Source organism: Podarcis raffonei, chromosome 3, assembly GCF_027172205.1.
Source record: "Podarcis raffonei isolate rPodRaf1 chromosome 3, rPodRaf1.pri, whole genome shotgun sequence".
Taxonomy (NCBI): Eukaryota; Metazoa; Chordata; class Lepidosauria; order Squamata; family Lacertidae; genus Podarcis; species Podarcis raffonei.
This window is the reverse complement of record NC_070604.1, coordinates 10,910,442-11,131,898: the sequence shown is the minus strand read 5'-3', so window position 1 is coordinate 11,131,898 and position 221,457 is coordinate 10,910,442. Positions and strand designations below refer to the sequence as shown.

The 221,457-nt window shown below is 44.6% G+C and overlaps 3 protein-coding genes and 2 long non-coding RNA genes across 6 annotated transcripts; 2 read left to right on the top strand and 3 right to left on the bottom strand.

Moving 5' to 3' along the window:
* The first annotated feature begins 553 nt into the window (after nt 1-553).
* Nucleotides 554-45,943, top strand: FOXO1 (forkhead box O1). Its single transcript, XM_053380530.1, has 3 exons — nt 554-1,615; nt 41,801-43,156; nt 45,028-45,943. The coding sequence occupies exons 1-2, from the start codon at nt 1,058-1,060 to the stop codon at nt 43,145-43,147; spliced, it is 1,905 nt and encodes a 634-aa protein (XP_053236505.1). The 5' UTR covers nt 554-1,057; the 3' UTR covers nt 43,148-43,156; nt 45,028-45,943.
* On the bottom strand, nt 31,266-34,950 carry LOC128409967 (uncharacterized). Its single transcript, XR_008329353.1, has 2 exons — nt 34,020-34,950; nt 31,266-31,416 (listed from the first exon to the last, which is right to left on the bottom strand). It is a non-coding gene; the product is annotated as an uncharacterized LOC128409967 (long non-coding RNA).
* On the bottom strand, nt 38,516-111,941 carry LOC128409965 (uncharacterized). Of its 2 annotated transcripts, none has more exons than XR_008329352.1 (3): nt 111,531-111,941; nt 41,769-41,978; nt 38,516-38,858 (listed from the first exon to the last, which is right to left on the bottom strand). It is a non-coding gene; the product is annotated as an uncharacterized LOC128409965 (long non-coding RNA). The 2 variants fall into 2 exon arrangements; XR_008329351.1 differs by lacking the exon at nt 111,531-111,941 and adding an exon at nt 47,629-48,693.
* Nucleotides 111,942-146,876: 34,935 nt separating this feature from the next.
* On the bottom strand, nt 146,877-176,571 carry COG6 (component of oligomeric golgi complex 6). Its single transcript, XM_053380514.1, has 19 exons — nt 176,353-176,571; nt 174,993-175,136; nt 173,584-173,655; nt 171,568-171,626; nt 170,409-170,520; nt 169,413-169,495; nt 169,154-169,224; nt 164,219-164,312; nt 162,417-162,545; nt 162,237-162,328; nt 160,394-160,458; nt 159,426-159,517; nt 158,042-158,159; nt 154,685-154,816; nt 153,504-153,671; nt 151,756-151,863; nt 150,505-150,558; nt 148,776-148,855; nt 146,877-147,578 (listed from the first exon to the last, which is right to left on the bottom strand). Exons 1-19 carry the CDS (start codon nt 176,527-176,529, stop codon nt 147,431-147,433), a joined length of 1,998 nt encoding a protein of 665 aa, XP_053236489.1. The 5' UTR covers nt 176,530-176,571; the 3' UTR covers nt 146,877-147,430.
* Nucleotides 176,572-186,606: 10,035 nt separating this feature from the next.
* On the top strand, nt 186,607-217,564 carry LHFPL6 (LHFPL tetraspan subfamily member 6). The gene is made up of 4 exons (XM_053380528.1): nt 186,607-186,765; nt 189,133-189,765; nt 213,650-213,748; nt 216,345-217,564. Exons 2-4 carry the CDS (start codon nt 189,369-189,371, stop codon nt 216,461-216,463), a joined length of 615 nt encoding a protein of 204 aa, XP_053236503.1. The 5' UTR covers nt 186,607-186,765; nt 189,133-189,368; the 3' UTR covers nt 216,464-217,564.
* Nucleotides 217,565-221,457: the final 3,893 nt, after the last annotated feature.

Here is a 221,457-nt window from a genome sequence, read left to right as displayed (position 1 = left end):
ACAAAAATTTAATGTTACATTATTTTAAGATTAAAGATTAGGATAAGTAAAGAGGGGAAGGATTTGCTGAACTAACAAATTAAATTGGAATACAAAAAGGGAGGTTTGAGGAGGTTCGGGAATCATGCAAATGAAAGAATGTGATGGAAAGATGGAATTGTTTTTTATTTGTATTTTTTCTTTTTTCCCCATTTTGTAAAACTCTAATAAATATCTTTAAAAAAAGAAGAAGAAGAAATTCAACCAAGGGGAAGTGAGGAAGTCACGTAACAATGTTAATAAGTGTAATTTTCAATAAGGCTATAATTTATGTTTGTTTATAATTTTGTGAAAACCAATAAAAAAAATGTGAAAAAAGTAGGCAGACGTGGGTAAACACAAGTACAAACGAACCATAGGTAAGTGAAGTCGGGACCCCGCCCTAGCGCACCTTCTTCCCCCGCTCAGCGTGCCCTGCCCCGGGATTCCGCTGCGCCCTCCGCCCTCTCGCATCCTGCCTGCCGAAATCTCGCTCGCTTCCACGGCCGCAGCAACCACATCCTAACCCCACCGCCTCTCATTCACTCACACGCTACCGACGTTAGCGCACACACGTGTACTCTCCCCTCACCCCGCTTCTTCGAGGGGTAGGAAGGCAACACGCGACGGAGCCGGGGAAGCAAGCAAGCAAGCAGGCGGGCGGGCCTTGCCCTGTTCGGTTCCCCGGCCGTCGCGGGCGCCTCTCTCCGCCCTTCCCCTCAGCAAAACCGACGGGCGCTTCCCCTCCCGGGAGCGGGAAAGCGCTGGCCCGCCCGGCCTCCCTCAGGCTCCGCCTCAGAGCAGCGCCTCCAGGGGCGTTTCGGGCCGCCCTGGAGGCCGCGTCCCTCGCCTCGGGGCAAAAGGGGCGGCCCCGGGAGTGAGGGCGCTTGTTGTGTCAGCGCCGGCCCGCTAGTGAGGCGAGCGCGGCTTCTGAGGGAGCTTCATTTTCCACGGAGGCGCAACAGGAGGCCGAGCGAGGGAAGACGCCGCTGCCGCCTCACCTCCTTCTCCGTCGTCGTCGCCTCCTTCGTTTCCCGCCATGGCCGAGGCTCCTCAGCCCGTGGAGACGGACCCCGACTTCCAGCCGCTGCCTCGCCCGCGCTCCTGCACTTGGCCGCTGCCCCGCCCGGAGCTCGCGCCGCCCAGCCCGGGGCAGACCCCGGCTCCCACCCCGGCCAGGGCCGCTTCTCCGCCCCGCTGCGGGAGGGTGGCCGCGGCCCTGTGCGCCTCGCCCGGAGGAGACCTGCTCAGCCTGCTGGAGGCTGGCGGCGGAGAGGGCTTCGAGGCGGCCGCCGCCGACCTAGGCACCCCGGGAGGCTGCCTCTGCGGGGACTTCCCGTGCCTCCAGCACCAGCAGCAGCAGCAGCACCCGCAGCAGCCGTCGGGCCCGGCCTTGGCCTCGGCCTCGGGGCCCCGCAAGAGCAGCTCGTCCCGGCGCAACGCCTGGGGCAACTTGTCCTACGCGGACCTCATCACCAAGGCCATCGAGAGCGCCCCGGAGAAGCGGCTCACGCTGTCCCAGATCTACGAGTGGATGGTCAAGAACGTGCCCTACTTCAAGGACAAGGGCGACAGCAACAGCTCCGCCGGGTGGAAGGTCAGCAGCCGCGCGGGGGGGAAGAACGAGGCGATTTTATTTATTTATTTTGCAAAAAAGAAAAAAAAGTTTGCAAAGTTTGCTTTGGCGTGCAAGCAAGGGAAAGTGGCTCTGCAAGCTCTGCCTCCCTCCTCGACGGCCCGCGTTGATAGGGCAGCAAAGGGGAGGGTGGAGGTGAAGGAATTGCGGCAGGGTTTTGCCTCCCCTTTTTCGACCCGCGGAAGCAGGGGGGGAATCGCCGGCTGGTCCGCCTGCCTCGCCTTTTCCCTCTGCGCCACTTGCATCCCGACGCTTAGGGCATGCCCAGGCCGAGGGAGTTTGGTTTGCCCGTGTTTTCCATCTCTGTTCTGAAGCCGCCACCCACCCCCTGGCTCTGGGACGTGGGAGAATGCTAAGCACTCGGTGTATCCGAGTAGACGGCCGGTCCCCAGATAGTTTTCTGCCTTCCTGCCTTTGTCAAAGTTGGTCGAGCTGGATGTGGAACTCGGCGCACAGCTGGCTGCAAGTTCGAGCTGTGTCATTTCCTCTGGCAGATTTGAGAGGCCCTTAAAAGTGACGGTGATTCGATCCTACTTAGGGTAGAGTTTGGGGAGGCTCTGGGGCTGCTCAGGAGGAGGCAGCTTATTGCTCTGTTGGGCTAAAGCCATAAATAGCAGATGGAATGTGTGATGGGTCTAGATGTGTGAACAAATTCGAGGTTAGTACCCTGCTTTCGATTGATTTATTATAACTCTGTGCTGCTTTTCATTCAAATGAACACCAAAGTGGCTTCCAAACAACAACAGCAACAACAACAACAACAACAACAACATGATAGAACATCACAAATACAGCACAAATCATATAGAATAATTAACAAATCGTCAGTAAAACAATTGCAATCTATAAAAAGCTGTTAACAAAACTAAAGCTAAACATCAGAATTAAAGCAAAAGTCATAGCACATGATTAACAAATCAAAGGGCCTTTATAATATACAAAACAATATTAACAGGGTTAATAATACAGCAACCAAGAGATAAACTAAGTACTGCTAAGTTTATGTATAAACACTCTCCACACCCACATTATTAAGTTGGTCTCACCAAGACAGATGTATACAGTGGTACCTCGGGTTACATACACTTCAGGTTACAGACTCCGCTAACCCAGAAATAGTACCTTGGGTTAAGAACTTTGCTTCAGGATGAGAACAGAAATCGCGCGGCAGCAGCGGGAGGCCCCATTAGCTAAAGTGGTGCTTCAGGTTAAGAACAGTTTCAGGACCTCCGGAACAAATTAAGTACGTAACCAGAGGTACCACTGTATGCTGCTTTCCTGAAATCTGTTCTGATGGTAGCCATTGCCAGGAAATGCATGTTAATTTCTGCACAGCTTGCTTTGAGAGACTACACAGTAGTATAAATGAATAGAACAATTTCTGTCTGAAAAAGTCTAAACTTACTTGACTAAGGAAACAGTTGCCACACACTCATTTACTAATAACGTATCTCTGTGTAGATATCCCCTGGTATAAAGTAAAACACTTTGGGATACTTAACCTTTTAATCTTCCTTACAGAGGAAGTTGCTGATTTATTTTGTGGCTGGATAGCATCTGTTGGACCCTGAACTGCTCATTGGCTAGTGAGGGATCTATTAAGGGGTTTCTTAGGGAAAATATTTTTGAACAGAGCACAGGTAGTTAAGTGGTTTTCTCTGGCATTCATTTATTGCCAAAATAGGACAATCTAAATTAATACACTAAGCAAAATTACTGGAGATTGGCAATAGATGTCAGATAACTGTAAATAAAAAAGGATGCATATAACTGACCCAATATGCTAAGGATAAGAGATTGGCAATCTCTGTGCTAATCAGCTCTTTGGTTGTGTTGTGTGATCCTTTCACTTTCCAACCCCAGAAGGAAAGGAGGAATGTGAGTAACCTGCATTTTGGGCAAGGAGATTTGGTAGCATTTCGTTTGGAAGAGGGAAATGAAGTATTGGACTTTCCACCCCTCCCCCACACTTTCAGAGGAAAAAAACGAAAACCCTAGTTGCTAATGAAGTGCTTTTCACTTGGTACCCCACATATGAAATTAATTATTGGCTGAGTTAATGCCACAACTGTTTAGCAGTGTGCTAGCTACGTTTTAGAAATCAACTTTCCATTTTCAGATAAGCTAACTGCGTATGATGTACTTCTTTTTCTATGATGTACTTCTTTTTCTCCAGCAACAGTACTTAGAAATACAATAAATCCTGCCGAAGATTTTCTGTTTCAGTAAGAGGGGATAGGGAAGCTTTGAGAGAGTTCACAAGTGGATATTCAGTGGTCAATATTAAGCTACATATATCAACACTTCTGCGGTTTAATTTTTTTATGTGCAGAGCCCTGAATTTAATTTATTCATCTGTTATTTACCTTACATAACAATGCTGCAAGTATTTGATAGCCAGGTTGGTACATATGAATTTTCCCTTGTGGAAAAAATAGTTTTTACTGGCTTAGAATAAAATGTAGGTGTTTACCCAGGTAAATACTGTCATATGGTAAAGCTAAGCAAGGCATTTGTTGCTGATTGCTACGTGTCAGTGCTTCCTGTGCTGGTAGACTGCGTCTAATTAGGCACAAGTAATGGCCACACACTTTATTGATGCCAAACTAAAGCTGGACTTGGGCTGGTTCTACACAATTTGCATTCTGCCATTTTCATCCTTGATGTGAAACCTGCCTTTGACAAATTGTTGTATTATACAGACTTAGAAATAATGATGCATTCAAAATAAAAGAAAGATAGATTTGTGGCTTCTCCTGAGAGCTTCTCTCTGGGAGCTTTAAATGCCTGTTTATTTTAATGAAAAATGGGAGTCTTAGGAAGCTATGCAACTTTACTAGACGGATACAAAAATACTTTGCAGTTTTTCTATTGCTTACAAGCATAATGAACCTCCTACTAACTTAGTTCACAGGAGCTCTGCTTGATGCTAAGATACAGTGCACGTGTTTGCATGATCATAAACAGCAATTGTTTTCTACACTGATACGCACTTTTTCCCCTAATTTTTTTTTATTGATTTTCCACATTTATAATATATAAAAGACACAAAACAAAACACATTACAATACCAGAAGAAAAAAGAAAGAAAAATAAAAAACACTTATTACTTCTAAAATCCAAATTAACTTTCATTGTTATCTGACTTCCTCAAATCCCCCCAACTGAATTTCATTGTGACTCCTTTGTAACAGTTCTCCAAGATCATCTTTCTAATAAAATTAACTCCTTCAATTTACTATCTTCATCTCTTTTCTTATTGGCTTAAATCCATATTACTGTACAACATTCTTATTCTAATCCTAGGCCTATTTGATACTGTCAACTACCTTCTAATTATCTTATATTACAATATTTAGTTAGATAATCTTTAAACTTCTTCCTACACTGATACGCTTTCAGCAAAGTAGATGTCCTTAAGCTTTGTAGTATTGTCTCATATTTGACCTGGAGTAGTCATTGAGATGGTTGCATTGCTTAATAAGTCAGAGTAGAATTTGCCCCTTTTATGATTTTTGATTAGTCATGTACTGGATTGCTTTTCTAATGAGAGCACTGCCCTATCGCTTCCATCAGCTGCTTGCAGTTTTATTGTATCACCTGTGGTGTCATCAGTTGAACTTGCCTCAGTTATTTTTCTGTTGATGGCAGGTGCCCCCCTAACCATCTACCTTATATGCCTGTAAGCAGGCACCAACTCATACCTTAATGTGACACACACACACACACACACACACACCCGGAAGTTAACATTTTAAATTTGCATTTGTTTTAGATTTCTGTTAAGCAGTTCCCCACAATTATTTTAAGAAGATTTTGTAGACTTTTTTGTTAAGTTCTGCAGTTGTAAAGGGAGGTGGAGAAAGGAATGCTAAAACACATTTGGTTATACAGTATATTTTGTGGCATCTTTAAAAGTTAATACAGTAGATGGGATAAGCTTCTGTGGGCCAGAGCCCAAAAACAATAACACATCCCAATGAGAACTGTCTGCTTATACTGTCATACTGTTTGTCAATTATCTGCACCAGTTGAATCTTGTCAGGAAGTACAGTGATTGAAATCTGCATAGTACTTTTGGTGATTTTACTTACTAAATCTAGTCTTAGCGATCCTGTGTTTTTGTGTATCTGAAGAAGTGTGCATGCACACGAATGCTTATACCCAGAACTAACTTACCGTAGTTGGTCTCTAAGGTGCTACTGGACAGTTTTAAAATTTATTATGTCTTTTACCATTAGTCAAAAACAATTCTCCATTCCTAGTGGCATTTATGTGAATTCTGGTTAAGTAGATCCTAGTAATCTAGTTTTACTTGTTTCTCTGGATGGAAAAATGAGGCAGGATTATAACTGGTTGCCCAAACAGGAATATCAATACCTGAATATTAGTTTTAGGTATTTCATATTTTTTTCCTCTAAATGGAAGGGAGGTTGTGCAATAAAATCAGTTACTCTCCAGTAATGAGGGCTCCTGACATCACCCTTAAGGAATTGATTCTGTTGCCCAAAAATTTCCATTTTCTCAGTGTTTAGTGGACAGTATGATCCTCCCCTCCTCACAACATTAGAGGCCGAGTTCTCTTCTTTGGTGACTCTTAAGCACACTGACATTTCTCTATTATTTTTTTAAAAGGGGCTAAACATCAGGAAAAGCTACCCTTTGCCATAACCACTATTTGAAAAGAAAAGGGTCCCATTGCTAGAACACACACTGCCCTGGTTATTATGATTTTTAATGGCAATATGGTTGCTGCCACCCTGGCAGCAGTGCTGTTTTGGGAGTCCATTAATGTGTTTGGCAGGTGCTAGCCATAAATCTTAACTGAGCCAGCTGTCTCTGGTTGCCCAACACAAAGTGAGAGTCCTCTTGCGTTCTCTGCGTCTCTCACCCCACATACACACGGCAAATAACTTTAAAAGGCTGAAGAATCTCTCACTTTATACTGGACAGCAGACACAGACCCTTCTTGTCCTGCGAGTATTCTGACAAACTATTTTTATTTATTTAATAGGTTTTATGGAGAACTTGCAGGAAGGGAGGAGTCAGTCTCTCGCTTCACATCAGGCTTTGGAGACACCTCAAAGTGCTGAGGATCTTTCATTGATTCCAAGTGTCTTTAAATCCCAGTGTGAAGTGAGCAATGAATCCCTTCTCTCATCTGCATGTTTTTCTGCACATGCCAGAGGCATATACATAAGAAAGTGCTCTGCTGATAATTCCTTTGTCTGCCAACTGGGTTTCCTGGTTGCTTTTTGACACTTTGCCTATATCTCTCATTAGAGTGGAAGAAGTGACAGCTGCTCACAGGAAACAAGGACTTGGCAGTGATTTGGCAGCATTGCTTTCCCCACCCCAAAGCAGAATCAAAGCAATAAATTTATACTCCTTCAAACTGTCGTCTTGTATGGGAAAACATTTGTTGTTGTTGTTTCTTTAAAAATTGCTGTGCAAACACGTCTTGTACTAGGAACAGAAAAGTAAGCTCCCATTGTTGTTATTCCTATATTGAAGATGAGGGTGAGGCTTAGAGATACTGTCAGTGTTGTAGGTTGGGCATAGTTCATTGTTATCTCCATATTGCAGGCTTGGCTAGTGGGAGGAGGTGTTGAGAAAGTGGGTAGTTTACAAGAACCTTGAATTGTAGTCCGTTAGTGGTCCCTGCGTTTCAGGCTGCTGAGAGGGGCTGAGATTGATAGCAGGTTTCTAATTAAGGTTTGAATAACTGATATCTACTTCATCTGTACTAGTGAAATACAATTGCACATAAAGGTAAAGGGACCCCTGACCATTAGGTCCAGTCGTGGCCGACTCGGGGGTTGCGGTGCTCATCTCACTTTATTGGCCTAGGGAGCCGGCGTACAGCTCATGTGGCCAGCATGACTAATCCGCTTCTGGCGAACCAGAGCAGAACACAGAAACGCCGTTTACCTTTCCGCCAGAGCGGTACCTATTTATCTACTTGCACTTTGACGTGCTTTCGAACTGCTAGATTGGCAGGAGGTGGGACTGAGCAACGGGAGGTCACCCCGTCGCGGGGATTCGAACCCCTGACCTTCTGATCAGCAAGTCCTAGGCTCTGTGGTTTAACCCACAGCGCCGCCCGCGTCCCTTTACAATTGCACAGTACACCTGTGCTATTAACATTAGCAGAAGTTGTGGTGGCGATGTGCTGCTCACCCCCAGCTGTGTCAGTGTGGTTGGCACAATGCGAATACAGGCGCAGGAGTGCCAGATGGGCTTCACCAGCATGCTTGCACCACACTGACCTCACCACTTTATTTATTTTGCCTCTCCTGCACTCTGTCCCAGTATATAGCAGCAACTCGGCTGGAGGGAGGTCAGGTGAGTGGTACAGCTCCACCACACCTTCCTCTATGGTTTATTAAGATGCAGATAGAGCAGTTGCATAACAGGATATGCAGATGTCACGTGAGCACGTTTTGCTAAGTGCTCATTGCATAGTCACATTCGAAATAAACTATACAGCAGTAGAAGATGTATCACACAAGTCATACCCCAGGTTGTGGCAAAGGCTGCCTCCTTTGGCGGTTCAGGTCTCTCTCCCCCCCCCCCCCCGCCACTTGCAAGCAAGATATTAACTGAAGGCAGATGCCTTGTACTCCTTTAGCTTGCATGGAGATGTGATGTGCGCATGCTTGGAGAAACTGATGGGAGATGACAAATTAATTTAGAAAGAGGAGGGCATAGGGCGCCCTGCTTTTTCCATCTCTGCATCTAGAAGGCTTTGGAAAGAGGAGGTTCTGAAAAGGGCAACCAAAATGATTAAGGGGGTGAAGGAACTCTGCTAAGAGGAAAGTTTTAACAACATTTGGGGCTGTAATGTTTACAGAAAAGGCAAAGAGACCTAAGAGAGGTGTATAAAATTGTGGAGGAACTGGACAGAGAAAAATTGTTCTCCCTGTCTCAAAACACTAGAACTTGGGGACATCGGGTGAAGTTGAATGTTGGAAATTTCAGGACAAAGAAAAGTATAGAATCATAGAAGTGTAGAGTTGGAAAGGGACCCGAGGGCCATCTAGTCCAGCCCCCTGCAGGAATCTCAATTAGATCATACATGACAGGTGGCCATCCAACCTCTTCTTAAAAACCTCCATGGGAGGAGAGTCCGCCACCTCTTGTGGGAGTCAGTTCCACAGTTGAACAGCTCTTACTGTCAGAAAGTTATACTGATGCTTAGCCAGAATCTCCTTTCTTGTACAGTAACTTGAATCCATCGGTTTGGGTCCTAGCCTCCAGAGTGGGAGAGAACAAGTACTTTTTTTCCACAAGGCACGTACTTAAATTATGGAATTTGCTGCCGCTAGAGATAGAGATCGCTGCCCGTGTGGATATTTTTAAAAGAGGATTACTGTACACAAATTACATCAAGGATAAGACTGTCTGTGGAAACTAGACAGGATGGCTGTGTTCTGTCTCCACCGTTGGAGGCTGGATACCACAATCTGAATTCCCCAGGTGGGAAGAATGCTGTTGCACACAGATTCTGGGCTTCCATAGTCCTAGTCTAGGGATTCTGGACCTAGATGGGCCTTTGGCACGACCAGCAGGCTCTTCTTACGTTCTTACTCGTGTGGTTGCCATTGGTGGTGACTACAAAATGACTCACAACCAAGGCCAACCAAAATTTAGGGAACTTGGTCTACCCACATTACATTGAGGTGGGATATTTATAGTGTAGGATTTAGTACAAAGATAGCGCCAAGAGGAGGGGGTAGTCTTGTAGGGAGTTTTAAGATTTAAAAGCAGAATTTTAGTCAGTTTGAAGAGTTTAGTAAGAATGTTCTGGTAAATTGCTTAGCCCTCTGTTGGCAGCTTGTTTGATTTCTGTGCACGCTTGTGAGCGTGCGCAATGGAGGAATAGACTGCTCTGCCAGTCTTCCCACCAACCCTCTTACTCTTACTGTGTGGAATTCCATGCAGTTCCCTGCAGGCAGTTCTTGGTTGCCTGTGGCTACAAAGCTAATACTGGCTTACGCACAAGGCTGGAATAAGGAATGTGTTATTAAATACCCACTTTCCTTCTAGATATGAAAAACAGATGAAAAGCAAAGAAGTGTTTGTTTCTGATTTCAGAAACAAGTAACAGTGTGATGTTTCTTCATTTTAATATAAGTTGTACATCTCTAGAGTTTAATTTTCTTAGACTGCTTTGCAAAGTTGCTTTACATCCTCTTTATCGATGTAGTAAAAACCACAGAACATTGAATAAGCCTAAAGCTACAAAATAGAGGAATGTTTTCAACTATAACAGAATAATAATAATAATAATAATAATGGGATGGTGTTTCTGTATTATTTGCTGTCGCGTTGAAGAATAAGACCGACAAGTTAGTTGCAGTCTTGTTTAGGAAACTGCTCTTTATCTGGAAATCATGATGGAGGGTGTTAATTAGAATGAGGACACAAATGTGATTTTGACACCTGTCTGCTGCTGCACAACTTGAAAAGCTGCAGTGCTAATAGTAGCTTTCATTCTGTGTTATAATGGGTAGAACTGAAGTCAACAACACAATTCTGGGGCCTTAAATGGGGACAACGTAGTTCAATACATTCAAGAGACCTTAGAATTTCCCCCCTGCTAATTTCTTTCCCGGATTATCTCCCAGCTTTCTGTAGAAGAGGGTTCAAAACTTTTATCAGTCTAAACTGTAGAAAAAATCTTGCACAGTGTTTTCTGCTTATCTTGATGGCCCTAAATATTCCTGTGACACTGGCTGTTCACTTCTATATGTCCTCTTGTGCTACAGCAGTTAAGTGGGTGGCCTTGAGCAAATCTCTGCCTGATATGCAGGGATAGTGTTGGGGGTGAAATGAGAGAATCTTGTGTGTACCTTCCTGAACATGTTGTAGGAAAGTTTTCGAACACGTGGTCAACAAATAAATAACAGTGGTTCGTGGGGTGATGAACTGTGTCAGCCTTCTGGCAATGATCTAATCAATTCCAGTTCATGGTGATCTTGTTCTGTATGACATCTTTCTGGTTTTGCCCCGTAGGTTCTTGCAGAGCTCTTCAGCCAGTTATGCAGTACTGATGCAATTGCAAAGGCGAGCACTATTTTATATATACACACACAAACTGAAGAGGTTGTGAACTGGAATAAATACGTAACGTCAGCATCCAATAATTGCTCAGAGGCAATTTTAAACTGTATTCTTTTTTATTTGATCAATTTAGTAGACTTAAGTTCTGCCTTTCCTCCATCACAGAACTCAAGATGGCATACATGGGATTTTGGGGTTGTCTCTCATCCAGACCCAAACTTGCTTAGCTTAAGTAAGATGGCTGCATCCTGTGCCCTCAGACCATTTCCTGATTCTGCCTCCATCTTCCCCATTCTATTTCCTCTGACTGTTCCTCATTTCCCACTTGCTACCTACTACTGTAGTGATGCTACCTTTATGTGCCTGCTCAGCAATTTAGAGCCATTCAGGATAGTTCCACTGCACTGTTTCTAGCAGGATATATTGCAGTTCTGTGACAACTACATGTGGTTTCCCTCTTTTCCCTCTCCTGGCTCTAGATATCTGCCAGCCCATGGATGCAGAATGTCAGAGCCCAGGCACTTGTTGAGCACACGGTGGCAATAGCACTGCTTCTCTGAATAGGAAGAAGGGTCAAGATGGGCATTCAGGTATTGCTGGGTGTGGGGAGAGAGAGAAGAAAATGCATTGTGCCACTTGGCAGCTTTCCTTGAAAGGGCTGGTAAATGCACAGTTGTTAAAGTGGATTATTTAAATAAGGTTAAATGTTTGTACTTTAACCAGCCATGCTAAAGAAATCCTGCAAATCTATCCCTACTATGCATTTCTTTACAAGATCACAGTCTGCTTTTTATGGTGGTTTTTTTTGGGGGGGGGGTGTCTCCTGTTCTGAGCTGGGTGAGTTACTGACAAATATACCGTATTCTGATTTGACCCTTGAATAGCTTCTCAGATCTCCAGATGTCCGTATTTCTTCTTTGGCATGGTGGGGAGCGTTATTGATCTACCTCTAATTACAGTATATTTTAATGGTAAAATAATGAGAGGAAATCACCTGCCCTCACCTCCACGGGAGAAGAAACTGATATTGAGATAATTATATAGGCTTTTTCAAGGGTCAAATCAGAGGCTATTTGTTACTTATCTGATCTGAATCATCAGGAAGCAGTAAAACTGGCTGAACCTTTCAATGAGATTAGAAGGGACCTTTGTGGACTGGAACTTACTTATGAGTAGACATTATAGAAGGGCCTTGGCTAGGAGAAGAGTGTTGGTTGGTGATGTAACAGCATCTTAAATGCTGTGTGAACCCTCCATTTAAATTCCACATCCAGGTAATTTTAGAAAAGCAACTCCTCAGCTTCACTGAAGAGTTCTAGTACAGAAACTCCTCATGACATTTAAAACATTTCCTCAGTGCAATTAAGCGGTGCTACAAGGAAACTAATCAATGTAGAACACTCCCATTCATTTTGCTCCTCCCTAATAACCAGGTTAAATGCAAAGTAAAGACTTGACATAGATTTATTTTGAAATTTGTGATTTTAATTGAAGTTGGCACAGGGCTATAGACATATGGACACATGGGGTGCTTCGAGTAAGAGACCTGAAAGGTTTGGGGTGGAGCACTGGTGAAGATCCAACAGGAGGACTCAGACAGAAATGGAAGCAGGGCCACAAATATAACACAAAATGGTATATGAAGGTTCAAGCTGGGGTGCCCACCTGGAAGAGGCTGGAAGGGACATTCATGGGAGCAGCAAGGAGCCAGGCAGACAAGGAAACTGGAAGTCTGGGAGGAAAACAAGTAGGGAAACCAAAGGATGGCTGGGCTTCTAAGAGACCAGCCTAGATAGAGAAAGGCTAGATAGATAGATAGATAGATAGATAGATATAGAATCTGGCTGGTACAATTAAGGAGAACCAATAAGTTGTCTGTGTTGGATAGAGCTCTTAGGAGGACACACTGCCTGTTTTTCTTCACTCTTCAATTTCACATAGCTTATCATAAGGGGTAACCTTTTAACAAATAGGAGCCTCCTAGTTTGAGTGGTGGAAGAGCTTGATAACTACACAGAGAAGTGGACCACATCCACACTACATGTTTAAAGCACTTTAACTGTCATGGCTTCCCCAAAAGAATTCTGTGGTTTGGTGAGGGTGCTGAGAGTAGTAATGAAACATGCATTTTCCTCACAGAACTACAATTCTTATAGTTCCCTGGGAAGAAGGATTGACTGTTATACAACTTACGGAATTGTAGCCCTAAAAAGGGAACTTAATTTATTTTATTAACACAATTTATTACGTACCAGTTGATTGTAATAACACCTCTAAGCGGTTTACGATATGTGTTAAGAATATTAATGAAAACTATTAAAAATATGTGGAGAGCATTAAAATAGGAGAGATTAAAACATGTCAGAAACTATGCATCTGGATAGGGTTGCCTTTTGAAAATGCTTTAAGCAGGCGCTGAAAAGACATATGTCAGTAGGCAGGGAGTTCCAAAGTCTTGTTGCTGCCAGACTAAAAGTTTGATCTTACAACTGCAAACATTTATTACGTGGCACCTGTAGAAATTCCTCTTCCACAGATTGCAGCAGTTGAATGGGCACATAGGGAGTAAGACAAGTAAGCTGGCTCCACACTGTTAATAACACCTTGAACTTTGCGCGGTAACAAATCAGGAACCAAAATGCAAAAAATAAAAATGAATTGATACAAATCAGCAACCGGTGCAGATCACTTAGTAGAGGTGTTATATGTTGACAAGGTCTCATCCTGTCAGCAATCGTGCTACAGCATCCTGCACTAACTGCTGTTTCTGGGTCAATCACAAGAGAATCCACTCAGGGAGGGTATTGCAAGTATGCGGTAATCCAGTCTTGAAGTTGCCAGTGCCTGAACCACAGTGGTCAAGCTCTCCCGGTCCAGGAATAGTCGTCGTGCAGGTACAGCTAGTAAAATATGTTTTTAGTTACTGAAGCTACCTAGGCCTGCAGTTACAAAGCTGGATCCAGTAGCACCCTTAGATTGCATGCTTGCTCCTTCAGGGGGAGTGCCAAGTGTAGGAAGCTCCCAGAATTCCTTGGGAGAAGCCATGACTGTTCAATTGGTATAATAGTGTTTTAAATGCCTGGTGAGGCTGTGCTTTTGGAAATGGATAGTTGTGGTTTCCAAGTAATTGGTGTACTGGATCATGGCATGGTGGTAGCATCTTGTCCATGTCACTTGTTTTCTTGTGCAAAGTAAAACTCCAATACAGGATGTTTATGTACAGTCATACCTTGGGTTACAGATGCTTCAGGTTGCGGTTTTTGGGGTTATGGCCCGCCGAAACCCGGAAGTACTGGAATGGGTTACTTCCGGGTTTTGGCGGTCGCGCATGCGCAGAAGTGCTAAATTGCGTGTGCGCAGAAGCGCCAAATTGCAACCTGCACGTGCGCAGACACGGGTTGCAATCGCTGCGGGTTGCGTGCATCCCGCACGGATCACATTCGCAACCTGAGCGTCCGCTGTATATAGAAGTTAACCTGTTCTTCATCTGTAAAGATTCCTTGTGTGGTTTACCTTGGATCAATAACAAGCAGGACAGTCCCTGTTCTCAGGCTTGTAGTCTAGCATGCATGAAAAAAGGGATGAAGAGGAAAACAAGCAAACTCATGTGCCAGCTCTTAAAGCTGCGAAGTTCTTATAACAACCAGCTTGATAGAAAACAATTATAGAAGAGGAGCAAAATGGATATGATTTCTCAGCAGAGCTGGTTGAGTGGCCTTGCTTCCTGTCTCTCCCTCTGTTGCAGCATTAAAAAAATAAAAGTATGGTCATTCATTGGCAGAAAGTTACTTATGTCTTACCTGCTGATTAAGTTAGTTGGGATGCATGTATAGTAGGAATGCATGTACAGATTAAGGAGACAAATATATTTTTTTAACCCAAAATTAAGAAATTAAGTTGTTTAGCTTTGGGGGGGGGGAGGTAACTTCCGCCAATCGCTCACCCGCCTGCCTGCCACTGCTGATCGCTTGGCACAGCCACTGCTGATTGCACACCTCACCGCAGCCGCCAATTGTCTGCCCGCTCGCTGCCACCAACAGCCCACCCACCCACTTGCCATAGCCGCCAACTGCCGCAGCCGCAGCCAATCGCTAGCAGGCCTTGCTGCAGCCACCAATCACATGCCCAATCGCCACTGCCAATCTCTTGCTTGCGGCTGCCATTAATCGCACATCACCCACCCCTCTGCATTCACTATCCGTGTATAAGAAGACACCCAATTTTTGCCTAATTTTTTAAAGCAAAAAGCATGGTTTTATACACGGAAAAAATATGGTAATTCTTGCTTGTGGGGGAAAAAGCTGCTCTTTCCATGCTTCCACTTTTATACCATTCCTCAATTTTGTGCCAGTATTTTAAAAATTTGGATCATTTTGTCACAGTCAGGAATAGCAGAAGGCAAAAAGAAGAGTCGTATCAGCAAAAATAGTACAGAGTTATCCTTGGTCTTCAGCAGATGCTGCTCACACTTCTTCAGATTTCCCCCTGCAGTCACAAAAGTTAGATAAAAAGACTGAAATCCAAACCTTAGATTTCCAGCAAAGCATATTCTTTGCAAGGTTTTACCCAAGCAGAACTGCCTAGTTTGTTGTTGCCTACAGTTGCAAGAATGCATTGATTCTACATACCCATTGTGACAGTAATGGTTTTAAAGAGTAGTTGTTGATAGGCACTTCCAGTGCTAGGAAGAAACCACCAAGAATAGTATTGAATATATTTTATGTGTTTCCACAAACTGTGATGTTCAACAGAATTGAAAGGCACTATCAGAGGCTGCTGGTTTGCACCTGAAAATGTCACAGTTTGCTTAGGCAATGAACATTTTGCTCTTTTAACTAGGCCCTGTTCCTTATCTCTGAGCTACACAGGGTGTGTCTCATAAGAAGGCAGCTCAGTCTACACCGCATCCTGAGACCTGCCACTCTTTGTTCTGATTAGCTCACAATTCACCACCATTTCCGGTTTCATGCTGAAAATGCTGCGCCTCATTAATGAGGTATTTCTGCCATTCGTCTGGATGGAAATACCTCCTTTTCTTCGCCATTGTTTCCTTTATTAACTGATTATTTTAGTACATGTAAGCCAAGGGTGGACAACTTTTTTGCTCCGGAGGAGGTGGGGGTAAGGAAGAGGCACGTGGGGGCCGGGTTGGCAGTCAGTGTGGGCAGAACCTGAGCTCCCTCTCCTGCCCCCCTCAATTATCTCTTGTGCACCCCCTAAAAAAAACCTATCCACTTGTTTTCCCACCCCCATCTTAGTATATGGGAGATTTAAGGATCCCTTCCCTTTGCACCGAGATTGCTCCATGCCTCCCTGCTGACAAGTTCATAATATTGGGAACAGCGAAGGAGCCTTCGAATGGCATGGGAGACAGAATCAGAAGGGAGAGGTTTCATCAGAAGTTGGCCACTAGCTCATTGTGGCCTGTGGGTTGTATATATGGGCTGTAAGCAGAAGCTAGATCTGACCACTTAATGATCCAGATGACCTGGTATTCACAATTTCTCATTGAAGTTACTGTTCTATGGCACACTGTGTCTTATATTAGTGGGTGGGTGCTTGCAATTGTGATATTAACAAGATTTTAAAATAAACAAATTGAAAAGTCCAAAACCTGCCAGTCCTGGGTAGTGGCAAAAATAAATGTGTACGTATGGATAGAAACAAGAATGAAAAATTCCAAAAGCAAAAGGAGAGCTTGCATTGGAACCAAGCAGATATTAAAAATCTTTCTGTGTCCGTTTGTTTGGCTGGAAAATAACCTTGCCTAATGTCTCACTATGCCTCCATAGTGGTTTGGGGGATTTCTGTTCTGAATTTATTTGCTTCATTAAATTCAAAGCTCCCAAAATTCAAAATGAGTAATTATCATATACATAAAACAAACAAATTACCCCAAAACACAATAAGAAATTAGTATCCAAAACTTTTGACATCGAACAGCGGATTAAAGGTGTCATGCTTAAATGCTAGAGCTCACTCATGAATATTTTTGTGATTGTAAGTAAAGCCCATTTCTTTTTGAAAATGTTGAAAATATGTAGCCTTCATCAGAGTTCCACTTTGAAGGAATCCTAGCCAAATAGAGGTAGATTCCTTAAGCACAACTGCAAAGCTGGAGAGCACTACACCTTGCCCCCACTCTTCCTCCACAATCTTGGCTGGTACTCAGACATGGACAGCAACAAGCCGTGTTAGAAACTCAGATAGGAAAGCTAGGAGCTGAATGGCACCTTAAACCGAGGTTATGGGCGCAACAAGGGAATGTCTAGGCGTGCTTTTGTTATAACAAGAATACAAAACTGAAAATGAATGAGCTGCAGCTAAAATATTGTGTTCATTTTTCACATGGTCTAGTTCTTCCCCTGCCCACCCCCCTAATATTCTTAAGAGGTCTCTTCTCCAGTCTTCAGAGAGTAGCTGGAAGTGAGGAGGCAGAAAAAAAGTCCTCTTTTCCTCCCACTCTGCAGTTTTAATCTGAAATCTTAGGCGCAGTATTGCACCCAGAGCTCAGAAACTGCTTGCACTAGTGAAACCCCCTGTTGCAAAATGCGCCTAGAACAATGGGAGTTTTGAACACTGGCAACAAGGTGCAGGTTAAAAGCAACCTTAGCAGGAGGCTTGTGGAGGAAAATCGCCACCTTTCAAGCAAAAGCTCTCTAGTGAGTGGTTGTAACAGGGAGTACAACCCACAGATTCCTGGACAATCCAGAGTTGGAGACCCCACGCTGCCCCTTTCCACTGTGGTCCAGGGGATCCAGCTTTGTCTCTGGTTCTCTCCTGCTCACCTGCCCTCTGCACCTGCTGTGCTGCTCCTCCCTGCAAATCTCTCCCTACCTGCTTAACTGGCGGTGCCCCCAGGCATTCCTTTCTCACCTTTGCAGCAAGGATACAGTGAAAGATGGTTGGAGCACTGGTTGTATACACCTTGCATTGGCCAATGCCTCAAGGAACAGCAGGCAGGCTCCCTTGGTAGTGGCAGGCACTCCAGACCATGCCTCAATGACCTCAAAAGTACAGTGGTACCTCGGGTTACAGACGCTTCAGGTTACAGACTCCACTAACCCAGAAATAGTACCTTGGGTTAAGAACTTTGCTTCAGGATGAGAACAGAAATCACGCAGCGGCAGCAGGAGGCCCCATTAGCTAAAGCGGTGTCTCAGGTTAAGAACAGTTTCAGGTTAAGAACGGACCTCCATAATGAATTAAGTTCTTAACCCGAGGTACCACTGTACTGCCTGTGTGGGAGTGGGGTGTGTGTGTGTGTGCGTTGCTCCATGCAGCTCTGCACTTGACCTGCAAATTTTCCCAAGTCTGGATCCTTATGTAGCATAACCCACACATAAGAGGAGGCTTTCAGTTCTGTTGTGTTCTTACGTTTTGTATTTTTGCTGATTTTCTACGTTATTGAGTGTATTGTTCTTTTCTCCCCTCCTTATCTGCCCTGAGAGCATCATCGTGTGGTTGTGCATTCCAGGGCTTTGTTTCCCCACAAACCGATTTGTAGTAGCTTTTTTTAGAAAAACAAGCAAACAAACAATAAACTCATTCTGGAGAAACAAAGCAGCGCAGGAGCTTTGAGAGTTACTGTACCTTTAATTAAGGTTTTTGGCTTGCAGGTCTGCCAGTTCTATTGCTTCCTGCTCAGCCTGGCTAGGGAAATAGTGATTGATTGCTGATTAATTAGCCTACTTGGGGGTGGGGTTAAGTACAGTACTGATTTCCTTGTATTTTTTAATTGATTTAAAAGCAAAATAGCATGATTTCACTAATAATATAAGAAAGCCAGCAATTAAACCCTTCCAAGAGGGAACAGAAGCTGACTAATGCGCTATTAATTGCTATTATGCTGTGAGGCATTCGCGAGCTTTTTTGCAGAGAAAGTCCTGTTGCTCTGCCGTGACCTCCCTGCCAATTTAGATACAGTGACTGAACTGGAGGCCCCTCAACTGACTTCAGGTCCAGTGTTGGACCATTTCGATCGGATACTCCCTACTGATGTGGATAGATTCCTCCAAGTTGGTAGGCCCACCACCTGCCTCCTTGATCCGTGCCCGTCTTGGCTGATTAGGGAGTGTCCAGATGTTGCGCGAATCCCCCTGGTTGAAATTATCAATTTGTCCCTTGACACGGGGACATTCCCAGGGGAACTGAAGGAAGCAGTGGTGTGTCCACTCTTAAAGAAAACTTCATCAGATCCCTTAGACCTATCCAATTACCGCCCAGTTTCAAATCTTCCATACCTAGGTAAGGTAATTGAGAGAGCGGTTGCTGAACAGCTTGGTAGGTTTCTGGAGGAAACATCGGCATTAGATCCATTTCAGTCCGGTTTACGTCCTGGTTTTGGGACGGAGACGGCTCTGGTTGCCCTAACAGATGATCTCCGTAGACAACTGGATCGAGGCGGGTCAGGACTGCTGATCCTTTTAGATTTGTCAGCAGCCTTTGACATGGTCGATCATGATCTTCTGGACCACCGCCTCGCAGACGTGGGGATACAGGGCATAGTCCGTAACTGGTTGTGCTCTTTTATCTCTGGTTGGGGACAGAAGGTGGCACTAGGGAGGGAAATGTCGTCGCGCCACTCCTTGGTGTGTGGAGTGCCGCAGCAATTCTCTCCCCGATGCTTTTTAACATCTTTATGCGCCCCCTTGCCCAGATTATCCGGAGCTTTGGGCTGGGCTGTCACCAATATGCTGATGACACTCAGCTCTATCTGCTCATGGATGGCCACACCGACTCGGCCCCAAACACACTGACCAGATGCTTGGAAGCTGTGGCTGGATGGTTTTGTGGGAGCCGATTGAAACTAAATCCTTCGAAGACAGAGGTCCTATGGCTAGGTCGGGATGGCATGGGGATGAGGGACCAACTCCCTTCTCTTGCGGGGGCCCAATTAGTGCCATTGCCTTCCGTTAAGAGTTTGGGTGTAATCCTTGACGCCTCCCTTTCCATGGAGGCGCAAGTTACAGCAACAGCCAAGGCGACATTTTTCCACCTTCGCCGCATCAAGCAGTTGGTCCCTTACCTTTCTCGCCCAGACCTGGCCACAGTGATCCATGCAACGGCCATCTCCAGGCTTGACTACTGTAATTCGCTCTACGCGGGGCTGCCCTTGAAGCTGTCCCAGAAACTCCAGCGGGTACAGAATGCTGCAGCGAGGCTCCTCACAGGGTCTTTGCCATGGGAGCATATTCACCCAGTGCTTTTCAAGCTGCACTGGCTCCCGGTGGAGTACAGGGTCAGATTTAAGGTGCTGCTTTTGACCTTTAAAGCCCTTCATGGCCTAGGACCCTCGTACCTACGGGACCGCCTCTCCTGGTATGCCCCACGGAGAGCCTCAAGGTCCATAAATAACAACACCCTTGTGGTCCCAGGCCCTAAGGAAGTTAGATTGGCTTCAACCAGAGCCAGGGCCTTTTCAACTCTGGCTCCAGCCTGGTGGAACGCTCTGCCTCATGAGACCAGGGCCCTGCAGGATCTGATTTCTTTCCGCAGGGCCTGTAAGACAGAGTTGTTCCGCCTGGCCTTTGGCTTGGAGCCAATTTGATTCCCTCCCTCCCTCTCTTTCTTTTTTCTTTTCCTTCTCCTCCTGCGATGAGGCTACATTTTAATATTGTAATGTTCCATTATTTTAATGTTGTTTTTTATTTTTGTTTTTAAGTTGTAATCATTCATCTTGTTTTTATTATTGCTTGTAAGCCGCTCTGAGCCCGGCCTTGGCTGGGGAGGGCGGGGTATAAATAAAAAATTATTATTATTATTATTATTATTATTATTATTATTATCCCATCTTTGTTGAACAGAAATAAATAAAACTGACAGAATTTGCAGGAGGACACCTTTAAATTTGCAGTGCAGGGGAACTTTCCAGAGCAGGACTTATTTCTAAACATTATAGAAGGCTCTTGGAAGTGGGGAAGCACATTGCTGGACAATATAGTAGCATATTAACGGCTATGTGCAACCAGTTTTTCAGTGTAGACCTTTATATGTCAACTGAAACAATTATCAGAGTTAATGCAGCAGGTGGATATAGGATTGCATCTTTGATTGTGCTTCTTGCAGGCAGAGGAACAGCAAAAGCTCAGCGACACTAAAAGGCCCTACAGCCAAAGCAGTCTACACCCAAGCTTTCTCTTAGACATAAAGGACAAGGTGCTTTATAGCAATGGGCTCGTGCAGCCCTGGCAAAGCATGTTTTGCAAAGTTTCTTCCACTTTTAAAATAATTAGCATGCTAATGTTTTCCCTTCTTAAGACAGCTTCCTTCTTAAGTTCATTGAATGTGTTGAAAACATGCTTTTCTTTTCCAGTATGAATTGAAGTAAGGGTCTTTGTTTGAGTGCAAGTAGCAAGGCAAACTGATTCAGTTATTTTTACACTTTCCTGTAAAAACAGCATCTGTGAGTGCACCACAATGGGTCGTGATGTATTTCCTCTACCAGGATGGAAAATAAGCCATTTATTATTTCAGCTCTGACTTGCTGGGAACCTTTTGACCCTCAGGCCTTTAAAAGCAAAATAATAGGGGATACTAGAACAGCAACTTGGGTGCCAAGTGAGGGGTTACCCGCTGCTTGTAGTGGGCTACAAACAAGATATTTCTGATTTCTGAAAGATTGTCCTGATCATCAAATTAAATCACCTCTGTGCAGATTTACAGTACTATAGGTAGGCAGGGACTTCATTAAAATGTATTTGTTCTTGAAAAAGGTCTTAAGGTAATTTGCTGAGAAGACAAAGAATCAGACTAGGGAAATGTATGTAATAGTGGAGGAGCTTCTGGGAAGCCTAGTTATAATCACTCTGCTGGTTTAATCAGGTACCACTTTAAGGGAATGGTCCAAACCCAAGATGCTCCAGGATGTGTGAGTTAGGATGTGGCAGATCTCTGCCTCAGCTGTCCAGATCCCAGCAGAACCAGACGATGCCAACTTAAGTACCACATCCCAGCTAAGCCAGGGCTCATCTGGGTGAGCCCAGAACAATGTTGTAATCCTTGAAAAATCAGCAGTCCAGGGAAGGGGTTAGGCAGGGAGGACTTGTGCTGAATTGCAGTTCCTTTCAGCGCAGTCATGTGACCTGGCAACCTGGCAGAACTTGCCTTTATCTTAAAGGCTTGTTTCCTTTATGCCAGGATTAGGCCGGCTCAGCTGGCAGTAGCCACGCTCCTGAACAGGGATAATTAATGCTGCCTTAATTTATTTAGAGGACACGGGTGGCACTGTGGGTTAAACCACAGAGCCTAGGACTTGCCGTTCAGAAGGTCGGCGGTTCGAATCCCCGCGACGGGGTGAGCTCCCGTTGCTCGGTCCCTGCTCCTGCCAACCTAGCAGTTCGAAAGCACCTCAAAAAGTGCAAGTAGATAAATAGGAACCGCTCCGGCGGGAAGGTAAATGGCGTTTCCGTGTGCTGCTCTGGTTCACCAGAAGCGGCTAAGCCATGCTGGCCACATGACCCGGAAGCTCTACGCCGGCTCCCTCGGCCAATCAAATGAGATGAGCGCTGCAATCCCAGAGTTGGTCATGACTGGACCTAATGGTCAGGGGTCCCTTTACCTTTACCAATTTATTTAGGGTTGTTCTTACGTACTTGAACTGCAGTGAACGCTCAAAATAAAAATATAACTTGTCAATTGCCTTGTAGTTCAGGTCCTTTATAATATTTTCTGCTTCACCAAGGGTAATAAAATATGCATGAAATAGAGATAGTAAATATATATGATCACTACTCAGATTTCAGTCTTTTCAATCTGTGTCTGAGGAAATGGAGCAGGATGCCTTATTTATTCAACAGGAGGTCGTCTCAGTAGCCTTGGAAAAATCCTGCAAGAATTGGAGGATTGACTTTAGTGTTCTGGCCAAACTTTCATTGAGTAACTTCTGACTTCTAAAATTAACCTAAAATTCTAGCCAAAGAAAGCTCAGCTTTGTTTTCTTTCTCATTAAGTGTTAACAATGGCTGCTGATTTCCACTATGGAAGCAAGCAGCAAGTTCAAAGCTGGTTTTCAGGAAGAAACATCTTTACTCCTGTCAGATTCTGTGAACACAAACACACTTCTGTCTTTCTTTATACTGCAGTTTGGTAGAATGGATAGCATTAGTAGTATAAGTTTGGGTTCTGCAGATGAAGGTTCAATTACCATCTCAGTTCCCATCATTCCATACCGTTGGCCATACTTCATGGGAGCTGAAGTCCAAAACATCTGGCGGGCACCTAGTTGAGAAACTATAAAGTTGATGCTATCTCTTGAACTAGCCTACCTCATACTTTTATCGTCAAGATAAGGTAATATAATGTGAATTAGCCCTGAGCATCTAGGATAGAAGGAAAGGAAGTTGAAACTAAGAAATTTCCCGTTATATGAAATTTCCCATTATATTCTGCTGACATCAGCAGCAGGGTGAAATAGCATCCAGAAGGATTGAACTCTCTCATCAGCTGATGAGTGGAGGTTTTATAAGGATAAGCTGATGAGCAGGGTTAAATCCTGTTGCTTTGGCTTCACACGCCAAATCCCTGTTGTGAACCTGTGGGTGCAGGCAACACAGAATTGAACCCCACCTATCAACTAATATCATCTGCCCATCAGAGTAATGTCAGCTGTCTGGCAGGTGGGCATGGTTTGGGGAAAATGAGCTGATTCCCCCCCCCACACACACCTGGTTTACATGAATATAAAAGGAAATCTGCATAACTTCCTTTTGTCCTACCATTGATGCTCAGGATCAGAACAGTAGTTGAAAATATACTTGGAAAGAGTAGAATGACTTTTATGACCTAGTTTTACTCAGGTGTGAAGACTTGAATGTAAGGCATTATGTGCCACTAGAATGATAATTCTGGCGTATTCTGTGGACATGTATGACAAATCCAAGGTACATTTCTGCACCTGGAGAGTGTTGCCATCTTCATGAGAAAAGCACAAAGGGCTTTCATTGCTTATGAATTGCTTCTTGCCTTCTTCTGATGACCTTTGGTCTAGTTTGGAGATACTAGAAGAAGCAGGTATAATGCACCTGCTGTCCTAACTCAGTGGTTCTCAACTTGTGGGATGTTGTTGGACTACAACTCCCATCATCCCTGACCACTGGTCATGCTGGCTAGGAATGATGGGAGTTGTAGTCCAACAACATCTGGGGAACCACAGATTGAGAACCACTCCCTTCTGGTTGACCTCTTCATCTCTTCCCTCAAATGACTGTGACGCAGATGTTCTGCTACAAAACTAACATCACAATCCTATGTAGGTTGACTCATTAGTAAATCCCATTGAAATTGAAATATATACAGTGCTTACTTTGCATCAAACCTTAACTGATCTTTCTACTTTGACTCATAAAATACATCATTTACAGCTTAGTAAGAATATAAAGTGATATTCTTTTACATATTTCTGAAATTTAAACCCATAAATGCCATAGTTTTATAAGCACAGTTCCCCTGTGGGTCTTGGTTAGAGCTTTCAGATTGTTTCTCAGAGGCTTTTGTACCCAGAACATTTTTTTTCCAGAGTTAGGTAAGGCTTGCCTTATGTCAGGAAAATTCCTGACATGTCCTGGTTTTCAGGTGCAGAAATGGGATTTTTGTAGAACTGTTAGGGAAACCCCGTATGTATGGCAACGTGATGGAAAAAACAGCAAAAATCAGGTTTGTACCCAAAAAGCAATTCAATTGCTTAACAATTTTTGTTTCTTCTTCTTCTTCTTCTTCTTCTTCTACTACTACTACTACTACTACTACTACTATTAAAAAAAAAAAAAGCTCAACAATCTTGGTGGTTTCCTAAAACTTTGGGGGTGTCAGGAATTTTAGTTTTTGAAATGTGGCAACCCTAGGTTTAGCCCACCTTTTTATCTTCCAGCAAGGCAGGGTAGTAATAAGTTGCTGTTTCTGCGGGTGCCTCTGTCACAATCACTTGAGCGAAGAGGTGAAAATATAAATCACAAGGGAGGGGCCAGGTCAAAACAGAACAGATGCAGGATGCTTTATATCTCCAGTCTAGATCAAAGGTCACCAGAAGGCAGAGCAGTACAGTGGTAACTTGGGTTACATACACTTCAGGTTACAGACTCCGCTAACCCAGAAATAGTACATCGGGTTAAGAACTTTGCTTCAGGATGAGAACAGAAATTGCACGGCAGCAGCGGGAGGCCCCATTAGCTAAAGTGATGCTTCCGGTTAAGAACAGTTTCAGGTTAAGAACGGACCTCTGGAAAGAATTAAGTACTTAACCCGAGGTACCACTGTAATTCACAATCCGTTCAGGCTCTATATGCTCCCCGCATGAAGAAGGCAGGACCCTCAGGGTACAGAAATGCATCTTGAATTTGTGGGTTGTATATGTCAGAATTATCATTCTCTAATGCCATGGATTATCTTACAAAAACAATCTTTTAAATCATTGCATTTATTCTAAAAGAGAATAACTCATAAGAGGTTTTTTTGTTCCCCCAAATTTCTAATTTTCATTTGAGAAAAGTCCTTAAAAACGAAATTTCCTCCCCTGAAATTTTCCATTTTTAAAAATGTTTTTTTTTTTGCCCAGACCCCTCCATCTTCTCCCCCTTCCCCATTTTTTACCTCACTCATCAAAAAATATTTTTAAATTTAAGGCCTAGCATTTCCCCCTCCCAAGTAACTTACTAGACTGAGCAGTCAGATGACTATGTTTGCTAAAGCAGTGCCGTGTTATCTTTTCTGACTGTTTTACACTCAAGTTTTAGGGAATTTTTAGTAGGTTAATTGCAAAGCTAACTAAGACATTCAGAAAGGTCATGTAGGAATGCAGATGGAGGATTGCCTAGTTAAATGCTTCCCTCATATTAAAAAAACCCAAAAACCAATTCACTGTCTATGTGATGGCCAAACTTGGCCCTCCAGCTGTTTTGGGACTACAATTCCCATCACCCCCAACCACTGGTCCTGTTAGCTAGGGATGATGGGAGTTGTAGTCCCAAAACAGCTGGAGGGCCAAGTTTAGCCTTTTGCTAAGCTGGTAGGGGGGCCTCCTGTTCCTTAGTCCTGAAGCAGCTTGTGAATGACACTAAGGGGACATATCATTTAGGAGCAGAAACCAACTGCATTACAGAAAGCATACAATTCACGAAGGAAATATGTTCTGTATATGCTCAGGGATTCACTGCCCTTGAGTCTATTTTTGAAAAATTTCGTTAACCTTAGAAAAACTCTGCACATACTCAGGAGCCCTCATCCATATAATTATTGTAACTGATCTCTCTTTGTTGTAAAAAACCTTGTAATGTTTGACTGGTCAGATAAACCTATTTTTTGCTCTACTTTCTCCTGCTTGCAACTTCGTATTACATGTAGGTTATTATAATTTTTTTTAAGGACTGTATTCTGCATGGTTTGAAATCCAGTGTGTTATTGTTCTTAAGTCTCAAAGAATAGGCAAAGAAAATACAAGAATGGAAAAAAAATAGTTCAAGAAATTGGTAATGGTAACTTTGAAAGCTAAAACGTTAGCTTCTGTAGGGGGGTTACTAGTACAATTCACGAGACTATAGGTCTGTTATTTGCTTATATTATATACGCAAGAGTAATATACATGGTTGACTGAACAAGGTGAACGTTAGGGTCTTTGGCATGCGACAGGAAGCAGATGGAAGATAATTAATGGCCTGTTTAAAGGGTGACTGACTTTGGAACACCTGTTTTCCTAATTTTAAACTTATTTTGTACAGATTGCCACAGATCTCATTGTTGCCTTAACACTGCATGTATGTGTGTGTGATGGCAGAATTAAGTGGTTTGCTGCTTTATCTGAAGTTTACAAATTTAGTGGAAACAAGTACTCAAATAGTGCTTTCATTTTTCCTTAAAATAGTGGAGAAGTCCACTGGTATATACCCTACCTACTTTGTGGCTCCTGTGATCACCTCCCTAAGTACAAACTGCTGCCCATGCTTGGGTTGTGGCAGGGGTGGGGTTATATGAATTAAACCTGTGCCATCTCTCAGTAGGCTAAAAGATGGCATCTATCCTTAACCTTGACCACTGGGAGGAGCGTAGCGAAAATAAACACTATGGTGCACCTGTAGCAGCAAAATCGGGTGTCTTTATCTGTCCCACCTGCAGTAAAACATTTCTCTCCCCTATCAGTCTCTACAGTCACAGCCGGTGCTGTAATTCTCCAATGGTTTGACTTTACCCCTGAAGATATACTCCTTTATTGTCTCTGGAGACAGATGGATGGCAGAACATGCACACACATCCTTCACCTTGTTGGTGCGAAAAGGGAAATGGTGTCCCTGAAGTCAACTATTTTGTACTGGTTATCAGTGAAGTTAACTCTCTAGTCTAGGCAACCAGCCAGCTACCTGCCACCCTTGGCTTTCCTCAGTGCAGCACCAGGTGCCCCCTGGCACCTCTTGCACCTTCATTTTGATCTAGTGCCACCTTTGCAAAAAGAAGAGGGGCTGGCAGGCAGGCTGGTGCATGTGTGAGCTCAAAGACTCAACCATAAAATGCAGTGCATTGTGTCCTTCGGAATAACTCTCTGGTTGCTGTCGTTTGGCCCCTAATCCTGCACATTTGTCTGCCTGTTCTGGGAGTTGAAGAGCTTTCAATCAACTCTCAGAAAGAGAAATAAATACAGTGGTGCCTCGCAAGATGAAATTAATTCGTTCCGCGAGTATTGTCGTCTTGCGATTTTTTTCGTCTTGCGAAGCACAGTGTCGGGAAAGTTTTGGAAAAGCTTCAAAAATCACCAAAGTCTTTAAAAACCTCAAAAAAGGCTACCACACCGCGTTCTATGAGTTGCTCCTCGAAGTCAAGTTGCAACTGTATTAACGGTGTTAAGAAAAAGGAAACAAACCTGCAAGACGTTTCCGTCTTGCGAAGCAAGCCCATAGGGAAAATCGTCTTGCGAAGCAGCTCAAAAAACAAAAAACCCTTTCGTCTAGCGAGTTTTTTGTCTTGCGAGGCATTCGTCTTGCGAGGTACCACTGTAAAGTATCTGTGAGTGGGGATGGATGGTGCCAGGGCCCTTGGTCACTTCATGAGACTTCTGTTTTCATGTCAGATGTCGAATGATCTGAAACTAGCTGCTAATGTTACAAACTGTGGTTTATTTTTTAAAAAACCAAATAAATCTGGTTTATTGCAGGATTAAGCTCTGCTTTTGCAAGCTGCCTGTATCTTATCTTTTTTTGTAGAGGTGCTCTGACCTGCTTTCCCATGCCCACTTTTGGAGGCCGCCATCATCTTCAAAAGGGTCGCCCGCTCCTCCTCCTAGACCAGGGTTCCAAACTTGGGTCTCCAGCTGTTTTTGGACTACAGTTCCCATCATCCCTAACTACTGCCCCCTGCTAGCTAGGGATGATGGGAGTTGTAGTCCAAAAACAGCTGGAGACCCAGGTTTGGGAAACCCTGCTCTAGACTATGCAGGGTTTTCCAAACTATGCTTCCTTCACTTGCCCGTGGACCAGAGGAGCTTCTGCCTGACGATGTTTTGTGTGTCTCGCTTACATGGTAAGAGTGCTCCACATGTTTAATCTTACTTTAGGAAGACTCTCAGTGAAAGAGGTTTAGAGCACCTTTTCCTGTTGACAAACACGCAGTACTTTTAATAGAAAAATAAGCTGGTTTCGACAGCTTGCACTTCTGGTGTACTGTTACCTCATTTTAAAAGGGCACAGACCATCTGAACGCCTAGTGTGCCTATCTACTGAGCCTACATGTAAGCTTAATATCAGCAACTTCAAAGTCTTTTTCTTTTCATCCTCTGAAGAACTTCATTTTTAGAAAATGGCCCATCAGTCAGTGACTGAACTTGGATTTCAAACAGTGTCTCCATATTCCTCCTAATTTGGAAAAAGCTGTTCATCTTTCCAACTCCTTGGCCATGCAAAATTGGTAGATAATACTAGTTCACAAATGTTTTGTGACCATGACTGTTCCTGTGTCCTGGTATAGTTTTCTATTTTCCAAAAGTTTGATTGTACTTTCTCATATGGTACTAAAACCTGATAGTATCCAGTTTATCGTACATAAAGTATTAAATTGTCTTGTGTTATTGACACAATAACTTATGGATATCACTACAGCTACTAGCAATGATTGTTGGCGCTGCTGAGCAATTTGCAGAAAAACTCATGGAAAACAGCTGATATTCCTAGATTGGTTAAGATGTTTGTGTGCAACATGGGCTCAAATCTGCTTGATGCTGGGAGTCAACTATAGGCAATAAAAGACACTGTATGGTGCCCAGAAAATTTGGACATGGTCACTGCTGATTAGAGCATTGGGCTAGAGCATGGGTAGGCAAACTAAGGTTTGGGGGCTGGATCCGGCCCAGTCACCTTCTCAATCCGGCCCGCGGACGGTCCGGGAATCCACGTGTTTTTACACAAGTAGAATGTGTCCTTTTATTTAAAATGCATCTCTGGGTTATTTGTGGGGCACAGGAATTCATTCATTTCCCCCCTTCAAAATATAGTCTGGCCCCCCACAAGGTCTGAGGGACAGTGGACCATCCCCCTGCTGAAAAAGTTTGCTGACCCCTGGGCTAGAGTCAGGCTAATAACTTCTGAGTTCTCTAGAACAGGCATAGGTGACCTCAGCCTTCCAGATATTTTGGGACTACAATTCCCATCATCCCTGACCACTGGTCCTGTTAGCTAGGGATCATGGGAGTTGTAGTCCCAAAACATCTGGAGGGCCGAGGTTGCTTATGCCTGCTCTAGAATCTTTCATGTCCACTGAGGTGTATTAGATTACAAAGCAAGAGTGCCTGCTAAGGATTTCTCCATTAGTTGAGACCATTGCTTTTTTCTGTGGGGATGTATGGTACGCATACCCCTAAACATTTTGTGAATCTTTGTACTTTTGTCCATTTACTGTACTTATTTTTACTGATTTGAACTATAAAATGGTGATTTTCTTGAGTCAAAATGAGAGTACCCCTAAACATTTTTTTTAGGGGTGAAAAAGCACTGGTTGAGACCTTAACTAATCTGTTAGCACAGTCTTTACTTGTGTGTAGATGTAGGATTGAAGCCTTTGTTTGTACTCTTGCTTTATATGTCTACCTAAGGGTTAGATCCTAGTCTAATATTGTTTACTGAAATCCCAGCAGGATCTTAGCTGGTCTACTGAGGGCTGCAGACTGACTTCTGTCCACCCCAGTGGAAAAAATTGATACTACTAATTTCCTTTTGGCTGCCTGGAAAGAAATTGTGGCTAGGCAGACAATAACTTGAAGAAACAAAAATAAACATTTTGAAGCAGAAAATGTATTGCCTGCCAAATGATTTTATTATTATTACAAAGAAGTGAAAACTGGAGGAAATCTTTTTTTAAAAATGAAAAAGGCTACAAATAACTTTTTAAAAAGCAGAATTGTACTCTTAAAGCAGGCTTCCTCAACCTCGGCCCTCCAGATGTTTTGAGACTACAGTTCCCATCATCCCTGACCACTGGTCTTGCTAGCTAGGGATCATGGGAGTTGTAGGCCAAAAAACATCTGGAGGGCCGAGGTTGAGGAAGCCTGTCTTAAACCTTGATGCACTGGTGGGGTGTCATATTTTAAAGTAAGCAGGTTAAAAGTATTGATAATGTGCTGTTTTATCAGCAATGAAATAAACGCTTTGTGTAAAATAACAGTTAGAAACTACTAATGCTGTATAGAATTATATAGTCTTGTATACACTGCATTGATAAATTCCTAGAGGCAACTTGCAAGCCTTTTGATCTTAGTTGCTGCCTATCCCATTCATATACTTTAAGCTAGTTTTTGTGGTACTGCAGGAAGCCTTCAAAGTCAGCTCTGAGCTCCGTGGAGGATGGGTGGGATAAAAATGAAGCAGACACTGTCTTTCTCTAATGAGAAAGTGTGTGTGTGTGTGTGTGTGTGTGTGTGTCCCCTTGGTGTTAGTAGTACAGTACTGGAATTTTTTGAGAACAACTCATCCTGTGACGGGAAGGGACGACGGGGGAGTTAGTGTGAAAAAGGGTGCCTCTTCCAGTGTCATTTCCAGTGTGTCATGCCAGTTCTAGCGTGCCTCCATTGAAAACAATGGAGGTTCTTGGCCCATGGCCCATCAGAAAGGACTGCTGCATTCCTGTTTTATGACTCTGGCGTTGCAGGAAATACTGAATAGCAACAAAGCCTAGGCTAAAGTAGTCTAAGATGTTTTATTTGTCAATGTTAGAAAGGATATAGTTCTTCTACAAGTGGCATTTTCAAAGTGTTTACATAGGCTAGGATGATAATCAGACGCCAAGCTTCTGTAGCCCTGTGTAACCACTGGCTTCTTTGATCCCTGATCCTCTTAATACCTGCAGTTTTAGTATGCCGCTCATTGTAAATGTAAATATTATAAAAATGTAAACTTGGTTTGTGTGTTTAGTGTGTAAACTGGTGAGGGGTGTGTTATAGAGCGGGTGATGTACAGTATTTCACAAGCTGCACTAGCTTCCTGTCCTTTTTCAGGCAAGTTTGGAAGTGATTGTGTTTCACCTATAAAATCCGTGATAGCCTAGAGATCTCCCACCCCAAAGAAGAAAAGGCCATTGATAAAATCAGTTGACACCACTTTATTGACTGCTCTCCGTATTGCTTGTCTGAATAATAAGAATATGTCGTAGTGGGTAATTGTGGAATTCCCTCTGCGTAGAAATCCTGTATCTTCCAGAAGCATCTTAGAGTTGTGGGTGGTGTTTAGCTACTGGATAGAGTTAAGTAAAGAGATCTGTGAATCATACGAGTTTAGTTGATCAGTCTGTTAATTTGGCATATGAGTAAAAAAAATTCTAAAGCAAGAACTATACTTGCAGATGTGTATAGTAGGTATCACCTTAGAAGAGACATTCCCTCAAGAGGGAGAGGATGGAGAATCCCTCTTTAAGATATACGGTATATGTTGCCCAATTAATCAGGGGTACCTTAAGGGACGCGGGTGGTGCTGCGGGTTAAACCACAGAGCCTAGAACTTGCCAATCAGAAGGTTGGCGGTTCGAATCCCTGCGACGGGGTGAGCTCCCGTTGCTCAGTCCCTGCTCCTGCCAACCTAGCTGTTTGAAAGCACGTCAAAGTGCAAGTAGATAAATAGGTACCGCTCCAGCGGGGAAGGTAAACGGCTTTTCCGTGCGCTGCTCTGGTTCGCCAGAAGCGGCTTAGTCATGCTGGCCACATGACCCGGAAGCTGTACGCCGGCTCCCTCGGCCAGTAAAGCGAGATGAGCACCGCAACCCCAGAGTCAGTCACGACTGGACCTAATGGTCAGGGGTCCCTTTACCATCAGACTGAGTTGCTTTAAATAGTTCTTTTTCTTAAAAAAGAAAAGTGAACTAACATTGCAGTGTTACTTACTGAGAACAGTCATAGTGGGTTTGTTGCAATATTTTATACCATTCAATTCCAGGTATGATTTTCTTTCTAAATGGCTTGGGTCATTTGAGCCTCCCCATGCTTGATAACCTCTGGGTAGCAGTATTCCACTTTTTGCAGGAGATGAAATATTGTGTGGTGCAGAGTGAGATTTTTCCAGAGGAAGCTGTTCTACCAAGAGGCCCACTTACAAATTATCTCTGGGAGTGTAGATAACTGTTTTGCACGTTTTGCAGGCCATTGTTCTCTACACCAACATTCATTCCCCAGCCTGGTGCTCTCTAGAAGTTTTGGGCAGCCACTGCCATGAATCCTAACCATTGACTATGCAAGCTAGGGCAGGTTGGAGTTGCTGTCCAAAACACCTGGACAGCACCAGGTTGTTGCTTGTTGTAGAGTATAGACTAACAGCAAGAGACTTTCCCAGCCCTCTCTGGAGATGCCAGGGATTTAACTTGGAACCTTCTGCATGGCAATGCTGTGTGCTACCTCTGAGCAATGGGCCCCTTTTCTCTATCGTTCCACACCAAGTTATAAAACTTCAGTACTGCTAAGCTTTCAATTTTTAGCTTTGTTTGCTTTTACTCTTTTTTAAAAAGCCTTTTTATGTTATATAGCTTGAGCTTTGGTTAAAAAAAAAAAAACTTCCGCAATGCAATCCAATAAATGTATAATTGGAAGTAAGTCCCATTGAGCTCAATGTGTTTTTCTCCCAAGTAAGTTGGTTTAGAAATGGCAACCTTAGCTACTTCCTGGTATTAAATAAATTTCCATTGCTACTTTTTAATTCTCCAATGCCTTTTGTTTTATTTTAAATCTATTTTACGTTTCATTTTCATTTGAAGTGCCTGGGTAGAAAAAACGCTGCAGAGATTTTTAAAATGAAATAAAAACTGTAGAACAGAGCTTTCCAAACTTATCATATTGGTGACACACTTTTTAGACGTGCATCATTTCACAGTAATTCAGTTTTACTAACTCCTTTCCAGCCTCGGGAGGAGAGCAGGGATTGTTCTCGTGACACACCTGCACACTGCAGCCGACACACTAACATGTGGCCACACACAGTTTGGAAAGCTCTGCTGTAGAACCTCTCCTGACAATGCAATGTCAGTATAGATGTAGAATAAACAAACCTCCCTACAGTTCTGTTCTCTTGTAATTTCCAATTACTCCAAATACTACTATAAATAGGACAGAATAATAAAGAATGAGGCAGGTGTTCAACTAATCAGAGATGCAGTTCATAACTGACTTTAAAAGTATTAGACTAATTAGAGGGGTGCTCTTTTAAAGGCATTCTTGGAAACCTTAATTAATGAATGTGTCCAAAATCTTAATTTTCTTAACTTCGGAGTACCTTTCTGAAAACTTTTTACTGTGCCCTATATATAGTAAATAACAAAGTGAAAGTTTCTAAAATGTGTGTTACAAAGTCAGTATATCCAGTCTAACCCGGAATTAACAAAACTGACAACAAAGCCTGTGGTTCAGTTCATCAATTAGAATTATTCCAAAACAATACAAAAGGATGACTAAAATGGAAAATGAGTATGCCTGCCTTCTCAGACATTAAAACTTGGTGTTAGCTGGATAACTTCCACTTCCATTTAAAAATGACTCACAGTCCTAATACTAATTCTTCTTTGATACGTTATTTGAACATAAATGCTAGTATCAAGCTTTGTACTTGATAGTGTATATATTGAACAGCTGAAGTCCCATTATCCCTTTTAAGATCCACATTTAATGACAACATATCACAGAGGTGGAGAACTTAATAACCTTCCAGATGTTGCTAGACTACAGCAGTCAGTTTGGGCCGCTGGTTATCTGGCTAGGGATGAAGAGCGTTGGAATGCAGCACATCTGGAGGGCCAGAGGTTGCTTCTCCCTTCTTGAATTGTCGTTAATCCCATATCTTACAAGGTGATTTCCTACCTTCCTCATTCCTGCATTAGCAATAGCAGACCATTCTCTGTAGTAGTTTGCTGCAGCTGTGGGCCATATCTTTTTTCATATATTTCTTTTCTGTTTTTGAAGCAACATTTGTTCATTTCATTTCTTCCCAACTGCCTAGACACCCTTGGCGCAGGAGCCTGACATGACAAAGTGCTGATTTTGGGATGGGAAGGCAACATTACACCCACAGAGAGCTATGACAGCTGCCACCTCCGTCTATATGAGGAACACAATACTCTTGCCCTCTTTGCTTGTGGTTCACCAAGCAGGAGAATTGCGACAGATACGTCACTTCATCTGTCTGCTTTTACCAAACATTACCAGGAGACATGAAGTGGTGGCAGCCAGGATTTTTTTACGTAATGTGTAGTTTGGCCAAAAGTGATTTATGGTACGGTAAGCCTGAGTTTTCTCTCCCCTGGTTGTGTAGTTGCCCGCTGAGCCACATTGAGGCCAAAGTAAATGCACTTAACTCCCATCCAAAGGCATTGCACTGCTTAGGTTAAGCCGAATGCCCTCTTCTCTACTTGAAATGACATATTGGAGTATTCCTTATAATGTTTGACTTTGTGTCTGAGGTAATGGAAAGGTTGAGGACACTGTGCCTTATTGATTTATCTGTCCTATAACTGTGTCTGGGGAATAAGCTTCTTCTTGGCTGTTGGAATATTTTGATACCTGGTGATCATATTTTTTAAAAAATCACTAGTACATGAAATAAGTAGATTAGCTACTGGTTTCCTTAAGAATTGAAAGTAAAGTAAAATTACAGTAAAAATGAAGCCATTGTTCATACCCTGTGTATTCTACACACAAAATTAATTATACAATTCAAATTCAAGTAACTTTTACTCAGAGTAGACCCCTTGAATTTAATGAACTTGATGAGGCGTGTGTCTACATGTTGTCTTGTCCCACTCTTTCCCCCGGATTGCTCCTTGTTCCGATCTAAAAAGCAGATTTTCCCTTGGAAAGGAATGGGGCAAGGGGAAGACCACTGGGATCCATGCTTTCTAGGTATGGCACAAGTGGAATTATGGATGAGCCCATATTCATTGATTTCAGTAGGTCTACTCTTGAGTAGAACTTACTCAAATACCACCCCAAGTTCTCTGTCTAATACACAGTTACCTGCTTACATGTTTTGGGGTAGCAGGGAAATTCTTTTGGTGGCTGTGTGGTTGGACAGATAAGTCTGGAGAGATTAGGATGGCAGGGGCAGCGGATAATAGCATTTGGATCCTGGAGCCACATGGAACCAATGTGTGCACCTGCCAAAGCGTTTCCAGCTGAAGTTCACAAAATTTGGATCCCAAATTACTAACCACTGCAAAGCTTTTTTAAAAAAATGGATGAAGTTGTTATACACACTGGAAAGAAGACACTGGCCAATGGAATTAGTCACGAGATTCACAAGTAAATTCAAACTATGGTATTGCAAGGATGAGCCTAGGGCATTGCTAGGTACTTAAAGGACTCTGGGCACAGGGCCATGACACATCTGCTAATGTATATGTACAGATGTCTTCGGGTAGACATCTAAAATGGTGGATGGCAGGAGATCTGGGCTCCAGTGCAAAAGACCCACGACTTGGCCATGCCCCAGAAACTCCCCTGGATGAGGGGCAGAGACAGGAAACTCTGGCTTCCATTTTAGATTAGCTGCAGTTTGGGGTTGTGTCTGAATCCCAAACTGTAGTTCATCTTAGTTGCAGTTTGAAACAAGCCAGCTTCATGAGCAACAGCTAAGCTATGCTTTCAGCCCCTTCCATACTGGGGAGTGGAAGGTGAGCCTGAGGCTTTTCTAGGTTCATTCTTGTAATGCTAAAGCGAAGTAGTCTTCTAGGTGTTGTTGGCGCCAGCCAGAATGGCCAGGGGACCAAGGATGGTGGAAGCTGCAGGTCAACAAAATCTGGAGGGTCATAGATTAGCCATTCCTGTGCTAAACAGTGGCTTAGTGTTGCATTCCGAAACAGCTCTTTGAGTCTTTCCCCCCCTCCTTGAAGTAAAACTTGAACTTATTTTCAGAATAGGCAGTTAAATGTTTAAAATCCGGTACTTTTCACTATGAGCAGAATCTTTCTAGACACAAAGCAGCTGACAAATGGCGGCCTCTAAATCTTGTGACTGTACTCACTCGTCCAGCTGTTGAGTTTCAATGTTTTATGGTGTAGTGTTGTCATGTCGTCTGCTTTTGGCAAAGCTTAATAGACACAACATGTTTGACTAGGCTACAGGTTTTTTTCAATATTTACCCCTCTTTCATACTCCCCCCCCCCCGCAAAGTAGTAAATTATCCTTACTTTAATCTCCCCTGCCTGCGTGAAAAACAGGAATTTATGTAACAGGCACTCTGCTACAAACCTTTTCCTGTTTGGAACTTTGTTGTTGTCGTTGGCAAAATTTGGAGATGGCTTTGCTACTCCATGAGTGACCTTGAATGTCCTCGGTATAAGAATACTAGATTGTAACTTTTCTGATGACTAAGGAAGTCTGAAGCTTCTTTCTGTAAAATCCTAAACACTTCCATGAACAGATAGGTTTGAAGTTCTGTGTAGACATGTATGCGCACGAGAACTCTTGTTTTCATCATAAACACTTAACGCTCTGGAGTAAGTATGCAAAATTTTAAAACAGCACTCTTATTTATTTTTAATCAGTGGGTTTTACTGCTTTCTTGTGAATTCTTTTTGGGTAGAATAGCAGTGGCCTTAATTCTGAGCAAGCAGCCAAGATAACACGTTAAACTCCAAAGAGTTTTCCAGGCCTCATGGTATATGCATCCTGGATATTCTACAGCAGTTTCCTAATCCGTGGCTCCTTCAGGTGTTTTAGACTACAGTTCCCATCATTCCTGCCTGTTGGCTATGCTGCCTAGACTGATGGGTGTTGGAGTTCAACAGCATCTGGACTCCAGGTCAGCTGCTCCTTTTCTGAGGGACAAACTAAACATGCTGAGCAATCTGCACATCTTAAGAACATGTTTGCACCTTTGCATATAAAGCAATAATGGGGGGTGTATTTCTCACACATGAAGGAGCATGTTGTCATGTGAACTGAAACCTGATCCCTCCCTCTTTCTTAACTTGCGGTGCTCTGTTGCTTTTACAGTGGTACCTCGGGTTAAGTACTTAATTTGTTCCGGAGGTCCGTTCTTAATCTGAAACTGTTCTTAACCTGAAGTACCACTTTAGCTAATGGGGCCTCCTGCTGCCGCCGCGCCGCCAGAGCCCGATTTCTGTTCTTATCCTGAAGCAAAGTTCTTAACCTGAAGCACTATTTCTGGGTTAGCAGAGTGTGTAAGCGTCTGTAACCCAAGGTACCACTGTAATCAGATTTTCCCCAATTGAGCTCCAATGACACCAATAATAAAACTGCTTAAACCAACTAACTGTAGTTGGAGGAAGGTAGGAAATGGGGGTTGGGGTTGCTCCCCTTCCCAGGGAACTCATTTTTGTGGGCAAAGCATGCACCTCCACTCCACACACTTTCTTCATATGCAAACACGCTTAAGATACCCATCTATTTTGATCCTTAACCTATGTGTTTTGCAGTTTGCACTTTAGTAAAAACAAAGGTACTGTTTGTTTTTGTTATCAGACAGGATATACATTTTACAAACAAAGTTTTCTCTAGCTGCTTACAGGCAGAGAAATACAATTATAGAAAAAACCATGCATAACCGTAACATTTTAAATGCAGAATAAAAAGCACCAAAAATAAAACATAGCAGCATCAAAACTTTCCAATGTTGGACACTAAAAACATAATTATCCTTAATATATTTTAAAGTTTATAAGCTTCAAAAATAAAAATGTTTTCACCTGGCTCTATAAACACGAAAGTGTCGGGTGAGCCTCTCTAGAGAGAGCAGTCCATAACTGGAGTGCCACTGCTGAAAAGGCTCACTTCTTTGTAGCCTTCTGCTGAACCTCATTAGGCGGGGAAACCTGAAGAATGGCTTCCAAAGAAGATCTCAAATCTGGGTTGGTAGGTCCAGGAGGAGGTGATCCTTTAGGTAACCTGATCCTATGCTGTCAGTGGCTTCTAGAGGTTGGGCCTGGCACTTTTTTGGGCCAAAAAAGTGTCATTGAATCAGAGCAGGTGTGGCTTAAGATGTAAAAGTCTATTTTACCTTTGAGAACACTGGATGCTTGCTTCACTGCTTTTGCTTGGGAGCGAACACCTCCAACTCAGTATCCTTCCCTACCTCTTAATGTCGCATATGCCTAGTCTTCTTCCTGGATGGGTTGACTTCCAGCAGGTGGATTATTCAGGGGAGCACCTGCTGGATGTGATCATCATGATCCTGTACAAGCATATATAGTCCTCCACTAGTGGTTTTTGCCACTAGTACTTTTTGAAGCAGACATTCACAGCTCATCATGGAGCTTGTTCTCCAGCTATGCTCATGCAAGAAGAGTGTTTGGCCATCAGCGTCTATTGATGGAGTGCTTGATGCCCAGACTCTTGTGCTATTTTTCAGTGGTAGTTAAATCTTTGATTCAACGGCTGTTCCTTTGGGATACAGTTGCTGCTTAACGCAGGTGCTTTTTGCTGAGGTATACGCAGTCCGTGGTTTTTGCCATCAATGCTCTTGTGTCTTGGACTCCCAGTTTAGAGGCACTGTGAGGTCTTCACCCTATTTCTCATGGGAAGCTGCTTCCATGCTTGTTTTGCAGGATGTGTTGCCCTTGTTGTACAGCTGCCTTGCTTTTCAGCATTTCCTTTTATATTGCAAGGATGTGCCTTTATGTTCTTCCTGTATTACTTCTTCTTTCTCTATTCTTCACTCGGTGGTTTCATGGTACACGCTGCCTTTGAAGAATAAATAACAATAATAGTAAATAAACAAATAACACAATTTATAATAGGAAGAATATGGTGGGTCCTTAAAAAAATCTCTGGTGCCAAAGGCCAGGGCAAAGAGGTGTGTCTTCAGCATATTAGAAAGCTTACACAATGAGATTTGGGGCCGAGGTTGTTTAGGGCTTTAAACACAAATGTGGGTACCTTGAAATGCTACCAGACAGGTGTGAGTTTGGGTCTTCAGGCCAGGGCTATAGTTGCATGGACTCCTTGCAATATTGTGGGTCTAGTGATTAGTGTTCTTATCCATTTTTTCATGTTGATACTGAGGGTTAAGCACAGCTGTCGTCTTAGTATTTCTCCTCTACACTGCCTACAAAATCACCAATTTCCTAGAAATAGCTATACTAAGCAGATGCTTATCAAACAGGGCAAAGATGGCTGCAATTCACATTTGTCTGTCCTCCATTAACAGACATCACAGGAGAAGTTCCCAGCACTCTGTTCAGCAGGCCAGGGGACTCTGGAATGCATGCACACCCCACCAAGTTTTTAACAAAATAATAATGAGATTAAGCTTACTGGCACACCTACTGCTTGGCTTCACCAAGACCTAAAGAAGGAAAACACCAAATCCACTGACACCTGCACTCATTAAGGTCAAGAACTTCCTCCCAAAGAGTGTTCACACATCTTTGCACTTGGTTCCCATGGCAGGAATGAGAAAGTCGCCCTAGCACTGTTAATACATTTTCCTTCCTTTGTTTTAGGGGGAAATATCCTCCCACATATTGCCGAGCCTAGAACTCTCTCCTCCCCCAGTTTCCCCTCACCTCCTCAATGTGCGTTATTTTTCATTGGTTTTGAAAGGATTCCAAGGGAGTTTGTAGCTTGTCAATGCTTGTGTTTCCTGTTTTGCTGCATTCACCTGGGAATATTTTGCATGATGCAAGGCTCAGGAGTGGACCTTCGTCTTCCCTTCATCCCCCTTCACTGCTTTGTGTGCGCGCGCTTTTTGACAACAATCTACACCTTGTTATCTAAGAGCCAGGGTGTCTATAAAGAACCTCTGTGGTCCTGGTGCAAAGGACGGCTGTCCAGATTCAAATCAGGCCCCTAAGGAAGAGGCACCATCTGCCCTCTTTGCCTTGGGATAGGTTGTATTTGTGCTTTGGTTCCTATCTCTAGTTCTGCTTCCTTACTCGCCAAGCAGGTTAGCTACACAATTTCAAGGCAAAACATTACTTGTATTTGACGCCCTTCTCTAAGCCAGTGTAGCTTTCTGCAAGTCTGTCTGCCATCTATAATTGTCCCATAGTCTTAGATTTCACTAGCTCCTCTCTCCAGCTTTCATTGATCTCTCACATTCTGCTATATCTCTCAGCCATCCTCATCTCCTTCCTGTCCTCTTTATTGACTCGACTGAACAATTGCCAGACAATTCCGAATGATCTGTTTATTTTTGGTAATAAACCACAAATTCAGTTTTTCTAAACTCTGTTGTTCCAATGCTAATTTTCTCTCTTGGAAAGCAAAGGTTTGGGGTATGTTTCACTGCTCCTCTTGGTTAGCAATCTCAACACTTATTCCTTGGGTAGCAGTATACTGACTATGTCCTTGTTTGTTATCTATTTTAATCAACTGAAAATTTACTTTTTTGACATTGTTTGGAACCCCGTTTAATTGGTAGGGGAAACCTTGATCAGTGGAGCTGCAAATTAAGGTTCCTTTTAAAGGCCATTTGCTTATCTTTATATAAAATGCATTGAGGTGTTTTTAAAAAAAACTTATGGGGTCCTTTGCAACTCTACACAAATTATAATCATAGAACTGTAAAGTTCATTATTCATATAAGGTGTTAGTAAATTCACTCATACTGTGTGCTTTACAGCAGTTTTTCTGAGGCACTTACTCTGAAATTCATTATTGCTTACTTGTACACTATGACTTTTGAGAATAATGGCTTGGATAAATGGGTTACTGTTTGTTGGGTCAACGTTTAGCACTTTAAGCTCTCTGAACAAAATAATGAAATGGTGTGCATGCTCAGACTTTGGCTTGCTCTGAGAACAGCCTGGGATGATTGGACAGATATTATTATTGGATTACAGACTTTTCTTGAGGTGGCTTTGAGGTTAGGGTTTTAAAACCTTTAAGAACAATACAGCAGTGGTAAATAGAAGTCCGTTTTGGCAATGGTAGATACACATTTCCACAATACTGGATCCTGGCACAAATAAAGTATAAGAAGTTGTTAGGCATTCAGATTCCAAGTATAGATAGAAACAGCTAATGAGGTTGAAAAACAGATGACCCTGGGGTCCCTTCCAAATCTACAATTCTATGAAAACATTTCTATGCGTACAAACCTTCCTTAAACAGGGAACGGTTCACAGCAGAGATGTTGAAGTCTTTCCCCATTTTACTTAAAAACAATGGGTATTAATTAGGAAGATTAAGTGTTTTTTATGTACGTAAATTTGTTTTTTCTTTAATTTTCTTTTTGTAGTCTGAGATTGTAAATTCTTTGTATAAGTGTGTAATTTAAATTAAATAAAGATTATTTTTTTAAAAAAAATATGGGTGGAATCCCAATGTACTACTAAAGGCAATCATTCCGGCTGTGCAAAGATGTTTCCTTGTACAATGGAACACTCTCCTCCCCCCGATGCCCCCAACCTATTCTACTTCAGATTTGGAGAGCACAATTGGGGAAGAAGGGTGGAAACCCATTGTACAAGCAGAAATTCTTGCATTGACTGGACTTATTAGTAGAATACCGCCCCAAAAGAGCAATTGTGTCTACTACGTGGCGATAAGTGAACTATTGCATTGGGAAATGGGATTTCAGTAGTTTTCATGCATTTGATGAAATGGCTTTCTAATTGAAGAAAAATACCAGAGATAAGTGTGACTCACCTTTTTTCTTGCAACTTTTTTCTCCTTCCCAGAATTCAATTCGTCACAACCTCTCACTGCATAGCAAGTTTATCAGAGTACAGAATGAAGGAACAGGAAAAAGCTCTTGGTGGATTCTCAATCCAGAAGGAGGCAAAAGTGGCAAGTCGCCCAGGAGAAGGGCTGCATCCATGGACAACAGCAGCAAGTTTGCCAAAAGCAGAGGTAGAGCTGCAAAGAAAAAAGCAGCTCTTCAGGCCGGTCAAGAGGGAAATTGTGACAGTCCAGGCACGCAGTTCTCAAAATGGCCCGCAAGCCCCAGCTCTCACAGCAATGATGACTTTGATAATAACTGGAGCACTTTTAGACCTAGAACCAGCTCTAATGCTAGTACAATCAGTGGGAGGCTTTCTCCAATTGTTCCAGAACAAGATGATCTTGGAGAAGCAGATGTACATGCCATGGTCTACCCTCCATCCACAACCAAAATGGCTTCAACTCTCCCAAGCCTTTCTGAGATGAGTAGTTCAGAAAACATGGAGAACCTCCTGGATAACCTCAATCTTTTATCTCCTAACACATCCCTGACTGGATCAACCCAGTCCCCACCCACTACCATGATGCAGCAGTCTCCCGGTTATTCATATACTTCATCCAACACAAGTATAGGTTCGCCCAGTGCTGACTACAGGAAATACAGTTATGCTCAGCCTAGCATGAACTCCTTGTCGCAGATACCTATGCAAGCTCTTCAAGATAGTAAACCAAGCTATGGAAACCTCAGCCAATATAACTGCCCTGTAGGACTTCTGAAGGAGTTGCTTACTTCTGACTCACCTCCACACAATGAGATCTTGGCATCTGTAGATACTCATGTTTCCCAGCCTAGTGGCCGAGTGCTGGGACAGAACGTATTGATGGCCACTAACTCGGCAATATCACCCTATGGCAGCCAACAGGCCCATAACAAACTAATTTCCCCCAGTGCTCACCCACACCAGGGACATGTCCAACAAACACCAGCAGTTAACAGCCATACCTTGTCTCTCACACTTAGCACTGTGTCTCACGCATCGAGTTTAAATCGTTCCCCCGCCGCGAAAAACTCAGTACAAGTGCCTATGAGCCACCCAATGCAGGTGAACAGCATAAACCCTTACACCACTGTGAACAGCTGCAATGGCTATGGAAGACTGGGAATCGTCTCTTTCCATCAGGAGAAGCTTCCCAGTGACTTAGATGACATGTCGATTGAACGATTGGACTGTGATATGGAGTCAATAATTCGGAATGAGCTCATGGATGGGGAAACATTAGATTTTAACTTTGACAGTGTGTTGCCTAACCAAAGCTTGTCGCATGGCGTAAAGACAACAACACACAGCTGGGTTTCGGGATAAGGTTGGAAGGTTGGTTCTCTTTTATTTATACATAACATGGTTATCAGTTCCTGACTCTAAAATGATGCTCCTGCTGGTGTATGGCAGGACAGAATTCAGGAGGTGTGACTTCTTCGGCTATAATATTGTGCTAATGGGAGAAGCTATGCATACTGTAGGAACACGGGTGGCGCTGTGGGTTAAACCACAGAGCCTAGGACTTGCCGATCAGAAGGTCAGCGGTTCGAATCCCCGCGACGGGGTGAGCTCCCGTTGCTCAGTCCCTGCTCCTGCCAACCTAGCAGTTCAAAAGCACATCAAAGTGCAAGTAGATAAAAAGGTAAACGGGAAGGTAAACGGCGTTTCCGTGCGCTCCTCTGGTTTGCCAGAAGCGGCTTAGTCATGCTGGCCACATGACCCGGAAGCTGTACGCCGGCTCCCTCGGCCAGTAAAGCGAGATGAGCGCCGCAACCCCAGAGTCGGCCACGACTGGACCGAATGGTCAGGGGTCCCTTTACCTTTTATGCATACTGTACCCTTCTCTGTAATGAAGGTGCAGTGAGGCGGAATGAGAAGTTTTCTAGTGCTATTTCTTTCCATGGGAAAAAAAATCCTTTTCATGAGTTCATTAGTAACAGTAAGCAGGTGGCAAGATTGGGAGTGTCAAAACCTTCGTTTTCATTTACTAAACAGAAGTAAAATAACCATGCTAAATCTCTAGGGCATCAGAAAAATTCTCTGCAAACTGACAAATTTCCAGTGTGAATTACCCTAACTGCCATAGAAGAAACATTTCCAATTCAAAATTGGAATGAAATGGGAAGATAATATATACCAAAGATAATAAGCAATAATTTGTAGTGTTAGGGATAAGTTCTAGAAGGGAAAGTTTGACACAGTGCTTTACCTTGTTGTTGAATGATGGGGTATGATTTTATAAAACAAAGAAAGGTGTTTTTGAAGAGTAATTAAGAGATGAAATGCTGATTCATGTGATATGATAGTAGCTTCTGGACAAAAAAATAAATAAATTCAGGGAAGTTAATTGAAACTGGAAATCAGAGATAGCCATAGTAGAGTTGTGAAGGCAAAGGTCTTATTTAGATTACAGTGTCTTGCTCTTCATTCTTAACTTTTTAAAAATGAAAAAATGAAATGGGCTGTTCTACACAAGCTGATTCATGAAATCAGCTTGTGTAGAACAAGCTACCACCTTAGGTCGAACCCCCCCAGTTTGCAGGTGTCCAAGAGATAAACTACAATTTGTGAGGCTGGTCACTATGTCAAAGGAGGAGGTTTTTCAAAGGGCATCATATAGTTATCGGGTGGCAAATTGTCATGTAACTCAGTTTAAATTTGTGCTCTTTAAAATCTGAGACTATTATGCTAAGAGTGAACTTACACCAATCACTCTGAGGTATGAATTCCTCAATGTTCTCAATTAAAGTTTGTGACCCCAAAGTGCCTCAGTTTACAATTGAGTCATACATTTACTTTATATCAGTAGAGTACAAAAGAGAAGTATGAAGTGTGGCTTAACAAGGGCATTGAAATGTAAAGATGCTCAAAGCTAAGACATGAATGGACTATCATATGGGAATTAAAAGCTTGCAAATGTGCCTGCAGTCATGCATTAAGGTATTCACCCAGGAATGGTCCTTTCCAGGAAAGTCCTTTAAAAGACCAACAAATTCTACAACATTTTATTTAACATGGATTTGCCAATATTATACTGAAATTGGTTCACATTTATAAAAAACACTGCTGTGTTCCATAAAGCAGTGGACTCTTTGTTTCTTAGGTATTTGGATACCACTATATGCATTCTTGTATTGCATGCTGAATGTTTTTCTTTGCTTTCCATCCATCCATCATCGTGTATTTTCTTTCCATTATCCTAGGCTGCAATTTAAAGTACTTCAGACATCTCTGACCGCAGGAAGTGAACAAGGAAGTCCAAAGATGTCCTTCAACCTCTTTGCTTTTTCTTTTTGTATTTTATTTTCTCTTGTCAGACTTGGCAGCAGATACATTTTTCCTGTACAGGATGTTTGCAAGATACTTGCATATTATTTGCTGCTATTGGTAAGAAATGTGCCATTGGAAATGTCTTTATTTGGAAGTGCCAAACTCACTACAGTGTCGTAGGAACGAAGAAAATACTTGTGCATCATGTTTTGCATTGACCCAAGAAAAGGTTAAAGCTTTTAATACTGTGATAGTTTTAAACCTTCATAACTTTCATCCCATATATCTTTTGATCTGATGAACTCATAGAGAGCTGCAGACAGCCGGATTAACTGCCTTAAGTGTATTAAAATTGTACATTTTGTATGAGAACACATCGAGGAATATGATCTAACCAAAGTTGTTGGCCATTGGGACTTCCAAATCAGAGAGCAGATTGAAAGCTTTGCTTTGTCGCCTATGTGTTTGATTATGTAGATTTATTATGGGGCTGACTTCCTGATTGATTTCAATTTTATTGATCAACTTGAATTTTTGTAATAGGCATATAGATATTTTTCTTACATCTCTACTTTGTTATATGAGCTCCTTAAAAACTTGCAGAATCCAAGATGCCTAATAACATTCATAACATTTTGTATACAGTATTTTAACTAGATTAGGGGGGGGATTTATATTAGCACTGTGTAAGATTTCTAAAGAGAAGACATTTAGGTGTAATTTTTGGTGGGAGGTGGTTTCCTGGCACAAAGGTGATCTCTTGGTCTATAAATACAGAAAACTTCTATTTCTTATATTAACACTGACTACCCCAAAGTGTTACGTGTTGTTAAATGGTTTGTATATTCATATACTCATTTTTGTATTTATTTTACTAGAGTTTTATAATGTTTGTAACTCCAGGAGCAAAAACTTCTCAGCTTAACGTCACTCTAGCAAATCCATTTTTAGTTTCACTTCTTCTTAATTGTAGGGTCTGCCATTTCTTTTTCTATTGCCTCCTCTTCTTATTTATTCAAAGAGCCAGAAGCTGCTTTAGATTACATTATGGTATAAGACCACATCTTGCAGGAAAGAACCTCAGCAACTAACTTTGCAGTCTCAAATCATAGAAATAACAATAGCTTTAGGTGGTGTTTCCTCGGAGCCCTCACAGTTTACTCTCTTTGAAGGGGGTTTAGGAGAGCAAGTTTACAACATAGAGGCAAGTAATTATATAGAATATAAAAAATTGTGAGCTATTGTTTTGGTGGCTCCTTGGCATACCAATGTCATTGGGTTTATCAACCACCTTTCGTTGGTCAGAGAAGATGGGAGCTGGAGCCCTGTAACACTTAGCCAGCCACTGTGTCCCTGTTTCAGAATTAGATAAGTTTTGTGGAATACTTTGATGTTTTTTAAGAGTGAGGGGTGATGAGCATGTGCCATAAACCATCCATGTGGAGGTTAGGGTACAGTCCCCAAGGTGCCTTTCAACATGTTTACTGGGTGGCGCTGTGGGTTAAACCACAGAGCCTAGGGCTTGCCGATCAGAAGGTCGGCGGTTCGAATCCCCGCGACGGGGTGAGCTCCTGTTGCTCTGTCCCTGCTCTGCCAACCTAGCAGTTCGAAAGCATGTCAAAGTGCAAGTAGATAAATAGGTACCACTCCGGTGGGAAGGTAAAGGGCGTTTCTGTGCGCTGCTCTGGTTCGCCAGAAGCGGCTTAGTCATGCTGGCCACATGACCCGGAAGCTGTACACCGGCTCCCTCAGCCAATAAAGTGAGATGAGCGCCGCAACCCCAGAGTTGGTCATGACTGGACCTAATGGTCAGGGGTCCCTTTACCTTAGGTGGTCAAAACCATGTGTTTCCTTGCCCTTAGCCTCTCTCAGCTTCTCTTTCCCAAGGAACGCCAGTGAGACTTAGTGTCCCTTCAAAACATTTAATATATCATGTAATATATACCTGGGAAGGGAGTGGGGAGGTCAATGAAAAGACATTCCTGAGCTTAGTTAAACATTCATCCGTCTCTTGCAGTCTTCAGCTCAGTTTTCCCTACACACAGTTTAGCATATCCCTGAAAGCAGAAAGGCTGTACTGTATTTTGACACCCAAAATGCTAAGAGTCTGCTGAATCAGGCCAGTGGCTCAAATAACTCAGCATCCTGTTCTCTCAGTGGCCAACCAGTTGTTTATGAGAAGCCTGAAAGTGGGACCTGGGTGCAACAGTGCTCTCCCCACACTTGCGATTCCCAATTACGTAGCCTAGTAAATCTGTTAAGTAGTTCTAGGGAATCAAACATTAAGGAAGGGGTGGTATAATGCAACAAATCATGTAACCGCGGATTGAATATGCTTCTCCATAGATCTTAATTTCTATAGTACTTTAGATTTAAAAATGTAAATGATGGCTTTGTGGACTGTGTGGATCTTTAATATATACCAAGCAGCCTTGTTTGAGGCTTTTCAAACCTCTGTTAGTCTGTGAGAAATGTATTCTGCAACAGAACTGCTCTAATTCTGTAATATATTGTTTGTGTGTTATATTAATTACCTGCATTACTGAGACCTCGGCTTAGATAAACTGACAAAAGTTGACTAAAATGGTAATCAGATGTATTCTTGAATGCTGACAGTTCAACAGAGCATCCCTAAGGAAAAGGAGAAAAGAGGATTAAAGTGGACCAGTTCTTTTACAGTCTTACAGCACAGTTCTGCACAAATCCGCTTGGAGGTACTTCTTTGGGACTTACTTCCATGGCGGCGTGTGTGAGGATTGCAACCTTAAGTTTGCACTTGATCAATAACTGGATTGGTGTTATTTTGTTAAAATATTTTCAGTTCGCATTATGAAATGTCCAGGCTTGTTAATTTAAAATTAATTTTTAAGTAAGGTAATTTTTCTTTTGTATTTTATAATTACTAAAAGTAATACTGTGGTTCATGCAAGCAAAAAATAAATAAATATGTAACTCTGCATTAAAACGGGACTTTTGTTATAGAGGGGCATCTGCCTCGTTCTCTTCTCCCCCACTTTCTACATAAGCAGCACTGCTGACATGAAAATACTTTGCATGCTGTTTGTGTGAATTGTAAGAACATGGAGGATTCTCACTGCTATATGCTGCAGAATTTCGTTTGGATATTTGTAGGGGGTGGGGAGTGCCTGATGTTTGGAAAAACATAAAATAATCCTTTGTACAAAGCCATAAGTGTGTATATATATATTGCTTTAATTGTGTTGTCTTTCATATGAAGACTTGTATGCTGATAAAGGATTCTGCTTGTTACTTGTGCAAACCCTTCTAATTTATCTCTACTGCAATCCTGTGAGGTGGCTTATTTTTGTATGGTGTCTTGGGCATCTTTCATTAGCAAAGTGACCTAATTTATTTTATAAAGACATAGGTAATTCATGTTTTTGTTTATATATGTGTAGCTGAAGTTGAGAGGCGAGGGACTTGCTAAAGGCTATGCAGTAAGTCAATAGCTACTTTATTTTTCAGCCCACATTTCAATCCAACATTGCATTCACTGAACCAAACTTAAGATCGTTTGTGTTCCTCTTTCTCTCATGACCCTCCACACTTCTTTCCTTTTTCTCTATATGAGATATTTAGTACCCCAAAGCAAAGGTCTGGAAATCTAGATTGTAAACAGTACAACTGTGCCACTGTCAGTTAGCTCAGCTGTCATGATGTATTCCAAATGTGGACTCTAGATATGCATTGTCTTTGGATGCCTTTATTTCAGAAAGCTCCACCACTCAAGCCAGCAGGAACTATTGTTGGACTTAGAAAAATGAAATCACTAAAGAGAAACAAGCCACGCAATTCAGATGCAACAGGCCACTCCAACATACCAGAGTTTGCATATGAACGTGCCACAAGCTAGATAGAGCTCCTTGCCTGCTCCTTTTGTGTGGGTGGCTGCAGAAGAGACTACCTCGCTTCTTAAACCAGTTTCCTATGACATCCACTATTAAAAATCTGCTTAAATTATAGCAGGCATAGGCAGACTCGGCCCTCCAGATGTTTTGGGACTACAACTCCCATCATCCCTAGCTAACAGGACCAGTGGTCAGGGATGATGGGAGCTGTAGTCCCAAAACCTCTGGAGGGCCGAGTTTGCCTATGCCTGCATTAGAGTTTAAGAAACTAGGAAGTCTCTGTATAAAGACGAGGAGAGAAGTTGGAGGCAGCCGAGCTTGTGATAATTTGCTAGTGTGCAAAATACGGTTGTTGGGAGTAGTTTGTTATGGCAACAAGAAGGCCACATGGTTCAGTACCTCTCGAGTTAGAGAATTCTGGATTCTGTTCTTCAGAATAGTGTTTTGCTGCTATTCATGTTGAGGTATTGGGGAAGCAAGCTAGGTAGGAGCAGGTTTGGGTGATTCCACAGGGCTGACGTTTTCACAAAGGGAAACCAGCTGCGTGCATGCAGTGGGATAGCAAGCAGACAGCTAAGCTGAGCAGAGACACAAGCCACACTTGCCGACACAAATTCAATGGAATGGGAAGCTCCCTTTTTATGAGTACAAAAAGTATATAATAGTGTTCCTTGACAGCTTGAAATCTGAGATGACTCAACTATTGCCTTACATTTAAATGTATCCGTTTGTGTATTCTTTGAGCTCAGGTAGCTTAGAAACTGAATACAACCATCTCACATACACGTTTTGACATTTTAAAAGAGATTACTGAACACTACAGAATCAGCCCTAATCCTCAAAAGCTAACTTTAAAAAGAGGTCTGCACCTTAGTTTAAAACCTGAAGGTATGTGCATCCTGGGGAGCTTGTTCCACAACAGCCAAGCAGCAATGGAAATTCTCTGCTCTGTCCTGCAGCTGATCTACCTTATGGGATCCCCCCTTGCCAGTTTAAAGAAAGAGAGATCCACAGAGAAGATTCTCCGCAGTGTGCATGTCCCATTCTCTGCATGGTTTTAAAAAGACAAAAGCAGCATCCTCAGGCATGAAAAAAGCCTGTGCAGCTGTTGAAAGAGTGTTTTGATATTTCTGTCAGGGAAAGGACTAAGGAATTCTGCATCAACTAAGCTGTTGAACAGCCTGTATAATGTTATAGTTGTCCAGCCTAGCCATTGCTGGGATGCCTGACAGAGACAAGATCCTTGTTTTCCAGGAGCAAATAAAGTCATTTTTAGTGTACCTACCAATAGCTGAGTTCAGCAGTGATTGCCAACAGGCTCCCTGCTCTAACGGAGTAACCTTTGTTTCATTAATAAAAGGCAAACTTTCCTCTCGAAGAGCGCTTTGATTTCAAGCGCCCCCGCCCCCTGGTCTGCATTCAGCTTCAGCCTGACAAAATAGTAGCTCGCTTCAACTACTGTGTTTAATCTTCGTCTGAAGAGGAGCTCTCTGTGCGGCTAAAGCTTCTCAAACTGAAACCACCCCAATAAAAATGGAAAGTCCAGTGAGAGCCTTTTTTTCTCTCTTACAGCAGACTAAGTAAAAACCTTTCAATCGCAAGTGTGACACACACAAACGTGCCTTGAACAGGAAAATGCAGAACGAAACAACTCAAAGCTTCAAGTCCCCTTTTACAGATCAGCCAATTCTGGGGAACAAGATTATGTGCTATGTTATGCTCTTTGGCACGCTGCTTAGCTTAATAAAAGAGAACATCAGCCAGCCATTCTCAATCTGAATGATCCCCTTAAAGAAATGCAAAAACTACATATTCTACAAAATAGGCAGGAATGCAGTGATTTTAGGCCAGGGGTCCACAAACTTTTTCAGCAGGGGGCCGGTCCACTGTCCCTCAGACGTTGTGGGGGGCCGGACTATATTTTTTGGAGGGAAATGAACGAATTCCTATGCCCCTCAAATAACCCAGAGATGCATTTTAAATAAAAGCACACATTCTACTCGTGTGAAACACGCTAATTCCTGGACTGTCCACAGGCCAGATTTAGAAGGCGATTGGGCCAGATCTGGTCCCTGGGCCTTAGTTTGCCTACCCATGTTTTAGGCCCACATAGGAGTTTACTGTGTGCGAGAGGATATTTTATAAACTGCTAAGGGGTGAATTGACTATACTTTTCCAACAAGCATTCTGCCACCTACAAAAGCTCTGTGTAATGAGCACTAAATAAGAATTTAACAAGGAAATACTATTCTTCAGGGAGGTGAAGAATCTCTTATTAAATTCACTCTTAAAGGTAAAGGTACCCCTGCCCGTACGGGCCAGTCTTGACAGACTCTAGGGTTGTGCGCTCATCTCACTCTAGAGGCCGGGAGCCAGCGCTGTCCGCAGACACTTCCGGGTCACGTGGCCAGCGTGACAAAGCTGCTCTGGCGAACCGGCACCAGAGCAGCACACGGAAATGCCGTTTACCTTCCCGCTATAAAGTGGTCCCTATTTATCTACTTGCACTTAAGGGTGCTTTCGAGCTGCTAGGTGGGCAGGAGCTGGGACCGAATGACGGGAGCTCACCCCGCCGCGGGGATTCGAACCGCTGACCATGCGATCGGCAAGTCCTAGGCATTGAGGTTTTACCCACAGCGCCACCCGCGTCCCCCAAAATTCACTCTTAGTAGGTTGTGCTTACACAAGGCACCTCTATGCATCTTTCTCTAACCCACTGCCTCTATGCCTTTCCTTCATACATTTCCCCCTATACTTCTAGCTCTTCCTTTCCCTGAGATTTGCCTATCTCATTGTCAAGCGTGCTACAGGTGATGATGAAGTTCACACCTACAAAATGGCCTTCTTAAGCAGGACATTTTGAATTCAAAGAAAAAGCAGCTGGGGCCCTTGAACTGAAATGTGTTCAATATTTCAGTAGTTCTGTGCATTAAATCTCTCCTCCACTATTTGAGGTCAATGGAGTGGCTTCCATGGACAAATAGGTTTTCAATAGCACAACTAAGCTGCCTACGTGTTCCCTCAGAGGGCAACTCCATCTAGAACAGGCAAGATCCCCCAAATTCTCTTGTGTTATTATTTATTAAGTCCCTTTCACATCCATCCCAAGGCGATGCACAAAATCAAATAAGAACAGCTTTAAAAAGTTACAAGGTTGCTCAGAAGCCCCACTCCTTTCTCCCTTCAGTAAATACTGCACAAGCAAAAAATAGACAAAATCTGACCAAAAAGCCTGATAGAGCACTATACATGTGCAAGCCTTAAGAATGGGAACTTGAAAGTTCTACACTGCAGCTTGTCATTTAGCAAGGAGACGGCTAAGGTATGAGCCCAGGTCTGTGTGGTCCCTGCAAGTCATACCTGGGCCTACCATGTCCTGCAAATCAGACCACAAAGTACAAGGCAGCAACCACTTCCTGGTCACACATCACATTAAACCATAGTTTAAAACAAGCTATGGTTTAATGTGAACAAACAGCCTGCTAGTGCATACTGCTCAAAAGTTACTGCTCCACTCTTCCTGTTCCTGCCACACTGCTCAGAAATAAGCTAGAGTATGGCTTGTCGTGACGTTCAACCCTGGACTTGTGGTCTGGAGAGAAACCACAAGCTCAAATTTGAATGTTGCCACACGTCAGGGACTTGTTTCCCGACAATTCAGCATCAGTAAGAAAGGAGGAGCAGAACTTTTCTACAGCATGTAAGTGGCATGCTGAATATTCACATTAAACCACAGTGCTTTTTAAATTATGGTTTTAAGAAACAATCAAAAGGTGGCAGGCAAACTGGACCATTGTCCATACCTTGCTATTTTGTTTGATCTCTGGGTGTGGCTGTTATCGATTCTTTGGCTTCCAGAGGTGGATTCTTCTGAGCATTTTTATCTAACCAATGGAAGAGCGTTCTCTGCTGGCACCTGGGACAGGAAAAACCACCAGAGCGACTCCCGTCCATTGGAGCTAAGCGGGGCCACGCTGCACCACCTGCCCGGCCATGTAGTGAGGAGTCCGGCCAGCCGACTTGGCTGGCACTGCCCTGCTTTGAGGGGTGCACTCACAGTGCCCTGCAAGCCCAACATTGCTTTGCAAGGCTTAAAAAAAATTTCACAGGGCTCGCTGAGTGCCATGAGCTGTTGCGTCTTTCTCAAGGCACCCACCAGCTGGAGAGCAGTGTGAGAAGCATGCAACAGCTCACAGCAGAGCAGGGCATTGTGAGGAAAGCGTCACCCGGGAAGAATGGCAGATGAAGTTGACGGACTACATGGAACTGGCAGAAATGACCGGCAGAATCCGAGACCAGGGAGAAGAGTTGGTGGAAGAAGACTGGAAAAAATTTAAAGATTATTTACAGAAATACTGTAAAATCAATGAATGTTAGAAAAATGTTGGAATGAAGTTATATGGCTTTAGCAGAAATGTTATAAGGAACTAAGTATAAATAGATTGTTAATGCATTAAAGGGAAAAATAAGGTTAGAATATGTTAGGATAAATTACAGGATAGAAAACAGAGGAAGATGGAAAGGAATTGCTGAAACAGTTAACTGAAGTGGAATACAAAAAGGGAGGTGTGAGGAGGTCGCTGAAATAAGTGAATGAAAGATAAGATATTGAAATTATTGGATGTGTTTTTAATTGTTTTTTTTTGTTTTGTTAATTCAATGTTTTATGTAATGTTTTTGTTTTTGTAATGTATCGTATTGTCTTGTTTAATTCTTTTTCTTTTTGTAATCTTTAAACTGTTAATAAATATTTTTTTTTAAAAAAAGGAAAGCGTCACCCCCAAAAAACTGCACTTGGGGCAACGCCCCCCCCGCTTCACCTCTGTATCCGACCATTAGGTCCAGTTGTGACCGACTCTGGGGTTGTGGCGCTCATCTCGCTTTATTGGGCGAGGGAGCCGGCGTACAGCTTCCGGGTCATGTGGCCAGCATGACTAAGCCGCTTCTGGCGAACCAGAGCAGCGCACGGAAACACCGTTTACTTTCCCGCCGGAGGTGGGAACTGCTAGGTTGGCAGGAAGTGTCCAACTATAATCTCCGATAAATATAAAAATAATTCCAAGGTAATATCCACATTATGTGGATATGGACGTGGATATGGATAGGGACGCGGGTGGCGCTAGGAACAAGGGTGGCGCTGTCGGTTAAACCACTGAGCCTAGGACTTGCCGATCAGAAGGTCAGTGGTTCGAATTCACGCGACGGGGTGAGCTCCCATTGCATAGTCCTAGCTCCTGCCAACCTAGCAGTTCGAAAGCACATCAAAATGCAAGTAGATAAATAGGTACCGCTCCGGCGGGAAGGTAAACGGCGTTTCCGTGCGCTGCTCTGCTTCGCCAGAAGCGGCTTAGTCATGCTGGCCACATGACCCGGAAGCTGTACGCCGGCTCCCTTCTCCAATAAAGTGAGATGAGCGCCGCAACCCCAGAGTCGGTCACAGCTGGACCTAATGATCAGGGGTCCCTTTACCTTTACCTAATATCCACATGTGGTTGGTTCTGCAAGGGACCCAGTATGTGGCCAGCTTTCATGGACAATGCATACAGCAAACTTGGGCATTCTACGTTTTGTTTCAGCCATTTGCTCCTGCCTGCAGGGCTGAGTAGGGAGAAACCTTTCCGTTTCCCGCTCTTCCATTGTTACTGCATGTGTATTTAAATTAAGACACTTTCAAGGTGAAGAGAAAGCCAAAAGGGGCAAAGAACTGCACCCAGGAGCAGAGGGGAGGAAACAACAATACTCAAGGGACTTAGTGAGTTGACCTTAGTTTTACCTTTCAGCCGAAAAGCATGATGGGCACTCCCCATGTCAACAGCCTGCTGGTATCATCTCAAAGTGACTTTTGTTTTCATGAGGTTTAAAGGAACAATGATCTCATTTCTCGACTCACACCCTCTGCTGCACTAAAAGAGCTGTTTACAGAGCTCGGCAAGTCCTGGGGTGTGCATTAAATGCAAACTTATACAATCTGTATCACACCAGCCATGTCTGATGGCCCACCTGGTTTCTGCAGTCTGTCTGGGAGAGCAAAACCAGGACAGGAGATTGACAACTGCCTGGCAAGTCACATAATAGCTAGCCGATGGGCTGCTTTTGCCTTGATGGGTCTCACACACAGAGTGGGACCAATTCACTGTATCAATTAGCTATGGGCACAGAATCCTAGGTTTGGAAGGAGTCCCACAGACCAAGTGGCCCAGCCCCCTGTCTTATAGGCTAGCAGGTTACCTTGTTTCCCCCTCAAATCCTCCCAAAAAGGATACGCAGAACTGCTATATTGAAAGGTCCTAATGGTTTCCACCATGGGGAGGGAAGCCAAGGCCCTCCTGATGCTATTGGACTCTGGCTCCCCTCATCTCTAGCCAAATGACCAATGGTCAGGAATGATGGCTGTTGTAGTCCAGCAATATCAGGAGGGCCATGTTCCTACCCCCTTGGTTCACATAGATCAGTGTTTCCCAGACTTGGGTCTCCAGCTGTTCCTGGATGACAGCTCCTGTCCCCCCTAGCTAGCAGAACCAGTGGTCAAGGATTATGGGAATTGTAGTTGGAGACCCAAGTTTAGGAAACACACAGAAGCATATTCTCACTGCTTCTTTCCCTGTCTTGACCCTTCATCCCATCTTTCTGACTTCCATCTCCATAATTAAAAATTGTCAATATACAGCTGCCTCTCTTTGAACACCTAGGCCCTTCCATCTTTCTCCATGGTCTCTTCACCACCACCACTCAACCCTAGTGGCTATTATGATGAACAGAACCATCTGTCAGATCGTTAAACTGAGTAGCCCCCCTTTAGCTTCTAGAGGTGCCACTTTTTTTCTGAACAATTAGCTAGCTAGTGAAGTCTTTCCTCAGATATAAATAAAGGATGATTCACCTGCTAAATCACAGGATCAGGGCCAGAAAGTGGGGGGGGGGGGAGGGAGGGAAATAGCACCTCCTATCTAAGCACCCTCTTAATTTAAAGACCTTTGTTTTCTTGCAAGTGAGTCAGCACTACTGTCACGGCGATGACTCATGAGCCACGCACATGACCCATCTGGGGCAACCGGGAAATCTTTGCTTCGATCTCGACTCCAAAGTTCGTTGGCTAAATTAAATAACAAGCTTTGGCTTTCACACCTTGCCAGTGTCCAGTGAGTGAGTCTCCTTCTGGCAGCTCAGGTTAGTTTTAGAACACATCTATTTGTATCTCAGTTTCAGGCCCTGTAAGTTCATAACGCAAAATATATCAGCCATTGTTTTCTTTTGTTATTTAGGAATGTGGCTTTATTAGTTAACTGTGCATAAGGACTTCTTACTGATTTCTCGGAAATGTATCTCATTATCTTGTCTGTTTTGTTTTAATAGAATTAAACTTATCGCTTCCTGCTTTACCAGGGTGATGGAACACAAAAAGGCAGAACACCTATTTTAAAATAAAATAAAAGCCAGCAGTACTCTACATCTCCCACCAGCCTTCAGCGAAACACTTTGGTTCCTTAAGTCAGAAACCAGCAAGAAAGAGAAACATGGCAAATTTTTAAATTAGCATAGTTGAAGATGAATTTTAGGTGGTATCCTAAGTGAGGTCCTTAATAAGGATGCAAAGTGGAAGAAGCGTGGCAGACAATGTAATTCAGTGGTTCCCAAACCTTTTTGAGCCACCACTCACTTGAGTCCGTAAATTCATCCTCAGTGCCCCCTGCCCTACCCTAAAAAAGGACTATCCAGAACAGCAGTTTGCATGACCCACTAAGGAAAATAACAACACAGTAAAATTCAAAACAGCAACCATTGATTTCACAGTAATTGCACCTATCCCTTCAACTACCACAGATGTTCGGTAACTAATTTATAATAAAATCAACAGCTATTATCAATAATCGGCTATCTTGTGACTTGTGAGAACACAGGATCAAAAATACAAACAAAAGCAACCAACAGAAATAGCTTTAAAAGTGATAAAAGCAGCAAAACTTTAAATATGAAGCGAGGGAAGTATTTTGATCTAGACTCTAACATAAAGGTAAAGATAAAAGGACCCCTGACCATTGGTCCAGTCGCGGATGACTCTGGGGTTGCGGCGCTCATCTCACTTTATTGGCCGAGGGAGCTGGCGTACAGCTTCTGGGTCATGTGGCCAGCAAGACTAAGCCGCTTCTGGCGAACCAGAGCAGTGCATGGAAACACCGTTCACCTTCCTGCTGGAGCGGTACCTATTTATCTACTAAAAACAGTGACAATTTGTTGTTGACAAAGGACAGCTGGACGTATAAAGGGCCCCATTACCTTCAGTAGCTTAAAGGTAAAGGGACCCCTGACCATTAGGTCCAGTTGTGACCAACTCTGGGGTTGCAGTGCTCATTTCGCTTTATTGGCCGACGGAGCCGGTGTACAGCTTCCAGGTCATGTGGCGAACCAGAGCAGCGCACGGAAACGCCGTTTACCTTCCCGCCGGAGCGGTACCTATTCATATGCTTGCACTTTGATGTGCTTTCGAACTGCTAGGTTGGCAGGAGCAGGGACCGAGCAATGGGAGCTCACCCCATCGAACCACCGACCTTCTGATCGGCACGCCCTAGGCTCAGTGGTTTAAACCACAGCATCACCCGCGTCCCAGACTCTAATATGGTCAATTGTAAATAAGTGATCAATGCACTCAGAGGGGCTCATTTGCAATGCCCCCCTGCTGTCCGCTTACCTCTATTCCGCCCCCCCCAAGAGTGGTACTGTCCAATTCAGGAACTATTGCTGTAATCTGTCCTCTTTTGCCACACACAGCAATTACTGGTGGATTGCATTTCTATGCCACTTTACATTCAAGTGAAACCTATAGCAGCTTATGAACAATAAAGAGCAACAACCGCAAAATAACAGAACCTCATAATCACAGCACAGGTTTTATAATATAATTAGATGGGAGACACCTGGACTGCCAGTAGTACCTGTGAAAAGGATTTAGGGATCTTAGTGGCCCACAAGCTTAACATGAGTCAACGGTGTGATGCAGCAGCCAAAAAGTCTAATGCTATTCTAGGCTGCATCAACAGAAGTAAAGTGTCCAGATCAAGGGAAGCAATAGTAATTTCTGTTCTCATCCTGAAGCAAAGTTCTTAACCCGAGGTAATATTTCTGGGTTAGTGGAGTCTAACCTGAAGCGTCTGTAACCTGAAGCATTTGTAACCCGAGGTACCTCTGTACTGTTCTATTCTGCCTTGGTCAGACCACACCTGGAAAACTGTGTCCAGTTCTGGGCACCACAATTTAAGAAAGATATTGACAAGCGGGAATGTGTGCAGAGGAGGGCAACCAAGATGATAAAAGGCTCTGGAAACCAAGCCTTATGAGGAACGGTTGAGGGAATTGAGTATGTTTAGCCTGGAAAAGAGAAGAATGCAAGGAGACGTGATAGCCATCTTCCAATATCTAAGGCAGATGGAGCAAGCTTGTTTTTTCCTGCTTCAGAGGCTAGGACTCGAACCAATGGCTTCAAGTTTCAAGGAAGGAAATTCTGACTAAACATCAGGAAGAATTTTTTTAATGGTAAGAGCTGTTCAACAGAGGAACAGACTCCTGTGAGAGGTGGTGGATTCGCCTTCCTTGGAGGTTTTTAAGCAGAGGTTGGCCGCCTGCCGTGGATGCTTCAGTTGAGATTCCTGCATTGCAGGGGGTTGGACTAGATGACCCCTGGGATCCCTTCCAACACGACAATTCTATGATTCTATGAATGGCAGCTTGCATTCTGAAAGGAGCTTCATTGTCACGCTAGGTGGTACATTTCCTGGGCACACAAAACGCTCAGAGTTTCGCCATTCCAAGGAAGGGAAGGAATGTGGGGGAAAGATCAAGCGGGGTTTGTTTTGGAGGGGGTGGGGAAGGGAACTGAACAAAAAAATAAGGGGGAGAGGGAGAAGGAGCTAGACTGCAGGAGGAAGACACAAAGGTGTCTTAAACAGAGTTAAAGCAGAGGACGGCCAGTCAGTTACATTAGCCTCTCCTGCGTTCAGGCTGCAGCAAGGTTTTCCTGTGAATAAAGATTCCTTCCTGGCCATTTAGACGGCCTCGACCAAAGAGTCTTTTGTGTCCTTGCCCTTCAGAGCTCGCACAGCAGTGCCTGCCTTTGGCGGACAGTGGGTAGCCAATTCTGTAAGCTGGAGGGCAGCTGCTCAGGCAAAAACAATGGCCCCATTGAGCCCCCTCCTGGGGGCAGAAACGCCACCCAGACCTGGATGGCCGCCTGATGCCAGGCAGGGTAGGCGCAGCTCTGGTTGGCCGGGCAATCTTTAGAATTTTTCTGAGCGACTTCCCCCTATTAAAAAGGGAAAGCAAGCTATTTTGCGCGGATCAAAACTGCTGCAAAATAGATCAGTTTGCATGCAGAAGGCAGGCAGGCAGGCAGGCCCAACTATTAAGCATTCGATCCCAGAGAGGGAGGCTGCAGTACATGCCAGAGTGTCTTGGGGCTGCGTTAAACATTACGTGGAAACAGATGCTCTACACATAAGGTCTCTCTGCCACTGTCGGGTTCTCACTTAAGCTTTTGTGGCGAGATGTTTTGAATTTGATCTCACCCCACCCCCCAAACAAGCATGCCTCGTGTGGCTAAGCAATTTGGTCAGTCTCAAGCAACCACAATCCAATTGGCTGTTGATTTGGGAAGAGCAGAGCTATGACCAATCTGCAAAGTATGCAACTCCTGGTGACTCTCGCTTTGATATATTTTTGACTGCACTTTATTTTTCATGGGAGCTGAATAACGCCCCCCCCCCCCGAGGGAAGGCATTGCTTTTATTACAAAATGTGACCCTCTTTTTTATTTTCTGGGCAATCACATTTTCAACAACATTCTGATTCCCTAAAGCAGATCTGGAGTTGTGAGTTTTTAACTCCACTGGGCCTGAGGAGGTCGCCCACTTAGAATTGCCCCTGCACTGTTTAGTTGATGTGCAAGTTCTGTTCTTAATTGGGGTTCTTAAAGCCATAGTTTTCCCAGTAGTGGTGTATGGAAGTGAGAGCTGGACCATAAAGAAGGCTGATTGCCGAAGAATTGATGCTTTTGAATTATGGTGCTGGAGGAGACTCTTGAGAGTCCCATGGACTGCAAGAAGATCAAACCTCTCCATTCTGAAGGAAATCAGCCCTGAGTGCTCACTGGATGGACAGATCGTGAAGCTGAGGCTCCAATACTTTGGCCACCTCATGAGAAGAGAAGACTCCCTGGAAAAGACCCTGATGTTGGGAAAGATGGAGGGCACAAGGAGAAGGGGACAACAGAGGACGAGATGGTTGGACAGTGTTCTCGAAGCTACAAACATGAGTCTGACCAAACTATGGGAGGCAGTGGAAGACAGGAGTGCCTGGCGTGCTCTGGTCCAGGGGGTCATGAAGAGTCGGACACGACTAAACAACAATGAATGACAAGCGTAGATCATAGAACTGTAGTGTTGGAAGGGGTCATGAGGATCATCTAGTCTAACCCCCTGCAATGCAGGAATTTTTCACCCTGCAATTAAGAGTCTCACGCTTTACCCTCGAATCATAGAATTGCAGGGTTTCCCCTGCTGAAGACACTCAGGCTACAAACACACAATACATTTAATGATGCACATTCACAGCACCCATCCAGCCCAAGAAACCTGGGAACCAGTAAGTGGCTCATGTGGCAGCAAAGGTGGGTATTGCTGATCTCCCACAGTACATTGCTGGTGCTTACTGGAAGGAGAGGGGAGATGCGGGGGCAGCCTAGGTATCTAATGGCTGGGACGTTGTATTGACTCCACAGCCCAGTCCTGAGCTCCCCGTGCCTCAAGAGCAGCGGTGATGCATCTATGCTGCTGTACAGGCTGCTACTGCTGGGAACTGTAGTTCATCCCACTACAATTCCCAACACCCTAAACAAACTATGGTCTGCAGGATTCTTTGGGGGGAAGTAATGCACTTTAAAAGGGACGTGGGTGGTGCTGTGGGTTAAACCACAGAGCCTAGGACTTGCCAATCAGAAGATCAGCGGTTCGAATCCCTGCAATGGGGTGAGCTCCCGTTGCTCGGTCCCAGCTCCTGCCCACCTAGCAGTTTGAAAGCACCATTAAGTGCAAGTAGATAAAGGTAAACGGTGTTTCTGTGCGCTGCTCTGATTCGCCAGAAGTGGCTTAGTCATGTTGGCCACATGACCCGGAAGCTGAACGCCGGCTCCCTCGGCCAATAAAGTGAGATGAGCACTGCAACCCCAGAGTCAGTCACGACTGGACCTAATGATCAGAGGTCCCTTTACCTTTAGTTATGACCAGACCTCCATAACGGATTATGGTTGTTAAGTAGAGGTTCCACTGTACAGGAGAGGAGGAGGCAACCCTCTTCATATCAGACTGCAGGTAAGGCGGCTCATGGGATCGACATCTATGCATGTAGGTGGAAAGCCAAGCTAGCACAGGGAACCAGGCAGAGGGCCTTCTCGGTAGTGGCACCTGCCCTGAGGAACGCCCTCCCACCAGATGTTAAAGAGAACAACAACTACCAAACTTTTAGAAGACATCTGAAGGCATACCTGTTTAGGGAAGCTTTTAATGTTTGATGTATTAATGTATTTTAATATTTGGTTGGAAGCTGCCCAGAGTGGCTGGGGAAGCCCAGACAGATGGGCGGCGTATAAATAAATTATTATTATTATTATTATTATTATTATTATTATTATTATTATTATTATTACTGCAGCACTGTTTGGGAGGGATATCATTAGGGCTTCCCCCCCCCCATTCTTTCCATATTATATCCGTACTTTTAAAAATTTGCATGTGAGCAAAATTAGGCAATCTGAAAACCCTAACAATAGCAAATATATTAAATAAACTAATAATGATTACGATTAGGTATTTCTACTACCATTACTTTTAATTGTGTCTTCCAAAGGGCCGGTTAAAGAAAGATAGGATACCCCCTCAAATCATTTATAATCCTTAATAATAACAATAAATTCTGCTATGTTTGGAATATTGTGTTGTTCTTTTCCTGGCATATCACAACCTTGGAGTTGAATGTGCTTGGAATCACTGCCTGGTTCTCTACTCACAACTGCTATCATTTCTTAATAATCCTTGCTTCTTCCAAAGGCTTGCAGAGGTAAAAAGCAAACTCTCTTCTCCTTATTTAATCACCCTTATTTTGTGCCCATCAGCTAGCAGTTAAAAGCCGAATGACCCAACGCAGTGCTTGATTTGCTTTTCTGCTATTTTAGGGATTTGTTTTCTTCTGTGCATTCCACCCTTAGGTGTAGCCAGGTCATGGAAAGTAGGTTACTATTCCAGTCTATTGCGAGATCACTGTTAGGTTGTGTAAGTGTGTTTGTGTGTGTATCAAGTGTGGGGAATTTCTGGCCTCCTTGATGGCGCTGAACTACAGTTCCCATCATCCCTGTAGTTTAGCCACATCTGCAGGGGGGAAAGGTTTCTCACAACTGGTCTATCAGCAGGTACTAAGGCTACAGTCTTACACTCCGAGGATCCAGGAATTAGAAGGGACTCAAACAAGCAGCCTACCCGCCCCAAACTCACAACAATTCAAACTTGAGAGACAATGGAGTGTACCCAGGGGTCAGCAAACTTTTTCAGCAGGGGGCCGGTCCACTGTCCCTCAGACCTTGTGGGGGGCCGGACTATATTTTGAAATTTTTTTAAAAATGAATGAATTCCTATGCCCCAAAAATAACTCAGAGATGCGGCCTAGGACCCACGTACCTACGGGACCGCCTCTCCCGGTATGCCCCGCAGAGGACCTTAAGGTCCACAAATGACAACATTTTGGAGATCCCAGGTCGCAAAGTGGTTAGACTGGTCTCAACTAGGGTCAGGGCCTTTTCAGTACTGGCCCCGATTTGGTGGAACACTCTGTCACATGAGACTAGGGCCCTGCGGGACTTGACATCTTTCCGCAGGGCCTGCAAGACAGAGCTGTTCTGCCTGGCCTTTGGTTTGGACTCAGTCTGACTCTTATGTTTCCCTCCCCTTATGGTCTTGATTTATTGGCTACTTTTAAAATGAGGCTGCATTTTAAATTGCATTTTAACCTGTATTTTTATTTTTTTTAATTTTTCCCCTATTATGATTTTTTCTGTGATTTTATTGGTGTTAGATGCCCTGAGCCTGACTCTGGCCGGGGAGGGCAGGGTATAAATAAATAACAACCCGCGTTCAGAACCCGCAGCAGCGCATCTGTGCAAGCGCAAAGTGCGATTTGGTGCTTCTGCGCATGCACGACCGCCGAAACCTGGAAGTAACCTGTTCCGGTACTTCTGGGTTTCGGCGGTCCGTAACCCGAGAAAACGCAACCTGAAGCGTCTGTAACCCGAGGTATGACTGTATATTGCAGCAGGCCCCAGGCCCCGCCCACCAGTCAACTTTAGATCTGGCTCACAGAGCCAAGAAGATTCGGATGCAAATAAGTCACAGGAATATTACAAAAAAAAAAAAGAGCCACCCTGAAGACACACCCACTCGTTCAGCACTCAGCACATCTCTTCATCCGTAAAATTATCACTTCGGCAAAACTCTGGAACATTAAACAACAATTAAATCAAATCCAACAAGTGAAAAGCCAAAAAAACGAACAAACCACCCTTCCATCATTTCCTCCCAATCGCTCACCTGGGCAAGACAAACACCTTCTCCCATCTCTCACTATTAGGAGAAAGTGCATGTTAAAATGCAAATACAGTGGTACCTTGGGTTAAGTACGTAATTCATTCCGGAGGTCTGTTCTTAACCTGAAGCACCACTTTAGCTAATGGGGCCTCCCGCTGCCGCCGCGCCACCAGAGCACGATTTCTGTTCTCATCCTGAAGCAAAGTTCTTAACCAGAGGTAATATTTCTGGGTTAGTGGCGTCTGTAACGTGAAGCGTCTGTAACCTGAAGCGTCTGTAACCCGAGGTACCACTGTACTTGTCAAAATAATGTACAAAAATGCACGATGTTGGGGGAAATTGCTTGCAAAAAACGTGTGGATTACGATAGATGCCTCTACTCTCCAGTCCTCGTTGTTTAGCCTGCCTGCCACATCTCAGTTTTGTTTTCTTTTTGCCATTTAGGCTGTAATCCCAACCACATTTATAGGGAGTACACACCATTGAGCACGGTGGGGCAATCCATTCCTAGGCTTATACCGTTAGCATAGTTTACGTATCCTCCCTGGGCAGTGATAATGGGACATGTTGTGATTTATATGGAAACTGTTCGGTTTGGTTTGTATTTTTCAATGTTTTATTCATTGTTTATAACTACATTTGTTATGCTGCAATTACATATTGTCAGGGGCTCAGGAGCAGAAGCACAGGGGAGAGAGGAAATGGAGAGCGAAGGGGAGGAATCCGAGGGGAGCGTAGGGGAGTATGACAGTGACCCGAGAGATTCCATGAGCTTCTCCAGCGAATCAGAAGATTCCCAGAAGGGGGCGCCGATGGTGAGGGCAAGGGGGGTCCCAGGGGGGACGCACCAGAAGCAAGGGGCCAGCGGGGACTCCCAAGGCAGCAGCGGGGGATCAGGACCAGCTCCCCCACCAGAGCGCAGTGGGGGGGAAGAGTCACATGTGTCAGGGCCAGCCTCTCCTCCAGCAGGGAGAGAAGATGAGTCAGGGCTGACCACGCCCCCATCGGAAAGTGGGGAAACGGAGGGGAGGTCAGTTCCAGCTAGCCTCCACGAAGGGGGGAGCAGTGACAGCAGCAGTGTAACGGTCAGAAGGAAGGTGGCAGGCTGGGCGCGCGCGCCAAGTTCAAATGTACAGGCGCGCGGGACAGCAGGAAACCCGGATTGGGAACCAGGTCCTAAAGCCCGCCGGAGGGAGGGGGAAGATTCAGGGGACTCAGCATCAGAAGAGTCTAGGAAGGGCAAGACCCCGACGGACAGGCGGACCCAGAGGAGGAAAGAACAAAGGAAGAGGTGGAGCAAGGCTAGAGTCTTAAACTGGTGTCAGGGGGGAGGAGATTCAGACGGAGCTTCGGCGGTCTAGAGTTTGAGACGTAGGGCTGCGCGCTGCGGCTGTGGAAGTGAAACTGAACTTCAATAAAGACTTTTATACTTAACAACGAAGCGGCGTTGGTCCTTTGTGAGCTGGGACCTAGGGCAGCTCTGACACATATAATTTTTTCTATGTTGCCAGCTGTCCGAATTGTAGATTGGCGGCATCCAAATTATGTGTGCATGTAGGAAATAGGCTTTCCTAGAACCTTAGCATATGAAGGTCAAAATGCAGATAAAGACATAAAATAAGATGCACCAAAGGGCAACTCCCGTAAGGATTGTGCAAGGAATGAAACTCATTATTTTTGCTGAGCAAGAGTTCCTGAAATGTGCACACGGCTTCTTTAGTGCTGAATAAATAGCGAGTCATAAAATAAAACCATAGAACTTTGCTGCTCATTTTTTCAAGAACTGGCTGTGTTTTAATGAACATGGCTTCTGAACAGGTGTGTGTTCTAACAGTGCTTTGCACAATAATATTTATAACATTTATACAGGGCTTCGGAAAGCATGATAATGTTCCATCTTAGGAATGTTTATTCAGAATTAAGTCCCACTATGTTCAGAAGAGTTTACAGAAGGGTCATTGTACTTATATGCTACCTTTCCTCTCAACAAAGTCTAGGGTTGCAGCCACTGGTTGGTGGGCCTGGAAGAAATAATAACCACAGTGCTTGAAAAGTCAATTTTTTAAAGGAACAAGTTCAAGTTCATCCTGTCCTAAAAGAAAACCGTTCCAGTTCACATTTCTCCTTTCACAAAACAAGATGAACTTTTTTTTAGATCATAAAAAATTTTGTCCTTGGTAAAATAGTAATAAGAATAACCAGCGTTTAGAATGTTAGAAGCTGTGGTGATGAAGTGCAGGATCCAAAAGTAAATCATGGCCACACGCCAGTAATAAGATGTCGGACATACAGAATATCAGCAGGTGATGCTTTCACCATAATTGTCTTTTCGTTCTAGAAAATGATTATCCTTTTTAATTTGTGCCAGTCACACAGGTGTTAAAAGCAAAATGTGTTTATTTGCTTTTTCCCTGTTCCTCTCACTGCAAGCTGCTCCTGTTGGAAGAGAGCAGGGAAGATACAGGAAATTCTTCACACGTGTTCTTTCTGATTAATTACCAACAGTGATGAAACGACTAAATGTCCTTTGAACCAGCAGCACCTCCATATCTGCCTAATAAGCCTTAGAACGTTGCCTACACAGTTTGCTTTATTATTATAAATTAAATTTGCTTTATTATTTATTATTATAAATTAAATCTGCTTTCCAACTTTCTTTACAATGTCTGCTCGACTTACTTTTTTAAACAAATGACAGCTGAGTTCAGGTCCCCTGCTTGGAGCAACGCAACCTATGCGCCAAGTGGTTGTTGCCTGTCATAAGGCAAAGTGTGCGTAAAAATGTATATTAATTGTGGGGGGAAATAATTTTTTGGGAAAATATGAATATTGGGGAAATATGAATATTGGGGAAATGGATATAACCAGCAAAACTGCATACTTTTATGTTTATCAGGAGAAAAAATTCACACTACAATACTGATGAATTATCAGTAAGGCTCTAAAAACAAGAAGCCCAAAACTTATGTGGGAATGTGGGGAACTGAGAGAAACAGGAGTCAACAATTTTGTCCATCACTACTTAAATCACACCAGAGGACTTTAATGTTGTGCCTCTTCCTGTTTTCCCCCAGTATTGATGTATGGAAGTGAGAGCTGGACCATAAAGAAGGCTGATCGCCGAAGAATTGATGCTTTTGAATTCTGGTGCTGGAGGAGACTCTTGAGAGTCCCATGGACTGCAAGAAGATCAAACCTATCCATTCTGAAGGAAATCAGCCCTGAGTGCTCATTGGAAGGACAGATCCTGAAGCTGAGGCTCCAGTACTTTGGCCACCTCATGAGAAGAGAAAACTCCCTGGAAAAGACCCTGATGTTGGGAAAGATGGAGGGCACAAGGAGAAGGGGACGACAGAGGACGAGATGGTTGGACTGTGTTCTCGAAGATACCAGCATGAGTTTGACTAAACTGTGGGAGGCAGTGGAAGACAGGAGTGCCTGGCGTGCTCTGGTCCATGGGGTCACGAAGAGTCGGACACAACTAAACAACAACAACCTTCCCATTTGGAGCGATGGAGAGGAATTCCCTTGCGCCAAGACTCGGGACAGCTCCCCTCATTTAGGAGATGCACTGCCTACTTCTGCCCCTCTCCCCAAGAGTTACACTTTAAGCAACTCCACCTTTTCGTTCTCTCCCTCGCCAAATATGGCTCATGCTACAACCACTTTCCACAGGAACACAAACACGGACACGCAAGGGTTGCGTTGCGACAGCCCTATTGTATTCAGGAGGAAATCCTAGTGTCAAACGTACAGTCAGAGCACATTTTGAAAAAGTGCACTTATGATTTCGTATCTCGTTTCTGAATGCGGAAACCTTTTCGGCGCTGCATGAAAGGCACAGAAATAGAATGAAAAGCTGTGCTGCTTTGGTATGATTAGTCCTGAATCACAGGCCCTGCCCCTGAGGCCCTCAGGCACCAGAAAATTCCCTTCCAACGGGTCACAGCTTTCCTGGTTTTACTTTAACCACTTCCTCGCTGGCGGATGAAGTCAGCTTTCATGAAGCAAGAAAGAAACAGGTTTATTATTTGTCGTCAGTGCCAGGTAGGGAAACCCCGGGCACAACAAGGAAGCGATTCCAGTTGTAGGCCAGTTGTAGCACAGTGGTACAGCAGCTGCCTTGCATGCAGAAGGGCCCAGGTCAGGGGTCAGCAATGTGCGGCCCCTGGGCTGGATGTGGCCCACGAAGTCCGTTTTACCGGCCCACAAGCTGCCCCTGAATCGAGCTGCTCGCTTGGCGAGTCCCCCACGCGCTGCGTTAAACTGGCGGGGACTCGCCAAGTGGCGCCGGAAATCATATCTGCACAGATACCGGAAACTGCATCTGCACATGTCCAGACGCCAGAAATCGCTTCTGCGCCAGTCCGGCCCACGAACGATCTCCGTGAGAGTGATCCGGTCCATGGCTGGTAAACCTTGCCAACCCCTGCCCTAGGTTCCATCTTTGCCATCTCTAGGGAGACTGAGAAATACCATTGCCAATCAGTTGTCAGGAGCTGGAGTCAGGTGAAGGTCAGCAATAAAAAAACACTGGCGTCCCTGAAGCTAACTTCAATTTTGTGTCTCTTTGCAGCAAATATATACTTTTTTGTGTATTCTGCAATACACAAAATAACACTTGTCTTGATGCATCACCATCTAACCCCCCCACCCAATCAAATCAGAACAAATGCTCAGTAAGTAGGCAACATCATCAAACTTGAACCCATCAGCAGGGATGCTCAACAAACAACTTGTCTGCAAGCGACCGCAGCATTACCATGAAGCAACATGAACTCCAGACACCAGAGGCGGCACCATTTTCAAGGCTCCAAAACCGACTTCCATTTGCTATTTAGAGTAGGTGGCTCAGAATGGTAGTGTTTTGTTTAGACGTGCCAGACATGTAAGATCTTAGCCGGGTGGTTCCTGGACAACCACCACCGTGAGAGAATATATTTACTCTTCGACATCAGTTCCAGAAGAGGAGATTTCTTTATCTCCCGAGTCCCGCTTTATTCTGCCCTCCTTTTCTTGGTTATCAGGAACAGACGGGCTATTTTGGGGAGCTTACATTTGTGGCTTGCAATACCTTGCCTTTTTGGTGGATTGCTCAGTGAATTATATCAACAAGAATGATATACTGTAAAATTAAACTGCCAAAGGCTGCCTTGTTTGGTCTGACTGCCTTTTCTCAAGGATTATGAGGCTGCAGTGCTTTGATATGGCAGTTCAGGAGCGTGAGGGCTGCCTTTCTGGTCCAGTCCAGTCTTCTGTTATCTACAGCGACCCGTCTGATGCCTCTGCGAAGCTCACAAGCGGAACATGAAGGTGATGACCACCTTCTGATCTCTCTTTGTCCCCAACATATGCCAGTATTCTTCAGAGCCAATGCCCCTCCTGTACAGGAACATTCCATATGGATGTCATAACGAATACCTGTCGTCCGACACAAATCCATGGAGGATAAAGATTAATCCAGTTTTAAAGCCATCTAAGCCAAAGGCTGTCACTGCATCTTGTGACAGCAAATTCGATAGGTTTAATTGTACCTTGTATAACGAAGGACTTTCTTTGGCCTGTCCTTAATGCAAGCAGAGGTCAGCCTCATTATGTGAACCCATATGCTACAACGACAGAGGAAATGGTGTTCTTTCTCCCTCTCCTCTTCCCGCACCGTTCATATTATTACAATAATATTTTGTATTGATTTATTTTTACAATAATAAAGTGTAGTGTGCCTGTTCATGGAAGTGAGAGCTGGACCATAAAGAAAGCTGATCGCCGAAGAATTGATGCTTTTGAATTATGGTGCTGGAGGAGACTCTTGAGAGTCCCATGGACTGCAAGAAGATCAAACCGATCCATTCTGAAGGAAATCAGCCCTGAGTGCTCACTGGAAGGGACAGATCCTGAAGCTGAGGCTCCAAGACTTTGGCCACCTCATGAGAAGAGAAGACTCCCTAGAAAAGACCCTGATGTTGGGAAAGATGGAGGGCACAAGGAGAAGGGGACGACAGAGGACGAGATGGTTGGACAGTGTTCTCGAAGCTACCAGCATGAGTTTGACCAAACTGCGGGAGGCAGTGGAAGACAGCAGTGCCTGATGTGCTCTGGTCCATGGGGTCACGTAGAGTTGGACACGACTAAACGACTAAACAACAAAAGTGTGCCTGTTCAGGGTTCCAGCCAGCCATAACTTTCTTTAAGGATATTCCATTGTTTTCCATCTCCAAAACACAAACACTTCCTCCACCCAAATAGTCAGTCGGAAATTTATGTCCTGTAATAATGCACAATCCTCACTGGAGTCTAATCACACGGCAAGCCCCTGGGCCAGCTCAAAAGGTTTAGCTGCCTGAGGTGACGGACAAGGTAACACCCTCCCCATTCTACATACAGCATCTGCCCAGGTGGGGAGCAACATCCTCCACTATACATGAAGGCATCAGGCTAGCATGGAAGGCATAAGAGAGCAAGTTTAAGTGACCCAGGGGGAAGGATGAGGCCTGCTGCTGCCCTGACACCTGCTGCCTGAGGTTGCTACCTCACTCTGCCTAATGGTAGGGCTGGCCCTGGCAAGCTGCCTGCCTCTGCTTGTTGGAGTTGGGCGGTATCTGGTTTTCAACATTGTGATATATCAGTAGCTAAATACACTGATACCGTATTTTTCGCTCTGTAAGACGCACCCGACCATAAGACGCACCGAGTTTTAGAGGAGGAGAACAAGAAAAAAAATATTCTCTCCCTCTCTGCTCAGCGCCTCTCCAGCAAAACGGCAGGAGAAGCGGAGCCCCTTCCATTTCTCCTCCTGCTTCGCTGAAGGGGCGCTGAGCAGAGAGGGAAAACTGCGCAGCGCCTCTCCAGCGAAGCCCAGCCAGGAGAGCAATGATCAGTGCGCACCGATCCCTCTTGCTCTCCTGGCTTCAGCGAAAGCTGCGCAGCCTGCATTCGCTCCATAAGACGCACACACATTTCCCCTTACTTTTTAGGAGGGGAAAAGTGTGTCTTATAGAGCGAAAAATACAGTATATCACAGTCTGAAATGTATCAGCCAAGTCTGTGGAGATTGTGCTTTTGTTAATGTAGAGTTAACTCCAACTTTGAGCTGTGCGATTACTGTGCGGCACTGGGACATCTGCCGACTTTTGCATGTGGCCCCCAGAAGGTTGCTCAGAGGGAAATGTGGCCCTCAGGCTGAAAAAGGTTCTGCCCCTCAGCATGATGTCCACCTGCATTCATCAGCTAGAGAGACAGAGCGAGGAGACAGGCTCGATTGCAGACAGAAGTGTTTGTGCAGGAACGTTGCTCCAACGTGAACCAGCCTTAAATTGTGCTTACCAGCTTTTAGCCGCATTTTTCCTGAGTGTGTGAGGGAAGCTACACAGCAATGCACACACCGCGGTGCGTGTGCCAATGTGTCATCAGCATAGTGCAGCCAGTGCACATAAGAATCTGCTCCTGGGAAATTGTTTTCCCAGGCGCTTGCCTGAGTGATCAAAGACATGTGCCAGCAAGTCAAGAGACAGTTTGCCTTAGGACTGCTAAGTGATTTTTGTTTTGTTTTGTTTTGTTTTGAAGCCCATTTCTTGGGTTGTTCTCCGACCGAATGCGCTTCTTGCACATTTTTGTCGCATAGGATGTGGAGGGTTGGAAGGTAATATGAAACGACTGTACTGTATATACGCTATGGAAAAACACACTGTATTTCCTGAATAACCAGTCTGCTCACATGGATCCAGCAAAACGCTGACGCATTAGCTTTGGTATGTAGGTCAGGATAGCAGATGAATATTCAACATCTGCAGCACTTCGTTATAAATGTTACTTTTAAAAAATGGGCTTATGCTGTTTCAAATTCTTCTCTTCACCCTTTCACTTGGGACGCAGGATGTACATTTTATGGAGTTGGTACCTTCCTGTTTGGGGTTTAATCCCTGGGAGAAGTATTAGGAATTTTACTCCAGCAGCATCATTCATATTTCCTATGCCACACGTTCGTCACTGCTCTTCCATTCGGTTTTGCTTAATTAGAATTTGATTACTTTATTTCTGTTCTGAAGGGGGCAGGACTGCATTTGCCGCATAGATTGAGTCTCTCTCTGTGCCAAGCCATCGCTTCAGGTGGGTTCATTCCTTCTCCCTTACTTAAGAAGTGCTGATTCACAACCAGATGCTTAACACGTTTACTCATCAACAGTTAAGTCCCACTGACTGTAAGCGAGACTTACTTTTCAAGGATGCGTGCTTAGGATCAAAGCCCTGGGACTGAGATGATCTGGCAGTCGTGGTTTGATGAAAGTACGAAGGCTGCCAATTTGTGAAGCCTGGACTAAGCCCAAGGGAAGAGATAATAAGGCTGGCAAAAGGGAATGTCATACTTTGCGCCAAAGAGATTCTGATTAAAACAAACACTCTGCTGATTTATGTGCCGTATTTTTCGCTCTATAACACGCACCCGACCATAACACGCACGTAGTTTTTAGAGGAGGAAAATCCGCAGGCATGCCACCCGTAGGCATTCCCTCCATAACACGCACAGACATTTCCCCTTACTTTTTAGGAGGAAAAAAGTGAGTGTTATGGTGCAAAAAATACGGTATATGTGCATGTATCTTATGAGATGTATAAATATTATACTGTAAAGTGTTGTATTATTATTATTACTACTACTACTATTACTATTACCACCATTTGTATAGCGCCCTTCATTTGAAGATCACAGGGCGGTTCACAACAAAAAAATATAGAATGAGAATACAAAATACATAATAAAAAACAAAACCAAACCAATAATCCTCCTACAAACACATTTTCAAAGTCATAGAAGGTTAACCTGCCAACCAATTGGTGGAAGAGAAACATTTTCGCCTGGCGCCTAAAGATATGTAATGAAGGCCCCAGGAAAGCATTCCATGAACTGGAGCCACCGCAGAAAAGGTCAATTTTCATATAGCCATGCTCCAGACCTTTTGCAGAGGAGGCACATGGAGAATGTGGTGGAAACAGGGCCACGTGTCAGGAGCCACAACAGTTGTGCACTTCCCAAATCCATGTTCCACCCAAGGGTCCATTGATGAACTCCAGAGGCCTCCAGATCTCCCCCTTGCTATTGCTGCCTCTTCACCTGTTCTTGAGTACAAAGCAGTAGCAAGATGGGCCCAGGTCAGCTTGGAAATGGACCAGCTGCCAGGTTAAATTTGGTGAGATGTATTCCCACCAATGGGATGCGGGTGGCGCTGTGGGTTAAACCACAGAGCCTAGGACTTGCCTATCAGAAGGCTGGCAGTTCGAATCCCCGGGACGGGGTGAGCTCCCGTTGCTTGGTCCCTGCTCCTGCCAACCTAGCAGTTCAAAAGCACATCAGAGTGCAAGTAGATAAATAGGTACCACTCTGGCGGGAAGGTAAATGGCGTTTCTGTGTGCTGCTCTGGTTCGCCGGAAGCGGCTAAGTCATGCTGGCCACATGACCCGGAAGCTGTACGCCGGCTCCCTCGGCCAATAAAGTGAGATGAGTGCCGCAACCCCAGAGTCGGTCACGACTGGACCTAATGGTCAGGGGTCCCTTTACCTTTATTCCCACCCATTAGTCCCAGAGAGTCTCCTTGCAGCTGCATTTGGACTAACTACACTTCTAAACAATCTTCCAAGCAGCAGTAGAATTTGGAGCATGGATAACTGTGGCCAGCCTACCTTTGCCGAAGACAGACTGTGGTTGTTGCACCAGCTGAAGGAAGTCGCCTATTGCCACATAACCCAATTGGGCCTTCTGTGTTAAACGTACATCGCCTGACACATCCAAGTTGCAAACCCAATCTTTTAGGCAGGAAAAGGGCATCTGGCCCGTGGGACAGATTGTAGGGTGGGTTTTAATGTGTTAGGAGAGGATATATTAATTGCAATTTATCCCTCCAAGCCACCCACACGTGTGGGTTCAACAGAGTTTCAAAACGCCATGCTTGGCAGCAAAATTAAAAGCACTAGAATTAGGCTAGGTAAAGGTACCCCTGCCCGTACGGGCCAGTCTTGACAGACTCTAGGGTTGTGCGCTCATCTCACTCTAGAGGCCAGGAGCCAGCGCTGTCCGCAGACACTTCCGGGTCACGTGGCCAGCGTGACGAAGCTGCTCTGGCGAGCCAGCGCAGCACACACGGAAACGCCGTTTACTTTCCCGCTAGTAAGCGGTCCCTAGGCGCTGAGGATTTTACCCACAGCGCCACCCGCGTCCCTAGAATTAGGCTATAAAATATTTTTTTGAGCAAGCTGCCTTTCTGCTTTTTACCCCACTTAACAAAGAATCAAGCTAGGTTTAAAAATATTTGCTTACTTTATAATCCTGCATTGGTTCACAGCAACAATAGCAGTAAAAACTATGCAGGCAAAATACTTCTATTTATGGTATAACCAGCTTCAGACTGGAGCAAGAGGCAGCATGTCTGCATCCAACACTGCTGAAAAGAAGAGAGGAACAGGAACTACTATATGCTCCTTTCTCTCCAGGAGAGGAGGGGAAATGACATCACGCAGAGCCCTCTCTACCAACTGTATTTCTATGGTCTGAGTATCTGCCTATAAGCAAGACAGCTCTGTGGACTTAAGCCCCTTCTCATGCTAACTAGCAAGAATATGCATTTGTTAGGTTTGGCTGCTAATCTCTCACACAGATGTGGTTCATCAGTCTCTCCTTCCCTTCTGGGTCTTTCCTTGCTACTCTTCCGTTCCAGAGTGACTTCCCTTCAGTCACCTGAATGGATCTTCCTTCCTGGGAAATTTGTGGCTTTTTCATCCAGTATGCCAGCGTGGGGAACCTGTAGCCTACCAGATATTGCTGGACTACAGATCCCTTCATCCCTGACCATGCTGGCTGAGGCTGATAGGAGCAGGAGTCCAACAAGCTCTGGAGAGCCATTCCCCATCGCTACTGTATGCTGACAAAGTTGTACTCTGGTCCCCCCTAAATTTGCTCCCTCTTCCTGAGTATACGGTGACTAACAGTACTGCCAGCAGTGAAGGGGCTTCAAGGGATGTACAGTGGTACCTCGGGTTACAGACCCTTCAGGTTACAGATTCCGCTAATGCAGAAATAGTACCTCAGGTTAAGAACTTTGCTTCAGGATGAGAACAGAAATTGTGCTCCAGCAGCGCAGCAGCAGGAGGAGGCCCCATAAACTAAAGTGGTTCTTCAGGTTAAGAACAGTTTCAGGTTAAGAACAGACCTCCAGAATGAATTAAGTTCTTAACCCGAGGTACCACTGTACTGCAAAGAACAAGAGCCCCAAACATTGGAGGAAGTCAGTTTAAAAAAGGAACTACCTGTGTGTGGCATTGTAGACAGATCTCTAGGAGGTCTGGTTGTTGATGATAATGATGATTTTACATACAGTGGTACCTCAGGTTACATACGCTTCAGGTTACATACGTCGCTAACCCAGATATAGTGCTTCAGGTTAAGAACTTTGCTTCAGGATGAGAACAGAAATTGTGCTCCGGCAGCGCAGCAGCAGCAGGAGGCCCCATAAACTAAAGTGGTTCTTCAGGTTAAGAACAGTTTCAGGTTAAGAACAGACCTCCAGAATGAATTAAGTACTTAACCCGAGGTACCACTGTACTTAAGAATCAGTTTTCAAGTGTATGAAAAGGTAAGCTAACCTGAGGAAAGCACACTGCCAACAAGAATAAATTGTGCACCCAAAGCAACTTTTTCAAGAGCAACCATTGTAGATGGGATGGCTGTTGTCCTCTCCGGAAGGGCACCAGTTTCCCCACCCCTGTAACAAATGATGGTCTTGACCGGGCATAGGCAAACTTGGCCCTCTAGATGTTTTGGGACTACAACTCCCATCATCCCTAGCTAACAGGACCAGTGGTCATGGATGATGGGAGTTGTAGTCCCAAAACCTCTAGAGGGCCGAGTTTGCCTATGCCTGGTCTTGACAGATCAAGGGGTGGCCAATGGACCACTTCTATCACCCTTGGGTGGCTGGGGCTGATGTGGGTTGGGGTCTCGCAGCATCTAGAGACCACCATGTTTGATCCTCTTGCTCTAGGCTCTTTTCATAAATAAACGGATTGGAGGAAATAGGAAAGGAGCCTGATCCCAATGCCCTACTGAACATGTGCTGGAAATGTGGTAGTTCCTGGTAATGATACACTGGGCAAAAGACTATGGATATAATATACAGCTTAAAGAATGGGAAAGGTTGTGGAATGAAAGGATAAAATTTACAGCCTGTGATGCTTTGAAAGACAATATGATGAAAATGATGTATAGATGGTATATTACACCAGTGAAATTAGCTAAAATGTATAAGACAAATAATAAATGTTGGAAATGTAAAGAAAAAGAAGGAACATTTTATCACATGTGGTGGGAATGTAAGAAAGTAAAGAACTTCTGGGAAATGATATATAATGAGGTGAAAAAGATGTTGAAATATACATTCTTTAAAAAAACAGAAGCATTTTTACTTGGTATTATAGGCCAAGACATTAATAGACAAGATGTCAAACTGTTCTTATATGCAACAACAGCGGCAAGAGTATTGTTAGCCCAGAAATAGAAGCAAGAAGAAATTCTGACGAAAGAAGAATGGCAGACGAAATTAATGGACTATGCAGAATTGGACAAAATGACAGGAAGGATTCGAAACCTGCGGGACCAGAGATTTACAGAAGATTGGAAGAAGTATATGAATTATTTGAAGAGCAACTGTAATCAACAAATTACGTTAGTAGGACTACAAGAAGTTTTGTAAGGAGAAATATACGAAGTGTTACAAAGTAGAAAAAGATAGAGATACTGGTTATGAGTTTGAAATGTAATAGGGAAAATAAGAAATGCATACTAAGAGATTAGATTAGAAAATTTTCAGACAGGACTGACGGAAGTCAAAAAAATTGAATAAGATGTAAAAGTATGTTTAATTACTGTTGAAAATTATATGTTAAAAAACTAATAAAAATTATATATATATAAAAAGGAAATGTGGTAGCTCCAGAGGTGCTTACCATCGTACAACCTTTTTGCTCTGAATTAGTCACAAGCTCATGGGGGAAAAACACGCCACTTGGGCTTCTCTTGGGACTCAGTGGGTTAATCCTGTGGGTGAATTGCAGGTGCTCAACTCTGGAACAACACAAGCCTGCACATGTATCCAGCAGCGCACTGTTATTGCTTCCATCTCATATCAGGTAACTCATTCTTAACAAGGTTGCTATTACTGTAATTGCTTAATATATCCTCTCTCATTATAATCTTAGGTGACTTAACTACATGCTCTGCTGACACATGGCGAAAGGAAACAACCTTTCTTCTTTTAAAGCTCTTGGGAAGGTTCAATTTTTTAAAAATCTACAATTATGAACTTTTTGCAGTGACCCAGGTAGAGCTAGGGGGGCGGCAGCGGAGTGTGAAAACAGGGAGAATTTGGATGAGAAATTCAGGTTTTAGAATAAAACTCTGAAGCACGCTAGAAATTTGCAGGGCTGATATTGTGCCAAAGCACAGTAAGAAGAGAATCTGGAGAAGTTGCTTTCAACTCATGTTTTGCTTTTATTTATTTCTCTCTCTCTTTCTTTTAACAAACAAGTATCTATCTCTAGTTAACTTGCGGGGGGAAATCCTAGATGTAATCTAGCCGTATCTTTCAAAACATTTGGAGTAGTTTGGCTCGCTGGCATTTATTTATCTTACAAATATATAAACTACTTCACAGCCTAAGGCCCTGAAAGGAGCACACAAGAGACAAAATGAATTCCAACAAACTCTAAAACAAATAAAAGCACGCAGGCAAACTCTTAAAAAAACAACCCAAAACCATTCCTAGAGATGTACAGGTAATGTTCCATAAACGACTGGGTCACACCTTGGGTAAAGCCTTCTCAAACAAAAGCATCTTCAGGAGGCAACAAAACATTATGATGCTAGGCACCCGTCTAGCTAATAGCTGATTCTAGAGGGCTGGTATGGCAACACTAAAAGCCTGGTTTCATGTACAAATTAAGCACACCTCTTGGGATGTGGTACCTTCAGCAGGGCCTCATCTGAGATGCACAGTTGCCAAGCAGAAATACACAAGGCGAGCTGCTCCCTTTGGTAACCTGCTCCTAAGCGGCTTAGTGTCCAGTCAGCTTTGTGTCTGCCTGTCTTTGTTTCCCCTCACATTTAGAGGGGAGAGGGCTTTCCAATGTACCCTAGAAGATTCACACTACACTGGCAACAAATCCCAAAAATGGTGCACCCTGAAGGATTTTTGTAACTGGAATAAATGACGAAAACGTAACGCTTCTACACACATTTGTCTGGTTTATTCTTCATATAAGTTTTGGTTACTTACATATCTTATTTTTCTATATATAGTATCAGAGTGAAAAGAAGCTATGTAGCCCATATATTTGAGATAAAGGTAAAGGGACCCCTGACCATTAGGTCCAGTCGTGGCTGACTCTGGGTTTGCAGCGCTCATCTCGCTTTATTGGCCGAGGGAGCCGGCGTACAGCTTCCGGGTCATGTGGCCAACATGACTAAGCTGCTTCTGGCGAACCAGAGCAGCGCACAGAAACACCGTTTACCTTCTCGCCGGAATGGTACCTATTTATCTACTTGCACTTTGACGTGCTTTCAAACTGCTAGGTTGGCAGGAACAGGGACCGAGCAACGGGAGCTCACCCCGTCGCAGGGATTTGAACCGTCGACCTTCTGATCGGCAAGTCCTAGGCTCTGTGGTTTAACCATTTACACCATGGCAAATTCCTTGGAAGCTGGTTATTGAATTGTTTAAAGCATATTTAGATACCCACCTCCAAGAATCTTGGGAACTGTAATTTACCCCCATAAAGCTACAATTCCCAGCACCCTTAACAAAGCACAGTTCCCAGGATTCTTTGGGGAGGGGTATACTTTAAATGCATGATGTGCACACAGCCTCTAATAGATGGCCACCGCATCACTGTGATAGCCTGAATAACATTAACAACTTGATCTTACGCCTGCTTACAGGTGAAACGCGGAAAATTAGAATATCGTGGAAAAGTTCATTTATTTCAGTAATTCAACGTAAAAGGTGAAACTAATATATGAGATAGACTCATGACATGCAAAGCGAGATATGTCAAGCCTTTATTTGTTATCATTGTGATGATGATGGGGTACAGCTGATGAAAACCCCAAATTAACAATCTCAGAAAATTAGAATATCGTGAAAAGGTGAAGTAGCTAGTCGATCCATAACACCTGCAGTGGGTTCCTGAGCCTTTAGATGGTCTCTCAGTCTGGCTCAGTCAGAAGCCCAGTCATGGGGAAGGCTGCTGACCTGACAGTTGTGCAGAAAGCCATCATTGAGACTCTCCATAAGGGTCTCAATATTCTAATTTTCCGAGTTTCACCTGTACTTGGAAGTCCCAAGAGTACTCAAAGCAATTTTATGCCTACTTACGCAGGGATAAGCCTCACTGAACTCAGTACGGCTACTTCCAAAAAACGATGCACACTAAAAAGCTTTCTGGCTATTTTTGAAGTAATAGCTTGGTGCCGTTCACATCCCTGATCTCTGATGCCAACACCAATATCTCCTCTGGTATGTTTTGCTTTGGATCTGTTCTTGAGAAGTGATTGCTAATAGTATGCATGCAAATTTTCCAGTCTTTAACCACTTTAGAATACAATGAGGGTGGCTGGATATAGCTTGCTTTTCTAGCAGCAAGCGAATCGCCTTATTGCTCATTTCCCGTGCAGTTAGTCACAGCGATGTGTCAAAACTATTCCACCGTAGCTAAATATTAACTCATGTGGAACCCGACAAATTCATAAACATTTGTTAAGAAAGGAGAAAGCTAAGCAGCCACCCGTCTGAACTGCGGACCAGTGGGGAGCATGGGTAGCAGTGGGGGGAAGTTGAAAAAGAAGAGGCTGACCCCACAATGGGAGTGATCAATGGAGCAGGACCACGGGAGAGGAGATTGCCACTGTTTTGGAGTAACTCAAAGCCCATGATGAGATAAGTGTGGGCTTGCATTTGTTTAGTCATTTAGTTGTGTCCGACTCTTCTTTACCCCTTGGACCAGAGCACGCCAGGCACTCCTGTCTTCCACTGCCTCCTGAGGCTTCGTCAAGCTCATGTTAGTAGCTTCGAGAACAGTGTCCAACCATCTTGTCCTCTGTTGTCCCCTTCTCCTTGTGCCTTCAATCTTTCCCAACATCAGGGTCTTTCCCAGGGAGTCTTCTCTTCTCATGAGGTGGCCAAAGTCTTGGAGCCTCAGCTTCAGGATCTGTCCTTCCAGTGAGCACTCAGGGCTGATTTCCTTCAGAATGGATAGGTTTGGTCTTCTTGCAGTCTATGGGACTCTCAAGAGTCTCCTCCAGCACCATAATTCAAAAGCATCAATTCTTCGGCGATCAGCCTTCTTTATGGTCCAGCTCTCACTTCCATGTGGGCTAGCATAGCAATCAGAAAAGCAAAATTCTCCCTAACAGAGCTATGAGTATAAAATAGCTCAGGCAGACACCTTCCCCTTCTGCAGTGGAAATAAATCCTATATTTTCTCCAAGGGGTGACAGCAGGTGTTGTTTGGGGTTGGGGCAGGCATTCTGGAAGTTTAAGAAAACGTTTTTTGTGGGTTCGTCAACAGGCAGGCTCTGCGTTCTGAGCAGTTTTGGAAATTATGCCAGTTTTCCCCACAGAAAACACACCTGAAAACACAAATGTGTTGAAGGTTGGGTGTAAGAAAGCATCAATTTCCATTCCTCACGGTATGTATCACATGCAGCGCTCTTTTCTTTCTGCTGCAGCTCAGCTTCAGGAATTTCCCCCCACAATTAATGGTCTCTCTGATACTGTCTGCAGGGTTTTGCCATGGCCTTTGGCTAGTACAATAAAGCTTATCTACATCTACGTCATTAATGGCATCATTAATAACATGATCAGTATGTTATTCCACAACATTTGTTTCAATGCAAATGAAATGGAGTGCAAATTGGCGGCGGGGGCGGACGGACACATCATTAATGACATATCTTTATGTATCATTTGTGGACTGAAAATAACAGCAGCAGCAGATACTGACTGTAGTCGCTAGACTGATTTCCGTTCCAGACATGAGACTTACCAGCGAACAACAGCAGTTCTCGCTCCTGTTTTCATTGGAATTCTATGACACCCCAAGAAGAATGTGTGGGGTGATAAGCAAGCAAGCAAGCAAGCAAGCAAACAGTGTTGTATCCCATAACGGCTTTGCACTACAGTAGTGGAAAATACTTTGGCTCTCACACAGTGGCGCACCAAATTTTTCTTTTGCTGATCCAACCTACCCACTGCAGCCCTCTGGATCCCTCCAAAACACTATGAGATACATAGCTGTCAACTTACAGATTTGAAAATAAGGGACCAGCAGCCTTGAAAATAAGGGACCAGCAGCCAAAATAAGGGACCTGCAGCCTCACCTCTGCCAGGCACTCCAGTCTTCCTGTCCTCCTGCAGTCTGGTCAAACTCATGCTGGGTAGCTTCGAGAACGCTGTCCAACCAACTTTGTAACCAGAGGTTCAACTGAATCTGAATCACATGCACCACAAGGCCTATGCAGCCTCAACTTAAGATGGCTCCCCGGCCTGGCTTTGAACTGCGAAGTTTGCAGCAGCATGTGCAACAATATGGCGTCCAGCATTCAAAAACCCCCTAGGCTTGCATTAACTAGTCACACACAAGGCATGCAAGCTCCACCCCCCAGTCATTCTTAGAGTCCTTATTGGGTGAGCAATAACACAGCCAAGCAACACAGTTGGAGCCTCCCTCCTCCCTGGCCGGCAGGGAGGGAGGGAGGGAGGGAGGGAGAGGAGCTGCTTCCTTTGAAATTTAAGCGACATCATTTAAGGGACATCCATCAATAAGGGACAGCAGCGGGACATGGCGCTGGAATAAGGGACTGTCCCTTCAAATAAGCGACACTTAACAGCTATGATGAGATATGATGTGGAAGACTATAGTTAGGTAGGAGGAATAGGTGAAAATTGAGAGCCTTGCCTGAGGAGGTGCAAAACCTAGCACAAAGCCACGATTGGACACATTGTGGTACACCTGTTGTTTACATTTATGCATTTGCTGCAGGAAATGCAACTGCTGCTGTGTAAACTACACGAGACACACTCAGCTCCTACTTTATAGATTTTAGTTGACTGGGAATAATGAAGGATTACACACACATGGTGATCCTGGAAGGGGACTTTAACTTCATTGAGGACGCGGGTGGCGATGTGGGTCAAACCACAGAGCATAGGGCTTGCTGATCAGAAGGTCGGCGGTTTGAATCCCAGCGACGGGGTGAGTTCCCGTTGCTCGGTCCCTGCTCCTGCCAACCTAGCAGTTTGAAAGCACATCAAACTGCAAGTAGATAAATAGGTACTGCTGCAGCGGGAAGGTAAATGGCGTTTCCGTGCGCTGCTCTGGTTCGCCAGAAGCGGCTTAGTCATGCTGGCCACATGACCCTGAAGCTGTACGCCGGCTCCCTCAGCCTATAAAGCGAGATGAGCGCCGCAACCCCAGAGTTGTCTGCGACTGGACCTAACGGTCAGGGGTCACTTTACCTTTACAGCATAGTCAAGCTCAGAGTTAATTATTCCTTAATACTGCTTAAGTGCTTTGTTTTATATTCCAAGCATCAGGGCAGGAAAACAGTTACAGGACTGTGGCAGAACTGTGTCACCTGAATATTTGCATGTTTGACTCCTACAATCACAGATGCAAATTAGAGACCTCATTTTATCGGTAAGTATACACTGAAAAAAAAGATTTTCTTTTCCTGACTTGACCGTTAGCATACTATGGTTAGGGAATATGCATACACAACACAAAAAACAACCACCACCAACCCAAAGGGAGATGGAAACATGAGATATTATAATTCAGACCCTCCCTCCCTCCGCCCCTGTGCAACAGCCAGTAGCAATAAAAAGCAGGCAGTAAAAATTACAGCAAAAACTAGAACAAATTTTGGTTTCTCTTGCTTTCCCTAGTCTTAAATTCTGCTTGACTGATTTCTGCACCTGTTTGCAGAAACATGTTTCTGCACATGTTTCTGAATGGGCACATGTTTGCAACCACGTTCATCTCATATACACATTTTTTTGCAGCCAGTTTTATCTAATGCAATGCATTTTTGTATGTGCTTCCCCTAATTTTTGCTTTGCTTTTTTTTTTTTTTTTGGGGTTGGAGAACTGTGTCACGCAATTCAAAGAAATGTGACTTTCAAAGGAAGTATGAATCAGGTAGGTTCACGTTAAAATTCAAACCGAAAGAATCTCACCCCATCCCAACCTTCATTTTCAAGAATATCTGAAAGCCTGCTCAACATCACCACCTCCATTTGAACCACACTTAATGGCTCAATAAAGGGTATCTCAACTTACGGCTGCATATTGAAATTTGCATATATGGACTGGGGCTTTTGAGTCTTCTCCTTTTGTCAGCAACTTTGGCTAACTGACATCCTCCCCTCGCAAAACGCATACACAGAGGAGAGCTTTAGAAATATCCTCCAATGCAAAGGAAGGCACTTTTATCGGGAACAGAGAAGTGAAAAGCCCCTTTGCAAGTGTTTTGAATCACATCCCAGGCCTCCATTTTTATGGTTGCTAACCCTTCAATTGTGTGGTGGTGGCGCGGTAGCCACGGGAGGCCCCACTAGCTAAAGTGGTACCTCAGGTTAAGAACAGTTTCAGGTTAAGAACGGAACTCCAGAACAAAGTGAGAAGTATGGAAGTGAGAGCTGGATCATAAAGAAGGCTGATCACCGAAGAATTGATGCTTTTGAATTATGGTGCTGGAGGAGACTCTTGAGAGTCCCATGGACTGCAAGAAGATCAAACATGTCCATTCTGAAGGAAATCAGCCCTGAGTGCTCCCTGGAAGGACAGATCCTGAAGCTGAGGCTCCAAGACTTTGGCCACTTCATGAGAAGAGAACACTCCCTGGAAAAGACCCTGATGTTGGGAAAGATTGAAGGCACAAGGAGAAGGGGACAACAGAGGGCAAGATGGTTGGACAGGTTGAGGCTCCTGTACTTTGGCCACCTCATGAGAAGAGAAAACTCCCTGGAAAAGACCCTGATGTTGGGAAAGATGGAGGGCACAAGGAGAAGGGGACAACAGAGGACGAGATGGTTGGACAGTGTTCTCAAAGCTACCAGCATGAGTTTGATCAAACTGCGGGAGGCAGTGGAAGACAGGAGTGCTTGGCGTGCTCTGGTCCAAGGGGTCACGAAGAGTCGGACATGACTAAACGACTAAACAACAACAAACACTTCAACCATAGCTCTATGGTTGAAGAATGCATGTGGGAATGAACTATGGATGGGCTGTGGCATGCCAGCTGCGCCCCACTAGTGTTCCTATCAATTCCCGCCCTCAATGCCCCCACAAACTTCTCGCATTGATCAGGAAAGGAAGAAGCAAGGTCCTTTTTACATTTGGTTGGATGTCCTCAGAATCTTCTCCATGGATGGGAATCCTGGATTCTAAGTGCATTCAGCTATGTGAAGCATTCTCTGTTTCCATTTTCAGAGGTTGAGGGATGAATCTGGTAGCAGGGAGGTTGGGCAAAGTTCTGGCGTGTCCTCTCACCATACTTCAAATGCCAAGATGGGATTCATCAATCCCAACGAAAGAACAATGGCAAGAAAAACTGATGAGCTATGCGAAATTGGCAAAGTTGACATATAAATTAAAGTGGTACCTCGGGTTACAGACGCTTCAGGTTACAGACTCCGCTAATGCAGAAATAGTACCTCAGGTTAAGAACTTTGCTTCAGGATGAGAACAGAAATCGTGCTCCGGCGGCGCAGTGGCAGCAGGAGGCCCCATTAGCTAAAGTGGTGCTTCAGGTTAAGAACAGTTTCATTTTAAGAATGGACCTCCGGAATGAATTAAGTTCTTAACCCGAGGTACCACTATACGTGATAAGGACAACCGTGATTTCAGGGAAGAATGGGAACTTTTTACAAACTATCTAAAAAGACAACAAAATGATTTGGACTCCTTGGCAGGTTTTGAATGAACATCCACAAATTTATTAGCAGAATATATGATAGATAAGGCAATGATATGTTCAATTTAATAACATGCAGAGAATAATATGTGTAAACAAATCAGAGGGGAGCTGAGGGACGTCCTTGGTGGGAGGGAGAGGGGGGATGGGAGGGAATAAAAAAGGGGGGTGTAATAGGTTATACTGATTGATAATTTGTTTTGTTAAAATTGTTTAATAAAAATATATTTAAAAAGACACAAAATGGGATTCATCAAAAAAAAAGGAGGAGGAAGACATGACGGCCCATAAGGAGGAGGGAAATCTCAAAGCCACAGTGTTATAATGCCATTATTAGGAGGAACTAATATGTCATAAAGCCATGAGAAAGTTTTTAAGTTCTCCAAAAGTTCTCAGGCAAGCTATTGAACAAAACAGAAGCAGAGAGGGAAGGAGAGAAGAGAAAGAAGGGGGGTGGTGGTTTTACTCCCGAGTCTGCAATTCTTATGTATGTATGTAAAAAGGTAAAGGGACCCCTGACCATTAGGTCCAGTCATGGCCGACTGGGGTTGCAGTGCTCATCTCGCTTTACAGGCCGAGGGAGCCGGCGTACAGCTTCCGGGTCATGTGGCAGCATGACTAAGCTGCTTCTGGTGAATCAGAGCAGCGCACAGAAACGCCGTTTACCTTCCCGCTGGAGCGGTACCTATTTATCTACTTGCACTTTGACGTGCTTTCGAACTGCTAGGTTGGCAGGAGCAGGGACTGAGCAACGGGAGCTCACCCAGTCACAGGGATTCGAACCACCAACCTTCTGATCGGCAAGTCCTAGGTTCTGTGGTTTAACCCACAGCGCCACCTGTGTCCCTCTTATGTATGTATGCTTCATTAAATTCATGCTCCTCCAGATTGATTGGTGGGGTTTCACAACAGGCCTCCATTACCTAATAACCAAGGTCTGTGGGTTGTAGCTACCCCTCCCGGCACATCATAAGAAAGATGAGGAAGCTGTGGCTCCAAGAGGCTTATGAACATTGGTGCTTGCTGGTGCTGAAGGGAGTGGTGGAGGAGCCCAGCAAAATCTGGAGGACTGCAGATTCCCCCATCACTGCTGTAAGGGCTCATTGAAGGAAGACTCTGGGCTGACCCATTCACACCAAAGTCCTGGTCTATCTTGTTCAGGGCTGAGAAGAATGGAATGTCGGCGGTTGCCATTATGGGTGGAATGGGGAACTGGTCATAGTGGTATCTGTTTTCCTGTCCAGTGTGCATCAGAAATTAATTCTACCGGTTAATTTTTTGCAGCCAGAAATGAAAGCCTATGACAGAGCCCCAGGAGATGGAGGAGGGTTGGGGGAAGGGGAAACAGAAACTGCATTTCCTCATACAAGTGGTTGTGAAACTCAAACCACACTTCTGCAGAAAACGAGAAAAGGCAAAGTCTAGGCTTACAGAGAGAGACTGAACCACGAGCAGAAACTCAGGCCAATAAAAAGAATGCAATAGGGTTGACTTTGATTTTTATTTGATCTTATTTATTTTTTTAAGCAGTCTGCCTTTTTCAAATACGAGACAGAAAATTGTGTCATGAAAATTGCTTCCCTTGCCCCACCCTGTCCCAAAGCTGCTGTTTAGTCCCAGGAAAGAAACTTCCATTGGTAGTAATAGAAACTTTTCTTCCCTGTAATGGGTATGAGTTACTCGTGCGTAAACTGCCGCCTCTCTAGGCTAAGTTGCCTGGTTAAACCGTTCTGACTGCACAGCCCATCTCCGCGTGGCTGTCTCAGTCGCTAGCAGAATCTGTCTGTGGGGCGTTTCTTAAACCTCTTCCAGCATAGAAGCTGTTTGACTCCCAGTCTCCTCCTCCTCTCACTGCGCGGGAGTGGAGGACCTGTGCTCTCCTCACTGATGTCCAGTGAAGAGTCCCGGAGCTCTCTCTCCGCTTCCCCCATCTGCCCCCCTTTATCCCTGGTCTTGCACTGATTTCCTTCCCCCTCTACCGAGCTGCTTCTCCTCCTGGTGCTGGGTCCTTCGCCAGCAGAATCTGGGAGCCTCCCCTTCGCCTCTCGCTCTGATGTCAGTTCCCTGACATTCCCCATCAAAAAGCTGTGGGGGGCGGGAAACCCCCTAAACCCTAGCAATTAATAAATTGTACAATTCTGATTGAGATATGGATGAAAATACCAGCTACAGAGCTGTGCCAGACAGGGAATCCCAGGGCTGACTTATGCAAACCAGCCTGGCTGGCCTGGTGAAGAGCAAATCTGTTAACATGACAAAAGGTATCAATGGGACATCAGACAAATCCATTGGCCTGGGGAGACAGATGTTGCCAAGGCGATGGGGGGGTGTTTGAAGGAACAGGAGAAGAGAGCTTTTGAGCAAGACATTCTGGGAAGAAGAAGGGAGAGAAAAGATTGAGCTCCATCTTGGGCAGGCTGGCTGAAGGTTGGCTGGCTGAGATGCCTTGGATTCCATGGCTGCAGTGCTGTGGGGGACAAGCCCCTAGTGAAATGGCCATGCTGTAAGATCTGGACTCCCTCCATGCAGAGTGAAGGTGTAAATAGGTGAAGAAACCATATTTCTTAAAGCTACAACAATCTCCACCATGTCTCAATTCTCCAAAGGAACACAGACCCCCAGATGAGTGCCTGGAACCTCCTGGGATCTTGCTATCGTTCAGCAGGGAGTGGGGGTGGCACCCAACTTTTGTAACAGAATATACACACTAGAGTAAAGAGTGCATTAAAATTCACGTATTAGTGAAGATAGCATTCAAAAATGTGTTATATTAGGGGAATGTGTTTTGCAAAAATGCGGATATTAAGGCTGCTGTTACTGAGCACCCGGCCAGGGTAACAATATCTGACAGCATCCCAAAGAAGTGAGGGCCTTCTCCTTACCTGCAATCAACCTCCTATTTATAAGGAGTGTATGTTTAAATGAAGGCAAGCATTTAGAAAGGTAACGTCACACAGCCTAAAGGGGTAGGGTACATTCTACCCTCTCGTTTTGCTGTTGCACATGTGTAGGCCAGACCTGAGACCTTGTTCATGTTTCTGCAGTAGTTTGAGTGGCAGCTGCTCTCCACACAGTGATGTAACTGGGCACAGAGTCTGACCCCCCCCGGCAGCTGCAGCTGGCTGGTTTCTGTTACTGGCAGTGATGCTTTAGAAACTTGCCAACACGTTATAGTTCCTCAAAATGACTTTGCTTTAGGCTGGTGCAAAGCTGATTCAGATCAGCATACACTTTAAGTCCCCCAAACACTGAATGTCATTTGAGAATCCTTTATTTTCAGCCGATTTGAAGCTGGACACCATCAGTAAAGGGAAAACAAAAAACATGTTTGCTGGAATATGCTCTCTCTTTTTAAATAAGCCACAGGAATCCATGTTACATTCAGTGGTTCACAGCTACACCTTTTCAGTTGTTTTAAAGGCAGCTCATATAAAATAAATTTTGTGTTAAGTTGTGGGTGAACATATCAGACGACACAACGATTCTTCAAACAGCTCTTATTTATTCACAGGCCAGAACAGAACTGAACTGAAGGGTTCAGCCAGCCTGCTTATACAGAGCTCCACTACAATGCAACTGTAACCACTTTCTGTAACTATCCAATCACTGAACGTCACTTTCAATCCCTTATTTGCATATGTGGACCTGAGTGAAAACTATCTACAGTATCCCCCTGCTGGCCCAGATTGAGAACTTCAGTACATAACATTTTGGATTTCAGAAAACTGATTGAATTTGACAGATTAAAAATAACTTCATTGCCTACTTTCCACAGATGTTGCCTCTTGAACTGGGTCTGTGTGACAGCAAGACCAAATTATTTGGGGACAGGAGGTGTTAATATTGCACCCTGAAACTCGAAGTGTTGCAGATAGTTACCCAGATGAGGTATTGTCAGGGGAGGGGCCCTGGAAATTCTTTTCTAACTGTCACACGTGTTTCTGGTTGAGTAATGAATTCAGGGATAATTGAACAGAGGGAGGTATCTGGGTGAGATATTAATTTGGGGAAATAAATTTATTTAAGATTACTTTACCTTCGAGATAATCTGGGAGCAAATGAATGGGGTAATTAAAGCCGAATTTAATTGATTTGGAGCAGGATATGCTGGCAGATAAATTAGTGGAAAATTAACTGAAGAAGAACAGATTTGCAATGAACTAGGGTGGAGTGAAAAGTGATATGAGGGATTGATCTGGGCCGATTTGGATGCAAAATGAGTTGGCTTGTCGCCTGTGACATTTAAATTGTAAATCTGCAGCTGCACATATAAATTAGCATATGCCTATTTTATGTAAATTTATGTCTCTGTGGCTCAGATGTTTTAAGTACGGTATGTAGCAACACCCCCGGCAACACGGATTTGGTCTCTTTTGGAATAAGGTGACTGACATTTTGTAATATTTGCATTTATTTACAGGTTCACAACTTAACACCTCAAAAGACAGCCTGAAATCTTTAAGAGTTCCAACTAGCTCTTCAGCCCTCAGTCTGCACCACCTGAATCTAAAACGTCATCAAAACCTCTTTGATGACTCATATCCTGCACTGAACGGGGAAGAAGAAGAAGAAACACATGACCCCTTCCAGAAGAATTCTCTACACATTTTCTTGTAGCTCAAATTAAAATGCTCTAACAAGTGGCATCTAAAACCATCTACCACCTAGATTGCCTAGCAGGTTTCAGGACATCAGTCCTGTCTCCCAGAACCAAGAACCATGGAATACCTAAGTTCATTAAGTCCAAAACTCAGCCCTATCTCAATATTCTTCACAGCAGTCTTTGGAAGGCATGAAACTGCCTTACGCCATGGGTCACCAACATGGTGCTTGTGGGCACACATTCACCCACAGAGGCCTTCCATGATCACCTGCGGGCCCCCATCCCTCCCGCTCTCCCCCCACCTGCTGAAATTAGGCTTTAGAGAAACCATTTATTTCAGCCATTGGTTATAATATATTGGTGATATAATAGGAATCTAGCCCTATCATTGGTGATAGAATAGGAATCTAGTCCTGGCCATTGTGCTGCATGAAGGAATGAAAAAAGCTGGGTCGTAGCTGTTTACCATTCTATGTGGCCATGGGTGGGACATTTTAACCCCCTTCTATTGCCCAAATAAGAACGTGGGTGGTACTGTGAGTTAAACCACAGAGCCTAGGACTTGCCGATCAGAAGGTCAGCAGTTCAACTCCCCGTGACGGGGTGAGCTCCCGTTGCTCGGTCACTGCTCCTGCCAACCTAGCAGTTCGAAAGCACTTCAAAAGTGCAAGTAGATAAATTGGTACCACTCTGGCAAGAAGGTAAACGGCATTTCTGTGCGCTGCTCTGGTTCGCCAGAAGCGGCTTAGTCATGCTGGTCACATGACCCGGAAGCTGTACGCCGGCTCCCTTGGCCAATAAAGCGAGACGAGCGCCACAACCCCAGAGTCAGCCATGACTGGACCTAATGTTCAGGGGTCCCTTTACCCCTTTACCTTTTTATTGCCCAAATGGATGTGACTTCTCAGGGCTCTGCCATGCTGCAGATAGGGACCTGCCTCTTGTTTTGTGTTTTTTCCTCCCTCCCTCCAAGCCCGGAGTGGGGAGACCTGCAGTTTCCTCCCCCCAGGCTTCCTCCCCCCATTATGGGGCGGATATGTGTTGTCTGCCTTCATAGAGTGCATCTGCCACTGTTTTTTCTGGCAGGCTTCCAGATCCAAAATAACGCCAGAGATACACACATCTTAGGATAACATCTAAATCTTGGAACTCTGTCAGGAATAATATTCCAGAACATCAACGGTGCATGCCCTTAATGGGGAAACTTGTATCAGATCCAATTCCAACAGTAATTAACACACTATGCTCTGCGGGAAATGTATTAATTAATTCACAGCATCTGTTGGAGGTGTGGCAGGAATTGTGCAGATTACACACACCCTTGCTGCCTAGAAAGGCAATGGTGGGGGCTGCAAGAAGCCAGTGTTGCTGTCATGGGAACATGCTTTCCTATGAGTCAGAACAATGGTCCATTTAGTTCTGTATTGTCTGCCCTGGTTGGCAGTGGCACTCCATGGTTTTAGGCAGGAGTCTCTCCCAACCCTAGAGATGCCAGGATTTGAACCTGGGACCTTCTACATGCAAGGCAGATGTTCTAACACTGAGCCACAGTGCCCCTCCTTCGCCCTGATCTTTGTCTTACCAAGCAGCCTAGCCGTTGGGCTCCCTTATAGAGATAAGACGTTTAGTACTTCTTGGGCAATGTGCATGCTGGGTAGAATCCTATTAAAATTTATCTGCTGCTTGTATATAGGATTGGAGGGAGAAATTTGTTTCAGATTGCATTTAAACACAAACCTACCGTATTTTTCGCTCCATAGGACACACTTTTTCCCTCTTAGAAACTACGGGGGAAAGTCTGTGCGACCTATGGAGCGAATGCAGGGGGGAGGCAGGCAGGAAAAGCCCCCAAGAGCTGCACACAAGCTTTGCGCGGCTCTTACGGGCTTTCCCCCAGGAGGGAGAAGGGACTGACGCGGCCAGTCAGTCCCTTCTCCCTCCTCATAGAAAAGCCCACAGGAGCCGCACGCTCCTTAAAGGGTGAGCGGCTCCTACGGGCTTTTGCGGGAGGTGGGGGAATTGCCATAGCTGCACGAAGCCTCTCCAACCGGGAGAGGCTGTGCAAGGCTAAAGAGGAAGCCAAGGCAGCGAGCGGGATGGATCATGCTCGCTGCCTTCTTCTTTAGCCACGCTTCTTTAGCCGCGCTGGAGAGGTTTAGCTCCCGGCTGGAGAGGTTGCGCAGCTATGGCAGAAGCCAAGACAGCCAGTGGGATGGATCCTGCTTGCTGTCTTGGCTTCTTTGCTCTTTGGGGCTGGGGGGGGGATATATATTTTTTTATTGATTTCCCCCTCTAAAAACTAGGTGCGTCTTGTGGTCTGGTGTGTCCTATAGAGCGAAAAATACGGTACAGTGGTGCCTCGCAAGACGAAATTAATCCGTTCTGCGAGTCTCTTCGTCTTGCGGTTTTTTCGTCTTGCAAAGCGCGGCTATTAGCGGCTTAGCGGCTATTAACGGCTTAGCGGCTTAGCGGCTTAAAGAAAAAGGAAACAAACTCGCAAGAACTTGCAAGACGTTTCGTCTTGAGAAGCAAGCCCATAGGGAAATTCGTCTTGCGGAACGACTCAAAAAACGGAAAACCCTTTCGTCTAGCGAGTTTTTCGTCTTGCGAGGGAGGCATTCGTCTTGCGGGGCACCACTGTACTTAAATCACACTTTCTGAAACAGTAAGAAAAACGAAACACAGACATCCTTTGAAATCAGCATTTCTCCAAATTTTGCAGCGCAGTTCTCCAGTCAATTAACAAGCACAAGAATAAAGGGTCCATATCAATGTATTCATGAAAATATACAAAATGCATGATATATGAGGAAACTGCATGATAGGCAAAATTGCAAATCTATCCGAAGAAATTCACTGATGGGTTTTCACGAGTCCTTTAAAAACGAAAAGCAATTGCAAGCTGATGTGAAAACGTGGAGGTGAAAAAATGTTATTAGAAAAACGAGAGACAGAAAACGACAGATTCATCCATTTCTACTTCTATGTTGCATCTATTTTGTTTACCAACAGCCTGACGAAGTAGCAGCAGGAGCGAGGAAACCATGATCCCCATGTGACCTCTTCTTTACAAAAGGCCACAGAGTAGATTTAGAGGAAAGCTGTTTCGGTGTAATCTGCCATTACACACCTTTTCCTATGCTAGTGAAGTAGACAACATGGTGACCTCAGAGCTTTCAGTCTACCGTGTTGTGCGGAAGCGACTCACATATGTTTTCCACATCGAGAGAAGATAGAGAGAGAGAGAGAGAGCGCCCGTGGGGGGGGGGGAGAGAAAACACCCTACGGTGACTTTTTCGAAGTTCCTGCTTCACCTCCTCATTCCTCTTGAGTATTTGCCTCTGCCTGACTGCTCACCACAACCAAAAACCCAGCAACAACTGCAGCCATGTGAACAGATCTGAATTTTGCTTTAACCTAGATCTTAAAAGGCAGTCACTCTCCATCAGAAATCTTGAAGCACCTAAACCTAGACTGGCTTCCTCATCCTCTCTGTAACAGCAGAAAATATACTTCAGAGACGGATAATGTCTAACTGGCATCTGAGGCCCTTTTAAATGTGCTGTGAGCACAATTTGTGAAGGGAAGACAGCAGAGACCACATTGCACCAGCGATGTGCCAGCATCATGTCTCATAATGTCCAGTTGCGCCCCCCAGCTGCACAGATACTGCTCCACAAAGCCTAGCATTTCAAGCGTGTGAATGGCTTCCATGGTCAGGAACATCAGTTCCCAACTGGCAACCATTCCATGGTCATCTATGGAGAGCAGCCTTAGCTCCTGAACTGTTGGAGCAGTTGCTCTGCAGCCCATGCAGTGTCTTGGGGGGTGATCTGTGGGGTGCATGCATGCAGACTGAAGGAAAGACTTGCTCCCACTGGACTCCATCTAGGCTCTTTAAGGTATGGTTACCAGACGTCCCTGTTTCCTGGGGACAGTCCCCGGATTTACAAATCTGTCCCTGGAATGTCCCTGGATTTCATTTAATGTCCCCGGAACCAGCTTTTAAGTGTTGTAGATTGATTAGTAGGGAATGAATGTTGCGTGATTGGTTCAACGGCACAAGACACATCATACGGGGACTTCAGGCAAGGCAAAATGACGGCGCCACGGCAGCGAGCAGCTCCTGAAGCCGGCCAGAGCCAACTGCGCTACCAGGCTGGCTCCGGGCTGCTGAGACTGCTGCTGCCGCCACCAAGGGGGAACTGGGGACACCCGGCACGTCAACTGGGGAAACCGCTGACCCCCCAACCCGCGACCCAAATCGAGCTGGGAGTGAGAGTGCCTGGCCACACAGCTGACTGCCCAGTGGTGCTCCGGGACCAGTAAAACCCCGGAGCCGACGCAAGGAAAGGAGAAGGAAGAGAGAGAAAGAGAAAGGAGAAAAAAGAGGGGAGCCCCGACCTTGCCGCTGAGAAGGAGAGGTAGGGGAGCACCAGGACGGCAAGGACACATGCCCAAGTCCAGGCCCGACCCGAGCCTACTCCATGGCGGCTAGCGCTCCAAGAAAGCAGGCTGTTGCCCAGAGGAAGGCCACGCAACAGAGGAGACCACAGAAGAGAAGATATTACTTCTTTTTTTTAAAAAAAAAATTAACTTTTTCTCTCTCTTAAATAAAAAAGTGCCCCTGGATTATTTGGAAAAAAATCTGGTAACCTTCCTTTAAGGCAGCCCAGGCCACAGTTCAACTATTCCTCCCTCCCTTGCCTTTCCCTCTGGTTAGTTCGCATCTCTTGCTCACATTCTTAAATCACATTCATAACAAATTCTTGCTACATTTGTGTGAGCCTCACGCGGACTGTGACCTCTTTAGTCCCAACGATGCTGGCAGCAATTCTGCTGCACCAACCAGGAATGTGTATGCGATTGAATAGACAGCCAAAGCTCCACAGTGATTCAGCGGCGTCCCTATCACGGAAAGGAATACGTAGAGAGCCACAAACAGTGTTTTAGCAGTTGAGAGGTCCTCCACAAACGTCTCCTGCCGCCCCACCACCGGCCCCACACAACTGGTCTGTAAGGAAGTGAAGAATGTTAGGAAGGAACTTTTTCTTCAGACTCACAGACTCATTCAAGCGATGTGACTTGTCAACACAAATGGACTTTGGTGCCTGTTACAGCCTGGAAGCCTGTGCAGCTTTTAATAGAACTTCCTAAGGCAGCTGGTTGTGTCAAAAGTGCAGAGAACAAAGCACTGAGTCTGAAGCAAAGAGGCACAATTGAGCAAAGATTCTTTTTCAAAGCCATACAATATTTCGGACCTTTATTCCAAGTCATTTTTTTTCTACACCACAATCCATTCTAGTGTTTTTCGCCGCTTTCAAAATCCCATTATTTTCAGACAGTGGACTCTTTTAGAGAAAAAGCTTCCTGTGCGTGCCCAGCATCTACAAACAGCAAACCCCTAAGAAGAGAACGTTTAACTGGTGTCCCGTTGAAATTATCGGGGGGAAACGATGTGCTGTCCTACTCCGGCACTGATGAATAATTTCTGTGTAGCTGCTGAGTTCACAAAACAAATAATATTGATCTGCTAAAAGGTAACAAAGGTCCTTATAGTTAAAGCTATGGTTTTCCCAGTAGTGATGTATGGAAGCGAGAGCTGGACCATAAAGAAGGCTGATCACCGAAGAATTGATGCTTTTGAATTATGGTGCTGGAGGAGACTCTCGAGAGTCCCATGGACTGCAAGAAGATCAAACCTCTCCATTCTGAAGGAAATCAGCCCCGAGTGCTCACTGGAAGGACAGATCGTGAAGATGAGGCTCCAATACTCTGGCCACCTCATGAGAAGAGAAGACTCCCTGGAAAAGACCCTGATGTTGGGAAAGATGGAGGGCACAAGGAGAAGGGGACGACGGAGGATGAGATGGTTGGAAAGTGTTCTCAAAGCTACCAGCATGAGTTTGACCAAACTGCGGGAGGCATGGAAGACAGGAGTGCCTGGCGTGCTCTGGTCCACGGGGTCACGAAGAGTCAGACACGACTAAACGACTAAACAACAACAACAACAAAAGGTAACACCTTTGTGTACCTTGAATCTGTACTGAGAGTATAAATGGGCCTAGTTAGCACTAAACCTTGTGTTGCAAGAGGACCCTAGAAGATGCTTGACCATGCCAACAGCTGACTGTGTATGGCATCAAATTCAAAGTGTTGTTGTGTGTGTGTGTGTGTGCGCGCACACACACACACACACACATGCGCAAACCACTGTTGGGGAAAAGTGTGGAAAAGGCCAAAGGTAATACCAGGTTATTCTCGTGTGCTTGAAATGTTAGCAGAAAGAAAAGGGAATGGCTGAAAGATCCAGAGCCGTAGCAGAGTACTTTCTTCACGAAAGACCTTCTAGGAGCACAGTGTGCTAGAAGCACATGTCATCTTAAGAAAAGCAATCCAGGTATATCAACGCCACACTCATGCACTGGTCTAAGCTCACTAATTTTCTTCAAGTGGTTCCTGATGAGCTTCACTGGAACTCCACTGTCCTACTGAATATCACGTGAAAACCACTGATTTAAACCACCAAGCAAAAACCAACCGAGTTAAAACAAGGCGCTGTTTGTACACCAGAAATTTCATAAAGCACCTTGCACACCAATGACTTCATCAAGCACAATGATTTGCAGCTAAATAGAGCCTTCTTGCTACCTAAAAGATTTTTTTCTTTAAAAAAAAAAAAGCACACTTAAAATTCTTTGTTTAGAAAATGTGTCAGATTATATCAGAGTGGCCGTTAGGGCATAATTACACCCACGACAACTTATAAATTACATTTCTGTTTCAAAATACAGATTTCTCTTTGCCCTGCTCCAAACACATGCCAAGACCATGGTTTCCAAGGCAAGAGCCCAGAACTTAATATTTATTGAATTATTAAAGCATTTATACCATAATGATAATTAAAATATTCAGACAATTTACGGGGGGGCAGCTTTATCATTTCTTCAAGGTAACTTCCCATGATTTGGTTCAGTTTAGTTTATTATATGTTTGTCTTACCAAGTTCTATTCTGTTACTGGGTTATATGGACAAAATTCAATACTAAAAAAAAAAAAATACAACCATAGTGATCCTAAAAACTAGATAAAAACAAGGTAATAAACAAAAGCATGCCATCGCAAATAAAACTGAGAATTGAAAATTAAGAGGCGAGGGTCCAGAAAAGCTTGGGTAAACATATATGTTTTTAATAAGCATTTAAAGGTCTCTACTGTCTCCACCTCATGAATTACCCAAAGAAGGGCATTCCACAGAGTGGGCACTTTTGCCTAGCAGGTTTCCACATCATCACCGAGTCACAATTCGCTGGTCAAGGAATGACCAGCAGGGTCTCATCTGAAGACCTTAAAAGACCTGCCAGGTATGTGCTTGGGATAGTCTGAGGCAGTCTGTCAGGTGTTCTGCTCCCAAGTTGTCTGGGTTTTAAATGTCAACAACAAAACCTTGAACTTGACTTGATAGCTAATGGTCAGCTAGTGCAGACAATTTAACACATTTTTGCTTTGTTGAATAGTGTGGGTTTCTGCCTCCCTCCCTCAAAATGGAAAATGAATGTTCATGTTGTCTGGCCGCTGGAAGCTGTAATAAATATTCATATATTTGGGTTATTGCTTGGAGCCAATTGCAGAACATAGATAGCAGGAGGGATACAACCAAAGCTTGAGAAGTGACCCAAGTAAGTTCAATGGATTCTTCTGCATTGCCTTTGGAAGCTAGAGGTTGTGCCTCAAGAACTAGGCCTGTTCTTGACCCCCAGTCACAAACCCAGGTGAAATATATGTATATAAACACATGCTTTATTATGAGACAGATACAGTGGTACCTCGCAAGAAGAATGCCTCGCAAGACAAAAAACTCGCAAGACGAAAGGGTTTTTTGTTTTTTGAGCTGCTTCGCAAGACGATTTTCCCTATGGGCTTGCTTCGCAAGACGAAAACGTCTTGCAAGTTTGTTTCCTTTTTCTTAACACCGTTAATACAGTTGTGACTTGACTTCGAGGAGCAACTCATAGCACGCGGTGTGGTAGCCTTTTTTGAGGTTTTTAAAGACTTTGGTGATTTTTGAAGCTTTTCCAAAACTTTTCCGAAACCGTGCTTCGCAAGACGAAAAAATCGCAAGACGAAAAAACTCGCGGAACGAATTAATTTCGTCTTGCGAGGCACCACTGTAGATAAAACATTAAAAGGCAAATACAGTTTGGGAACAGGATAGCTAAGAGATCATCTCACCCTTTATATACCTAATCAGTCATTATGGACCTCAGGATAGCTCAGTTGGTATAGAATGAGACTCTGCATCTAGGGGTGGTGGGTTTGAGCATTGCAATTGTTGCACATTGCAGGGGGTTGGGCCCTCGGAGTCCACTCCAGCTCTACCATTCTATAGCGCTGTGTATGAGAGGGCTCCTGCCTCTTATCAGGAGGTGTCTTCCACACAATATGGGCAGGGCCTTTGGTGTTGTGGCCCCTACCCTTTGGAATTCCCTTTCGTTAAATATTAGATAAGTCCCATTTCTGCCGCTTTTTCAGCACCTACTGAATACATTCCTTTTAACAAGCCTTTTAAAGTAGAGTGGCAGCACTCACCCGCCTTCCCACCCCTCCCACTCAGGAACTGGCATTAATGCTTGGTGTTTGGAAGACAGATGACCATCACTGGCCTACCTGTGTCCAGGGCAGCTGTTTATCAGCTCCACCTGGTAGGCAGGCTGAGACCCTACCTGCCCGCAGACTGTCTCGCCAGAGTGGCGCATGCTCTAGTTATCTCTCGCTTGGACTACTGCAATGTGCTCTATGTGAAGCTACCTTTGAAGGTGACCTGGAAACTACAACTAATCCAGAATGCAGCAGCTAGACTGGTGACTGGGAGCGGCTGCTGAGACCATATAACACTGGTCTTGAAAGACCTACACTGGCTCCCAGTACGTTTCTGAGCACAATTCAAAGTGTTGGTGTTGACCTTTAAAGCCCTAAACGACCTCGGTCCAGTATACCTGAAGGAGCGTCTCCACCCCCATCGTTCTGCCCAGACACTGAGGTCCAGCGCCGAGGGCCTTCTGGCGGTTCCCTTGCTGCGAGAAGCCAAGTTACAGGGAACCAGGCAGAGGGCCTTCTTGGTAGTGGTACCCGCCCTGTGGAACGCCCTCCCACCAGATGTCAAAGAGAAAAATAACTACCAAACTTTTAGAAGACATCTGAAGGCAGCCCTGTTTAGGGAAGCTTTTAATGTTTAATAGGTTATTGTATTTTAGTGTTCTGTTGGAAGCTGCCCAGAGAGGCTGGGGAAACCCAGCCAGATGGGCAGGGTATAAATAATAAATTATTATTATTATTATTATTATTATTATTATTATTATTGGGGAAAGCCCTGTTTTTTTGAGGATCATCTCAAAGTTGTTGAGCTTACTTACTGTTACTGGGGAAACCCAGTCAGATGGGCGGGGTATAAATAAATTATTATTATTATTATTATTATTATTATTATTATTATTATTAACCTGCACGACCCCACCAGCTGCTACTTTCGGGGCTGATGTGGAAAGCTTAGATTTGCTATCCTACATCTGAGCACCTGCATCGACACCTGTCGCATTGCTTGCCACTGTCTGCGTAAATGGGAAGGCATTTATTATTGGGGGAAGGAGGGCAATGGTTTTATACTGGCAAAGAATTCCTGACGCTTCTGGGATTTGTCCTTCAGAAACACGTTGGTTCCTTGGGCTGTAACGATGTCTGCAAACTGCAGAGCAGCCACTGAGGGGGCAGAACCTATACTGTAACTTTTAAAATGCTAACATTTGTGCTATGCCGAAAGAGAAAAAACAAATGTGGGCTTAGTCTGCGTTTAAAGATACCAGGTCTCTCTGGTATGATAAGTAAATGGGTCATATCTGATGCATATCTATGGACGCAGCGTGATGAAATGGAAAATAAAAGATTTGCGGGTCAAAAAAACCATTGGAGGCACAGCAGCAGTCCTCATATTTCCACACCCTTTCCTCTTCTAAACCAGTCAAGAGAAATTCCATAGTAAACCTAATGATAACAAATTAAAATAGATAGGTAGGCTACTTAATTTTTCTTATAATTTTCTTATAATAATAAGAATCCTTAAAAAAAAAAAAAGAAAATGCATGAATTGCAAATATATACTCTAGAAGGCACAAAATCATTGTGTTGCGATGGATCTAGACACGTGACATTTCAGAATACCCTGGCTGTGTTTGTGGCAGTTGTTTGTTCTACACAGTTTCTAGGCCAGGGGTCAGCAAACTTTTTTAGCAGGGGGCCGGTCCACTGTCGTTCAGACCTTGTGGGGGGCCAGACTATATGGGGGGGGTGAACAAATTCCTATGCCCCACAAATAACCCAGAGATACATTTTAAATAAAAGGACACATTCTACTCATGTAAAAACACGCTGATTCCCAGACCGCCTGTGGGCTGGATTTAGAAGGCAATTGGGCTAGATCCGGCCCCCTGGCCTTCGTTTGCCAACTCATGTTCTAGACCATTTGCCTGGCTTCATTCTTCCATTTCTTTTGATCACTTTCTTTGGCCTTTATCTGTGTGTGTCAACCCGGCTGAGATAACTGGGCAGCACTTTCTTTTGACCTTTATTACGATTTTAACTCTCACTATTATATCCTCCGGGACGCAGGTGGCGCTGTGGGTTAAACCACAGAGCCTAGGAATTGCCGATCAGAAGGTCGGCGGTTTGAATCCCTGCGACGAGGTGAGCTCCCGTTGCTCAGTCCCTGCTCCTGCCAACGTAGCAGTTTGAAAGCACGTCAAAGTGCAAGTAGATAAATAGGTACCACTCCGGCAGGAAGGCAAACGGCATTTCCGTGCGCTGCTCTGGTTCGCCAGAAGCGGCTTAGCAATGCTGGCCACATGACCCGGAAGCTATACGCCAGCTCCCTTGGCCAATAAAGCGAGATGAGCGCCGCAACCCCAGAGTCGGTCACGACTGGACCTAATGGTCAGGGGTCCCTTTACCTATTATATCCTCCAATGGGGAGCATCAGTACAAGCAAGAGAAAATCAAACATCTATCGGGCAGGGGAAGGCAAGGACAACCCAACCTAAAGACGTGTGTATGTAGCAGACCGTCTGTTGATGTTGAGACTCTGCACAACATGGTAGAAGCGTGTGTCTCAGTGGTGGGGAACTAGCCTGTTGGTCAGAGCCTTCATCTCCAACACGCCATGGGCCAATTTCAACAGGTGAGCACAGTTCCATGCTTGCAGCAGGGTTTATTAAGCAGCATGACCGTTCTCCAGTGAAGATGACTGCCACCCTGTTGCCGCCAAGTGCAGCGTTTTACCCCTTTCTCATAGAAATGAATGGGTGGCCATTTACAGCACAAAATAAATTTCCCCACTGCTTGGAGGCCTTCTACTTTGTCCTGCATAATTCAGTAGGGATCTATGGAGCACTAAGTCAAACCTGTCTGCATAGGTATAGTATGTCTAGGGTTTGGGGGTCATCTTAGAATGGGATGGATTTGGGGAACTGGCTTCTAGGTGGGCAGATGATACATTCACACTTTAAGATCTGGGGGGCTAACATTTTCTTAATGCACAGCAGCTCTACACAATTGACCGCCAAATTTGGGGATATTTCAGATAATCCAGGTAACTGGATCTTGGAACACTTGTGTAGTGAGTTCTACTCATCTAAAAAAACCTTAAAGTTCCTAGCTTTTAAAGCTGAACTTATGGCAGCCACTAGTCCTCCATCAAGTAATCTGAACAGATAATGGGGCTCCCAGAGTACTATGGGACCCAGGTTGCTTACCTCCCTCTATGGGGAGAGAGAGAATGAATTAATAATGGTAATCTAACTTATTCCTCTGACTTATTCAACTCTTATATATTTTAACTTTTACTCCCATTCCACTCTTTCTATGGTTTTCTATCTACGTACTCTCTTTCCAAAGGTGGTGCTGTGGGTTAAACCACAGAGCCTAGGACTTGCCGATCAGAAGGTCAGCGGTTCGAATCCCCAAGATGGGGTGAGCTCCCGTTGCTCGGTCCCTGATCCTGCCAACCTAGCAGTTCGAAAGCACGTCAAAGTGCAAGTAGATAAATAGGTATCCCTCCAGCAGGAAGGTAAACGGCATTTCTGTGTGCTGCTCTGGTTTGCCAGAAGCGGCTTAGTCATGCTGGCCGCATGACCCGGAAGCTGTACGCCGGCTCCCTCAGGCAATAATGCGAGATGAGCGCCTCAACCCCAGAGTCAGCCACGACTGGACCTAATGGTCAGGGGTCCCTTTACCTTTACCTTACTCTCTTTCCAACTGCGTTTTCTTACTCGACTAAGTTGTTTTCATTACCTTATATTATTCTCACGTAATATCTACTGCTGAGTATTTTTTGTCAGCCTGTTACAATTATTTTCTTGCTGTTATATTTTTCCATATAATCTATTATATTGTGTCCTGACTTCTTTTTAGATTCTTATCTTTATGGGTTCATTGTAGAAGACCTCCTAATCCTGTAATCGCACAAGCTGAATTTGCCAGTATACGATTGAATCCCACTCAAAAATGGAAGCACCATCATTCTCCAAGGCAATGTGAGCACCTAAGAGTCTTGTGGAAGGCTTAAACTCTCTCTGACTGGAACTGTATACTTGGAGGAGGTGGCATCCAGGCAGAGCTGTCATGTTTCCTTACTAGCTTGCCTATACTTCTCAAAAACAGTTGCAAGATCAGACAAACCTGGAGGCAGACCAATGGCCCAGGGCCAGGTTTATAGGCTGTAATTTAGTGAAATTGACTGTGAGACTTGGCTGCACACATGTGAATGTTTAAATGCTGGTTTGCTGGGTGTTTTTTTTTTTTAAAAGAAATGAATTGCATTGTGTCTGTAAACACAACAAGCAAAGATTTCTACCTTCAAGAGCATTATATAAATAAAAATAAAAATAAAATCTTATACGGAAGCCTAATGCTGGATTCTGGAACTTGTCAAGGTCTCTCAGGCATTTAATCTTAGCATGCAATTTTAACATGTGATTTTAGTATTGTTTTTAAACAGATAAGTTTTATGTTGTATTTTGTATGTAACTTGTCTTTAATGTTTGCTTTTATTGTTTTTTTAAAAAAATGAATTGTGTATTTTTTAATGAATTGCATAGTATTTTGTAAACTGCTTGGAGATCTTGGGCTACATCAAACTAAATAAACCCAATAATGCAAGGATTTTGCTTGTGCAATGAAAGTTCCCCTCCCTCTGCTCTTTCTATGTGCTCCCTGCCCTCTCCCCAAATCTAACTCAGCAGTAGATATTACAACGTGACATAATAATATAAGGTAATATATTAGTAGAGTAAGAAAACACAGTTGGAAAGAGAGTTGAAGGAAAACCCAGAACAAATTTAGGAGACAACCTGTTAGGTTGTGGGTGAACATATCAGACGACACAGCGATTCTTCAAACAGCTCTTGTTTATTCCAAGGCCAGAACAGAACTGAACTGAGGAGCTCAGTCAGCCTGCTTATATAGAGCTCCAGAACAACGTAACTGTAGCAACTTTCTAAAACTATCCAATCACTGAACATCACTTTCGATCCTTCATTTGCATAACTATCTACAGTATCCCCCTGCTGGCCCAGGGTGAGAACTTCAGTACATAACACAACCAGATGAGGGAAGGGAGTTCTCCTTGCACAGCCAAAAGTTCTTCTGCAAGCAGAACTATCTAGTAGAACACCCCCTTTTGTTTGAATAAACATCATACACATTTTGAATATAATAAATAAAAATCCCTGGAATATGTGGAGATGAGAGGGCCTCCCAGGGCCGGCCCACCCATGAGGGGAGGAGGCGGCAAGGTGAGGCAACTGCTTCGGGGGGCAAGATCCACAGGGGTGGCATTGCCAGAAGCAATGGGGGAAATTAAAAAGGTTCCTAGATTGGCGGTATCCTTCCCAGGAACCCAAAAGGATACAGGCTCCAAGTGAAGTGAGAGGCCCTTGTTGAAATACAAATGGTTATAGGGACAGCCTCAGAAATAAAGAGGAGGCTGCAAAGAACCACATCTGAAGCAATGTTTTTTATATGCTTCCAGATTGCACACGTGATTTCTATACACCATTCACAGCAATCTTAATAGATGCCATCATCCTGAACCAATAAAAAAATTGGCTCTTCAGATCAGCCCTCATTATAATACCTTGTGATTACATATAAACCATTTTTCAGTTTCTTTCCTTATTAAGACTTTGATTTCCCTATCATCAAATGCCTTCCCATACAGTGGTACCTCGGGTTAAGTACTTAATTCGTTCCGGAGGTCCATACTTAACCTGAAACTGTTCTTAACCTGAAGCACCACTTTAGCTAATGGGGCCTCCCATTGCCGCCGCGCCGCCAGAGCACGATTTCTGTTCTCATCCTGAAGCAAAGTTCTTAACCTGAAGCACTATTTCTGGGTTAGCGGAGTCTGTAACCTGAAGCGTATGTAACCTGAAGCGTATGTAACCCGAGGTACCACCGTATCCTCTTTCCTCTGTCTACAAAACAATTCAAGATTAATCACAATTGCCATGCCCAACCGATTCTCTTTCCAGGCATACAATGGCCACCATAGATTCTAACAGTTTATTCTTTCCAGTGTTCTGGAACGAACATTCGCCACATACAGTACCTAATAGAAGCTAGTTCTGTACTGTAAAAGGTAGGCAGGCATGGGCCTTTTCAGTTTAGCTAGCTAGGCCATAGGCTCAAAAGAAAATGGATCATCAAAATGATGCAGTTTTATGAAATTTTTGTTTTCTCTATCACAGATCTACCACCGCCTTGGCAGTCCCCTGCCCAGGCCTCCTCTATAGTGACCTCTTGGCCAATAGGAGGTGCTGCTGGTCTGCCATCTTTGTTCCTAATGTAGATCTTTATTCCCCCCCTTCCTGATGTAGATCTTCACTCACCCCTTCTTCCCTGGCGGGTAGGGGCACCATTTTGTGGTTCACCTCAGGTGCCAAAATGTCTTGGGCAGGCCCTGGTGCCTCCCTCATCAAAAGAAATGCTCACGGGGCTATGTTGGATAGGACTGTCCTTCCTGAGGTCTGTGGTTACTTCTTACTTCAGTGGCAAATGTAATCAATGTGCAGGAACCATAAAGATGTGAAGTCCCTCCTAATTTAGTAGGTTCCTCGAAATCAGCAACTGCCTCTCTCCCAATATACCAGAACAAAGTGGACAGCTAAAATTAAACTGGCAAAGAAAGTGAAATCAGCAGAGACTAAATGAAGAGATGGTCTTTGGAAAAAATGATAGCTTAATAAGCTACTTAACTAATAGGATACAGTACTCAAAATGTAAACAGTACCTAAAAGCAGTTAAGTAGTTTGCAGAGGTGGAAAAGGAACACACATTTCAGAGCGGGTAATTAGTGCAGCTTAAAGCACATAGCTTACAGTAACCCGGGAGGCGAATCAGCCAAGGAGTGTGTGAAAATCAAACGGCAAACAGAGCAGAATGCTATTGACACCACTTTCAGTGCAACACCAACTCACTAATATTCAGTTGAAGAAAAATGATAATCGTTTCAGATCTTGTTTTAGTACAGCTAAGATATATTTTCCTTATAGAAGTTTTACACCCGCAAGAGAGGCAGGGCAGACACTGAATGGGTTCAGCGCCCCCATGACTGCAGGCAACAACCATTATAGGCAGGTCCAATTGACACGTGACCATGCCCCCCAGAAAAGGGGGTGAAATGGGCTTGTATGTGCTCTGCCAGTGCGTGCGGAGGTCAAGAACACAACTCCCTGCAAAATGGTCACTGGCTGTACAAGAAGAAAAAAACAACACTATTTAATGTCTGCCACCAGTGATTCTTCAAACAGCTCTTGTTTATTCACAGGCCAGAACAGAACTGAACTGAAGGGTTCAGTCAGCCTGCTTATATAGAGCTCCAGTACAATGTAACTGTAACAACTTTCTGTAACTATCCAATCACTGAACGTCACTTTCAATCCCTTATTTGCATATGTGGACCTGAACTATCTACAGTATCCCCCTGCTGGCCCAGGGTGAGAACTTCAGTACATAACAGGGGAAACAATAGGGGGAAAAGGGTGACAGATATTTCTTAGGAACTAAAGGGTGACAACTTTTATCCTGTGGCTCTTTGCAGTCTCTTTATTTAGAGCATGGGTAGGAAAATTAAGCAGATCTGGCCCAATCGCCTTCTAAATCCGGTCCGCGGACGGTCCGGGAATCAGCGTGTTTTTACATGAGTAGAATGTGTCCTTTCATTTAAAATGCATCTCTGGGTTATTTGTGGGGCATAGGAATTTGTTCATCCCCCCCCAAAAAAAATACTCCAGCCCCCCCCAAGGTCTGAGGGACAGTGGACAGGCCTCCTGCTGAAAAAGTTTGCTGACCCCTGCTTTATAGAATGGTGTTTAACTGGTTCACTGTGAAATACCACCATCCCCTTCACAACCCAAATGACTTTTAAGTAGCATCTACTTGATGCCAGACGCTTTGAAATTCTCACTGGTGCTTGCTTCTTCAACTGGGGTGGGGGCAGTGAGAGTACATTATCCTGTTTATCTGGCATCCGTACTCTTCCGCTGCATTCCAGGCATGCCAAAAGGCTAGTTTATTATGGCTTATACAAGACTTAAAGCTGTGGGCCTGTTAAACCAAGCAAGATAGCCATGGACCTCAGGTGGCCATGATAGGAATGGAATGAAGGCAGAAGGCCTATATTAACTAGGCAGTGTAGCTAGAATGCTCAGTCTAAATTGTTTACTTATCAAGTTTTTGGATAACAAAATATATATTGGATAAATATGTCCTTTTTGTGTGTGCGCACGCACAGTTTTTGGTTGAAGAACTGCATTGCAAAATTTGGAGAATTTAGCCAGATAACAATATGGTATCATCTCAGCAAAGGAAGCTAGTCTGGATTATATTTTAACACTTGCTGGATCCAGGGGTTAAGAAGGAACTCCCATAAAGCCTACTTCCTCCCCATCACAACTCACAACACTATGAAATGCAGGAGGAATTTTGTCCAAGGAGGATTGACCAGTGTTTTGTTGTTGTTTAGTTGTTTCCGACTCTTCTTGACCCCATGGACCAGAGCACGCCAGGCACTCCTGTCTTCCACTGCCTCCCGCAGTTTAGTCAAACTCATGCTGGTAGCTTCGAGAACACTGTCCAACCATCTCATCCTCTGTCGTCCCCTTCTCCCTGTGCCCTCCATCTTTCCCAACATCAGGGTCTTTTCCAGGGAGTCTTCTCTGACCAGTGTTTACTGATAGTTTATTGGATGGGTGTCCTACACAGCTACTCCAAAAGGCATTCTAGGATCAAAAAAGCCTTTGGTATTTATTGTCTTTTTGGTGCCTAGCGAAGGCCTTCTCTTTTCAACAAGCCCTTTAAGTGGAGATATTTATCTCGTTCTGCAACTTGTCTTGGATTTAAAAAAAGGAAAAAATCGGAAACTCAGACATGAGATCTTAAAAGTTAGCAAGCTATAATTAAACAAAAGCAAGCTGTGTCTAAGCAACATTTTGCAAGAGACCAGGTTTTGGTTCGCTAAGATACCTGCAATGCAAAGCCTCTCTTTCAGATTATAGAGCTCTTTTCATCACCAGAACCCGATTTAGGGGTGGAGATGCCTAAAAAAAAAACTTTTCCTGCACAGGAACTGAGGAGAGATTAACAACTGCTGGCAGAAATATAAAAATATAGGTGCCTGCAAAAGCCACAACAGCTGGGGCAGACAAAGACAATTGCTAGATTCACACACATCCCTCAACTTATGCTCTAAACCTTCTACTGAGGTTGGCAAGCGTGCTAAGCGAACAAAGATCCCTTGGTGCTGATTCATGTGATCCCTGGGCTTGTGGTGGCTGTGTTACATTTCTGTGTGCTATGAGTGGTGGCTTGGCCTTCAGCTGCAACCCCGTAATTATCTTGGTTAATTTTACTCACAGTCGTTACCAAATAAAATTCCACCTTGTCTCTAGTCAAAGCAGAGTGCTGCTGTTTCTGAGAATGATTAAGGGCATGCAGCACACCCATAGCTGCCAAGTGTCCCTTATTTGAAGGGACAGTCCCTTATTCCAGCGCCATGTCCCGCTGCTGTCCCTTATTGATGGATGTCCCTTAAATGATGTCGCTTAAATTTCAAAGGAAGCAGCTCCTCTCCCTCCCTCCCTCCCTCCCTCCCTGCCGGCCAGGGAGGAGGGAGGCTCCAACTGTGTTGCTTGGCTGTGTTATTGCTCACCCAATAAGGACTCTAAGAATGACTGGGGGGTGGAGCTTGCATGCCTTGTGTGTGACTAGTTAATGCAAGCCTAGGGGGTTTTTGAATGCTGGACGCCATATTGTTACACATGCTGCTGCAAACTTTGCAGTGCAAAGTCAGGCCGGGGAGCCATCTTAAGTTGAGGCTGCATAGGCCTTGTGGTGCATGTGATTCAGATTCTATTCAGTTGAACCTCTGGTTACAAAGTTGGTTGGACAGCGTTCTCGAAGCTACCCAGCATGAGTTTGACCAGACTGCAGGAGGACAGGAAGACTGGAGTGCCTGGCAGAGGTGAGGCTGCAGGTCCCTTATTTTGGCTGCTGGTCCCTTATTTTCAAATCTGTAAGTTGACAGCTGTGAGCATGCCACCGGAACAGCTGTTTTGGAGATAGGCCGCCATCGCCTCCAAGGCTGCAGATGTACGCTTCCTTGCTTGGAAGTGGGTTTCGCTGAACTCTGCGGAGCTTGCTTCTGAGTAAACATGTCCAGGCTCACAGCAGCACCAAGGCTGCAGCTGTAACAGCGGCTTCTCGTGCTGCTGATGGGCACTTTTCTGTTTACTCTGGAGGGCAGCCAAGGGGATAACACAGCTATACCAGCTCCTCTGGGCCCAGGAGACTTGCAGAAGGATCTTGCCGCCTAGAGACAGGTGCCTAAGGGTGCTGACAGGTTGGGGGGCTGTCAGGAAGAACAAGCTGAGAGGTGGGCGAGAGCTTTCCTCCTTTTTGTTTTACGGAGTCGGAATGGGTTGAGTTGAGATGATTCTTTTATAGTTGCTTCAGGTTGTGATGGGCTCCAATTAGGTCAGATTCTGTCTCTTATAATAACAATAATAATTTTATTATTTATACCCCACCTACCTGGCTGGGTTGCCCCAGCCACTTGTGGTTAAGAGGGTTTCAGTGGACCTCAGAGAGGGAAAGGAGAAGAAGTCTGTGTGTTGTGTGGAGAACTTTCATGTTCTGGATTCAGGCTCCAGAATGCGTTGGTAATGGGGTTATATAGTCCTCCCTTGACATAGCTCTCAAAAGAAAACTACATGTTCGTTTCTGAGCACAATTCAAAGTGTTGGTGCTGACCTTTAAAGCCCTAAGCAGCCTCGGCCCAGTATACCTGAAGGAGCGCCTCCACCCCCATCGTTCTGCCCGGACACCGAGGTCCAGCGCCGAGGGCCTTCTGGAGGTTCCCTCACTGTGAGAAGCCAACTATCAGGGAACCAGGCAGATGGCCTTCTCGGTAGTGGCACCCGTCCTGTGGAACGCCCTCTCACCCGATGTCAAAGAGAAGAACAACTACCAGACTTTCAGAAGACACCTGAAGGCAGCCCTGTTTAGGGAAGCTTTTAATGTTTAACAGACCACTGTATTTTAATACTTTGTTGGAAGCTGCCCAGAGTGGCTGGGGGAACCCAGCCATATGGGCAGGGTACAAATAATAATTAATAAATAGTAATAATAATTTTTAATGGTAAATATGTGAATGCATTTAACATGTGTAGGGTCCCCCCCCAATAAAAACTGCAGGTTAGACCACATACCTCACAATAGTCCCAATGAAAATCCTCTCAATGCTAACATTACCCCCATGTGAAAAATAGACATTACTCCGGGATCTTTCATAGAGAGAATTCTTTCAGCAGGTGAAACTTGCTGAAATTGCTCTTCCACACAGCTATTAAAGAGACAGGGGCCCTGCCTTCTTTTTCCTTCCACTGGTGAATTTAAATATCTAGGGGGACGAATTCAGGTTGAAAGAACATCAACAACACATTGTATTTTAATTTCAAACAATACATTGATGTTTCTCTCTGTGTGTATGTGAGCAAGGATACTGAGCAAGACCGTTTAATTACAGGGTGAAGTTGCAACCCTAGGGACACTTACTATTCGGTAAATAAAGGTAAAGGGACCCCTGACCATTAGGTCCAGTCGTGGCCAACTCTGGGGTTGCAGCACTCATCTTGCTTTATTGGCCGAGGGAGCCGGCGTACAGCTTCCAGGTCATGTGGCCAGCATGACTAAGCCGCTTCTGGTGAACCCGAGCAGCGCATGGAAACGCCGTTTACCTTCCCGCCGGAGCGGTACCTATTTATCTACTTGCACTTTGATGTGCTTTCAAACTGCTAGTTTGGCAGGAGCAGGGACCGAGCAACAGGAGCTCACCCCGTCGCGGGGATTCGAACCGCTGACCTTCTGATCGGCAACTCCTAGGCTCTGTGGTTTAACCCACAGCGCCGCCTGTGTCCCTCCACTATTCGGTAAGACCCATTTAATACTTCTAAGCAAGACTGGGTGATCCTTTCCAGAAAAACATCCATAACGCGAGAGTTTTTGCTGTGAGCAAATTGCAGCGTTTGAGTAGTCAGAGAGCATAGAATGGGAGAATGAGATCATGCCAGGTGAATCCTTAAGAACATAAGGATTGCCTTCTTGATCAGGTCAATGGTCCATCTAGCTCAACATCCTATTCTCACAGTGGCAAACTAAGAAGCCTGCGGGACAGCATAATTGTATCATGTCTGTCCTTGGTTCCCAATATCAAGACCAGAAATATATAGAGAGCGCATGATATTTTGTGACATATGTATAATGCCTGATCTCGCATGGCCCTTGCCTTACATATAAAAGTTTTAACTCGGTTCCTCCAATCCAACCCGGAGACCTGTGTATTGAGGCCGGACTGCGCATGAATTTCCCAGGCTGAAAAGTCCAGTACCGTCATGTACCACATTTAGATTGTTTTGAACAGAACTATCTATCTGTTTGGGGCTGTTTTTGGGGGGTGGGCGTGGGAGGAGAGGCCTAAATAAAACCTTCCATTTCCCTCTCTCACCTGGATAAGCGACGTATGAGTGGCAGGCAGTCTCCCAGTCCAGACTTTTCAACCCTGGGAAAAGTCAACTCCCCCTTTGCCTACACATTTCCCAGCGTCGGATTTTGGCAAATGCGCTGGGTCCAAGGTCATTAATTCCATTGTAAGAAATGATAAGTGCAGGCTTTGTGTTTTAACACATGCACATTAGGGGAACAAGTTTACTACTATGGCAATGGCAATACAAGAACATTTTGATTTCAATGTTTAAAGTCCATTACTACATCTTTATCTACCATTTAAATCCTTTTAATAGCCCGACCAAAGTCTGCCATCGTGAGGCTCGCAGCTATCTTTAGAGCATGGGTGGGCAAACTAAGGCCCGGGGGCCGGATCCGGCCCAATTGCCTTCTAAATCCGGCCCGTGGACGGTCTGGGAATCAGCTTGTTTTTACATAAGTAGAATGTGTCCTTTTATTTAAAATGCATCTCTGGGTTATTTGTGGGGGCTGCCTGGTGTTTTTACATGAGTAGAATGTGTCCTTTTATTTAAAATGCATCTCTGGGTTATTTGTGGGGCATAGGAATCCATTCATTTTTTTCTGCAAAATATAGTCCGGCCCCCCACAAGGTCTGAGGGACAGTGGACCAGCCCCCTGCTGGAAAAGTTTGCTGACCCCTGCTTTAGAGCTCCCTAGGCCCTACGTAGCAACTAATCCCAGCGGCCACGAAGGCCTGTTTGGTGAAATCCGAAAATGCTTACACCAGCACTCTTCTCCTCATGAACTTCAACTTTCCAATAGCTTGGGTGAGAAGTTACACTTGCCCCCTCGCTCCCTGAAGCTTTTAAAAGTAACATCGGTGTCGCAGCTAATGAGGCAGTAGAAGGCAAGCTGTGGTATATTCACGGCTGCTAATTACTCCATTCCCGGGAGCCTAATGAAAGAATTGTGCATTCAGTTGCTGTCTAGTCAGCACCAGCCACCTGCGATTTCGGACACACCTGAGCTCTCAGCTCAGTGGCCCATGATTCCAAATTAATCCGTCCCCATTACTAAAGGATAGAAGACGAAGGCGCCAAGCAACCGTGAAATGGTGCTTTGCTAAAAGAGCAAAGAACAAACAAGCTGAGCAATACTCCGCAGTCAACTGTCTGTGCAGAATCATATCTATATATTTATTGACGCATCTATTTTTATATATTCCCCCTCCATTATTTCTCTCAGTCCCTATTCCACTCACCCCGTTCTGCTTCCTCCTGGTTGCAGGCTGGCTGGATTTGGCTGGCGGGCCATAGGTCAGGGCTTCCCCATCTTTTTCAAGGCCTAGGGACACATTTGGAAATATAATAAACTGTCAGGGGCGCCACAAAATACCCATTTCACATAAATCAGGTGATGCTCAGGCGCACATTTATACACAGTGAGAAAATAGGCAAAACATCAAGACTGGATTACTGCAATGCGTTCTATGTGGGGCTTCCCTCGAGCTTGAACTGATCTGGTGGCCGATTTGCTACTGAGCCAGGTCCAAGACATTACTATTGGTATAAAGGTAAAGGGAACCCTGACCGTTAGGTCCAGTTGTGACCAACTCTGGGGTTGCGGTGCTCATCTTGCTTTACTGGCCAAGGGAGCTGGCGTTTGTCCACTTCCGCAGTTTTTCCGGGTCATGTGGCCAGCATGACTAAGCCGCTTCTGGCAAACCAGAGCAGCGCACAGAAACGCCGTTTACCTTCCCGCCGGAGCTGTACCTATTTATCTACTTGCACTTTGACGTGCTTTTGAACTGCTAGGTTGGCAGGAGCTGGGACCGAGCAATGGGAGCTCACCCCGTCGCGGGGATTCGAACCACCGACCTTCTGATCAGCAAGTCCTAGGCTCTGTGGTTTAACCCACAGCGCCACCCGCATCCCACTATTGGTATATAAAGCCCTTATAAGTTTGGGATCAATTTGCCTATGAGACTGCCTTACCCTACACGTGTGCCCACGCAACCACTTCGATCGGCGGAACTGGAATTACTACAGTTGCCACATAATGCCTGTTCCACATTTTTAAGAACACAACCGTTTAGTGTGGCACCGTCTACTCTCTGGAACTCCCTGCCTATTGAGATCAAGCAGGTGTTTCCCTATACTCCTTTTAAAAACATTCCTGTTTAAACAAGCCTACCCAGATGCTTAGAAACCTTAGGTCCTTTTAATCGGTTTTAGCATCTTAACTTTCGTATGTTTCAAAGCAGGGTAGTATTTTGTTCTTCTCAATTTTACTGCTTCATCTTTTGTAAACCGCTTTGCTTTTTCTTTTGCTTTTTTTACCATCAGGGAGTGTATAAATGGCTCAGTCGGATGAGCATGAGACTCAATCTCAGGGACGTGGGTTTGAGCCCCACCTAGGGCAAAAGTTTCCTGTGTTGCAGGGGGCTGGACTAGATGGCACTTGTGGCCCTTTCCAACTCAACAATTCTAAATTTTATGAAAGAAAGTAAATATGTCTACACTTATAGGAAATAAGGAAACTTAATGGTTGCCATTAATTTGACTTTTAATTGATTTTAGAATGAATTGATTTTAGAATGCATTTCAATTAATTGATTGTTATTTTATGTAAACTGTTACTTTTATTGTTGTTAGCCACTCTGAGCCTGGCTTTGGCTGGGGAGGGCGGGGTATAAATTATATTATTATTATTATTATTATTATTATTATTATTATTATTATTATTATTATATGCCACCCTCAAACAGACAATGTCTCCCAACCAAGCAGCCCTCCAAAACATACATATGCACACACACATATATACATATGAGAAAAAAGCAAGGACCTTGCTAGGTTTGAAGAGCATCTTAGGGCACTATGGTGAAAGGCAGGAACAAGGACTGAGGTGCCGCTGGCCCAAACTGCAAGGCGAGCGCTACACCAAACCCTGGCAAGGCTGAAGTGCAGGACAAGGCAGACAAACCTCTGCAGGCAAGATGGTACTGATGCTGTTGCCAGGCCTCAACAACCATCACTGTCCCGTAAGATGAGGGAGGAAGCAGGTGGGTGCATCAATACTGGTTTCCACCCACTCTTTCTCCTGGTGTTGCTGCTGCTGCTGCACCTGTGGCTGGGCAGGTGAGCACACCGCTTCTCCTTCATCTCACAATAAGGCAGGAGGGAGCAGCAGGCTGGCCCAGGTTTATTATAATAATAATAATAATAAATTTTTATTTATATCCCGCCCTCCCCAGCCGAAGCCGGGCTCAGGGCGGCTAACAAAAATAAAAGAATACAGCATTCTAAAATTATTTAATTATAAAATTAATTCAAATCAAATTGATGGCAACCATTGGGCTAGAGTTCTGTGAGGATTACCAAAGGAGGGAGTCAGGCTGCGCCCTGGCCAAAGGCCTGGTGGAACAGCTCTGTCTTGCAGGCCCTGTGGAAAGATGTCAAGTCCCACAGGGCCCTAGTGTCTTGTGACAGAGAGTTCCACCAGATCGGAGCCACAGCCGAAAAAGCCCTGGCTCTGGTTGAGGCCATCCTAACCTCTCTGTGGCCTGGGATCTCCAGGATGTTTTTGTTTGAAGATCGTAAGTTCCTCCATGGGACATACCAGGAGAGGCGGTCCTGTAGGTTTGCCCACTTCCTGCACCTCGGCATCTGCCGCCTGAGGTGGCTGCCGCGGGGACCAAGTGAGGCTACAGGCTACAGGTGCCAAAAGATGGGAAGTGGACAGGGCCGTGTGGGTCACATAACTTACCTTGGGCACCCCCAAGCTAGCCTGCTGCTCTCACGTTTAGTCTAGACACAGCTAACTTAATGCACCACTCATATTTTTGGTGCCTATGGCAGCCATCTTGTGCCGGAATGCTTGTACCCATATGAGTGATGGCAGCTTATTTTTAGAAAAAAACAAAAACCCATCCTCCCTTAAATTTTCTTTTTTGAACAACCACCAGAACTTTTATCTTTAACCACAGGTATTCAACCTTTTGAATTATGGTGTTGGAGGAGACTCTTGAGAGTCCCATGGACTGCAAGAAGATCAAACTTCTCCATTCTGAAGGAAATCAGCCCTGAGTGCTCACTGGAAGGACAGATCGTGAAGCTGAGGCTCCAATACTTTGGCCACCTCATGAGAAGAGAAGACTCCCTGGAAAAGACGCTGATGCTGGGAAAGATGGAGGGCACAAGGAGAAGGGGACGACAGAGGACGAGATGGTTGGACAGTGTTCTCGAAGCTACCAGCATGAGTTTGACCAAACTGCGGGAGGCAGTGGAAGACAGGAGTGCCTGGCGTGCTCTGGTCCAGGGGGTCACGAAGAGTTGGACACGACTAAACGACTAAACAACAACAACATTCAACCACAGTATTAAGCAGTCTTGCCAGACATTAACGGGTAGACCCTGAGAAAGCGGATTTACGCCTTGCCTACCATCGGGAGCATCTATGGGTCACTGACAAGGGCTAAGTGCAGCAAAGTCCGGATAAAAATGTAATCTCAAGAGAAAATGAAGGTGTTGGTACCAGCTGAGCTGCTGGATAATTGGCTTTTAAGCTGTGTAAGATATAAGAATAAGCACATTTGTTTACTTCCAAGGGAGCCAGTATTATCCAGGCGTGCCTCAGCAGGTCCCTCTCCACTGAGGGCATGACAAAACACTGAATAGGAGGAGGGTATTCCGTCAGGAAAGGCTTTTTCTGTGCTGCTGGCCAGCTTGCAAATGTCATGCTTGCTATGTTTGTCAGCTCCAAGAAGGAGAGCACATGGATATAAGGAAGGCACAGGAGTCTTTTCTTTCTCTCTAACAAAAAGCACCTTCAGGAGGTGGAGGGTTTGCAAGAGGAGTGGTTGGGGAGGAGGGTGTTTCACCGTTTCCCTGCCAGCTGCTTTCCCAGTCCAAATCACCCCACCAAAGCTGCTCTGCACACCAACCCATAGCTGTCAACCGTCCCTTATTTGGCGGGACAGTCCCTTATCCCAGCGCTGTGTCCCGCTGCTGTCCCGTATTGATGATGTCCCCTAAATTTCCCGGGTTTCAAAGGAAGCAGCTCCTCTCCCTCCCTCCCTCCCTGCCGGCCAGGGAGGAGGGAGGCTCCAACTGTGTTGCTTGGCTGCGTTGCTCACCCAATAAGGAGTCCAAGAACAACTGGGGGACGGCGCTTGCATGCCTTGTGCCGATCAAATTGGTCGCGTTGCCTGGGGACTCGCCTTTGCTCAGGGCTTCTCAGTGGAGAGGTGATGGTGGTTTTCCTTGCTGCATCCCCTTTGCCGGGTTGCTGCGCTGTGGGAACCACCGCTTGAGGCTTCGTTTGGCTGCTGGCTGGGCTTTCTGCCTTTGGCTCGGAGGGGCTCAGAAGTCGAGCATACCTGTGCTCTGAAAATCCCTTATTTTGGCTGCTGATCCCTTATTTTCAAATCTGTAAGTTGACAGCTATGCACCAACCCAGCCTGGAGCAGAAATCAGCTGAGAGCAGATGAGTTTCGGAGTAGGAAAACAACCGAGGAGGAGACGGTCAAGCAAAGCCACACGTTCCTCAGCCTCACTTCTGCTCACAACAGCTTCCTCCCAAGGCTGCTACTTGTTCTTAAAAAAGAAAACATTTAGGCCTTGTCATATCTTTCTATATCATGCATAAAACTGCATTCTGTTCGCGTAACCAAGGCCAAATGTCTATACACATTGTTTGCGCATGAAAATGACAGCCCAGGATCCCAGGTCTTGTCCTACAATAACAATTCCAGGAAAATAAGAAGATATGTTCTGCCTACCAAACAGTTCCACTAACTCCAGCTCAGATATCTTCACGTTTCATAAGAAACTGGCTTTCTGAGCCCACAGGTCTGGAACTTAATCCTGAGCAGGGGCAGGAAAACCCTTTTTGCTGTGATGTGGCCTTCACACCGGAGTGCAAGCAGCCATCAGCTTGAGCCTTTATCTCAGCCTTCTCCAATTTGCTACCCTCCAGCTGTTTTATATTACCACTTGCATCAGCTTCAGCCAGCATGGCTCTGCTAGCTGGGGGCTGATGGGAGTTGTAGTCCAAAACAGCTGGGGGGGGAGGGAGAGCAGTTCTGCCTTACATAGAGGCTCAACGTCTTTGTCCACAACTAAAGTATGAGTCTGCACACAGTCTTTGGCCACACCATGCTCATGGTTTTCTAAAGATTGCTTACTGGAGCTTTTCGTTTGTCTGCTTCATTTACCTGAGTAAGGGTTTTGCCACTTGCTGCCAAATCGCCTTTCATGTAACTAGGTAAGGTAAAGGGATCCCTGACCATTAGGTCCAGTCATGGCCGACTCTGGGGTTGCGGCGCTCATCTCGCTTTATTGGCCGAGGGAGCCGGCGTACAGCTTCCGGGTCATGTGGCCAGCATGACTAAGCCGCTTCTGGCGAACCAGAGCAGCGCACGGAAACGCCGTTTACCTTCCCGCCAGAGCGGTACCTATTTATCTACTTGCACTTTGACGTGCTTTCGAACTGCTAGGTTGGCAGGAGCAGGGACCGAGCAACGGAAGCTCACCCACCACAGGGATTCGAACCGTCGACCTTCTGATCGGCAAGTCCTAGGCTCTGTGGTTTGACCCACAGCGCCACCCGCGTCCCTTCATGTAACTATATTTCCCCAAATGAGCATGGAAAACCTCTCTGCAGCTACTCTGGCCCTCGGGTGCTGTTCCAACATGCCTCACACAGCTTTAATCGCTTGCTAACTACTGCAATTCTATCTTTTTAACTTCCTTAAAGTTCTGGAGCAGATTATCCTTTTCCAAGGCCCCATATTTCACTGATCCTCATCAGTTTTGCTTCTGATCTCTACACTCTACTCCAACTACTCCAACCTGGTTTTCCATTTATTATCTCTGCACTAAATCCTGGATCATTCATTTCACTTGCCATGCTGAAGAATTAGCAATGAGGTCTGTTTATATTGTTACACACCTCTCTGACCTCTGACTCCAGGGTTTTTTGCATGGAGTCTTGTCAGCACTGCAACCATGAGGTATACAGTGGTACCTCGGGTTAAGTACTTAATTCGTTCAGGAGGTCCGTTCTTAACCTGAAACTGTTCTTAACCTGAAGCACCACTTTAGCTAATGGGGCCTCCTGCTGCCGCCGCGCTGCCAGAGCACGATTTCTGTTCTCATCCTGAAGCAAAGTTCTTAACCCGAGGTAATATTTCTGGGTTAGCGGAGTCTGTAACCTGAAGCGTATGTAACCCAGGTACCACTGTAAGTGAAGGCAAGAGACAGGGATGTACCAAATTCTGGCGTCGCACAGGGTGCTGCTGAATTTTGAGACCCCAAGGTCCGCCATTGGAAGGGACCCAGACTGACACCCACCCACCCCGCTCTTAACAATATTATGTATGTTTTCATCCTTAGATCACTCTACTATTGACATTGTGGGTCATTTTATAAACTCCATAGGCTTTCCTATATCAAATCCTTAACACTTCTGTAGCAACATAATGTATTTTGAATAATGGGCAACAGCCATTTCCTTGGAACAGAAGTAGAAGACGTCTGGATTCCTTGCAATAAATGACAAACAACTGCACATTTATAAAGCAGGAGGGAAAGTCTGTAAAAGTCCTGTGTTCTTAAACTTTATAACCCACTTTCTATTGTAATAGCTGAGAACAAGCTTGTTGTCCCACTCCTCTAGTGCCTGAAGCAAATGAGTTGCATGCTATCTGTTGCCCGTCATAGGAAAAATATCCATGAGTTCATCAGTTTATCAGACCTGGAGGAAAATTCCTTCCATCGCTCATTATGACATCAGCTCAACTCTGACTCAAAGGGCCTCCTCAGTGGCTGGGTCCAGACTTTGGAACTCCCTGCCAAAGGAGACTCGCCTAGATCCCTTGTTGATGTCTTTCTTCAGCCAATAGGCAATTAAAAAAACAACAACCAGACAGATATTTGGCCTATTGGGCAGATTTGCTTTGCTCTGCTAATCTGTATTCTACTGCCATTTTTAGTTGCTCTTATTTGTTATTTTTTTCCCCTCAATACATTTTTATTCAAATTTTTGTAAATAAACAATTTCTTATAAATGTAAGGTACACAAATAAACATGCCAATAAATATTACAATATATATATATATATATATATATACACACACATATATTTCATTTACATAGTTTATTATATCCCTTCCCCAAACAAACAAACAAACAAACAAAGAAAGAAAGAAAGAAAAAAGAAAAAAAAAACCTTTGAACTCCCCTCTACCCTTTCGGTAAGTATCAAATAAAAATTCTGTAATCACGTATTCTGTTTTTAATCTTATATATTAACTGCTGTTAGCGTTGCTCCATCCCCGCTAATATCATCTACAAATTATTTCCAATGTATTTCCAATATTTATTCCAGTTTTTATGAAATTCCTGTTCATCTTGATCTCATATTCTTCCTGTTATCCTGGCAAGCTCGGCATAATTTACCATTTTAACCTGCTCTTATTTGATTCCATTGCCATGTTGCTTATGGTGAGGGTTGCAATATTTTGAAGAGTAAAAAAGAGCTTGCTGTGACGACTCTCATTTTAAATATCCTTACTATATGTAGGCCAAAGAAGCTGTGGTATATATTGCTGAGCGGGGCAGGAGCAAAGCTGTCATCTTTTCCCTTTTTTAAGGGAAATCCTATTCACTGAGGCAGCAGTGAGTTTGGCTCTGCCTATATGTTTGCACCGCACCAATCTGGCCTTCCTACAGGCGTGTGTGCACTGTGCTGCCCATGCCCCTTCTCCTTTACTTCCTGGTATGCTGTCCGCTACTGACTGCAACATGTTTGTCACTCCGAACAGTTCTTTGCGGCGATTCTGGAGTTCCTAAACTTTTCTTTTGTCTTAATTCAGCCAGGTTTGGATCAGGGACAATGGCCTTGCGAGACCTGAATTGCACCGGAGAAGTATAAAAGTCTGGCACTCTCCTTTGCCAACTACTTTGGCTCTGGAGCACTTACTGCAACTTCAGGCTGATTAATAGAGTCCCTCCTCTTCCCTCCCACTTATCTAGAGAGCAGCAGCTGCAAGCCAAGAAACAAACATCCAGGGAAAGTAATACATTAATCTTTTTTATTGCTCTGACGCTTGCTTCTAGGATACTTCAAGTGTTTTAAACACCTAGTTCTCAGAATTTTAAAGCATACTGATTTTGGTGTGTATTTCTTACTAACTTAAGATACATTTCTCCAGAAACCAACTATTTTCCTCGTAATGCTACTCAGGTTTTGCCCCGGAGAGGTTTTTGGAGAATGATGCAAACGGTACATTATCACAGGCTGTAGCAACAATGCCTAACCAGGCCCATACACAAGTGCCAACCCTGTCAAGATTTCAACAGGGTTTTTCTTTTTAATTAAGTGCGGTTGCATTTTAATTAAGAGCTTATTGAGTCCATAATAAAGCCCGCAAGGCAGTTCCAAGACAGGACAGGGTGATTCACCAAGGGATCCCAGCCTTAGCTTAAGTAGGTTTCACTTGATTTCCTTTGCCCACCAAAGGCCTTCCAAATCAGGCTACGTCTTCTATTTTACTGAAGTCCAGTTTGAAGGGGTCACCCAGAGAGTACTTGCGCAGCCAAGACAACCAAAACACCCTTAACAAACCCATGGATCTTGTAAGTTACACCACCCTGGGTGTAGCTGATGTAAAGGTAAAGGTAAAGGGACCCCTGACCATTAGGTCCAGTTGTGGCCAACTCTGGGGTTGCGGCGCTCATCTCGCTTTATTGGCCAAGGGAGCTGGCATACAGCTTCTGGGTCATGTGGCCAGCATGACTAAGCCGCTTCTGGCAAACCAGAGCAGTGCATGGAAACGCCATTTACCTTCCCAGTACCTATTTATCTACTTGCACTTTGACGTGCTTTCAAACAGCTAGGTTGGCAGGAGCAGCGACCGAGCAACGGGAGCTCACCCCGTCGCGGGGATTCGAACTGCCAACCTTCTGATAGGCAAGTCCTAGGCTCTGTGGTTTAACCCACAGCACCACCCGCATCCCAGATGTAGCTGATGAGTTACTGGAAAAAGCCTCAGCTCAATGGTGGAGGTCCTGTTTTGCATGCAAAAAGTCCCAAGTTCAGTCTCTGGCATCTCCATATAAGGCTGGGAAAGTCTTTCCATCTCAGGGGTGGGGAATCTTTGGTTCTTCAGAGGTTGCTGAAGTACAACGAACATCCCTGCTCATTGGCCAAGCCTGCTGAGGCTGATGGGAGTTGCAGTTCAGTAACATCTGGAGGGACACAGGCCCCTGCTCTCTCAGGGAACCCTTGGACCAAGGGTACCTTAGGGACTTCTACACAGAAAATGGAAACAGGACATATTCATATTCACAAAGGCATTCAGGATGATGGGGTTGGGTCATTCATGTCAGTCAGTCCTCTCACCAATGCTTATACCAGTAAGGTATAAGAAAAAGAGTGGAGCAATTATTATTATCATTACCATCATTGTTATTAATTTGTATACCACCATACATCTGTAGCTCTCAGGGCAGAGATGGTTAAATTTGCCAGTAGAATTCACCAGCAAGCACATCTTGAGTGATACCTGGCCGGGTATAGGGTTAGGGAAAATATATAGATACAGTCTCTGGCTTCATTGATGGTACCGCAAGGTCTGTTGCCTTTGCTTTTTTAGATTGCGTGGCGAGTACCCACCTCCCCTCTTGGAAAATAAAGACACAAGACACAGCATTTAAGGTTAATTGGCGATAAAAGGCCACAATTTTATTGATTACAGGAATGAGTGGTATTGGCTTAGGCATTGGTCCTATCGACTAACCGGCTTCAGCCTGAATGCTTGAAGACTGGCAAGGGTTAACCGCCAGCAGGGGGAGTCCTGCTGAAGCACATCAACTAGGAGCTCCCCAGGGGTCACCGCTCGGGGGCGTGCCTTAGGCCCATACCTCCATAGGCTTCGGACAGGGCAACGCCCCCCAGAATCCTTTACCGGAAACCAGAGCAGCTGGAGCGAAGAAGAGAGGAAAATCCTTGGCTGCGCCGGCCCTAAATAGCCCAGGCCATGCCTCCCTGGCCAGCCAATCGGCTGGCCAGGGAGATGACACGTCCAAGGATTCCCCCAGTCTCGCGGGGGCTGTGATTCAGCCCCCGCGCACGTGGGGAGGGCGTGGGGTCCGCAACCCCACCTCCTCTCTAGCTCGAATGTGGCTTTCTGCAATGGAAGTAGCTGTGCATTTGAACCCTTTGCTTCAGCAAGTCAATGCCTCTTGATGCGAATGGCAGCCACGAGGGTCACACAATGATAATAAGTAATCTGAGCCATTGTGTTACTTTCTGAAGGTCGCTCAAAGACAGTTATTCAATGTATTGTTTGCTAATAGGGTATGTTTACAGTCTTATGTAGACTCAACAATCCAGGGTTATTGTGTTTTGGGCAATGCCTTAACAAAAGCAAAAATGTGTTTATTATTCCCTCAAAGTCCCATATAACTATGGGAAGAATGTGTCAAAAACACGCCACCGTGTTTTCATCAATGTTATTTTCCTCAAAACTAGCCCTGTTGCTATATACAGTACCTTTAGACTGACTCTTATGTTAAATAAGAGAATGGATACATTTGGGGATATAAATCTCCTACCCAAAGGAGCTTAATTCAGGTTACTTTGGGTCAAAGCAGAATTGGTCATGCAACACCTGTTTGCTAGCAGAGGTTTAATAATTTGTTGTATTTAATAACACAGATTTAGTTATTTCAACTCAAAACACCGGCACAGTTCTACTTCTTTACTAATATGTTGAGCATGACAGTGTTCACTAACCCTTCCATGGCTGGGCAAGACACAATGGTCATGCATAAGAAACCAAGGCAAAAAGGGAATGGAAACTAGTGAACAAAAGGGGATGAATCTGTCAGTTTTTGTTTCTCTTTGCTACTTAATTTTCCCAGGCTTAAATGCAGTTCTCCACATTTCCGCAGAACTTTGCGATCCGTCAATCTGACATTTCATCAGCATTTTGGTGCCAATTTATTTTAATAAGCACATTTCTGTATGCCGTTTTTGGCAATCTACACATTTTGGCAAAGCAAGTTCCCCCTAATGCAGAGGTTTTCAACCTTTTTGAGTCCACGGCTCCCTTGATGTCAGATGCTGATGTGGTTGCCCGAGAGTAAACAGGCAAGACTCCGACCTGTCTTTTCCAGGCTTTATTCTTAGTGCAAACTATTTACAGGGAAGAGCGTCATAAGTTTGTGTCTGGCTCAATCGCTAGCAGAATCTGGGAGTGGTGGGTCAGCATAACAGTCACGTGACCCCCAACCTTCTCCGCCCCTCCCTGCGCCAAAACCTACTGCGCAGAGTGGGCACTGGCAAAGGGGTACTTCCCTCCTCTCCTGTTTGCTCAGGCTCGGTGTTGAGGCTCTCCCTAGCACCCCCTGGTTGCTGCGCCTCTTCTCCACTGGAGGTGGGGGCTTCCTCCTCGCTGGAGGAGGAACTGCTTCACAAGATTTTCGGACGTTCCCTATAAGACAACTGCCTTTCCACCTCTCGTCTCTGAGCTGATGGCAGTTCCCTGACACTTGACCAACTACAGTGGTACCTCAGGTTACATACGCTTCAGGTTACAGACTCCGCTAACCCAGAAATAGTGCTTCAGGTTAAGAACTTTGCTTCAGGATGAGAACAGAAATCATGCTCTGGCAGCACAGCAGTAGCGGGAGGCCCCATTAGCTAAAGTGGTGCTTCAGGTTAAGAACAGTTTTGGTAAGTCAGAAAATAGCCATACCTCAGTTCTGTTAAGTATTGTGTCATTAGGGTAAATGGTAAGGGGACCCCTGACCATTAGGTCCAGTCGTGGCCGACTCTGGGGTTGCGGCGCTCATCTCGCTTTACTGGCCAAGGGAGCCGGCGTACAGCTTCCGGGTCATGTGGCCAGCATGACTAAGCCGCTTCTGGCGAACCAGAGCAGCACACGGAAATGTCGTTTACCTTCCCGCCGGAGTGGTACCTATTTATCTACTTGCACTTTGATGTGCTTTCGAACTGCTAGGTTGGCAGGAGCAGGGACCGAGCAACGGGAGCTCACCCCGTCACAGGGATTCGAACTGCCGACCTCCTGATCGGCAAGTCCTAGGCTCTGTGGTTTAACCCACAGCGCCACCTGCGTCCCGACTAGCTACATGGTGACTTATAAATTAACTGAATTTTAGTCTCAAATGGTGACTGATAACTGTGATTTTAAAGATGAAAAGTATTTTAAGACGCAACAAAGCAAACTGGACTCCTTGGCTGGTTTTGAATAAACATTCGCAAACTTTTTATTGATAATTATTACTTAAATAGTTTGAGGATTTATACAACTGTGTAACATGCAGGAAACAGCATTTTTAGAAAAATCAAAGACTGGAACTGAGGGAAGTCAGGCGGTGGGGTTCTGTGGGGGGAGGGAGGGGAGGGAGTAAAAAAAGGGGGAAATAAGGATGATATGTTTCTGGATAATATGTTTTGTTTGAATTTTGAATAAAGAAGTAATTTTTAAAGAAAAGGAACAGAGACTGAGACAAAATTGTCTTCCACAAAAATCTGCTTTTCGGGGTCTGCAACAGCACTGAGCAAAATGAAGATCAGACTCTATAGATAGATCTCTGGGTGATTAGCAGGGGATGGCCAGTGGAATCTGGATCTCAGCTGTTTTGACAACAGAAATAGCAAAGTGTCTTCTTCATTTTCTTGCTAAATTGGACAGTGGAAATGAAGAAAGTTTGGGGAGACAGCAGGAGTGGGGGGGGACACATTCAATTCAGTTCACATTTAAATTTCAGTTCACTTTTAAATCAGTTTCAAACTTTCCAAAACAACCTAAGAACCAAAGCACAGCCATCTTTCAAAATTCACATTTACCTGAATTTTGAGATGTTGTTATCAAACCAAGTAGTGGTTACAAAAATGCATACATCAGGGGAAAGCATGCATAAAAATGAATATGTTGCTTTAAATAACAATCGAAAATGCATTATATCAAGGAAAATTACTTTCAAAAATGTGTCAAAGCTGCATACAAAAATGTATTTGTTAGAAGAAATCTACACTAAAATGCTAATGAATTTTTATGAGATTTTTTTTTAAAAAAATCAAAATTGCTGGTAGTGAAAACATATTTCCAGGCTGTGAATACACTCACAGGCAACCTGTTGCTTAATTCTAAGTGTGAATCTGCCAGGCTGAGTCACCATTTTACGTCTGGTTCTGGTTGTTGGTCCTCAGGGTTAGTCCTACGAACAACCATAACACCCAATCAAGGCTGCCTGTAGACCTGTGGCTGTCCAGAGATGTTATTAGACTCCATCTCCCATAATCTCTGGCCACTGGCCAGGTTGGGTGGAACTGATGCGAGTTCGAATTCCTATCCCTGCTCAAGCCTAAAGTCTTCCCACCCAAACAGGTTCTCCCCTCAATAGGGAAATCTTTAGAGAACAGAACTGGTACACTCCTTGATTCTGATGACTGACTAGCTACATAAAGGTAAAGCGACCCCTGACCATTAGGTCCACTCGTGACTGACTCTGGGGTTGCGGCGCTCATCTCGCTTTATTGGCCAAGGGAGCCGGCGTACAGCTTCCGGGTCATGTGGCCAGCATGACTAAGCCGCTTCTGGCGAACCAGAGCAGCACACGGAAATGTCGTTTACCTTCCCGCCGGAGTGGTACCTATTTATCTACTTGCACTGGTGTGCTTTCAAACTGCTAGGTTGGCAGGAGCAGGGACCAAGCAATGGGAGCTCACCCCGTCACGGAGATTCAAACCACTGACCTTCTGAACGGCAGGTCCTAGGCTCTGTGGTTTAACCCACAGCGCCACCTGCGTCCCGACTAGCTACATGGTGACTTATAAATTAACTGAATTTTAGTCTCAAATAGCAAAATTCATAGGAAGGCTAATGCTGGTTTTAGCCTTTGGTTCAGTCATGAGGAGAAACACTGTGGTCCATATTCACTGCAACTGCCTTTGCATTTAGCGTTAATTTACTTCCTTGGCTACATCACTGTTAGCAATCTTTAACAACAAACAACTGTGCTAATATATTTAGAAACAGGTTACAAACCAAAATGGCTTTCTTCTTCACCCCCTCTTGCTTTTTACACACCCATAACTGTGGTCACATAGAACTGAAGGAATATAACCCCAGGGACAGCCTAAAATAACCAGGTCTCAAGAGATCTGTTGAAGGCAAATAGGAGACAAGCACCCCTTTCTTGATGCTACCTATGGAAATTCAAGACTAGGACTAGTTGCACATTGTAGAGAGTCGGTGATTTGTTAAAGGTTAGGAATAAGGGCTATTATTCTAACCATTCATCAGCGGCGGCTTCAGATTAGTTCTTCTAGGGCAAGGGTTCCCAAGCTTTCTTACCTCAGGACTCACTTGAGGCAGTTGAAAATTACTACAGCCCACCAGTCACAAAACGTTGGTGCAAAGGCAGAGCTAACCACAAAATGGAGGTGGATAGGGGTGTTATGTACTGAAGTTCTCACCCTGGGCCAGCAGGGGGATACTGTAGATAGTTTTCACTCAGGTCCACATATGCAAATAAGGGATTAAAAGTGACGTTCAGTGATTGGATAGTTTCAGAAAGTTGTTGCAGTTGCGTTGTAGTTGAGCTCTATATAAGCAGGCTGGCTGAACCCTTCAGTTCAGTTCTGTTCTGGCCTGTGAATAAACAAGAGCTGTTTGAAGAATCGCTGTGTCGTCTGATGTGTTCACCCACAACTTAACAGGGGCATTTTGGCATAATCAGCTGGCAGTTATCATCTTCTACTTCTAACTAATCCAGCTTTGGAAATGGTTAAAGTCCTTGCCACAGCATTTCCCTTGTGGCACAGAGTTTCCCTCAAGCTAACGACAGACCTTTTTGGGAAGGCATTGCAATAGCCCCTACCCCACTTTAAGCAGAATCTGCTGGTCCAAAGTGGAGAAAGCGTTTTCTTCTATATTTTCCCTTCCCACCCTGACATGCTTCGCAGAAGTACAGTGGTAACTCGGGTTAAGAACTTAATTTGTTCTGGAGGTCTGTTCTTAACCTGAAACTGTTCTTTTTTTAAAAAAAAATTATTCAAAATTATAACAAGACATGTTATCCAAAAACATATCATCCTTGTCCCCCCCCCCCATTTTCCCCCCCTCCCACACAAAACCCAACCAGACTTCCCTCAGTCCTAGTCTTTGGTTTCTCCAATAATGATGTTTTCTGCATGTTACAAAGTTGTATAGATCCTCAAACTATTTAGCTGATTATTATCAATAAAAAGTTTGTGAATGTTTATTCAAAACCTGCCAAGGAGTCCAGTTCGCTTTGTTGCGTCTTCAGATACTTTGTAAAGGGTTCCCATTCATCCTTAAAGTCAGTTATCCTTGTCCCGTAGCTTATCTGTCAGTTTTGCCAGTTCTGCATAGTCCATCAATTTTTCTTGCCATGTTTCTTTAGTTGGGGTTTCTTCAGTCTTCCATCCTTGTGCTACCAGAACTCTTGCAGCCAGTGTCGCATACATGAAGATGTTTTTCAACTTTTTTGGAAAGACCTGCCAATCTGAAACTGTTCTTAACCTGAAGCACCACTTTAGCTAATGGGGCCTCCTGCTGCCGCTGCACCGCAGCTGAACGATTTCTGTTCTCATCCTGAAGCAAAGTTCTTAACCCGAGGTAATAGTTCTGGGTTAGCGGAGTCTGTAACCTGAAGTGTCTGTAACCTGAGGTACCACTGTAATGCCTTGAGTCCTGCCCATGCCAATACAGTGGTACCTCGGGTTAAGAACTTAATTCATTCTGGAGGTCTGTTCTTAACCTGAAACTGTTCTTAACCTGAAGCACTTTAGCTAATGGGGCCTCCTGCTGCCACCACACCGCCGGAGCACCATTTCTGTCCTCATCCTGAAGCAAAGTTCTTAACCTGAGTTACTATTTCTGGATTAGCGGAGTCTGTAACCTGAAGCGTGTGTAACCTGAGGTACCACTGTATTATTTTTTTTTACCCATCACCTGTAATTCCTTCTCCCCTTCTCCTTTCACTCTGACCTCGTACCATTCCCCTTCACACTGCCAGTTCCATCTCTCCTTTTAACTCACTTCTTTCTCTAACATTCCTCTCACATCCCCTTCCTTTCTATTCCCAGTTTATAGAACAACAGCTTATTATTCATGCTACTCACTTTCAGATTTCCTATCTGCCTGCCTCCCCTACTAACTTCGCTGCCTTCCAGCCACCTTTACTCAGCATGCAAGGAGTTGCTGGTCCTGGCATCCGTCCAGCCCAAAAGGCTATGGCATGTCTGTGGGGAGTGGCAGGCAAGGGAGGAGACATGGGGCAGGCTGAGGCACTGAGGATAACCTGAAAGTGGTCCAAGGACCACTGATAGAGTCTGACTCACTGTCTGAGAAACAGTCATCTAGGCTGAACCAATAGGGAATGATCCTTCTGGGGTAGTTGTGCTTCAGGCTTGTAGTCTTCATTTAAGTTGGTTGCTGAAAGGTTCCTGCCTCTTAGGGTTGACATATTTCAAAAATTGTTGAGCTTTTTTTATGGAAACCACCAAAATTTTTGAAGGTTTTTAAAAAAGTTGTTGTTTGTGTTTCTGTTTTTTTACAAAAACACGATTTTTTGATTGACTTGTCTAAGATCCAGGACAAAGCACCACCACCTTACTGCAATGCGCTCTACGTGGGGCTACCTTTGAAGGTGACCCGGAAACTGCAATTAATCCAGAATGCGGCAGCTAGACTGGTGACTGGGAGTGGCTGCCGGGACCACGTAACACAGGTCCTGAGAGATCAGCATTGGCTCCCAGTATGTTTCCGAGCACAATTCAAAGTGTTGGTGCTGACCTTTAAAGCCCTAAATGGCCTCAGTCCTGTATACCTGAAGGAGCGTCTCCACCCCCATTGTTCAGCCCGGACACTGAGATCCAGTGCCAAGGGCCTTCTGGCGGTTCCCTCATTGCGAGAAGTGAGGTTACAGGGAACCAGGCAGAGGGCCTTCTTGGTAGTGGCGCCCGCCCTGTAGAACGCCCTCCCTTCAGATGTGAAGGAAATAAACAGCTATCCTATCTTTAAAAGACATCTGAAGGCAGCCCTGTTTAGGGAAGTTTTTAATATTGAATGCTGTATTGCTTTTAACACTTGAGGGGGAGCCGCCCAGAGTGGCTGGGGAAACTCAGCCAGATGGGCAGGGTATAATTTTTTTTAATAAAAAAAATATTATTATTTCGGAAATTCCCCCCTGGACGCCAAATCCGCCTTTGAAATCCTGGTAATGTCCGGGAAAATCCAGACATATGGCAGCCTTACTGCCTCTGCTGTGAACGCCAAGGGGAATCCTGGCCTATGCAAACTGCAACCAGTGCTTCTGTAATCGGTTAAACTATTGTCTGCTGTTATCTACGTGGGTCAGGTGCAGGATGTCTTGAAACACCTTGTTTACCTTGCTAGGAATAAAGGAACATTTGCTTCTCGCCATTAAGGGTCACGTCATTTGTGTGGCAATGCTTATATCTAGCAATGAAACTACTATCGTATTTTTATTTGTACATTAGAGGGCCTCCTCTTTCAGAGGCAGTTTTAGGGTAGTGCAACCGGATCGGCCGCTCTGAGCACTGGCCCTACAGGGGGCACCACAACAATGATGCAGAACAGAGCGCAAGAGGCGGCAGGGCTGTGTGTGTGTGTGTGTGTGTGTGTGTGTCACAGAGTGTGCCACTGAAATTTGAGAACCAAAAACCCACCCACTACAGTGATGCCTTCTGAGTTCATTCACTGAAAGAGACATAAGTAAAGGTAAAGGTACCCCTGCCCGTACGGGCCAGTCGTGTCCGACTCTGGGGTTGCGTGCTCATCTCGCTCTAGAGGCTGTGAGCCGGCGCCGTCCAAAGACACTTCCGTGTCACGTGGCCAGCGTGACGAAGCCAGCACCAGAGCAGCACACGGAAACGCCGTTTACCTTCCCGCTATAAAGCAGTACCTATTTATCTACTTGCACTTAAGAGTGCTTTCGAACTGCTAGGTGGGCAGGAGCTGGGACCGAAAGACGGGAGCTCACCCCGCCGCGGGGATTCGAACCGCCGACCATACGATCTGCAAGTCCTAGGCACTGCGGTTTTACCCACAGCGCCACCCGCGTCCCTAAAAGAGACATAGGGCTAGACTATTTTCAGAGCCGTCCACTTTCTCAGGAAATCCACAAGTGCATATATTATTCTGCTACAGTGTGGTACTCCCAGATCCTTGGGTCATGAATCTGCTGCTTATTGCGAGCTATAACTAAAGCATTTTGCTACTGGATTGGTTTTAATGAAGAGTGGGTTATAAATCATGCAAAAGAAACAAAGACATTGCATCTTTCAAAGAGGGACTCAGCTCCGTGGTACAGTGGTACCTCGGGTTAAGAACTTAATTCGTTCTGGAGGTCCGTTCTTAACCTGAAACTGTTCTTAACCTGAAGAACCACTTTAGCTAATGGGGCCTCCTGCTGCCGCCATGCCGCCGCTGCACGATTTCTGTTCTCATCCTGAAACAAAGTTCTTAACCCGAGGTACTATTTCTGGGTTAGCGGGGTCTGTAACCTGAAGGTCTGTAACCCGAGGTACCACTGTAGTTTCAACCATCTAACCTTTGCTGCCACTGCCAGTAAGTACTGAAAACCACAGAAAGAAGTTTGCTGTATTATGTAAATAAATAAGTGCTTCTAACTTGGTCATGTTGCTCCTGATGCTGATAGAATCATAGCGCTGAAGGGGACCAAGATAATCATCTAGTCCAGGCATAGGCAAACTCAGCCCTCCAGATGTTTTGGGACTACAATTCCCATCATCCCTGGCCGCTGGTCCTCTTAGCTAGGGATCATGGGAGTTGTAGTCCCAAAACATCTGGAGGGCCAAGTTTGCCTATGCCTGATCTAGTCCAACCCCCCTGTAATGCAAGAATCTTTTGCCCAATGTGGGGCTCAAAGCTACAACCGTTCTACCAACATCGTTCTACCAACTGAGCTATCTGGTAGTTTAGTAGGAAATTAACATACAAAGTACATTATACTGGGGTGAAATGCTTGCAAAAATGTGAGTATTAGGCAATTCATAACAAAATATGGGTAAAGGTAAAGGTAAAGGGACCCCTGACCGTTAGGTCCAGTTGCAGATGACTCTGGGGTTGCGGCGCTCATCTCGCTTTATTGGCTAAGGGAGCCGGCGTACAGCTTCCGGGTCACGTGGCCAGCATGGTGAATCAGAGCAGCGCACAGAAATGCCGTTTACCTTCCTGCCAGAGGGGTATCTATTTATGTACTTGCACTTTGACGTGCTTTTGAACTGCTAGGTTGCCAGGAGCAGGGACCGAGCAATGGGAGCTCACCCTGTTGCGGGGATTTGAACCGCTGACCTTCTGATCGGCAAGCCCTAGGCTCTGTGGTTTAGACCACAGCGCCATCCGCGTCCCATAAAATGTGGGTAACACACACTAAAATTCTCATAAACTTCCATGTGGATTTAAAAAAATGCAAACTGACGCAGAAGTGGGGCAAACTGAACTGGGAGAAACCAAAATTGACAGAATCAGTTTCGTTTTGTGCTTCTATGTGGTGGAGAGGCAAAGCAGGAAAACCTCTGAATTTCAGATGGGCAGCAAGCACACTACGATTGAAATGTGAAGGAACAAGTCTGCTAACCTAAAGTAGCCAGTCCAGACAAACTAGGAAATGTGGCTGAACTCTCAGAACAACTTGATCCGGTACAGTCAGCAATATTTACAAACAACCCGGGAACTTAGAATGTGCCAGAAACATTTCCATCAACTATGACTTCAACACAAGGGTCACAGGATCATAAAAAGCTCAGGCTGGCAAGGTCACAGTCGCCCACTCTGTTGCCTTGAGGGCAAGGCCCTTAATAAAGTCAGTTTCTAAAAAGAAATGCATCTGGCCTCAAGGGGAGGTTTTATAAAAACTGATAGGATGTACTTTCAATGGATGTCCTTTCGCAAAGTGGTTCTGCAATGGTGAAGCAAGGCCCATGTTTCAGGTTAGAGCCATGGAAGTGAAAAAGGGTTCCAAAGTTTGAAGCCTGGTCTGATTTCCCCCTCAATTTTTTTCTTGGAAGGAAGGAAGGAAGGAAGGAAGGAAGGAAGGAAGGAAGGAAGGAGCAACAACAAAAATTGCCAGCTGACATTAGCCATAGTATTCCATCTACTCTGATTTAAACATATATAGCTCTGATCCCTTCCTGTATCCAGACCATAGTGTGCCACCGGTGAAGATCTAACTAATGCATTTTATTTTTAAAATTGAAGTACAAGGGGGGTTACGTTCTGGGCGCCCGCATGCATAACTGAAATTGTGCAAAGTGGGGAACAGCCTCTAAAAAGCCTTCAAACACCCGTGGTTTTTTTCCTGCCCTCTAGCTCTCTCTCCCACACTCTCCCCAATCCAGACCAAAATATGTGGAGTTGAAACTCTGGGGCCTGCTGGAAGCCGAAGGACATGCAGGGAAGCGGCTGCAGCTCTCTCTCGCCATTTCTAGGGGGCTGAATTAAATTATTTATTTATTTTCCGGCACCACGCAGATAAGCAGTTGCGCACGAGTCTATCGCGTGTGAGGGAGACACCTGTATTTCTATATTGCAATTCCACTAGGCTCTACAATACAATTAAAAATCAAACACAACACTTAAGTATGTCAAAGCCAGACACAGCATCAGGAAAACCAATGGCGTGCTGCCTCCAAATGTGCTTTGAAATAAAGGTAAAGGGACCCCTGACCATTAGGTCCAGTCGTGGCCGACTCTGGGGTTGCGGCGCTCATCTCGCTTTACTGGCTGAGGGAGCTGGTTTACAGCTTCCGGGTCATGTGGCCAGCATGACTAAGCCGCTTCTGGCGAACCAGAGCAGCGCATGGAAACGCCGTTTACCTTCCCGCTGGAGCGGTACCTATTTATCTACTTGCACTTTGACGTGCTTTTGAACTGCTAGCTTGGCAGGAGCAGGGACCGAGCAACGGGAGCTCACCCTGTCGCGGGGATTCGAACTGCCAACCTTCTGATCGGCAAGTCCTAGGCTCTGTGGTTTAACCCAGGGCCTTAATCTGCAGCCTGAACTCCTTTGCTGAGAGGAGCTAAGAACATTTCCCTAGGAAGAGAATACTGCAACTTAGGTGCCAACCTAGAAAAGGCCCTGACCTGTGGTGCCCTCAGATGGCAGAGGGCCCCAGAAGATGACCTAGTTTTTATATAGGAAAAGGCAGTCCTTGTGGTATCCTGGCCCCTGACCAGGCGGCAGCACATAGATTCCAGATTACTCAGACTAGAGATTTGTTGACATTCTGCAGAGGAAGATGATGAAACCGCGAACTGTCAACTAGCTTTACGAAATGTAAATACTCTTTGCATATGATCAGTGAGATCCCGCACTGCTCAGTCTATGGCTATTTGCGTAGGAAGGAACAGCCTGTCTTCCACAAATAATGTAAAACTCTGATCTGCACAGCTGAATACAATATTCTGTCCTTACATTATACTATAAACACGGCTGCTGTAAAAGACGTGGCTGAACAGGAATCAAAGGCAAAAACGGGCTTTTTGTTGCGATTCAATTAACGTCTCCACGCCTGTTCTGATTTCTGCAAATCTTGTTAATTTAGTGTTGCTGTTTCATTTTAAGAATTTGGAGGCGCTGCCCTGCCCTGCTGTACAATTCCTGAGAAGGAGCAGGGCGCTCCAAGGAAAGCCAGATATTTATCTTGTTGCAAAACTTTAAATGGCCCAATAGCAGCAGTGCTGCCCTCTCCAACGTCACATGGTAACAGGCAATTTTCACTGGATCGTCGCTTTTGCACAATGGCTAAAAAAATTTAATGCACTTGTGACCTTTTTCCCAGTGTCTTAAGCAGGGAGGCTGCAGCACGTTGCCAAAACACATTGTTTGCTTTTCTCGCTAGCCGTTGGTAGCCTCGCTTTGCATTGCATTTCTGCAACATATTCCCACTGCTTGCGCCTAAGCTGCTACCTCCTTTTTCTGGGTGCCTTTACGGCGTGCCTTTGGGACACGGCGGCATTCAAGAAACGGAGATCAGCTTCAAAAACAAATTGAAACAGAATGGGGGCGCGGGGAGGAAGCATTCCAAACCCGCGTTGCTCAACATTGCAGGATCAAAGTTTAGGTCTCCTGCCCCTTGAATTCCTGTTTAAATACAACATACGTTTGTCCCCTGAGGATTTGTTTATACTAGAGTTGTGGGTGTGACTTGCTTCTTGCTCCACTGCGAAGTTATTTGTTGAGTTGTAATCATATCAGAACTAGGGACGCGGGTGGCGCTGTGGGTAAAAGCCTCAGCGCCTAGGGCTTGCCGATCGAAAGGTCGGCGGTTCGAATCCCCGCGGTGGGGTGCGCTCCCGCTGCTCGGTCCCAGCGCCTGCCAACCTAGCAGTTCGAAAGCACCTCCGGGTGCAAGTAGATAAATAGGGACCTCTTACCAGCGGGAAGGTAAACGGCGTTTCTGTGTGCTGTGCTGGCTCGCCAGATGCAGCTTGTCACGCTGGCCACGTGACCCGGAAGTGTCTTCGGACAGCGCTGGCCCCCGGCGTATAGAGTGAGATGAGTGCACAACCCTAGAGTCTGTCAAGACTGGCCCGTACGGGCAGGGGTACCTTTACCTTTAATCATATCAGAAATACATTAACAGGCTGTGTGGTTACTGCATGGTAACCCCATGCCTGTATTTCTCTCCTGCTTGCAGGATGGAACAGGCTAGACTCTGCTTTTTCTACACATTGCATTTAAAGCATGACATCTGCTGCTGAATGCTGTGTGTTTGCCAGGACTGCTTAAAGCTCTTTGATTGCCTAACCGAGGATCACATGTAAATCTTATACATGTATTTATTATATGGCTTACGTTTGTATCCGGCCCTCCTTAACTCTCTGTGACGAACGGATTTTAACATTGCTAATTTCATTGCGTTTTCGGCGGTGGCTCTGTGATCCGCTTTATGGGCCTGGCATAGTTTGAGAGGCAGAACATATCGTATTTTTCGCTCTATAAGACACACTTTTTCCTTCCTAAAAAGTAAGGGGAAATGTGTGTGCGTTTTATGGAGCGAATGCAGGCTGCACAGCTATCCCAGAAGCCAGAACAGCAAGAGGGATTGCTGCTTTCACTGCGCAGCGAATCCTCTTGCTGTTCTGGCTTCTGAGATTCAGAATATTTTTTTTCTTGTTTTCCTCCTCCAAAAACTAGGTGCGTCTTATGGTCTGGTGCATCTTATAGAGCGAAAAAGACTTAAAATGACATGAACTTTCAGAAGTCCAAACACTTTGTAGAGAGGGCTGCCCAATTATTTGAAAGCCTTGTGTAAAGCTGGTTGTGGGAGCCCCAATTTGATCCCCATTGCGACTTATTTTCTTTTTTTAAAAAAATGATCTTTATTGCTTTTCATAACACAAAAAGAAAAACACAACAAAAATAAAACAAACCAAAAACACAATACAAAAAGATTAGAAAAAAGAAAAAAGATTTCAAAACACAACCTTTCTTTCTTTCACTTGTTTCCTCGACTTCCTCACACCTCCCTCCTTGTATTCCACTTCTATTAGATAAATTCAACAAATCCTTTCCATCTTTCTCTTAAATCTCAATTATACATAACATAATTTTCATAACCTTATTTTAACCTTAAAGCTAAAACTTATAAGTACTTAACTTCTGATAACATTTCTGCTAAATCCATGAAGTGTCAATCCTCCGTTTTTCTATCCCTCAAAAGAAATTTTTTATTAGTTTCATATAAAACTTAAGCTTAATATATACTTTAGTAAGAACTTTAAATTTCCAATCTTCTTCCCTCAGCTCTCCCCCTGGTTTCGGAAAACTGCCAGTCCTTTCCGTCAATTCCGTATAGTCCTTCAATCTGGAAATCTGATGTCCGAGGCTCCAGGCCCCTTCTGCAGGTTTTCTTCATGTTCCTTAATGCCAAGTAACAGATCCCAGGGAAATTCCATCCTAATATTACGGTCGTATCTTCTGAGCAATCCAGCCAAATTTCCATGGCTGAAGCTAGAGTCATATTTCAAAATGTCTCCAAGTCCAAGAGCCCCCAAACCTTCAGCTCCCTCCGAATACCAACAGTCTGTAGGTCCCTTATTTTCAATCCTACTCGGAAGTATGTCACATGCATGTGCTGAGCCCCTCAAAAGTTGGGCGGAACCCAGCGCATGTCATCAGGTGCCATATTGCTTGGCTTCTTATTGCAATTCTGAAAAGGGTCTCTGGCCTTCGTGCTGATGTGGTTCACACAAATGCCTCCCTCCTCCCTCCACGCCACATCACTGTCAAGTTGCGATGGCTACTTGATGCAAATAGACACCAAGATGTTTTCCTTAATCAAAGAAGCGTTAGCCCAAGAAAGGTGAAAAACATGTCGACCCCTCAGTCATCTATGGCAGCACTCTGTAGACAGCAGCGCATGGAAATGAGATTTGTTCCTTTTTCAGCACAGCATTGGCCAAATTCAGTGTTTCCCAAACTTGGGTCTCTGGCTGTTTTTGGACTACAACTCCCATCACCCCCAGCTAGCAAGATCGGTGGTCAGGGATGATGAGAATTGTAGTCTGAAAAAATTGGAAACACAGGTTTTGGAAACACCGGTTTAATTCCTTCAGCCACATACGAACAGGAGGGCAAAGCAGGGAATCATTGGAAGAATGGCTGCTTTGGGGAAATAAGGAAGGAAACTTGTGGCAACAGGCACAGACATTCCAGACATCCTGATTCTATCTGACCCTGGAGATATAATACAAAAAAGAAAAGAAAAGATGAATCCACAAAGGGCATGTTGCCAAATAAAGGCTGTTACTTAGAAAATATCACTGCAGCAATGAAAGAAGTCCAACTTTCAACAGGTAGAAGTTGGTGGGCTTTAAGGGCAGAAAATGAAAGAACATCATCCAAATTATTGGGGTAGAAAGGAGGGTGGATTCTCTTATGTGTAAACTTCACCCCCCTGGTAACAAATTGAGAAAACACCTCACTCATTAGTGGTCCCACCCCATTCTACTATAGTATAGTCAGTAGAGTATTCTCAAGTTCCCATGTTACGGTTAGAACTCGTGATGAAAGTCAGAGAAGGTGCAGACAGAATGCATTGGCTGAGACAGAACTCAGGCAATTCTTTTCCAGATCCGCTGAACTGACCACATTGCAAAGAATAGGGAGATTAATGCCTCCTGCAGTGATCTCCTGGGGGACAGCCCTTTTCCACGCCATTCGAGTTGATGCAGAGCTGAAATTTGACATACTTTGTTCCAATACGGATTTTTGGCACCATCTAGTGACAGGCTGAAAGTAAGACTAACTGTTCCTCGGCTTCCAGGTGGAAAAATCAAAATTGGAAATACAGCTGTTAGACCCCAAAAGTAAGAATTTGTCAAGAATGTATAACTTGCTGTTGAAATGGAACACTCAGGATGAAACGGTGAAATCAACTATGATTAAATGGGCACAAGATGTTGGACATAATATTATGATGGCTGACTGGGAACAGTTATGGACCACAGGTATGAAATTTACAGCATGTAATGCCTTAAGAGAGAATATAATGAAAATGATCTATAGGTGGTACATGACACCAGTCAAGCTTGCAAAAATTTACCATTTGCCCGATAATAAGTGCTGGAAATGTAAAGAGACTGAAGGTACATTCTTTCACCTTTGGTGGACATGCCCAAGGATTAAGACTTTCTGGGAAATGATCTACAATGAAATGAAAAAGGTATTTAAATATACTTTTCTGAAGAAACCAGAGGCCTTTCTCCTGGGCATGGTCGGCCAATTGGTGTCAAAGAAGGATAGAACTTTCTTTATGTATGCTACAACAGCAGCAAGAATACTTATTGCAAAGTACTGGAAGACACAAGATCTACCCACCCGGGAAGAATGGCAGATGAAGGTGATAGACCTTATGGAACTGGCGGAAATGACTGGCAGAATCCGAGACCAGGGAGAAGAGTCGGTGGAAGAAGATTGGAAGAAATTTAAAGATTATTTACAGAAACATTGTAAAATTAAGGAATGTTAGAAGGAGGCTGGGATGAAGTTATGTGGCTTTAGCAGAAATATTATAAAGGATTAAGTAAAAATAGATTATTAATGGAGGAAAGGAGGAAAGGTAAAGTTACATTATATTAAGATAAATTATAGGATAAAAATTGGGAAAGATAGAAAGGATTTGCTGAAATAGCTAACTGAACTAGAATACAAAAAAGGGAGGTGCGAGGAGGTCAAGGAAACAAGTAAACGAAAGATAAGTTATGGGAAGATTCGTTGTGTTTTTTAATTGTTTCTATTTTTCTGTTTTTGTTTTTTATAACTTTTTTTCTATTCTCTTCTTGTTTTATTGTGATGTGTTGTTGTTAAGTTTTTGTATAACTTGGAATTATCTCTTTCTCTTTTTGTAACATTTAAAATTTTAATAAATATTATTTTTTTTAAAAAAAGAAAGTAAGACTAACTGTTCCTCAAACCACTTCAACTCTGTGACACACATGGACAAGTACAGCTACTCTGAATGATTTTTATTCTGAAAATGATACTCACCTGGTTGGAAAACACGGCCAAACATCTGGTACAGCGCTGATCTGAGACACCACCGTGCAACTTTCCGAAGGCAACACAATCTTCATGGAATAAGATACACAATAACTTTTCACAGGGGTGGTGAAAAATATCCAGCTCCATGTAGACATAAGGGAAGTGTTTGAAGATTGCTGTTGGGATGAGGAGAGCTACTTCTGGTTGTAGCTGGGTAAACAGATAGCTCTCTTGTACGGCCAATCTCTCTCCAAAGTAGCCTTTGCTAAACTCAGCAGGGTGGAGTCAAGTTTTGGTAGATGCAAATGCTGCGGGAAACTGAATTTACGGACGATCCATTTGTAAACAGCACTGGAAATATCTTAGCACAGGGTATCTTTAACATATTGCTATGCTTTTGTTAAGTTTGAAGCTGTTTTTTCTTTTCCCTCTCGGTTGTTCTTTGGGTGAGATGATGATGTAATTTAGCGACATTTCTCTGATGTGTCATGGCCGGAGTGGGGAACATGTGGCTCTTTGGATGTTGTTGAACTACAACTCTCATAAACCCTGAAAGTTGGCCATGCTTGACTCCTGATTGTTGGCATCCATCTGTCTCGAGAGACAATGGAGCAAAGTCAGGAGCAAAGTCCATCTACCTCAAGAGACAATGGAACAAAGTCCAACCGCTGGAGAATCACAGTGCCTGCTGTGGCCGTAGAGACCGGTAACTCGTAACTGCCGCTTCCTGCATTGTTTGTGCTGTGTTAGCAGTGCCGAAGTGATCTTTCTGGGGCATAAGCCTGGGCAGTGTGCATGGAGGTCCTGTGTAGCGATAGTTTAGCAAAATCTGGAGGGCATAAGGTTCCCCACCGAAGTGATTTCTTGACAAAGCTCAAATTACATGATTGTAGAAATCATGGCAATTTTATATATGCAGCCAGATCATGAACTGTATTTTATCTGCAATGAAATGGTGATGCTGGTGCCTTTACGTATGGCATAGCGACAAAACATTAGTACAGATCAATAATGGTAAGAGACAAAGACAGAAGTTCAGGAGTGGAGCAGAATGTCTCCCACCCAACCCCTACACAAAACTCTGGAAACAAATGACTTGGAAGGCAGCGAGTGTGTGTCAAATCGACTTCTACCACACTTCAGGGTGAAGACAGGCAGACATTCTTAATGCAATATGGTTGAAATTAAATAGATCGTTGTTCTCTGGGCTGCCGTAAACAGCAGCTGTGCAAAGCTGGGGAATTCCACAATTCTCACCCAAGGAAATAATTCAGACTCTCCCAAAGTGATGATGAATGCCGCTTGGAGAGATGTCTCGTTCTGCTTTGCCGATTGCACACCATTTCCATGCCCCAAATCAAGGGCACACCCCACCCTCACTGCAATTCCACATATCACCACCTGCAAAGTCAGTAGCAGGGGAAAGCAGCCAAGACGTTGAGGAGGAGACAGAAGCAAACACCCAGCAATTTCAAGTTCCTTCTCTTCTTGGCTGCTCAAGAACAAGGGGGAAAGTTATCAGGAGGGCAAGCCAACAGCGGCGTGCTCTCCTTGCCAGGATCACGAGGGCAAGAGAGGTCTGAAAGAAAAACTTTTCCAACCATGGGCATCCAAACTAGCGGTCAGAACTGAGAGTTGCTATAGGAATACGGGGGAAATAATTCGCCAAAGCACTAGGCAATCATTCCATTAGCCAAGCATTTCAGCATGACAGATGGAATATCCCCTTTTCCTCTCAGCTGAAGATTCTCCTGACTTTCCCAAATCCAATTGGGGGGGGGGGAGCCCTGTTGTGCTAGCAGGAGTCCTTGCACAGGCTTCCACTAGCAGGCCTTGTTAGTGGATTCCTACCTGTTATATGTAATCCATCTCATTTAGGTATTAACCAGACCCAACACTGACCTAGTTAGGTTAAAAACTGGGAATAAGATGGACAATTATGTCAGTCAACTGGTGGTGGTTTTTTTTAATAAAAAAAGCAAAGCAGTTACCACCAAGGGATGGGGCAGAAATGCACCTTGCATTTCTGGTTTGCATTTCAATGTGAATAGTTTGCATTTTAATGTTAACCTGCCTGATTTGCAATTCCTAATGCAATACGTAATCTGAAACGCAGCTCTCCTTTGAAATTAGGACTTCTCTGAATTTTGTGATGCAGTTCCACAACAAAAAAGGGGGGCAAAAATGTGGCTATTAGGGGAGTGTGTAGAATGTGTACAGTAATGAAAGTCACATATAAATACATTAGGGGAAATTGCATGCAAATAAAAGTGTCGATTTGGAGAAATTCACACTAAGATGCGGATGAATTTCTGCGGAGACTTTCTAAAACTAAAACTGCAAACCAATGTGGGCAGGTGGTGAACTTGTGAATGGAACAAGAAAGGTGAGAGAAACCAAAACTGATTCATCCATCCCCATCAGCATGTACCGTATTTTTCGCTCTATAAGACGCACCAGACCACAAGACACACCTAGGTTTTGGAGGAGGAAAACAAGAAAAAAGAATATTCTGAATCTCAGAAGCCAGAACAGCAAGAGGGATCGCTGCGCAGTGAAAGCAGCAATCGCTCTTGCTGTTCTGGCTTCTGGGATAGCCGCGCAGCCTGCATTCGCTCCATAAGACGCACACACATTTCCCCTTACTTTTTAGGAAGGAAAAAGTGCGTCTTATAGAGCAAAAAAATATGGTATTTTAATTAGGCATTCCCTCCCCTACTCTCAGCAGCCAGAAGCCTCACAGCCAGACCTTTCAGGGATGAAAATGGACCAGTGGTACCAAATTGTTTAGGAGACCACCTTCTTAGAAAAGCTAACTGCTATGTGCGCCGGCGTGGTTGCTCGAGAGCAAACAGGCTAGACCCCCACTGGTCTTTTCAAAGGTTTTATTATCAGTGCAAAAACATTCACAATGCAGGACATCTAAATGCCATGTCTTGCTCAGTCACTAGCAGAATCTGGGAGTGGGTGGTCCTTAAACTTTCCCCAGCAGAGCAGTCTCTTGACCCCCATCCTACGCCTTCCCTCTCTGCGCGTAAACCTACTGCGCAGAGAGGGCGTGGGCAAAGGGGGACCTGCCTCCCCCCCCGCTTTGCTCCTGCTCGGTGGCTCTCCCTTGCATCCTCTGAGCCCCGCAACCCTTCCCCACTGGAGCCGTGGCTTCCCTCCTCCGCGGAGGAAGTGCTGCTTCTCACGATCTTTGTTGTTTTTTTTATAAAGATATTTATTAAGTTTCCAATTTTATACAAACAAAAAGAAAAAAGAAAAAAGAAAAAAAACACATACAGTTCTCAATCCTTAATTTTCAATGACATATTTCCCTGACCTCCTCATACCTCCCCTTCTTGTATTCCAATTCAAATTATTTACTCAGCAAATCCTTATCTCAAAACATTGCAGCTGGAAACCCCTTAATTTCAATCCAACATCATTCTTTAATTTTACAATATTTCTGTAAATAGTCCTTAAATTTCTTCCAGTCTTCTTCCGCCGACTCTTCTCCCTGGTCACGCATTCTGCCAGTCATTTCTGCCAATCCCATACAGTCGATCATCTTCATCTGCCATTCTTCCAGAGTGGGTAAATCTTGCGTCTTCCAATACTTTGCAATAAGTATTCTTGCTGCTGTTGTAGCATACATAAAAAACGTTCTGTCCTTCTTTAACACCAATTGGCCGACAATGCCCAGAAGAAAGGCCTCTGGTTTCTTCAGGAAGGTATACTTAAATACCTTTTTCATTTCATTATAGATCATTTCCCAGAAAGCCTTAATTCTTGGGCACGTCCACCAAAGGTGAAAGAATGTACCTTCAGTTTCTTTGCATTTCCAACATTTATTATCGGGCAAATGATATATTTTTGCAAGCTTGACTGGGGTCATGTACCACCTGTAAATCATTTTCATAATATTCTCTCTTAAGGCATTGCATGCCGTGAATTTCATACCTGTGGTCCACAACTGTTCCCAGTCAGCAAACATAATGTTATGTCCAACGTCTTGTGCCCATTTAATCATTGCAGATTTAACCGTCTCATCCTGAGTATTCCATTTCAACAGCAAATTATACATTTTTGACAAAGTCTTAGTTTTGGGTTCTAACAGTTCTGTTTCCAATTTCGATTTTTCCACCTGGAAGCCAACTTTCTGCTTCTCACGATCTTTGGAGGCTCCCTGTAACCCAACTGCCCTTCCACCTCTCGCCTCTGTGCTGATGGCAGTTCCCTGACACTAACCAATAAACTGAAACTGACATGAGGACAAATAGAAGAGGACGCCTTCACCCCAATATGGCTCCCATTTATCACATACATAGCCCAACAAGAACCCACTGACAGCATACGAATCCATCTGGCTTACCTGACCCAACAAGCCCCCCCCCATGCAAAGAAACCCCATTGTAGCCAATCACAGACAACCACAAACCCCACAAAACCCCACACGCACACTGCAAAAAATATAAATTTCACTACCACCCTTCCTTTGCCCCCCTCTTCGTCCTGACCTTACACTGTATAAAAGGTAAAGGGACCCCTGACCATTAGGTCCAGTCGTGGCAGACTCTGGGGTTGCGGCGCTCATCTCATTTTATTGGCCAAGGGAGCCGGCGTACAGCTTCCGGGTCATATGGCCAGCAGGACTAAGCCGCTTCTGGTGAACCAGAGCAGTGCACAGAAACGCCGTTTACCTTCCTGCCGGAGTGGTACCTATTTATCTACTTGCACTTTGACGTGCTTTCGAACTGCTGGGTTGGCAGCAGGGACCGAGCAACGGGAGCTCACCCCGTCGCGGGGATTCGAACCGCCGACCTTCTGATTGGCAAGTCCTAGGCTCTGTGGTTTAACCCACAGTGCCACCCGCATCCCACCTGCGTTTGTATACTCAACACTAATGTCTCATAACAAATGTAACTGATCTGTAGAAAACACTGTACAACTTGAAAAGAGAGACAAGGCATGTAGTTTTGTAAACCAAGATAATCTTTAATATTTTTTTTTTTAATGGGCATTCCTTCACAAATAAATGTAATGTGAGCAGCGTGCTCTTTCTCTCACTTGCTGGTCATAGTTGAAAGCTGGGTAAGTGTGACCCAACAGCAGGTGCTTGGAGACACAGAGTCATGATGACTGACAGACGACGTGTGTCTGGCGTGGTTGGGATGGCGGTGATTGATAGCATCCAGTCGCCTCTGGTCACTCAAGCCAATGGTCTCGGCCAGCTCCAAGATTCTCCTGCCAACCTAGCAGCTCGAAAGCATGTCAAAATGCAAGTAGATAAATAGGTACCACTCTGGTGGGAAGGTAAATGGCGTTTCTGTGCGCTGCTCTGGTTCGCTAGAAGCGGCTTAGTCATGCTGGCCACATGACCCGGAAGCTGTATGCCAGCTCACTCGGCCAATAAAGCAAGATGAGCGCCACAACCCCAGAGTCGGCCATGACTGGACCAAATAGTCAGAGGTCTCTTTACCTTTTAGTTCCAAGATTAATTGCCGAATCCGCAACGCCTGGGTTGGGTGATGGCCTGAAGCATCTTTCTCTGACTTAAATCTCCTGAGTAGGCTACCATTTCTTACCTGGCAACTTAAAGCCATGCATCTGGTCATCTTAAGATTTGCTACCTGGTCATCATAGGCTGCTTAGAAGCTTCAACCAGTGCACAGCGAGGTTTTTTGTCTCCTAAAAGGGGAGGGATGCTGAGGGCATATTACACATGCGCTCCTGTTGCATTTCTTATCCAATTCAAGGCTCTGTTGTTGATCTTCTAAAGCCCTAAAGCTGCCTAGACACTTTCGGGACTGTTACCTAGGTTCCTTCACAATCCCAGGGCGATCGAAGCTGCCCATGTAACGATTCCATGTTCAAACAGCTAAAATGCACCGAGAGGTATCTTCTGTTTATGGAACACCCACTTCCAGGAAAACTGGCTGCTTTCCAAGCGAGAGCATATTTCAGAAGCTTATCTCTTTGTGCTGGCTTGTGTGCGTCAGGGATAAGCTGATGACAGGTTAGTGAATTTTCGTGTAATTTTAGCGCCCGAAAACTGATTTTGTTTATATTGTTCGCAGGTTTAAATGCTTTTTCCATTCGCCTGCCCCAGCTTTCTGGGATGGCATTAAAATAAACAAATTAAATGGATGAAAAATGCCGAGGTCTTTATTTGAACTCCTATTATGCATGCAAGTTGACGTAACCATTGACTTCCTGAACTATATGGGAACAGTATCTAGCAGTGTACCGGAAAAGAACCCTAGCCTGCTCTCAGGAAAGCTAATAGGCTTTGGCTCTTCATTTTGTTGCTGGATGTTTATAGCCGTATGCTGACTGCATTTTCCTTCCCCTAATGGACGGAATAAGCCCCTGTTGAAACTCAAAGAGCAGGAGTGGAACAGAAGAGTCAAAAGCAACCACACAGCTCTTAATTTCTGACTTACCTTTAAAAGCATTTGTTCTTTAGCTATTAATTAAGGCATCCAAAGACTTATTTTGTCCAGGGCTTCTATTTTCAGGTATTCCATTTATATCATTTATGTAGTCTAATTGAAGTTTAATTGAAATTTCCTCTTAGTACACGATGGGAGAGGGGAGAGCGGCATACGATTTTTCATGCTGAGGTCAAAAATAATGAGTGTGTCGTTTGTTTTCAAGGGTAGTCGTGTTGTGAAGTCAAAGTCTAAAGCAAAGTACATTGATTTACAGGAAATTGCTCACTTCCATATATGCTAGTCGTTTACAAATGTATTTTGAGGGCCCCTCAAACGCTGATAAGCTTTGCAATGGTAGTGCCAAATCTGCTTCCAATAACGTCAGTGCCTCTTTAGAAATTTTTTATGCCCACTGCTGGTATTCAAAGTTCAGAAAAACATTTAATTAACAATATCCTACAGCGGACAAAGGCAAAACTTCCACTGTTCCAACAGCTGGGAGGCTCTGCATATAAACACATCTAAACCAAAGAAAGTGGGGGAAACATTATTTATTTCCCCTGAAGCCTATTATTAATTTTACTGTCATCGTTATTATCATCCTCCTGACCTCCCCAGATTAAAAGCTATTCATTGGCTTACAAAAGTGAAGCTGATCAGGTCTACGGCACTGATGCTAAATTAAACTGGTACTCTGTGCACTGCAAAATGAGCGGAAAGATCCCATGAATTAGTGGTTGTGGCGACAGTACCCAAGCAGTGCATTGATGCCAGTTGGGTGGCACTATTATCTTAACAAAGTGTTTACATAACCCCACGGTAGTGTTTTGATGGTGGAAATGCACCCTGTTCCTTGTGAACTAATCCTGGGAGCAATAGGAGCTAAGGGAGTTCACCCTGATCGAAACTAATTTAAAAAAAATTGGAATGGATTCCATGAAGCAGCAGGTGTTCATATGCCTTTCGGAACAAATCTCTGGAACCAACCAGCTCTAGGTGTACCAGCAACAAGAGGGAGAAATTGTATTTTTTACTTTTAAGCAGCATTACTTATTAAAGTGAATTTCCTGACATTCTAAATTTTGTAGCTACCCATGTGTGTTTTCCCACAGGCACCTAAACTAGCACTTACCAGGTTATCTTCCTAAGGTTTTTTAATAGTTTTTCCAGACATATTAGACACACGGTTATGTGTTTTATTTACTTTAATCATTGATCTGGTGCATGAAACATTTGTTAGTTCATTTGATCGGGTTTAAAGACAATTGGAAACACCCAACCCATAAATTAAATTAAAATACCGACTGCAGATTTCTCTGTGTTCAACAAGCCTAGAAACGTAATTGATATTAACAGTACAATTCTATGCATGAAGCAAGCCCCAATGAATTCAGCAGGACCATACCCCAGGTAATTGTGTACAGGACTGCAACTAGGGCCATCTTTAGCATATGCAGCGCCGGGGTGCAAATATCCGCCCAGCGCCCCAAATTACCACGGATGGGGGGGGCGAAGCTGCGCACTGCCGGCCATGGGGGGGGGCCACAACTCTCCCCCATGCCGCTGCAGGAGAGCGATCCCCGCAGAGGCTTGGGAGGGAAACTGCGTGCCTGCCAGCCATATACCATATTTTTTGCTCTATAAGACGCACTTTTTCCTTCCTAAAAAGTAAGGGGAAATGTGTGTGCGTCTTATGGAGCGAATGCAGGCTGCGCAGCTATCCCAGAAGCCAGAACAGCAAGAGGGATTGCTGCTTTCACTGCGCAGTGATCCCTCTTGCTGTTCTGGCTTCTGAGATTCAGAATTTTTTCCCCCTTGTTTTCCTCCTCCAAAAACTAGGTGCGTCTTGTGGTCTGGTGCGTCTTATAGAGCGAAAAATACGGTAGTTGGCAGGGCGCAGCTTCCATCCTAAGCCTCTGCGGGGATCGCTCTCCTTCTGCTGAGGCTTGGGAGGCAAGTTGCATGCTTGCCAGCCATATGCTTGACAGGGCACAGCTGGCAGGCGTGCAGGGAAAGGGGAAGCCTCTGGCAAAGCTGCGCAGCTCCCCCACTGGCTGGGGTGCCCCTGAGAGGCCGGCGCCCTGGCGCAACGCACCACTAAGCCCTGTGGGAAAGACGGCTCTGACTACAACCAAGAGGCTCAAGTCATTATTGCACGGGGCTGGACTAGATTACTCTTGGGGTCCCTTCCAACTCTACAAATCTATGATTCTATAAAATGATCAATGAAAGACCCTCGGGGGAATGGTGTTGTTGTTTTTAATCACTTTTTCCAATCAGTACAAACACCAAACTAAAAAGACACGTACCCTCAGGGGAATGTATTTACCAGGCAGGTTAAGGTTCAGGTTTCTTAAAGTCAGGTTTGTATACACACTTTCCTGATTCTCCACGGTGCAATAGTCACCGATGTGGATATCATGAGGTGTCAGAGACCAATGTGGATCTGATGGAGCAGAGCTTGCTTACATTATTAACAGTGCAGTGAGTTCTACTGACTTCAACAGGACTTACTCCCAGGTCACCATCAACTGAGTAACGGATACATGGCAAAAACCTAATAGTATTTAGCCAGTGATGTAAATTAGATCTTCAAAGATTAGGCTTGGGTTTTTATTTTTGCTAAGAGTATCCATGACAGAAAGCAACGCATCGAAGCGCCCACACATTCGTCCCTTATCCAATCCAAACCGTCTCCCTTTGTTCGCAACGCTGATATCTCTTCCTCCAAACTGTCAGCGGAAGAATGGTGGAACAAAACCCAATATTGACTAAATCACTAGAACTTGGAAGCTTTTTGGGTGTACACAATTAATCATAAAAAAAATTAACGGGGATTTTCTTTCTTTCCCAAACAAGCCCTTTTCATGTTTATAACAACATGAAAATAATTTAGTATCTGAAAATTCCTCTTGCCTCTGTCTACCCATATGTCTACAGTACTGCACATAATGAGGCAGCAGAAATCCCATTTATGTCAATGGGATCTCATCAGACTAACTTTGTACACAGCTGTAGCCCAAGCATACATCCACCCAAACTTCCACCAAGATTTCAAGAATAGAAAGAAATAGCCATTGCCTATCTTGTACTTGCATGAAAATATTCTGACCTTAAACAGTGAGAAACTCCATTTTGGCTAAGGTTAGGAGAGCAGTGCTTGAACCTGGTGAGGAGATCTGGGCAATATTGTTTCTGGATCTTTATAGCCATTGTCTGGATTCATTACAGCTGAATACACTTCGCTATAGGCTCTGCAGACTAGTTCCGTGGACAGTTTTATTATCTGCTGTCTAAAACAAAACAAAAACACAGCGTTGAGAACAAAATATCTCTTTGCATACTTCTGCACCTTTGCAGAAATTAGTACAGTCAAACCTCGGATCCTGAATGCCTCCGTTTTGGAACGTTTTGGCTCCCAAACGCCGCAAACCCGCAAGTAAGTGTTCCGGTTTTTGAACGTTTTTTGGAAGCCAAACGTCTGATGCAGCTTCCGCTGAGTGCAGGAAGCTCCTGCAACCATTTGGAAGCCATGCCTCGGTTGTCAAACATTAAAATGCAGCCTCATCACAGGAGGAGAAAGGAAAAAAGAAAGAAGTGGAGGGAATCAAATTGATTCCAAGCCAAAGGCCAGGCGGAATAACTCTGTCTTACAGGCCCTGTGGAAAGAAATCAGATCCTGCAGGGCCCTGGTCTCATGAGACAGAGCGTTCCACCAGGCCGGAGCCAGAGTTGAAAAGGCCCTGGCTCTGGTTGAGGCTAATCTAACTTCCTTAGGGCCTGGGACCACTAGGGTGTTGCTATTTATGGACCTTGAGGCTCTCCGTGGGGCATACCAGGAGAGGCGGTCCTGTAGGTACGAGGGTCCTAGGCCGTGAAGGGCTTTAAAGGTCAAAACCAGCACCTTAAATCTGACCCTGTACTCCACCGGGAGCCAGTGCAGCTGGAAAAGAACTGGGTGAATATGCTCCCATGGCAGAGACCCCGTGAGGAGCCTCGCTGCAGCATTCTGCACCCGCTGGAGTTTCTGGGACAGCTGCAAGGGCAGCCCCGCGTAGAGCGAATTACAGTAGTCAAGCCTGGAGGTGACCGTCGCATGGATCACTGTGGCCAGGTCAGGGCGGGAAAGGTAAGGGACCAACTGCTTGATGCGGCGAAGGTGGAAAAATGTCGCCTTGGCTGTTGCTGTAACTTGCGCCTCCATGGAAAGGGAGGCGTCAAGGATTACACCCAAACTCTTAACGGAAGGCAATGGCACTAATTGGGCCCCCGCAAGAGAAGGGAGTTGGTCCCTCATCCCCATGCCATCCCGACCCAGCCATAGGACCTCTGTCTTCAAAGGATTTAGTTTCAATCGGCTCCCACGAAACCATCCAGCCACAGCTTCCAAGCATTGATCACTGTGGCCAGGTTGGGGCGGGAAAGGTAAGGGTTTGGATTTGGATCAGAAACTACAACCGATGAATCAAACCCAAAGCCAAAATGCTTACTTCACGGTAGCACTTAGAAGAAAGTTTATCTGTGGCATTAGCAGTCCATCGGGAGCCGACAAATAACGATCAAACTGGACCTAATACAAACAGAAGAAGAACAGGCATTAGCACTAAGCATCTCACTCAGGCGCTGTGAGTTAAACCACAGAGCCTAGGACTTGCCGATCAGAAGGTCGGTGGTTCGAATCCCCGTGACGGGGTGAGCTCCCGTTGCTCGGTCCCTGCTCCTGCCAACCTAGCAGTTCGAAAGCACGTCAAAGTGCAAGTAGATAAACAGGTACCGCTACAGCGGGAAGGTAAATGGTGTTTCCATGCGCTGCTCTGGTTCACCAGAAGCGGCTTGGTCATGCTGGCCACATGACCCGGAAGCTGTACGCCGGCTCCCTCGGCCAATAAAGCGAGATGAGCGCCACAACCCCAGAGTTGGCCACGACTGGACTTAATGGTCAGGGGTCCCTTTACCTATCTCACCCAATTTTTCTGGAATCAAGGGACCAGAAAGAACTTCATGGTGGAACTAATGGCTGTGGCTGGGGTGGTTGACCTTCTCTCCCTGCCTGCTGTGATCCTTATGAAAATCAGACCCCACCACAAACCTTTATTTACAGGGGTTGGGGGAAGCCATGATGTGTTTCAGAGTGATGCGTTGAGCTCCGTGTCTAAATTTGGCACTGAAACAGAAGGGAAGCAAAGAGGATGCGACTATGGGCAGCTGGAGACGGCTACCTGCTCCACTTGATTTCCATCTATGATGGAGGTCTGAGTTTGAGGGCTGTTCATGCACAAGAGGATGGGAAGCAGGGTTGTGCATCCTAGCCTGTCCTCCCTGTCAGAAGCCCCTCTTCCTTGTGTCTGCTTCTCCCCTGCTCCTTAACCCTAACTCTTAATGCCTGTGTGTGCAAGTCTATCATCTATTTCAGGCTTCCTGAACCTCGGCCCTCCAGATGTTTTGAGACTATAATTCCCATCATCCCTGACCACTGGTTCTGCTATCTAGGAATCATTTTTGGCCTACAACATCTGGAGGGCTGAGGTTGAGGAAGCCTGATCTATTTCAGCTGCTCAAATTAAACCAATGCCACCGTTATCAATTACTAGAAACAACTTTTGGACATATTTCAAAACGATGCAACAGAACTTTGCACCAGAATAGAATTTGTTGTGTATCTTTGTTACATGGCCTAAGATACCACTGAATATGCTCGCTTTAGTCAAAGCAATTTTCTGTGCTAAGGGTTTGTGTCAAAAAGACCACACAAATAAACAGCCAACATTCTTTTCGGTTATCTGCACCAATGTGGTGTCTCATTAAAACTTTAGGGGCTCGTTTAATTTTCATGCAACGTAGCTGCGTGTCAGGCCTCTTAGCACAATGAAAATATTGTTCTGAAAAACATCAAAACCAAAACGAACGCACAATTTGGTTCAACTTTTGCAAAAAATAATAATGAGGGCATACTTCAAGGTTCATTCACAGTCCTATTTATTGATTTGGAGTGGAACAGCTAGAAGAGAGGCAAGTCATTCAGTTCTAAACTTCCTTGAGACTATGAAGATACCCTTATCATCCCCATACCCTAACTGAGCCAAAGCACATGTCATTGGGGAAAAGGGTACATTGCTTCCTTGTTTACCCCCGCCTCCTCTTGCCCTGGTTTCCATTTAATAATTACTTCCCCCCACCTAAAAAAAAAATACAGCTACAAATTAAATTCCAGTATCTTACCATTGCAGCTTTTAAGGACATGGAATCCATACTGGGTACATTTGCCAAGGGACCCTAAAAACACAGCAATGATAAGCAAATAAATAAATAAATATTTAACCATCACTGTTAAGGAGTGCCGTTGGCACCTCTGTGCCACACAGCAAGCCACTTTTGAAACTGAGGGGGTTTTCAATAGTAGCTTTTCTGCTGTTCAAAGGGCTCGGGGAGGAAAAGGATGCACAAAGGCCCAAAGTAGCACCTTGGTTCTCATCCAGATACAGTAAATGTATATTTGCAATTCAACATATTTCATCAGTTGATCAGAATACCCATGTGATGTATCTTGTACTGATTTTGTGTGCATGAGTGTGCAGGATTACATATGTTAGACACACTCTCTCTCCCTAAAAATTAAGCACTACCTTTGACTAGTGATGTGAGATGAGAATATTCACTGGAGAATATTCACTATTCTCTGCTAGAAAATTCTCCAGAGAATTCTCTCCACAAACTATAAATTCTAATGTAAGAACCAGTTTGACAACCCACATTTAAAAAATCTAGTAAATAGTAAGTCAAGCTGTGATATTGCCAGTGTAAGCAATGAATAATGATTTTTTTGATCCAGTTACATTACTGGGCATTGTGTCATTCACCATTGGCAGTTCTGAAATGTGAGCTACAGAAAACTTTTTTTTAAGTTTTAAAAATGCTATTCATTTAATCTGATGAACATTTGAATTTATATATATTTGAACTATATGTTACAGCCTGTTTTCTACTCTGGTGTGACCTTATTCTCATTGGAGATATGCTTATTAAAGAACATACTCCTGTAGCGGACCTGAGGGTTTTTTTTTTTACATTCCTTTAAAAGCTACATTTCATACATACACAACATAATTAGAATTCAAAGTTGATGGTAAATATACAGTTAGCGGCAGGCTTAGTGATGAATGTAAGTCATTCATGTTGAATTTTCAATTTCAAGTTTGGTGCAAAAAATCAAAGATGTGAATTCACTGCATTGCCCCATTGAATAAAAGTATCTGTAACATTTTTGGTTGCCATCTGAACATTTTAAATGAAATTTCTCTAATATTCTCATTAATCAAGAATATTCTCCAAAAGATTATTCTCGAGAATTTAACATCACTACCCTTGGCGCATAAGTCAGATTACATCTTAACTGCACCACAACAGTTTTATTTACTCCCAGTTTGGAACAAAAGTGGAGTATACACATTTCTCCCCAAAATTATTGCTTACCTGCTCTGGTTTGTGCTGCTGTACAATGTTATAGATGTAACTTAGGCCCACTCTATTCAATACATAGGAAGCTTGTTCATTTATAAGGGTATCCAAGTGCGCTTCAATCTAAAAGACGGAAGGAAGACATTTCTTACTTATCGGAATGGTAACTGAAGAAACAGCTTGTTGACGAAAGCAATTCGGAAGAAAAGTCACTGAATGCAACGGAAACATTTTGACTATGTTACGAAATTAAGTGCATTCAAAGTGCATTACTTATGGGCCAATAATAATACAGTAGTCCCTTGGGTTATGTTAACTTCAGATAACGTAACTTTCAGGTTGTGAACGCGTCAAACCCGGAAGTGTGTGTACTTCTGGGTTTCACCATACATGCATGCACAGAAGCACTCTATTTTCCTTTTTCCTTTCTCCTCCTGTGATGAGGCTGCATTTTAATATTTTAATGTTTCAATATTTTAATGTTGTATTTTAATTTTTTTTAGTTGTATTTATTCAATTTGTTTTTATTATTGCTTGTTAGCCGCCCTGAGCCCGGCCTTGGCTGGGGAGGGCGGGGTATAAATAAAAATTATTATTATTATTATTATTACTACTACTGCTGTTTTGTCTTAGCTTCCCGTAAATTACATTTCTGTGGTTGTACACATCTGTATGTTGACTTTACATACAAAGCTGTGAAGACACACACATTTTGAGGAGCTTGTTTCACATTTACCGTATTTTTCCATCTATAAGACGCTCCCATGTATAAGACCCCCCCCTATTTTTAGAGACTCAATTTTAAGAAAATGAGGGGAGATGGACCAAAGTTGTTGAGCTCCCCCCCCCGTGGGCAGGAAACACTACCTAGATCAGAGGAAGTTGTGCTCCCCGGAGCCAGCCAGTTAGTGAGAGCACAACTTCCTCCATGCCGCTGCGTGTGGGAAACCATCTAGAGAGTGTTTCCTGCTCGCTGCGGCATCAGGGGAAATTGCGCTCCCGCCTACTGGCTGGCTGGCAGGCACACCGCTTCTCCCCCATGCCACTATCTATGTATTGGACAATCCCTGTTTTTTGACATGACCTTTGAGTCAAAAAACCTTGGAGACTCTGGAGAGTCCCATGGACTGCAAGAAGATCAAACCTATCCATTCTGAAGGAAATCAGCCCTGAGTGCTCACTGGAAGGACAGATCCTGAAGCTGAGACTCCAATACTTTGGCCACCTCATGAGAAGACTCCCTGGAAAAGACCCTGATGTTGGGAAAGATGGAGGGCACAAGGAGAAGGGGACGACAGAGGACAAGATGGTTGGATAGTGTCTTCGAAGCTACAAACATGAGTCTGACCAAACTGCGGGAGGCAGTGGAAGACAGGAGTGCCTGGCGTGCTCTGGTCCATGCGGTCACGAAGAGTCAGACATGACTAAACGACTAAACAACAATACAGTGGTACCTTGGGTTACATATGCTTCAGGTTACATACGCTTCAGGTTACACACTCCGCTACCCCAGAAATAGTGCTTCAGGTTAAGAACTTTGCTTCAGGATAAGAACAGAACTTGTGCTCTGGCGGCGCGGCGGCAGCAGGAGGCCCCCATTAGCTAAAGTGGTGCTTCAGGTTAAGTACAGTTTCAGGTTAAGAACAGACATCCAGAACGAATTAACTTCTTAACCTGAGGTACCACTGTACACAGAAACATACGGCATTCCCTGTTAATGTTTGATAGCAAAGAAAACATCGGGAGGTTGACTGGACGTTTACCTGGTACTGTAACATTTCTAGCCGTTTATCTGTGAATTCAAACAGAGCCAGCGTTGTCTTCATCATATGAAGCGAATTCACCATGAAGGTTGCCATGTCAGCAGACCCCAAGTTACTGGCAGACACGGTACACATCTGCAACAGGGGATCCAGCACACAAGAGAGAACCTAACGGGAAGAAGAGAGTGCGAAAAATACTGTAACTGGTGGGAATTCTTGTCCATTTCCCTTTCTCTACATCTCCCAAAGCGGAGAATTGATGCTGAAACGGGGTGAACGGCATTTGCCTCCGACAGGAGCTTCAGGTGCTACAAAGAAGCATTGCCAGCCACTTGCGCTGTCTACCGCACAGTCAGCTGGCTTGTTAAAAGTCTGAAAAGGATGTTGCGCAGGGAAGTTGCGCAAGTCATTGCCAGCCCGATGCAGACGCAACAGCTTAGGCAATTGGTGATGCTTGCTTATGATGTCCAAACCTTGCTCTGAGAAAAAGGCAGGTTTGAATTACAAGGAGGCTGGACATTTAAACCAAACGCTCCAACAGTTTCCTATCAGGAGCAGCACAGCACTGCAGCTCCCTGATTTTCAATACGACGCTCAACAAGCAACTGTCTGGGGTGCCTTGTGTAGTGGACATCAAAGCTCAGGATCACGTCACAGGGCCACAGAAAAAAGCTGAGACTGCTCATCACTGTTGTTTAAACAGAAGAGAAACAGCGAAGATGGCGCTTAAAATGAGGTAAACAGGAAAAGGTAAGGCCTGAGGTCAAGGGATAGCTAGCAAAGAGCAGAAACCTGCCCTGCCCTGTGCAAAAACAGAGAATAATTGAGAGAGGAGGAGTCTCCAGCACTCAATCAGGTGAGGTGGGGGCCAGGTCACATGATCTACCCATGTGACATTGTTAGAAATCTCTGCTGCCAAACATAAAACAATGTTTTCTCTCGCAAGAGAGCCCCAGACACAACTGCAGGAACTGCTCACCACTGTCTATTCTTGAGCCTGAGCTACGCAAAACAATTCCACTTCTGCTATAATTAGAAATTGCCACGGATCCAGCAGCATTTCTCTCTTTTTCCATTGGGAAACCTAGCATGGAATTTAACTGTCTGAATCACAGTTTCTCATCCCCCAAAAGCCCTTCCCTCAAGCTGCTGTGGCTCCTTGCAATTTCAACCAATTTTACCTGCCCAAAGTCAGCTTGGCGGGTATCCAAAGGAATGACGCAAGAGTCGTGCGATGCTAGAACCTCCCGCAGCAGAGCAAGGGTCTGAGTCAGTGCAGAGCTTGGGCCAAGATCTGCAGGCGGCAGTTCAACCTACAAAACAAATTGCAACTTATTACTAAACTGAAAACTACGGAGAGACCCGGTCTGAATAGAGATATTGGATTCTTGTCTCATTACATATGCTAAAGCTATTTTTGGTCATCTGCATACTATCCCTTGCTTTTTCCTGTAGGACTAATTGCAGTCGTTAACAGTTGTCAACAGGTTTACAATACTCATTGAGTCAATCACCCATCTCCTACTACCCTTCTGAGAAAAACCCAACCCCACCCTCCCACTACATATAAGGGTCTTGTGACTTCTGTTTCAGTGTATCTGAAGAAGTGTGCATGCACACGAAAGTCCTAACTGGATGGATGGATGATTGATTGATTTAAAATGAGCATCATGAATCTTGCTATGCCGCGGCGAGACTCCTTATGGGGTCTTCGCTGCGAGATCACATTCACCCAGTGCTATACCAGCTGCACTGGCTCCCGGTGGAGTACAGGATCAGGTTTAAGGTGCTGGTTTTAACCTTTAAAGCCCTATACAGCCTAGGACCTACGTACCCACGGGACCGCCTCTCCCGGTATGTCCCACAGAGGAACCTATGGTCTGCAAATAAAAACATCCTGAAGGTCCCAGGCCACAGAGAGGTTAGGCTGGCCTCAACTAGAGCCAGGGCTTTCTCGGCTGCGGCTCCGATCTGGTGGAACTCTCTGTCACAAGAGACTAGGGCCCTGCGGGACTTGACATCCTTCCGCAGGGCCTGCAAGACAGAGCTGTTCCGCCAGGCCTTTGGCCAGGGGACAGTCTGACCCCCTCCTTTGGCAATCCTCACAGAACTCTAGCCCAATGGTTGCCATTTATCTGATTTGAGCTGATTTTATAATGAAATAATTTTAGAATGTTGTATATTTTACTTTTGTTAGCCGCTCTGAGCCCAGCTTCGGCTGGGGAGGGCGGGATATAAATAAAAATTATTATTATTATTATTATTATTATTATTATTATTATTATTATTATTATTATTTAAAGAGCTTGGAAACTCCCTATTTCAAGGGCATGTTGTGGGCCTGACAACATATAGGAAGCACATCAGTGTACTATACCATGTATCAGACGTCTGTCCATCCCATGATGGCATCCTTTCAAGGGGGCGAGAGCCACATGCAGCCCCTCTGCCTTCCATAGCTCTGTTACAACCTAATCCCTCTGCATTGTTTACCACCAGCAAAGATCCTCTTCTTTTTTTTCAGCCAAGAAAAGGGTCTCGTTCTGACATGTGGGCCTGGTGTTTGTTCAACCTTACTTGCAGATGCTGGGAGAGTGAAAACCACAACTCTCTGTCCACAGTACATATGAGAATTGCTCTGTTATCCTGAACAGTCCATCAACAAAATCTGTGTGAATTTCTTAGCTCAGGAGATGCACGTGAACTTCTGAAGAGCCACACTTGGCCAATGTTTTAATGTGGGGAATTGTCCTGGCGGAATTGTGCACCACACACGTGTCTACTGCAAGTTTAAAACCGTTCCTTAAAATTGGCTGATCTGCCGTGAGACTCCCTATGTACTCTGAGAAGCTCGTGGGTGGTCACCAGGACCCTCAGCAACTAGAAGCAGCTAACAACTGAACCATCTGAAATGTACCGTATTTTTTGCTCCATAAGACGCACTTATTTCCTCCAAAAAAGTAAGGAGAAATGTCTGTGAGTCTTATGGAGCAAATGGGTGGTCGATCGCTGGCTCCCTTTCTGGCCCCGCGCCCTTGCCCAGGCCTCCATTGTTGAATGTTCTACAGATGGAGGCTGTTTGTTTCCCCAGAGACATGTGACTGGCTGATTAGATTATCTGTCTAGAAACTGTAGAAACGGCTCCCTTTCCTTTCCTAAAGAAGCTGCAGTACTGTGAGTTGAACCCCATAAAAACAGGATTTTTTCCCCTGTGCAAAGTAAGCTCAACAACTTTGAGATGATCCTCAAAAAAACAGGGCTTTCAATAATAATAATAATAATAATAATAATAATAATTTATTATTTATACCCCGCCCATCTGGCTGGGTTTCCCCAGCCTCTCTGGGCAGCTTCCAACAAAACACTAAAATACAATAAACTATTAAACATTAAAAGCTTCCCTAAACAGGGCTGCCTTCAGATGTCTTCTAAAAGTTTGGTAGTTATTTTTCTCTTTGACATCTGGTGGGAGGGCGTTCCACAGGGCAGGTGCCACTACCGAGAAGGCTCTCTGCCTGGTTCCCTGTAACTTGGCTTCTTGCAGCGAGGGAACCTTGGCAAAAGAAGCTGCACAACTGTGAGCTGATCCCCCCAAAAAACAGGGCTTTCCCCCTTTCCTCCTCTAAAAACTAGGTGCGTCTTATGGTCAGGTGTGTCTTATGGAGTGAAAAATACGGTAGTTATGCCTCAGAAAGGGAGCAGGTGCCGGGGAGTGCATGCAGGGATGAGGGCAAGTAGCAAGAAATCCAGTACACTGACTCAGCTTTCTTTTGCCTATCAGGGCCAAAAACAGAGGACTACAAAAGGCCGAAGGATTCTCCCTACCTCCTGCCTTGATTTCTGGTGCTCGCACCAGGACAGAACTGAGAAACACCTTGCACACTAGACCACTGCTGTAAAAACCTTGCTGGATTTTCACAGTGACTGCTGTGGATCAGCAATGGCGGTAACAGCAACTATGATCCCAAGTGTCAAGAAGGCATAGCAGTGACAGACTACACCAGAATGTATGAGCTCCGAGTAGCGGCAGTTAGAGAATAACTGGCAACTTTTACTCTTTAGCGTCCCAACGCAAATATATGCGGTGTGAGTTTACTGATTTGTTGAACTGCTTTCATTTCAGGTAGGTGTTCCTTAGCAAAGTATACTAAGTTTGACACTCAGTGGCCTCGTTCCAATTCTTTTAGTGCAAAAGGCTTTAAGCACCAGTTCTGAGGTGGCACTGAAGTAAACGGCGTTGGCCGGTGGGAGGGGGAAGGTACAGAACGAGGAAAGGGCAGAGAAGTCTGGTGAGCAGCATAGGCGAGACTTGGCGGCGAAGGGTGCTGATGGACCAGGGAGTTTCACATGGTGCTAAGAAGGCAACGGTGCACAGATGAAATGCAAAAGCCAATAGCAAGGTTGGCGATCACTTTGATAGTACAGAATCTGGACTTCCAAGCTTGATACCTGCACAGAGGGTCTACTGACAATGCTACAGAACCTACAACTGAAGATGTAGGGAAGGGGGAGAGAGTTGACTAACCCCTGAAACAGACCTTATCCATCAGTTTGCTTGCATGAAGGCTCAAGCTGTTGAAGAATATCTTTTTACTCAAGACATGCATCTCTTCCATTGTAGTTAACAGCATGGCTGCGGTGTTCCCCACAATATTACTGGAAATGGGAAGAGAGAGAGGCAGTAAGAAATTTCACGATAACCAAAGCAGACATATATCAAAGTCCGGCTATTTAGCCCCCCAAAATGCTACAAAATGTCTTCTGAAAAAGTAGCACCTAGTAACTAAAAAAACCCTATATATTGCCTGGTGCTTTTAGGTGTTCTCTAAAGGCAAGAGGAAACACGGGTGGTGTTGTGGTCTAAACCACAGAGCCTAGGACTTGCCGATCAGAAGGTCAGCGGTTCGAATCCCCGCGACGGGGTAAGCTCCCGTTGCTCGGTCCCTGCTCCTGCCAACCTAGCAGTTCGAAAGCACGTCAAAGTGCAAGTAGATAAATAGGTATCGCTCTGGCGGGAAGGTAAACGGCGTTTCCATGCGCTGCTCTGGTTCGCCAGAAGCGGCTTAGTCATGCTGGCCACATGACCCGGAAGCTGTACGCTGGCTCCCTAGGCCAATAAAGCGAGATGAGCGCTGTAACCCCAGGGTCATCCGCAACTGGACCTAACAGTCAGGGGTCAGTTTACCTTTAAAGGCAAGAGGCCACCAAACTCTGAGGAGTGGGGAGCGTGCGGCCTTCCAAATGTTGTTGGATTATTACTATCATCCCTGACTACTGGCTATGTTGCTTGGAGCTGAATGGAGTTGCAATCTTACAACATATGGAGGACCCGAGGCTTCCCATGGCTCTGCTAGATGCTGATATTATTGAGTTCCATAACTTATATCCCTTATGTACAACAGCTGGTTTAATGTCCTTTACGATGTGGAACATGTACTTGCTCTCATCAATGAATACATGGCTTTGAAGTGAATTGACGTGATTCTATTCTCCTTTTGGAAATTCTGCAGGGAAACTGGAAAAGCAGGACAACTTCAAAGCTGAGTGTTTTGCAAAAGGATGCTTTTTCTAATGGCCAATTATGGTCTGACTAGTTGCCCCGGAAGCTGAGCATAATGGTACTATCATTACTTGAAGAGGGCAGGAGCCCAGGGATGTAATTTTAAACAAGGAGCAAACTGAATTGAAAGCACATCGAAAGGGTTTTGTTGTGATAACATCAGAATATTTTTTTCCCAAATACAAGTTATAAATAGTATAGAGATTATCTTTTTAATAAAATAAAGATTTCTAACATACTAAAAGCAGTACTAGGACTTTGTTATTTTCCTCCTCAACGCAAAACCAACTCGACCAGCTCTGAAATTCTAAACACTGTAATGCAAAGCAAGGAATTTGCTTTTCTCTTTTGTTTCTGTTTACCTGATGGTGTGGTGGTAAAACTTGAGAAGATTAGAAATTTTATACAGAAGGACTGCTCCTGGTTCAGCTACGATCACCTGTTCAATCCTAACCTGAGAAAAGAGATTGACATCATAACATCATGTTATGCAGAAATCTTTCACATCCAATTATCAAGACAATGTCTATGTTGTCTTCAAGCAGGTAAGACATTAGGGGTGGGGTGGGGGTTGGGAGGTATGGGTGCGGCAACAGAACTGCTGGATTGGTTCTGCTGATGCCCTCATCCTGCCCCTGCCCTATTCCAGTATTCAGAAGCAGGAAGCCAGGGCTGCAGTCTTGGCCCTCCCATTAATCATGCCTGTTTTTCTGGGACCAGTAACTTGAGGCACAAAGTGATAGAAGTTTTGCTTCAAATGAGGTTGGAAAATTCATATGACGAAATAATTTAGGGAAATAAGAAGCCAGTATTGTTTTGATGAAATATATAACGAGAACAATGGACAAGTTTCCAACAAGTTTTGTCTTGCTTTTTCCACTCTTTGTTTATAGGACTATATGGGAAAATGCACCTTGTTAATAAATGCAGTCTTATTCCAATGGGGACGCGGGTGGCGCTGTGGGTTAAACCACAGAGCCTAGGACTTGCCGATCAGAAGGTCGGCGGTTCGAATCCCCGCGATGGGGTGAGCGCCCGTTGCTCGGTTCCTGCTCCTGCCAACCTAGCAGTTTGAAAGCACGTCAAAGTGCAAGTAGATAAATAGGTACTGCTCCGGCGGGAAGGTAGATGGTGTTTCTGTGCACTGCTCTGGTTTGCCAGAAGCGGCTTAGTCATGCTGGCCACATGACCCGGAAGCTGTACACTGGCACCCTCGGCCAATAAAGCGAGATGAGCGCCGCAACCCCAGAGTCAGCCACGACTGGACCTAATGGTCAGAGGTCCCTTTACCTATTCCAAGGGCACACATAAACCAACATACTCCACCCACCTTCAGAGGCCGGCAAACGCCTTCTGTGATGTGTCCAATCACTTCTTGCATATTTTTTTCCACTCCTGAAAGGAAACATAGCGAGTGTTATTCAGAGGTATTTCAGCAACCATCCTTCCCATTACCACACACTGCCTTGAAAAAAAGTCACACCTAGGCAACTCTAACACATCACAGATTCTGTGAGAATTGTGTGTTTCCCCCCCTCATGCTATAAGCTGCCTTGAGCATGGTTATACAGTGGTACCTCGCAAGACGAAATTAATTCGTTCCGCGAGTTTTTTCTTCTTGCGAGTTTTTTGTCTTGCGAAGCACGGTTTCCCATAGGAATGCATTGAAAATCAATCAATGCGTTCCTATGGAAACCGCCTTCAGACCAGGTCTGGGGACAGTCTGTCCCCCGACCTCTTCTGAAGGCTGGGGGGGGGACAAGGGCTTTTCTTCCCACCACCAGCCTTTAGAAGGCTGTTCTGAAGGCTGGCGGTGGGAAGAAAAGTCCTTCTCCCCAGCTCCCACCCCGCAAGCTCCAGGGACAGGAGGGCTTTGCTGCCGACCGCCAGCATTTTAAAATTGCCCCGGGACAGCGGAGAAGTCTCCGCTGTCCCGGGGGCTTTTAAAATGCTGGCGGGCGGCAGCGAAGCCTCTGCTGTCCCGGGCGATTTTAAAATGCTGGCGGGCGGCAGCCCCGGGACAGCGGAGAAGTCTCCGCTGTCCCGGGAAGGCAGGCGGGGGGGAGCAAAGACTTTTGCCCCCCGCCGGCCTTCAGAAGAGGTCCAGGACCTCTTCTGAAGGCCGGCGGTGGGCAAAAGTCTTTGCTCCCGACCGCCAGCATTTTAAAAGAGGTCCCCGGAGATTTCCCTATGGGCTTTCTTCTTGCAAAGCAAGCCCATAGGGAAATTCGTCTGGCGAAGCACCTCGAAAAACGGAAAACTCTTCTTGCGAGTTTTCTGTCTTGCAAGGCATTCGTCTTGCGAGGTACCACTGTAATTATGGAAAGTCGGTACACAAATAAAATGATTATGTATATAAAACCGCCCAAATCCTACTTGTTTACTTTCGACATTTCTCTGTACACACCTTGGACTTGCCAACACTTTTTTTTTTACGATCCTCCATGCCCCCATACCCCAATTACACAGAACAAATATCTGCTGAAGTACACTAGCACATGTTTATCGCCACATGCAACTTTCCCTGGGGATTCCAAATACACATTTCCTATGTGGTGGGAATGTAAGATTGTAAAAAATTATTGGGAAATGATCTACAATGAATTGAAAAAAAAGGTTTAAAATAACATTTGTAAAGAAACCAGAAGCTTTTCTGCTGGGTATTTTAGGACAAGATGTGAAGAAAGAATTGAGGACACTGTTTATGTATGCTACAACAGCAGCAAGAATTTTAATAGCACAAAACTGGAAGATGGGAGAAATACCATTCAAAGAACAATGGCATGAAAAATTGATGGAATATGAGGAATTAGCAAAATTGACATATAAACTGCGTGAAAAAGATAATAGTGACATTAGAAAGGAATGGGAACCTTTTGTAACATATTTGCAGAAACAATGTAAAAGCATGGACTCTTTGGCAGGCTTTAAATAAACATAAATAATGTAATTAGAGAGAACAAAAAAGACAACAATGTGATAATATACTACTATATATAAGCAGCAGAATGCAACAAGTGGTTTAACAAACCAGAAACGGATATGGAGGGAAGCCAAGGGAGAGAGGGGAATTTATAAAACGATTGTTCGGTTAAGTTGAATAATGTATGATATATGCATGAAAACCAATAAAAATTGATTTAAAACACACATTTCCTGAAATTGAGCAATACCTTCAGTAGTGATATGTTTTAACAGGGCTTCCAGATGCTCTTTTTCTGAAGCGGTAGCCTGATGCAGCCAAGCCAACATGTCTCCTACATATCTAAAACCAAAAACCAAAACATCCTGCTGCATTAAATGATTATAGCAGCAAAACCACTATGCAGCATACGCTTCCGTGACTGCTGTACCTCAAAGGATCGTGGGAATGCATTTCAATAGGCCGGGGGGTTCCTCCTGGACCGCCTCTAGTAAGAGCATCGATAAAACCACGGACTACAGCACTTCTTCTGGCTGTTGCAAACTCATCAAGAGTGTATCTGCAGTGGAAATGAAGAGGCGCTTTATTAAAATGCATGTGCTTTATATTGCCACTCCAGTCATTAAGGTGCCTTGCTTTATGGGGATGTAAGTGTGCTATGCACAGAAATAAACTGTCTGAATAATTCACCACTTGAGCTCCGAAAATACTTTTCACGGCGGGAAATTGGTCGGTATCATGCCTCAGCCTCCCAACACAGGATCTGGTGGTTTGTTTCAAAAGACAAGAGGTTCCCTGAATAAATTCTATGTGAATGAGCTAATCAGCTGCGGTTCCAGATGGGAAATGACCACCTAAGCTAGAAAATACGGGAATATAAGCAACTACAGTGATACTTTGGTCTAAGAACAGCTTAGTTTATGAACAACTTGGATGAAGAACGCTGCAAACCCGGAAGTAGGTGTTTTGGTTTGTGAACTTTGTCTTGGAAGCAGAACATGTTCCGCTTCCTGCTGAGTGTGTTCCATTTGTAAATTGAGTCCCCTGCTGTTATAGGAAAACACGCCTTAGTTTAAGAATGCTTTGGTTTAAGAACGGAATTTCGGAACAGATTAAGTTCGTAAACCAAGGTATCACTGTATTATATTGGTGGCAGAGGGTTTTTTTAAGGGGGAGGGAGCCTGCAATACATGGGCCAAGTTAAGCCTGCCTGACACCAGTTTAGCATTAGGTTTCAATCAGGGATCCTTGTTTGAACCCATGAAAATAAGTTTGCTAACAGGGGTATAGTGCAGTTGGTCAGGGTTTGCTGCTGATAATGCCAAAGTTGCAGGATTGATCCCCGTAACAGACAGTTGCATATTCCTGCATTGCAAGGGGTTGGACCAGATGATCGTCAGGACCCCTTCCAGCGCTATGATTCTATTATTCTTTAAACCAGGATCCCTTGAATGTAATGCTAAGTTCAGATTCTTGAAAGTGAAACCAAACTTTCCAGAGATTCACCTCCCAGCTATTTTACTGGGGGGGCTGCGGCGGGGGGGGGGCGTAGAGAAGGCAAGGCGAGTACATGAATCTGATGTTCTGCTTCAACTTGCTGAAGTTCATCCAACTAGCACTAAATCAGAGTCTGATGTTACGTGTGAACTGTGCCTTTGTGTTATAAAGACATAAAAATGTAGAAATAATATTAGGATGTATTTCAGCAAGGCATTTCATTAAACGAAAAGAAAGTTGATGCTATAGGACAGGCATAGGCAAACTCGGCCCTCCAGATGTTTTGGGACTACAACTCCCATCATCCCTGACCACTGGTCCTGTTAGCTAGGGATCATGGGAGTTGTAGTCCCAAAACATCTGGCGGGCAGAGTTTGCCTATGCCTGCTATAGAATTTGGTAGGTATTCTAAGACTGCCACCTTTTGGTTAATATCAAGCACTGCTAACATTCTTTAAAAATCAGTCAACTGCTGCTGAAAAAAGGAAAGTCATAACATAACATAAAACATAACATAACATAGCAAGCAATAAGGAAGTTCCCTGTTGTGGTTTGATAGGTAGTTATCCCAAATCTTTAGCACAAAAGATGTAGAGTGGTGGAAAGTCCCACACCTTGACATATTCAATTCCACCATGAATGAACTTTTTAAGCTAGCTTGTGGTCTGAAGGATGAAGCCCCCAGAATATTAATCTTGGTGACATTATGTCCTGCAACTAAGATATGCAACATACTTATAGAGAACGGCCCTGTCTTGCAAAGCTTCCATTGCTTGAGCTAGAACTGGAGAAATGTCACAGGATTCTTGGGTTAAAGTTCTGCATTCGCCTGCAAAGAAGAAAAGATCAGGCCAATAGTAAGCAATGTTTCTGATCTTTACAGCTTTCTAAAAACAATGAATGAAAGTTGTTTCAATCCTATTTTTAACTAAAACGCTTCTTTTAAAAATTCCTCATCTGAAGGCCTAGAAGACTAAACTCCTAAGTCCTGCCCAGGGCTGTCATTTTGAGACATACGTGGTTATTTCCAAATCAGCAGGTCTTGGATCAGGATGCCTAGGGGCTAATAAGGGAGCTTAAAATATTAGAACATTAAAACATTCCAACATTCCACCTGCCAGAAAACGCAGGGAACAAGCTGTGCTATTACAAAGACTAAGGCCTCAGATGCAAACTCCAGATAATATTTTAGAGACTAAGACCTAAACCACATTTCTAATGGCTGTCATATTCGTATTGTTTATTGTCATATTTGATTGTTAATTCAAACTTAATTCTATTGTGTTTTATGTTTGCATAGTACGGTATGTGAATCTGGTCTGGGACCGTAATAAATTTTATTATTATTAAAACATTCCTGATATAAAATTAACCTACTCCTGTGGTGGGGTGGGTGGCTGAAAGATAGAAGAACGAGAGGAGATAATGCTGATACAGTTGGTATTGCTAGGCTGACTGCAAACATATAATAATAATAATAATAATAATAATAATAATAATAATAATAATACTAAAATTTTATTTATAGCCCGCCCTCCCCAGCCGTAGCTCAGAGCAGCTAACAAAAGTAAAATATACAACATTCTAAAATCATTTCATTATAAAATCAGCTCAAATCAGATAAATGGCAACCATTGGGCTAGAGTTCTGTGAGAATTGCCAAAGGAGGGGGTCAGACTGTGCCCTGGCCAAAGGCCAGGTGGAACAGCTCTGTCTTGCAGGCCCTGCGGAAAGATGGCAAGTCTCTAGGGACTTCCGGATTGGCGCCATCGTCTAATGGCAGATTCCCTCCGAGCTCCGGAGGGAATCGGCTAAACAGGGGTCGGGTTCTGCCGCGGTGGCGACGCGGGGACCCTTAGAAACCACAGGCGCTGAAGCCTGTGGACCTGGTGACTCGGCGGGCACCATTTGTGCCCCCCCGACCCACAAAGGAGCCTTTTTAAAGGCTCTGGAACGGGGGACGGAGAGCGGCGTGGTGCTGTGAGTCGATTGCTTCCCCTGCTGAGTGAAGCCGCATGCCATGGACGGAGAGCGCTAACTTCTTCCTCTGAACATTTGGATTAAAAGTAACGACCCGTGAGTAACACGGTAACTGGACTTAAAAGGGAAATTTTCTTTGGGAATTAGGCACGATCGGGCAAGGTGCTAAAGAGGAACTCCGCCTACCCAACTTGTAAACATCGTAAAGCAAGGATTTTATTACTAAGGTTGTGAGAATACCTTTCTTCTTTGTGGAGAAAAGCAATTAACTTTACGTTGGGGCAATTTAAGTGATTGTGCTGGAGGATAAGAGCTAACATTGAGAACGGAATTCACCCCTCCCCCAAGACCCGGGAGCGATCGGTGAGAGAGCCTGCGGAAGAGGCATAAAGACTTTGGCAGCTGTCAAACTAGCTGTCAAAGTTGGAAGAAAAGGGAAACTTTGTTTTTTGCGGACTTTGCTGGTTATATTCGCTACAATTTGGTAACAAATTGTTAAAATAAAGAAGAAAAGGCTAACTTGGCTTTTGGGTGGGAATTGGAAGACATTAAGAAGCTAGAATCCCTCTAGAGGGGGTTCAGGACATTACAAAAATGGCTGTAAGTGGAAAAATACTGGCTGAACTGGAGAAGACCTTCTCTTTCCTGGGAAAACTGCAGGAACAGACGGATGTTTTGACTATAAACGTCACAATACTGAAGGCAGCAGTAAATAAAGTTGCTGAGTCTGGAAAGGACATGATTCAAGTTCCTGCAGATGAACAGGGAAGCGCTGTTGTTGATCTAAAAATCCTTACAGCCAAACAAGAAAAGAAATTTGAGACATCTGAGAAAGTGATTAAAGAGGAATATGAAGACCTGAAGGAAAAAGAAGGAGGAGCTATGATGTTGCAGATGATTAAGGAGAGCCAGAGGCCTGTCAAGATGGATACAAAGGAAAATAAGAACAGGATGATGAAAATTTGGTTTGAATTGAAGAATGGAAAATGGAGAGATCTCCTTGTATGGAGATCAGAAGACATATGGAATACAAACTTGGCTAATGTGGAAATTGGAGCCTTTGGGACATTTGGACCTATGAGAAGTAAGAAACAAGATCTTGCTTCCATTGTTAAATATGGAGGGCTGGCTGGAAGAAATATGGACCTTATTGGAACAGAGCTTCTTCGAGATTCAGAATTTAAAATAAAGGACTATCAAAAAAACCGGCAGAGAGGAACTGAGAGAGAGTTGAGCGCCTCAGATGTGAGGTCGCCAGGCTGACTGCAGATGGACTGATGGACTTTGGTTGGGGTTCGAATCCGGGAAAGGGGGTGGTGGGGCTTTGGGAATCCAAAGGGTGTATAAATATATTTTGTTTTAATTAAGTTGGTTTTGCCACTAACATAAAAATGGGGATTTTGGGGAAGGTAATTGGGGCCGACCTTAGAAAAAGATTGTTAAGAATAAGTGTTGACGTACAAAGATTGAGGTTTTTAAGTTAAAATGGGTTAATTAAATTGATGGGTTGAATTTAGGAAAAGTTTTTTAAGAATAAATTTTGATATATAAAGATTGAGGTTTACAAGTTAAAATTGGTTAGTTAAAATGAATTAGGAAAATAAGGTAAAGTGTGGGGACAAGAATTTGCTGAGCCAAAAAATTGGAATTGGAATACAAGAAGGGCAGGTGTGGGGAAGTCAAGGAAATTGGTTATGGAAAGTAAGCAATGTAAACTTTTTTAATTGTTTCTTTTTCTTCTTCTTTTTTCTCTCTTTTTTCTTTTTTGTCTTTCTCTTTTATTTTTTGAAAATTTCAATAAATATATTTAAAAAAAATAAAAAGGAAAGATGTCAAGTCTCGCAGGGCCCTAGTCTCATGTGACAGAGCGTTCCACCAGATTGGAGCCACAGCCGAAAAAGCCCTGGCTCTGGTTGAGGCCAGCCTAAACTCTCTCTGGCCCGGGACCTCCAATATGTTTTTGTTTGAAGACCGTAAGGTCCTCCGTGGGACATACCAGGAGAGGCAGTCCCGTAGGTACGAGGGTCCTAGGCCGTATAGGGCTTTAAAGGTTAAAACCAGCACCTTAAACCTGATTCTGTACTCCACTGGGAGATAGATAGATAGATAATACTTTATTCGGCTATAAGCCCACAAGGTAAAACCAATCAATAAATAAAATAGCATTTTACATTCTAAAATATCAACTAAAATATTTCAACGCATAATCTCCTTCACGTTACATACAATCTCTAGATGTACCATATTGTGGCCTTGAATATAAAGATGGTGGATAAAGTTTACTAGATTTTTAATAGTCATGCAGCATTCCATGAAGTCTTTTATATGAAAGAACTGAATTCAGGAATCTGGCAACCTGTAATGTTCTATAAGAGTCAATGTCCTGGAGTAAATAGGCTAGATGTAATTCAGGTGGTTTAGTAACAGTTTCCAAGATGATTGAACTCAGAATCCTTGATCGGGGAACAATATATAAAGGACAATTAAACAAGATATGATAAAGGGATTCTATTGATTTGCTGTCACATGCGCATAAAACAGAGGTTTTACCGTTAGAAAATCTATTACTCAGCACATTTGAGGGGAACACATTAAATCTGGCTCTAACAAAAGCGAATCTATGCGACGCAACCGATAAGGTAGACAGATATCGAGGTATCTGGGACATAAATGTAATGCCCTGATTTATCGGGGAACATGTACCTCCACCTGTAGTAAGATTTTGTTGCAAATCAACCTCCTCCAATCTTTGTTTGATGACCTTTTTTGCTGTAATTAGATCTAAATTTAGTATATTGGAAGGAGAGATTCCATAAGACAACAGTTTGGAATGGATTTTTGTTGCCCATGGGCTGGTAAATTCATCTCTCCAAAGGCACTGAATAAGATGGTAATTGGGCAATTTATGCCAAAGGGACAGCCAGTAATTAAAGGCATGTCTCCACATCAGGATCTCTAAGGAGGGGGTCTTGAGTTCTAAGCGAATAGCAGAGTTGCTTACACAGGAGGGTAGTTTCAAAAGGCGTCTGAGAAAAAGATTTTGCAATGTCACCAGAGGCATGAAGTTTACAAAAGCGCCCCATAAAGGGACCGCATAGGCCATAGTTGCAACCACTTTTGCACTATAAACTTTTAAGGCAGATGGAACATGCATAGCCCCCTCTGTAAAGAAAAAGCGTAATAGAGCGTAGATAAGGGCTTTGCCCTTATTTTGTAAGTATGTGATATGCGCTTTCCATCCCATATTATACTGAAAGTAAATTCCTAGATATTGAAATTTGTAGCACTGGGAGCCAGTGCAGCTGGTATAGCACTGGGTGAATGTGATCCTGCAGCGAGGACCTCCCATTTGTCTGTTTTGTTTTATCTTGTAGTTGTTGGTGCTTATTGTTTTAATAATTTTATGTAATTATATGCATGCAAGGTCCTCCTGAAAAACAATATATACAGTAAAATAAATGTTTCTATAACCCATAATGATTTTGGTGCACCAAATAGTACTGGCTAATCTTACACATTAACAAAGAATATATATCCCAGGATTAAACATGAGTGTAATAAATAAGTTGAGGCTATAGAATTTGGTGGGTGTTCCAAGACTGCCTCCTTGTGGTTAATATCAAGCACTGCTAACATTCTTTAAATAAGCATCTTTTCAAGGAAAAGCATTATCCCAAAAAACTAAGGTACCTTGAGCCCATCGGTAAAGCTGCTCATAAGCAGTCTCTTGAAGCAAAGCCATCTGTTCCATAATTTCTAGGCTGCAAATTTAAAACAATTAAATGCTTTTTAAAAGTGTTTTATGAAAATAAAAAAATCTTTAAACACATAATAATCTTTAGAGCTATTTCCCCGTTCCAAATATTTTCACAGCCCACTTTATACAGCTTAAACTGAACGATGACTACTACTTCAGTCATTGCTTTGTAGTTGTTCGGTGAAAACTCACCCTGATCTCTGCTGGTTTGTGCGCAGAAGAATCTTGACATCGTTGTGAATTTGTTTTACTCGCCCTAATACCTTAAAAAAATCCTAGGAAACGCAAGATTGAAAGTCACTGGTATTTTATTAAAGCAAACTGTCCACACAGAAATATTCACAGATCATTATACTACAGGCCACAAACTTTGCAGTTAAAAGAATTTCTAGTGGGAGGATAGGCAAGATCTCAATGCTAAAAAATGCAATACTATTATTAATACTAAAACAAAAGTTTTACTTCACAACCACCATCCCAAACATAATTTCTCCAAATACGCATCAAGGTATGTTTTTGCCTACATTTAAAGAAAACCACTAGGCATGGTCTATGAGTTAAGTCATATTGTATCCTTTCAAGGAAGGAGGTTTTTAGATTTTACCAAAAAAAGTGCAACAACTGTGGGCAAAACTAAAGAAAGCTCAACAACTTTGTCAAAAACCTCAACAACCTTTGTGTGCCAGGAGTTTCACTTTTTGAAGATTTATTTCTTCCTTTTTATTTGTAGGACTAGAAGAGTGTGTGTGTGTGTGTACATGCATGTGTGAAGGAGTGTGTAAATGGATGATAGTATTTTGATTTTTTTATAGGTAGAACAGGGAATCATGCAGACACAAAATTATGGGCCTAGCACAAAAAATATACCCATAAGCAGTTAAAAACTCATAGCCTATAACTCATAACGAAGAAGTAAGGCTTAGCATATAGAGAATGCTTGTCAGGCTTTTTAAATATATAACTGATGAACACAAGTCTTCAGTAACAAATATGCTTAACTTACATATGAAAGTGCTGGTGAATGTCTGGGTTAAATACTCGGTTTTGATCATATTAACAACTCTTTATGATACATTAGGAGCTATAGGGAACGCACAATATGAAAGGAACAAGGTAAATGGAATAGAAAGGTTCCACCTCAAGTGCTAAAGCTAGAATATTACTGCTGTGCATGCTCATGGTACTTACTTCTGTAACGGGCCCATCTCTTGTACTTCGAAGGACATTCATTTCTTCTGGAGAAAGCTGGAATTCTGCTATGAAAGCATCTGCTATCTGTGCTTTCAGTTCTAACCTTTGGCTGCAATTAAAAGGTTGAAATTTGAAAATGGGATACTTCTAGCACAGTCATATATGTGTGTCGACTCAGAAGTAAGTCCCAACGAGTTCTATGGGGTATACTCCCAGAAACGTTTGTCTTGAATGAGCCTTATACATCACTACTTCAAAATAGAATATATAGATAGGTAAAGGTAAAGGGACCCCTGACCATTAGGTCCAGTTGTGGCCGACTCTGGGGTTGCAGCGCTCATCTCATCTCACTTTATTGGCTGAGGGAGCCGGTGTACAGCTTCCGGGTCATGTGGCCAGCATGACTAAGCCGCTTCTGGCGAACCAGAGCAGCGCACAGAAACACCGTTTACCTTCCCGCCGGAGTGGTACCTATTTATCTACTTGCACTTTGACATGCTTAGGCGTTTCTGTGCGCTGCTCTGGTTCGCCAGAAGCGGCTTAGTCATGCTGGCCACATGACCCGGAAGCTGTACGCCGGCTCCCTCGGCCAATAAAGCGAGATGAGCGCCGCAACCCCAGAGTCGGCCATGACTGGACCTAATGGTCAGGGGTCCCTTTACCTTTACTCAGTGAGTAAAAGCTAGATGTTGGGCCGCTAACAAAAAAAATGACTTGCTACCCTCCTTTACATTCTTGGCAATTTCAATTACTGAGCTAATTTGTTTTAAATTACATTGTGCAACTGATATTACTGAATATAGCCTGATACTTATCGTGTCTACTTTAAATAGTACTGAATAGATATCCATTCTTATTGAGAAACTGAAAAGTGCAAGAACCATACTTCTTTAAAGTTCAGAAACTATACTCAGAGGACCTTTCAATGCTCGCACAATATTATGCAAAGTGAGTTAATGCGAAATTCTCTCATTCTGAAAATTCTGTAATTAAAAAAAGGGAAAGATGCATATCCTATGCCAAACATCTGAAGAACAGCATAATAAAAATGATCACTGGAAGCAGCCCTAAGGTGACTTCATTCAATACAAATGTGGGAGAATCCAGAAAACCATTCTAATTTGACATAAATATAACAAAAGGGGCAAATACATACTTCTCTGCTTGAAGCTTAGTTGTCTTTTCTATTAAATCCTGGGTTTGCTCCTTGGTTGCCTGGAGTACAGACCAGAATAATTACAGTTAAACCCCACTAAGGTCTTAAGGTATATTTCGACTTTTTCATTTGCTGTTTCAACCACATTATAAGTAATTTAAGCACAGTAGAACCGTGAACAGAAAGGCAGTTAAGATCCAGAAACAAAGAAAGTTACATTTTTCTTAACCTGGCAGAAAGGCAGAACCCAATATATGCACCTTCTGTATTTATATACCATGGGTAGGCAAACTAAGGCCTGGGGCCCAATTGCCTTCTAAATCTGGCCCACGGATGGTCCAGGAATCAGCGTGTTTTTACATGAGTAGAATGTGTGCTTTTATTTAAAATGCATCTCTGGGTTATTTGCGAGGCATAGGAATTCATTCATTTCCCCCCCCCCAAAAAAAATATAGTCTGGCCCCCCACAAGGTCTGAGGGACAGTGGACTGGCCCCCGGCTGAAAAAGTTTGCTGACCCCTGTTATATACAGTAGACCCGAAACATACACAGTGGTTTCATTCCAGAAATAGCGCATAAAGACAAAATTGTGTATAGTCAAAACACACTGGGTGCAATGGTGGGTGGGATTGCCAAAGTTTCTTCTCCCGGACGCCCGCTCACCCCCCTTTCTTTCCAAGCAGGTAAATGTGCACAAAGTTGCATGTCTACTGTAAGGTAAAGGTAAAGGGACCCCTGACCATTAGGTCCAGTCGTGGCCGACTCTGGGGTTGCGGCGCTCATCTTGCTTTATTGGCCGAGGGAGCCGGCGTACAGCTTCCGGGTCATGTGGCCAGCATGACTAAGCCGCTTCTGGTGAACCCGAGCAGCACACGGAAATGCCGTTTACCTTCCCGCCGGAGTGGTACCTATTTATCTACTTGCACTTTGATGTGCTTTCAAACTGCTAGGTTGGCAGGAGCAGGGACCGAGCAACGGGAGCTCACCCTGTCGCGGGGATTCGAACCGCCAACCTTCTGATCGGCAAATCCTAGTACTGTCTTCCTAATACTAGAACTAGGGCCCAGCGCAATACAGAAGTGTAGCAAGTGTACTAGAGTGCTGGTTTGGGTTTGTGGAGATGTAGGTTCAACTCTTCACTTAAGACATGAACTTGGATCAGTCACCCTTTCCGAGCCTAATCTACCTCATAGGATACTTGTGTGGATAAAAAGGGAACCCATTAAAGGAAGGGTAGGATAAAAATCATAGAGTTGTTCAGCTGGAAGGGACCCCAATGGTCATCTAGCCCAACCCCCTGAAATGTAGGAATCTCAACTAAAAGCATCCATGACAGGTGGCAAATGTAACAGTAACATATCCGCCCCGTTAACCTGACAACAATATTGATGATCCCGTCAAACTGATCATAATGATCCATAGGAAAAGTGTTTTAGAAATGTTACCTGGGTGATTTACATACACACAAGCTCAGAATAACATGCACAGAGAGCTCTTATGCATGCAAAATGTCCTATTAATTTCACTAGATGGAGTAGATTCCTGAACAGTGAAGGGATCCAAACACAGACCTGCTTTTGCCATAGAAATTACAGTGCTACCTCGGGTTACATATGCTTCAGGTTACATACGCTTCAGGTTACAGACTCTGCTAACCCAAAAATATTGCTTCAGGTTAAGAACTTTGCTTCAGGATGAGAACAGAAATTGCGTAGCAGCGGGAGGCCCCATTAGCTAAAGTGGTGCTTCAGGTTAAGAACAGTTTCAGGCTAAGAACGGACCTCCAGAACGAATTAAGTTCTTAACCTGAGGTACCACTGTAATGGGGACCTCTTTTCATGCAGAAGATCCTTTTGTGCCTTAGAATTCCCATGGCTGTAAAAAAAAATATATCTGCACACTGGGATCAAAAGTGATCTCTATGTGTTGTACAGGGGGAAAGTACTGTGTTGTTGAAACTACCAAGTCCCAGTGTGCCAGAAATAACCACATTTGCACACACCCCTCATTATTTACCTTCAAGTGATTGGTCATGTCCTGGCAGCAGTTGCTCATAAACTTCACATCTTCATTTATGCTTTCAAGTTCCTGAAAGAGCACAGAAACAGGCAAGTAGCCTAAAACACTAGAACTCATACTGAGATTTGCATTTTCCACATTTCTCTTCCCATCCCAATTTTCTGAAACACCAGAACTATCGGACAGTTTCCCTAACAAGCATAATCTTCACTGTTATATGATACAATCACTGATAAGAATATCCAATGATTCTTCCTCCCTGAAGCTCCAGATTTGGTTTTTCAGCGTTGGAGAAACTGGATGCGCAGAAGTATAAGAAAGCATTACATACTTTTAGCATTCGTGCTTCCCAACAACAATTGCTGGATAGCTTCAAAGATACAACCTACGGTGTTGTTCTATACATGTCTACTCAGAAGTAAGACTCATTGACTTTAATGAAGCTGTCTCCTAGGTAAGTCTGTACAGGATAGCAGGCAGCAATAGTAATATCTAAAGAAAATTTGTGGTGGCAAATGGAGATCTGATAGTATTTTATATAGATTTTGTGAACATACTCATAGGGGGTGTTGAACTGTGGCCAATGAGAGTGCCCAGTGAGAGAATAACAGCAGCAAGAATATTATTGGCCCAAAAATGGAAGCAAGAAGAATTACCGACGATTGAAGAATGGAGGATGAAGTTAATGGACTATGCAGAATTAGATAAACTAACAGGAAGGATTCGAAACCGGCGGGACCAGAAATTCACGGAAGACTGGAGTAAATTTACGGACTATTTGAAAAGTATTTGTGAAGATCAGATGACATTTGTAGGTTTGCAAGAAGTTTCGTGAGGAATATTATTGGAAGAAGTGGTTAAAACGGTGGATCATCAGAGGTGCTGATGGAAGTCTAAAAAGATTGTATAAGTGGATAAATTTTGTGGTACATTTTATAATTTATATGCTAAAATCAAACTATATATATATATATATATATATATATATATGAGAGCGCCCAGTGAGAGAGGCACCCATTGATAGAGAAAAGTAGAGGAAAAGGATAGCTGTCCGCATTTTTTCTACAACCCAACATGTATTCATGAAACAATACACTCTACTTCTCATCTTACTCTTAACAAGATTATCTTCACAAGTTCCCTGTTTGGCCAATGTGGTTGGTTTTTGCTTTCTGAACATGAACATATTTAGCCACAACCACGTCTATCCCAGTTTCCCCGTAATATCTCGTGTGCTTCTTTCATCTCTCCGCAAATTAGACAGGTACAGTAGAGGGGAACAGAACCAAGCAATGGAATTACCAGCCAGTCATTTGCCTCAGGCACATATAGGTGGGTTTACAGAGGCCCTTGACGGTCAGCTTCCTGCTGGACATTTAGAGCATTAATGAATAAAAATGGCATACCTCTTTCACTTGCTTGAAAATGTGAACAAATTCTTCATTTATAGCTAAGCTGCGATGTTCCATATCTCCGCGTAAATTTCTTCTGGTACGCAGGCTATTTTCTACAAAAAAGACTGAAAGAGCCTTGAGCGCTTCTAACATCTCCTATAAAAATATATAAAGATCATGTTGACAGCTCATATACAAAATGGACTTCTTTTTTAAATAAGACACACATCAGAAGACACAGAAAACATCTTGAGTTTTCCAGATAAATCACATTTTAACAATGCTAAACTATCTTTACAATATAGTTTACAATAGCAAATATATAGATTAAATATTCAACGTATTTTTGAATATAAACATCAATTTGATATAATTATGCCATAGTCAACTCAATCAACTGATTACTTGCAAGTAAAGCTAAACTCTGTCCTCTATTGTGAAGACCAATTCTAGGGCACCAGTACAGCTTGAGCTGCATTCAACTAGGGGTACATATCTGCAAAATATGTATTCTAGGCATGTCCAAAGTCCGTTTGGGGGGCCTAATGTGGCCCGCTGGTCGGTTTAATCTTGCCTCTGTGGCAGTTTATTAGTTTATCTCCTGGGGTAAAATCCTAAAAAAAAGCTCAACAACTTCAATCCTTAAAAAAAGGTCAACAACTTTGTTCAGCCCTCATGCATGTTCACTTCATCAAATCTGGCCCTCTTTGAAAAACGTTTGGACACCCCTGACGTATTCAGTCAGTTCAGTAACACCTGTCAATTCAGCTCATTCAAGCATTTTAAACTGCCACTCTTCCTTGGTGGGTACCGTATTCATTCTCCATGCCAATAAGATTCTAGCCACAGTGGTGGCATATAATAATTTTGTTTTTTAGGGACTTCTATTTTACCATTCCCAAAAAGGTTGTCCCGGGCCTGGGGGTGGGGAGGTTTTTTCTTTTTTTAATCTTTTTAATTCATTATAAATTACTTCCCAGAATTCCCTGATTCCTTTACAGGACCACCCCATATGGAAAAAAAGGATCCCTCTCTACTTCATTACACTTCCCTGCCTTTTCAATGGTGGTTTCTAGTCTTAAAAAAAAAAGTCTCATTTATAATTTAATCAGTTTGAACCCCTCATTGCCTGCGAGCGAGCCCCGCTGAGCTCAACGGGGCTTACTTCTGAGTAGACCTGGTTAGGGCTGCGCTGTTGTTCATTAACCAGCTAGAAAAGGGGAATCCGCCAACTAAGCCAGTCATTTTTAAAGAACCACCCTAATCTCTTAAGGGAGAAGAAACCACACGGACGACGCCTTCTCTATGGCTCTGATTCCCAAAGCCGGTGCCTGTTTCTCAGATATGGCAGGACTGACCACAGGTCGCCCACCTTGTCCGTCTCCAAGCGCGTCTCCAGCACTTTGCGGAGCTTGCGAGAGAGAGGGTTGGACCCGGGCCCTCCAGACGACCCTTGCGAGGAGGACGAAGCGCCCCCCGACGAAGCGGCAGCCCCGGCCGCGAAAGGCTGCAGCGGCCGCTGCTGGTCTTCAGCCGCCGCCGCCGCCATCTTTGCTCTCTCCCTCCTGAGGCCGCGGTGGCGGAGGCGGCGCCGTCACCCGGACCGGGAGCGTCGCTGCACCGCTTCCCTCCACCTCCCCGCGGCCGGAGACAAAGAGTTCCGCCCTGCAGTTTTTTCTCAAGCTCGGGTCTCCCGCTGCTGTTGGTCCTGGTAGCTAAGGATGCTGGGAGTTGTAGTCCAACAAGGAAAGCTGGGTACAGTGGTACCTCGGGTTAAGTACTTAATTCGTTCCAGAGGTCCGTTCTTAACCTGAAACTGTTCTTAACCTGAAGGACCACTTTAGCTAATGGGGCCTCCAGCTGCTGCCGTGCCACCGAAGCACAATTTCTGTTCTCATCCTGAAGCAAAGTCCTTAACCCGAGGTACTATTTCTGGGTTAGCAGAGTCTGTAACCTGAAGCGTATGTAACCTGAAGCGTATGTAACCCGAGGTACAACTGTACAGTCATACCTCGGGTTGAATGCGCTTCGAGTTGAGCGCACTCTGTGGCAACCCTGAAGTAACGGAGCGCGTTACTTCCGGGTTTCGCCGCTTGCGCATGCGCAGACGCTCAAAATGACATCATGCGCAGAAGCGGCGAATAGCGACGCGCTTGTGCACAGATGTGCCGTCGCTAGTTGCATTTGCTTCTAGATGCAAACGGGGCTCCGGAAGGGATCCCGTTCGTATCTAGAGGTACCACTGTATGAGGGAGGCGGGTGGCGCTGTGGTCTAAAGCACTGAGCCTCTTTGGCATGGGTAGGCAAACTAAGGCCTGGGAGCCGGAACCGGCCCAATCGCCTTCTAAATCCAGCCCGCGGATGGTCCAGGAATCAGCGTGTTTTTACATGAGTTGAATGTGTCCTTTTACAGTCATACCTCGGGTTACAGACGCTTCAGGTTGCGTTTTTTCAGGTTACGGACCCGCCGGAACCCAGAAGTAGGGGTTACTTCCAGGTTTCGGGGGTCACGCATGCGCAGAAGCACTAAATCCATAGCTGTCAACCTTCCCTTTTTTTGCGGGAAATTCCCTTATTCCAGCACTGTTTCCCGCTGCTATCCCGGACCGTTAGATATCCCGTAGACTGTCCCCGGGACAGGTGAGGCTGCTGATCCCTTATTTTCGAGGCTGCCGATCCCTTCTTTTCAAATCTGAAAGTTGACAGCTATGGCTAAATCGTGCTTTGCGCATGCGCAGATGCGCCGCTGCGGGTTGCAAACGTGCATCCCGCACGGATCACGTTCGCAACCCTAGTGTCCACTGTATTTAAAATGCATCTCTGGGTTATTTGTGGGGCATAGGAATTCTTTCTCCCCCCCCCAAAAAAAATTACCGTAGTCTACCGTCCGCCCCAAGGTCTGAGGGACAGTGGACCGGCCCCCTGCTGAAAAAGTTTGCTGACCCCTGCCCTTGGGCTTGCTAAATGGAATGTCTGCAGTTCAAATCCCCGCAACGGGGTGAGCTCCTGTTGCTCTGTCCCAGCTTCTGCAAACCTAGCAGTTTGAAAGCATACCAGCGCAAGTAGATAAATAGGTACCGCTCCGGCGGGAAGGTAAACGGCATTTCCATGCTCTCTGGCACTTGTCACTGTGTTCCGTTGCGCCAGAAGCAGTTTAGCCACGCTGACCACATGACCCAGAAATCTGTCTGTGGATAAACGCCGGCTCCCTCAGCCCGAAAATGAGATGAGCACCACACCCCATAGTCGCCTTTGACTGGACTTGCTGGGAATGTGGGCTTGGGAGAGCACATCTTTGTTTGAGGCTGTCCTGCCATGTAGCGCTCCAGATCTTTCTTGCACATTTGGAAGAAATAGTACCCATGTAGAAAACAAAACAGAACAATAAAAGATATTGTGTACATTACAAAAAGGGGAGTTGTTATTGTAATTAACCAGACCTTAATCTAATATGGTATTTACAAAAATGAATTCCAAAAATTGTTAAATTTGTCCATGGCAAGTCTATGTTTGTGCACAACTTGTTCATGTGTAGTGAGTTTCTACATACCGTATCTTTAATCCAATCATTAAAGGGAGTTGGGTTTTTATTTTCCCAGTTCATCAATACCCGTCTTCTTGCCATAGTAAGGACACGAAAAGTCCATGCATATTGTCCCTTTGTTAGATTCCATGTCTTGAGTATATAATTCCAAAGGATATATTCCTCTGCAAATTTAAGATTGTTCTGCACAGTTATGATCATAGACCTTCATCTTTGTATTGATGGTTAGCATCACATTTTCCTTGCCAATACACTTGTCACCAAGGCTGATGCATGGAGTTCTGATGACGTCCTGACCCAGGATGTTGGTCTTTGTCAGGCTAATGGCGAGACCAAACTCTATGGAGGCTTGCGCAAGACAGTTGATGTGTCTCAGTAGAACTTCCTCAGAGTGCATTGTCAAGGCCACATCATCTGCAAACAACATCTCTTGCTTAAGAGAGATGCTGCATTCTCCTGGAAATCCAGAGATTAGAAAAATCTGGTAAATTGCTGTCTCCATAGTTAACATAAAAGGTAAAGGTACCCCTGCCCGTACGGGCCAGTCTTGCCAGACTCTAGGGTTGTGCGCTCATCTCACTCTAGAGGCCGGGAGCCAGCGCTGTCCGCAGACACTTCCGGGTCACGTGGCCAGCGTGACGAAGCTGCTCTGGCGAGCCAGCACCAGCGCAGCACACGGAAACGCCGTTTACCTTCCCACTATAAAGCGGTACCTATTTATCTACTTGCACTTAGGGGTGCTTTCAAACTGCTAGGTTGGCAGGCGCTGGGACCGAACGACGGGAGCGCACCCCGCCGCGGGGATCACACGCCGACTGTGTGATCGGCAAGTCCTAGGTGCTGAGGTTTTACCCACAGCGCCACCCGCGTCCCATAGTTAACATACTTTGCATTCAATAATTTGCAGTTCTCAAGCCAATAAATGTAAAGAAAAACTGACTCTCTTCATCATATTACAGAACAGTAATTACTAAAATAAAACCAACCAGAACACACACACACACACGCACACACACACATATGTATGTATATTTATTGTTAGGAACTGCCTATATTAATAGTATATTTTCTCGGGGTTATATATTATTTGTAGTGGCATATTAATGTGTTGCGCATTATGTGATATCTGTTTTTTATTAAGTCTTAATTAAGAGACTTGTTTCACCCTAGACAAAGTGGGCTCAAAGTGGGTCATGAAAGGTTCTGCCACCATAAATTTGCCAGTTATTATGGTGCTCAAAGTAAGATTTGCTTCTGCTGCAGCATACTGACATAGCTACCTCTCTGGAAGAATTAGCATTTATATAGTACTCTGGAGTATACAAAGCACTCCACATGTATTCTATTGTAATTCTTACCTTAACCCTGTGAAATAGATCTGTATTATTATCCTTGCACTGGGAATGGGGTTTTGAAGGCCTTGCCTAAAGCTAACTAATAAGTTCATACCAAAAGCACAATTCAGACCAGAGACATCCTAATCAATCTCTTGGTTACTACACCAGCTTGTGACACTAAAAGTTATGGACCCTCCAACATTTCTCTGATGAAAATAGGGATTTCAAATTGTTAGTGGGTGCTGAGCATGAGAGTTTCACAGATAGCTGTAGAGCTGTCCTTTGAGGCCATATCTCGCACCTCCTTTCAGCAACATCCATGCTGCCTCTACAGTGGCCTCTCAGGAAATAAGAGGTGATGCTGGTCAGTGTGGTGTAGTGGTTAAGAGCGGTAGACTCGTAATCTGGTGAACCGGGTTCGCGTCTCCGCTCCTCCACATGCAGCTGCTGGGTGACCTTGGGCCAGTCACACTTCTCTGAAGTCTCTCAGCCCCACTCACCTCACAGAGTGTTTGTTGTGGGGGAGGAAGGGAAAGGAGAATGTTAGCCGCTTTGAGACTCCTTTGGGTAGTGATAAAGCGGGATATCAATTCCAAACTCTTCTTCTTTTTCCTCCCACCCCTAGGGACTGCCCTCTGGTGTTTCCTGGGCTCTGCACTTACCCAGTGTGATTCAGGATGGGCCCCTTTCAATCCCACAACAATCTTTGATTCCCACTTCAACCATTGATTAAGATTGATTTGATCCCCACTCCTGTTCCCGATGGAGATATTTATCCACTCCTTGATCCTGATGTACATATTCACTCACCCCTTCTTCCCTGGTGGCCAGAGAGAGCCGTTTTGTTGTTCACCTCAAGGACAAAAATGTCTTGGGCTGGCCCTGGTTTAAGCCCTAACAATTTGAAATCTTTTAGCATCTTGGCAATTGCTTTCTGTCAGTTAATGTCTACTGTAGAGGTATGACCATCATATGTAAAGGTAAAGGGACCCCTGACCGTTAGGTCCAGTCACGAACGATTCTGGGGTTGCGACGCTCATCTCGCTTTACTGGCCGAGGAAGCCGGCGTTTGTCCGCAGACAGCTTCCAGGTCATGTGGCCAGCATGACTAAGCCACTTGTGGCGAACCAGAGCAGTGCACGGAAATGCCGTTTACCTTCCTGCCGGAGTGGTACCTATTTATCTACTTGCACTTTGATGTGCTTTTGAACTGCTAGGTTGGCAGGAGCAGGGAGCTCACCCCATTGCGGGGATTCGAACTGCCGACCTTCTGATCGGCAAGCCCTAGGCTCTGTGGTTTAGACCACAGCGCCACCCATGTCCCTGCCTGACCATCATATGTACAAAGAGCCAAAAACATTGGGGGTAAGGTTGCTATTTCCCCAATAATGCCACAATAAACATAAAACATAATAATATGGATGTAACTTTACATCTTAAACAATTACCGTATTTTTGGCTCTATAAGGCGCACAAGACGCACCTAGTTTTTGGAGGAGGAAAACAAGAAAATATTCTGAATCTCAGACGCCAGAACAGCAAGAGGGATCGCTGGGCAGTGAAAGCAGCAATCCCTCTTGCTGTTCTGGCTTCTGGGATAGCTGCACAGCCTGCATTTGCTCCCTAAGACGTACACACATTTCCCCTTACTTTTTAGGAGGGAAAAAGTGAGTCTTATAGAGCAAAAAATACGGTAACAATAACTTAGGCTTTGGTTTGCTGGCTCAAGTCAGTATCAAACGTCATGCTTCTGTGACTATTCACCTGCAGGGCAGATCCAATTGTCATCAGCATCATTGTCATAGAAGGTGTTCTCAGAGCTGGTCACTTGTACATTTTTCCTAATTCTTAACCACACTTTGGTGCCTTCCAGTCACCATGCATGTAATGCACATATCCTGAGCTATGAATGAGCCATGTTGCTTTGTACTGTTAGGAGCATTCAAGAGTTGTTGCCCAAAAGATGCATATCAAAAACAGCATAATCCATACAGTTAGCAGTTCAATACTGTCAGTCAGGCACAATAATGTTAGTGGGTGCTGAGCATGAGAGTTTCACAGAATCTTTGAAACTGCCTACCTACAATATGGCAATGCAAAACGATAGCTGCTTCCCGAACAATTTCTCTACCAAAGGGGCAAATTTAAAATACTGCTGAGAGACACCTCATCAGAATATACTAGGCCACCTACAGAGTTTGACTGGCAAAACCTGATTCTTCAAGCAAGCTGCTTTTTCATGTCTTTCAGCGTGGATTATAGAACTCCAGAAAATGGTGTATGCATAAACAACCAACATAATTTGTGCAGACATCTGTTCAGCCTCAAATAATTGTTCCTTTCACATCCGTGCTCAAAGGCTTTCTCGTGAGCTCTGATGTGTAAAGAAGTGTCATCTATCTCATCACTTTTAATGATCTTGTCACCCTTGCGAGTGTAGCCACACCAACACTTATGGCAAATGTCTCACCTTGGCATCACAAAGAACTGAAGAACAGCACATCTTTTCTAATTGTAGAAAAGCAGGTCCCTCAAGAGCTCGAGTGTGGAAACAACCAAAGTTGTCGCTCTTCCAGAAGCGTTTTTGTGTGCGTGTGTGTACAACGATGATGGCATGCAGAAAAATTATGGGATGAACTACTTTCCGCAGTTCACATTGTGAACGTTGCCATGCGGAAAATGAGTCCCCTGACACTTCCTTGTGAGAACGCATTTAGAGTGGAGTGTTTCTCAAATGTTTGCTTTCCTAAACTGACTCTGCTTTCTTGAATGATCACACGCACAAGACCACCTATCTGTTGGGCTGATGAATGATTGAGATCTCAGCAAACAAAGCTGTGTGTATCCGGTGGCTGAGCATGAGAACCTGTCAATTGGGGTGAAGTGATACTGACATTTTCAGCAGGCATCTTTCTCCTTCTCTTAGTCCTGTTTTGTTTTTTAGCAAAAGGATGTGCGGCCGCTTCCAGATGGATGGCTATTTTCAGGTGGGATTCAATCACATATTCCTGCAATTTCAAGTCGCACAGTTATAATTGATTGGGAACTCTTGTGCAACAAACAAAAGACCAGGCTTTTTGCAATCAGGGAAATGCAGTGCGAAGCATGGGCTAACACTTTTACACAATTTTGCTTAGTCTCCCCGCAAACAAATCAGGTGGATCGCTCATTAAATAGCCCACAGTCACCTAAGCTCCCGGCAAACAAATCAGGGTGAATGCTCAGCAAATAGATAATGTGGTAACGCCCTGAGGAGCTCCTTTTTCTAGCTGCTACTTGTACATTTGCGCACAAAGAGAAATAGACAAGTCAGAGAGAGCCCGCCCTAGCTATCTTCCAGGCCAGCAGGCAGGAGCACTTGATCAGAACCCCTACCACAGTTGTCTCATGTTCCCAGTGCTATTTTTTCTAGAAAAGAAATGCTGGAACTCACCCTTGTTCTCTTATAATGGCAATGGCACCCATCTGAGAGATGCTGGAACAGAGTTCCGGCTGAAAAAAAGTCCGGCATATTCCCCTCCTCAGATTTGATCCCAAGTCAAAGATGATCTTACCCCAAAACAAGCTAAAAATACCAGCTCAGGTGGCAGGTTTTGATTCTCATTTAATGTAGCTGTCAGCTGAGAATTTACCTCAGGCACAATGAAATGTCAGCGCGGTTGGCCAGCAGAACTGCCTCATGGACCGTGTGCTTCAATGTGCTAGGAAAAAACACTATCCAAGAAGTCTCACTTCAATTGCTGTGTTTACCACCTGTTTTACATTTCTCTCTCCTGTTTTTGAAAATGGATTTGGGGTTCAAGCTGGTTGTTGTTTAGTCGTGTCCGACGCTTCGTGACCCCATGGACCAGAGCACGCCAGGCCCTCCTGTCTTCCACTGCCTCCCGCAGTTTGGTCAAACTCATGCTGGTAGCTTCGAGAACACTATCCGACCATCTCGTCCTCTGTCCTCCCCTTCTCCTTGTGCCCTCCATCTTTCCCAACATCAGGGTCTTTTCCAGGGAGTCTTCTCTTCTCATGAGGTGTCCAAAGTATTGGAGCCTCAGCTTCAGGATCTGTCCATCCAGTGAGCACTCAGGGCTGATTTCCTTCAGAATGGATAGGTCTGATCTTCTTGCAATCCATGGGACTCTCAAGAGTCTCCTCCAGCACCATAATTCAAAAGCATCAATTCTTCAGCGATCAGCCTTCTTTATGGTCCAGCTCTCACTTCCATACATACCTAAAACGTAGATTGATATTTTAAACGTAAACATGCCTGCTGGACTTCTCTCAAGGTGTGATCCCCAAAACCCACTTCCAAAAGGGGCCAGGCAAGATGTCAAAATATGAGACAATGTGATTTGAAGGCTGAGAGTGATATCAGACTTAAAAGTTGGTATGCACATTCAAGGCAGCATACCTTACTGTGTTTCAAGCGCATGTGTGCCCTCCTACACCTGTTTTAAAACTTGGCATGTAGAAACACGCACAGAATCCATGCTTAATGCTCAACAGGGTTTTTGTGTTAACTAACTAACCTACATATGGGATGCCAAAGAGGCAGGTCAAACCTGTCATTTTGTTTGGCCTGGGAGGCACTGTGTGTGTGTTTCCTGAAACATTTTGAATTAAAAAAACAAAACCGATATTTTTTTTCCTGGATTTTTTATATCTCCACTCTAAATTGATGAGAGATCTGATGTAGCATGCTTGACTTAATTTTAATAAACTAAAAAAACTAAAAACTAAACAAGTGCTATGTTAATTTTATATGCAGTATTTCTGACCCCTTAGCCAATGTAGATGAACTAAAATATTTAATAAGGGCCAACTTATAGAAAGCATACTTAATGTAGTTTCTATGTTAATTTCAAAAAAAATTCTAAAAAGTACTTGGACATACTTTCTATTGGACATACTTTACATTTTAAGATGTGACAACTAGTACCATGAACTTCCCTTAAAAAGGTAAAGGGACCCCCGTGACCAACTCTGGGGTTACAGCGCTCATCTTGCTTTATTGGCCGAGGGAGCTGGCATACAGCTTCCGGGTCATGTGGCCAGCATCACTAAGCCGCTTCTGGCGAACCAGAGCAGCGCACGGAAACACCGTTTACCTTCCTGCCGGAGCGGTACCTATTTATCTACTTGCACTTTGACGTGCTTTCGAACTGCTAGGTTGGCAGGAGCAGGGATCGAGAAACGGGAGCTCACCCCGTTGCGGGGATTCAAACCACCGATCTTCTGATCGGCAAGTCCTAGGCTCTGTGGTTTAACCCACAGCGCCACCCGCATCCCTCTGAACTTCCCTTACATTGCTTTAAAATAAAAATAAAAATGGGAAGGCGCTGAAAACTTGCACCAATTTGAGTGTGCTAGAGGTACATAAATATATGTTCTTTCTAGGGACAGTCCTCTGAAAAATGTGAATGACATTTTAGATTTGACTATTATTTATTTATTACACTTATATACCATGTTTTTTCTTCCAAGGAGCTCAAGATGGTGTACAAGGTTCTTTTCCTCCTCTCCGTTTCTTCCTCACAACAACCCTTTGAGGTAGGTGAGGCTAAGAGATGGTGGAAGGCCCAAGATCGCCCACTGAGTTTCATGGCTGAGTGAGTGGTAGGATTCAATCCCTGGTCTCCAAGGTAAGTCCATGACCACTGGAATGAACATAACATCCGTGTTAAATGGACAATCAAACCTGTAATTCCATTTTGTCCAGGTCTATGGTAAACACATATTTATCTGCACAGCTCTTTGGGCGTGCTAAATGAGTATGTTGAAAAATTTCACAGCACCTTCATTGTTTACTAAATTAAGATAAAATGCATTATTAATTGTTACTAACCGATCTTTCAAACCATCAGTTTCTAAAAGTGGGGGGGGGTTCCATGGGCACAGCCAGGGGGTGCAGCTGCCCCCCATAAAGTAAAGAAATAAAAATGCTTAACTGACCAATTGCTTGACCAATAACTTAGTCCTGCACCCCAATATATCCTGGCTACACTCATGTCCAGAAATGAATCGGACAGTGTTGGGTTTTAGGGTGATACCTATCAATTACTCAGTGTGTAGGTCGCTGCAAAACATGGGGTTTTCTCTGCCAAACTTTGAAGCGACTTGGACAAGGTTCGATTTGTGGGTGTCCGCTACGAACCCCGCGTCTGATTCCTCAATGACCCGGAGCGCTGCCAAACGACTGCGGAATTCTGGCACAGCTTTGGAGGGGGTCCCCAATGTCGGGGTCCCCTTGTTAATGAAGCTGGTGTGGGAGGGGGGAAAGATGGGCAGAATTTCTTCCCACCCCCCACCCCCACCATCCTTGGGTACCCCTTTGCCAGCAGCAGCAGGAGCCAGGAACAACGTTTCCAAACCCCATTCATTCCAGGCGACTCGTTCCACGATGGAGCGCGCAATGCGTTCCTGCAAAATAGGAAACCACCGCCCCATCGCGAGGTCATCATGCTTCACCCTCCGTCCGTCCGTCGCTTTTTTCGGCGGGGTAACTATTTGTTGGGGGCGATTGACACCCCCCTCCCAATATTTTTCAACGCGATTTCCCCCCCCCCTCCCCAAACTGGCGCGCTGCTGGAGATGCGCCCCTGCCTTCCCGCCTCCTCGAGGGCGCGCCTGGCTTCCCCGTCCTTCTTCGCCTTACAAGGCTGCGCGCCAGGCATCCCCCTCCCCTTTCTCCCCCTCCCTCCCTCTCGGGATGGCAGGGGGCGGAGCTCCGCGCTCCGGGATTTAGGGACCCTGCCCCGGCCCGCCCACGCCTCTTAGAGCCCTGCCCGGCGACGGCAGCGAAAGCAGCATCGCCGGAGGAACGGCGACGGCGGCACCGCTTCCTCCACCTCCTCGGGTGCCCAGAAAGGCCGCACTTGGCAGCGTCCATGCGGGCCCGTGTTGGGGGCGGCAGGTTAGTGACGAGTCGCGTTGTCCTGGGGGGGGGGCAGGAGACGGAAACCCCCCCAAAGCCCCCCACGACCCTCGCCAACGCCTCGGGCTGGCAGGGTGCACAGCGGCCGGGGAGAAGGGCTGCTGCGCAAAGCTGGGAGGGGGCGCGCTGCTGGTTTTTCCAAAGGGGGGGCGGGCTCCCACCCCGACCCCCACCCCCACCCCACGGGCTCCCGACCCCCACCCCTCAATCCCAGGGCCTGGATCCATTCCCTAACGTGCTCGGGACAGGCGGGATCAAACTTCCCAGCAAGTCCAGTTGGCCACTGGGCGCTGCTGCAGCTGCTGCTGCTTGCACACACGTTGGCGTTGCGATAAAAGCCACGGCTTGGTCGCTTTGGGGGTGTCCCCACCGCCCCCTCCGCCTTTGAAGGCTTTGCCAAAGGCGGCTCTGCTCTGGTTGTCTCCCCCGCGCATTCTTCCGAGGAAGGGGCGCTTCCAGTTTTGGGGGTGGGTTTGGAAAGCGTGCCGGCGAAGTCGGGTTGCGCAATGGGAAGTTTCCAAGAAGATGGGATTTCTTGCCGTAAGGAAAGTGGCGGTGGGTGGGGGGTGGGAAGGATCGCAGCGGAACTTGGAGGCGACGTCGTCTAAAGTCCCCGCCAACGAATGCTCGTTAAATATCCTGCGCCGTCTAAGCACCCCTTTGGATGAATGCTGGATAAACAGGTTGTCTGGAAGCCCGTGGGGATTTCTGATCATTACAGCCTCTTTGAAATTAGGCAGCCACCAAAGTAAGGTAAAGGTAAAGGGACCCCTGACCATTAGGTCCAGTCGTGGCCAACTCTGGGGTTGCGGTGCTCATCTCGCTTTATTGGCCGAGGGAGCCGGCATACAGTTTCCGGGTCATGTGGCCAGCATGACTAAGCCGCTTCTGGCAAACCAGAGCAGCGCACGGAAATGCCGTTTACCTTCCCGCCAGAGCGGTACCTATTTATCTACTTGCACTTTGACGTGCTTTCAAACTGCTAGGTTGGCAGGAGCTGGGATGGAGCAACAGGAGCTCACCCCGTCGCGGGGATTCGAACCGCCAACCTTCTGATCGGCAAGTCCTAGGCTCTGTGGTTTAACCCACAGCGCCACCCGCGTTCCTAGCCACCAAAGTAGATGCTTCAAAAACAAAAGGAGGGGTGGGGTGGATCTGGGCATGCTTAAAGAAGGCTCCACTGTATGCCTTGGGTCTTAATTTGCTTTGCTTTTGTGGGAAGGGGCATTAGCCAAGTTTTCTCTACAAGGTTGCCAAATTCCATCAAGCCCACCCTTTCATTCTCCTGCCTGTTTTTCACCACTTAGAACTACAGTCAATATAATTAAGCCCCTCTTGTTTATTCTGCCCTGATAACAGATTCCCCCCCTCCATTTGTGAAGAAAAGCAGGGGCAGATTTTTGTTTAGGACCCCAAAAGGCTCCACCTGGCTCTCTGCTCAACCAGGAGCAGCAGTGAAAAGGCAGTCATATAGACCACCTTCTTTTGATTTATTTTCAAAGTACCCCAGTTATTCTCTGAGAAATGACATCACCTTGCTGTTCTATCGTTGATTCCCATGCAATTAAACACTGATTCTGACCCCTGTCTTACAGGAGGTGGGTGCAGGAGTTGCCAACTTTTCACCTGGCCTCTCTAACTCTGCCTTCCACAGCCACCAGATGTGCAGATATTAGCAGGTGATGAAGTCTGTCTGCTGTGAAAGGCTTCCCCTACTGATTTCTGCACATCACAATGCTGTCAAAAGCACAGGTCTCCGTGTGTGTGTGTGTATGTGTGTGTGTCAGTTTGCTGCCCTGGATGGACGGCTGACTGAGCTGTTGCAGAGCAGGCAGAGAGTCATGTCCGCTGATGGACTCTGTAAATAAAAATAAATAAAATGAATAAAATTGTATTATTGTTCTGACCCCCTCCTTTGGCAATCCTCACAGAACTCTAGCCCAATGGTTGCCATTAATTTGATTTGAACTGATTTTAGAATGAAATGATTTTAGAATGTTGTATTATTTTACTGTTGTTAGCTGCTCTGAGCTCAGCTTTGGCTGGGATATAAATAAAATTTTTTTATTATTATTATTCACACAACCCCCTACACCTCTGCTTTGAAAACAGCAGCACCCAGAACTGGAATTGCTAGCCCCACCCTAACCCAACCCCCCTTGTTCTCTTTCCTCTCGCCTTCTGTCTGCCGAAAAATTCCACTCCCATCCCATTATCCTTTCCCCCTTTCCCCATTCCTTTGTTGCAGGAGCAAGTTGATGTTATTTGCTGATAATATTTTTTCCCTTTGTCCTTTCCTTTTCCCGCCCTCCCCTCCCTGACTGCTTCTTATTACAACCACCACAGCTAACACAGGGCAGAACGCATTGAGAAGAGTGAGAAAACTTTCCACCGCACCAGGAAGGTGACTCTGGATGATAAAAGAACCAAATACGATGGCTGTTCTGGAAGATTCTCTTGGACCGCAACGTTACCGAGACTAGAGGCCTTTGGGTTACTCGCGCAAATGTCCTCCTAACCCTGACGGCGAAATTGTGTCCCCGGCCTCCTTTTTTTGACACGGCTGTGCGGGGTGGGGAGCTATGACTGGGAAAATGGCGTCTAGCCTTACTTGTACTGGGGTAGTATGGGCTTTTTTCTCCTTCCTCTGTGCCGGGGTCTCCTGCGTGGGCTTCTTCATGCCTTACTGGCTGCTGGGCTCTCAGCTGGAGAAATCGGTGTCCTTTGGCACTTTCCGGAGGTGCTCCTATCCAGTACGAGACGAGAACCTCCAGATCACGGTGATGGTGGAACAGTGTGGACGCTATGCCTCCTTCCAGGCCATCCCAAGCGTAGAGTGGAGGATCTGCACGGTGGTGACGGGTCTGGGCTGCGGCCTCCTCCTCCTGGTGGCCCTTACGGCACTCATGGGATGCTGCGTGTCAGAGCTTATCTCCAGGACTGTGGGCAGGGTGGCTGGAGGACTCCAGTTCTTAGGTGGTGAGTAACAGTGAACTTTTGACCACGGAACCCGCCTTTCCGCCAGTACAGAAAACAGTGCCTATGTTGTTCTCCTTGCGGAATTGTCTTTGTGGCTTGAATATATTTGTACGTTAAATATTCTGCCGGATCCGACATTTGCACTCGGTTAGGAATGGGAAAGGCTGCTCTCAGCACATCTCGATTTCTAAACTTTCAAACGAACGAGTGCCCTGCTTTTACAGTACTGTATTTATTTATTTTTTACAATGTGGAAGAATGGAGCTGTTTCAGAGCTAGTCCTAAACTACTCATGAAGTGGCAGATTCCTTTTTTCCGCCATTACAGTACGTACAGGAAAAGGGTATTTGACTGGTCGCCCAGTCCTAATGTTTGTTTGGAAGAAAGCCCTATTGATTTTAATGAGGCAAGCAAGCAGCATGATTGTATCCACATTTTACTGGGAAATAAGGTCCTCTGTGTTTTATTAGGACTTTTTGCTGTCAGTCAGCTTCATGTGTAGAATTGCAGACTTCCTTACTGGTAAACACATATTGGATTGCAGCTCGTACAGTGGTGCCCCGCAAGACGAATGCCTCACAAGACAAAAAACCCGCAAGACGAAAGGGTTTTCCGTCGCGGAGGCGCTTCGCAAGACGAATTTCCCAATGGGCTTGCTTCGCAAGACGAAAACGTCTTGCGAGTCTCGCCATTTCCCCCCCGCTTCCCCCCCCTTTTTCAAAGCAGCTAAGCCGTTAATAGCCCTTTAACAGTTTAGCCGCTAAGCCCGCTAAGCCGCTAATAGCGCTAAATTGCTAATAGCGCTAATCCGCTTAGCCGCCAATGGGGTTGCTTCGCAAGACGAAAAAACCGCTAGACGAAGAGAATCGCAGAACGGATTCTTTTCGTCTTGCGAGGCACCACTGTATCATGTTTGGTAGGTAGATCCTGCATTTTCCCTCTCCTTTTTTTTTTTTTAAAAAAAGGGTCTTGGATACTCGGTTTTACTCTTTCTGACCATATGGTTTTAATTTTAGCTTTTCCTCTCTTTTTTTGTGGCAACAGCACTCCCTGCTTCTTTGTGTTCCTTCCACTCCACAACTGCTTCTAATTCTAACCTCTGCAGCTGCTGTTGTGGAAGGAAAAACTTGATCAAAAACTCCAATTTCCTCTGTTCTTACGATGTAGTCTTTGTCTTTGTGGTAAACTTGTGATCCTGCAATGGAGAAGAGTGATTTTGGCTTCCTAACAGTTGCATTGCCTCCACCTTAGCTAGCATTCTTGAAGATACCTATCTTTGCGGAAAACTCTGGGTTGCAATTTGAGCACGGGATGAACCAGGCCAGAGAGTGCTAACAAATGACAAATTGCATTCTCAAAAGTACAGAGACATGTTTCTGGCTGCTACTGGTGGTTCATTTTCTTCACCAATCCAAACCTGATTAAAGTGTACACAAAGTAGTGATATGGTGTGTGGAGGCAGAACATTTTCTGCATAATCCCCCCTACTACTATTTTTCTGTGATCTCTCCCCATTTTTTATTTAGAAATGCACTGGTAGATAGCGGTAGCATTTCCTTAGTGACATTAAGAAAATGAACACGGTATAAGTCAAGATGGACAACTGGAATGGTTGCAGTACTAATCAAATCTAAAATCAAAGTTGTAGTTCAGTTTTTTTGGTAACTGTCTAGAGGACGCACCTATATTTATGTTTACAGCTTCTCCAGCAGTTTCCGGCAGTGGTTTTCAGTGCTGTCACTTTCCCTCTTAAAATCTAAATAACGTCAGGGAAGTGTGTGCTATTAGTTGTTGTGTCTTGAAATATTTACAAGTAATTCTAAAAATAGTTTCCAAGCAAATCTTCAAATTCCATAATATTCAAACCACACTAAGTGCATTTTATTGCAACCCCCACTCCCCAGTCTTTCCGTTCAGCTACTTTTGGCTTTGGGGTAAACCTTCAGATACTGACGCAGTATATAAAATTCAAGGCGGCATGCATTTTTAACTTTGTTTACAAAATTTAAGTTGGAAACAGGCTGTTAAATTAGATCTCTATTCGATTTAGGGCAGTGGAAAAATCCACCAGGAGCACCCTTTCACTGGTGAAGAGGCAATGAATGTCACAGTTCAATATTCTGTTGCACTGAGCATTGCCCTCAGTTGGAACGTAAATTCCATGTCCTGAGTTTTGACTGCAAGCTGCGAAAGAGTCTGATTTCCAGACTGCCTTGTCTTGGGCTATGTGTGGCCAGTTAACTTTTTCTGTTAATTGAACGGTACCTAACAATGCTTTGCATTCCTCTGATTGTCATTCAGCCTGTCCCGCACAATGGTTACACAGTCAGAATGTTGTTGTAGGCATGCTGTTTTTTGGAGAGTGACGCAGCGCTGTACCCTCATGTGCAAGCTTAGCAGTTTGAAGTTTATCTGGGCAAACAGGAAGATTCTTCTCTCCTCTTTTCTCTCTCTCTCAATCTCTCTTTCTGTGTTTTAAGGTACTAAAATTCAAAGGAAGCTACCGGACCCCAGTGCTTTAAATCTGTCACCAAATATTGTTATATAATTAGTTTTGCATCTCTAGCAATGAGAGGTCTCCAGGCCTGTTTAGCTGAAAGGTCTGACATGAATTCAGGATATGTACCTCACACCGTCCGGTTTGTTTTAGGGCTTCTGCATGTTATAATGGGTATCTCTTCACATTTCACCATTTAGGTTACCAGATTTTTTTCAATGAATCTAGGGACACTTCTTTTTTTTTTTTGAAGCTGAGTAGCAACAGGGAGTCAGTAGTGGGGGCGGTGAGGCAAAAGACCCTGGGCCCAAGCACACATGCATATTGTATAAAGGTGCAAAGCCCTTCTTCCGTAACCTGTGAAACATAAATGCTCTGAGTTTTTAAAAAACTGGGCAACGGCACCCAAGCCTCCCCCGATCTCCTTCCCCCTTCCCCCTTTGTTTTGACTGATCTTGGGAGTCGCAGGGTTTCCCAGTTTTTAAAAAACTCTGCACATTTATGTTTCACAGGGTGTGAAAGAAGGGCTTTGCACCTTGCCTGGCAGAGAAACCGCGCGCCTTGCGCCCCTCCTGGACAACGGCCGCCCGCCTGCGACTCCTGAGCCTCCCCTGATCTGTCAAAACAAAGGGGGCAGGGGGCAGGAGATCTGTACCGCCGGATGTCCCTGGTTTCCCCTCGGCAGTGGCAGTGGCAGCAAGCAGATCCTGAAGCCAGCCAGAGCCAACTGTGTTACCAGGCTGGCTCCGGGCTGCTGAGGCTGCCGCTGCCACGTTTCCCGGGGACAGATTTGCAAATCTGGGGACATCTGGTAACCCTAAGCTAAAGTGATAAGCAACCCTACTCTACAACACACTAAGGTGGACGTTGCACCTGTGCAGATTAGCAGGTATCCTAGGCTTCCTTGTCCGAAGACTAGCTATGCCACAAGCATGACAATTGCAGCAACTATGGCAGCCACCCAGAGACAGTCACAACATCCAGTCACAACATCATCCACAGACAACAGCCCTGAATGAAAAGCACCAATCAATAGTCTTGTGAGGAAGGCAACCCTGGTTAATGATAACCCCTTGCTCCTCCATCCGTTAGGCGATGCCCAGGGAATTGGGAGCAAAAGGCCTTCCCTACCTGATGTTCTCAGCCTGTAGCTCAGTGGGGGGTGTGTGGAATGGGGGAACATGGCAGAATTTGGGAACCATGAATTCAAATGCTTGCGTATTTTCAAAAACGAGGAGAAGCGCTCAGAAATGTGTATCCAAATGCATACCTCATACAAGTCCAATTATACATACATGACATCTAAAAAGAGGAATTTGAGAGGGAAAAGTTAGGAGGGTCTCTTTAACATCTCATGAAAGAGAAATTGTGCTTTTCATGAAAAGGCTGACACCTACATAGGAGAAAAAACAGTGGCATTAAGATAGGAGAATGAAGTTTTTCTCTTCCAGTTCTACTGATGTTGAAATACAATGCATGCTTTAAATAGTTATGCAACAATCATTCCTTTAAGATCCTTTAAAAATATTTAACCTAAGGGTTTTTTATTTCGTCTGGATTTAGTCTAATCCTTATTAATAACTTCCGAACTACCAGCCCGCTTCTAGAAGAATAGCATTATTACTTAATATTAGCAAAAATAAATAACATTTTAAAAATCAAGAGCCTGTAACACAGACTTACTTATTACGGCATGTGGTTTCGCAAGTGAAAACCATACTTGGTTGGATACACTCTGGGGTCAAGTGAGAGATTTGGAGAATAGAAATCTGCGAGCAGATAGACCCTTAGGTATTGTGAAAAGGAAATATTTGGCTGTGTGCTGTCTTATCCCGCATGGGCTCACGCATCCCAGAGGTTGCTGGTTTCGCTTGAAAACAAGGTGGCGCAAACCCAGGCGCTCGCTCCATTTTGTGGAGCAGATTTGCTTGGCTGTGCTGCCATTCTTCAACGCTCACACGTGCGGCGGTGGCAGTGCTGCGGCCTGCATGAAAAATAACAGGGGTGGCTTGCTCCCATGGCAACCCACATCCGTGCCCCTTGTGGGCCATTGCTCTCCCTGCCCTCCCTAGCGTGGGACAGGCAGTTCACTGTAGGGCTTGATATTGAGACCAGAGAGAGAGAGTCACTCAGGGACGCCTCTGATGTAAAGTTGGCTGAGGCCGGGAGGAGGATGGGTTCAGAGAGAGAGAAAGGGGGTATAAATGCTATTTCCTGTGCAGGCTGCTGCACTGCTAAATTTGGAGAGCCAAAGCAACAGGAGATCTCTCTTGCTGTTTTTGATACTGCTCACGTAGTAAGTTGTAAGAGGAGAGACTTTAAAAGTCGTTTCCTTCACGAAGCCTCCCTAGCAAGCTTTTCCATTCCCTTTCCTTCATTCTCTAGATTGGCTTTTTCATATCTCTCTCGCATATCAACGAATCCATGGGGCCAGATGCCAGTCAGTCAGTCAGTTTTATTGCACATAGCCAAAGGCTGCAATGTACACAGAATCATTCGACAATTTAAAGGAAATATACCGGATTGATACAAAAGACTTAAAACATTTATATTATCAAAACATTACATACTCTAAACAGAGCTATAAAAGTACCCCAATAGACAAATCAAGACATTAAAAAATAAAATTCATAAGCTAAAATCACATGGCCACTAATGTATCAAAAAACAATGTCAATTAATACAGTGTGGAATTTATACTCTGAGTTTGGTAACAAAGATAGAGCATAGCCTGATGTAGATAGATGCGGCCCAATTGCCTTCTAAATCCGGCCCGCGGATGGTCTGGGAATCAGCGTGTTTTTGCATGAGTAGAATGTGCCCTTTTATTTAAAATGCATCTCTGGGTTATTTGTGGGGCATAGGAATTCGTTCATTTCCCTCCCCAAAATTAATAGTCCGGCCCCCCACAAGGTGTGAGGGACAGTGGACTGGCCCCCTGCTGAAAAAGTTTGCTAATCCCTCCCTCTCTGAGGTGAACAAATGTACCTTCCAATGTCCCTCTTCCTCAAATTTCTTCCTATTTCCAAACACTTTCCTCCCCTAGTGCCATCCACCATTCCTTTCCCCCCAAAATGTCACCTCAAGGCTCCCTGAAAGGAGGAGTTGGTAGTCTTGGACTCTCATGCGCATTTCAGAGCTGTAGCTCATGGGGAACACATGGCTACACTAATGAAAATTTCAGGATTTGCATGAGGGAAGGAGGCAGGTCCAAGTGCCTTTGCAGAATGCAGGCATTGCACGTGTGGAGGGACACTTCAAGCGCCCCCCTGCCTGCAAATTCAAGTCAAAAAGAGGTAACAAAACCCCAGGCCCCCAACATCTTGGTCCAATTTTTCTTGCTTCCCACTGGAAACAACCCAAATGTTGGGTGCTTCGTGTAAAATAAATAAAAGACTTGATGTTTTCATCCCCCCAAAAGTTTTTGATTTGTGTTCCTACTGAAATGAGGCTGCATTTTAATGTTGTATTTTAATCTTGTTTTTAAGTTGTCTTTCAATCAATTGTTTTTATATTTGGTGTTAGCTGCCCTGAGCCCGGTTTTGGCTGGGGAGGGCGGGGTATAAATAAAATTTATTATTATTATTATTATTATTATTATTATTATTATTATTAAAAGTTTCTAATAGTCGGAGCGCTTTCGGCTACCCGTGTGCCAAATTTCAGGGCTGCGTCTCATCAGGTGAAGCTTTAATCCAGGGGCCAGCAACCATTTTCAGCCGGAGGCTGGTCCACTGTCCCTCAGACTATGTGGGGGGCCGGACTATAGTTTGGGGAAAAAAATGAACGAATTCCTATGCCCCACAAATAACCCAGAGATGCATTTTAAATAAAAGCACACATTCTACTCATGTAAAAACACGCTGATTCCTGGACCATCCACGGGCCGGATTTAGAAGGCGATTGGGGCGGATCCAGCCCACGGACTTTAGGTTGCCTACCCCTGTTCCATGGCATTTGGAGTACGTGATTAAGCCAGCCAGTCCTGAACAGCTTTCCATAGCAAAGCTACTAATAGCAGCTTTTTATTCTGCAAGCATTGTAGATGCACATATTGGAAAATCCCCTGAAGGCTCATTACGGTGCCTGAAGGGCAGAAGAACGCTCACAGCCCAATGTGTCGTCCATATGTGGTTTTGTTTGCTCTGTGTTGGAGTGTTTGCCTCTGTTACGAGACATCTCTCCCTTTCTTTCTTTCTTTCTTTCTTTCTTTCTCTCTCCCTCTCTCTCCCTCTCTCTCTTATTATATTTTTATTCTGCTTTTCAGACAAAAAAGGAAATCTCTCAAAGCATCTCGCCGCAATTAAAATTCAGCACACAGTGCCCAGACAGGCAGGGTACATAAATGAAAAGAAGAAGGAGGCCCCGCCCTCAGGCTTACAAACTCAAAAAGACAAGACAACAGAAGGGGAAGGGAAGGGAGCTGGAGCGAAAAGAAAGAAAAGGGAGATCAACATGTCAGTGCCAGAACAAAGAGGTGTGCTGGGGAGGGACTGCCGCTCAGCACAAATGGAGCCCGTGCTTTTCCAGGTTCAGTTCCTGGCATATCCAAATGAAAGGGAGGAGAAGGAGCTGATGGGGCAAATAGCCTGAGACTGCCGGTCAGAGTAGACAGCATTGGGCTAGGATGGACCAATAATAATATAATAATAATAATTTATTATTTGTAACCCGCCCATCTGGCTGGGCTTCCCCAGCCACTCTGGGCGGCTTCCAGCAAAGATTAAAAATACTGTGGTACCTCGGCTTAAGTACTTAATTCGTTCCGGAGGTCCGTTCTTAACCTGAAACTGTTCTTAACCTGACGCACCACTTTAGCTAATGGGGCCTCCTGCTGCTGTGTGCCGCACAATTTCTGTTCTCATCCTGAAACAAAGTTCTTAACCCGAGGTACTATTTCTGGATTAGCAGAGTCTGTAACCCGAAGCGTCTGTAACCTGAGGTACCACTGTACATTGAAATCTCACACATTAAAAACTTCCCTGATCTGATTTGGTATAAGGCAGTTTCATATAAAGTGGTATCTCGGGTTACATACGCTTCAGGTTACAGACTCCGCTAACCCAGAAATAGTGCTTCAGGTTAAGAACTTTGCTTCAGGATGAGAACAGAAATTGTGCTCCGGCGGCGCAGCGGCAGCAGCAGGCCCCATTAGCTAAAGTGGTGCTTCAGGTTAAGAACAGTTTCAGCTTAAGTATGGACCTCTGGAACAAATTAAGTACTTAACCCGAGGTACCACTGCATTCGTAAGCAGGGATATGTGAAATATACTCAGAGTCGCGAAGTGATTTCATGCTCTTTATTCAGCTCAGTGGTGAGGAGGAATGAATGAAAGTCCCCTCAAAGTATCTGCTTTATATACATTATTACACAATGGGCTGCACATGATTGGCTAATTCCGGAATTCTACTGTAAGCCAATCAGGTTGTGGATTCACTTCTATCTGGAGCATGATTGGGTAGTTCCTGCCAACCAATCATACTGCTGCATTGTTCTAGGACCAATCAGACTGCTGCATTCTGAATCCTATTGTTCTAGGACCAATCAGACTGCTGCCTTTTGGATCCTATTGTTCTAGGACCAATCAGACTGCTGCAGTTTGGATCCTATTCAACTCAGTACATAACAATATGCAACTAATTTTTCTAATTTTCCAGCATGGGACCTTCCTTTCACCTCCGTGCTTGCAGGACAACTGACCATTGGAACAGTGTTATTTTGAGGAAGGAGCAGGCAGAGGAGAGATATTCCTGCCAGCTTCTCATTCTTTGCTAGAAAAATGCAACCTGTGCCGTTAATAAATATAGTGCAACTCGTTGGCGACAAATAGGGCGAAACAGGGATAGAACGCTGACACCCCGACTTCCTCATTACTTCATATAATAACAGCGTTGAACTTACCCTTTTCTTGAATCTTCTTGAACTTATTAAAAAAAAAGAAAAAACGAAAAACTGAGTCAAGAATTTGTGAGAACCTAGTAAAATCTGATATTGCAAGTTCACTTTATTTTAGGTAGTTTGTAAGTAATTGTCTCTTTCTCACATATTTGATAAATGGCGTAAAATTATTTTTGAACCACTGTGTGAAGATTTGTCGCCAATGTGCTGTACGAGTTGCACTAGCTTCTCATTCTTCGGCTGATAATATCTGGGGCCGCATAAAATTGGTGCGATGAATGTTGAATCCTAGATGTAAAAATGTCCCAAATTCCCTAGTAATCTGGTGTACTTCAGAAGATGCATGTGTACAGATTTTCAGGGTTCTGGCTAGCATTGGAGTACCTCAGCCACTTTAGGGTGCAGTTCATGTCTTCTTGTTGCAATTATTATTATTATTATTATTATTATTATTATTATTATCCATGAATGAGTTGCAGAGTCTTTATTTATACAGTGGTACCTCAGGTTAAGTACTTAATTCATTCCGGAGGTCCATACTTAACCTGAAACTGTTCTTAACCTGAAGCACCACTTTAGCTAATGGGGCCTCCTGCTGCTGCCGCGCCGCCGGAGCCCGATTTCTGTTCTCATCCTGAAGCAAAGTTCTTAACCTGAAGCACTATTTCTGGGTTAGAGGAGTCTAACCTGAAGTGTATGTAACCTGAAGCGTATGTAACCTAAGGTACCACTGTATATCTAACCCCCACCTATGAAGTAGGGTCTCTAGCCTACAAAAGCTCATGCCATACTAAACGTTTTCGTCTCTTTCATTTTTTTATTTTGTTTAGGAATTTATCTCCCATCCCTCAGTTCTTGCCATTCTCAGGGTAGCACTTTTCCAGCGCCACAGGACTCGTCATTATTTTTGCTACAGCAGAATAGCACCATTTATCTTCTGGGATTGGAAGTGGTGTGAGAATGGCCAGATTGTCTCTGCATGGGCTCCTGGCATCTATTATGGGATGGATGGCACAAATGTAGAATATGGAATGTTGTATCCCAGTGTCCAGGAGAAATCCGCTTTTAAGAATGTAAGAAAATCCCTGCCTCTAAATTTGATTTGATTTATTGTATATCTATGCTGCTTTCTGTTCAGCTGAATCTCAAAGCAGCTTACAAACAATAAATAACCATAACCTACTGAAAAACAGCAGAACACCACAAATACAGCACAAGCCATTTAAAAGATTTTTTTAAATCATCAATAAAACAAATACGATAAATAAAACATTATTTTCAAAATAGCAACTAAAAAAAGAAGTTGAACAGGTAAATTGGCGGCAGCACAGTCATTGATAATCACAACTTCCATGAGTTCTCCCCCCGACAAAAAATGAATTTTCAAAAACCTGGACATATGGCAGTCGTCCGTCTCGCCCCAAATTGCTGCAAACTCTTGGTCATTTTGGTTGCCCTTTTCTGAACCTTTTACAGCTCTGCAATATCCTTCCTAGTTCTGCTTCAGCAGGGCTTGTTCTTGTTTTAATAGTGTTTCCCACCAGTTTTCCCAGAAAAGACATTAAGCTAACTTCCCTGTAATCTCCCAGATCCCCTCTCTGAATCCTTTTTTTTAAAAATGGGTGTTTTACATTGGCTACCCCCCCCGCCCCTGTTTTCAGAGACAGAGGCCAATTTTAAGGGCAAGTTGCATGTTTTTGCTAGTAGATCAGCAGTTTCACATTTGAGTTATTTAAGAATTCCTGGGTGGACGTTATCCAGACCCACTATTTTGTCAAAAAGGCCTAGAACTTTGCTTGCTGTCACTACTATTTGCCTAAGTTCCTCAGACTCACTTTTTGTGAGATTTAGTTCAGGCCCTACATCTTCTGCTGTGAAGACAGATGCAAATATTTTATTTAGCGCATGGGTAGGCAAACTAAGGCCCGGGGGCCGGATCTGGCCCAATCGCCTTCTAAATCCGGCCTGCGGATGGTCCGGGAATCAGCGTGTTTTTACATGAGTAGAATATGTCCTTTTATTTAAAATGCATCTCTGGGTTATTTGTGGGGCCTGCCTGGTGTTTTTACATGAGTAGAATGTGTGCTTTTATTTAACATGCTTCTCTGGGTTATTTGTGGGACATAGGAATTCCTTCGTTGTTTTTCCTTCAAAATATAGTCAGGCCCCCCCACAAGGTCTGAGGGACAGTGTACCCCTGCTGTAAAAGTTTGCTGACCCCTGATTTAAAACCATTTTCTTCTGCTAGCATACCTTTGAGTCCCTTGTCCAAAAAAGTCCAGCCGCTTCCTTAGCTGACCTCGGGCTGCTAATGTATTTGAATAGGGTTTTTTTTTGGGGGGGGGAGCGGTATTATTAGTCTTAATGTTTTAGCAATGCGTTCTTTTTCCCATTCCTTATTGCTACTTGCCTTTCTTTTGCCAAAGTTTATGTTAACTTTTTATTATCATTTGGACAATACTTCCATTTTTAAAAGCAAGACTTCTTGCTACTAACAGCTTCTTTGACTCTGTTCATTAACCACGCTGGCATCTTCTTGACACTGATCTGTGATATACATTCTAGCTCAGCTTGTATTTCTCCAGCAATGGTTTTAATGGCTGCCTGGCAGATATTCAACTTGTAGTGTTTCCTGCATGGAAAGGCAACGAAACCACACCAGTTGAATTTTTGAAGCTATTAGATGCGAGTTTATGAAATATGTATTATTTAATATGCTATGTGTGCAGCTCGGAAAACGTTGCTCAAATTTTTATTTTTTATTGTTAGTCCTTTTTAGAAAAAGTGTACAGTGGTACCTCGGGTTAAGTACTTAATTCGTTCCGGAGGTCCGTTCTTAACCTGAAACTGTTCTTAACCTGAAGCACCACTTTAGCTAATGGGGCCTACTGCCGCTGCCACGCCGCTGGAACACGATTTCTGTTCTCATCCTGAAGCAAAGTTCTTAACCCGAGGTACTATTTCTGGGTTAGCAGAGTGTGTAACCTGAATCGTATGTAACCCGAGGTACCACTGTACTTAATGGTCCTCTTGTTTTTCCTCCAGTAAGCAAATTGCAGCGGATTACCTAATTATGATGGAAGTCTGTGTAGACAATATCAGATGTTCCCCCTATAGCATAAGTCGATGTAGACATAGGCTGTAACCATTTCAGAAATGTTTTTGGCTCATCTGAGTGTCGTTTCCCCAGATTTGTTTGTAAATCATAAAACGATCAAGCCTGGGTTCTCTACACTTTGAGTGTAAGACAGAATGCCAAATAACTTTCCAGCTTGTTGTCTCAGTCCAAGCTATGGGATGATGAACATGTATATATTCCAGGAAGCTGTTGATGAACCTTTATGTCAGCTGTTCGTCCTTCTTACCCTCTTGACAGTTTATACTGGGATTCTTGCTGCAAACCTCAGGTGTGGCTTCCATGGCTACCAGTTGCCCTTTGAGGCATTCCCACATTCACAGGTGTATAAAAGGATTTACGGAAGCCTGTAACCCTCTTGGCACTAATCAACCGTACCCAGCTGCTACTCTGCAAACTACCCAGATGGGAGGCTGAGTCGAGGGAGGGGGCCTCGTTCGCAAGGTGAAGACCTCAGGAGACTTGGAGGTTCTGTGCCGTGACGCACAGAGGATATTGTGTTGTCAGAGATGCAATGCAGATCTCTTTGGGGTTGGATACAGCCTGTGGTGGCGCTGTGGGTTAAACCACAGAGCCTAGGACTTGCTGATCAGGTTGGCGGTTTGAATCCCCGCGACAGAGTGAGCTCCCGTTGCTCAGTCCCAGCTCCTGCCCACCTAGCAGTTTGAAAGCACGTCAAAGTGCAAGTAGATAAATAGGTACCGCTCCAGCGGGAAGGTAAACGGCGTTCCGTGCGCTGCTCTGGTTCGCCAGAAGCAGCTTAGTCATGCTGGCCACATGACCCGGAAGCTGTACACCGGCTCCCTTGGCCAATAAAGCGAGGTGAGCGTCGCAACCCGAGTCGGTCACGACTGGACCTAATGGTCAGGGGTCCCTTGACCTTTACCTTTACAGATTGTGGTCTGAGCCAACAAAAGATCAGCAGAAAGTGTGTTAAAGGAAAATTGCATATTTCCGCCACTTTTCTGAAGCTCTGCACCAGACTGATTTCGTATGTTATGTGGAAGCACATAACCTGGAAGAACAATTGAGCTGTTCTTCCTCTTTGAAGTGTAGCAGCTTGACTTAGCTCTATCATGTCTCCCATTTACGCTTTCAGATATATCATTAAGCAGCCATTGTGGCAATTACCTAGGAAGGGTACGCTATAACTGCCTTAAGTTCTTAAATTTCGTTTCCTCCAGTGGTTTCTCTTTGAGCTACAGGCCTGATTTTATGGTATCTGTCCCAGGTAAATGCTGTCCTTATTTTGCCTTGGGGAGAGATTACAGGGGTTCTGTGAAAAAAATGTTGCTATGAATTGCTGTGGTTTGCCATTCTTCAAGTTTCAGCCCTCTTCCCCAGACACTCTAGAACAGCACCCCCACATTTGAGTCCCTAGATGTCATTAGACTACAGCTCCCATCATCCCTAGTCAGCAAGGTCAGGGACGATGGAAGTTATAGTCCAACAACATCTAGAGACTCCTAAGATTGGGGAAGGCTGGTCTAGAAATTAAATCTCTGTGTGAGAGGCCAGATGAAACTTGCGTCTCTGGTGCACATGCATTTCAGCGTGAACCCTGAGGCACAGGGTAGTGCAAATCCTGCCATTTTAGGCATCTCTACTACAGGCGCTGAGGGTTAAACCACAGAGCCTAGGACTTGCCGATCAGAAGGTCGGCAGTTCGAATCCCTGCGACGGGGTGAGCTCCCATTGCTCGGTCCCTGCTCCTGCCAACCTAGCAGTTTGAAAGCACGTCAAAGTGCAAGTAGATTAATAGATACCGCTCCGGCAGGAAGGTAAACGGCATTTCTGTGCGCTGCTCTGGTTCGCCAGAAGCGGCTTAGTCATGCTGGCCAGATGACCCAGAAGTTGTACGCTGGCTCCCTCAGCCGATAAAGCAAGATGAGAGCCGCAATCCCAGAGTTGGTCACGACTGGACCTAATGGTCAGGGGTCCCCTTTACCTTTTTACTACAGAACAACAAACCCCTGTGTTGCAAACTTAACACAACAAACAATACAAGCAACACGCAGACCAGTATACTAGATAGCACTGTAATTCTTATTGCATAATATACATGATTTAGTAACAAAAACAAAATGTGTGCACTTGTAAATTCTCTAATATATTTGAAATCAATTGAGCACACGTCTGTCAATCTTTGAAAGTCTGCGGACTTTCAAAGATTGACAGGCGTGTGCTCAATTGATTTCAAATATATTAGAGAATTTACAAGTGCACACATTTTGTTTTTGTTACTAAATCATGTATATTATGCAATAAGAATTACAGTGCTATCTAGTATACTGGTCTGTATTGTTTGCTATTTTAGACATCTCAGCTGCTGAAGCTCATTTTTCACATAGGGCAATTATGTTTTCCTTTATCCCAAAGAACTAACACCCTTTTTGCAGAGAGTTAAAAGTTTTTGCAGAGTTACCGTATTTACCCAAACGTAATGCGCCATCGAATCTAATGCACACCCTAATTTTTGGGACGTAATTTGGCAAAAAAGGTGCGCATTACATTCGAATAAATACGGTAGTTAAAAAGCACCCTATAGCAGGTCAGGTGGGGAGGAGCCTTCAGCGGTGGACAGAAGGGAAGTCCTTGGGCAATGGTGCTTAGCATGTGACTAGGAATATTGCAAGTATGCCATGAGTTCCCTGAGAAGCAATGACATATTTAACGTGTGTGTGTGTGTGTGTGTGTGTGTGTGTGTTCTAACGGATGGGGCATGAATGATACATCACTCTGCACGCATGGAGTCATCCACTGTGCCTAACTGCTGACAGAGGAGATTCCTATCCTAGCAGAACTCGTATCAGAGGATCAGAATAATCTGCCTCTCCACTGAAGCCAGCCTCGGGCAAGCATTGCGCATGCATTCTGCTCATATGCTCCCAGCATCAGAGAGCACTGCTCAGGCGCGCAAGCCATGAGCCAGCCAGAGCTGGATGTTTCTTTGACGGAAGGAAAGCGGTCTCTTGTTCCTCGAAATTCACTTGGGTGGGGGGATTGCATGGTGGCAATTTTTTAAAAAAATGTACTAGTCGTATACTTTCAGAAATCACGCACATCTGCCCAGGAGTCAGGAAACAGAAATGGCATTCTCCCTGTTCGCGTGATGGGGTTTTATCTGTCTGCTGCACATGATGAATGTATGCAATCAGCTCGACATGACTCTGCCCTTGAGGAGATCTAGCGCAGAACGCAGTGGCCCGTGTCCTGATGAGAGAGGGCTGGCAGGAGCAAATAAAAGCTGTTACACAACAACGACACGGGCTACCCAGCTTCCAGACACAGCCCAAGGGGCTGCTGTTGATCTATGACAGCCAAAGTGCCTTGGAATCTGGTGCTCTCAAGGAATGTCTTGACTCTGATTAAAATGATCCACGAGGGCCGGTTTCAAACGCTGTCTGCATGTACCAGGGCAGAGTGGAAAGGCAGCCTGTGGACCTCTGGATTTCGTTGGGACTCCAACTCCCATCAGCCTCTGCCCGCATTGCCAGTGGTCAGGGATAATGGGAATTGTAGTCCAGCAACATCTGCAGGGCCTAACATTCCTGTCAGGAGCAAGCCAGCAGTAAATAATAATAATAATAATAATTTATTATTTATACCCTGCCCATCTGGTTGGGTTTCCCCAGCCACTCTGGGCAGCTTTCAACAGAATATTAAAATACAATAATCTATTAAACATTAACAGCTTCCCTAAAGAAGGCTGCCTTCAGATGTCTTCTAAAAGTTTGGTAGCTGTTTTTCTCTTTGACATCTGTTGGGAGGGTGTTCCACAGGGCGGGCGCCACCACCGAGAAGGCCCTCTGCCTGGTTCCCTGTAACTTGGCTTCTCACAGCGAGGGAACTGCCAGAAGGCCCTCGGCGCTGGACCTCAGCGTCCGGACAGAACGATGGAGGTGGAGACGCTCCTTCAGATATACTGGACCGAGGCCGTTTAGGGCTTTAAAGGTCAGCACCAACACTTTGAATTGTGCCTGGAAACGTACTGGGAGCCCTTTTCATCCCTCTTCTGGTACTGGGAGACCAGGGAGGACAGGTGCTTGTTGCCACAGGAGGGGAAGTCTTCACCAGCCTGACTCATCTCTGCCTCTTGGCCTCATTCCTCCCACTGTCCTCCTTCGGTTTCTGCCTCTGGACTTCTCTAAGCCCACTCATCCCTATTACCCCCTCAGCTTCCGATACCTCCTCTTCCCAGTCTTCTCCCTCTGACTACTCATTGTTGTCCCACTACCACTCCCCAGCCTCTGAGCCTTCTTGGGGGGTTCCCCAGCTGGTTCCTCCCACCATTTCTCTGTATCCAACCTCTCCATGGGACGCAGGTGGCGCTGTGGGTTAAACCACAGAGCCTAGGACTTGCCGATCTGAAGGTCGGCAGTTCAAATCCCCACGACGGGGTGAGCTCCCGTTGCTTGGTCCCTGCTCCTGCCAACCTAGCAGTTCGGAAGCACATCCAAGTGCAAGTAGATAAATAGGTACCACTCTGGTGGGAAGGTAAACGGCGTTTCCGTGCGCTGCTCTGGTTCGCCAGAAGAGGCTTAGTCATGCTGGCCACATGACCCGGAAGCTGTATGCCGGCTCCCTCGGCCAATAAAGCGAGATGAGCGCCGCAACCCCAGAGTCATCCGCGACTGGACCTAATGGTCAGGGGTCCCTTTACCCTTTACCTTTAACCTCTCCATGACAGTTTCCCACCCTTGTACTAGGACAGTGTTTCCCGAAATTGGGTCTCCATCTGTTTTCAGACTACAATTCCCATCATCCCTGACAACTGATCTTGCTTGCTAGCGATGATGGGAGTTGTAGTCATGCTGATGACACCCAACTATCTGCTGATGGATGGCCATCCTGACTCGGCCCCAGACACACTGATCAGATGTTTGGAAGCTGTGGCTGGATGGTTATGTGGAAGCCGGTTGAAGTTAAATCCTTCAAAGACAGAGGTCCTTTGGCTGGGTTGGGACGATATGGGATTGGGGGGGCAACTCCCATCTCTCACGGGGGCGCAGTTAGTGCCAGCACCGTCCGTTAAGGGTTTGGGTGTAATCTTTGACACCTCCCTTTCCATGGAGGCGCAGATTGCAGCTATAACGAAGGCGGCATTTTTTCATCTCCGCCAAGCTAAGCAGTTGGCTCCTTACCTCTTTCACCCTGACCTTGCCACTGTGATCCACGCGACGGTCACCTCCAGACTGGATTATTGTAACTCGCTCTACGTTGGGCTGCCCTTGAGACTGACCCAGAAACTCCAGCGGGTGCAGAATGCCGCGGCGAGACTCCTTAGGGGGTCCTCGCTGCGGGATCACATTCACCCAGTGCTATACCAGCTGCACTGGCTCCCGGTGGAGTACAGGATCAGGTTTATGGTGCTGGTTTTAACCTTTAAAGCCCTATACGGCCTAGGACCCTCGTACCTACGGGACCGCCTTTCCTGGTACGCCCCACAGAGGACCTTACGGTCTTCAAACAAAAACATCTTGGAGGTCCCGGGCCAACGATAGGTTAGGCTGGCCTCAACCAGAGCCAGGGCTTTTTTGGCCGTGGCCCCAATCTGGTGGAACGCTCTGTCACAAGAGACTAGGGCCCTGCGGGACTTGACATCTTTCCGCAGGGCCTGCAAGACAGAGCTGTTCCACCAGGCCTTTGGCCAGGGCACAGCCTGACTCCCTCGGCAATCCTCACAGAACTCTAGCCCAATGGTTGACATTAATTTGATTTGAGGTGATTTTATAATGAATTGATTTTAGAATGCTGTATTATTTTACTTTTAAAAGTCATCTGAAGGCAGCTCTCTAGGGAAGTTTTTAATGTTTGATGCTGTACTGTTTTTAATATTCAGTTGGAAGCCGCCCAGAGTGGCTGGGGAAACCCAGCCAGATGGGCGGGGTATAAATAATAAATTATTATTATTATTACTGTTGTTAGCCGCTCTGAGCTCAGCTTTGGCTGGGGAGGGCGGGATATAAATAAAATTTTATTTTATTATTATTTCCAGAAATACTGACTGCCCTAGGATGTGAAGTAGGATCTTCTTTTTAGCAGCCTTAATTTTGTGGAATTGCTTCCTAATGGAAAGGATTTCCTCCCCTCCCCTTCTTTTAAAATACTTTTAACAATTTGATTCTGCTGTGAATGTTCTGTTATATTATCAGAGGAGTGTTGGCTTTTTGTCCATTTTTACTGCATTTGAGAGGTATTAATTAACAACTCTTGAATGCAATTTGAGAAGAGCTGGGTATTAAATGTAACCTTTATTACGAATTTAGAGCACTGAACACTCTGCGGTGAATACTCATTATAAGACATCTTTATGAACTATGGTCACTTGGGAAGCAATTATTAGTGTTTGCAGAATCTTTAATCACCACTTTGATATCCAACAAGCAAAGGGTTTTATAGAGTCCTGACATTCGTTTTGCAAAAAGAAAAACTCAATTTAATGGTAGCTTTGGTGCCAGTGGGGCTTAAAAAAAAATCAATTCAGCAGTTACTGGCACGGCCTTTTATCCTCATATGGAGTTGTTTGCGTTCTTCGCAATCCATGAATGTATATTACAAATTAATTCCTGCTTCCCTGCTGTTCAGAAATAATTGATTCAATAATAAAGAGCTGTGATCTGATACCTATAGCTGCTTCTAGGCAGAGAATCAGATAGTAGATAGCTCGCTTCTCTCCACAGGCAAGGGATTTTTTTCGAAATATATTGTGTGCAGTTCCACGAAAATGTGATGCTTTCCCATCTTTGTTGTTGTTTAGTCGTTTAGTCGTGTCCGACTCTTCGTGACCCCATGGACCAGAGCACGCCAGGCCCTCCTGTCTTCCACTGCCTTCCGCAGTTTGGTCAGACTCATGCTGATAGCTTCGAGAACACTGACCAACCATCTCGTCCTCTGTCGTCCCCTTCTCCTTGTGCCCTCCATCTTCCCCAGCATCAGGGTCTTTTCTAGGGAGTCTTCTCTTCTCATGAGGTGGCCAAAGTATTGGAGCCTCAGCTTCAGGATCTGTCCTTCCAGTGAGCACTCAGGGCTGATTTCCTTCAGAATGGATCGGTTTGATCTTCTTGCAGTCCATGGGACTCTCAAGAGTCTCCTCCAGCACCATAATTCAAAAGCATCCATTCTTCGGCGATCAGCCTTCTTTATGGTCCAGCTCTCACTTCCATACATCACTACTGGGAAAACCATAGCTTTTACTATACGGACCTTTGTTGGCAGGGTGATGTCTCTGCTTTTTAAGCTTTCCCATCTAGAGGTAGCTAATTTTTTTCATGAAACTTGGGGCAATTTGCCTAATAGGACAGTTTTCTTTTTTCAGGCGTGCAAAACAGTGGCATCCAGCGTTATCAATTAAGGAAAGACGTCATAGTTGAACAGGTCACCTCAGATGTACAAGCAGGTGTCTTGGGACTAAGGAGACGGTCCTGATGCTGGGAAATGCATATGGCCTACCATGGGCATAGCCAGGATTTTTGTTAGGGGGGGGCAGAACCTCAGTTGCTATGGATTTTTATGGATTTTTATTGATGGAGGGGCAGCTGACCCTCCCTGCCCTGCCCTGGCTCCAACCATGTGGCCTATGATGCTGACCAATCAGACTTGGGCTGTAAGGGAGCCAAAATGGCAGGGCCGGTTAAAGAGATTTCACCATTGGATTGCAGAGTTTCATATTTATTTATTCAGCGGACTAGTTAGTGCGCTTATGTATCCCATTTTATAGCCCCAAGAGGCTCACAAAATGGCTTTTAGGATTCTCAGAACAAAATCGCATTCAATTCTTTAGTACAGGAACACCAGTTACATGGGGCACATCCAGGCTGATTTGATTTACCATATTTTTCGCCCTATAGGACGCACTTTTTCCCCTCCAAAAATGGAGGGGAAATGTGTGTGCGTCCTATGGGGTGAATGCAGGCTTTCGCTGAAGCTTGGAGAGGAGAGGGGTCGGTGCGCAGGGCTCCCAAGGCTGCAGATAGCAGCCTGCTGCCCGGAGCGTGGGGCGCGCTGAAGCAGAGCGCCCCGCGCTTCGGGCAGATATCCTTTTCTCCTCTAAAAACTACGGTAGGTGGGTTTTTAAAAGCTGGGGGGGGGGATAAATTTTTTTTTCTTTATTTCCCCCCCAAAAAATTAGGTGTGTCCTATGGGCCGGTGCGTCCTATAGGCGAAAAATACGGTAAATCAAATCACGTTTTAAATCCTATCACGATTTAAATCACTAGTCAGTAAGACTAGATTTAAATCTTTTTTTTTTTTACAGAAAGACCCATTCTTGCTGGTATAATCTTAATATTTACAACCAGATGGAGGTTTCATTGTTGTAATAATACATTTTCAGAGTAATTTTTACAGTTATATAAAAAATGACTGATTTGGTTATACTATTAGAAATGCATTGGCAGATAATTGTGGAAATTATAGTGAGGTTTAATAAGTTAACTGTATATATTTGGACAACTTTTCTGCTGTACTTGATTGGAAGGAGAAAAATAACCATTTCATTAATAACAATTTAAACAATTTATTTAACTAAAACAATAACATTACAGCATATGTATCCATGTTTGTTAACTGATATGGTTAAATGATTTAAAAAAAAAAAAACAACCCACACACCTTAGACTGAGTTTTAGCACACATGAAAAACTTAAATCCTTATTTCCTGATGAATAACCTTTGGACTATTGTTGTAACTTAAATAGAAAACTGTCTTTTAGAAAGATTTTTCCTCCAAAAGCATTTTATTTTTAAAACCCAATTTAAATCAAAGAAATCCAATTATATATATTTTTTTTATCATTGGTTTTTATCCACCTTGGGCACATCCAAGTTAGTCGTCCCCTTCATTCAAGGACCTCTGTGTGTGCAATGAAACATCAGCCCTCTCTCTCTCCTCCCCACCCAAATGTATTCTGGGAGTTTCCCCCAACCCAGTAAAGCAGATTTTTTATTTATTTATAATTATTTATTAAATTTTACTATAAAAAACTAAATTTTACTATAAAAAACTGTGTATCTGAAGAAGTGTGCATGCACACGAAAGCTCATACCAAGAACTAACTTAGTTGGTCTTTAAGGTGCTACTGGAAGGAAAAAAATTTTTTTGTTTTGACTATGGCAGACCAACACGGCTACCTTTCTGTAACTGAAACATGAAATCCTGTAATTGACACGAATCAAAAGAACCCTCCCAAAAATCTAACATAGAATCAGAGTTGGAAGGGACGCCAAGGATCATCTTGCTCATTATTTATTGATTGATTATAATTTTATTTATACCCTGCCCATCTGGCTGGGCTGCCCCAGCCACTCTGGGCGGCTTCCAACATACACACACAATACAGTGGTACCTCTGGTTACATACGCTTCAGGTTACACACTCCGCTAACCCAGAAATAGTGCTTCAGGTTAAGAACTTTGCTTCAGGATAAGAACAGAAATCGGGCTCCGGCGGCGCAGCAGCAGCGGGAGGCCCCATTAGCTAAAGTGGTGCTTCAGGTTAAGAACAGTTTCAGGTTAAGAACGGAAAGAATTAAGTACTTAACCCGAGGTACCACTGTAATAATAAAACATCAAGTATTCATAGTAACAATCAGATCCTGTATAAAAAGTCCCAATAACTTTAAAATAACTTATACCAAGTAAAGCAATACGCAATAATCTATTAGAATCGAATAATAAACACTAAAATTAAACATCAGCAAGTCATAATTAAATAAATAATTTTTAAAGCAGAGGTTGGGTGGTCATCTGCCATGGATTCCTTAGCTGTGATTCCTGCATTGCAGGGGTTTGGGCTGGATGAGGGACGCAAGGATGTTTGTTGTTTAGTCATTTAGTTGTGTCCGACTCTTCGTGACCCCCTGGACCAGAACACGCCAGGCACTTCTGTCTTCCACTGCCTCCCGCAGTTTGGTCAGACTCATGCTGGTAGCTTCGAGAACACTGTCCAACCATCTTGTCCTCTGTCGTCCCCTTCTCCTTGTGCCCTCCATCTTTCCCAACATCAGGGTCTTTTCCAGGGAGTCTTCTCTTCTCATGAGGTGGCCAAAGTATTGGAGCCTCAGCTTCAGGATCTGTCCTTCCGGTGAGCACTCAGGGCTGATTTCCTTAAGAATGGAGAGGTTTGATCTTCTTGCAGTCCATGGGACTCTCAAGAGTCTCCTCCAGCACTATAATTCAAAAGCATCCATTCTTCGGCAATCAACCTTCTTTATGGTCCAGCTCTCACTTCCATACATCACTACTGGGAAAACCATAGCTTTTATTATACGGACCTTTGTTGGCAAGGTGATGTCTCTGCTTTTTAAGATGCTATCTCGGTTTGTCATTGCTTTTCTCCCAAGAAGCAGGCGTCTTTTAATTTCGTGACTGCTGTCACCAAGTGCAGTGATCATGGAGCCCCAGAAAGTAAAATCTCTCAGTGCCTCTCACGCAAGGGTAGGAGAGGGAAGGGAAGTCCCGTTGCGCAAATGGAAGTTCTTGTGCGAAGAGGATGACTTGGTTGGGTGCGACCCATGGTCTCCACAGGGACCTAGGATTATTCAGGCCTCTTCGCTGTTCTTATTTGGAAGACAAACTCCTCTGAGGCAAAGGAGTGGGGCTGAGCTTCTGGATCTTACTCAGAACAAGATGGGAGCTGTCTTCAAGTTTTCTCACAGGCCGTTGCCAGGCAACAGCTCCCTCCAAGTTCCTCCCCTCCAAGTAAGAGGAGTAGAGCTGAGCAGCTGGAACTGTGATGGAAGCAGTTTCCAGGCAGCACTCCCAAAATATAAGTATCTTGCAAATTTGCTTGGAAGCCTAAGAGGTTTTTTTTGGGGGGGGGGATATTCCTAGAACTGCCAGATTTTTAAAGGTCATTCCTCATGCACAACAATCTCCAGTGAGGAACTGTGCATGGAATTCTCATCAAAGTGAAATGCATGTTTTGTTCTCATTTTAAACCTACACCTTGAAAACCCATCCAAGCAGTCTACCTTCCTTGGCCCCTCAATAAGGGACCATTGTTGTAACGCAGCTTGCTTTTTAAGCAAATGCACGGCACAGTGTTAAATATTCGTATGTGAGGCACACACTTGAGAATAGATCCCTGCTGAAAACAGTGAAGCTCAGTTCCGAGTAAACATGCATCGCTTTGAGTGACACATGCCAAGTTTTTGCTTATTTTAATTCTAAATGTGTGCCTTTACCTTCCAGATCTTGCTTGGTTAAGCTAAAAATGAAATTCCAATAACACTTCCCTCCTCCGAAGCGGACTTTAGGAACGCCCTCAGGGATTTTTGTGTTTCTTGCCTTTGTTTTATTCCCAGCAAAATGTGTGCTTGGTGTTTTCCAGTCTGTTCCTGTGTGATTTATGAGCCTTTCATGAGCAGACATCCACCAGCTTGTAAATAATTGCACTGACAAGGAAGGCCAGTCTGGTAAACAGATTATTCCTAATTGTGCAGGGAGAGAGTCAGGAATCCTACTGTCACATCCAGCAGCATACCTCATTCCTCATGTTTTTCCAAAGCCCTGGCTGAAGACTTAAAGGGCAAGCCACGTCATAGTTGTGCGAGCGGAATATAAATAATATATGTATGCATTGAGTCAGAAAAGAATCTACATCTGCAAGTGAACTGGCCAAAAAATGAATTGGTACTCTTCCAAGGCTGGTTGAACATTATTGCCACAGACTGAAAAAAGCTATACTCTTGTTTTGGCACAACATACCCTAGTATACTCAATACATGATAGTAAAAAAAGGTAAAGGGAACCCTGACCATTAGGTCCAGTCGTGACCGACTCTGGGATTGCGCGCTCATCTCGCTCTATAGGCCGAGGGAGCCGGCGTTTGTCCGCAGACATCTCCCAGGTCATGTGGCCAGCATGACTAAGCCACTTCTGGCAAACCAGAGCAGCACACGGAAACGCCATTTACCTTCCCTCCAGAGCAGTACCTATTTATCTACTCGCACTGGTGTGCTTTCGAACTGCTAGGTTGGCAGGAGCAGGGACCGAGCAACAGGAGCTCACCCCGTCACGGGGATTTGAACCGCCGACCTTCTGATCGGCAAGTCCTAGGCTCTGTGGTTCAACCCACAGCGCCACCCGCGTCCCTAATACATGATACTCTGGGCAATATTTACTGCCCTGGGAACCTATGGCTAGAGTTGTAAATACAATAGATAATAATTAGAATAATTTGTAACAGAAGCTCCACCTGGTTTCTTCAAAGATGAACAGCTAACAAGGTATCCACTCAGCTTGCTGTTTATGATAAATCAGCTTTGTAAAGGCTTAACTTCCCTGATTCGCAATTCTCTGAAGACCTCTTGCTGCCTTCTCCCTGACCTCCATTTTCTTTTGGTCTGCAGGCTTGTTAATTGGTTCTGGCTGTGCTCTTTATCCTCTGGGCTGGGACAGTGAAGAAGTCCGGCAGACCTGTGGTTACCTTTCCAACCAGTTTGAGCTGGGTAAGTAAGTGGCTGCCAATGGAGCAGGTTTAAATAAAGTTAACGGTTTTGACTGAGTCTGCTGAAGCACTTTGCATGATCTGCTTAAGCCTTTCTGCTGCCCCGAGCACTGAAATTCCACCACCACCAAAGTTAGGACAGTTGCCACCAGCCCTCCAGTTACAGAGTAAAAGGTCTGCCTTCTGCCTACTCTTGAGAACCTGCCAGGATTTTATTGTATTTGATTTGTGGTATGGTACCTGTCTCCTCCCACTAGTAGCTTGGGAGGTCTGCAGGAACACCATGAGGCTGCCGATGGGTGATTTGGGATTGTAGTACAGTGGTACTATGTTTAATAGATTATTGTATTTTAATATTCTGTTGGAAGCCAGCCAGAGTGGCTGGCGAAACCCGGCCAGATGGGCGGGGTATAAATAATAAATTATTATTATTATTATTATTATTATTATTATTATTATAACCTGAGGTGCGCTTTTGCTAATGGGGCCTCCTGCTGCCACCGCGCCACCGGTGCACAATTTCTGTTCTCATCCTGAGGTAAAGTTCTCAACTGGAGGTTCTACTTCCGGGTTAGCAGAGTTTGTAACCTGAAGTGTTTGTAACCCGAGGTACCGCTGTACAGTGGTACCTCAGGTTACAGACGCTGTAGGTTACAGACGCTTCAGGTTACAGACTCCGCTAACCCAGAAATAGTACCTTGGGTTAAGAACTTTGCTTCAGGATGAGAACAGAAATCGTGCGGCGGCAGCGGGAGGCCCCATTAGCTAAAGTGATGCTTCAGGTTAAGAAGAGTTTCAGGTTAAGAACGGACCTCCAGAACGAATTAAGTACTTAACCCGAGGTCCCGCTGTATATAGCATATCTCCCAGTTGTCATCATGAGGAATGCGCAATGTGCTTGGGAATGAGGAGGAGAGGGATCTGCCTGCTGCATTGTATCCGGGGACCTGATGCTTCCATCTGCTTCAGAGTGGGCCGTTTGTGTCACTTAAACTCTCGAGCTCATGAATTGGAGTATGGTGGCTTTCCCCATGTTGCTCTCCCAAGTGCTGCAAAGCAACAGAGGGTAGCCAAAGCCTGCCCAGTTGAATGAATAAGCAATCCAGTAGCAGAGAGTTGCCTGGAGGCAATGTGCCCAAAGGGGTTTGGGGGGACAGGTGAGCTAATGAGCAACTTGGATCTCTTATCTGGATATCCTAAGCAAACTCTACTGGGGCAGAAGTACCGTATTTTAGGGGGAAATTTCCCACAGTTGTTGAGCTTTTTGGGGGGGAGGGACGAGGTTGCCCAGAGTTGTTGAGTACAACAGAGTATGTTGTAGTGGTTAAGAGCAGTGAACTTGTAATCTGGTGAACCGGGTTCGCTTCCCCATTCCTCCACATGCAGCTGCTGGGTGACCTTGGGCTAGTCACACTTCTCTGAAGTCTCTCAGCCCCACTCACCTCACAGAGTGTTGTGGGGGAGGAAGGGAAGGAGATTGTTAGCTGCTTTGAGACTCCTTAAAGGTAAAGTTGTAAACGGACCCCTGACTGTGACCAGATCTGTGACCAGATCTTACCATAAATAAAGAGCACCTGATGTTTAAACAGGTAAAAGAACCCCTGACCATTAGGTCCAGTCGTGAACGACTCTGGGGTTGCAGCGCTCATCTCGCTTTACTGGCCAAGGGAGCTGGTGTACAGCTTCCAGGTCATGTGGCCAGCATGACTAAGCCGCTTCTGGTGAACCAGAGCAGCACATGGAAACATCGTTTACCTTCCCGCCAGAGCGGTACCTATTTATCTACTTGCACTTTGACGTGCTTTTGAACCGCTAGGTTGGCAGGAGCAGGGACCGAGCAACGGGAGCTCACCCCGTCACGGGGATTTGAACCGCCGACCTTCTGATCGGCAAGTCCTAGGCTCTGTGGTTTAACCCACAGCGCCACCCGTGTCCCATTTCAGACTTCTTAGGGTAGTGATAAAGCGGGATATCAAATCCAAACTTCTTTGTCATCATCTTCTTCTTTTTCTTCTTCTTCTTGGGGGTGGTAACCAACCCCAATCGCTCGACCACTTTCCCACTCGACGCAACCACAGCCAATTGCATGCATGCCTTCCCACTGCCATAAATCAACCACCCAATTGCCGCAGCCAAAGGTCAGCAGGCCTTGCCGCAGCAACTAGTCGCCGCTGATAATCTGCTACCACCAACCACCCTCTGCTTTCTGTGTATAAGACGACATGCAATTTTTGCCTATTATTTCTAAGGTATACATATCGTCTTATTCCTAAAACTAGCATTCATCATCTGGCGATTCAAGCTTTTGGGTCATCCCTAGTGACAAGACACCAGCTTGTCCACAATGCGGACATTGCAACCCAAGTCCCCCACACTGAAATGGGAAGTTATGCATAATTCTCTGTCTTGACGATATTGGGATAGAAAAGTCCCGTTTTAATATTCGCACACCCAAAATAATGACATGCCTCGTAACAAAAAATTGTTCTTTGCAGTGTTTCCTTGAATTAATTGCAGTTTGCATTTTTAATTTAAAAGAAAAAATAATAATGGTGAAACCCATCTAATATTGTCCTTTGTCTTTTGTTTACCTGTAGGCACCTGTGAAATTGGCTGGGCTTACTATTGTACTGGAGGAGGAGCTGCTGCTGCGATGTTGATCTGCACTTGGCTGGCCTGCTTCTCTGGCAAGAAGCAGAAACAGTACCCTTACTGAGACCAGAAAGACGCAGCACAAAGAGAACCAGTTTAGGGATTTGGAGTGGGGGGGTGGGGGGAGAGAGAGAGGAAAATAAATGTGCATGTAAGCCTTTCTTGGAAAGGTGCAATCTGTTCTTCACTGTAGCCAGATCAATACAAACAAGACTCAGTGACGTTTGACACTGAATGAACAGTGGGGTTCTCTGTAACTTAGGGGTATAAACCAGGAATTTCATGGAGCTTATGCTCTTAACCACTTTATTCCTAGCCTATTGTGGTGTAGTAGAAAATGCAGGAAGCATTCACTTTCTCGTGTGTAGAGAGAAGGAAATTAAGGGTTTTTAAGCAGTGCTTCAGTTGAAAGGGTTGAAAAAACTACATGCTGGAAGACAAGGATGTAGCCTTATAAAATATTACAGGGGATTGGACATAAAGGGGGCATTTCTTCACGGTTTTTCTGACGTGATTTCTCTGACATGATCAGCCACGTCGGCTCACAGCTACAGCACCTGCCTTGTGTGTGTGGATGGCATCTATTTTGAGGCCTTAAAAGTATTAGCCAATCTGATGCGGAGTTTTAATTTTGTGAACTATGAAACTTGTTACGTGACTCCTGTAAAGCACATCTGCCTACTTTTGCACAGACACTTTTTCCTTCACACGGCACCTAACTGCAGATTATGTGGAGATTTTTTTTTTACAATGTACCAGGCTCCAGCCAATTGGACTCGTTTGCCTGTCTGCGTACCATTAAGCAGTTTGTAGTAGTAGCTCACTGCGGAAGGCTCTGATACTCAGGCAAAGCAGCCAAGGGGTTTCCTTCGTTATTTAAAAAAAAAAAAAAAAAGCACAGAGATCCACATCAAGTCATTTCTCTCCTTTCACAAATGCACATGCTAACTCGCTCCTTTACTTTCACATAACCTGCAGAAATATGGCCAAAGTACACATTGCATATGTTTTTACAGGTATTTGTGTGTACAGTCAAACCTCTTCTTACATCCGCCTCCGCTTGTGTCCGTTTTGCGCAACGTCTGCGGCAAACCCGGAAGTAACCGGCAGGTTTGCCGCCGTTCACACATGCGCAGGAGCAGCGATTGCCGTTTGCGTATGCGCGGAAGCGGGCAATCGCCGCCCGCGCACAACGGCGCCTCTCCCAGTGACCCGTTTCGACTTCCAGACGGGCCTCAGGAACGGATTGTGGTTGTTAGTAGAGTCTTTTTTTGGCACGGCGGGTGGGGAGAATTGAGCATAGTTCCATCCCAACATCACAATTCCATGATGCAAAAAAGGGGCGTTACTCTACTGCAGACATTTTGTAAAGTGTACATTTGGCGTGCACGTTCTTCTCACCGTATCACACCTATGCAACATACTGTATTTTTCGCTCTATAAGACACACCAGACCATAAGACGCACCTAGTTTTTGGAGGAGGAAAACAAGAAAAAAAATATTCTGAATCTCAGAAGCCAGAACAAGAGGGATCTCTGCGCAGTGAAAGCAGCGATCCCTTTTGCTGTTCTGGCTTCTGGGATAGCTGCGCAGCCTGCATACGCTCCATAAGACGCACACACATCCCCCCTTACTTTTTAGGAGGGAAAAAGTGAGTCTTATAGAGCAAAAAATACGGTAGGTTTCACAGATGGAAATGCTCACAGATTGCCTGTTCAGCTCCCTCTTCCTCCATGCTAATTCATGCACACATACCTCAAAGCACAGCACATATACATCCACAGACCCCATTTACAGTGGTACCTCGCAAGACGAATGCCTCACAAGACGAAAAACGCGCAAGACGAAAGAGTTTTCCGTTTTTTGAGTCGTTCCGCAAGACGAATTTCCCTATGGGCTTGCTTCGCAAGACGTTTCGTCTTGCGAGTTCTTGCGAGTTTGTTTCCTTTTTCTTAAAGCCGCTAAGCCGTTAATAGCCGCTAAGCCGCTAATAGCCACTAAGCCACTAATAGCCGTGCTTCGCAAGACGAAAAAACCGCAAGACGAAGAGACTCGCGGAACGGATTAATTTCGTCTTGCGAGGCACCACTGTATATACACTGCCTCTTCAGGCATGCTTTTTAACGCTTTCGTCCTCTTGATTCATTGCATTCACTCCATAGAGAAGCAACGAAGACTAGTATGTCCTCTCCTGCTTCCTTCTTTCGCTGCATAGCTTCAGATGTTCATCAAAAGTAGCAACAAAGGAAATGCAAGCGACTTGCTTCCGCTCTGGTAGTTTTCATGTGAAAGGGAGATGCGGGCATCGCCTGCTGCAAGGTCTTCATTCTCCTTGGCACAGAGAGTGCGGCTCGATGTCGCACAAAACCAAGAAATAGCAACAGAGGACAAGTCCTTCTTTGTTTACTTGGATAGTTTTGTTTCGAGACCACTACTTTCATTACTGCTTTGGGCGATGAGCCGCTCGCAGAAAATCACTGGAGCAGAGCAATTGCGATTAATACTCCTTGCACTTCTCTTTTGTTTTGCTCTGCTCTAGATCATATGAATTTCAGTATTATACCACGTTTTAAACTAAAACAAAAACCCTAATGGACTAAAGGGCCATTTTTTCCAGTATTTTATATAATCTCTGTACACGTGTTCTCATGTTTTATTAATGGCCTTTTCAGACCTATATACATTTTATTAACCTCAATGTTTTTCCAAGTTTCTTACCAAAATGCAATATTTTACTCAGCGTATGTAGCCTTTTAGATAGGGACGTTCTATGAAGGGCAGGAAGGAGACAGTTCTGTCCAGTGAGAATTGTGGGTGTGGCACAGTAGAATATTATGACTTATGCAAGAGACATGACAAACATCTTCCAATTTTTGTTACTAATAGCTAGGTACTTATTGACGTATTGTGCTGTATTGTTTAATATTCATCTTTGTAATATAATATGAAATGTACGATATCGTTTGTATTTTAGAATCTGTAAATAAATGTCTTCTCTATGATACTTCAGCCGTGTGGTTGAGTTTCCTTTCCTCCTTTATTTTTTATTATTACTTACTAAATTTATATATTCCTCTTCATCTATCTTTCATAGCTGTGGCATTACAGGATGAGTGTAAATATCATCCTGTACCTTGAAAGTACATGTCATTCTGTACCTTAAAAGTATGGGACGCGGGTGGCGCTGTGGGTAAAACCTCAGTGCCTAGGACTTGCCGATCGTATGGTCGGCGGTTTGAATCCCCACGGTGGGGTGAGCTCCCGTCGTTCGGTCCCAGCTCCTGCCAACCTAGCAGCTCGAAAGCACCTCTAAGTGCAAGTAGATAAATAGGTACCGCTTTATAGCGGGAAAGTAAACGGCGTTTCCGTGTGCTGCGCTGGTGCTGGCTTGCCAGAGCAGCTTCGTCACGCTGGCCACGTGACCCAGAAATGTCTTCGGACAGCGCTGGCTCCCGGCCTCTTAAGTGAGATGAGCACACAACCCTAGAGTCGGACACGACTGGCCCGTACGGGCAGGGTTACCTTTACCTTGAAAGTAGGATATCCATTTGCAAAGGCTGCCAAACCGAACTGGGTAGGACTGACACTGACTAACATTCCTTTTCTGGAAAAGTAAAGTGTTTGAAGAACTCCCACAAGGCCCCATACATGAGAGGTTTGCCATGTTCATGCTGATCTGCAGCTGCCTGAAAGCCTGACAGCAAAGGATCCTGCTCAAGGATCTCTCCTTCAAGACTTATACAGTGGTACCTCGGGTTACAAACGCTTCAGGTTACAGACTCTGCTAACCCAGAAATAGTACCTCGGGTTAAGAACTTTGCTTAAGGATGAGAACAGAAATCAAGTGGCGGAGGCGGGAGGCCCCATTAACTAAAGTGGTACCTCAGGTTAAGAACAGTTTCAGCTTAAGAACGGACCTCCAGAACAAATTAAGTTCTTAACCCGAGGTACCACTGTATTCCTGTCAGTGGTGACGTCAACCTTGAGCCGGGGGCTCTCTCCATCAATAATAATAATAATAATAATAATTTATTATTTATACCCCGCCCATCTGGCTGGGTCCCCCGAGCCACTCTGGGCGGCTTCCAACAAAACACTAAAATACTATAACCTATTAAACATTAAAAGCTTCCCTAAACAGGGCTGCCTTCAGATGTCTTCTAAAAGTTTGGTAGTTATTTTTCTCTTTGACATCTGATGGGAGGGCGTTCCGCAGGGCGGGTGCCACTACCGACAAGGCCCTCTGCCTGGTTCCCTGTAACTTGGCTTCTCATAGCAAGGGAACTGCCAGAAGGCCCTCGGCGCTGGACCTCAGCGTCCAGGCAGAAAGATGGAGGTGGAAATGCTCCTTCAGGTATACTGGACTGAGGCCGTTTAGCGCTTTTTAAAGGTCAGCACCAACACATTGAATTGTGCTCGGAAATGTACTGGGAGCCAGTGTAGGTCTTTCAAGACTGGTGTTATATGGTCTCGGCGGCTGCTCCCAGTCACCAGTCTAGCTGCCACATTCTGGATTAGTTGTAGTTTCCGGGTCACCTTCAAAGGTAGCCCCACATAGAGCGCATTGCAGTAATCCAAGCGAGAGATAACTAGAGCATGCACCACTCTGGCGAGACAGTCTGTGGGCAGGTAGGGTCTCAGCTTGCGTACCAGATGGAGCTGGTAAACAGCTGCCTTGGACACAGAATTGACCTGCGCCTCCATGGACAGCTGTGAGTCCAAAATGACTCCCAGGCTGCGCACCTGGTCCTTCAGGGGCACAGTTACCCCATTCAGGACCAGGGAGTCTACTACACCCGCCCGCCCGCCCGCCTCCTGTCCCCCAAAAACAGTACTTCTGTCTTGTCAGGATTCAACCTCAATCTGTCTTGTCAGTCTTCTACACCCGCCCGCCCGCCTGTCCCCCCAAAACAGTACTTCTGTCTTGTCAGGATTCAACCTCAATCTGTCTCGTCAGGATTCAACCTCAAAAGCTAGAGTTCTCCCAAGGAGTATCACTGCCCACTCCATCAAGGGGCAGCCACCATACTGCGGTCCACAGAAGTGCATCCCTAGAG

What these genes read in the sequence shown, in the direction of transcription:
- FOXO1 (XM_053380530.1), top strand. Translation starts at nt 1,058, where the DNA reads ATGGCCGAGGCTCCTCAGCCCGTGGAGACGGACCCCGACTTCCAGCCG. An exon ending in ACAGCTCCGCCGGGTGGAAG is followed by an intron (nt 1,616 to 41,800) that starts GTCAGCAGCCGC and finishes TCTCCTTCCCAG; the next exon opens with AATTCAATTCGTCACAACCT.
- COG6 (XM_053380514.1), bottom strand. Translation starts at nt 176,529, where the DNA reads ATGGCGGCGGCGGCGGCTGAAGACCAGCAGCGGCCGCTGCAGCCTTTC. An exon ending in ACTAAGCTTCAAGCAGAGAA is followed by an intron (nt 170,521 to 171,567) that starts GTATGTATTTGC and finishes TTTTAATTGCAG; the next exon opens with CCAAAGGTTAGAACTGAAAG. An exon ending in TAGAAATGTTACAGTACCAG is followed by an intron (nt 151,864 to 153,503) that starts GTAAACGTCCAG and finishes TCCGTCTTTTAG; the next exon opens with ATTGAAGCGCACTTGGATAC.
- LHFPL6 (XM_053380528.1), top strand. Translation starts at nt 189,369, where the DNA reads ATGACTGGGAAAATGGCGTCTAGCCTTACTTGTACTGGGGTAGTATGG. An exon ending in AGGACTCCAGTTCTTAGGTG is followed by an intron (nt 189,766 to 213,649) that starts GTGAGTAACAGT and finishes TTTGGTCTGCAG; the next exon opens with GCTTGTTAATTGGTTCTGGC. An exon ending in TTCCAACCAGTTTGAGCTGG is followed by an intron (nt 213,749 to 216,344) that starts GTAAGTAAGTGG and finishes GTTTACCTGTAG; the next exon opens with GCACCTGTGAAATTGGCTGG.